We start from the raw sequence: 288,358 nt of genomic DNA, 5'->3' as shown, positions 1-288,358 counted from the left end.
TGGTTGGATCAGGTTAGAGGTGACGGAAATGTTGAAGTATGATATGTTGGATTCAGAGGAAGCACGGGGCAGGGTTCCATCTATGACAGAAGGGGAAAACGCACATTTACCAAAGAAAGACAACATCTCAGTTGTCCTAGAATGGAAATTCTCATCTTGGGAGCAGATGTGGCAGAGACGGAGGAATTGGGAGTAGGAAATAGCGCCGGCAAGTGGCAATGTAGACCAGATAACTGTGGGAGTCATTAGGTTTATAGGACTTCAGTCTATAGTCTGCCCCCTGTGATGGAGACAGATCAAGAAAGGGGAGACAGTTGTCAGAGATGGTCCAGGTGAATTTGAGGGCAGGGTAGAAGTTATTAGTGAAGTTAATGAAATCCATGAGTATAGTAAGCCACACCAGTGCAGTTGGTAACGTAGTGGAGAAAGTGTTGGGGGATAGGGCCTGTGTATGCCTGAGATAATGGCTGTTTGACATAACCAATGTTAGGCAGGAATAGCTGGGGACCATGCGAGTACCCATTAGCCATACGTTTAACCTGGAGGAAATTAGTGGAATCGAAAGAAAACTTGTTGAGGGTGAGGATAGGTTCTGCAAAGAAGAGAGTGTTAGTAGAGGGAAATTGATTGGGTCTATGTTGGAGGAAGAAACAAAGGGCCTTGAGATCTTCCTGGTAGGAGAAGGAGATGTAGAGGGACTGGACATCCATGGTGAAGATTAGGCAATGGGGGTCTAGAAATTAAAAGTTTTAAAGTGTTAAAGGACACGTGAGGTGTCTCAGCTGCAGGTGGAAAGGGACTAGACAAGTGGGAATAGCAAGGAATCAAGGTATGTGAAGATAAGTTCAGCAGGGCGGGAGCACGCTGAGATGATGGGTCTGCTGGAGCAGGGGAAAATAATTAATGTTAGCATCAGCTCTCTGCTACTTTCAAACTTATTATCCTTTTGGCTGCCCACTCTAATATTTACCACTTTGGGAGGAAGTGTCAGAAATATGTTTACATGTCAGATATATAACTTGATTCATTTGTTATCTGCTCAACCCTTACCTCAGGCATGCCAGAGCAGCCAACTGTGCTTCTGACCTGTGTGGTGATGCTGAGAAAAGAAGACAGTGCATATAGCAAGGATTGAAGTTTTGGTGCATGGGATACTTCCTAGAAAGGGGATTTAGTCAATTGACTTGAGTAGAAGATTATTGGTACGACCAAAATCTAGCACAATAACTGAAAACAAAGTTTGGCATCTTTACCTTAAAGTATGATTTGTTCTACTTGTTCTATGTGTTTGCACAATCCATTTTTGTAGTCAGATTGCAGTGATACTTATGAGAATCTATATTGTATAAAGACGCTTTTAGCTGGTATAGTTAATTAGAGATGTTGATATTTTGTTGTGGATGGTTGTAGATGGTTACTTTTGTTGTTGTTTTAGCTAATAGAAAATGAATGCTTATTTTCAGTAGAAAGCAGTGAAATGGATGCTTGTTGCAGAATAGTGTTATTAGTGGGAATGAATGTGTTTATTCGTTTAGGAGTGATAGGGAACAGACAGGCACTAAAGGGTATCTTTGTTCTTAAATGAGTGCCTTGTTTCCAGTATTACCTTGGATGTTGAAGCAGTTAGACGCAAGGTCATGCTGCTGCTGGATTGCACGTACAATAGTAGATAAGTTTTCTTCTTTCTCAATAATAACTCCTTATATGGGCATGTGTGAAAGTAGGAAAAGTTAGTTTTGAATCCACTCTAGGTGATGCATTTCCCTGAAAGCATGTGACCTGTTATTAATGGTTTTGTTTTCTCTGTAACCATGGGAATTGGATTAAGATTGTAATTAGCTGTTGATTCTGTATAAAAAGTAATAAATCGTGGAAAAGTTGTTCTTTACCTCTCCCTAGTTGAGATCTTTCCAAACACTGTATAGTATGTGGAGATCCTCACGGAAAGAACCCCACTTTGGAATAAAATCTGTTGTCCACATTCAGTATTCCTCATTCAATATGTGTATTAGCATATACAGCTAATGGAACCCCACTTTTCAAAAAGGGAGGGAGAGAGAAAATGGGGAATTACAGACCAGTTAGTCTAACATCGGTAGTGGGGAAAATGCTAGAGTCAGTTATTAAAGATGGGATAGCAGCACATTTGGAAAGTGGTGAAATCATTGGACAAAGTCAGCATGGATTTATGAAAGGTTAATCATGTCTGACGAATCTTATAGAATTTTTCGAGGATGTAACTAGTAGAGTGGATAAGGGAGAACCAGTGGATGTGTTATATCTGGACTTCCAGGAGGCTTTCGACAAGGTCCCACATAAGAGATTAGTATGCAAACTTAAAGCACACGGTATTGTGGGTTCAGTATTGATGTGGATAGAGAACTGGCTGGCAGACAGGAAGCAAAGAGTAGGAATAAACGGGTCCTTTTCAGAATGGCAGGCAGTGACTAGTGGGGTACCGCAAGGCTCAGTGCTGGGACCCCAGCTATTTACAATATATATTAATGATTTGGACGAGGGAATTGAATGCAACATCTCCAAGTTTGCGGATGACACGAAGCTGGGGGGCAGTGTTAGCTGTGAGGAGGATGCTAGGAGGCTGCAACGTGACTTGGATAGGTTAGGTGAGTGGGCAAAGGCATAGCAGATGCTGTACAATGTGGATAAATGTGAGGTTATCCACTTTGGTGGCAAGAACAGGAAAGCAGACTATTACCTGAATGGTGGCCGATTAGGAGAAGGGGAGATGCAACGAGACCTGGGTGTCGTGGTACACCAGTCATTGAAAGTAGGCATGCAGGTGCAGCAGGCAGTGAAGAAAGCGAATGGTATGTTGGCATTCATAGCGAGGGGATTTGAGTATAGGAGCAGGGAGGTTCTGCTGCAGTTGTACAGGGCATTGGTGAGACCACACCTGGAGTATTGCGTACAGTTTTGGTCTCCTAATCTGAGGAAAGACATTCTTGCCATAGAGGGAGTACAGAGAAGGTTCACCAGATTGATTCCTGGGATGGCAGGACTTTCATATGAAGAAAGACTGGATAGACTCGGCTTGTACTCGCTGGAATTTAGAAGATTGAGGGGGGATCTTATAGAAACTTACAAAATTCTTAAGGGGTTGGACAGGCTAGATGCAGGAAGATTGTTCCCGATGTTGGGGAAGTCCAGAACAAGCGGTCACAGTTCAAGTCTTTTAGGACCGAGATGAGAAAGTTTTTTTTCACACAGAGAGTGGTGAATCTGTGGAATTCTCTGCCACAGAAGGTAGTTGAGGCCAGTTCATTGGCTATATTTAAGAGGGAGTTAGATGTGGCCCTTGTGGCTAAAGGGATCAGGGGGTATGGAGAGAAGGCAGGTACGGGATATTGAGTTGGATGATCAGCCATGATCATATTGAATGGCGGTGCAGGCTCGAAGGGCCGAATGGCCTACTCCTGCACCTATTTTCTATGTTTCTATGTTTCTATTCAGATTATTTTTACTTCCAGACTTCCAGAACTCGGATTATCACTTATGTGATCTGAAAGACCAATCAGCAATATTAGAGTATAGACATTATTTGCTGGCAGAGCAAATTTTAAGGCTGCATATGAGATGATGATTCATAAAAGTAATAAAATTCATCCGGAAAGATTGTCCGTGAATGGAATGCTTTGGACCAATATCTTTGACATCATTGTTATTGAGTAGAAGCAGAATTATGTTTCTACCAGAGCAGTGCAGTTGACTTACTTTGTGGATTGCTCTAAGTACTTGGTTAGACTGAATGGTTTGTCTTTAATAAAAGCAATAAAACCATCCAATTTGTTGGGATGGTGGCATTCACTGTGACTCTATAGTCCAAAAGAAGCCTATGATAGACCCACATGAGAACCAACAGGTATAGTTTACCAGCCTTTTGGAGTGTGATCCATTCAGGATTTGCTCCTGATCCCAGCGTCAGTGGTCTCTTGTGTTTCAAGGAACCCTGGTCACTCTTCCAGTAGATAGGAGAAAAAATGTTTCAACTCCACAAGCATTTGTGTTCCTCTCAAGTTGCGCTTCCCATTGTGATAGGTATGCCCTCTTTGTGAACTCCAATAGAATTTCCAGTTTGAAGAAGGATCTTGACCCAAAATGTCACCTATCCATTCCCTCCACAGATGTTGCCAGACCTGCTGAGTTACTCCAGCATTTTGTGTTTTGCTCAATATTCCAGCATCTGCAGTTCTTAGAATTTCCAGTCTGCTTTCCATCTCAGCTGAGTACAACTGCTTAATGTTACCACAAAGTCTAAAGATAGCACTGTCAGTGATGAGGCAAATGCATAGTCTTAAAATCATTTTATTAACTACGAAAATTAACTAATTTTCTTTTTGAATAAAGCATCATATTTCAGTGCAAGTTGTGCTCCAGGAGCGAAAAACATTAATCCCAAACTGTGTTCCCTGTGCGGTGGTATGAAAAGCAAACTAAGTCTACAAGATAAATGTGCAGCCAACAGCAATGAAAAATACTTCAGTTACAGTGGAGCCTTCAGGTACAGTAATAAATCTTCATTTGTCTGAAATGCAGTTGTGTTATGATTAATAATGGTCAACAATTGTGTCCACCTAAAACTCCTCTTTAGTTGTCAAACACCCTCACAGTCTTCAGTGAAAACTTAGCAAAATTTCCCTCCTTTCTACAGAAATACTTGTATTTTGATTTAAATAACCTTTTCAGTAGCTGAATCCGAGAGAAAGGGTGAAATATACAGTACTACCCTTGGTATCAAAGTAATGTTTGACTGTATGGACATCAAGGAGCCCTTGTAATATTGATGTCAGTGGGCACAAAGAGAGAACAGATCCATGGCTGAAATCATACCTCACACATATGCAATTATTGGATATTGCTTATCAAAGTTCCATCAGTCATATTGGGTTTTCTCATGACAGTGTCCTAGGTTCAACCATTTTTCATCTATGTCATCAACTTTCCTGCCAAGATTATGTTGGAGTGGGAATGTTTGCTGATGTTTTGCTCAGTTCCATTTGCAACTCCTCAACGAATGAAGAAATTCATGCCTGCAAGCAGCATGATCTGCACGACAATTGGATGTGAATTAATAGGCAGCAAATAACATTCGCAACATAGAAAAGGCAGCTGATGATCATTTTGAACAAGAGATGGTATTAACTCTTAAAATTTGCAACCATTGCCAAGACCCACACTAATAATATCCTAAGAGTTTACCATTGATCACAATCTCATCTGGACCAGCCACATAAATCGGCTCACAAAATGGAAAAGGTATAGGAAAGATTTGATACGTTCTTTCCCCAGTTTTCTTTGCCTATTCCTGCTGGTTTTGGCTGGCAGTCTATAGACCAGTAAATGCCTTCAGGAGTGGGCATGGAAAATAATAAGGCAGTTTTTTTTGTAAATATATTGAAGCACAGTATATATATATATATCAAAAGAGGCAATAGTTTATTTGCTCTACTCTAGACAGGCTGCTTCACAGTGTGATATTGTTAAAAAGCAGCCACACCACATAACTCTCCGATCACACTAGGTCCACACACATGGATGCTCTCTGGTAACTAATTGTTTAAATCTCCTTCAGGTGCCTTGTGGATGTAGGCGACGTTGCTTTCGTTAAGCATACAACTGTGCCAGAGAATACTGACGGTATGTGTGACTTGCAAACAAACATGAGAAAACAGCAGCAAGAGTGAACCTCTTGGGCCCTCAAGCCTGGGCCTACTTTCAACATGATCATGGGCAATCTGCCCCAAATCTTCCTCTGTGCTGGCTCCTCATTTCAGACCTATGGAATTTAATTTCAGATAATAATTTGGAATTTGAAATAAGAACCATGATGACCACATAATTAGCAGACTGTTTCTATTGCGATCCTCTATTGTTGCCGTTACTTGATCTGACTCACACACTGCTGTGCCTGATTCTTGACCTAGCAATGGCATTTAGGAATGGACAAGAAATGTTGGCTTTGCCAGCAATGTCCAGATTCAAAATAATGCAGCCATCTTGTCATTTTTTTTCTTCCCTTTCCACTTAAACTAAACCTTATCTTGGTATCACAAAATGCTGGAGTAACTCAGCAGGTCAGGCAGCATCTTGGAGAGAAGGAATGGGTGACGTTTCGGGTCAAGACTGATGTGAAGAAGGGTCAGTCTGAAGAAGGGTCTCGACCCGAAACGTCACCCATTCCTTCTCTCCAAGATGCTGCCTGACCTGCTGTGTTACTCCAGCATTTTGTGATACCTTCGATTTGTACCAGCATCTGCAGTTATTTTCCTACCAATCCTTATCTTCATACATTTGTATTATATCATTAGCAAACTTAAATGTGTATGTTCATTGTGATTCTTTAACATATTTTCAACACTCCCAGAATCTACCTTGGAGTCTACTACTATCTGATTTATAAAATGTCATACCCTTAACTATTCCACAATGGGCACAGTAATTCTCCAAATAATCCTCTTTTGAAGGAGGAACAGAAGGATACAATTATACAGGCTGTGCGGCAGAATATGAGAAACTAACCACCAAAATAAGCTGACCTTATTCCACTGTACATCACTGCATTACTGTGGAAGGATACATTTTGATGCCTTGATTCGTAATAGTGTCCAGCAGACTGCTGCATTAGAGTACTCATGATTGGAAAATTTGGATGCTTAGCATTTGGCCATGAAATGTTGGCAAATGTCTGAATTGAAATTGTCTGAAAACTGTTGAGCCATAGACCTTTCATCGGTCTTAATTGCTTTAATCAAAAGAAAGGCACCTTGCTGCTTCATTCACAACATGCTCGAGAACTATTGCCTGGATGTTGGTTTCCATCCTTTATATTGAAATTGGTGCCACTTGGTGCCACCGTCCTTTTCAACCAGAAATTTATTTTGGTTATTTGTGAGAGAATGATAATTGATGGAATTATTTTCTCATTTAGGGAATGGAGTGCTAGATTGGAATCGGAATCTGAAGTCTATCAATTATCGTCTGCTGTGCCCAAATAACAAGGTAGTCAATGTCGACAGGTACAAGGAGTGCAACTTGGCCAAAGTCCCAGCACACGCTGTTGTGACTCGAGCAGAGAAGAGGACAGATGTTGTTAAAATGTTGAAAGAGCAACAGGTGAATACAAACGTTCTGTGCCTGACTATATGATGCAGAGCGACTTCATAGTTGAATTGTACCATGCTTTGAATCTTGATTTCTCCCAACAATGATTCATGGCTCAGCCAAAAAGTTTCCAGCAAAACCCTGACTTGGTATTTCTCTCCAAAACTCCACAGTTCAATTGTTACATTTAAACTTCATCTCACTATTTGATCAAAATACAATTCAGTTCAATTGTCCAGCACATGTTTTCAAATTTATGACCTCTGAATCTGACGCATGATGTGTAAAAATATCTCACCTTAATTAAATTACTGAGTCATGTCTTCTGCAATTTCTTTTGTACACTTTTGTTATATTTCAATGTGTATTTAATTTCTCTCTTTCAGATTAATTCAATATCACACTTACCTATTCATTAATTACCTTATAAAAATGGTAACCGGTCTCAGCTTAAGGTCAAGTCACTTGCTCACTCTTAGAAGCAGACCTGAAATGCACCATTTCTGCTAACGGGTTATTAAGTGTCATGGTGACCCTGAGATTCCAATGGTTGGCCTTCATCACATAAACCAGATACCCAGGACATTTTCCCATCTCTTCAGAGAGTCCTCAGACAGGATAATTGAGACCGATATTTAAAAACATTTCCTTTATTGGTAATATAGATTGTCTGAATGGATTTCTTCTGAGATCTGTCAACACACCTAAATTTGTCTGAACATGTTGAGCTCTCTCTCCGTCTCCCTGACTCTCTCGTGAGTGGGCATCCATAGAACTGTCCTCTGTGAAAAGGAGAGTATCAAAACTGAACCCTTGACTTTTTCCTTTCCTTGGCATATTGAGAGTAGGATTCAGGCAGTCTTGAACAACAACCATTTTTTAATACCTGGAAAACTAACTCTTCCTGAGATTGTTGAAATAACAGCCCATTAAACCATTAAAAGTCCAATGTTTAAACTACATTAGGATGTCTAGAGATATTGTTCATTACGTCAATCTGATGGCTATTTCTTTTGGTTATATATTCAGGTGTCAGGTACAAGGAGAGATCAATGTGTCTAACCAGTCCAACAATGTATTCATTTAGTGAATGTACGATAACTTTCGTGATCAAAATTCGTCTAGTTCCTTTTAAAACCCAGTAAAGTTCCTTCACCAATAATGCAGCAAAATAAATTTATATATATGCATGTACAACATTCATTCTAAAACATATATATTTCAGAAAGTAGTTGGTCCTGTTGCTATGTTCTGTGTGTATAATCTACATGTAAATCAATGGATAACACTTGTGACACCAGTAACCTTTGCTTCTTATTCCAGGTGAAACATGGTTTGAACGGGACCCAGACAGCCGCATTTGAGATGTTCAACTCCAAGAAATTAGGAAAGGACCTGCTTTTTAAGGATTCAACACAGTGCCTCATTGAATTCCCTAAATCAAGTCAAAGTTTCCTGGACACACACTATGTGGCAGCTTTGGAAGCACTGTATAAATGCAAACCTCCTGGTAAATATTGATGAAATAGGAATACATCTGCTATTGCATGTGTTTCAAGTAAGAGATATCAGGGTTCACATCAAATACTTTCAGATCATATTTACTGCAGAAGAACAATAATGATACTTGGGTAGATATTTGGACTTGGGTGAACGTTTCTTCTTCTTAAATAGGCAACAAGGACATGGTGTCCAAAGAGTGTATTTCTGTACTGTGCAACTCCATGATTCTGTGACTATGATATTCTCATTATTTGTGAAAGAGGAACTTTAAGATTAATGAGGTTCCCTTAGGATAGGGTTCAAAGGTTGACTTATAGTGACCCCATCAATTCTCAAAGGGTCACAGAGTTGCCGAGCAGAGAAATGGGTCCTTCGGCCCAGCACATTCATGCCCACACTTTTTGCTCAACCATTCCCATTGCATTGGCCACAATTAGACCCATTTCCCTGTGTATCTTGTCTATTCAAGTGCCCATCCAAATATCTCTGAAAGGTGGCATTGGGTTTGCAAGATTCCAAGCAACCAACTTTCACTCTAGGCACGTTTCAACTTTGCTTTCTTCATTTCCCCAATTGTTCAGTTACACATCCTCTCTCCACCTTGGCTCGTTTACTGCCACTTGTCTATTCATGTTGAACTTGCAAAGAAAGTTCCTCTTTACCTGTTGTGATGTCGGGGATGACACCGGGTTTGGCAGTGACCACACCAACACTCGCAGTGAGATGAACTCGCGTATTATATTTTGCTTTACAATGACAAGAAAGTCCAGGACCACATGGGGGCACTATCCTTTGCTGTCACCAGCGCATGTGTGGTGACACTCACAATCTCAGGCTTGTCCCGGCAGCTCAGTCCTGGAAGGAGGCATCCTCAAGAGAGGTACTGGCGGTCTCAGGTTTATCCTGGCGGCTCAGTTTTGGGCTTAAAGAGGCGGCATTGGCAGTCCCTGAGTATTCCTGGCAGCTCACTGTTTGCCTCAGTGTGTGGGCGTTGTCCCTCATTGTCAGTGAACAAGAAGAGGCACTGGCAATGCAGGCTTTTCACAACCACTCAGTCTCAGCCTCAGTAGAGGCACTGGTTGTCTGGGGCTGCTTCCTGGCAACTCAGTCTTGACCAGATGGTGGCGCTGGTGGGTCTCGGGTTTGTCCTAGTGGCTCAGTCTTCCTTGAATCTGTGACAGGCCAACGCAGGTGGGCACCTCACTTTCTCTCCTTTCCTCTCTCTTTATGTCTTTTTCTTCTCTCACCTTTTCCCCATCTGGCTAGAAAGCCTGGGCTAAAAGGAGTAGGCTGATGTGGTTCAGGTGTCCAATTTGATGTCAGCTAATTGGACGCAGCTGTTACCAATGATACTGGGGATTGGCCTCTCCTGGCCTGTCAGCCAGTGGTAGGGATCAGAGCCGCATCAAGAGGGTGGTGTCAGACTATGTATAACACAATGGCTGGAATATAACGGCATTATTGCAAAGGATGTCCAATGTGAGAACTATTAGAACATGATAATAATTGTATAACACAATGGCTTAGAACATGGCGATATGTTCTAAATACCTGTTTCTTTCTATTCCAGTGCTCCAGGATATATGCTCCTTTGAGAAATGCTGAACATGTATGACCTGACAAGACTTCGGGCACAATGTAATCCAGAATGCCAGTTTATATCCATCAGTCTGAATGCAATGACAACTGCATAACATTAACTCAAATCCTTTGAATGTATTTGTGTCAATCATTGATAGCATGAATAATGTATTCAATGGCAGAATCGAAGGAATTGGGGTTTAGTTGTGGCTCAGCAATAAAAATAAATAAACTCTTGCTTCTTCTGTGTTTTCTTTGTTTATTTCTGGCAGTAATTTTTATGAGGTTCGTGATTCAGCTATCACAAGGGAGGTTTAATCTTTTACATGCAGTTTTTAAGGTGAGTTGGGAAGAATGCCCCAGAAAGTGCCCTGTATGGATGGAACACTTATGAATTCAGGGCTATGTGAGTGGAGGGGTGGAGAGATTGTAGAGCTGGTACCTTGGAACTGTGTCAGTCTTCTGCGAAGACCCAGTCTTCCATATCTTATCATGAGACACAAGGTGGATAAAGCTTCTGTCCACCATTGAAGAATCTCCCCATCTCCCCCTCTTCCCCCCTTCTTACCCCCCCTCCCTCCCCTACTCCCTCCCTCCCCTACCCCCTCCCTCCCCTACCCCCTCCCTCCCTCCCCCCCTCTCTCCCCCCCTCTCTCCCCCCTCTCTCCCCCTCTCTCTCCCTCTCTCTCCCTCTCTCTCCCTCCCTCTCTCTTCCCCAGCCGGTTGAATATTTTTGGCATTTGCTGTTTTTCATTAGACCAGTTGTTAAACCGGGAGTGGGTATTTTAGAAATGGATTGCATTTGCAATCCAGAAGGTTATAATAACCCAGCTGATGGGAAGAAACGGATGACACAAAGCTAGGTGGCAGTGTGAGCTGCGAGGAGGATGCTATGAGGCTGCAGGGTGACTTGCACAGGTTGGTTGAGTGGGCAGATGCATGGTTGAGTGGGCAGATGCAGTATAAAGTGGATAAATGTGAGGTTATCTACTTTGGTGGCAAAAACAAGAAGGTAGCTTATTATCTGAATGGTGTCAGATTTGGAAAAGAGGAGGTGCAACGTGACCTGGGTGGGTGTCTTTGTACATCAGTCACTGAAAGTAAGCATGCAGGTACAGGCAGTGAAGAAAGCTAATGGCATGTTGGCCTTCGCAGCGTGAGGATTTGAGTGTAGGAGCAAGGAGGTTCTACTGCAGTTGTGCAGGGCCTTGGTGAGACTACACCTTGAGTATTGTGTGCAGTTTTGGTCTCCTAATTTGAGGAAGGATATTTTTGCTATTGAGCTAGTCCAGCGTAGGTTCACCAGGTTAATTCCCGGGATGGTGGGACTGACATATGATGAAAGAAAGGGTCGACTGGACTTATATTCACTGGAATTTAGAAGGATGAGAGGGGATCTTATAGAAACATAAAATTCTTAAGGGATTGGACAGGCTAGATGCAGGAAAAATGTCCCCCATGTTGGGGGAGTCCAAAACCAGGTTGTTACAGTTTAAGAATAAGGGGTAGGCCATTTAGGACTGAGATGTGGAAAAGCTTTTTCACCCAGAGAGTTGTGAATCTGTGGAATTCTCTGCTACAGAAGGCAGTGGAGGCCAATTCACTGGATACAAAAATTTAAGAGAGAATTAGATATCGCTCTTAAGGCTCACAGAATCAATGGGTATGGGGAGAAAGCAGGAACGGGGTACTGATTTTGGATGATCACCCATGATCATATTGAATGGCTGTGCTGGCAGAAGGGCCAAATAACCCACTCCTGCACCTCTTTTCCATGTCTCTAAATTCCCTCTTGTGTTTTCCTAAAATCTACGAATGCAGTAAAACAAAGAATCACATTTATAAGATAAATTTCACTCCATGCTGCTTGGCCAGTTATATGACCAAAAGGATATCTCATCTCATTTGATTATATTCACCTGAAATTGCTGAAATAAAAATTGAGCAGGAAATATAAACTACGAGGTCAGTTTGTAGTGATGTGGCCATTCTGGTGACACCAATGATTTCTACAGCTACAAGTTGACCTCTTTTCCAGTGTTTCTTCTAGGCCCCACAGTTCCACACCTTCAAATCGTGCCAGCATTCCCTCTTGCACACAATGACTTTGCTGGGATGATAGGTACAGTGATTTGCTGTGATTGTGGAGATCTTTCAGTTCTTCCTTTCAAAATACATGGAGTTTGCCCTGCACCAGGTGTGGTGATAAGGAGATCACTTTGGTTGTACAGACAATGGCTCTGCAACATTTTGCCATGAAAGATTTTTGCTGAGGGTTTGCTTCAGTGTAGTACATCCCTTTACATGCATTATTTGTCAGGTGGATCGGACTGTTCTCATTTATGTCCTCTTGTACATAGGCATGCGGACCAACCTTGTTTCATAAAATAACTTGTACCCACCTGACGAAATTAGCACAATTTAACATTGCTTTGGACAATTAAAAAAAATCAATCGCCACAATCACAGAATGATATTGCAGTGGTTTACTTGTGCCCCTGTACATCGGAGATGCTGTATTGTGGTCTAAAGTTATATAAGAAAATAACTGCAGATGCTGGTACAAATCGTTCAGGTCCAGACCGTTTCTGGACCTCACCATCTCCATCACAGGAGACAGATTAGTGATGGACATTTACTATAAACCCACTGACTCGCACAGCTATCTGGACTACACTTCTTCCCACCCGATCCCCTGCAAAAAGTCTATCCCCTACTCCCAATTCCTCCGTCTACGCCGCATCTGCGCACGGGATGAGGTGTTTCACACTAGGGCTTCAGAGATGTCCTCGTTCTTCAGGAAACGGGGTTTCCCCTCCTCCATTATAGATGAGGCTCTCACTAGGGTCTCTTCTACATCCCGCAGCTCCGCTCTTGCTCCCCCTCCCCCCACTCGCAACAAGGACAGAATCCCCCTCGTTCTCACCTTCCACCCCACCAGCCAACGGATCCAACAAATCATCCGCCAACATTTCTGTCACCTACAACGGGACCCCACCACTTCCGCAGAGACCGTTCCCTCCGTAACTCCCTGGTCCACTCGTCCCTTCCTACCCAAACCACCCCATCCCCGGGCACTTTCCCCTGCAACCGCACGAGATGCAACACCTGTCCCTTTACCTCCCCCCACAACTCCATCCAAGGACCCAAACAGTCTTTCCAGGTGAGACAAAGGTTCACCTGCACCTCCTCCAACCTCATCTATTGCATCCGCTGCTCTAGATGTCAACTTATTTACATCGGCGAAACCATGCGCAGGCTCGGCGATCGCTTCGCTCAACACCTGTGCTCGGTCCGCATTGACCAAACTGATCTCCCGGTGGCCGAGCACTTCAACTCCCCCTCCCATTCCGAGTCTGACATTTCTGTCATGGGCCTCCTCCAGTGCCATAGTAAGGCCCACCGGAAATTGGAGGAACAGCAGCTCATATTTCGCCTGGACAGCTTGCAGCCCAGTGGTATGAACATCGACTTCTCCAACTATAGATAGTTCCTCTGTCCTTCTCTTCCCCTCCTCCTTCCCAGATCTCCCTCTGTCTTCCTGTCTCCACCTATATCCTTCCTTTGTCCCGCCTCCCTGACATCAGTCTGAAGAAGGGTCTCGACCCGAAACATCACCCATTCCTTCTCTCCCGAGATGCTGCCTGACCTGCTGAGTTACTCCAGCATTTTGTGAATAAATACCTTTGTGGTCTAAAGTTAGATGCAAATGGACTGAAACCCATTGAAGGCGAGGTTGATGCTGTCATATTGATGTGTGGGTGCCTTGGTTGTTAAACCAGAATAAAGCACAATCCTGGTTTTAAAGCTCCTGGTGTCCTGCTAATATTATGAGAGTTGGAGCCAAGATAGTCCCTCAAAAAAACACTGGACTAGCAGGAACCCAATAGGTTCATGCAAATCCTCTCTTGACGCCAGACAAGAAGGTGATCGTGGGAATCACAATTCCAGAAGCTTTAATTCCACCTTGCTATCTTTCATTGCTTCTCATTAATTTCTTACTAATCCATTACACAGGGTGGAACACATCTGACTGAATGGGACTTTGTGCCTTCCACAGTTGTAGGATCCTTTAATCGTGATTTCGAGCACAGATTCCAGACGGAAGGAGTCATCACAAATCTCAAGCACGCTCTTTCATTCACGGCAGATGTATGGTGCGTGTTTTGGCTGATAATAAAGGAAATACAAAACCAGAAATTATCTTTTTTCAAGGCAGCCCTGACAGCTCAAGGCTGCTAAAGCCCAGCTGAACTGTCCCTTGAGGTTCATTTCCTGATTTAAACTGAAGGTGTGTAGCTGGTGTCTTGTTACAGCTTCATGTTGACCAATGCTGCTATGTTAACACACACTGGGCAACCCATTTAGTGACAACGAAATCCTTCTGCTCATTGACCTGGATTTTCACCCAATTTGGCTCCCACTTTTTGACCCAATTGTCAAAGGCAGAGAATTTAGACGAAGGCTAGTTTAGCCTTCCAGAGAGATGAATAAGATCACAAGGTCATAAGGAATGGGAGTAGAATTAGGCCGTTCGGCCCATGAAGTCTAATCCGCCATTCAATCATGGCTGATCTAGCTCTCCCTCCTAACCTCATTCTGCTGCCTTCTCCCTATAACCTCTGACACCTGAATGAAAGTGAAAAATGTGGATGTTGGAAATAGTGCAATGTTGTGGCTACAGCACAAAACACTGGCCACAAAAGGCAGTAGATGAGTGCCAAGGAATAACACATGGCTGTGGTAGCAGGTCTGGGTGAGACCATGGTTGAAGAAATGGAGAACAGTGGAATTCACAGAGGACATAACTTGAATACTTCGCAATGGAGCAGTGAACCCTAGGCAGAAGAAACTGAAGATATTGGAATCTGTAGCAAAAAAAAAGGAGGGCAGGTGGAGTAACTCAATGGTCGGGCAGTATTGTGTGCAGGGAAATGGACAGTCAACGTTTCAGGTAAGGATCCTTCAAGCACATTGGACAGACCACATTTCGGCTCGAGAATCTTAATTTAGATTACGATAGTCAATGATTCAGATCTACGTGAAGGGTCTCGACCAGGAACGTTGACAGTCCATTCCCCTCCACAGATGCTGCCTGACTTGCTGAGTTTCCCCAGCTACTCTCCTTTTTTTGCAAGAGATTCTAGCGTCTCTAGTGGCTCATAAATTTTGACCCAATGTGAGTGAACACCAATTATTCAAGTGGTGACTGACTCCCATGACCTTGATGACCTCGTGGGTCCAGGCTTATTCACATCCATCATGGCAGCTTCAACCAGCTTGCCTTGATGCAACCTGGCTTTCTGCTCAGATTTGGCAAAGGAAAGTGAGTCAGGAAGGGTGCATGCTTGGCAAGGGTGGGGGCCCCAAGCAGTGGGTCAAACCATTCGCTTTTGCTTTGCTGAAACACAGATTGGTGAATGATATGGGAGGACAATGCAGGCAGAGACCAGGGTTTGGTCGGTCTGCTACAACATACAAGTCCATGGTATGTTAATGACAGACAGGTATTCATGTGTAGCACGGTGGCGCAGCAGTAGAGATGTTGCTTTACGGAGCTTGAGAACTAGGTTTGATCCAGACTATGGGTGCTGTAAGGAGCTTGTACGTTCTCCTTGTGACCATGTGGATTTTCTCTGGGTGCTCCAGTTTCCCCCCACATGCCAAAGACAGAATATTCCTGTCCACTGGAATATTTCATCCGAGCAGTCCCTCATGGAAGTTTATACATGGAGCACCTCTTGCTTCTAGTCACTGAGATAAAGCTTTGCATTGAACGTCCTCAAGACACTGCAGAATAAAGAGCTGGTGAATCTTGTCGGGTGGCATAGAATAAGTGAATGGGATGGGACTGCTCTATATCAAATCCAACTTCTCCCATTGTGTATCCCTTCAGAAAACATTTGTTCTACTTCAGAGGCTGCAGATGTTTAAAATATAATTTTCACATTCGCTATCATCGTGTTCTACAAGCTCAGTTCTACCGCACAGTTCTAGCCACCTGAGTTCACACCTATGGTGCTGTATGTATGGAGTTTGCATGTTCTCGCTGTGACTGCTTGAACTTCCCCTGGGAGCTCTGGTTTCCTTCCGTATGCTAAAGTCACGTGGTTTAGTAGATTAATAGGCCGCTGTGAAATGTCGGTGATCATGGAAGGAGCAGGAGACATTTTTAACAGCAACTTGAATGTTGCTCTGAATTACATGCTTGACTGCAACAGATGGTGGATAGAGTCATGGAGTCTACATCACGGAAACAGCTCCATTTGACCTAACTCCTTCATGGCAATCAAAATGCCCCGTCTAATCTCATCCCATTTGCCCCCAATTACCCCATATACTTCTAAACTGTTATGCGTTTGGCCCATATCACTCTAAACCTTTTCAGAGATTTTTACACTCTTAGTCTTCAGGATGTAACTCACATGCTGAACAATGAACAGTTCAGTGCAACCCAGTCTTTATTAATACTACAGGCATTCAATCATGCGTTATCACTTCCAATGATTCTGCATTTAACGCATCGTGCTAGCTTGTTAGTCATTACATTACATTATAAGGTACAAGGCTTAGATTCATTGGAACTCACCAAAATGGGAACACTAGTGGGGTGCCAGACCCCCCAAATCTGCCCCATCATTTCATATGATAATTGATTACCTATACTGGCCTGAAATCTTCGTCTGTGCCAGTTCCCCAAAACCTTCAATTCTTCAATCTGTCAAATATTTATCTACTTCTACCTGAAATATATGTAAGGATCCAGCCTCCACCACCCCCATAAGCAGGGAATTCCAGAGATCCATAGAACATAGAACTGTATAGCCCTTCAGTCCATAATGTTTGTGCCGAACATGATGCCAAGATAAAAAATCGCATCCACCTGCACCTGATCCATATTCCTCCATTCACTATCCTCAGAGAAGTTTCTGCAAACCTCAGATGTAGATAACTATGAGAATCTATGCTATTAGCTGACATAGTCAATTAAAGATATTGTATTTTGTTGTAGTAGAGATGGTTTCTTTTGTTGTTTTAGCTAATATAAAATGAATGCTTATTTTCAGTGGAAAGCAGTAAGATGGATGCTTGTGGCAGAAATGTTATCCTTGGGAACAGAATGTGTTTGTCCCTTTACGAATGATAAGGAGTGTACAGAAGAGATGGGGCTATTGTCCTCTCCCACTACTCTGTCTGACTGTGAATGCTGTGTATTGAAACAGTAAAGCAAGGTCATGCAGCTGCGAGATTGCTCGTCTATAGAGATGAAGAAAGTTTCTTTCTTAATAACAACTCCTTATATGGGTGCGTGTGAAAGTAGGAAAAGTTTTGGATCCACTCTAGGTAAATTGATGCGTTTCCCCAAAAGCATGTGACTTATATTAATGGTTTGGTTTCTGAGCATGTGACCTGTATCAATGATTTTGTCTTCTCTGTAACCATGGGAATTGTATTAGATTTGTAATTGGTCCTTGATTTCTTTTTGTCACACCTCTCTTTTTCTGTATAAAAAAGTAAACAATCGTAGAGAAGTTGTTCTTCCCCTCCCCTGAGTTGAGATCTTTTCAGACACTAATATTGTGTGTGTAGATCCTCACGGGAAGAACCCCATGGTGGAATAAATCTGATGTGCTCATCCAGTATCACGTGTGATTATGCAGACTGAAGGTAAAGAACTTGATTTAACAACTAGACCCTTACATAAAAGTTATATCCTCTTGATCATGACTCTCCCAGTAACTAAAACATCTCACTATCTACCCTGTTAAGCCCCCTTTGAATCTGACACTTGTCAAAAAGGTCACCCCTCATTATTTTAAACTCCAAGGAATACAAAATCCAAACAGTCTAGCCTCTCTTGATTAGACATCCCATTCATCCCAGAATTTGGTCTAGTGAATAGCCTTTGGACTAAATCCAATGCTACTTTATACTTTTATTTAGGTAAGAGGACCAAAACTGAGTACAGTATTCCTAAGGCCTCACCAACACCCTGTCATAGTCGTAGAGTCATAGAGTGATCCAGTGTGGTAACACCGGCCAACCTGTCCCAGCAGCACTAGTCCCACCTGCCCGCATTTGGTCCATATCCCTCCAAACTTGTTCTATCCATGCACTTGTCTAACTGTTTCTTAAATGTTGGGATAGTCCCCGTACAATGTCCGTATTCTTAACTTGCATCCTCTTCACAATTAAGGCCTACATGTGCTGTTTTACTGCTTACCTTCTTGTTGGATCTGCCTGCTAACATGTTGTGATTCATGCAGGACAACTAGATCCTTCTGAACTTCATTAACTTTCAGTTCTGCTCCATTTAGATCACAATCTGTCTTTTGATTCATCTTGCTGAAGTGCATGATCTCACACTTCCCCAAATTAAACTCAATTTGCCAGGTTTTCACCCAATCCCTCATTCCACTGCTACTCTTTTGCAGAGACACAATGTCCTCATCAGAACATGTCTTTCCTCAGGTAGTCTGAATACATCTACTCCATTGTTTTCTCACCCATTTGTCAGGGAATCGAGAGATTGAAGATTCACATGGGATCCAGGTCTATTTCGCATGCTAATGGATTATTATATGTAATTTTATGTTTGTTTATTTCTAAGCTGATACAGAGAAGCCAACTTTTCTGCAGAACAAAGCAAAACATCTATTATTTACCTTTTTCCAGTTCATCCTCAGCTAGCTACAGCCAAATAATATTAACAACTGATTACCAACGTTACCAGCATTTGCAGCCAGTTGTCTAATAATAAATAAAGAGATGCTGAACCGTTTCATGGACAGAATATAGACAATAGACAATAGACAATAGGTGCAGGAGTAGGCCATTCAGCCCTTCGAGCCAGCACCGCTTTGAATGAACCTATGTTCATGGTCTGTGAGCCAGAGCAATGGTAAGAGTATTCCATGACCTTGTGTATTGAGCCCAAACTGTCTTAATGCTGATAAGGGAGGCCTCGCTGATCAATTCTGTCTGAAACCACAGAAATATCAAATCTCACGACACCTAATTAGTTCTTCATTTTGTAACTTGACGTGACCATTCCCCATTTCATAACATATCTTTATGTGCATTTCTAATTCTAACTGTTGCTATGCTGTTTTCACCTTGGCCATCACCAACACATCCATAATGTATTCACCTTTGATTGATTGATTGATTGATTGAGGAGGGGGAGGGGGAGGGGGAGGGGGAGGGGGAGGGGGAGGGGGAGGGGGAGGGGGAGGGGGAGGGGGAGGGGGAGGGGGAGGGGGAGGGGGAGGGGGAGGGGGAGGGGGAGGGGGAGGGGGAGGGGGAGGGGGAGGGGGAGGGGGAGGGGGAGGGGGAGGGGGAGGGTTCTGCACCAATGCAGTAGAGGTTTGGGCCCAACGGGTCCACGGTCTAGTTGTTTCTTAAACGCCCGAGAGGACCTGTCTCAACCACCTCCTCCGGTAGCTCATTCCATACACCCACCACTCTTTGTGTAAATAAGTTACACCTCAGTTTGCTATTAAATCTTTCCCTACTTTGGGCAAAAGACTGTGCATTTACCTGATCTATTTCTCTCATACCTCTGTAAGAACACCCCTCATCTTCCTGCACTCCAAGGAATAAAGTCCTATCCTGCTCAAACTCTCCTATAGCTCAGGCCCTCAAGTCCTGGCAACATCCTCGTAAATTTACTCTGCACCTTTTCCAGCTTGACAGCATCTTTCCTATAACATGGTAACCAAAGGTACGCACAATGCTCCAAATATGGTATCATAAAATGCTGGAGTAACTCAGCAGGTCAGGCAGCATCTCTGGAGAGAAGGAATGGGTGACGTTTTGGGTCGAGACCCTTCTTCAGACTGACGTCAGGGGAGGGCGGGACAAAGGAAGGATATAGATGGAGACAGGAAGACAGTGGGAGAACTGGGAAGGGGGAGGGGAAGAGAGGGACAGAGGAGCTATCTAAAGTTAGAGAAGTCAATGTTCATAACGCTGGGCTGTAAGCTGCCCAAGCGAAATATGAGGTGCTGTTCCTCCAATTCGCGGTGGGCCTCGCAATGACATTGGAGGATGCCCATGACAGAAAGCTCAGACTGGGAGTGTGAGGGGGAGTTGAAGTGCTCAGCCATCGGGAGATCAGGTTGGTTAGGCGGTTAGGAGATCAGGCGGACTGAGTGAAGGTGTTGAGCGAAACGATCGCCGAGCCTGCGTTTGCTCTCGCTGATGTAGAGAAGTTGACATCTGGAACAGCGGATACAATAGATGAGGTTGGAGGAGGTGCAGATGAACCTCTGCCTCACCTGGAAAGACAGTTTGGGTCCTTGGATGGAGTCGAGGGGGGAGGTAAAGGGACAGGTGTTGCGTCTCCTGCGGTTGCGGGGGAAAGTGCCTGGGGAGGGGGTGGTTTGGGTAGGAAGGGCCGAGTGGACCAGGGAGTTATGGAGGGAACAGTCTCTGTGGAAAGCCGAAAGGGGAGGAGATGGGAAGATGTGGCCAGTAGTGGGATCCCATTGGAGGCGACGGAAATGTTGGAGGATAATTTGTTATATACGCTGGCTGATGGGGTGGAAGGTGAGGACAAGGGGGACGAATGGGGGGAGGGGGAGCAAGAGCGGAGCTGCGGGATATAGGAGGCCCGAGTGAGAGCCTCGTCTATAATGGAAGAATGAGGACATCTCTGATGCCCTAGTGTGAAACACCTCATCCTGGGAGCAGATGCGGAGTAGACGGAGGAATTGGGAGTAGGGAATAGACTTTTAAAGTCTATCTTAAACTTAGTAAGAAGTCTTTCATCACTTGCGCCCATACTTCCCGGTAGACTTTTACACTTTGAACCAATACATGGAGAAAGGATCATTGGAGAATTGTACAAATGAGAAGGAGCAAGCAATCAGCAATTAACCAGAGAATTAACCTCCATTAATTAACTCCAGAGGACTTTGCTGCAATTCTGCACATATTGAGTTGTGCAACCTTAAGAGGGGGGAATCAGTTGCAGAATGTTTTTATAGGGTCATCGACTTGCTGCCTGTTAATGTATTCTTATTAATATGACATTATGATGCTTCTGGCATCAAATCAGCATTGGATATTATGATCGATTGGCTTTATGTACTTGGCATGGAGATTTACTTCATGCTTGCTATCACTATTGTCCAAATTTGCCAAACATGCCTAGATGTCATTTTGGAGCTATAATTCATAGCACTCAGAAATTGATGTTACGGAGTCCAAGATGTTATCTCAGAGTTACTATTATAAAGAGTGCTACTCTCTTTCCCTGCTATTAGTAAGCAAGCATAAAGTAGGAAAAAGAAACAAAGGTCAAAAAGAAGGCAGAGGGGGAAGAATTGGGAAATTATCACAATGACAATCAAATCGCAAAATAAATTACTAAAGGAAGGAAAGTAAATAAAAAATAGAAAAATAAGAAAATCAATTAATAGCCTCAAATCTGAAAGGGTTAAGTACCTAACAATAAAAAGATAAAAAGGATAAAAGAACACTGTTGACTGATTACAGAATTGCAAAAAGAAAGCAGAAAGATTTCTATGTTTCTATGTTTCTAATGCCTCCCTAACTATGTAAAAAATATGTGACATCTTTAAAATTTCTCATCCCAATACAGAAGGCCAGATATGGCATCACTTTTGTGATTCAAGATAATATTTTTCAAGTTGAAAGGGAGGACGGAACATTCTGGATAATGTGTGTAATGAGTTTGCAATCTAGTGTCACACACAAACATCCCTACACAGGGCAAGTGAACTTCGAACTTAAATAGTCAAAGCCAGAAAAAAACCAGAGAAAGAATAGTTGAATAAATCAGACAAATAAAATGTTTGATGCAATGAGGGTAACCTAAAAACAAGGATGAAAAACAGGAAATATGTGATCTAAATGCCCAAACAATAATCTTTGCACTTATTAAATTAACTATTGTCTAGAATTAGTGGTAAATCCCCTTCAAGTTCCCTTGGAGATTATACTCTGTTCCTCCTCTGCATTCCTTGTGGCTTAAACAAAGGTGCATTTGTAGGTAGCACAGGTGGGTTGAGTTTCGGTAAATGTACCAATGAAATATAACCCAAGCAGACCAATGTCAGTGTATCTCATTCTGCCAACTTTGTAACCCTTAGATATATAAGGCAGAGAGTAACCCAACATTTCACCAACAATCTCCTGCACAGCAGATTTGTGACAGAGCCACAGAACCTCTCTATTCTGGTTTGACAAGATGATTTATCTGCGCACTGTTGTGCTCGCTGCAAGTATTTGTGAGTATTATGTTTGCTTTGCTGGAATCTTAATTGAATGCTATTTTTCCACATGGGTCATTCATTGCCAGATATAAATATACGTCCTAATTTGTTAGTTCCTTAGCTAAATATGAATCTCCTTTGTTACATCGATCCAGAATAAACAATTGAAGCAAGGTTCACTCAGCTGGATGTAGGATCCATATGAAGCTTAGCAGAAGAGCTTTTTCTGGTGTCCTATTTAAAGATATTTCCTTATCCAACATCACAAAGACGGACGAAATGTTCATATTTCATTTCTGTTTATGGGTACTGGTGAAGCATATTTGGGTGACGTATTTACTATTTACTACACTAAAGCACCATTTCAAAACCATTTTATGGTTCACATTGTACTTTGGAGTATCACTAGTTTGTGGAATACGAAGAGAAACACAGCAAGCAATTTGCACACTGTGAGGTGTTGTTAATTCTGCAATCAAATCACATGCATTATTATGCAGAGATATGTGTTAGGCTGAACATCAAGGGAGTAATTTCCCTTCATGTGATGCATGCCCAATGGAGGACACAGGAAGATATCCTCTGAAAGTTGCCACATCTTCAATTCTGCTTTGGAGTAATACCATAGACTTTAGAACGTCTTTAGAACTTTTATCTGTGATTGCAAGTGTGTCAAACAGCTAGAACAAATAATTTGCAGAAAATACTGAAATTACGAAAAAGTTACAAAAATAAATGGGATGGGGGAACGGAATGTGCAACTTGTACAGGAGAGAGAAGGCATAACTACACAGAATGGAGAGGGATAATATGGGGGGGGGAATGACAATTAAAGATGTTTGAAAAAACAATAACAATAATGTGAGAGAAAACAGACAGAAAATGAGAGAAAGAGGGAGAGTGCTATGTGAGAAAAAGAGCAATTATACAGAAATAACTGTTATATATGAAATGAAGTAGAAGTCTGTGTGAAAATTAGTTGAAATTGCACATGATAGCGAGAAAGAGCAGAAATAATGAGGTAAGAGAACAGAATAGAAGATAAAAGATGCATTTTATATCATGAACAGAAACAGCTAAGGCATATGTGTGTTTGTGTGTGTGTGTGTGTGTGTGTGTGTGTGTGTGTGCGCGTGTGCGCGTGTGCGTGTGTGTGTGTGTGCGCGTGTGCGTGTGTGTGTGTGTGTGTGTGTGTGTGTGTGTGCGCGTGTGCGCGTGTGCGTGTGTGTGTGTGTGCGCGTGTGCGTGTGCGTGTGCGTGTGCGCGCGCGCGTGCGTGTGTGTGTGTGTGAATTATAGAATCAAGAGGACAGTGGTTAAATAAGGGATAAGTAGAGGAAAGAAAGTTATTATGTAATGGAGAATACCATTGTGTACAGCGCTCAGTTGTAAGAAGAGAAATGTAATCGTACTAGACCAAGTGGAACCGTTGGGCTCAAACCTCTCCTGCATTGGTGCAGAACCCTCTCCTCCCACCCCTCCTCCTTCCCCCTCTCCCATCCCTTCCTCCTCCCCCTCCCCCTGCCCCTGCCCCTCCCCCTCCCTCCCTCTTCCCCCTTCCCCTTCCTCTCCTCCCCCACTCTCCTCCCCCCCTCCCCTCCCCCTTTCCCTCCGGCCCCCTCCGCCTCCTCCCTCCTCCTATTCCCCTCCCCCTTTCCATCACCTTCAACTACCCTTATACTCCCTCCATCCCCTCCCTCCTTCCCTCCCTCCTCCCTCCCTCCCTAGGAGATAGATTTAAATTTTAAAATGTGAATAAATTAAAAAATATAACAGATTTCAATGAAACTTCTTCCATTAGCACCAAAGGGATGGTGGTGAGTAAGGTGGACCTAAAATTGTCACGCTATTGTGTACTGTTTTTGCCGCTGTTCAGGAACAAACAAACAAACAAATGAGAGTTTTATTATCATATCATATCATATCATATCAGCCGGAAACAGGCCTTTTCGGCCCACCAAGTCCGTGCCGCCCAGCGATCCCCGCACATTAACACTATCCTACACCCACTAGGGACAATTTTTACATTTACCCAGCCAATTAACCTACATACCTGTACGTCTTTGGAGTGTGGGAGGAAACCGAAGATCTCGGAGAAAACCCACGCAGGTCACGGGGAGAACGTACAAACTCCTTACAGTGCAGCACCCGTAGTCAGGATCGAACCTGAGTCTCCGGCGCTGCATTCGCTGTAAAGCAGCAACTCTACCGCTGCGCTACCGTGCCGTAACAGTATTCACTGGACAATAAAAGACAGCAACAGATCAAAGTGATTAATGAACTTAGGTTTAGGGATACCCTGTGAATAATTCTGTAACCAAACCTGTTGCTACTTCTGGTGACATTATGGAGTTATAGAGTAATGCAGCACTGAAACAGGCCCTTCAGCCCAACTCGTTATGCCGATCAAGATGCCAATAGACAATAGACAATAGACAATAGGTGCAGGAGTAGGCCATTCAGCCCCTTCAAGCCAGCACCACCATTCAATGTGATCATGGCTGATCATTCTCAATCAGTACCCCGTTCCTGCCCTCTCCCCATACCCCCTGACTCCACTATCCTTAAGGGCTCTATCTAGCTCTCCCTTGAATGCATTCAGAGAATTGGCCTCCACTGCCTTCTGAGGCAGAGAATTCCACAGATTTACAACTCTCTGAGTGAAAAAGTTTTTCCTCATCTCCGTTCTAAATGACCTACCCCTTATTCTTAAACTGTGGCCCCTTGTTCTGGACTCCCCCAACATTGGGAACATGTTTCCTGCCTCTAACGTGTCCAACCTCTTAATAATCTTATATGTTTCGATAAGATCCCCTCTCATCCTTCTAAATTCCAGTGTATACAAGTCTAGTCGCTCCAGTCTTTTAACATACGACAGTCCCGCCATTCCGGGAATGAACCTAGTAAATCTACACTGCACACCCTCAATAGCAAGAATATCCTTCCTCAAATTTGGAGACCAAAACTGCACACAGTACTCCAGGTGCGGTTTCACTAGGGCCCTGTGCAACTGCAGAAGGACCTCTTTGCTCCTATACTCAACTCCTCTTTTTATGAAGGCCAACATTCCATTGGCTTTCTTCACTGCCTGCTGTACCTGCATGCTTCCTTTCAGTGACTGATGCACTAGGACACTCAGATCTCATTGTACGTCCCCTTTTCCTAACTTGACACCATTCAGATAATAATCTGCCTTCCTATTCTTACCACCAAAGTGGATAACCTCACACTTATCCACATTAAAATGCATCTGCCATGCATCCGCCCACTCACACAACCTGTCCAAGTCACCCTGCAACCTCATAGCATCTTCCTCACAGTTCACACTACCACCCCACTAGTCGCTGCCTGCCAGTCTGAAAGGGATCCATTTATCCCCACTCTTTGCTTTCTGTCTGTCAACCAATTTTTTATCCATGTCAGTACCCTACCTCCAATACCATGTGCTCTAATTTTGCCCACTAATCTCCTATGTGGGACTTTGTCGAAGGCTTTCTGAAAGTCGAGGTACACCACATCCACCGGCTTTCCCCTGTCAATTTTCCTAGTTACATCCTCAAAAAATTCCAGAAAATTTGTCAAGCATGATTTCCCCTTCGTAAATCCATGCTGACTCAGAACGATCCTGTTACTGCTATCCAAATGCTCCGCAATTTCGTCTTTTTCTGCCCCATCTAAGTTAGTTCCATTTGCTCGCATTTGGTCCATATCCCTCTAAACCTTTCTTATCCATGTGCCTATCCAAGTGTCTTTTAATTTTTTTTAAAAAGCACACAGTGTTGGAGCAACTCAGCGGGTCAGGCACTGACCCACTGGGTTACTCCAACAGTTTGTGTCTTTTAAATGTTGTTATTGAACATGCCTCAACTATCTCCTCTGGCAGCTCATTTCATATATGCATCAGTCTCTGTGTGAAAAAGTTACCCTTCAGGTTCCTACTAAATCTTTCCCTTTTCACCTTAAAACCTATGTCCTGAACCCAGTACATTGATGCAATCGTAAAGAAAGCCCCAAAATGCTTTTACTTCCTTAGAAGATTAAGGAGATTTGGGATATCAACAAATACTCTCTGAGTATCTATAGGTGTATGATAGAGAGCATATTGACTGGTTGCATCCTGGCCTGGTTCGGCAACTCTAACACCCAGGAATGAAGGAGATTACCAAGAGTGGTAGACATTGCATGATCAATTACAAGTACTGTCCTCCACACCATCAATGGGATCTATAGAAGGCGCTGCCTCAAAAAGGCAACCAGTATCATTAAAATTGCACACCACCCTGGCAATGCTTTCATTTCACTCCTATGATTGGAAAAAAAAGGTATAGGGATCTGAGAACCCTAATGACCACCAGGTTCAAGAATAGCTTCTTCCCAACAACCCTCATGCTCTCAAACAGAACATAAAAATACTAACTTCAACTATGAACTATGCACTTGCCTTGGCTGCACAAAGGACTTCAAGTTTTTTGCACCAGTTTTAATGAGGTTTTAATTTATTAAATGTTGCTTAGTATATATTATTTATGCATATTGTGTTTACAGGCCTGTTATACTACTGCAAGTAAGAATTATTGGTACATATGACAATTAACAGTCTTGACTTGAACCTTGTATAATTTCTGCACTACCTCTCTCTGAGCTAATTGCTATCTGAAGCTCTTTATCTTTTTGCAGCCCTCTTATTTGCGGATGACCAGTTGATCACCTGGTGTACAATCTCCACAGTGGAATTATCAAAATGCAATGATTTGAAAGATGTGATGAAAAGTAACTTTGAATGTATAATGAAAGACTCGGTTGAAGCTTGCTTATCTGCTATTAAGGTAAAAGTGTATTTGGACTTGTCCTAAGTTAGCATTCCAAATATTTAATCACATGGGTTGCTTTACCATCAGAACAGTAGATGGCACTGTTTTTTATAATTCCATCTAAACTGTGACTGTCCATATCAGTGAATGGGAGTCCCCTCTGTTGTTGGTCCCTCCCTCTAACAAAGTGAACTGTTGGTAGAAGAAACGTTTGTCAGAGCACATTCTTGCCTCTGGAGTGTAAATTCCAGTAGCTATCTGCACTTAGAGTATTGGCATGCTGAGGTGATGTTTGGGAAAAGGATTCATTATTGAGGGTGTTGAATAGCCCTGAATCCAAATTTTATTTGTCTCCTTAATAATACGTGAGCATGTTCGCTTTATGTTAAACACTGGTCAGAATTGCACATACTACTCAAGGTGGCCATAACTCCAAGTATGGGATCAGCAGATGAGCCTGTAATGATGCTGTGATCACCTGCAGCTATATCCTAATCTGCCTAATCCATGATAATATGCTTGGGATAGTTACATATCAAGATGAGGTTCCCACTTCAACCCCACCTTTGCCCAGGATAAGCTATGCTATTGTGCAGTTAATGGTGTTCCTCCATCATGTGTGGGAAAGAACATGGAGACTAATCTTCTTCATAAGTCACAGAAGAAAGCCATTCAGCACATCAAATATATGCTGTCTTTTAAATCATTCCACTCAGTCACATTTATTTACTTATTTCCCACAAACTACTTTCTCTCACATGTTCATCAACTCCTTCCTGATTCTTCTGCTGCCCACCTACTCTGTTTCTGTTAATCACAAGTTTCTGTTAATCCCATTCTTTCACAATATATAAGTGCAAACAAGTCGTATGTAAATACAACAGGAGGTGCAAAGAAAAAGATACCAGAGTGCAGATTAGAGTGTTGTAGCATGATAGTGTTACAGTTATAGAGAAAAAGACAAAGGTGCACAATTAGGTAGCTTGGAAGATTGGGATTCCATTCTACCTTTTCGGAGGACTATTGAGCAATCTGGTAACAGTGGGGAATAAGCCGTTCCTGATTCTGGTGGTGGGTGCTTTCCGGCTTTTGTATCTTGTCCGATGGGAGGGTGGAGAAGAGGGAATGACCAGGATGAGAAAGGTCCTTGATGGTGTTGGCTGCTTTCCTGAGGCAGCATGAATTGGATTGCATGATGGTGTTGATAGTGGGGTGGCTGGTCAGCATGATGGATTGGGTTAATTCACAATTCTCTGCAATTTCTTTTGTCTTGGACAGAGCTGTGATGATAGAATGCTTTCCACGCTGCATCTGTCGAAGTTGGTAAGAGACATTGGAGACATCCTACATCTCCTGAGGAAGTAAAGGCTTTGATGTGTTTTCTTGACCCTAGCTAAAAGTGGTTGGTTCAGGACAAAGTGTCAGTGATATTTACACTTAGGAACTTGCAGCTCTCGACCATCTCCACCATGGCACCGATCATGCTTATTAGGGTGCTTACTTCACTTTGCTTCCTCAGATCAATAACCAGCTCCTTCATCTTACTGACAGTGAGGGACCCAGGATTAGGAAGTCTCGACAAAACAATAGTGAAATGGATTTTATGAACACAAAAACGAAAGAAAATTAGGAATAACAAAGTACAAATCCAAAACTTACTGGAAGGAGATACAGAATTAATGAGAGGAATCCCTTTATCCTAGGTATAGGCTGATTATAAAGACGTGATATGCCAGTCTATTCAACCACCTTCACATTTCTAATCCTCAGAATGGAAATGCAGATGCCATAACCGTTGATGGGGGAGATATATATAAGGGCGGTCTTTTGCCTCATCCACGTCTTAAGCCGATCATAGCTGAAGTTACTGCAGGTAAAGACTGATTAAATGCTGCCAATAAAACCATGCCTGAAAATAAGAGGGAAAGTCACTGTATTATTTTAAATGACTTCCCAGAAGACAATCTGCTATCTGCTTGTGATTCCAGACCACAGGAATGTGTTTGTCACTGAAGTGGTCCATCAAGTAATTCAGTTGTATGAACACCACTATTGTGGTATGAATGAAACAGGGAGTGAAAATGACAAATCACAAGCTGAGCATTGACCCATTTTCCAATCCATATGTCAGACTTGTTGGCACCTACTTCAGAGTAAAATGGACCAGGCTACCCAAATTACTGGGTGCACATACAGCAAAGGCACTCTCATCCCAATTACAGATGTAAGGACCTCGTTATGAACATCTGAGTTGAGGGGGTGTCCCACAGCAAGCAACAACTTGTCATAGTGATTCTCAAAGAATCATACCATAGCATCAATACCCTGGACTCTAACCAAATTCTCAGTCTTTCCTGTCCCCTTCAAGCCAGACAATAATAATAATAATACATTTAATTTATATAGCGCTTTTCAGGATACTCAAAGACGCTTTACAGAGCAAACAAGACATTAAAACAAACAAACAAACAAAAGATTTGTCCAGACGGAGAATGATATGCTCAGAGAAAAGTATGCTTTCAGGAAAATAACATGACAGGCTCCTCTCCAGCCATCCGATAACCAGTGACAGGACCCTCTTCAGCCATCCCTATAACCAGTGACAGATTCCTCTCCAGTTATTTTATAACCAGTGAGTGACTCCTCTACAATCATCTCTCTAACCTGAGATGGCGGCCTTATCAAAGTTCTCTTCAATCTGCAATAGATCCCTCTCCAGACTGATATCTATAATGTGCAAGACCCCTCTTTGGAATTCCCCATAATCCATGGAAGACCCTATCCAGTCATCATCACACCCAGTGATGAACTCCTTTCCAGACACATCTTCACAACCTGATGGACACTTTCTAAATTATGTGGTAGACTTTTCCTTAGTGATTTCTATAACCTGGAGAGGGGTCTTACAATATTTGATATTCCTCTCCAAAACAACCCCTGCAACAGTCTTAATCCCGCTGAATAATTATTGAATTCACTTGCACTGAACCCACCTATTTTGTTCTCAGTTTTACGCTTACAGTCTTAGTTTTGTTTAGTTGAGTTTAGAGATACAGCATGGAAACAAGTCCTTTGGCCCACCGAGTCCGCGCCGACCAGCGATCCCCGCATATTAACACTATCCTACACACATTCGGGACAATTTTTACATTTACATTTACATTTACCAAGAGAATTACCAAGAGAATTAATCTACAATCCTGTACGTCTTTGGAGTGTGGGAGGAAACTGAAGATCTCGGAGAAAACTCACGCAGGTCACGGGGAGAATGTACAAACTCTGTACAGACAGCAACCATAGTCTGGATCGAACCCGGATCTCCGCCGCTGCAAGCACTGTAAGGCAGCAACTCTACTGTTGCACCACTGTCCTTTCTACAGTGCTCTTGAAAGTAACTCTCTATTGCCACACTTTGAGATATATTGACCTTCAAATTTGCATCTGAGGTCTTCATCAGAGGCGCTATATTTTATGTGCAGAATAACTGGAGTATCAGAATGATATTTATGAATGGTTCCAACATGACTGATGGTACATTGTATATTGCTACAGGGGGATTCTGTTACTATGCCGTCGCAGTGGTCAAGAATGAAAGCAATTTTGGGTTTCATGAGCTATTGGGCCAAAAATCTTGCCACACAGGCCTGGGCAAATCATCTGGCTGGATTGTCCCAGTAGGAAGTATTTTGAAATACAACCTAACATCCTGGAATGGAGTTAACCCCATTGAACAAGGTAACATGTGGTACTTTATATTCTCAAAAACTATCTCAATATTTATAATTGGCAAGATAGAAGATCTTCATACTGTGATATCATTGAATTCAATAGCAGGCACAATGCATTGGGCCAAGATATACTGCAATTATATAGTGAATGGCATAGGATTAACAGAAGGATATGTAGAAAGAGACAGATACCAGTCACAGAACGACCAAGCAATGATGACCCAAGAAAATCTTGGTGAATGCAATGAGAGTGGTACTGTATAGAGCTAATCTTGCAGAGTTGCATGAATGGGTGACGTTTTGGGTCAAGACCCTTCTTTAGATGCGTCTTCTTCTGAAGAAGGGTCTCAACCTGAAACGTCACCCATTTGTTCTCTCCGGAGATGCTGCCTGTCCCGCTGAGTTGCTCAGCATTTTGTGTCTACCTGAAATTATAATATGCACTCTCCCACTTCAGCTTACCATTACGTGCAATGAATCCAAAATTCTGATCCATGTTTCAGGATCTGAAAGGAGATTTTTTTTAAAGTTCCTTTTCAAAACACAGGCTGGCTTACAGATCACACATTTTTCTCTCGGAATAAATAAATTAAGGATTATCATATCATATCATATATATACAGCCGGAAACAGGCCTTTTCGGCCCTCCAAGTCCGTGCCGCCCAGTGATCCCCATACATTAACACTATCCTACACCCACTAGGGACAATTTTTACATTTACCCAGCCAATTAACCTACATACCTGATGGGCCAGATTTTGTGGTGGTGAGGTATCCAATAATATCTTATTCTTGCATTCTTTACTGTAATTATTTTTCATTTCCCTTCTCTCTTGTTGGTCTTTTAAACGTGTTGGTCCTTCATTTGATTCTAACAATGCCCTTCTCTTTATTTCCTTTCTGTCATACTCCACATTCAGACTTCCAGATTCTTTCCTCTCTTCGATTTTTTTTCTCTCTCTATTTTGTTATCTTCTTTGAGGGGCCACCAGGTCCATTACCTTTGTCGATTCACTCCCTCTTGTTTCGGTCTCTCACCCCACTTTTGCCTCCCAGTTTCATGTCTCTTTTTTCTTTTCCCTGAATTGCACCATTGCGTTTCGGTGCTTATTAGTGGAGGAAGCAGGGATGGAAAACCTGGCTCCAAAGCCAGGTTTAATGGGAGCATCTGAATCTACTGGTGACGGACAACAAACAATAGGCTGAAACATTATTGGTGCAGGCTAGGATTCCCACAGCTAAGCTGGCGTGAAGGAATTAGCTCAGCGTTGGGTTGTCTCAGACATGGTGTGGAAGGATAATGACTGTCTTGACCACTATGGAATCATTAGCTGGATATTAGACTACCCCAGCTAGTTTTAGTTTTAATTTAGTTTTAGAGATACATTGTGGAAACAAGTCCTTTGGCGTACCGAGTCCATAACGACCACGTTACGTTAGTAGAATCACCTACACTAATTCTATCCTAGACAATATTTTTAGAAGCCAATTAACCTACAAACCAGCATATCTTTGGAATGTAGGTGGAAACCGGAGGCGGCACCCTGAGAAAAACCACATGGTAACAGGGAGAACGTACAAACTCAGTGCAGCCAGCACCCGTAGTCAGATCAAACCCGGGTCTCTGGGCCTGTAAGGCATTAACTCTACCGCTGCACTACTGTGTGGCCTAGGGTGGGGTTGAGGTGGGATTTACTGAGTGTAGGACTGTTGCAGCTAAAGTGAGAATGCGGAGATTCACACACCAAAAACCTGGTGCGATATTGCAAGGTCTTTTTGTTTGCTTTGCTGATGTTACTTAATTCTTCCACTTTTGATGGGTATTTTAAGGCTGCTTCCCCATGCATGAAATCTAATCCTCACTTACTGCATTTTTGTTTCCAGTTGTGGCAAATTTCTTCTCTGCCAGCTGTGTTCCAGGTGCCAACGCAACTTTCCCGACACTCTGTGAGCTGTGTATAGGAGAAGATGAGAACAAATGCAAGCGATCACATGAGGAACCTTACTATGATTATTCTGGAGCCTTTCAGTAGGTGTTTTTAAATCATTAATGTTTCTGCAGAACAGCAAGTTCCATTTCTCTACCGTTAGGGTTAGGATTATTATTGCCTTGTGTACCGAGGTACAGTGAAACGTTTTGTTTTGTATGTTATCCAAGGAGTCAGAAAATACAATCAAGCCGAACTCAAATACAACAGGTAGAGATACAGAAGGTGGAATGTAGTTCTTAGTATTTTAGTGCACCAGTTCCAGAGAGAAAGTCCAATGTCGACAATTGGTTGTTTGTGAATCGGACAATACCCTAGCTAATGGAAGCACCGTTCAGAAGCATGATAACAGAGGGAAAGAAACTGTTTCTGAGTGTGGTGGTGTGTGCTTTTAAGGTAGACACAAAATGCTGCTCTAACAGCAGGACAGGCAATATCTCTGGAGTGATGTTTCGGGCCGAGACCCTTCAAGCTTCTGTATCTTTTGCCTGAAGGGATTGGGGAGACAAAGGAATGACTGGGGTGGGACAAGTCTTTGATTATGTAGATATCTCTCCCGAGGCATTGAGAAATGTAGATGGAGTCACTGGTAGAGAGTCAGGTCTGTGTAATGGACTGCAACCACAACAACCTGACTGCGGGCGAGGACAGCGGGAGAAGGGAAAGACATTGTGGCCTTCCATCACAGTGAGGAGAGAGAGGACTGGAGGAGACTCACTGTGATGGATGTTTCTTTGATGGATGTTTCTTTTTTTTTTTGTGTGTTTTTGGGGTTGGATGGTTTGAGTGCCTGTTTGATGCTTTTATTGTTGGACTGTGTTTTTGGGGGTTTTGGGGTGTGTGATTTGAATGCCTATTTAATGCTTTTATTGTTGGACTGTGTTTTGGGGGGGTTTTTGGGGTTGGGTAATTTTGGGTGCCTGTTTAGTGCTTTTATTGTTGGACTGTGGGTGATTGAATTAACATTTTGTTCAAGATGGCCGCGCCGTTGTGTTTGGCTGCCTGCCACTGTATGTTTCTTTTTTTTTCCTGGTCAGATGTGCAGCACTTTGGTCAACGTGGGTTGTTTTTAAATGTGCTATACAAATAAATTGACTTGACTTGACTTGACTTGACATCCACAACCCTCTGCAATTTCTTGTGATCTTGGGCAGAGCTGTTCTCAAACTAAACTATGAAGCAACCCGACAATATGGTTTCTATGATACATCTGTAGAAATTTGTTGGAATCATTAGTGACATGCTGAATTTTCAGTTTCCTGAGGAGGTCGAGCATTGAAGTGGATTCTTGGCTATTGCTTAAATGAGGTTGGTCCATAACAGATGGTAATATTTACTCCAAGGAACTTGAAGCTCTCAACCATTTTCACTTCAGGACCATTGATGCTGATTGGGGCATGTACACCACACTTCCTGAAGTCAATAAACAACTCCTTCATTTTGCTGACTTTGCAAATTGTGTGCGTTTTAGCCCAAACACATTCTAAACCTCTGTTTATTCCTCCAGTGTATATTAAGCACCCATTGAACAATTTATCTCCAAGGTTAAATTATGGAAAATCTCGACAGTCAGTGATTTTGTTTTGACATTTAAAGAATGTTGGAACCCATTTTGTGTGTAATGGAACAGCTGCGTGGAAAGCACAGATAAGTTAACGTTTCCGATGAACACCCTTAAGCAGAACTGGAGGACATTTTGAGTATAACATAACTGAAATTAAATATAGTAAGGAGCAAAGGCATTAAGTGTGTGCATGTGTGTGGGAGAGATTGGGGTTCTATAATGTACTAGTGGAAAAGAAGATGGTTAAATGGTGGATTATTCATCACAGAAACTAGGGACATTTTTTAAACATTTGGGGCACATCTTGTGGTCTACGGGTACTTTGAGGATCAAAGGCAACATTGGCCAAATCCAAAGCTAATGCTTTCAGATAGTTGTGGAAGCCAAAATTGCAGCAGGAATTGGCCGGGTCAAGCTACTTGACCCAACTATCAGCAGTTTGATTCAACGCCTCTGTCATTCAATGTTCCAGGGGCAATAATCAGCCAGAACGTCCACAAAATACTTTACTTCCATTCTGCTGCTGTTGGAGCAGGTTGGGTGTTGGCAATGAGTCACTCTCTTTAAGATCTTCAAAGAACCTCTCCAGTATCGACAAGCTTTGTGAGTAGAGTGATGACATATCTCAATAGTTATTGGAAAAATACAGCTTCAACGATAAATGGATAGCTCAGTTCAATCCTGGGCAAAACAATCTGCTTGACTATAATAATAATAATAATAATATATTTATTTTATATAGCGCCTTAACACATGCACAAAGCGCTTTACAAATACAATTAACATAGAAACAAACAGACAAACTATCCTGACGGAAAAGCGGCGAATAATCAACGCCAGCGTCCTCTCACGTCAGGGTCCGGCAGTAGACATTAAAGAACACAAGACACACAGATACAATTTTTTACACAAAACAGCCATCACAGTGATTGCTCTAGGCATACCCTCACTGTGATGGAAGGCAAAGTCTTATCTCCTCCTCGTTCTTCTCCCGTGGCGCCACGAGGCGATCGAGGCTCCCAACCCCTTGAAGCCCCCGCCGGGCGATGGAAAGTCCCAGGGTCGAGCCGAGCCGAGCAGGCCGATGAAAGTCCTGAGCCCCCACCGGGCGATGTAAAGTGCTGCGGCCGAGCCACGCAGGGTGATGAAGGGCCTGCGGGCGGGTTGATCGTGCCTCGTGCTTCGGGGCGGTCGAAGCTGCTGCGGCTGGAGCTCCCGAAAGCCGGTCGCCAGCCAGGGACCTGCGAGCTCCCGATGTTGCGGTCTGCAGGGCCCACGGCCGAAGCCTCCGAGATGGTAAGTCCAGGCCCTGCGACCGGAGTCTTCGAGGTCGATCCCAGCTGGAGGCCGCCGACTCCACGATGTTAGGCCGTAGCGCGAACGGAGATACGACACGGTAAAGGTCGCATCTCCGTTGAGGAGGAGATTTAAAAAAAGGTTTCCCCCAACCCCCCCACCACCCCCCTACATACACAGAATTAAAAATAAAACAAAACGTACATTTAACATCAACATTGACTAAAAAACACAACAAAAAAAACGGAGAGACTGCCGGTGAGCCGCAGCTGCAGAACACAGCCACGCCCCATCACCTATCACCTTGTTTACCTGCTGACGTTCATTGGCTCCCCTTTAGCACCTTCTGGTTGCAGTGTGTCCTCACCCAGGCTGCATTGTTGTAGCTCATCACGTTGTCTTCAATAGTGGCTCCCAAACCTCCACTGCTTAGATATTCAGGGACATTAGGCACATGAGATCCCCATCACTTCCAAGTCACATTCTGCTCTGATTTGAACAGACCTTGCTTTTCATGAATCACCTTGGGTTAAAATCCCAGAACTATCTGTGAGTGCAAAACGCTTCACAAATGGACTTTGGCCATTCAACGATTAGGCTAAGCAGCACTATCTCAAACATAACTAACGGTTCAATGGAACTTTATTATCACATTTACCAGTGTGAAATTATTTTTTACATGCAGTTCAGTAAAAGTTTTACGATATACAAGCACACCTTAGATTCAGTACAAGTGTATAGGAATAGTACACTGAGACAATATATCAGAGTATGGCACCATTTTTAAGTCCAAGTTGTTATAGTTGTAGAATTCTTAACCTGGCCTTAAAGGCCTGTTGTCCTGGCAGCATTGCAGGGTTGGCCTGGCCAAGAAAAGCTGTTGGTGTGCCCCACTGCTGCTCCACCACTCTGAGCAGCTACAGGTTGCGTCTGGTCCGCGCGCTCCGCCTTATTGAGCGGTGCCCGATCCAGCTGAACCTCAGGCTGCTGCGGGGCCTCCAGTGGCCCACTCCACCGTCAAGGTGCACTACACTGCCTCCCGCAGGCGATCTGCTTGCTGTCGCCGCCATCTTGAATCTCAACACCCTCCTATCCAGGCCTGGGGTAAGAGCATGGTTGTGCTCGGTGGCTTACCTCTTGGCGATGGGTTTCATAGAAACATAGAAACATAGAAAATAGGTGCAGGAGTAGGCCATTCGGCCCTTCGAGCCTGCACCGCCATTCAATATGATCATGGCTGATCATCCAGCTCAGTAACCTGTACCTGCCTTCTCTCCATACCCCCTGATCCCTTTAGCAAAAAGGGCCATATCTAACTCCCTCTTAAATATAGCCAATGAACTGGCCTCAACTACCTTCTGTGGCAGAGAATTCCACAGACTCACCACTCTCTGTGTGAAGAAATGTTTTCTCATCTCGGTCCTAAAAGACTTCCCCCTTATCCTTAAGCGGTGACCCCTGGTTCTGGACTCCCCCAACATCGGGAACAATCTTCCCGCATCTAGCCTCTCCAACCCCTTAAGAATTTTATATGTTTCTATAAGATCCCCCCTCAGTCTTCTAAATTCCAGCGAGTACAAGCCTAGTCTATCCAGTCTTTCTTCATATGAAAGTCCCGCCATCCCAGGGATCAATCTAGTGAACCTTCTCTGTACTCCCTCTAAGGCAAGAATGTCTTTCCTCAGATTAGGAGACCAAAACTGCACACAATACTCCAGGTGCGGTCTCACCAAGGCCCTGTACAACTGCAGTAGAACCTCCCTGCTCCTAAACTCAAATCCTCTTGCTATGAATGCCAACATACCATTCGCTTTCTTCACTGCCTGCTGCACCTGCACGCTTGCTTTCAATCACTGGTGCACCATGACACCCAGGTCACGTTGGATGTCCACTATCACCACTTTTATTTGCCCTTATTATAGAACCACTTGCTGAGAGTATTAGATCAAATTCAGATATTCATGGCTACAACACTAAACATACAACCAATAAAATTTCTTTATATGCGGATGATGTATTAATATATATTACAAAGCCAGAAATTAGCATTCCGAATTTATTAAATCTCATAACTCAATTTGGTTCATTTTCAGGTTATAGAATTAACTGGTATAAAAGTGAAATTATGCCAATAATGGAGCATAATCTGGCCATACTTCAACAATTTCCTTTTAAAATTGCCTATGAAAAGTTTAAATATCTTGGAATTTACGTGACTAGGAAATATACTTCTTTATTTAAATCAAATTTTCCTCCTTTACTTGCTAAATTACACAGAAATATCCAATTTTGGAAAACACTTCCTATATCATTAGTTGGTCGTAGTAATGCTATAAAGATGATCTTTCTTCCACAGCTACTATATTTATTTCAAGCAATTCCGATCTATCTTCCAAAAAAGTTTTTTAAAAAAATTGATTCAATTGTCACTAATTTTATTTGGGACTACAAGACTCATAGAATAAATAAAAGACACTTATGTAAGTCTAAAATTAATGGAGGAATTGCTTTACCTAACTTTTTATTTTATTATTGGGCGGTTAATATTAAAAATATAACCTGCTGGTTGGATGATTCTGATCAACAACCGGATTGGTTAAAGATGGAGAAAGAGGATTGTTTACCATTCGATATTGGTGCGATCCTCTTAGCTCCAATAAATTTAAATAAAAAAACATATGGAGGTAATCCCATTATACATAGTGTTATCCGTACCTGGAAACAATTAAAGCTTACGTTAAAATTGAGTAAATTATCTGTTTTCCTTCCTATTACGAATAATCCTTCTTTTAAACCGTCTGTCTTAGATAGAGGCTTTGCTCAATGGAAAAGTTATGGAATCAAAAGGGTGGGAGATCTTTATCATAAGGGAACTTTTCTTTCGTTTCAGGAGTTACAGCAGAAGTACGGATTACATGTTAATAATTATTTTAGATATTTACAACTTAGAGATTATGTAAAATCACACATGCAAGAATATAAGTTTAGAGGTCCAGAAACACTTGATGTATGCCTGAATCGATATTATAATTCAAATAAATTAATATCCTTTATTTACAATACTCTCCTTGACACTGACATTCCGTCATCAGAATCTTATAGCCGAGCATGGGAGGACGAATTGAATCAATTTATAATGCAAGATATATGGGATGAAAGCTTACAACATATACATCAATGTTCATTGAATACTAGACATTCCTTAATACAATTTAAAATAATACATAGATTACATTATTCGAAGACGAAATTAAATAGGATTTTTCCTAGTATCTCTCCTATTTGTGATAAATGTCAATTTCAAGAAGCTAATTTAACTCATATTTTCGTAACTTGTATAAAAATGCAAAACTTCTGGTTGGAGATTTTTAAAATAGTTTCTAAAGTTATTAATAAAAAATTGGATATGGACCCAAAATTAATTATATTAGGATTATCAGAACATACTACAAATTTTACAGTAAGTCAGGTACATTTTCTTGATTACAGTCTAATAACTGCGAAAAAATTAATACTTAAATTTTGGAAAAAACCAATAACCCCCACAATTAAAATGTGGACTACGGAAATGACAGAGACCCTGCATTTGGAAAAAATAAGGTTTGCCTTAATCGACAAACCTGAGTTATTTTTAAAAATATGGTCTCCATTTATTGAATTTTTAGAAAAGTAAATGGGTTTGGCACAGGACTAAAATAAAAAAATTTAAATTAAAAGTTGAAACTTGAGTTAGGGGTTGGATGTACAACTGTGGTTATTGTCTCCCGGATCTACTCCCTTTAATTTTTATTGTTAGATCCTTTTTTTATTTTTTTTATTAACCCTCTTATTCTCTCTCCCCAAGTTTATAGTTTTTTATTTTTATTTTTACTTTCTCTCTTCAAAAATTTAAAAATTGAAGCTATGTAAGAACTTTGTAACAAATGTGTTTTTTCTTATTTCTATTTGTACATATGCTTTTCAAAAATAAAAAAATAAAAAAATAAAAAATAAAAAATATAGCCAATGAACTGGCCTCAACTACCTTCTGTGGCAGAGAATTCCACAGACTCACCACTCTCTGTGTGAAGAAATGTTTTCTCATCTCGGTCCTAAAAGACTTCCCCCTTATCCTTAAGCGGTGACCCCTGGTTCTGGACTCCCCCAACATCGGGAACAATCTTCCCGCATCTAGCCTCTCCAACCCCTTAAGAATTTTATATGTTTCTATAAGATCCCCCCTCAGTCTTCTAAATTCCAGCGAGTACAAGCCTAGTCTATCCAGTCTATCTTCATATGAAAGTCCCGCCATCCCAGGGATCAATCTAGTGAACCTTCTCTGTACTCCCTCTAAGGCAAGAACGTCTTTCCTCAGATTAGGAGACCAAAACTGCACACAATACTCCAGGTGCGGTCTCACCAAGGCCCTGTACAACTGCAGTAGAACCTCCCTGCTCCTAAACTCAAATCCTCTTGCTATGAATGCCAACATACCATTTGCTTTCTTCACTGCCTGCTGCACCTGCACGCTTGCTTTCAATCACTGGTGCACCATGACACCCAGGTCACGTTGCATCTCCCCTTCTCCTAATCATTCACCATTCAGGTAATACTCTGCTTTCCTGTTCTTGCCGCCAAAGTGGATAACCTCACATTTATCCACATTATATTGCATCTGCCATGCATTTGCCCACTCGCCTAATCTATCCAAGTCACTCTGCAGCCTCCTAGCATCCTCCTCGCAGCTAACACTGCCACCCAGCTTCGTGTCATCCGCAAACTTAGAGATGTTGCATTCAATTCCCTCGTCCAAATCATTAATATACACTGTACATAACTGGGGTCCCAGCACTGAGCCTTGCGGTACCCCACTAGTCACTGCCTGCCATTCCGAAAAGGACCCGTTTATTCCTACTCTTTGCTTCCTGTCCGCCAACCAATTTTCTATCCACCTCAACACTGAACCCTCAATACCGTGTGCTTTAAGTTTGTACACCAATCTCCTATGTGGGACCTTGTCGAAGGCCTTCTGAAAGTCCAGATATAACACATCGACTGGTTCTCCCTTATCCACTCTATTAGTTACATCCTCGAAAAATTCTATAAGATTCGTCAGACATGATTTGCCTTTTGTAAATCCATGCTGACTTTGTCCGATGATTTCACCACTTTCCAAATGTGATGCTATCACATCTTTAATAACTGATTCTAGCATTTTCCCCACTACCGATGTTAGGCTAACTGGTCTATAATTCCCCGTTTTCTCTCTCCCTCCCTTTTTAAAAAGTGGGGTTACATTAGCTACTCTCCAGTCCTCAGGAACTACTCCAGAATCTAAGGAGTTTTGAAAAATTATCACTAATGCATCCACTATTTCTGAGGCTACTTCCTTAAGCACTCTGGGATGCAGCCTATCTGGCCCTGGGGATTTATCTGCCTTTAATCCATTTAATTTACCTAACACCACTTCCCGACTAACCTGGATTTCCCTCAGTTCCTCCATCTCATTAGACCCCCGGTCCCCCGCTATTTCCGGCAGACGGTTTATGTCTTCCTTAGTGAAGACAGAACCAAAGTATTTGTTCAATTGGTCTGCCATCTCCTTGTTCCCTATGATCAATTCACCTGTTTCTGACTGCAAGGGACCTACATTTGTCTTAACTAATTTTTTTCTCTTCACATATCTATAAAAGCTTTTGCAGTCAGTTTTTATGTTCCTTGCCAGTTTTCCCTCATAATCTATTTTCCCTTTCCTAATTAAGCCCTTTGTCCTCCTCTGCTGGACTCTGAATTTCTCCCAGTCCTCTGGTATGCTACTTTTTCTGGCTAATCTGTATGCTTCATCTTTTGTTTTAATACTATCCTTGATTTCCCTTGTTAGCCACGGATGCACTACCTTTCCTGGTTTGTTCTTTTGCCAAACTGGGATGAACACTTGTTGTAGTTCATCCATGCGACCTTTAAATGCCTTCCATTGCATATCCACCGTCAACCCTTTCAGGATCAATTGCCAGTCTATCTTGGACAATTCATGCCTCACACCCTCAAAGTTAACTTTCTTTAAGTTCAGAACACTTGTTTCTGTATTGACTTTGTCACTCTCCATCCTAATGAAGAACTCCACCATATTATGATCACTCTTGCCCAAGGGGCCTCGCACAACAAGACTGCTAACTAACCCTTCCTCATTACTCAATACCCAGTCTAGAATGGCCTGCTCTCTCGTTGGTTCCTCGACATGTTGGTTTAGAAAACCATCTCGCAAACATTTCAAGAAATCCTCTTCCTCAGCACCCCTGCCAGTTTGGTTCACCCAATCTATATGTAGATTGAAGTCACCCATTATAACTGCTGCACCTTTGGTGCATGCATTTCTAATTTCCTGCTTGATGCCATCCCCAACCTCACTACTGCTGTTAGGTGGCCTGTACACAACTCCCACTAGCGTTTTCTGCCCCTTAGTGTTTCGCAGCTCTACCCATATCGATTCCACATCCTCCGAGCTAATGTCCTTCCTTTCCATTGCGTTAATCTCCTGTCTAACCAGCAACGCTACCCCACCTCCTTTTCCTTTCTGTCTATCCCGCCTGAATATAGAATATCCCTGGATGTTGAGCTCCCAGCCTTGGTCACCCTGGAGCCATGTCTCCGTAATCCCAACTATATCATAATCATTAATAACTATCTCCACATTTAATTCATCCACCTTATTCCGAATACTCCTTGCATTGAGACACAACGCCTTCAGGCTTGTTTTTATAACACTCTTGCCCCTTATATAATTATGTTGCAAAGTGGTCCTTTTTGATTTTTGCCCTGGATTTGTCTGCCTGCCACTTTTACTTTTCACCTTGCTACCTATTGTTTCTACCCTCACTTTATACCCCTCTGTCTCTCTGCTCTTGTTCCCATCCCCCTGCCATATTAGTTTAAATCCACCCCGACAGCACTAGCAAACATTCCCCCAAGGACATTGGTTCCATTCCAGCCCAGGTACAGACCGTCCTGTTTGTACTGGTCCCACCTCCCCCAGAACTGGTTCCATTGTCCTAGAAATTTGAATCCCTCCCCCTTGCACCATTTTTCAAGCCACGTATTCATCTGTAATATCCTCCTATTTCTACTCTGACTAGCACGTGGCACTGGTAGTAATCCAGAGATTATTACCTTTGAGGTCCTACTTTTAAGTTTATCTCCTAGCTCCCTAAATTCACCTTGTAGGACCTCATCCCGTTTTGTACCTATATCATTGGTGCCAATGTGCACCACGACAACTGGCTATTCACCCTCCCCCTCCAGAATGTCCTGCAGCCGCTCTGAGACATCCCTGACCCTTGCACCAGGGAGGCAACATACCATCCTGGAGTCTCGTTTGCGACCGCAGAAACGCCTATCTATTCCCCTTACAATTGAATCCCCTATCACTATAGCCCTTCCACTCTTTTTCCTCCCCTCCTTTGCCGCAGAGCCACCCACGGTGCCATGAACTTGGCTGCTGCTGCCTTCCCCTGATGAGGCATCTCCCCCAACAGTATCCAAAATGGTATATCTGTTTAGGAGGGAGATGACCGCAGGGGACTCCTGCACTACCTTCTTTATGCTACGCTGGCTAGTGGCCACCCTTTCCCTTTTTGTCTGCTTGTTTCCTGGCTCCATGGAGGGAGAGCCAGGCTTGCAGCCGAGGGAGAGGCATAGCACCATGCTCTGCCGCATGGCAACCCGGGCAGCTTGGGTGATACGTGCTGAGCCTGTTAACAGTTGTTCTTGTATTGGCATATTGTTAGTTGCCAACAGATTGAAGAGGAAGACATCTTCTGCACTTAACCTGGATGTCAATTTCCTCCTTTGGTTCTCTGTCCTTCCAATACATCCTTCCCTTTATCTCCTTTCTTGGTCGGGCAATGTGAAAGACGGTGGTGAGAATGTGTTGTTTATGAATACTACAGGGTGAAGTTCTTATAAAAGCTTGCCTGCATTGCAGGAGGTTTGTTTGGTCTGTGGAAATGTTGATGATTTTATAGGTTTCTCAATATTTTGCAAATTGTTCATAAATAAATACAAAAAACTTACAATTGGCATGAAACCATCTCTTGATTGCATTTTCCTTACAGTTTAATCAATGTTGTGCAGGTTATTTCCAAGTCACAGAGCCCCTTTGGGACTCTGGTCATAGATATGACTGGCTCTTTATGGAAATTGATTTACCTGGTTATTTCTTTCCAGATGTTTGAAGGATGGTGCAGGAGATGTGGCCTTTGTGAAACACAGCACAGTGCCAGGTGGGTGAATCTGGGCCAATTATCTATGTCTCTCGCTCTTCTCAAACAAAATATGTCCCACATCTAAGGTAGACACAAAATGCTGGAGTAACTCAGTGGACAGGCATCATCTCTGGAGACGTTTTGGGTCGAGACCCTGCTTCAGTATGTCTCACATCTTCAAAGGTCTCAAACATGTTTTATTGTCACGTGTACCAATTAAGGTACAGTGATGTGCAAATTACCATACAGCCATTACAAAAGAAAAAGCAACAAGACACACAACTACATAAGAGTTAACATAAACACAGCAGAATCCCCATATTCCTCACTGTGATGGAAGGCAAAAAAGTCCAAACTACTTCCTCTTTATTCTCATGCGGTCGGGGCAGTGGAACCATCCGTCAGTGCGATCGAAGCTCCCACGGCTTGGACGATCGAAGCTCCCACGACAGGACGAGCGAAGCCCCTGCGTCGGGGCGGTCGAAGCTCCCGCATCGGGGCGATCGAAGCTCCCGCAGCTTGGAGTTCCCGAAAGTCGGTCTCTGACCAAAGACCTCGAGCTCCATGATTGCAAGTCCACAGGCACACATGGCTGGAGCTCCGAGGTCGATCCCTGGCAAAGGGATCGCGGGCTTCACGATGGTAAGTCCTGCAAGCACCTCAAAATTGGTCTCCTGCAAAGGCCGCCAACTCCTCGATGTTAGGCCGCAGCGCGGACGGAGATACGATACAGAAAAAAATTGCATCTCTGTCGAGGTAAGAGATTAGAAAAAGTTACCCCCCCACCCACACATAAAACAAACTAAAGAACACTAAAAACATACATTTAACACATACTATTTAACAACAAGAAGGAAAGGACAGACAGAATGCTGGCGAGGCATTGTGGTCAAAGATGAGACTGAGTGCTAAGATGCAAGTCGGGCTGCACAGAAGAAAGTGCTGAAGGAAAGAACATTCCTTTGTTTTCCATTATCTTTTTAATTTTAGAGATAAGGCATGAAAACAGACCCGTCCACACTCAGGATCTAAAGATTCAGAACAAAGAAATATCTCTATATCTCCATCTAAAATAGGCAACCCCTTATTCTGAAACGATGCCTCCTAATTTTGGATGTGCATACAAGCATCGCCTCAGTATCCACCATGTCTGTACAGCTCAGAATCATATGTATTTCAATGAGATTACCTCCATTCTTCTACAATCTCCAATGCAGGTGGGTGCAGTGGAAGCCTTTGAATATGGGAGCGAGGGTTTGGCCATGAAAGGGACCTACAGCAATATCATTCCATTGATAATTACATTTATACTTTTATATTTATTGAATCTTGATATTTGATAATTAATGCCTGAACTGAGACAATGAGTAAGGAGGTGTGCTCAATCTCATCTGGAGGATTATTCCCATCCCTTGTTTCTGTTTCCAGCTGCTGAGGAGCACGACTATGAGCTCCTGTGTCTAAATGGCAAAAGGATGCCCGTTATGAATTACACGAATTGTCACTGGGCTAAAGTGCCAGCTCACGCAGTGGTGGTGAGAAGTGGTGATACCGAGAAAGCAAAGAATGAGGCCATCTGGAACTTCCTATCGAAAGCTCAGGTATGAAGGGGCGGTGAAGGGTTGGAGTGTTTCACTTTCCCTTCCGTGTCAGTTCCAGTTTTAGTTCAGAGTTGGCGCCAAAACTTCTGAAAGAAAGCACAGCTTGTACTCACTATTAGCAGCACTATGAAAACAGCATTCCATATGCTGGATGGAATTTGGTCTTTTCAGCCCAATTGTGTGAGCTGATTCAAGGCAATGTGAATTATATTTGCTTTACTCTTATCCTATATCTTAGAATACTTTTCCGAAATTGATCTAATTCTTTCACACATGCAATTAATTTAACTTCTGAGCCCCTTTGGAAAGATGATTGGCTATGGCTTGTCAATATCAGAGCCACATTCCTACAGACCTGGAGCTCCAGTCTCTGATCTGAAGGAAGAGATCACAAACACTGTCTACATTACACATATGTGATTGAAGAGAATTGTAAGTAAGTGCAATGCGCACTTAGAATGTGACCTTCTTTCCTTGGCCACCAAACAATTGAAATGATCTGAAGGAAGGATTATTAAGGGCACAAGGACATTAGGTAATAGGAGCAGGAGTAGCCCACTCGGCCCATCAAGTCTTATCCAGCATTCAATATAATCATTGGTAATTTACCCAGCCTCTGTATTAGTCCCAACATGTGTTTAGTTCCCTCATCTTTCAAAAATAAATCTACATCCTCTTTAAATATGTGCAATGATCTACCACTGACCTATTCACACTTCCTGCAAAGTTTATGCTCTACCTTATCAGATAGTTATTCAGTTTCCTTGCACTGGCGCTAAAGCTTTCTTCAGCAGTTCCTTGCTGGTGATTCACTAATCAGCAGGATTTTCCTTGCTTCCAACTTGTTTTTGAGGAAACCTAACATTTCTTTGAAGAGCTTACAAAGAAAATATTCCAAAGTGAGAGACTGGTGAGAGTGGTGGTGCCTGGATTGTCCTCCTCGAGCCAGAGAAGGTTAAGGAGAAATTTAATACAACCTTTCAAAAGGAGACGAGGAGGAATCTCTTTAGTGAGAGGGTGGAGAATCTGCGTAATTCTTTGCCACCGAAGGCTGTGGAGGTCAAGTCAATGGATATATTTAAGGCAGAGATAGATAGATTCTTGATTAGTGCAGGTCATAAGGTCATAAGTGATATGAGCAGAATTAGGCCATTCTGGCCATCAAGTCTACTCTGCCATCTAATCATGGCAGATCTATCTCTCCTAACCCCATTCTCCTGCCTTCTCCCCATAACCCCTGAGACCCTTACGAATAAAGGGTATCAACCCTCACTTAGGGTTCACAAGCATGAAATCTTTACAAATCCACTGATGGAGATAAATTGAGGTCAGGGAGAAAGTCTGAGGGCAGGGTGAAGAAGAAAGGTTTTGTGAAGTTGGTTAAAGGAGGTTAGGGGAAGGAAGATAGGTGGACTCAGAAAGATCATTCAAAAATAGAATGTTTTCATTTGTTTTAGTTTCTTGTTTCTTTTTTTTAATTTTGTAATTAGAAAGCCTTCGACAGGGTCCCACATAGGAGATTAGTGGGCAAAATTAGAGCACATGGTATTGGGGGGTAGGGTACTGACATGGATAGAAAATTGGTTGACAGACAGAAAGCAAAGAGTGGGGATAAATGGGTCCCTTTCGGAATGGCAGGCAGTGACCAGTGGGGTACCGCAAGGTTCAGTGCTGGGACTCCAGCTATTTACGATATACATTAATGACTTAGATGAAGGGATTAAAAGTACTATTAGCAAATTTGCAGATGATACTAAGCTGGGGGGTAGTGTGAATTGTGAGGAAGATGCAATAAGGCTGCAGGGTGACTTGGACAGGTTGTGTGAGTGGGCGGATACATGGCAGATGCAGTTTAATGTAGATAAGTGTGAGGTTATTCACTTTGGAAGTAAGAATAGAAAGGCAGATTATTATCTGAATGGTGTCAAGTTAGGAAGAGGGGATGTTCAACGAGATCTGGGTGTCCTAGTGCATCAGTCACTGAAAGGAAGCATGCAGGTACAGCAGGCAGTGAAGAAAGCCAATGGAATGTTGGCCTTCATAACAAGAGGAGTTGAGTATAGGAGCAAAGAGGTCCTTCTACAGTTGTACCGGGCCCTGGTGAGACCGCACCTGGAGTACTGTGTGCAGTTTTGGTCTCCAAATTTGAGGAAGGATATTCTTGCTATTGAGGGCGTGCAGCGTAGGTTCACTAGGTTAATTCCCGGAATGGCGGGACTGTCGTATGTTGAAAGGCTGGAGCAATTAGGCTTGTATACACTGGAATTTAGAAGGATGAGGGGGGATCTTATTGAAACATATAAGATAATTAGGGGATTGGACACATTAGAGGCAGGAAACATGTTCCCAATGTTGGGGGAGTCCAGAACAAGGGGTCACAGTTTAAGAATAAGGGGTAGGCCATTTAGAACGGAGATGAGGAAGAACTTTTTCAGTCAGAGAGTGGTGAAGGTGTGGAATTCTCTGCCTCAGAAAGCAGTGGAGGCCAGTTCGTTGGATGCTTTCAAGAGAGAGCTGGATAGAGCTCTTAAGGATAGCGGAGTGAGGGGGTATGGGGAGAAGGCAGGAACGGGGTACTGATTGAGAGTGATCAGCCATGATCACATTGAATGGCGGTGCTGGCTCGAGGGGCTGAATGGCCTACTCCTGCACCTATTGTCTATAATACCGATATTTTCACGTTTCATATGAGTTGGAAATCTTTGCTGTCAGCTAGAGATTCTTAATGCTGGGACCAGTTTGCAGAAAAGTTGCAATGAAACATAAAGTATTACTTGATGATGATGATGATAATGATGATGATGGTGATGATGTGAAGCTACAGTATTAAATCTCAGAAGGGTAAAACATTCCTGCTATAGTTCAAAGGTTATTTCCTGCCTCCGCTTTAAAAGATTTTACATAATAGCTACTCTCTTGTGTTTCTTAGGAATTGTTTGGGCGAAGGATGAATTCAACATTCAACCTCTTCAATTCCTCAAAATATGGGCAGAAGAACTTGATGTTCAAAGACTCAACACAGGAATTGGTTCACCTTCCCAGTGGAATGGATTTCTTTCTTTATCTTGGCAGTGATTATGTACATGCTATACAGATCCTTGAAAACTGTAAGAGTTTGTTTTAGATAATATTAACAGAAGACATTCTTGGGGTTGAGATCGTGGGGGGCAATTGCACTGTGTATATCCTGGGTCATGGCCACAGGCAGCATTCAGAGGGAGGTTTCACAGCGTGGCAGAAGCTGCCCACTCTGGCATCCCAGTGGAGCACAGTGTGCCTGCACAGTCCTTAAGTACTGAGTGTGACTACCCTTCCCACTGCCTACATGCACAGTGCTGACATCACCACCCGCAAGGGCAACGATGTACTGGCACCGCACTAATTATCGCCACACTTCTTTCCACAGGTTTGTAAGTTAATTGGCTTGGTAAAATTGTAAATTGTCCCTAGTGTGTGTAGGATAGTGTTAGTGTACGGGGATCGCTGGTCGGCTTGGACGCGGTGGGCCGAAGGGCCTGTTTTCACCCTGTATCTCTAAAACTAAAACTAAAACACCAAAGAATTGCTTCCTATAAGTAAGACAACGAATTTTCAGTTATCACAATGGGAAACATATAATAAATGATCTAGAATGATTCTAATGGTCAGTCTATCAATGTGTAAATATTGCAAAATGAATTACTTTAGGTTGCTGACCTCACTGGCTTCCATGACTTTTAGGATTTAACCTCAGTGAAGAGCAGAGAGGGTAGGGGATAAGCCAGTGTTGGTTCTAATGTGGGCCACTGACGGAGACTGGTTTAGCTACACCAGCTGCCTTCTTGCCTATCTTACCCAGGAGAAGGTGCTTGGGAAGCTGAAAGGGCTGAAGGTGGATAAGTCCCATGGACTGCACCCTAGGGTTCTGAAAGAGGTGACTTTAAAGAATGTGGAGGCAATGACAGTGATATTTCAAGAATCAATAGAGACAGGAATGGTCCCAGATGATTGGAAAATTTCCAATATTGCTCCCCGCCGAACAAGAAGGGAGCAAAGCAAAATAGTGGGAACTATAGGCCGGTTAGACTGTCTGCGGTGGTTGGCAAGAGTCCATTATAAAGGATGATGTTATGGAGTACTTATAAGTTCACAATAAAATAGGCCAAAGTCAGCTTGGCTTTGTGAAGGGGAGGTCTTGCTTGACAAATCTGCTGGAATTCTTTGAAGATGTAAATAGCATGACAAAGGAGTCAGTAGATGCTATTTACTTAGATTTTCAGAAAGCTTTGAAAAGGTGCCACACGCGAGGTTGCAAAGGAAGATGAGAGCCCACGGTATCAAGGGGAAGATACTAGCATGGATAGCAGGTTGGCTGGATGGCAGAAGACAAAGAGTGGCAATAAAGGGGGCTTTTTCTGGTTGCTGCCAGTGACTGACGGAGTTCCACAGAGGTCGGTGCTGGGGCCGCTGCTCTTCACGTTGTGTATTAATGATTTGGACGAGGGGATTGAAGGTTTTGTGGCCAAGTTTGCGGATGAAATTATAATAGGTGGAAGGGCAGGTAGTGTAGAGAAAGCAGGGACTCTGCAGAAAGACTTGGATAGGTTGGGAGAGTGGGCAGAGATGTGGCAGATGGAATATAGTGTAGCAAAGTGTGGAGTCATGCATTTTGGTAGAAAGAATAAAGGCGTAGACTATTTTCTAAATGGGGAGAGAATCCAGAAATCGGAGGTGCAAAGGGACTTGGGAATACAAATGCAGGATTCCCAAAATGTTAATCTGCAAGTTGGATCGGTAGTAAAGAAAGCAAACTCAATACTAGCATTTATTTCATGAGGGCTTGTATACAAAAACAGGGATGTAATGCTGAGGCTCTGTCAGGAATATTGTGAGCAATTTTGGGCACCATATCTGAGGAAGGATGTGCTGGCTCTGGAGAGGGTCCAGAGGAGGTTTACAAGAATGATCCCAGGAATGAGTGGGTTAACCTATGATGACATTTGTCAGCACTGAGCCTGTACTCGCTGGAGTTTAGAAATATGAGGATGGACCTCATTGAAACATACAGAATAATGAAAGGCTTGGATAGAGTGGATGTGGAGAGGATGTTTCCACTTGTGGGAGAGTCTAGGACTAGAGGTCATAGCCTCAGAATCAAAGGACGTTCTTTTAGGAAGGAGATGAAGAGAAATTTCTTTAGTCAGAGGGTGGTCAATCTGTGGAATTCTTTGCCACAGAAGGCTGCTGAGGCCAAGTCAGTGGATATTTTTAAGGCAGAGACAGATGTACAGGTGTCAGAGATTATGGGGAGAAGGCAGGAGAATGGGGTTAGGAGAGAGAGATAAATCAGCCATGATTGAATGGCGGAGTAGACTTGATGGGTTGAATGGCCTAATTCTACCCCTATCACTTATGACCTTATGACCTTATGAGTGCTGAGGCCAACATTATACCTCAACTAAGGGGAGTGGTAGTATTGCTGCCTTACAGCTCCAGAGACCTGGGTTCAATCCTGTCTGTGGGCGCTGCCTTCCCGTGACTGTGTGGGTTTTCTCCGGGAGCTCTCATTTCAAAGACGTCCAGGGTTGTAGGTTAATTGGCTTCAGTAAGAATTGTAAATTGTTCCTAGTGTGTAGGATAGTGCTAGTGAATGGGGATAGCTGGTCGGCGCAGACTCAGTTGGCCGAAGGGCTGATTTTGCATTGTATCTTTAAAGTAAATCTCTCCATTAAGGTATGCTATCCATCAGAAAATTACTGTTTATGCTATATTAGTCATTTAAGGCATGAAAAATAGTGAGTGTAAGATATTTGGATGGAGAAAAGTTATTTAACCAGTGGGTCCCAGAAGGTCTTGTCCTCTAGGATTTACACCCAGGTCTGGCTTAATTGCAGGATGAGACAGTCTCCAGGTAACAAGGGTTTACAGTCCTGAAATCTGTCCGTAAACTGGTTTTCCCTTGACAGAAACAAACAATTTCCCCAAAAACCAAGATAAAAACCCATTGCCTGAAATGTTAAACCTTTTCTTCCTGATGTACTACTTTGTTTTCTCTCTTACTGCATCGCGCTGTTGTCTGATTTTCTATACTTACCCACATGGTATCACTCAGCATGCATCTCCTGTAGTTTAGTTGACAGATATGGCCCGGAAACAGGTCCTTTGTTCCATTGAGTCCACGCCGACACACTTATACTATCCTACACACCCTAGGGACAATTCACAATTATAAGCCGATTCATCTACAAACCCTTACGTCTTTGAAGTGTGGGAGGAGCCAGTTGTTTATGTCTCAAAACATTTTAATATCATTTATAAGGCGGACAAAACATTGATGGGAGAATTTGTGTCAGCTGGATTTCCACATGTCTTCTGAAGCCAGGGAAGCCCCTATATTTGATTCAAATTTAGATGCTGTGATGAGCATCAAGTAGAATGATAGAAGACAAATTATAGATGAGATTGTCCATTTTTGCTTGGGCATTTCCGTTTTCCTAACCCTGTACAGTGAAACATGGGATCCTCCACTCTGTATACCTTGTTCCAATGAGGCCAATGGTGGGCAATGCTGAGACTTCACTGTGCAATGTAATGCTGGTGCTTTGAAATGTTAAGGTATTCCATATCACCAGGTTATTGATCCAGGGGCTCACAAAATGAATACTGCACCAATATAATCCATTGGAGAAGAATAATGAATCATTCATCATGGTTGTGTTACAGCGGAGAGCAGTATTTTGAATACTGGAAAGATCCGATGGTGTGCTATTGGTGATTTTGAAATGCAGAAGTGTGAGAGCTGGGGAACAGTACGTTGCGTGAGAGGCGAAAATGCTGAAGACTGCATAAGACAGATCAAGGTAATGACAGCAATGTTTAATCGAGCATTTCCAGCGGTTGACTGAATAGAATATACTCAGTAGGTCAGGCAGCATCTGTAGAGAGAGAAAAACTGTCAATGTTTCAGATAAATGAACTTTCATCAGAACCATGTCTAAGCAATAATCAAGATGGGCACGAAATGCTGGAGTAACTCAACGGAACAAGCAACATCTCTGGATAGAAGGAATGGGTGACGTTTTGGGTCAAGACCCTTCTTCAGACAAAAAAAACAAGAATGTTTTAATTTGTGTAGAGGGGAAGTGTCGGGATTTTACAAAAAGAATAAGTGTGAAAGGGCAGAAACTAAGCACTCTCCTGATACCACCAATCCATCATCCCAGGAACCAGTGCAATGAACCTTCACTGCCCTTCCTCTGTAGCAGATATATTCTTGGTTAGGTAAAGAGACCAAAAATTGTAATTGTAATTGTAATTAATTTATTAGCCAAGTATGTAAAAATATACAAGGAATTTGATTTGCCATACAGTCATACCAAAAAAGCAACAAGACACACGACTACATAAAAATTAATATAAACATCCACCACAGCGCACTGCACAGTCGAACCATCCGCAGTCGGGGCGATCGCTCCCGCAGCCGGCGATCGAAGCTCCCGCGATCGGGGCTGTCGAACTCCTGCGGTTGGGCTCCCAAAGTAGATGCCTAACCAAGGGACTACGAGCTCCACGATGTTAAGTCCGCAGGCTCCCGCGGTTGGAGCCCCCGAAGTCAATCCCCAGCAAAGGGACCGCCAGCTCCAAGATGTTAGGCCGCAGTGCGCCTAAATGTACACAATCCCTCTGGAACAATCTCACTGAATATATTGTGATAAAGTATCTCTACTCCTGCACTCAAATACTCTTCAAATATTTGCCAATCAAAGGGCTTCAAAAACAACAAGTATTGTTAAGAAAAGGCATAAAACCTCTTGCAAATCAAAAATTGATTCAATGGTCAATGGTCGATCGTCAACGGTTTATTTATTGTCATGTGTACCAGGTGCAGTGAAATACATTTTTTGCATTAGGATCTGCAAGACTATCCCCGTACATAAACACAATCGCCCCAGTCAGTGCAGTATGCATAGAGCAGCTCCCTGAGTCCATATGCAAGAGACGCCATTTTGGCACCATTTTACAGTCCGAGTTGCAGCTGTCCACAAAGGCCCATTGCAGCCATCTGCTCCTCCATTTCGGTTGTCCTGCGAACCGTCGTCCCTCCCCACATCGGGTCTTCGTTCCCCAGAAGGGGCCCTTCCCACAGCAGACCTCGAAAGCGTGGAAGGTAAGACTCCCTGGTTCCTCTCACCCTTTCCCAGGCTCTTTGTCCAGCATCTGCCACCATTTTTCGGCGATCCATGATTGTATTTGGAGCAGGAGAAACAGAAGTTCCTACTGATTACAATAGGCAATAGGTAATAGACAATAGGTGCAGGGGTAGGCCATTTGGCCCTTCGAGCCAGCACCGCCATTCACCGTGATCATGGCTGATCATGCACAATCTGTACCCCGTTCCTGCCTTCTCCCCATATCCCGTGACTCCGCTATCATTAAGAGTAAGACTATGATGACAAGTACGGAGAGAACTATGGGTTTAGCCTGCAGATGAACGAGAAAGGCAGACTAGTGGAGAGAGTAAATACTGTATTTTATGTTGTTTTAGTATGGAGATGCTGATGCAGCAACTTTTGATGGAGGAGAGGTGTACATTGGAGGAAAGTGCGGCCTTGTTCCAGTCATGGCAGAGTATTATGACAAAAGTACGTTTCCTCTACAATGCTTTAAATTGTTATCTTCGTTTAATTCCTTTGAGGTTTAATCAACCTCATGTGAAGGATTAAGTACAAGAAGAATAGAAAAAGAGTCAGTCTGGCACTTTTTCCTTGTTTCATTTGTACATTTGCACATTAGATTTAATGTATAAATGCTGAACTGCAGTTTGAATTTCTTGCAATGACACAATATTATGGTCTTCTGATTTCATGATAAATTTGGTCTGGCATTAACCCTCCATCAGTACAACAGGCACCTCTGCCTCTTGGTTGCTCTGGTGTATCTTTGCATGAGGCGGTGTGATTTGTATAGTTTGCATTTTATCCGAGTGTTCATAAATATTCTGGCAAACTGGAAAATCACAGCAGTTTCACAGAATTGTTCTGTTGCATACTTCTATGAAATAGTTTAGTTACCCTGTTCCAATTGAGTTCAGGAACCATCATGATTGCAATGCTACAATTTGTAATAAATTGAGAAAAAAAAAATCTCAAATTTACTGTCGTTTCTGTCTGTGTGCAGGGAATCTTCCAGGGGAGGTTTTCTTCAATCATCATCAGGCTTACAAAAATGATTCCAAGAATGAGTGGCTTAGCATATGATGAGCATTTGACAGCACTGGGCCTTTACTCGCTGGAGTTTAGAAGGTTGAGGGGGGGACCACATTGAAACTTACAGAATAACGAAAGGCAAAGATAGATTGGATGTGGGAAGGATATTTCCACTGGTGGGAAAGTCAAGGACCAGAGGTCATAGCCTCAGAATTAAAGGGCGCTCTTTTAGAAAGGAGGTGAGGATGAACTTCTTTAGTCAGAGAGCAGTTAATCTGTGGAACTCATTGCCACAGAGGGCTGTGGAGGTCAAGTCAGCGGATATTTTTGAAGCAGAGATACACAAATTCTTGATTAAAACAGGTTTCAGAGTTTTGGGGAGAAGGCAGGAGAATGGGATTAGGAGGCAGAGATCAGTCATGATTGAATGGCGGAGTAGACTCGACGGGTCGAATGGCCTAATTCTACTCCTATAACTTGTGAACTTGCGAACTTGTGCTAGACATCTCTTTACACCTTTCATTGGACATAGAATAATCAGCCTATTTTCTCTGCAGCTAATCCTGATTCATGCAAACCCACAGCAGTAAATACTAAAATACGTAAGTATTAAAATATTTTAATGACTACTCAATTCTCTGTGACTCTGTAATCACTATTGATAAGCCCTTTTCTCTGCACTTTTCTCACACAGTTAAGTAATTATTTGTCAATGAGCCTCACATGCATTGCTGCATTAAAATAATGCCATGTTGCAGATGATGCTCTCCAATATGTCACAGCCTTGGAGCAATGCCGGAAATGCAATTGCAGGAAAAGTTAGGTAACTCTCCCAAGGGTGAGTCTACATCAAGAATATTGGATCCAAGATAAAATTAGATAAATCCCAAGCCTCCTTTGGGATATGGGAGCAAAAGATGATTAAAAAATGGAGCTTAATTTCAAAAGATAATATCCATTATCACAGTGTTCCTCCCATGAAGGTAGATGGAAAATAATGGGAAACCAGGAGAGAGCTCTGCTTGGTTGTGACATAAAAATCATTGACTGTTGAACTGCTTGATGACACCGACTTACCAGATTCAAAGATAGACAATAGACAATAGACAATAGGTGCAGGAGTAGGCCATTCGGCCCTTCGAGCCAGCACCACCATTCAATGTGATCATGGCTGATCATTCTCAATCAGTACCCCGTTCCTGCCTTCTCCCCATACCCCCAGATATAGAGAAACCATTCAGTGCTCTCACACCCTGGTCATTCTTTCTTCTCCTCTCTGCTGCCAGGCAGATGATACACCAGCTGAAAAGCATGCATGTCCTGATTCAAGATCAGCTTCTTCCCTGCTGCTATCAAATTGTAGAACAGACCTCCCACATGCTAGTGATGAATTCCTGATCCTCCAATACTGCCACCCCACACTTGTTTTATCTGCACTTTCTCTGTAGCTGTAACACTATATTCTACATTTTGTTTATTTTCTCTTTTGTACTGTCTATTCTACTTTTGTACAGCATGATTTGCCAGGATAGCATACAAACAAACGTTTTACTGTATCCCAGTACACGTTGTAATAATAAACCAATTACCAATTATGTTTGCTAACCAAAATGTATTGTAACATTGTACCTAATTCTCTCCTAATGCTACAGCATTGGTTGTAAGATGCACTGCAGCATATTAGTTATTGACCTAGTCTATACAAATTGATCTGGTACATGAGTTCAAATGCCTCCAATGCATCTTGGGGAATTTAAATTCAGTGTGGAGTACAGGAATGTTCAGTTCAGTAAAGTCTGTAGTAAAATGCAATGATATGTAACAGTGACCAAAAAACTACTGGATGTATAAACACTCCTGTTTTACTGGCAGTAACAATCTGCTCGAGGAATCCAATGAGTTGAACAGCAACTATAAGGGGAGGGGGAAGGATTTATCAATGTTTCGTGCTGAAAATCTGAAGTTTCGTGTGCCTGAATCTGGCTCTGCTTTAAATACTTCTCTCTTTTCACAAAGAAGTTACCACTTTGTTTGTGTTCATTACGCAGCCTCTTACTTTGCGGTGGCCGTCGTGAAGGATCCAAGCCTGACCTGGAACAAACTGAAGGGGAAGAAGTCGTGTCACACAGCGGTCGAGCGCACTGCAGGCTGGAATGTGCCCATGGGAACCCTGGTTGGAGAGGGATTGATCCAGGCTTGTGACATTTATAATTGTAAGTGGGATTGGTGATTTCTGATGTCTTCTGGTGATTTTCTTGGAATAGTTTGAAATACTCTCTATCTGGTGACTTGCCTTAACAGGGTAGTAAGATTAAGTGGTCTGGCACTGAACCAGGAACTGAAAGTGGTAAGAATCCTCAGGGATGCTGCCTGACCTTTTCAGTATCCACAGCGTTTTCTGCATTCACTTCAGATGACAATAATGATGCCACTCCTGACAGTCACACCCTGGTCATTCTTTCTTCTCCTCTCTGCTGTCAGACAGATGATACACCAGCTGAAAAGATCATTCAAGATCAGCTTCTTCCCTGCAGGAAACCTTCCTGTGGGCAGAGCTTCCCCCTTGGTCAAACCTAATGCACCTCTATTCAGTGTCTTTTTTCCACAGGCACTGAAAGTGAAGTGATTTAAAAAAAATACATCAATTCAAAGAAAGTTAATTAAAACTTTGGAGCACAAATCAATAAAAAAATTAAAATCTTACCTAAAATATGGGCAGCAGCAGCAGCAACAGCAACATTGAGGATGGACAGGTGAATGGCAAGGATGTGCGGCAGGGTGGTGCAGTGTTGAACTGCTGCCTCACTGCGCCAGAGACCTGGGTTCGATACTAACTATGAGTGCTGTCTGTACGGAAGTTGTACGTTCTCCCTGGGAGAACATTTTCTCTGGGAACTCTGGTTTCCTCCCACACTCCAAAGACGTACAGGTTTATAGGTAAATTGGTTTTGGTAAAAATTGTTAATTGTCCTCAGTGTGTAGGATAGTGCTAGTGTGCGGGGATCTCGCTGGTCGGCACGGACTTGGCGGGCTGAACTAATCCGAGAACCAAAAGTGTGAGGAAGGCAGGAGCAGGGAAGAGAGCTATCAACGTGTTGGTTTCTTTGTATTCAGAAATCCAAATGCATTCCAAATGTTGGAGTGGATGATAGACGGCATGAGGTTCTGGAGGCTTCACATGGCTCTGATGTTATGACCAGCTGCTCTGCTGACTTCCTAATTGGCTGTTTTGCGTTAATATTTACCACCTGGAGGGGATGGGAGAGTCTCATCACACATCAGACCTCGAGCTTGATTCAGCACATCCTGCAGAGGCAGCCCGTCAGAGACCAGCATTGGAAGAGGCATTCAGTGGGCGGTGGGATCCAGGGTTGTGGGACTGGGACATTCCCTGGGAAGTTGCCAGGCAAAGCTGGGTTGGTCCTGCAGGTTCTGTGCTCCGGATAAGACGATAAGTGAACTGGATTAAACCATGGACCAACAGAAAGCAAGATAATGCTGAAAATGGATTGCAGTCTTCTTCCTGGCTCGTTGTGTTGTGTCAGTGAATAACACAAGTGAATTGTTATTAGGTTCAGATGATCTATAGTAACAACGTGGCATCTCGGGAGAGAAGGAATGGGTGACGTTTCGGGTCGAGACCCTTCTTCAGACTGAAGAAGGGTCTCGACCCGAAACATCACCCATTCCTTCTCTCCCGAGATGCTGCCTGACCTGCTGAGTTACTCCAGCATTTTGTGAATAAATCGATTTGCACCAGCATCTGCAGTTATTTTCTTATAGTAACAACGTGATGTTATTATCCAATAATGAAGATATAAACACACTGGCTCTGAAGAAGTATTAATGTTAATTTTCTTTTGGAATAAAGCCACCTATTTCAATGAGAGCTGTGCCCCGGGTGCAAATGCTGCCTTGTATCCCAGACTCTGCTCCTTGTGCATCGGCAATGAGGCGTCGATGGACAAGTGTGCAGCCAACAGCAATGAGAGGTACTTCAGCTACAGTGGAGCCTTCAGGTAAATAAATGGCTTTCACGGAACACCTTTCGCAACCTCTGTACATGCTTCACAGCCGAGAAAATAACCTTAGTGTTTCGCTTGAAACGTTAGCAATTCAGTAGGCAGGTTCTTCACAGCAAAATGTCAAGAAAGCAGTGTTCTGATAATGGGGGGCAGCATAACTCCACACCTAGTCGACCTGCTGCCTCACAGATGGGTTCCTTATTAAACATTACCTTTGAAGAAATGCGCCTTCAATAAGTGCATCCATCTCTGGCAGCAACTGGACAAATTAACTCACCATCTACAACACACCACCACTGCCTGGAGATTATTGGAACTTGAAGTAAACATAGAAACCATCAAACAGTTGCAGAAACTTAGTAATAGCCAGAAGAAATTAATGAGCCATCAACGTGTACATAGCTGATTATCCCTTTAAATGTTGCTGTTTGGTCAGCGAGGGTGTTTTTTGTTGCTCTCTATACGTAAGGCTATGTGAGGTTTCCTGAGCCAGTTAGCTGTAGCATTGATGTCTAAAATGCCATATGACAATTGAGATCATAATCTGCCTTCTCTGCACAGTCCAGCACATGTTAACTTCCTCAGCAATACACCATCTGACAAGGCATGTCCATTTCATTACCATCACAAGGCCATTCAGCCCATTAAGTATATGCTAGCTCACAGAGTAATCATAGTCCCTCACTAATTTTCATCGTAATCGGTTCTCCCACATTTCCATTAACTTCCACTCAGATTTTAATTGTTTACGCACTCATGCAAATACACCATATTGAAGCTCCAATAAATGGGTGGCAACAATCCTAATTTCTCAATCGCATTTAGGCTAATATTTATTTGAAGTTCCTATATTACACACAGCACTTAAACACAAGTCAACAGCATCATAGGATAGGCAAGGAAAATATCACTACATTTGATGCAGCTATTTTTGTAATTATGATTCCTCAAAGAATTTGCTTAAATCTCTAACAGGTGCCTGGTGGAATCGGGTGACGTTGCTTTCGTTAAGCACACGACTGTGTCAGAGAACACTGACACTGATGGTATGTAGAACTCTTGGGACATGTTTTACATGCATGTCAGAAGTTATGCCTTCAGTTCCTGGTTTGTGCTGAGTTGGATTTGTCAGTGCCTGAGGCAAAAATGACAATCAGAAGTGAAGATAGTTTGTAGATGAAGAAAGATAGCTTGAAAGTGCTAGAGTGAATACAGGCAAAACATATCAGATGGGTGACGTTTCGGGTTGAGACCCTTCAGACTCAGTCATTTTGTGTCTGTCCTCAATATAAACCAGCATCTGCAGTTCTAGACAGACAGACAGATAGATAGAAAGGGGTTGTTAGTAGGTTCGATACTTAAAATAGGAAAATTCAGTGTTCATATCGTTAGGTTTTTCACGACCCAAGTGGAAAATGAGGTGCTGTTCCTCCAGTTAATGTGTGGTCTCACTCTGTTAATGGAGGAGGCCCAGAATAGCAAGGTTTATATGGGAAATGGAAGCAGAGTTAAAATGGTTGACAACAGGGAGTTTCAGCAGGCCTTGGCGGACTGACAGCAAGTGATTGGTGAAACAGTCGCTGAGTCTACCTTTGGTCTCACCAATGTAAAGGAGGCCATATCGCAAATACCTAATGCAGTAGATGAGGTTAGAGGAGATGCACTTGAACCTCTGTCTCACTTGGAAGGACTGCTGGGGTCCTTCGTTGGAGGTGAGGGACCAGGTATAAGGACAAGAGTTCGGGGGATGGTGTCAGTGTACGTTTACAAGAAGGACTGTTTGATGCAACCAACAAAAAGGCAGGCAAAGCTGGGGCCCATGTGAGTGCCCATGGCTACACCTTTAACTTAAAGGACTTGAACAATTTGAGAAGCTATCTGCTGCAATAAAGACTGCAGAATGTGTCTTTTCACAAAGACTTCAGAATGTGAGAGGATTGCTATTTGAATCACTTTCACTCACAGGGAATGGAGAGATGGACTGGAACAAGAATTTGTCCTCTAAAAACTACTACTTGCTATGCAAAAATGGGTCGATAGCCTCCGTTAATCAGTTCCTGGACTGTCACTTGGCTGATGTCCCAGCACATGCAGTTATGACACGACCTGATAAGAAGGTTGCAGTGCTAAAGCTGCTGAAAAGTCAACAGGTGAGAACGTGAACCATTTTATTATCCAGCTTTATGCACTTGAAAATTGATTGGAATTGGGGCAGGATAGAAATCGCTTGAGGTTGACAACAACAGAGAGTGATCAATTCAGACTGACATCCAACATTGTATGACCAACTGGTGGGTGACTGTAAGGTTCAGTCAAACTGTTTCTTAAAAATCAAAATTAAATCTATTCAATTATTTACAATAATAATATCCACAAAACAAATAATAACACACCCACCGCCATATTACAAAAACCACTAAATATTCTTATTACTAAATATCAAATGACGATGGTACAGTCCTGATTCAGGATACCGTTAATCCCCCGCGGTGCCCAGCAGTCCCGGAAATCCCCCCACTGTGCTCATGGACATCTAATGTTCTTTCTCAAGGGACACAAGGGCACTGGCATAACCCCGGAAAAGGGGCAACTGTTTCACTCTTGTAGCTGCATCATTAAATTGGACACTTAATCAAAAAGGCATTGTACTGAAATAGAAAATCAGCTCGGGTTGGTTGGTCATTTGCTCTTTCCACTTAAACCCCTGGGAACAAAAGGGTTAACATGGATAGCTGTGGTACAGGATGTAAACCTGTTGATTGTCCAACTCCAGAAAATGAAAAGTCCATTGGGGAATCAGAGCAAAATGGAAATTACCAGAGGTTGGTGCCACCAATCAATGATTTACAGATTAATCAGGCCCACGAAAAGCAAATGGAATTCAGCTTTCACAATCTCTGCAGTGGACAGCTAGCTAATATTGACTTGAACATTCTAGACTCATGCTTCATTATTTCTGGCCAAAATTGCTGACCAGTGTCCTTTTTTCATCAAATACGATACAATAGGTTAGAACTTTATTTATCCCAGGATTCCACATTTTCCCCTTCACTCCCCTTTCCACTTTCTGAAGGGACTGTTCATTCAGAGACTTCTGTTCATTCTTCCTTCTCTACCAGTCACTTCCCAACTCATAAGTTCATAAGTTATAGGAGCAGAATTGGGCCATTCGGCCCATCAAGTCTACTCCACCGGTTCCCTCTCAACCCCATTCTGCTGCCTTCTTCCCATAACCCCTGACAACCTTACTAATCAAGAATCTATCAATCTCCACCTTAAACATATCCACTGACTTGGCCTCCACAGCAGTTTGTGGCAATGAATTCCACATATTCACCACCACTTGACTAAAGGAACTCCTCTTGATCTCCTTTCTAAAGGTACATCCTTTTATTCTGGGGCTATGGCCTCTGGTCCTGTACTCTCCCACCAGTGGAAACATCACATTCACTCTATCCAAGCTTTTCACTATTCGGTAAGTTTCAATGAAGCCCCCGCTCATCCTTCTAAACTCCAGCGGGTACAGGCCCAGTGCCGTCAAATGCCCATCTCATGACATCTCCCATTGCAATGAGATCTAACACCTGCCCTTTTGCTGTAGCTCTTTCCTCACCATTGAATGGCCCAATACTCCTTCTACGTGCAACAGTAATTCACTTTCACTTTTTACAGTTTGTTCAGTGCTCATCGTCTCCTCTAGCTTGCAGAAAGCAAATGAAGGTTGAGTCATCGCTTTGCAGAACACCTCCATTCAGTCCACAGTGGTACCCCAGACCTTCCACTCACCTGTCACCTTCATTCTCAATCTCATTCACACTTTGACCTTTCTTCCTCTGTCCTCTTACATTGTTTCAATGATATTCAATGTAAAGTTGAGTAACAAAACATCATCTTCCATTTGGCCACAACACAGCCTTTGTACTCAGTACTGAATTTATCAGTTTCAGGTAAATAACTACCTTTGTTCCTTCACTGTTGAAGAGGCAAAACCTTATCATTTCTCTCTTCTGTCTCCAACTTCAGTACTGAAAGTAATTTTTACTTTGACAACCTCATCTGCACTTTATCACAGACATTCCCATTGTCCACTCCGTCCTTCCCCTTCTTTAAAAACAACAATCTTCTTTTCACCATCTTCCATCTCTGGAAGAATCCTTAACCTAAAAACATTAACTATGCTTCTCCTTCCCTAAATGCTGCCTGACCAGCTGAGTATTTCCATTTATGCACTTGTTTTGGATTTTCAGCAGATTTTTTTCCAATTAACCCCTAGGAAGATTTTTTTTTGGATTGCTTAAGTAAAGGTGGGCTCTAAGGATCCTTTTCATGGTATTGGACTGAACCACCCCACCAGCGGCAGGAACAGCTACTTTACCACATTCATCAGGTTCTTGAACTAACCTGCACAATCCTAATCCTACCTCATCAACAGAACTTCCATGGACTTGTTTCCTGCTGTGTTTTATGCTGATGTCTTGCTTTATTTTTTTTTCTTTTCACCGTCTCGTATAATTGTATGTTTTCGGTATTGCCTGAGTCTGTGTGCTCGAGATGGCGTAGCAAGATTTTCATTGCACCTGTAACTCCCTGCACTTGTGCATGTGACATTAAACTCGACTTTGACTTGACGTGACGTGCTTGCTATCAACACCGGCAACAATTTTCTTTTTATTCCAGCTGCTGTATGGTCGCAATGGAACTATGGCAGGCACCTTTCAGATGTTTAGCTCATCAACATTTTCAGGAAAAAACCTACTTTTTAAGGATTCCACTCAATGTCTCATTGAAATCCCCCAAACTAATTACGAAGACTTTCTGGGTGATCGCTACATCAATATATTGGAAGGACTCCATTCTTGTAAATCTCCTGGTAAGTAATAGAAAAATATACCTTTAAGCTATTTCCCCCCATAGATGGTATGTTTTTCTAGGATATCTAAACTCATGGATATATAGATTCATTCCAAGTTCTCCTGGCTCCTGAAATTGGGGAGGGGTAGCAATCGGGGAAAAGAAATAATGGTACATGTCTATTGAATGCAGATATTCTACTGCTAGTGTTTGAGTTTGGGTGTTGGAGAAAGACATCATGCACAGAGACAGCACATCTCAGCTGGTGTAGACATGTTGAAATATCACATTTCTGTTCATGGTATCCTTGTACATCTGGAGCAAGTGTGCTATTGAAATAGTGTCAAAGGAGGAACAGTGTTCCTTTATCTAACTGTGTTTGGTTGATGGCATAATGTAGAGGGGATAGAGTGAGTGGGGTGAACTTTATTCTCTAACTAACATATAAATTAGTTAGAGATGACTTGGAAATGTTGACAATTAAAATGCCAGTGCTCAACTCTTCACCACTAATTTTACCCACCTGGCAAAAAAACAAATAATCAGGAAAGGGACTATATTAAATTATTGCCACTAGAGCCATTTACAGGGAGAACATTGCTACCATGTTCTAGGTACTGGTTGCTCTCTATTCCAGATCTCCTTGAAGCTTGTGCCTTTAAAAACTGCTGATGACTTGACCTGCAGTTTCATCTCATGACCTGGAATTCTTCTGCTCTCCACTGGATGCCTGCCCGAGTACAACATCCATTGCAAATTTATCTAATCAATCTCTAGCATTTCATAGATGACCTGCAAAATGGTGAGCTATATATGACACTGCTTTGTTTAAAAAAAAAAAATTCTTTCTGCAAAATAAAATAAACTATAATGAGTACACTCAGATCTGCTGGGCTATTTTAATAACTGCAATGGTGCACTTCACTTTTCAAAAATAATTCTTTCCAGTATGTTACTCACTGCTTCTGCACCGCGATGCAGCTCCACAGGTAACAGATAGTAGATGTTTCCTTGCTGAAGTGACAGCATGCAGTTCCAATCAATGAAAGTGGCCATAGAAAAAAAAAAACCAAAAAAGAAGCATTTCAAGTCCTTCCCCTGTCCTTGTATCCAGCATGCCAAATTATTGAATTTCAATAGGAAATAGTGAAGAATTTTCACCATCATGAATCTCTATAAATGTAGTTTATCTATTCCCCTTTACGACTTACATTGCAAAGTTGCTTGAAACTATTCTTAGAAGAAATGTTTCCAGAATTCCCAAGCAAGCCTTTCTGATGTGTTTTATCATCTGTTTTCTTAACTTTCTCATATGTAGTCCAGCTTCCAGTCACTAATCAATTGTATTTTATTTGGTTTCTGGCGGATTGATTTACATCGACCCTGTCTACACAACTGCTGTATGGCAAGAGAAGGAATTTAAACTGGTCGGGCTTACTAATTTTTGTCAATAACAGAACAGTTTATTCCCAAGATGTAATAACTTCAAATATTTCTTAATTTTGCCTAAAAGGTAGCATTTTTCTGTAATTTGAATGTAAGTACCTAGTTATTATTTACCATTTCTTTGTCTTCTATTTTTAACACTAGTTTGTGGCTCAAGTTCATATTCTAAGGGTGGTGGGTTCATGGAACAAACTGCCAGAGGAGGTAGTTGAGGCAGGGATTATCCCAACATTTAAGAAACAGTTAGACAGTTACTTGGATAGGACAGGTTTGGAAGGATATGGATCAAATGCAAGCAGGTGGGACTAGTGTAGCTGGGACATGTTGGCTGGTGTGGGCAAGTTGGGCCGAAGTGCCTGTTTTCACATTGTATCACACTATGACTATGATTCCACCAATTAAAAATGCTTATTGTGTAGTGGCCTGGCGGAGGCCAGAGAAAAGGCAAGATGCCAGGCAGTGTTTTGTTAGATTCTTTTATTAGGCTGTGAGCTCCTGCCCACAGCGTAGTTCTCCTAGGGATTAGATACGCCTTCCCTTGGCCTGGCTTTTAACCCCTTTCGCCTGTCCGTCACGTAACGAGGGGGCTGACCCAAGGAGTGGCCTGATCCGCCACAGGACCCCCCCCAAGAACCGGAGGTACAAAACGGACAGGAGGGCGCACGAGGCGACCAGCCCGGGTGCGCACCATGACCGGCGCAGGGACCGGCGACTGACCGACAGGTGGAGGGGTCGTAGCAGACACTGGAGGGGGTAGCTTGGACGGGGGGCGACCGCGCGGGCGGGGCTGTGCAACCGGCACCGGCCGATCAATGTCCACGTGTGCCGGCTTCAGCCGTGCGACCGAAACAGTCTCTCTGCGACCCCCCATGTCCAGAACGAATGTGGCCGAGCCGTGTTGCAGGACCCGGAAGGGGCCCTCGTACGGCCGCTGGAGAAGTGATCGGTGTGCGTCCCTGCGCAGGAACACAAACTGGCAGTCCTCCAGAGCGGCAGGGACGTGTGGCTGGAATGTCCCATGACGTGACGTGGGCACAGGTGCCAGCCTGCCCACCGTCTGCCGAAGACGTTGCAGGGCGTCAGAAGGCTGCTCCACTCGACCCTGCGCTGGTGGGATGAACTCCCCGGGAACCGTCAAGGGGGCCCCGTACACCAACTCGGCTGAGGAGGAGGCCAAGTCCTCCTTGGGTGCGGTGCGGATCCCCAGCAAAACCCACGGCAGGGCGTCCACCCAGTCTGGGCCCGTGAGCCGAGCCTTCAGGGCAGCTTTCAGCTGGCGGTGAAAACGTTCCACCAACCCGTTCGACTGTGGATGGTACGCCGTAGTGTGGTGTAGGCTGACACCCAAGAGTCTTGCCATGGCCGACCACAGTTCCGAAGTGAACTGTGGCCCCCGGTCGGATGTAATGTCCAGTGGCACCTTCGGCGGCCGGCCAGATCCATCGTGTGTTCGCCCGGGATCGCCGCACCGGTGGTCGGTTCCTCGTCGACACTGGAGCAGAGGTGAGCGTCCTACCTCCTTCCACCGCCGATATCCATACGGGCAAACGCGGCCCCCTCCTCACTGCGGCGAACGGTAGCCCCATCAACACTTACGGGGTCTGCCAGCTCGCCCTTAACTTCGGCGACAGCTGGTTCACGTGGCGGTTCATCATTGCCGATGTTTCCCAGCCGCTGCTGGGCGCCGACTTCCTGCGGGCGCATTCCATGCTCGTGGATGTCAGGCGGCAGCGCCTGGTGCACTCCAGCACGCTGAGGCCGGTCTCCCCCAACGTCGAACACCTGTCGTCCGTGGATGCGACATACGCGCGCATCCTGGCGGACTTCCCGGACATTGTGGAAACCCACTTCTCCTCCTCCGCTCTCAAGCACGGGGTGCAACATCACATCCCCACCACCGGCCCACCCGTGCACGCCCGAGCGCGGCGTCTCGCTCCAGATAAGCTCCGTCTAGCTCGAGAGGAGTTTCGTCAGATGGAGTCAATGGGCATCGTACGCCCTTCCGATAGCCCGTGGGCGTCACCACTCCACTTGGTCCCCAAGGCGGACGGGGGTTGGCGACCGTGCGGGGACTATCGGCGCTTAAATGACGCGACCGTTCCCGACAGGTACCCGGTTCCGCACATCCAGGACTTTAATGCCCACCTGGCCGGAGCATCCGTGTTCTCCAAGGTGGACCTTGTGCGTGGATATAATCATGGAACAAACTGCCAGAGGAGGTAGTTGAGGCAGGGATTATCCCAACATTTAAGAAACAGTTAGACAGTTACTTGGATAGGACAGGTTTGGACCACAATTGCTACATTAACTCTTTATTTCTATCCTTACTCGCTCAATTATTCTACCAGAGTGTTACGTTCAGAAGTTACATTTACAATTTAAAGTAAATCCCAAATCCACCACAAAGGTTTATCACCAGAAAATTAACTAAAAAGGTAACTTTCTAACAGTGCTGTTAACATAGTGTTTCATGTGCCCAAATTTTAAGCTTTCACAAAACATTGTGGGAAAAGGCTAATATTTCATAAGTAAAACAAAAAGACAAAGTGCCGGAGTAACTCAGCAGGTCAGACAGCATCTCTTAAGAACATGGATAGGTGACATTTCGGCTAGGACCCTTTGTTAGAAGGGCACCAACCCAAAACGTCATCTATCCATGTTCTCCATAGATGCTGCCTAATCCACTGTACTCCTGCATATTGTCTCTTTTGTATAAACCAGCATCTGCAGTTCCTTTTATCTCAAATTTTCCTCAGCAATATTTTACTGGTAGAGCAGACATCCAAATAACCCAAACAGCAATATTAAGGGAATTCAACTTATGACGTCAGAATGGTGACTCAGTTAAGTGTGGATGAGAACATAATGGAATAGATTACCTTTGTTCTCTGACCATTTGATAAACGATCTCAGAGTCATGAGGTCTCAGCCTGGTATGGAGGAATTGTGTAACCAGATATATATCATGGACAAAGAGGGTTTGGAAGGATATGGGCCAAGTGCAGGCAATTGGAACTAGCTCCGTTAGGCAACTCGGTTGGCATAGACGAGTCAGTGCAGTATGGCTTTATTTCATTTCATACATACAGCGCGGAAACATGCCTTTTCGGCCCACCAAGTCCGCGCCGCCCAGCGATCCCCGCACATTAACACTATCCTACACACACTAGGGACAATTTTCACATTTACCCAGTCAATTAACCTACACACCTGTACGTCTTTGGAGTGTGGGAGGAAACCGAAGATCTCGGAGAAAACCCACGCAGGTCACGGGGAGAACGTACAAACTCCTTACAGTACAGCACCCGGTAGTCAGGATCGAACCTGAGTCTCCGGCGCTGTATTCGCTGTAAGGCAGCAACTCTACCGTTGCGCCACCGTGCCGCCCTTATGTAGATGAAGACCCTAAGGGGTGCCTTCAGCATGAAACAAAGGGAAGCAATCAGGGTGAGAATATGACACTGAGCCTTCCAGTGCTGAGGGGCATGCGAGAAGCCAATGCGGGAAGCTGGCAGGACCTCACCATCTCCATCACAGGAGACAGACTAGTGACTGACATCTACAATAAACCCACTGATTCGCACAGCTATCTGGACTACACTTCTTCCCACCCCGTCTCCTGCAAAAAGTCTATCCCCTACTCCCAATTCCTCCGTCTACGCCGCATCTGCGCCTGGGATGAGGTGTTTCACACTAGGGCGTCAGAGATGTCCTCATTCTTCAGGAAACGGGGCTTCCCCTCTTCCATTATAGATGAGGCTCTCACTAGGGTCTCTTCTACATCCCGCAGCTCCGCTCTTGCTCCCCCTCCCCCCATTCGTAACAAGGACAGAATCCCCCTTGTTCTCACCTTCCACCCCTCCAGCCAGCGATTCCAACAAATCATCCGCCAACATTTCCGTCACCTACAACGGGACCCCACCACTGGCCACATCTTCCCATCCCCTCCCCTTTCTGCATTCCGCAGAGACTGCTCCCTCCGTAACTCCCTGGTCCACTCATCCCTTCCTACCCAAACCACCTCATCCCCGGGCACTTTCCCCTGCAACCGTAGGAGATGCAACACCTGTCCCTTTACCTTCCCCCTCAACTCCATCCAAGGACCGAAACAGTCTTTCCCGGTGAGACAGAGGTTCACCTGCACCTCCTCCAACCTCATCTATTGCATCCGCTGCTCTAGATGTCAACTTCTTTACATCGGCGAAACCAAACGCAGGCTCGGCGATCGTTTCGCTCAACACCTTCGCTCAGTCCGCCTTAACCAACCTGATCTCCCGGTAGCTGAGCACTTCAACTCCCCCTCCCATTCCCAGTCTGACCTTTCTGTCATGGGCCTCCTCCAGTGCCATAGTGAGGCTCACTGGAAATTGGAGGAACAGCAGCTCATATTTCGCTTGGGCAGCTTGCAGCCCAACGGTATGAACATTGACTTCTCCAACTTTAGATAGTTCCTCTATCCCTCTCTTCCCCTCCCCCTTCTCCCTCTATCTTCCTGTCTCCACCTATATCCTTCCTTTATCCCGCCCCCCTGACATCAGTCTGAAGAAGTGTCTCGACTCGAAACGTCACCCATTCCTGCTCTCCTGAGATGCTGCCTGACCTGCTGAGTTACTCCAGCATTTTGTGAATCCATATGGGGAAGTAACTGTGTTCACCTTTTTGATTGAGAAATAAGGGTTCTCAGCATTCAGGAAGAGCAGGAGTAAATCTATGAAAGTAGGAGCATCAAGCACATGGAGAACAACAACCCAAGAATAACTTGTACAAGGAGGTGTCCACATTTGGAACCCAGAGAAGACTGCAAACTACTGAGATGAATTTAGCCAGTTTACCTCATACAGTAGTATCCGAGTCCATACCTGCAGAATTGTGAATTTATGCAACAAGTAGCAAGCTAGAACAGTGTGTCACATAATAAGAGTTGTAAGGAATGATAGAATGCCTGTACTTTAAATGGTTTGAGTATTAATAAAGACTAACTTTTACTCAACTTTAGTTGGTGTATTTCTTTCCCATCATCATTTGGCATCCTCCAGGGGTAAAAGATTCAACAACAGCAAGAACACCTGCTGATAGAGAGGATTATATACAATGGTTAAAAGTAGTGTTTGGAAAGATGGCAGGATTTCAACAAAAAACAGATCCTCTGTTGTTGCAAGTCAGCTATGAGTTAATGAAATGGAAATATTTCCAATTAATGAAGGCACCAAAGTGTTCCAGAAGCTCCTTTAGATCCTTGTGAATGGAATGAATGAATCACTGGGCAGTCAGCAGGAAATGCAAACACAAGCATCCCCTCACTCAGAAAGGCCTGACCAACATGAAAGTTGACGTACAAACCAGACCATGCAAGCAAGGTTGTCCATGTGCTTTATTCTTGGGTGTCCTGCAGTCAGCTGTATCTATTGCAAATTCTTCATAGAGATGTACCAACTAATGAAAATGAGTAAAATGAATAACAAGTTGATGAAGCTAGCATTAATACTTTCAGAACTTCACAGTGGTAAGGAGAGACTCGACGCATGCTTGAAATACTTTCACTGAGTTATTCAAGGCAGCAATTGTAAGGTTTGGATTTGTAAATGGAGAAGACTGTCAACTCTACAGCCCTGTTTAATCCCATCCACTTCTAACACAATTTCATGCCTGGAGTCTGTCGTGTACTGACTTGTATCTGGAGTTAAATTGACAAATTACTATTAAACTCAGTTTTAGTGGGCATTAAAGAACTTCTAAGTTGGAAACCGACTCTCCTGAATTTTTTGGGACTTCTATCACATGAGATATGGTATTTGGAATAGATAGTGTAAATGCACAATCTTCCCCAGAGTGGGGGAATCAAGAACTAGAGGACATAGGTTTAAAGGGAGAAGGGAAGATTTAATAGGAACCTGAGGACAACTATTTCCTCACACAGAGGGTGGGAGGTAAATACCACAAGTTGCCAGAGGGGGTAGTTGAGGCAGGTACTATCACAACATTTAAAAGACATTTGGACTGGTACATGGATAGGAAAGGTTTAGAAGGATATGGCCAAGCACAGGCAGGTGGGCTATTTTGGTCACCAAAGGGCCTGTTTCTATGCTCTATGACATGTGAGTTAAGCTATGAAATAGCTGTGGTTTCTGTGGTTTCCCATCTTCAGAGGTCAAGCTTAATTGCAAAGAAGCAAACAAACTACATATTTGCAGACCGTTCGTGAATGGCTGTGACGTTTGCCAACAAGAGAGAGGTGGTAAAACAGATTGTGAGGATACAAGCTATTATGCAAAGGAAGATTAGTTGATTCATTAAGTGGAGAAAAAATATTGGTATACAGTGTTTTATGTTGGGAAATGTGAAGGCAACCTACTTTGGCTGTTCTTTGACAGGTCATTGGTCAGACTAACTCAAGGCTATTTGCTTGCTTGCCCAATTTCACAAACAAATATTTCAGCAGATAACCTGGCTCACATTGTGTACTGTAATGTCTGACAGCAGTCTATGCCACCCTTAGTGCCAGCAGAGGGATCAGCAGGTACCGTGACGTTAAACTGATCTCATCTGCCTGTACATGATCCAAATCCCTCTATTCCCTGCACTTCCACGTGCTTAAAAAACCTCAAACACCACTTCCATATCTGCCTCCACACCCCCACCGGCAATGCGTTCCAGGCTCCCATCACTGTCTGTGTGAAGAACATGCCCTGCACATTTCCACCGAAACTTTCTGTCTCTCACAACATAGTTGGGCCCTCTAGTGTTGGACATTTTCATCCAGGGAAAAAGGTTCTGATGGGCTACCTTATCTATGCCTCTCATAATCTTATATACCTCTATAAAGTCTTCCCTTAGCCTCTGATGTTCCAGAGAAAACAAGTGTATCCAACCTGTAGCTGAAACCCTCTAATCAAGGGAGCATTCTGGTAAATCTCCTCTGCACCATCTCCAAAGCCTCCACGTCTTTCTTGTAACGGGGCGACCAGAAAAGCAGATAATACTCCAAATGCAGCATTACCAAAGTCCGGCAGAGCTGACTTCCTGACTCTCATATTCAATGTCCCTAGTAATAAAGGCAACCATACCATACCACCCTATCTACTTGTGCTGCTTCCTTCAGTGAGCTATGAGCGGACTCCAAGATCCTTCTGTACATCAATGCTGTTAAAGGACTTGCCTTTAACTGTATACTCTCTCCTTGCATTCAACCTCATCAAAGTTCAACACCTCACACTTGCTCGGGTTAAACTCCATCTGCAATTTCTGCAGCTGGTCTATATCCCACTGACAGCATTCCTCATTGCTGTAACTCCTCCAATTTTTGGTGTCCTCAACAAACTTACTCACCAACCCATTTACATTTATGTCCAGGTCAAGTAATACAAACAGCAGAGGTTTCCAGCACAGGAGCTTGCGGAACTCCACTGGCAACAGATCTCCAGCCAGAATATATACCTTCCACCACAACCCTCTGTCTTAGAAACATAGAAACATAGAAAATAGGTGCAGGAGGAGGCCATTCAGCCCTTCGAGCCAGCACCGCCATTCATTGCAATCATGGTGATCATCCACAATCAGTAACCCGTGCCTGCCTTCTTCCCATATCCCTTGATTCCACTAGGCCCTAGAGCTCTGTCTAACTCTCTCTTAAATTCATCCAGTGATTTGGCCTCCACTGCCCTCGGTGGCAGAGAATTCCACAAATTTCCAACTCTCTGGGTGAAAAAGTTCCTTCTCACCTCAGTTTTAAATGGCCTCCCCTTTATTCTAAGACTGTGGTCCCTGGTTCTGGACTCCCCCAACATTGGGAACATTTTTCCTGCATCTAGCTTGTCCAGTCCTTTTATAATTTTATATAAGATCCCCTTTCATCCTTCTAAATTCCAGTGAATACAAGCCTAGTCTTTTCAATCTTTCCTCATATGACAGTCCCGCAATCTTTTATGAATAAAAGAGTTCTGAATCCATGCAACCAAGTCATCGTAAATCCCGTACATCTTAATCTCCTGGCTCAGAATGAATATGAATATAAAGTGAAAAAACGTGAGGTTGCCCACAAAATAGGAAAACAGTTTTATTTAATGTTGAGAGATTGGAAAATGTTAATGTTGTAAGGGATGTCGGAATCCTTGTACACCAGTCACTAAAAGTTAATATTCTGATGCAGGCAATTAGAAGACTAATGGTATGTTGGGATTTATTCCAAAAGGATTTGTACACAAGTAAAGATATCTTTCTGCGATTTTATAGGACCTTGGAAAGACAACACCTGCGGTTTTGTGAGCAGTTTTGTTCTATTGACTATGAAAGGGTATAAAGGTGGAGTGCAACGATGGTTAATTGCAGCTGACTTGCCTGAAGATTCATGCGACTGGACACAGGGATGGCAGGTTCACCATATGAAAATAAGTTGAGTAGACTTGCACTGTATTCTCCAGAGTTCAGAAGAAGGATGCATGATATTGTTGAAACATAAACAATTTGTCAGGGCTTAACAGACTGGATGCCAGGAGGATATTGGCCTGGCTCAAGTAAGTACCAAACGTATCATAGTAGAGGAGGGATAGACATCTTAGAGGCAACGCATCAAAGGCAATTCATTGAATTTTGGGTTAAAGTATCTCTATCTGTAGCACTTCCAAAGACAGATACAGGTAGGGCACACGTAGCTGATGTGTAGAAAGGAACTGCAGATGGTGAGATATACAGAAGATAGACATATAAAGCTGGAGTAACTCAGTGAGGCAGGCAGCATCTCTGGAGAGAAGGAATGGGTGACGTTTTGGGTCGAGACCCTTCTTCAGACTAGTTTGGGATAAGGGAAACAAGAGATATACACCGATCAGCCAAAACATTATTACCACTGACAGGCGAAGTGAATAACATTGATTATCTTGTTACAATGGCACCTGTCAAGGGGTGGGATATATTTGGAAACAAGTGAACAGTCAGTTCTTGAAGTTAATGTGTTGGATGCAGGAGAAATGGGCAGGAGTAAAGACCTGAGCGACTTTGACAAGGGCCAAATTGTTATGGCCAGCCAACTGGGTCAGAGTATCTCTGAAACGGCACAGCTTATGGGGTGCTCCCGGTCAGCAGTGGTGAGTACCTACCGACAGTGGTCCGAGAAGGGACAAACCACAGACTGGCAACAGGGTGTTGGGCGCACAAGACTCATCGATGCACGAGGGCAACGAAGGCTATCCCATCTAGTCAGAACCGACAGAAGGTTTACTATGGCACAAGTCACAGAAAACTTTAATGGTGGTCACGGGAGGAATGTGTCTCAATACACAGTGCATCGCACCCTGCTGCGTATGGGGCTGCACATGGAGGACCAACAGCATATTAGGCAGTTGGTCATAATGTTTTGGCTCACCAGGTCATAATGTTTTGACTGATTGGTGTAGTCGATGATGTAGAGAGGTAAAGATTTCAGCACCAGAGACCTGGGTTCGATCCCGACTATGGGTGCTGTCTGTACGGAGTTTGCACTTTCTCTGTATGTCTATGCATGTAGCTGATAGTTGGCTAACCCACATATATTTCAGAAACTGCTTTATGAGTGTCTGAAAGGAATCAATCTTCGAGGATTTAACAACTAATTTCAAAGGAATTTAGTTAAATTTAGTTTAGTTTAGTTTAGAGATACAACATGGAAACAGGCCCTTCAGCCCACTGTGTCCATGCTGACCAGCGATCCCCACTCACTAATACTATACAACACACACTAGGGACAATTTACAATTTCACCGAGCCAATTAGCCTCCAAACATGAACGTCTTTGCAGTGTAGGGGGAAACCGGAGCACCCAGAGAAAACCCACATAGCAAGCTCCTAACAGTCACGATCGAGCACCCATTCTTATACTCTGGCTACGTGGAGAAGCAAGCATCAAGAGGGGGAACTTTGGTTCATTAATTTTTTTGTCCAACACTGTGGATTGAGTGGGTCTGTTAAGTAGGCAAACTGAACACTGAGCACTGACCACAAGGGACAATCTTTGGAAATCAAAACATAGCTGTATCCTTCATTAGACCAGTACAGATCATTCTGGTGTCCCTCGTGTCAGAAGGTCCGGGATCGGTGTTATCTTGGGACCGATTAAGCGGAATGGCAACGGTAGGGTTTCATCATTTGAGGGAAGAGTGGGAAATGCAAAAGGTTTGAAATCGGTTTCTGAGAACAGATGTTACATAATCTTTCTAAATTTACCACTATTAAAATGATGACACCTTTGCAAACAATGAAACTTGCAAAGTTAAAGCAAAACACTTCTGAATTTGCAAACTCAAAAGTTTACTTGAATTGCAACATTTGGTTAATTTTCTGAGAAGTCCTTGTGAAATCCTCAGTAAACAGAGTCTCTGCCAGTTGCTCGACCATAAAAGGAGAGCTGGAGCAGACATCTCGTCAGAGCTGCTCAGTGCCCAATCCTTCCACTCTTCCGACAGTCTTTGAACATGTCCGTCAGCATGAGGTTGCTCTTCATAGTGCTGCTTTCAGCAATTATTTGTAAGTCATGAGATTTAATTTATTTTTGCTTGCAGTCTGGATTTTCTCAATCTGTACAGCTCTTGTTATAATGTAGGGTCTGACATGTGTGCAATCTTTGCCCAAATGTGAAAAGTACATTCACGTGGAGGTTGTTTTAATGTTTAAACTAACAAAGAAGCTTCTTGACTCATTGTGGTCATTCACCCTCGCTGTAAAGAAAACTATTAATGATTGACAGGACTATGTCACTTTTCGGGTTTAAACTGCAGACTGTTTGTGTACCTTATATCTAATCTTACTAAAACTCTGACTTGTATGTATATTTGTAACAGTGATTCCGGCTGATTTCTGCAAAACGGTGAGGCGTAGCGCCACAATCTTTGCACCGCCTTAATCACACCGCTGGACGCTTGCCGAAAATGATATTTTTATTTAATTCGGTCGTATAGTTTTTAAGTTACAGAGGTTTAAAAGTCATAAAAAAACCTCTCATTTTTTCGGCTGATTTTCGGCAAAAACGGTGAACCGTAGCGCCACGATTTTTTGCACCACCTTAATCACGACGCTGAACGCTGGTGGAAAATGATGTTTTTATTTGATTCGGTCATATATTTTTTAAGTTACAGAGGTTTTAGTAAAAAAAAAATTCCAGCCGTTTTTTTCATGGCCTTCAGCGTGTGACGTCACAATGCCCATGCACCCCCCTCCTTCTGATTTATTGAAGGCTTTCAGCGTGGCGCTGCTGTGCGTCTGTGCCCCTCTCTCCCCTTGCTTCTCTCCTCTCTCCCACACCCGGGAGATCCTCTCCCCGCTATCCCCCCCCCGGACCTTTCACTGATGCGCTCCCCCCCCCCCCCCCCCCCCCGGACCTTTCACTAATGCGCTCCCCCATCCCCCCCCGACCTTTCACTGATGCGCCCCCCCCCCCCCCCCCCCCCCCCCCGGACCTGTTGGTGCTGGGGGCAAGAGAGAGTAGGGGAAAGGGGGGGGTGGGGGAGAGTAAGAGTGTGTCTGGGGGAGAGAGAATGGTGGCGGGGTCTGAGAATGGGGACTGGGGAGGGGGACAACAGGGGTCGTCCGGAGGGGGCTTGGTGGTGGGGGAGATAGGGGTACTGGGAAAAGGGGAGGTCGTGGGGAAAGGGGGGGTGTGGGGAGAGTAAGATTGGGGTTGGGGGAGGAGAGAATGGGGGGTGTGGGAATGGGCCCAACGGGCCCTCTTCGCTAGTATACAATAAATATAAGCGGCAGGGAGTAAATGAGGTTCTTGAGGAATATAAAGAATGTAAAAGGAATCTTAAGAAGGAAATTAGAAAAGCGAAAAAAAGATATGAGGCTGCTTTGGCAAGTAATGTAAAAGTAAACCCCAAGGGGTTCTACAGATACGTCAATAGCAAAAGGATAGCGAGGGATAAAATTGGTCCATTAGAGAGTCAGAGTGGACAGCTATGTGCTGAGCCGGAAGAAATGGGGGAGATATTAAACAATTTCTTTTCTTCGGTATTCACCGAGGAGAAGGATATTGAATTATGTGAGGTAAGCGAAACAAGTAGAGTAGTGATGGAAATTATGAGGATTAAAGAAGAGGAGGTATGGACACTTTTGAAAAATATAAAAGTGGATAAGTCTCCAGGTCCTGATAGGATATTCCCTAGGACATTGAGGGAAGTTAGTGCAGAAATAGCAGGGGCTATGACGGAAATATTTCAAACGTCATTAGAAACGGGGATGGTGCCGGAAGATTGGCGCATTGCGCATGTTGTGCCTTTGTTTAAAAAAGGTTCTAAAAGTAAACCTAGCAATTATAGACCTGTTAGTTTGACGTCTGTGGTGGGAAAATTAATGGAAAAGATACTTAGGGACAATATATATAATTATTTGGATAAACAAGGCCTGATTAGAAACAGTCAACATGGATTTGTGCCTGGAAGGTCATGTTTGACTAATCTTCTTGAATTTTTTGAAGAGGTTACCAGGGAAATTGATAAGGGTAAGGCTGTGGATGTTGTCTATATGGACTTCAGTAAGGCATTTGACAAGGTTCCACATGGAAGGTTGATTAAGAAGGTTAAATCGTTGGGTATTAATAGTGAGGTTGCAAGATGGATTCAACAATGGCTGAATGGGAGATACCAGAGGGTAATGGTTGACAATTGTATGTTAGGTTGGAGGCCAGTGTCTAGTGGAGTACCCCAAGGATCTGTGTTGAGTCCACTGTTGTTTGTCATTTACATTAATGATCTGGATGATGGCGTGGCAAATTGGATTAGTAAATATGCAGATGATACTAAGATAGGTGGTGTAGTTAATAATGAAGTAGAGTTTCAAAGTCTACAGAGAGACTTGGGCCTTTTGGAAGGGTGGGCTGAAAGATGGCAGATGGAGTTTAATGCTGATAAGTGTGAGGTGCTGCATTTTGGTAGGACAAATCAAAATAGGACGTACAGGGTAAATGGTAGGGAATTGAGGAATGCAGTGGAACAGAGGGATCTGGGAATAACTGTGCATTGTTCCCTGAAGGTGGAATCTCATGTGGATAGGGTGGTGAAGAAGGCGTTTGGTATGCTTGCCTTTATAAATCAGAGCATCGAGTATAGAAGTTGGGATGTAATGTTAAAATTGTACAGGGCATTGGTGAGGCCGAATCTGGAGTATGGTGTGCAGTTCTGGTCGCCAAATTATAGGAAGGATGTCGACAAAATGGAGAGGGTACAGAGGAGATTTACTAGAATGTTGCCTGGGTTTCAGCACTTAAGCTACAGAGAGAGGTTGAGCAGGTTGGGTCTTTATTCTTTGGAGCGTAGAAGGTTGAGGGGGGACTTGATAGAGGTTTTTAAAATTCTGAGAGGGACGGACAGAGTTGACGTGGGTAGGCTTTTCCCTTTGAGAGTGGGGAAGATTCCAACAAGGGGACATAGCTTCAGAATTGAGGGACAAAAGTTTAGGGGTAACATGAGGGGTAACTTCTTTACTCAGAGGGTGGTGGCTGTATGGAATGGGCTTCCGATGGAAGTGGTGGAGGCAGGCTCGATTTTATTATTTAAGAGTAAATTGGATAGGTATATGGATAAGAGGGGATTAGAGGGTTATGGTCTGAGTGCAGGTAGATGAGACTGGGTCAGGGAGAGTGGTCGTCATGGACTGGTAGGGCCGAACGGGCCTGTTTCCGTGCTGTAGTTGTTATATGGTTATATGGTTATATGGTTAGCATCCCAGCACAGAAATATTTTTGTAGATCTTTGCATCCCAATATAGATATACTTTTTATATCCTTGTACCCAGTGTTGCAGTGCTAATTGTTTAGGTGCCGGAGCTGTCACTGGTGCCGAAGCGGCCGCTGTTAAATTCCCCACTAGTTAAAATTCCCCGCTGTTCATTTTGTTTGTTTTTTACAGAGGTGCCGGAGCGGTGTTCTGGTGAGCTTTGGCAGCACTGCACCCCTGCTTGTACCAGAATTTGAACATGTACTTATATCATTTTTGTATTTCTCCGCCTCAGATAGGTACATTTAGCGCATGTCTGTAGCTCAGTGCGTGTATATTACTGTTTACCCGGTACATGTACACCACACACGACTTCCACTCAATTCCTAAATTCAATTCTACTCTATTTTTCTTTACCTATTAAATGTAAGGGAACTATTCTTATTGTTAATTGCCTTTTAATTAATTTTGAATTGGATATTGACATTTTTAATTCCTCAGTAGGTATTACGTGCTGCTTCCTGCATTTGGGTGAGATATAAACTCATTGGTGTCACTAGGGATCCCATGGCACTATTCAAACAAAGAACCAAATGATTAGTGTCCTGGCCTACATTTGATACTCAAGCTAAAATTAACTCGCATGCAGTTGTCTTTTCTTTCGTTGTTCCCTGAACCACCAAGCCATGAGGAAAAGGAGTACAATTCAAAAAATACCCGAATGGCAAGGGATTATTAACAAGATATACGAGAGGAGTGTTTAAAGATGGGACGGGCTTTGAAATGTTAAGTGGGAAAGAGGTGTATTCATTGGATGATGGGCCATGTGTGTGGTTCATGTCTCATTGATGAAGAACAAAAGCAGGTTTACACAGGAACACGAGGAGAAACCGAATAAGTGTCTACGATCCCTCATCCCTGCTCCACTATTCACGGCTGAGCAGTTACCTCTGCACATCTGTCCTGCCCTCCCATACCCTTCATTCCATCAATAGTCAACAAATGGTTTTATGTGACACATTTTTGATGTGATACATTGATTCAAATAAACATGCTCTCTACAGCTCTACAGAGGGGAGATAGCCAGGGTAAAATGGAACCATGTTTGACATAAAAAACATAATTGGACATTGGGAAACTTTTAATGGAGTACTAGCCGGGCGTGGACCCGTTGGGCCCAAATTCCTCCTGCGGGCACGGCAACCCTCCGTCCAAACCTCTCCTGCGGGCTCGGCAACCCTCCCCCAAATGATCCAAAACTCTCCTGCGGGCCTGGCAACCCTCCGTCCAAACCTCTCCTGTGGGCGCGGCAACCGCCGTTTGGTGCAAGCCTCTCCTGCGGGCCCGGCAACCCTCCCCCGAATGACGATCCGTGTACCCATTGGTGGCCGGGGAGTATCCCCCGGGGCCCTGGTCGGGCGAGGGGGGACAGGAAAGGGGAGAGGGAGCCACTCACCTCAGCCCCAGGCGGCCATCGCGTCGGCTAGAGTGAGCCGTGGACCCATTGGGTGGAAACCTCTCCTGCAACGGCAGCTCGGCGGGCACGGCCATCTTGTTTGACCCCCTGCTGCCGTGCTGCACCTCGGGAGGAAGGTCAGGCGTGGGGCATGCCGGGATGGGTGCAGGTCTTCCCAGCCGGGGGGGGGGGGGGGGGCGGTGCATTTATTAAAGTTTCAGCTCGACGGCTCAGCAGCAGCAGCAGCTCGATGGCTCAGCAGCCCCACCCCCCTCATTGGCCGCCACTCCCATCACTCGAGCAGGTCCCACCCCCGGTGCCCATCTTGGGCACTACCCCCCCCCCCCCCTCATTGGCCACCACTCCCATCACTCTGGCAGGTCTCGCCCACGGTGGCCATCATGGGCTCCCTCCCCTCATTGGCTGCCACTCCCGTCACACGGGCGGGTCCCATTGTGACGTCAAATGCGGCTGATGGCCAGGGTAAAATGGAAAAGTTAATTTGTGAACTTTAAAATGTCAATAACTTAAAAAATATAACACCAATTTGATCGAAACTTCCTACAGCCCACCCCAGGACAATGGTGAGTAAGATAGGCCTAAATTTGTCGCACTCTCCTGTACAGGTTTGGCTGTATTTCTGGATCAACGGACACAAATCAACGGCCAAACAAATGTCCAAACAAACAAGATGAGAGTTTTAGTAATATATAGATATGTTTCAAAGTAGAGGCAATATGTTTCAGGATACTTCAGATAAGGATGGCAGGTCATTTGCAAGGCTGGCATCTACCAATGTGGAAAATTACCCGAGAATGTCCCATTCGCAAAAAGCGGAACAAATCTAACCTGGTTAATTAACCCACAGTCGGTCTACTCTTTTTCAGTAGCAAAGTGATGGAAGCTGCTGCTTTCGTCATTGCCATCAAACAGCAATTGCACATCAATGACCTTCTCAACAATACCCGGTTTGGGTGTCACCAGCTACAGACATCGTCAGAGCCTTGTTCCAAATGTGGAGCAAAGAGTTGAATTAAATGGAAAACCAAAAAGCTGCAGACGTTGGAAAACTAAAACAAAAACAGGAAATGCTGGAAATAATCAGCAGGTCAGGCAGTATTCAGGGGAGGAATAACAGATAATGATTTAGGTTGAAGGCCCTTTGTCTTTGGCTGCACTAAGGACATTGGGCTTTTTGCATTAGTATTGCGGTTATTAATTTATTTCATTTCTTGTTTATATGTTATCTATGAGTATTGTGTTTACACACCTGTTATGTTGCTGCAAGTAAGAATTTCTTTGTTGTCGGCACAGAAAATAATTAAGCACTTTTGATTCTCTTAACGCAACGCTTCATAAGAGCTGGAAAGGAGATGAAAGAATGTTTTTAAACTGCAGAGACAGTGGGGAGGGAGGGGGTGACTCTGATTGATGGCTTAAGACCACGATGACCATGGGAATAGGCTGCAAACAAGGTTATCTGGTCAATTAGTGAGTAGAATTGAGAATAGAGCAAAATAATATAGAATACAGAGCTTAGGCTGGAATGTCCTCTGTTTCCAGAGAAATGAAAGAGTGGGAAAAAAAGGGAGAAAAACAATGAACACAGGAATGCAGCTGAATTACAGTCATGAGCTGAGACCAACTACTCTTGACATCAAGACAGGATTTGGCTGAATGTAGCAATAAGAAGCCCTGGTAAAACTAAATCAGGGCAGGGCTAGAAAGCACAATGATTATGTTTATGTTTGCTCATGAAAACAATGCTGACAAACTATCAATAAATGCAGAAATGGTGGAGACAATAAATGGCTGGATAATTAATAGGCAGGATATAGGGAAGGATGGTTGTGCCTAGTGGATGATCCTGGTCCAAACTGGTTGATTCCAGGACACGAGCCGAAGAAGGGACAGTGGTAATAGAAGGGCTTGCCATGATCTTCCAGTCCTCCTCGATACTGGGGAAGATGCCAGAGGATTGTCCAATAACAGGCATAAAGCCGTTGCTGGTAACTGCAGATAGGTTTGACATCATTGCTCGGTAAGATCTTAAGAAACAATAAATAGGAGGAAAAATTGACAGACCCTTCAGGAGTTTAGGTTGAGACAGCATGGATTTTGAGAAAATGGACTATATTAGTGTAGACCAGTAATAAAAGGAGTCAAAGAGTAGTTGATGCACATGTGTGAGAAAAAACATGTTGCAAATTTTGCATAGAGGAATAAGAAGAGGGGGATGGGGGGGGGGGGGAGCTATGGGATTGACCCCAGGAAGCCAGCATGGATCCAATAGGCCTCCTTCTGTTTATGGTAAGATAAGATTGGCTCTTGAAACAAAGACCAGAAGACACAGATCAAGGAGATTTAGGGGAATGTGAGGAAGAACTTTGTTTTAGTAACTCTAGAGAGTGATTTGAAAGGGAAATTGAATTAGCGCATAGAATAGTAACTTAAGGGCCTGTCCCACTTAGGCGATTTTAAGGCGACTGCCGGCGACTAGGCTGTCGTGGGCTTGACCATGAGGAGTCTTCCAAGAATCGTAGTGGATCTCAGCGCTTCGCTGAGGAATGATCCGGAGTGAAATTTCTCAGCTGGCTTGTCGCCAGGTATCGTTGCTTATTGCATGGTGTCACTAGGTTTGCTAGGTTGTCTTAGATGTATTTAGAAGCACATAATATTAAAATAAGTAAAGTCATTTCAAGATACCATAAAATACTTGTGTTTAACCAATTTATTTACCGTCAGGACATTTGACAGGTAGATTGGAGGCGACAGTTTGACGGTCAGGTAGGCGTGGGAATTTTCGCGATGTTTATAGCCATCAGCCATTACATTTAAAGTAGGCTTCCAACCAAGATATGCAACCCAGAAAACAGATATGCATCTCCCGTACATTTTCAAAGAATGCCCACACATTTTTCACAAAAATCCATTTAACCACTTTTAAAATTAAATTTCTTAATACTGCTATTAGTAAACTGGAAGTCAATCCAGTTTATGCCTTGTTACCGTGAAGCTTGGCTTTCAAGTAACCCGGGCAAGATGTTATATTTCAAAACTCTCAGGTACTTACCGACTTGTCAGTGATTTCAGCGAAAATTAGGACGCCGGAGAAGCATTGACAGCGTGGGAATTTTCACAATGTTTCCGAAGACGGTGTAATCTCGACCTGACTCGGCATTGTCGTGATCATTGTCGTCGGGTAAAAGAAAATTTTGGCGATCTGCTATGACTTTGACAGTCGCCGGCAGTCGCCTAAAAAATCGCCTAAGTGTGACAGGCCCTTATTACAGTTCAAAGCAGATAGATCAGAAGAATGGGTCTGAATGGAACTGCATGGCATATGGCTTTCATCTGTGCCATAATGATCTTTTGACTCAACGACTTCATGACATAGTTCAGACTCAATTTTGAGACATGAGGCTGTAGGCTCAAGCATGGAAACGCAAAATCCAGGTGGGTTTGGAACAGGTGTGAAACAGGCATGCACGATATGAGGCATTTCCCCAACATCACTCCTCCAACTGCTTTGCCTGGACGGGGAATTCATAAATTCATAGTCGAATGGTGAACACGAGAAAAAAATCAGAAAAAAACAATGGGTATTAGTTTAATTTATTGTCCCATTGTTCCCAATGTTGGGGGAGTCCAGAACCAGGGACCACTGTCTAAGAATAAAAGGGAGGCCATTTAAAACTGAGGTGAGAAGAAACTTTTTCACCGAGACAGTTGTGAATTTGTGGAATTCTCTGCCACAGAAGGCAGTGGAAGCCAATTCATTGGATGAATTTAAAAGAGAGTTAGATAGAGCTCTAGGGGCTAGTGGAATCAAAGATATGGGGAGAAGGCAGGCACAGGTTACTGATTGTAGATGATCAGCCATGATCACAATGAATGGCGGTGCTGGCTCGAATGTTTCTATGTTTCTATGTTTCTATGTTTCTATGTTTCTATGTAACGAGGACAGTGAAAAGTCTTTGTTGTTTGCTAACCAGTCAGCGGAAAAACAATATATAATTATAACTGAGACTACCACAGTGTAAAGATACTTGATGAAGGGAATAACGTGAATAACGTTTAGTGCAAGATAGAGGCAGTAAAGTCCGATCAAGGATAGTCCAAGGGTTTCCAATGAAATGCATTGTAGTTCAGGTCTGATCACTAGTTGTTGGTAGGATGGTTCAGTTGCCTTATAACAGCTGGGAAGAAACTGTCCCTGAATCTGGAAGTGTGCATTTTCACACTTCTATACCTTTTACCCAATGGGAGAGAGGAGAAGAGGTAGTGGCCAGGGTGCAACCTGTCCTTGATTATGCTGGTGGCCTTGCTGAGGCAGCGTGAGGTATAAATGTAGTCAATGGAAGGGAGGTTGGTTTGTGTGATTGTCTGGGCTGTGTCCACAATTCGCTGCAATTCTTGTGGTCTTGGATGAAGCTGTTCCCAAACCATGCTGTGATGCATCTGGATAAAATGCTTTCTACGGCGCATTGAAGTTGGTGAGAGTTGTTGGGGAAATGCCGAAATTCTGCAGCCTTCTGAGAAAATGGAGGCATTGGTGTGCTTTCTTGGCCATTGCTTTAATATGGGTGGTCCATGCGAAATTGTTGGTGATATTTACTTCTAGGGATTTGAAGCTTTCAATTATCTCTATTTCGGCGCCGTCAATTCAATGTTGAGGATTATCGTAGAGGATGATTTGTCCCCTATCCTCACTGAATGGGGTCTGTTGGTCAGGAAGTCGAGGGTCCAGTTACAGCAGGGGTTCCCAACCTTTTTCGTCCCGTTTACCCCTTTGCAACTTTTCGAAAGTAAATTTACCCCCACCCTATTTTGTTCAGTAATTTGAGTTTACACTTCTAACATAATAAAGCAACCGACAAAGAGAACATTTTAAAATACTGTTTTTAACATTATTATTTTAAGTTCAAATAACGATAATAATAGCACATAACAATGTTATTTCACTTATTTATGAAGAACTAATGATGAACAGGTACCGGTATACCAGAACCAAACACAGTCAGTCAATATGTACAAATCCAGAATCAACAAATTTACCCCCTGGGTAGGCGACATTTACCCCAGCTTGGGAACCCTTGAGTTACAGAGATGAGTGCTGACTCCAAGTCCCTCGAGTTTGATGATGAGCTTGGATGGGATAATGGTGTTAAAGGCAGAGCAGTAGTCTATGAATTGGGTATGTGTAAAGACCTTTTGTTCTGGCACACCATGGAGTTTGTAAGACTGAAATGGACAGGTAACTGTTAGGTAAGACTCTAGAGGTACACAGAACAGAAGCAACTAAAGGGACCTGATTGTAGATGGAAACATGCCACAGGCTGTGCCAGTTCAATGCTCTTCTGATAGAAACAAGGAACTGGTTTTTACATCTGTATGTTGGTCTGCAAAAAAAGACACAAAGTGCTGGAGTAACTCAGCATGTTATGCAGCATCTCTGGAGAACATGGATAGGTGACATTTCCGATCAGGACCCGAAAACATCACCTATCCATGTTTTCCAGAGATGCTGCCTGACCTGTTGAGTTATTCGTATTTAGTATCCTTTCAATGGTCTTCTCCTGTTTCTGATGCTTCTATTTTAAAGAGTGTAGTGCATTTTATGTTTGAGATGGCATATTCTGACTTCTGAGTATTACATGTAACTTTCTTATTCCATCCAATATTTTCTGAGATTCGTTCCTGATTCAGAGGCAATGTCCCCATTTGAATGCATTGCCTGCCAATTTTCAAGTTCAAAATGTTGTATGCAAGCTCTCCCGTCAGAGAGAATAGAACCACAACTTCTCTGCGTTGTGAAGGAGAGGCAAAGCGTGTGGCAGAAGCTTTGCCACAACTTTAATTGCAAACCTCTCAAGGCAGTTTTGAAGTGCCAGGCTGAATATCACACTTATAAACAACAGGGAGTGAAGTGATAACATTTTTTTTAAAATTTGTTCCGGTTTCCTAGGTGAGGCCACTGCTTCTGCAGTTAATAAAGTGCGTTGGTGCACAACCAGTGATGTTCAACAAAGCAAGTGCAACAACTGGACATCTGTCGAGTGTGTCCAAGCTGCCTCCATTGACGACTGTGTTCGGAAGATTAAGGTACACATCAGGTGCACGTTGTGTAATAAAACACAAAATGGGGACTTGTCATGGTGCCAAGCCAGTCCTTGATTTTCCTAGATCCCTCTAGATTGCTAAAGGGAGGCAGGTGGAAGTGATGGAGGTTGGGGGTGCGGGAGTGGTCTTGTTGTAGGAGGGAGGCAAATATGTCCAACTGAGTTTCAAATATTTGCAAAAAAACATGCAAACCCAAAAGGTCATGCATTGCCCCAAAAGGGCTGCACTGAAACCAACGGGAACGCTCGTCTCCTTACACAGAAGATGCTCCGTTATATGCAGTCAATGTGGTTGTTCACTCAGTATTAATGAATGAGACTATGCTATTGGAATGGATGGGAAGGTGTGTGGATATATTGGAATAAGGAGGCATATTTGAAAGCCATTGGGCATGCATACGATAAGCAGTGTGTTTTTTATAAGTGATGGGAGGGATTTTGGAATTCAAATGGCATATTTGGAATGTAATCAGTATATTTAGGGTTGATGGGACATATTGTGGGGTTAATTTTGAAATCCGTAAGAATGTGTGTACTCTGGCGAGTCTGAAGGCTTGTAACTTTGTCAAAGAAGTTTATTGCGGTAGCAATATTCAGTTACAAAGATAACAACCGAGATCGCAGACGACCATTAAACTCAAACTATTCGCATCAAAGTCCTCTTCCAACTCGCTGGTTTTGGGCGCCAAAACCACCACGTGACCTTGCTGGCCAATCCGAGGGTTCGACTCTCTGGACCAATCCCTATTGTCGCTACAGTACAAAGTGAGCAGGATATTTGAAATTAAGTATAGGAATTTAATGCATGTTGGAAAAATGGTGGTGGTATATTTAGATTGTGAAGACATGCATTTTAAGTTCATAGAACAAAGTTAGAGTGTGAAAGGGTAATGTGATGGATCATTACCACTGAAGTATAGGGGCAGCAGATGCATTGAAACACCAAGTCACACCCCATCCTGACTTGATAATATATCACCAACCCTTCTTTGTCCATGGGTCAAGATCTGGGCACTCCCGTCTGAACAGCACGATTAAAGTGCTAACTCCAGAAGTACAGAATAGTTCAAGAGAGTGGCTCCTCATCACCTACAAAATGCCGATTTGCAACAGGCAATAAAAACTGGCTTTTCCAGTGACAAATGGTTCCTGAAGAAGGAGGAGAAAAATTGAGGGTAGAGTCAAATATATAAACATATAACATATAAACATTAAACATATAAATATATAAATGGATCCACACAGGGGACAATGGCCTGGAACATTACTATTCTCAGTGCTATGTAACAAATGGGCCGAGGTTTAGGTAACTTAGGTAACTTTCAGGAGGCTGATTTGCCGACAGAGTGTCTTGCTTTGCAGTTGGAAGAAGCTGATGCTGTTGTTGTTCTTCACAGTTCAGTACTGATCGCTGCAGGAAAGTGTGGCCTGGTGCCAGTTATGACTGAATATTATGACAAAGGTAGGTGCCTGTTATTTCTTAAACACCCTGCTTCTGTGCCACCTTCTCCAAATCTCATCCTGATTTTTGAACAGGTCACCATGGACTCCCAACAGAAGTCCCATCTCTATCTTCAGCTCGGAAGAGTTGTGGAGGTTATCCAGATTTTCCTCATGAACTCCCATCATTTGTGAAAGGGATCCTGCCTCTATCACACCAAGGTGCAGTGGTATCATGAGGTTTTGCTCAAAGAGAGTGTCATTGTACAGCTACATGAGAGAGAACCCCTTCTCAAACTCATTCATTCTTACCGCCATGTCTGATTCAGTTTCCATGCCCATTTCAAACTGAAGAGGATTTCCGACCCAAAAAGCTGTCTGTCCATTTCCCTCCACAGATGCTGCCTGACCCTTCGGGTTCTTCCAGCAGTTGATTCCAGCATCTGCAATCTCTTTTAGCATCTCCAGGTCACCATTTTGTGATGTCTGTTACCGTACATCTGCTGCACAAATAAGCCAACTGGATGATTGGTTGTTCCCCAGAACCAGCACTGGGCTGATTGCTATCAAAGGGCTGATGGGTTATCTGCTAAAACCTACAGGCTGATTAGTTTCTCTCTATAGCTACAGTCAGAGCGAGTCTCCTCAGAGTTGTATGATCATCTACAGTCACAGAACCCGTCTCTATTCTGTCAATTCTATTGTCTGGAGGCCCATCTATCTTGGGCTGTTACCAGTGAGAGATATCAGGTAGGATATGCGGTGACAATAAGGTTTGAGTTCATATTGGAAAAACACTCTGGCTCCACATACCTCCAAGCATATTCATCACCCAATTAACTTTCTGAGGATTTTCCCACCAAAATGTTTCAGGCCAATTTGCAAGCTTTCACTTCTGCCACTTGTCATTTGTCAAAGAAAACTAGATGTTTGCAGTCATGGTTCATTTGGGCAATTTAACCCTCTGTATGTTTTTATATTTGTACCCACAGAAAATCTTGCACCTTGCCATGATCCAGCACAGCTGACAGAACCATGTGAGTTTGACATTCTTAAGGCTTAAATATTCAGAAGACTTTTAAAGAACTACATAGATTTTATGTAAACCATTCAACTGAAGGGCCAGGGCTGAGTTGCATCTGCCATGGGACTAGGATGTGTTTCTACAGTGCGACTGGGATGTGTTTCCACACTGGGACTACTCTGTTTCCATGCCAGGTCGGGACAAATAGCTCCGGATAACCAACATTCCCCAGCCAAATCCCAAAGAATAAACGTGAATCAAGCTATTAGTCAGAGAATTATAGTCATAGAGTGATATGACTGTGTGGAAACAGGCCCTTCAGCCCAGCTCGCCCACACTGGCCAACAATGTCCCAGCTATCCTAGTTCTACTTGCCTGCGCTTGGTCCATATCCCTCCAAACCTGTCCTATCCATGTACCTGTCCAACTGTTTCTTAAATGATGGGATAGTCCCAGCCTCAACTACCTCCTCTGGCAGCTTGTTCCATAGACCCACCACCCTTTTTGTGAAAACGTTACCCCTTGGATTCCAATTAAATCTTTTCCCCTTCACCTTGAACCCATGTCCTCTAGTCCTCGATTCCCCTACTCTGGGCAAAAGACTCTGTACATCTACCCGATCTATTCCTCTCATGATTTTGTATACCTCTATAAGATCTCCCCTCATGCTCTTGAACTCCATGGAATAGAGACTCAGCCAACTCAACCTCTCGCTATAGCTCACACCCTCTAGTCCTGGCAACTTCCTCGTGAATCTTTACTGAACCCTTTTAAGCTTGACATTATCTTTCCTACAACATGGTGCCCAGAACTGAACACAATATTCTAAATGCGGTCTCACCAACATCCTATACAACTGCAACATGACCTTCCAACTTCTAAATTCAATAATCTAACTGATGAAGGCCAAAATGCCAAAAGCCTTTTTGACCACTTTATCTACCTGCGACTCGACCTTCAAGGAACCATGCACCTGTACTCCTAGATCCCTCTGTTCTACAACACTACCCAGAGGCCTATCATTTACTTTGTCACATGGAATTATTTTGTCACATGGAATAAGCCATGCGCCGTGCTCTGTTTGTACACAAAAATGTGTCGGTATGCACAAATAATAAACACACATCTCAAATGTCTGGAAAATGAAATAATAATGATCAACTTTTTTGAGGACCGCCGGAACGCCTTGTTGACATGTAATGTCACAAAAAAAGCATAGATAATGCAAACACTGACATCTATATCATGAAGTTTCCACAACCATGTTATACATTGCCCTGTAGGTAACTTCAGCACCTCTCTCCCCAGTTATGCTTTGCAATCAGATTTTAATGCATTTGTATTATATCTCCCTCCACTCCCCTTCTGTTTCACTTAACAACAATCTATCAGGCTCGATTCTGAGATGTTCAATTGCCCTCAACCTCGGGAGCTTACTGGAGAGTGTTTAGATTCCTACTACCCCTGGTAAATGTTTCCTGATGCTGCCCCTAAAGTGCTTACTTTGACCTTAACATTCCCCCCCCTTATTTTGGCATTGCCCCCCCCCCCCCCCCACAGGATAGGATTTCTCTCTGTCTACCTTATCAAACCATCTTAACTATTGCCAGCACCGTCACTGAATTGTCTGTTAATCTTCCATTCTAAAACGAACCCAAGCTTGCTTTCCATAACCCCATCCTCATAATTGAACCCTTAATTTCCATTGTATGTTGTGACTTATATGGAGGTTCATCAAGTATTGTATGTGGTTGTATTCTGCTCCAGATGTGTATATAGTAGCTGTTGTGAAGAACCAGTCTTTGACCTGGGATGGCCTGAAAGGCCAAAAATCGTGCCACACAGCTATGCACCGAACTGGTTGGAATATCCCAATGGGGCTGCTGATTGCACAAGGGAAAATCAAAAACTGCAGCCTTTATAACTGTAAGTGATATTTTTCTGATTGGTGGTGTGAGCAACTGGACAACGTTTGACTTTTAAAAAAAAGATTGAAATACATTTGGATTTAGCAGGAGTCAATATTTTTCAAAATTAATATTTTGTGTAGCTCCGACCATTGTGGCTGTTGACCAGCAGATGGCAATGTAAACCATGGTATCACAAAACGCTGGAGTAACTCAGCGGGTCAGGCAGCAACTCTGGAGAGAAGGAATGGGTGACGTTTTGGGTCGAGACCCTTCTTCACTCTTCTTCCGTCTGAGGCAGGGACTGAAATGCCACCCATTCCTTCTCTCCAGAGATGCTGCCTGACCCGCAGAGTTACTCCAGCATTTTGTGATGCCTCGATTTGTACCAGCATCTGCAGTTATTTTCCTACGCAATGTAAACCATGTTAGAGTCTTACACGAAACACAGATCCTCAGTAAAACACAAAGTGCTGGAGGAATTCATCAGGTCAGGCAGTGGAGAGAATGAACAGACACACTCTTTTAGACTGCAGAAGAGTCCCAATCTGAAACGTCATCTAACCACAGATGCTGCCTGACCCACTGAGTTCCTCTAGCACTTTATCTTTAGAGTCATACATTGCGGAAGCAGGCCCATCGGCCCATCAAATGCACATTTGTCCATCGAACATTCAATTACACCAGACCTATGCTCTCCACATTACCCCAGATTCCATCACTCATCTCATACTGTTCTTTTCCTTCCTAATACTGCAACAATAGACAATAGGTGCAGGAGGAGGCCATTCGGCCCTTCGAGCCAGCAACGCCATTCAATGTGATCATGGCTTATTAGATTTGAGCAATCCAAATCTAATTTTCCCATTTCCTTTCCCCATTGCCTTTTCCCCCCTTCTCATTGTCTACTCGCTGGAATTTAGAAGACTGAGGGGGGATCTTATAGAAACATATAAAATTCTTAAGGGGTTGGAGAGGCTAGATGCGGGAAGATTGTTCCCGATGTTGGGGAAGTCCAGAACCAGGGGTCACAGCTTAAGGATAAGGGGGAAGTCTTTTAGGACCAAGATGAGAAAACATTTCTTCACACAGAAAGTGGTGAGTCTGTGGAATTCTCTGCCACAGAAGGTAGTTGAGGCCAGTTCATTGGCTATATTTAAGAGGGAGCTAGATGTGGCCCTTGTGGCTAAAGGGATCAGGGGGTATGGAGAGAAGGCAGGTACAGAGGTACAGGTTACTGAGCTGGATGATCAGCCATGATCATATTGAATGGCGGTGCAGGCTCGAAGGGCCGAATGGCCTACTCCTGCACCTATTTTCTATGTTTCTATGTTTCTATGTTTCTACTCTTCTCCTATTGCTTCTCTCACTCCATATTAAACTCCACTTTCTATATCCCTTCTCCTTTCCCCCATCCTTTCTCTCCTTCACTCTCTCTACATTCATGGCTGTTCAATGCATTAGCACTTAATATGGATATGTTCCTGAAGTCCAGTTAGTAAACACTCGCAGCCTGTTTAGTACACACACTTGTTCCATTTAGTCTATGCAGCCAGTGTTTCATGTGTTCTATTCCACTTGGAGCACACAGCATTCCCTTTATAATGAGTGTGTGCATGTGTTCCGTTCTGTTCAGTGCTCCCGAGTGATCCTACCTCGGCTCTCCCCCAAGCATCTCACGACTTGATCTTTAGTCTATTCCTATTTCACTCAGTACATTTGCCTGTTCAGAGCCATGTGACAAGCATCAATTGTGCTAAACCTTTGCTGCTGTTCCTCAAACTGAAAACAATTTCTATTTTCTTTTTGAATGAAGCGACGTATTTCAGTGAAAGCTGTGTCCCAGGGGGTGATCCTAACTCCAAACTGTGCTCACTGTGCGCCGCTCAAGACAGTTCACCTCAACCTGGAAGAGACAAGTGTGCCTTCGGTGAAAAAGAGAAATACTTTGGTTACAGTGGTGCATTCAGGTAGACAGTTTGTTTCAGCTGGTTGACAATGAAAGTTATTTTCATCCAATGGACTAGAATAGTACCGAGGGGACTTGACTTTTTATTTAACATATGCTCTGTAAGAGTCGGCTAATTCTGTATGTGATCAATCCAACTCTACTGACACAGCTGTTCACAACACAAAGTTCTGCTTAAATCGGAGAGATACTTATCTTGTACAAATAGCATAATGGTGTGATGGAACATTCCTGAAGGCCAAGGCTCTGGGATTAGTGCAGCATAGAGTCATCTTTACTCTATGTTTCATCTTTGTGGTGCCATCACTAGGATGTTTTGTGGGAGAGTGTTGAGGGCATTTTACTCCCTATCTAATAGATGTGTTAGAAGATGTGTTAGAAGAGTTGTGAGAGTTGTTAGTAGAATCGAAATAAGGAGTCATCCAAGGGGATTTGGGGGAAGGGAGCTCCATCTAAAATGGAAATGGGACAAATGTTCCAAGAGAAAGAATCATGTGCTGGGAAAGGATTTAAACTAGAAATGTAACAATAATAAAAGCAAAAGAACTGGGGAGAACATGGGCAGACTAAACCAAGGAATAAAAGAGAGTTAGATAGAGCTCTAGGGGCTGATGGAATCAGGGGATGTGGAGAGAAGGCAAGCACAGGTTACTGATTGTAGATGATCAGCCATGATCGCAATGAATGGCGGTGCTGGCTCAAAGGGCCAAATGGCCTCCTCCTGCATCTATTTTCTATGTAATCTATGAATATATAAATGGTCATGGAATTAACAGTGTGACAGAAACCAGTTTCGAGAACAATGAAGATAAATTCAGGAAATAAAATTGCCAACAATATTGGCAAACAATAAGTAGAACAATGATGAAAAAGAGCACAGGAAAAATACATTCCAATGAAAAAACAAAGCGTGTATGAATAAAGGCAGCAGGAACATTTTCAGGCAAGAGTAAATACCAAGTGAGTGGAATGCAGTGAAGATCATAAAGCATGGGACAAGAAGCAGATCAGCTGAAAAGTAAATTAGACAATTAGGATAGTAAAGAGGAACGATGGAATGAAATGACTCATGAAACAAAGTCGTTGACCGCTGACACATCAATAAAAACGAAGAGCTAGATTGGAAATAAGAGTACAAAAGAAAGGCCAGGATAATGCAGGTAAATGAGATGATCATAGGTATAGATTACGTAAGCCATATGGATCTGTGTCTGTGCTGCACCTTACTGTGATTTTATGATTGTGTACGCCATGAGAATGATCATGAAATGGCAGAATCAGTACTTACCAGGGAGACAAGTTAGTGAATGTGGAATGGAAAGCTTTATCTTGAATAAATGAATGGCTATGTCTAGGAATCTAGATGAATGAAATCCCTGGATTTATTTTTAAAAGCAATGAGTTGACAGGTATTGTATTTATTTGATGTTATAGTAAAGATGCAGGGCTAGAAATTAGCTAACACTAAACATGCATGGAGTTAGATAAAGGCAGCTATAGGCCAATTAGATTAACGCCTGCGATAGAAAATACAATGAAATCCCACCAAGAAGGAAAGAAAACCAAACTAAAAATCCATTATAAAATAATTAGTCAGCGTGGATTTCAAAAGTGAAAGTATTGCTTGGTCTGGATTATGCAGTTGGTGAACAATAGTTCTGTAGGGAACGTTCTGTAGTCAAACGTATCTCAGAAAATAAATATTTAGAATCTAATTGTTGTGGAGGCAATCAATATTGGAATACAATACATTGGTCACTATTATTAAACTTGCATTACTAGATATTCCTGAGTTCGATTGAGACTTTGCCTTCCTAAAACAGTTCAGAGAGACCGATATGGGACTGTAATTAGGTTTGGCCAAACGGAATAAGACCATGGATTTCTTTCTGTATTAGACATGAGTGAATGAACCAATCTGACAGTTTCATGACAGATCACTCCTGTTAACAACTCCAATGCATCTTAAACGCCCAATGTGCAATTTAACCTTCTTTCTCTTGCAAGCCCAGTAAGATAAGCCAACCACCAAACAAGAACTCAGTCTTATTCAATTATTGCTTGAATTTCTTTCAGATGCCTTACTGAAACTGGTGATGTGACTTTCATCAAACATGGAACCGTCTTTGAGAACACTGATGGTATGTCTGAGTTTCTATTCTCTCGCACTGCCCAAACTGTTAGGATTCTCAGTGATAGCCTAACTCAGGATGGGCACTGGTGAGGAGGCTAAATATACCTGGTGATTTAACGAACAAACCTTCAGCTGCATTTGCTTAACTTTGATGGTGCAGATTATTGAAACATGAAGAGCAGAAGCAGTCCTTCATCCCCCTCACATTGGATCAACCATCTAACTTGCATTTATTCCATGTCCTTTAAAACTCCATGACTTAGAAACTCCGTCACCTCCATCACAAACATTGTCTTTTATCTTAAATGCTCCATGAAAGGATTTTTTTACAAAGGGCAACCACAAAGTAACATGGTGTGATTTTGCAAATTACAGCGAGTTTGTCCATGTGCATATCATGCACAATGCAAAGGGAATGACCTTCCACACTGCACTATATCACAGAGCCTTTGTCACGTGGTTTATGGACGGTTCTTTGACTGTACACACAAATATTAACCAGAGGGTTCATGCACGCTAATGTAAATGGAAAGCCTTTTTCTACCTTTCTCTACCTGAGTCATTATTGGCAGTGAAAAACCTTCCAAGATGTATCATTCTTCTTTGCATTGTTCCTGATTCCATTTCAAACCCTTAGTAATTGGAGCTGCCTCATCCCTGAAGCTCCACAGACCCCCCTTCTCCACCAGTCCTCCTTATGCGTCCCATTGGTCAAGCAACTCTCTACCTCTTCCGCACAAACTCTCCCTGACCCTCTGACCTGCGCATAGACTGGAGAGTAGGTAATGTTGTTCCAGAAGTAGAAAGAATCTGTGGATTAAAGGCATGTGAGCCTCACGTCAGTGATAGGGAAGTTATTGGATAGGATTCTTCAAAATAGGATTTACACCTACAGTACTTGGAAGAGTGAGTTAATTAGGATCAGTCAACATGGGTTTATACATAATAGGTTGTGTCTTACTAACATGATTGAGTTTTTTGAGGAGGTGACGAAGGTGAATGATAAGGATAGGTAGTGGATAGGTTGTCACCTGGTGAAAAGACAATATTCAGGTTAAAGGAATATGACCAGTGGGGTGCCACAGGGATTGGGGTTGGGACGTCTGCTGTTTGTGGCACATATGAATGACTTGTATCGGAATGCATCACAGCATGGTTTGGGAACAGTTCCATCCAAGACTACAAGAAATTGCAGAGAATTGTGGATACAGCCCAGACCATCATGCAAACCTTCTATTGAAGGAAGAGTCTCAACCCAGCCACTCACTCCTCTCCCCTCTCCCATCAGGCAAGAGGTACAGAAGTGTGAAAACGTACACCTCCAGATTCAGGGACAGTTTCTTCCCAACTGTAATCAGGCAATTGAACCATCCTATCACCAACTAGAGAGTGTCCTGACCTACCATCCACTTCATTGGGGACCCTTGGACTATCTTTAATCAGACTTTACTGGACATTATCTTGCACTGAATGTTATTCCCCTTACCCTGTATATGTACACTGTAATCATGTATAGTTTCTCCACTAACTGGACTGCACACAACAAAAAAGCTTTTCACTGTACCAGAGTACATGTTTATGTCACATGTACAGCAGTACATGTGATATGTTTAACTAAATTAGACTTGGACATAAAGGTAGATGGGTTGTTTAGTAAGTTTGCAGATAACACGAAAATTGATAGGGCCGCGGTATGCGAGGAAGGTATTCAAAGTATACAGCGGGACATAGATCAGCTGGAGAATTGGGGGAGAAAAGGCAGGTGGAGTTTAAACTGAGCAAGTGTAAGGACATGCACTTTGGGAGGTTGAATATAAGGGGAAAATATATAATTAATGTCGTGACCCGTAACAGCATTGATGTACAGAGGGATTTATTGAAAGTACCAACACAAGTAGATAGAGTGGTAAAGAAGGCATATGGTGTGCTTGCTTTCATTAGTCGAAGCATTGAGTATACGAGTCAGGAGGTCTTAGTGCAGCTTTTTGTAGGACTTTGGAATATCACGCAGTTCTGGTCACTCTGGTACAGGAAGGATGTGGAGGCTTTGGAAACACGTGCAGAGGAGGTTTACCAGAATGTTGCCCGGATTAGAGGACTTTAGGTACAGGGAAAGGTTGGACAGACAGATTGTTTTCTTTGTAACACCGGAAGTTGAAGGGAGACTTGATAAAGGTATATAAAATTATAAGAGGCATAGATAGGGTAGATAGTCTAAACCTATTTTCCAGGATGAAAACATAAAGTACGAGAGGACATGGTTTTATGGTGAGAGGGCGGTTTAAAGAAGATTTGCGGGGCAAGTCTTTTACATAGAGGGTAGTGAGTTCCTGGAACATGTTGCCGAGGTTGAGGCTGAAATGATAGTGGTATTTAAGAGAACTTTGGATCGGTAAATGCAGGGAATGGAGGGATATGGTTTATGTGCAGGCAGATAAGATTTGGCCTTGGCATCATGTTCCGCACAAACATGTGGACTGAAGGGCCTGTTCCTGAGCTGCACTGTTCTATGTTCTATATTGTAATGGTTCAATGTTTCACTTTCAAGGTAACTTGCAGGAGGATTGGGCTACTAATCTCAAATCCACCAATTACAGGCTTCTGTGCCTAAATGGCACTCAGGCTGCTGTAACGGATTATAAGACATGTCACTTGGCACAAGTACCCGCTCGAACTGTTGTATCCCGACCAGATATGAGAGATCAAATCCTGAACTTTTTAAAAGAGGAACAAGTGAGTATTTAATATTTGTTCTCCATGTTAGTATCTTAAGCTTGTCTTTGTACATTGCAAGCATTTTGTGTTTGTTCGAAAACAAACAAGCATTTGGAGTTGACACTTTCTCATGTATGGTGGACCTTTGGGATAAACCCATGGTCAGTGGAAATCATAGACCCAAAGGCATGCAGCAGGGAGACTGGGCCTTCAGCCCACTGGACCTGCACCAACCAGCAAGCGTGTATTTACAATAACCCTACATTAATCTCACTTTTTATTCACATCGCATTCCTATCAACTTGTTTCAGATTCTACCACTCGCCTACACACTAGAGGCAATTTACAGTGGCCCATTAACAACCAAACTGCTCATATTTAGGATATGGGAAGAAACCAGATCACTCAGAGATCAGGATTTGATCTCTCATATCTGGAAACCCACACAATCACAGGGAGAATGTGCAAACTCCAGACAGACCTGAGGTCAGGATCAAACCCGAGCAAACCAGAATCAGCAGAGCAGCGAGGCAGCAGCTCAATCAACTGCGCCACAAATCTTTGAAGTGTTTTGATTAGACAATGCAAAGGGAGGTCGGCTTTGTATCTAAATGGCACCATGCTTGACATGGAACAATCCTCAACCAGTAGAGCATACCCTGACGAAGCTTTGATTAAAAAAGCTGCCCCTACTCTCCAAACATAAATATACTTCAGAAAAGCAACACATTGGTTGGTAAACAGAAAGTTACTGGGGAAAGATGAAATGCTGGCCAAGAATCTGTGAATGGGATACAATGTTGGCCCTCTACACATTCTGGTGGGCAATTTGTGTGCAGCAGCTTTTCTTCTGCAGGAATTAACCAAATCATTGCTCAATGCAGAAGAAATATGGTCGCGGTGGAACAGAAGAAGCGAGGTTCTCATTGTACTACAGTACAGTCAAGAGCCACTCCTGGGGTCTCCTGTTTGCATCCAGTACCCAGTGCCTGGTTGAAGTGCCCACCACGAATTACAGAGAATACTTGGGTGAAGGATATGTCAGAGGAATGGAAGGCCTCTACAGCTGTGTCCCTCCAGGTAGGTTAACTGCTTCAAAGAGTAAAGTAAATCCCACGTATTGAAAGCCCGAAATAGTTGAGTCCTGAAGGGACATGTTATTCTTTTCGCTTTGCTTATGGGAGTACATAATCATGAATGAAAATGAATGAGAAAGATATCAAAGTGATGGATAAATGAAGATTGTAGTTATGCCTCACCAGTCGGGTAGAAACCCCTCACATCACAGATGTTGCCAAGCCAGAGAAGAAGGCAGATTAATGATGAGATGGAGGATTTTAACATAGAAGAACGGCGCAGAAAGGTAGATAGCGTAGAAAGTGATGTCCAGAGCAAGGGCTGTTGGCCTCTGAAGTGCAAAATAACTTTCCAAAGAGTGAAACCTAGACATTGCCAACAGTCCACGGGATTTTGATAAATAATGATCTTTCACCGAAAATGGGCAATCAAAAAAGAATCCTGCTCTTTATATCTGAGGATTAGAATGTAAGAAGGAAAAGGTGATACCACGTAATGCACTGAACAGGGTAGAGTTAACTAGGATCGTCTGAATGATTCTAGACACCACGCCTTGAGGAGGATGCATTAGGAGTGCTCTGTAGACTTATTAGAAAACCACATGGATTTTTAAATCGATTATAAATTGAGATTACCCAACCTCATAGATGTTGCTTGGTGTTTATAAAGTTAAGGAATCATTTAATTGGAGTTACCAAGGCAATAAAGGGAATCAAAGTATCAATTTCGATAGATTGGTGAGGCCAGGGGTCAAGAGATTGGTTGAAGGTGATGTGAAAGATTGAAGGGCAGTGTTGGTGATGATACTGTCAGTGGGACAGAGACTAAGCATTAAGACCATGTCTTCCAGGAGGTTGGGAAATGTTTCCGCCCATAATGAGTAGAAGTTTAGAGGTTTATCCTCAACATGATTTGATGCTACGTCAATGTAGGATCGATAGGATTTTGGCAGGCAGGATTTGAAGGAGTATGGGGCATGGAGAGACAAAGTGAAATTGGCTCAGAGATCAGCCAGGACCTTGGAAATTGGTGGAACTGGCGAAGGAACTAAATGAGGTACTCTCTTCCTTTGTTCCCCTGAAGAAGCAGGTGGAATCAAAGCTTGACAAGCTCAGAAGCTGACGCAACAACAATAATTGCTGACTCTTTGATATCTCTGTCATTGCAGATGGTGACAGAGCCTTTTGCTTTCACCTGCCTCAAGCCACACAGTGAAGCATCTTCAGGTTCCATATTAGACACTTGATGATTCCTGAGAATGCATGGGCTAATATTCTCCATCCTCAGCTGACCAGTATCTGCCCAATATTGCCTGAATTTTTTGTATCATCTTAAAATCTATTGATATGTTATAGCTTGGATCTCATTCTGCCTCTCTGCAACAATAAAGAAACTTCATCAGTAATCTTAATCTTTTCATTGTATGGGTGTGAAGTTAATTAACGCTAGTGACGTGCACAGGAGACGATCGTCCGTAGAAGGAACCTGTTGATACACCATCTTCTGTATAAAAAACTTGCCCTGCACATTTCCTACAAACTTTGCCCCCCTCATCTTAAGCTTATGCCCTATACTATTTAACATTTCCATTCTGGGTAAAAGTTCCTGTTTACCCTATTATGCCTTGCACAATGTTATAAACTTCTAACATCTCCCCTCAACCTCCAGTGAGCCAGAGAATACTCTGTTCTCAGCCTGTCCAACTGCTCTCTGTAGCTAATACTTCCATATCCAGGCAGCATTCTGGTAAACTTCTTCTGAACCCTTTTCAAAACTTTCATATCCTTCCTGTAATGGGGCAACCAGAACTGCACACAATACTCCAAATGCTACCTAACAAAAGTCCTATGAAGCTAAATCATGACCTCCAGACTCTTATACTCAATGCCCGAATCATTGAAGGCAGGCTTTCTTTATCTACATGTGTTGCCACCATCAGGAAGTTATGGACCTTGACCCTCGGTACATCAATGATGTTAAGGACCACACCATTAATGCATGCAAACAGGTTACTGTTAATCACATGCCTCGTATTTTCTGGATCGGCCTACCATGGTGGACTTTATCAAATGCCTTAATAAAATCCATGTAGACAACATCCTCTGCCCTACCCCCATTGACCACCTTCATCACCTCTTCAAAAAAACGTGATCAAATTAATCAGAGACAACCTGTCATGTACCATGCTATGCTGACTGTTCTTAACTCATTCTCTTCCAAATGGGAGTAAATCCTATCCCGAAGAATCCTTCCAGTAGCTTCCCCGCCAATGACTTGAGGCTCACCGGCCTATAATTCACTGGATTCTTTCCACTTCCCTTCTTAAACAACGGAACAACATTAGCTACCTTCCAGTCCACCAAGACATTGCCTGTGACTAAGAAAGATGCCAAGATCTTCAACAAGGCTCTTGCAATCTTCTCTATTGCCTCTCCCAGTAGCATGGGATAGACCCCATCAGGTCCTGGGAATTTATCCTCATTAATGCTTTTTAAGAGTCCCACCACCTTTATCTCAAACTACCCTTGTATGTTAGTATTCCCCACACTGATCTCACTTCCCTGCATGCCCCTCCCCTTGGCGAAAACAGATGCAACTCCTTTAGTACCTCACCTACATCCCCTGACTCCAAGCACAAACTCCCTCCTTTATGCTTGAAAAGTCCGACCTTTTCCTGGTTACCTTTTTGTTTTTAATGTAGGTATAAAGCGCCTTGAGATTTTTGTTTAATCTGACTCCTCAAAAACATTCCACGGTCCCTTTTAGCCCTTCTAATCATCCGCTTGAGTTCTGTCTTCCTTTCTTTATATTCATTGAGCCCAGCCTTATTCTATCTTAAACCTGCTTGCATTTCCTTTATCTTTTTGACCAAATTTATAACCTCTCTAGTCATCCAAAATTCCCTTACTTTGCCATCCATATCCCTCTTCCTGAATGTACCATGCAGATTCTGAGCTTAAATCAACTGGCCATTAGATGTCTCCCTCATGTCAGATGTGGACTTACACATTATCTACTGCTCCCAGTGTATCCTCCCAAGCTCCTGTCTAATAACATAATTTACCTTACTCCAATTTAGTACCTTCCCCTATTCAAAACAATCTTAAAGCTTATGGAGTTATGATCAACATTTGGTTCCATTCTACCCCAGCTATCTCCTCTCTCCATTAATGCAAAACACATGCCTATTTGGATCAGTGATAAGAGCCAAAAATGTATCATGTTGAACTGAACCTTGGCTATTGAGGAAATTGAGCATATAAGGGTGCAGGACAGAAGCTCAGAGATAACAGATCAGCCATGATCTTACTGAAAGGTAGAACGGACACGAGGGATCAGAGTGATTTATCTCGTTTCTACTCATGTTGTGGTGTAAACTCGCTTTTTTTTCTCCTTGAGTAAGACTTGTCCCACCCATGTGGCCCACCAATCAATGAATACAGCTCTTTCCTATTTAACACTTTAAAAAACTGTCTCATTTTTAAACAAACCTCTCATATTTCGTGTTAACCCCCTTATCATTGAGGTATTTTTTGAATTGCATTAATTTTCCTCCTGACTTGGTGGTTCAAGGAACAATGAAAGGGCTGACAAGTTCATGAGAGCTCGGTTTTAGCTGAAGATCAAATATAGTCTTGGACACTGGACACTTGTTTCCTTGTTTTGAATAGTGTCATGGAATCTCTTGTAACATCGATGGGTTTACATCTCATCTAAATGCAGACAAGGGAATGACACACAATACCTACTGAGGAACTAAAGACATCAATATCCAATTCAACTGTGATTAAAATGTAATTAGCAATGAGAGTACTTTGATTATATATGATAGGTAAACAACTAAATTATAATTATTTGGGGGAATTGGGTTGAGAGGTTAACTGTTTGGGTTATGTGAATATAATTCTATGAGCTACAGAGATACACTAAATAAATATCTGTACTGGGCTACAGTGATACAAAAAATATACACATTCATGCTCAAATTCTGGTGCAAAGATTAATAACGTATACGACTATACAACAAACTTACTAAAGAATGGAGTCAAATGGGGCTGAAGCATTATCATGATACATTTGTCATTATCTCTCACCACTCCACCTTCAACAAGCTTCCTCTGGAAGTGAGTTCATCTTCAGAACTAATGGTTTAACCTTCAGTGGCTACACTGCAGACTGAAGGTCACCCAGACCTCAGTAGCTAAGCTGCAGTATGAGATAACTATGGTATTTGCCAGCATCAGAAGATAGGCCTTAGATTCAGCGCCCCATGCCAATGGTGCTCCTACAATGGTGTTCCATTGCACCACCCCGCCAGCCTCCCGGGCCATTCTTATTCTGACATGTTCTATCCCTTTTCCCTCACAATTCAGTGAAGTATAACGTTTTTTTTTCTTTTACACCCTCACAATGTCAATACAATGTGCTGGTGCTAATTAAACAAAATGAAGCCCAGAGTAAGCTGTGTTACTGTGTAAGCTGCTAAGCACAAACACCCCCACGGCACTTTACAGAATCAGAATAAAGAGGGGATAAATGGACAGAGGATAAGAAGGAAATATTTAGAGGCTGTCAAAAGATCTGTCACATTTGGTGGCTTTAAAGATTTATTAAAGGAGGGGAGAATAAGCCAAAAATGTTTGATGAGGAAAGTTGAGAGTATAGACTTGACAGGTGAAAACGAACGCACCAATGTGGGGGAGGGAGAACAGGTGTTGCAATGGGAAACCTGAAGGTTAAAAAGGCAAAACAGTGAAGAAGCTGAAGTGGGAAATAAGCATGAGGATGACTGTTTTAAATTAGTGGGACTGGGAATCCAGGGGCCAATAATCGAGCAAACTCTGTGCAGGATTAGGTATCACCAGAGTTTTGTATGTGTTCATGGTGTTGCAGGATTGTAGGCCAAATATCAGCTCCGTGTACACTGCCTTTCACTACATCTATCCTTAGAAGTGACATAGATATGGTTATTTGTAGGGGTCCAATATGATACGATACGATACGATACGATACAATACAACACCACTTAAAAATGATTTACTTGCACAAAACTGGGAATTAATATATAAAGAAAATGATATTGATAAAGCTTATGATGAATTTTTAAGAATATTTAAAATACTATATGATAAAAATTGATTGTCCAATGAAACAATATTGTAGAGAAATAAAGTATAAAGATAATCATTGGATGTCAAAAAGATTGCTAAATGCCTGCAAAAAGAAAAACACACTATACAGAGAATTCATTAAACATAGAACTATAGAAGCAGAAAATAAATATAAGAAATATAAAAACAAGTTAACTAATATCATGAGAAATTGTAAGAAAGAATATTATAATAAACTATTAGAAAACAATAAACACAACATTAAGGGTATATGGAATATATTAAACAGCATAATTAGAAATAACTCTAGACAGATTAATTACCCGCAGTATTTTATAGAAAATGATAAGACAATAAATAACATGGATGACGTGGTTAATAAATTTAATCGTTTTTTTGTAAGTGTTGGACCTAATTTAGCAGAAAAAATCCCAGATCCGGTGACATCTAATGATAATCTTATAGAAACGAATCCAAGCACAATGTTTCTTAAACCGGTAGAAGAAATGGAGATTGTAGATATTGTTAATAAATGCAAGAATAAAACATCCACTGACTATAATGAGACAGATATGAAAATAGTAAAAAAGGTAATTGATGGGATTTCTAAACCACTAACACACATTTTTAACTTATCATTACAAACCGGTCAATTTCCCAATAATATGAAAATAGCTAAGGTTATTCCGCTGTATAAAACTGGAGATAAACACCACTTCACAAATTACAGACCTCTTTCTCTTCTCCCACAGTTCTCTAAAATTCTGGAAAAACTTTTCGTCAACAGATTAGACAATTTCATAGATAAGCACAATTTACTCTCTAATAGTCAATATGGATTCAGAAGTAACCGGTCAACATCACTAGCTTTAACTGAACTCATTGAACAAATCACAAATTCTATAGATAAAAAGAAATATGCTGTTGGGGTATTCATTGATCTAAAAAAAGCATTCGATACAATAAATCATGAAATATTAATCAATAAATTGGAACTATATGGGATTAGGGGGTTGGCTTTAGAGTGGGTTAGAAGTTATTTAAAGAACATGAAACAATTCGTGAAGATGGGAGAATATCAGTCTGGATGTTTGGACATTGTGTGTGGAGTCCCCCAGGGGTCAGTGTTGGGTCCTAAACTCTTCATCATCTACCTCAATGATATATGTAAATTATCAAAAATATTGAAATTCATCCTATTTGCTGATGACACTAACATTCTTGGTTCTGGTGAAAATTTACAGCAACTTTTGGACAGTATCACCTCAGAATTTTGCAAAATTAAAAAATGGTTTGACATTAACAAATTATCACTAAACTTGAGCAAAACAAAAATTATGATATTTGGGAACAGTAAAATAAACAATCAAGCACAGGTACAGATAGAGGGTGTTAACATAGAAAGAGTAAATGAAACTAAATTCCTTGGGGTGATAATAGATGAAAAAAATTGCTGGAAATCTCACATTAAACATATCCACAGTAAAGTATCTAGAAGCATTTCAGTTCTGGCCAAAACAAAACATTTCCTAGATAACAAATCACTTCGCATTCTGTTCTGTTCACTAGTCTCACCTTATTTAAGTTACTGTATAGAGGTGTGGGGAAGTACATATATAAGTTCACTACAACCACTATTCATACTGCAAAAAAGAGCCATTAGAATAATTCATAATGTCGGTTTTTGTGAACACACCAACTCATTATTTATAAAGTCTAAAATAATCAAATTTTATGACATTGTGGAATATCAAACAGCTCAATTCATGTACAAAGTGAGAAACAATTTGCTACCAAGTAACTTACAGGAAATATTTTATGAAAGAGAGGGGGGTATAATTTAAGGGGAACATTAAATGTCAAGATTCGCAATACTCGAACAACAATGAAAAGATTTTCTATATCAATCAGTGGAGTAAAGCTATGGAACAGAATGAATACGGAATTAAAACAATGTTCAAGCATCATCCAGTTTAAAAACAAATATAAACACATGATTTTTTTCTAGGTACAGTGAGGAGGGGATTAACAGTCACCAGGGGTCTACATATAATAACACATCATTATTTAAATAAGTATATCTATATGAACATATAAGGGTGTATGAGTATTTTTGTATTAATATCTGATACTTGATAAATATTGATTAGGGAATGGGGGTAGGATTAAATGTTCACACTTCTTCCTACTCCTTTTCGCACATGTTAAATAATGGATGAAATTCCTTGTATTTCTTCTGTTTTTTTGTTTATTTTGTTTTTTAATTGATGTCTTTTAACATGTTCGAAATAAAATAAAATGAAATGAAATGAAATGAAAACTTTATTTATCCTAGAGGGAAATTAGTCTGCCACCAGTCAAAAGATACAGTTACAGGCATTGAAAGTGTCATGTGCATTATAATAATAATGCGATTTAAGTGACCAGTTATTGCACAGCACATATGTAATATTGCACAAACATGAAGTTAAATTATCGAGTGGAAAAGTCCAGGCTGAGGGATGTGCAAAGATGGGGGGAGGAGACAGTTTATTCCATGACGGAAGTGGGAGGAGTTGTACACTTTGATAGCCACAGTGAGAAAGGATCTCCTGTGGCATTCTGTGCTGCACCTTGGTGGGACCAGTCTATCACTGAAGGTGCTCCTCAGGTTGACCAGTGTGCCATGAGGAGGTGAGATGTATTGCCCAAGATACTACGCAGTTTGAGGAGGATCCTCCCTTCCGAGATCGCCACCAATGAATCCAACTCCACTCCCAGGATGGAGCCACCATTCCTGATGAGCTTGTTGATTCTGTTAGCATCTGCGGCCTTCGCCCTGCTACCCCAGCACATGACAGCGTAGAAGATGGCACTGGCCACCACTGATTGATAAAACATTTGCAGGATCTTACTGCAGACGTTGAAAGAGCATAAGGGTAAGGTGTAACTTATATAATGGGTAGAATATGGATTTAGAAGTTCAATAGCGAATGTGAATTAAAGTAAGTGGGGTTTGTGGTGCCAGTTGGAGTTTGTAGCAGGAGCTGTAAACTGACCACTTCATGTGGTATCACTTTGATGATTGAACTCTTTACCAGAATTCACAATGAGCTCATTCATACGCTTGACACAGTATGTGCTTTAGTTAATGGGCTTTACGATTTGGTCCACTTCAGACTGAGTAATGTTGATCTGCAACGTTGGGCAACTCAGTTGTGTTCATGTTTACTGAAGCTGAAATTGTGGCCTGGAGCTGAAGAGCCTACTTGTTTTGGTTTTAATGTGCATCATAATTCAACTTTTCTGATGACACTATATGAATTATTTACCCTAAATATCTTTATAGGTATACAGGGGCCTTAGGCTTTTGCTCAACCCTGCATCAGCACAGAGTGAGCGAAGGAAAGGGGGCTGGGCAGTTGGGACAGCAAGAGAGATGGAGGTCTCGTGGCTAGTGGCCTGGAGGGGAAGATGAGCCAATGTCCTGCAATCAGTGGTCAAAGTGGAGGGAGGTTTTAATTCGTGATCACAACCTTTGATTTGACTAATCAGGGCCAGAGAGTCAGTTGAGAATCATCAATACCTTGAGTGGCGGAGGCCAGGTACCAATTGGGGTCCAGTTAAAGAAATAAATGAAAAGAGAATCTGCTTCAAAAAACCCCAGCAGTGCAGCACAGCAAGTCGGCCAGTTAAATGTAGTGAATCTGAGGTTGCCCAACTGCAGATGGGGTTTGGAAAAAGCCTAATGGGAAGCATGTGAACGATATACTGCATATACTATTGCAGCAGTACTCATGATTTTTCCATTGAGCTTCCAGCCACAATTAGATTTAGAAACCAGTGTAACCAGTGTTCTCCTCCAAGAAAAATCGATTCTCGTCTCCATGGCACTGAGAAACACAGTCAGGTTCTTAGGACAATCTGCTTTCTGATGTTGGTTGAAGGTCATACGTTTGGCATGGTGTCAGGAAAACAATGTGAAGGAATATTTAATATTTAATATGAGGAAGAAAAGTGCCCTAGTCTGAAAAACATTGTTCAGCGTTCCAGTGCAGTGTCTCCTCAGTACTGAACAACCAATGAAGAAAATCTGCCAGGGCACCCGAATGGAACTAATCTCATGATATTTTTGACTCAGAGGTCAGAACTACTAAATGAACCATAACTAGCACCAAATATTTCTGTTAGCTGATCCTCTGATCGGCACCTGTCAGTGTGTGTAGTATTTATTTCCTTAAAGATCTTCAGAATGTACACTTTCTAGATCAGTCAGTTACATTTTTTTTTCACCATAGAGACAATGTTCAAAAAGATGCAAAATGCTGGAGTAACTCGACAGGTCAGGCAGCATCTCTGGAAAACAGGGAATAGGTGACGTTACGGGTATAGATCCTTCTTCAGACCGGTTCTTTGGGTCTCGACCCGAAACATCACCTATCCGTATTCTCCTGAAATCCTATCTGACCTGCTGAGTTACTCCAGCACTTTCGTGTCCTTTCGTATATTAACCAGTATCTGCAGCTCTTTGTTTCGATATACTGAGAGATAATGTTCTTGGTTCGTGTACAAAAGATATTTACTTATCATCAAATCATTGCTTGAAATATTTTAGGCTTAAATCTAAAATTCCCCAAATTCAAATTGTTCTTTCCTATTTACATACATTCACTAAATCTAACATTTGTAGTGTTTGATTGATTTGATTGATCGATTGATGTGATTGATTGATTGATATAACATGAAAACAACCCTTTTGGCTCACCAACCCTTTGATCATCCATCACATTTGCATCCTCTCCCTACACACTAGGGGCCAATTAATCTACAGATTTGGGTTACAATTGGTACTCACGAATGAAACCCCATTGTAACCTGGAGAGAACTTTTGCTATTCATGTCAATTCTTCCTTGTGAAAGTAACCTCCACATTTGCAGCACTTTCCCAATTGGATTTCTCAGTGATTATTGAAGATTGATAGCCTTTGGTTAATGGGAATGTGGGAAAATCCTCTATTTACTTTATTAAAACATTTCTTGTTTTAAATATTTCAATTAATTCACTCTCAGTCTTCTAATGTCCAGAAAAAAACGGATCCAACCTGTTCTCTCTCCCTGAATTTCCTGGCACACAAACCTAATTCCCACTTTGGAATTATGCTTAATCCCCCCATCTATGTGCACCATTCAACAATTCCCCTAGTGTCTTGGTGGCTTTCATTAACTCCTCCAATTTACTTGTGCTTTCCCTGATTATTGGTTCCTTCCCTTATCTCCCATATTTACTTGTCTTTTGCCTGAGTTGCCCATCCTATGTTTCCACTCTCACTGTCCCAGTTATTGGAATGAACCCACAATTGCTGCATTCATCCATATCCTCTTGCCCCGATTTACTGATGGCCTGTTGGCATCATCCTGTTATATGGTGCCTGCTCATAATTCCTGTTGCTAGTTCCTTTGCAAAATTCCCCATATCACTCTTGCCCTTCTCTAATTTCCCCAACTTTCTGGAGCTTGTCCCTGAGGAGAGTCCCCCCATTTATTCGTGTCACTTTAAATTCTCAGTTTACTGCTGCTCTGCTCTGGTACCTGTAATGTGTTCTCCTCTCCCTAGTACTGCAGTTTCCTGCTGTATGCAGTCTGACTATCGTTTTCTCTTCTTAACAACTGCCAATAGAGTGAAGATGGTTATCAAAATTACAGCAGGTTCTTGATCAGCTGGGCAAGTGTGCTGTGGAATGGCTAAGGGAGTTGAATGCAGGTAAGTGTGAGGTGTTGCGTTTTGGAAGGTCAAGCCAGGACAGGACCTTCACAGTGAATGGTAGGCCCCCGAGGAGCATTGTAGCACAGAGTGATCTAGGAGTTCAGATACATAGTTCCTTGCAAGTGGCATCACCGGTAGATAGAATGGTCATGAAGACTTTCTGCACATTTGCCTTCATCGGTCAGGGTATATAGAAAAGGGATGTCATGTTACAGTTGTACAGGACATTGGTGAGGCCATATTTGGAGTATTGTGTTCAGTTTGTGTCATCCTGCCCTCGGACAGATGTTGTTAAACTGGAAAGAGTGCAGAGAAGATTTACAAGAATGGTGCCAGAATTAGAGGGCCTGAGCTATAGAGAGAGTTGGACAGACCAGGACTTTATTCCTTGGAGCACAGGAGGATGAGAAGTGATCTTTTGGAGCTGTATAAGATCATGAGGGGAATAGATAGGGTAGATGCACAATATTTTATCCAAGGTAGAGGAATTAAGAACCGGAGGTCATAGATTTACGGTGAGAGGGGAAAGATTTAATAGGAACCCGAGGGGCAACGTTTTCACACAGATGGTGGTGGGTATATGGAATGAGCTGCCAGAGGAGGTCATTGAGGCATGTACTATAACAACATTTTAAAAACATTTAGACGGGCACATGGATAGGAAGGGTTTAGTGGGATCTGGGCCAGATGTGAGGGACTAGTGTAGATTGTCAGCAAGTGGGGCCGAAGGACCTGTTTCCATGCAGTATGACTCTATCAGTATATTAAAGTATAGTGATCCACAGTTAGATTGGTTTGACCAGTGACCATGGGTTCATAGTGTATCAATAAGAATCAAGCGCTCTGTATAAACGATACACTTTGTGTGCATCTGCACATATTTCCCACACCATCACTGTTCCTACAAGATAATCTAACACCATCACTGTTCTCATCACAAAGTCCCAACCAGTTATGGATAATTTCACACCATCATGGACATGTGATTATCAGCAGTTTTCTGTATTGTTTAACTGGAAGCTACAGACAGGCTTGGTGAATTTGAGTAAAACTGTCATAGTTTTGGTGACAGCTTTGGGCTTCAATTCAATTCTTCAGATTGAGTGAGGATTTTCTGCAAGCTTTGGTCAGGCCACCAGAGGGAGACAAACACCACCCGATGAAATCCCTTTGGACAACATGGGTTTACCTTCCAATGGACCAGCAATTGTTGAGTTACTGAAGGTGAAGTCATTCAGCAGTAGTGGATTGATCAAGAATTTTATAGACTTACTGTGGCAATAAATTAACAGGATTCAGTGATAATCATGGTAGAACGGATCTATGGTATCATGACCATTCAGAAAAAGTCTGAAGAAGGGTCTCGACCCGAAATGTCACCCATTCCTTATTTCCCGAGATGCTGCCTGACCTGCTGAGTTACTCCAGCATTTTGTGAATAAATGACCATTAAGTTTTTCACCAGAGAAGATGGTTAGAAAGTTGGGGTCTGCCACAAATTTTCACAAGAATAATTAAGTTTTGTATTTGACATCCAGTTTAGCAAGGGGCATAATTTCTCAATTATTTCAGCTCTTTCATGCCCTGGCTTATCCTTGCTTGCATCTCCTGCTGACACAGTGGGATTTGTGTGTGTGAGGTGCTGTCAATATGCAGGACCTCTCCATTGAGGATCTTGCCAATTTGATCGAGCACCAACGTGGCACATGAATGAGCTGAGTTCAACTTTGGCCTGGGCACAGTCAGCTCGCTAGGGACTTACAAATCTAGACCATCGTCTGCTGCATCTCTGTATGGCTCATCTCCCATTCTACCTTTATTACTGTCCTTTTTGTTTACTCATTTATGGGATGGAGCATCAAAGAATCATGGAATTATATAACTTGGAAACAGCCCATTTGGCCCAATATGTCTATGGTGACCAAAATATCTCCCTGAGTAAGTCCCATTTATCTGCATGTAGCCTATATCCCTCAACATTTCCTATCCATGTACCTACGTAACCAGAGAAAGGACAGTAATAATGGCAGAAGAAAGGGAGAAGGAAAGAAGGGCCATATGAAGCCGGAGCAAGACGACAGTCTGAAGAACGGTCCCATCATGACCTGTCACCTATCCCTTTTCTCCAGAGATGCTGCCTGACCCACTGAGTTACTCCACTTTGTGTCTATCTATGCATGCTCCCGTCCAAATATATTTTAAATGTTGTAATTGTACCTGCCTCTGCAGCTTTGTAACATATACCCATCCTATTTGTGTGAAATAGTTGCCTCTCCGATCCACCTTAAATCTTTCCCCTCTCACTTTACTCCTCGGCCATCTAGATTGAGACTCCCCCATCAAGGGAAAACATTGTGACCATCAACCGTATTCTCCCCCTCATGATTTTGTAAATCTCATAAGATCACCCCTCAGCCTCCCTTACATCTGATAAAACAGTCACAGCCGATCCAGCCTTTCCATATGACTCAAGCTTTTCAGTCCTGGCAATGTCCTAGTTCTGTGCCCTGACTTGCTTTATCACATCTTTCTTATAGCGAGCAACCTGAACTGCTCACCATGCTGCCAGGGTTTACTGGGAGAAGGGAGGAGAATAGGGTTGAGAGGGAAAGGTAGAACAGCCATGATTGCATGGCGGGGTAGACGATGGGCTGAATGACCCAATACTGCTCCTATCACTTATGAACTAATATTCCAAGGGTGATCTAGTGCACAGTTGTAATATGATGACCTAAATCTTGCACTAAATGCCACTGCCCACGAAGGCTGGCGCACATCGCTGGCAAGGCCTGCAGTTCATGCCCCTCCCTGATTTCTTCTTGAAAAGATAGCAGTGAACAGCCTTTGTGAAGCACAATGCCATGTGAGATGGAGGTAGCAGTGACATCCCCATTCATGATTTTGAGCCACGGGCAATGAAGGGGCAGCAGAAATATTTCTACGCCATGCTGGTGTGTGAGCTGGAGTGTGTGGTGTTTTTTCTTTGCCCTGCTGCTCTTATAATTCTCAGCAATAAAGAGCTTGTGACTGGATGTAAAATTAATCTGAGCAAGGAGCCGCAGCTAATTTTGTAGATGGTGCACACTGCAGCCATTGTGCACTGGGGGTGGAAGGAATGAATCTTTAGCATATTGGGTAGGGTGCCCACTGGCAGGCAGCTTTGTGCTTGATCGCATTGAGCTGCACAAGAGTTGTTGGCATTTTACACATTGTACACATTGATTGTATTCTGCCATGTGGAGAAGCTTTGGACTGTCAGGTGAGTCATTCATGTTGAGTAGCTACATATTTATGTTCCTATTTCCGTATTCTGTGGTATAGGATGTGGTATTGGATGATGCTGTTACCATTGTAAGGCCAGTTGTAAGTATTGTCCCTCACTGGAAATTCTCAGTGCCTGACATTTGAATGGCCAAGTATTCCTTGCCCTGGACCAGCTGATGCCAACTCTTGTTCAAGCCTTGCTGAATGTGGGCAAGTGCTGTTTCATTGTATGAGGAGCTGTCATAATGTCATAAGGTCATAAGTGATAGGAGTAGAATTAGGCCATTCAGCCCATCGTCTACTCCGCCACTCAATCATGGCTGACCTATATCTCCCTCCTAACCCTGTTCTGCTGCCTTCTCCCCATAACCTCTGACACCTGTACTAATCAAAAATCTATATCTCTGCCTTAAAAATATATCCACTGATGGCCTCCTCAGCCTTTTGTGACAAAAAAAATTCCACGGATTCACCACCCTCATCTCCTTCCTAAAGGAACGTCCTTTAATTCTGAGGCTATGACCTCTAGTCCTAGACTCTCCCACTGGTGGAAACATCCTCTCCACATCCACTCTATCCAGGCCTTTCACTATTCTGTATTTTTCAATGAGGCCCCCCCCCTCATTCTTCTAAGCTCCACGAGTACAGGCCAAGTGCAACAAACGCTCATCAGAGGTTAACCTACTAATTTCTGGGATCACTCTTGTAAATCTCCTCTGGACCCTCTCCAGAGCCAACACATCCTTCCTCAGATATGGTGCCCAAAATTGCTCACAATATTCCAAATGCGGCCTTACCAGCGCCTTACAGAGCCTAAGCATTACATCCCTGTTTTTGTATACAAGCCCTTTTGAAATAAACTCTAGCATTGAGTTAGCTTTCTGTCAATTGAATTAAGAACACCAGAATTATCAGTTCCAGTAAACACTGCTGCTTTTTATAATAGAGATGGGTAATGGTTAAAGCAGCTGAAGCTGGTTGCAGTTCAGACACTGTCCTGAGGATGTCCTAGGACCGTGATCTTCCTTTAAGCTGAGCCCAAATAGTTGCCTCACCCTCCACTGACTTAAGTTGTGCTTGCACTCCTCAGTGAGTCAAATATGAACTGTCGTGGCATGGTGATGATAAAGATTGAAATCAACCATATGGAATGTTTAGTGCTTTGATGCTGTCCATGTGGAGTTTGGATGTTCTACCTGTCAATGCATGTGTTTCATCTGCGTACTCCAGCTTCACCCATATCCCAAAGATGTGCACGTTAGTATGTTAATGGATCACTTTAAATTACCTGTAGATAGGTGGTAGGAGAATTATTAGGGTGGGCGGGGCGGGGGGGGGGGGGGGGGAGGGTGAATGGAGGACTGGTATAATATGATAGACAAATAGCCGCCTTCCATGTCCTGGAAAAAAAAATGTGTGTGGGATGTGTGTATGCTTGTGTGTGTATATACATACAACATGTGGGGGTGTACATATATACATACAATGCATGTGTATTTGTGTGTTTTGTGTGTGGGTATACAACGCATGTGTGAGTGTATATATATGTATATATATATATATATATATGTGTGTATGTGTATATATATGTATATATACATATACACACATACACACCTATATATATATATATATATATATATATATATATATATATATATGTGTGTGTGTATATACATATACACACATGTGTGTGTATAAATTCTTGTGCACTGGGCGACTGATTCTGCTTTCAGTACAGAGTAGAATTTCATCTTGTGATACAGGAGCAGTGATCTCATGAAGCTAAACCTGAGCGTGAAGAAAGGCCCATAGTTTGTTATGGTGTTGTCACAGGGAAAGAGTTGCCAAAGTAAATGACCAGTGTTGGTTGCTGCGATGACTTCAACATGCCCCAAGTGAGCTGTCTGAGCCCCAGTGAAGTTTTGTTTTACAAAAGCATGTTTATTACATGGTTAAAAGTCAACTAATATATTGCTTCAGAAATCTCCAACCCAAAAATATAGACGCAACCAAATTTCAAATTAAGAGATGGTTACCTTCATCTGAGAGACAGTCAACACCCTGCGGTGTCCAAAGGTCCCGGAAGCCATTCAAAGTGTCTACTACCACCGTGGGTTCCCTCTCCAGCGACATCCTGGCATGGGCAAAACCCCCGATTGCTCACCACTAGAATTCAAGTGGGGCCCGGTGACGCAGAGGTAGAGTTGCTGCCTTACAGCGCTTGCAGCGCCAGAGACCCAGGTTCAATCCTGACTATGGGTGCTGTCTGTACAGAGTTTGTACGTTCTCCCCATGACCACGTAGGTTTTCCCTGAGATCTGCGGTTACATCCCACATTCCAAAGACATACAGGTTTGGAGGTTAATTGGCATGGTATAAATGTAAATTGTCCTTAGTGTGTGTAGGATTGTGTTAATGTGCGGGGATTGCTGGTCAGTGCGGACTCGGTGGGCCGAAGGGCCTGTTTCCGCGCTGTATCTCTAAAAAAAAATTTTTTTAAAACAGTGAACAATGACAACAAGAGCAGCAAAAGGAGTTAGTCATCCAGTACAGAAACAGGCCCTTCGGCCCAACTCATTCATGCCAACCAAAATGCCCCATCTAAACCAGTCCTCTTTGCCTAGGTTTGGCCCATATCCCTCTGAACCTTTCCTATCCATGTACCTGCATAAATGACTTTTAAATAATGTCATAGTATCTGCCTTAACTACTTGTTCCACATACTCACCACCTTCGGTATGAAAACATTGCCCCTCGGGTTTCTATTAAAACTTTCACCTCTCACCTTAAAACTATGCCCTCTTGTTCTAGGTTGCTTTACACCAGAAAACAGGTTCTGTGCATTCACCCAATCTATTCTCATGATTTTATACATCTCTGTAAAATCTTCTGCGAAGCCTCTTTCACACCAAGGATTAAAGTCTCCCCCTATAGCTCAGGTCCCCAAGGCCTGGCAACATCCTCGTAAATCTTTTCTGCACTTTTTCTATCTTAAGGCTTCATTCTTGGAGCAGGGTGACTAAAATTTAACGCAATTTGACAAGTTGCAAACAAGAAGCAAAGGCAGCTCAACAGTCCAACTAGTTTGTTACCACGATGTACCTTTAAATCAGAGACTGCTGACAATTATCCTCAGGAAAAACAAACTAATGACTGCTGACTGCATCACTACAAATGAAGGGAATTCCCACATCCTGGATTCAAAACATAATCCCACTGATGAAAAGGTGTATGTCACAATCTTTCAGTGTTCCTGTGCTAGATTTTAGTTTTAACTAGGCGGGCATGGACCTGTTGGGTCCAAACCTCTCCTGCGGGCCCGGCAACCCTCCCCCACTGACGACCCGTGGACCCGTTGCCGGATGCGGAGTCTCCCCCCGGGGCCAGGGGCAGGTGAGGGTGGAGTGAAAAGGGGAGAGGAAGCAACTCACCCAGGCCCCGGGCGGCCATCGCGACGGCCAGCAGCAGGAGAGCATCCGCAAGGCACTGCGGCATGTTCGTCCTGCCAGCGGCCACCTTTTTTTACTCTGCCACCATGCTGCACCATGGGAGGAAGGTCAGGCGCGGGGCATGCTAGGATGGGCGCCGGTGGGGGCCGGGGGGGGGGGGGGGGGGTGGGGGAGTGCATTTATTAAAGTTAATTGCTTTTAAAATGTAACAAAACTTGATCAATCGAGACCGCAGGTGAGTAGGGTGGGCCTAAAATTGTTGCACTATCGTGTACCGTTTTGGCTGTATTTTGGGTACGCACAAATAAACAAACAGACAAGATGAGAGTTTTCGTAACATATATATTAGACGGGCGTGGACCCGTTGGGTTCAAATCTCCGTGCAAACCTCTCCTGCAGCCAGCAGCAGGAGAGCGCTCCTCAGCCCCCCCCTCATTGGCCGCCACTCCCGTCACATGTGTGGGTCCCACCCCTCTCCGCGTGGCAACCCTCCCCAACTGCGCACGCACGGATGCGGCGGCCATCTTACGTAAGTATTAAAGTTTAAAAAGTGATCGGCGGGCTTCTTACGTAAGTATTAAAGTTTAAAAGTGATTTTTAAATTTCTCCTGCGGGCCCGGCATCCCTCCGTGCAAACCTCTCCTGCGGGCGCGGCAACCCCCGTTGAGTGCAAGCCTCTCCTGCAGGCCCGGCAACCCTCCCCCAACTAACGATCCGTGGACCCCCTCTGCCGCCGTGTTGCACCACAGGAGGAAGGTCAGGCGTGGGGCACGCCAGGACGGGCGCCGGTCCACCTGGTGGGGGGGGGGGGGGGGGGTTGGGCACGCATTTATTAAAGTTTGAGCTCGACGGCTCAGTGGCAGCGGCAGCTCGTCGCCTCAGCACCCCCCATCATTAGCTGCCACTCTGGCAGGTCCCGCCCCTGGCGGCCATCGTGGCTTCCCCCCACCTCATTGGCTGCCTCTCCCATCACTCGGGCAGGTCCCATTGTGACGTTGAAAGCGGCTGGTGGCCAGGAAAAATGGAAAAGTACTTTTTTTAAACTAAAAAGATGATTTTTAAAGTTAAAAAAGTGAAAAACTTCTAAAATATAACAACCATTTGAACCACAGGACAATGGTGATTAAGGTGGTGTTAAAATATTGTGTGTATATATATATATATATATATATATATATATATATATATATATATACATATATATATATAGTTTTGGTAATATATAGATAGATTTAGAGGTACAGTGCAGAAACAGGCCCTTCTGCCCACCGAGTCCGCGCCGACCAGCAATTCCCATACGCCAACACTATTCTACGCACTCAGGACAATTTACAATCTTTAGCAAAGCCAATTAGCCTACAAACCTGCACATAATGTCTTTGGAGTGTGGGAGGAAACCAGAACACTCCAGGGACACATGGGGTGAATGTACAAACTTCGTACAGACAGCACCCTAAGTCAGGATCCATAGGCAGTGTTGGGGAGAAGGGCAGAATAGTTAGCTCTGGTTTCCTTATTAATCAAAACCTGCCAGTTGGTTATTTGGATATCTATCTCATTGCTTTCATAGGAACTTATAATTCATAAACTGACACTAATGTTGCCACACTACACATTGCCTGCAATTCAACATGCCTCCAGTGTTTTAAGAAAGTCTTGTGGTTCAGAAAAGTACAGTGTAAATGCAAATGCAAATCCTTCTTCTTCAGAAGGTGGGTACATGCACAGATTGGTTCAAGTCCTGTCCTGTCAATTACCTGTCGATTTGAATTTCCCAGAAGTTCAACTGCTTGAATTTTTTCTGGAAAACCCTTGCCTCACTCCTTGTTCTGACATCTCGCCCAACCCTCTTTGCAACTTAAAACTAGTTTCATTTCTCTTGTTCCCGGCCCTTTCAAAGCGTCATTGAGCTGCAGCATTATCCCTGTTTCCATTTCCACAGTCAATACCTGTCCCTGAGCGTTTCTGGCATTAGACAATAGACAATAGACAATATGTGCAGGAGTAGGCTATTCGGATCTTCGAGCCAGCACCACCATTCAATGTGATCATGGCTGATCATTCTTAATCAGTATCCCGTTCCTGCCTTCTCCCCATACCCCCTGACTCCGCTATCCTTAAGAGCTCTATCTAGCTCATGAATGCATTCAGAGAATTGGCCTCCACTGCCTTCTGAGGCAGAGAATTCCACAATTTAGAACTCTGACTGAAAAAGTTTTTCCTCATCTCCGTTCTAAATGGCCTACCCCTTACTCTTAAATTAGTTCTGGACTCCCCCAACATTGGGAACATGTTTCCTGCCTCTAACATGTCCAACCCATTAATAATCTTATATGTTTCGATAAGATCTCCACACCTTCACCACTCTCTGACTGAAAAAGTTCTTCCTCATCTCCGTTCTAAATGGCCTACCCCTTATTCTTAAACTGTGGCCCCTTGTTCTGGACTCCCCCAACATTGGGAACATGTTTACTGCCTCTAATGTGTCCAATCCCCTAATTATCTTATATGTTTCAATAAGATCCCCCCTCATCCTTCTAAATTCCGGTGTATACAAGTCTAATTGCTCCAGTCTTTCAACATAGGACAGTCCCGCCATTCCGGGAATTAACCTAGTAAACCTACGCTGCACGCCCTCAATAGCAAGAATATCCTTCCTCAAATTTGGAGACCAAAACTGCACACAGTACTCCAGGTGCGGTCTCACTAGGGCCCTGTACAACTGCAGAAGGACCTCTTTGCTCCTATACTCAACTCCTCTTGTTATGAAGGCCAACATGCCATTGGCTTTCTTCACTGCCTGCTGTACCTGCATGCTTCCTTTCATTGACTGATGCACTAGGACACCAAGATCTCGTTGTACGTCCTCTTTTCCTAACTTGACACCATTCAGATAATAATCTGCCTTGCTATTCTTACCACCAAAGTGGATAACCTCACACTTATCCACATTAAACTGCATCTGCCATGCATCCGTCCTCTCACACAACCTGTCCAAGTTACCCTGCAACCTCATAGCATCTTCCTCACAGTTCACACTACCACCCAGCTTTGTATCATCTGCAAATTTGCTAAAGGTACTTTTAATCCCTTCATCCAAGTCATTAATGTATATTGTAAATAGCTGCGGTCCCAGCACCGAGCCTTGCGGTACCCCACTAATCACTGCCTGCCATTCTGAAAGGGACCCATTTATCCCCACTCTTTGCTTTCTGTCTGCCAACCAATTTTCTATCCATGTCAGTACCCTACCCCCAATACCATGTGCTCTAATTTTGCCCACTAATCTCCTATGTGGGACCTTGTCGAAGGCTTTCTGAAAGTCAAGGTACACCACATCCCCCTGTCAATTTTCCTAGTTACATCCTCAAAAAATTCCAGAAGATTAGTCAAGCTTGATTTCCCCTTCGTAAATCCATGCTGACTCGGAACGATCCTGTTATTGCTATCCAAATGCTCCGCAATTTCGTCTTTTATAATTGACTCCAGCATCTTCCCCACCACTATGTAAGACTAACTGGTCTATAATTTCCCGTTTTCATCTCTCCCTCCTTTCTTAAAAAGTGGGATAACATTAGCTACCCTCCAATCCACAGGAACTGACCCGGAATCTATAGAACATTGGAAAATGATCACCAATGCGTCCACAATTTCTAGAGCCACCTCCTTAAGTACCCTGGGATGCAGACCATCAGGCCCTGAGGATTTATCAGCCTTCAGTCCCATCAGTCTACCCAACACCATTTCCTGCCTAATGTGAATCTCCTTCAATTCCTCTGTCAAACTAGGATCTCTGGCCACTAGAACATCTGAGAGATTGTTTGTATCTTCCTTAGTGAAGACAGATCCAAAGTACCGGTTCAACTCGTCTGCCATTTCCATGTTCCCCATAATAAATTCCCCTGCTTCTGTAGCATTACATCTGCGACATGCCAATTTTAGCTCTTGATTCAACTGGCACCCTATGTCGAGGCTATTGTTTGGGGGCCTGTAGATAACTCCCATTAGGGTCTTTTTACCCTTAGAATTCCTCATTTCTATCCATACTGATTCTACATCTAATTCTATGTCACCCCTTGCAAGGGAGTGAATATCATTCCTCACCAACAGAGCGACCCCACCCCCTCTGCCCACCTGTCTGTCTTTTCTATACGTTGTGTACCCCTGAATATTCAGTTCCCAGCCCTGGTCCTCTTGTAGCCATGTCTCAGTGATTCCCACAACATCACACTTGCCAATGTCTAACTGAGCCTCAAGCTTATCCACTTTATTTTTTATACTTCGCGCATTTAAATACAACACTTTAACTTCGGTATTTACCTCCCCTCTCACAATTGGCCCTGACCTTACTCTCTTATCCCATCTAGAACTTCCCTTCCCATTTATTCAACAGTCCTTTGCAATTTCTCCTGTACTTGCTTCCCCTTTAACTCCATCTTCATATTCCCAATTTGTCAACCCCTCCCCCCCCCACTACTTAGTTTAAAGCCACACGTGTAGCACTAGCAAACCTACCTGCCAGAATGTTGGTCCCCCTGCTGTTAAGGTGCAACCCGTACCTTTTGTACAGGTCACCCCCAACCCCAGTAGAGATCCCAGTGGTCTAGAAAGCTAAATCCCTGCTCCCTGCACCAGCCCCTCAGCCATACATTCATATCCCCGATCTCTCTGTTCCTGCCCTCACCAGCACGAGGTACAGGTAACAGACCAGAGACAACCACCCTCGACGTTTCCTGACCACTTTTTTTTTAGTTTCTCGTTCTTGTAACTTTTCCTTCTATCCAATGAGAGTGTGACCCACTCCTCCCTTTTAGTGTGTGTGATACTGGCTGATGAGTCAGTTGACAAGCACCGTAGCTGCAACACAACAATATTTGTGGTCCAAGCAAGTCTTGGCTTATTTAGTAACATCCCATATTTCACTGGGTGAGGTCAGGCACTGAGATCACCTCTTACAGATACAGTATCAACATTATTTGGTGATGTTTAGACCCGTGTTGCTCTTCACTTGATCAATATAAACATCCAAACAGATACAGTTCCATTCTGTTCTTGGTGATGGATGAGGGCAGGGCAGAGGTGACTGATGAGGGTGGAGTGGTGATGTGGTCTACATAGGTGATTGATATGGGTAGGGTGATGGATGTTATCTACATAGATTTTAGTAAGGCATTTAATAAAGTCCCCTATGGTAGGCCAATCCAGAAGATTAAGATGAATGGGATTTACAGCGACTTGGTCACATGGATTCAGAACTGGCTTACTTATAGAAGACAGGGGGTTATGGTGGAACGGCATTACCTACTGGCTATAGGTCTGTGACTAGTGGAGTTCCACAGAGATCTGTGCTGGGACCTGTCGTTTGTGATATATATACATGTCTTGGATATAAATGTAAGGTAGACACAAAATGCTGGAGTAACTCAGCGGGTCAGACAGCATCTCAGGAGAGAAGGAATGGGTGACGTTTCGGGTTGAGACCCTTCTTCAGACTGATGACAGGGGAGGGGGCGGGACAAAGATAGGATGCAGTAGGAGACAGGAAGACAGTGGGACTTCAGATAGTTCCTCTGTCCCTCTCTTTCCCCTCCCCCTTCCCAGTTCCCCCACTGTCTTCCTGTCTCCTACTACATCCTATATTTGTCCCACCTCCTCCATGGCAGATGGTTTAATCTGAGCAAATGTGAGGTGTTGAACTTTGGGAGGTCAATGAAAGAAGATGATACACAATTGATCGAAAGACCTTTAATAGTATTGATGTGCAGAGGAATCTTGGGTCAAAAACCCCTCTCACCTGTATCCACTTGCCAATCTTTGCCTTGCCATACCTGTCTTCCAGCTTTCATCCCCAGCCCCCCAACCCCCACCCCACCCTCAACCCAATCAGTTTGAAGAAGGGTGCCAAACCGAAACTTCATCTATCCATGTTCTCTGCCTGACCCGCAGTTACTCCAGCACTTTACGTCTTTTTTTATAAGCCAGCATCTGCAGTTCCTTGTTTCCATTGGCACTTGGACTAATTGGGATGAACAACTTTTGTTCATTTGAGGGGCACCTGGATAATGAGGCAGCAATGAATAGAAGGATTTATTGTTGAACTAAGATGGCTGTAAGAGGCTTATATGGAACATAAATACTAGCATGGACCAGATGGGCCGTATGGCCTGTTATACTGTTGCTAGGGTCTATGTGCTTCTATGCAACATGGGACTGGAAATTGGTCTGTGTAACATTGTGCCTTTTAAGGTTATGTTTTTCAGTTTTAATTTTATCCTAAGTAAACCATAGTTGTGATCATTTTTGGGTGGAAACACCAACTACAAAACTGGAGCAGGTATCACCAGTCAGGACTATGTTAACTAGTCTGACCTTTTCTTGGCATCAGGCATCGCCCTAATGAAGTGAGTATTTACACAACGCCCATTTCCGCCTGTGCCAATCTAGGTTGGAGTTCCGAGCTCTACTCTGTGGCTGTCGTTGTACAGTCTCACTCAAGCTAGAGCACAATGTGCTAGTCTATTGCATCTCCCGCCATTTAAAGGGACATCCACCAGCCGGGAGAACCATCTGGGCAGTTTCGCAACTGACCACAGGTTGCTCAAACACCTTGCACAGAGTGAGTTACAGCTTGCTGGGCGTGCTTTGCTTGGCTTGGAGTCATACAGCATGAAAACAGGCCCTTCAGCCCAACGTCCATGTCAGCTAAGGTGCCCCATCTACTCATGCCTCACCTACCTGCATTTGGGGCATATCCCTCTAAACCATTCTTATCCATATACCTGCCCAAATGTCTTTTAAATGTTGTTGTAGCTGCCTCAACCAGCTCCTATAGCAGCTTGTTCCATACACCCACCAGCCATGTGAAACTGCTTTTCACCACATGTGTGAAAGTTGCTCCTCATGTCCCCATTAAATCTTTACCTTCTCATCTTATTCTTATGTCTTCTTGATTCCCTTACTCTGGATAAAAGACTCTGAGCGTTCACCCTATCTATTTCCCTCATGATTTTATACACCTCCATAAGATCATCCCTCAGCCTCCTGAGCTCCAAGGAATAAAGTCCTAGCCCGCCCAACCTCTCCCTATAGCTCATGCCTTCGAGTCCTGGCAACATCCTTGTAAATTTTCTGTGCACTCTTTCCATGTTAACAATATCCTTCAAAAAACAAGGTGACCAAAATTGAACACAATACTCCAAGTGCGGCCTCACAAATGTCATGTGCAACTGTAACATATCATCCCAATTTACCTTGATAATGGAGGTCAATAAACCAAAAACCTTCTGGAACACCCTATCTATCTGTGATGTACTTTCACGGAACTAAGTACCTGCACTCCTAGATCCTTCTGCTCGACACCACTCCTCAGGGCCCTGTCATTCATTGTGAAGGTCATGACCTGGTTTGAATTCCCATAATGCAACACTTATCTGCATTGATTTCTATTAGCTGTTTTTGGGGGCGTGGCTGTGTTCTGCAGCTGCGGCTCACCGGCAGTCTCTCCGGTTTTTTTGGTTTTTTGTCATTGTCGTTGTTAAATGTACGTTTTGTTTTATTTTTAATTCTGTGTATGTAGGGGGGTGGTGGGGGGGTTGGGGGAAACCTTTTTTTCAAATCTCCTCCTCAACGGAGATTTACCGTGTCGTATCTCCGTTCGCGCTACGGCCTAACATCGTGGAGTCGGCGGCCTCCAGCTGGGATCGACCCCAAAGACTCCGGTCGCAGGGCCTGGACTTACCATCTCGGAGGCTTCGGCCGTGGGCCCTGCAGACCGCAACATCGGGAGCTCGCAGGTCCCTGGCTGGCGACCGGCTTTTGGGAGCTCCAGCCGTAGCAGCTTCGACCGCCCCGAAGCGCGAGGTTCGATCAACCCGCCCGCAGGCCCTTCATCGCCCTGCGTGGCTCGGCCGCAGCACTTTACATCGCCCGGTGGGGGCTCAGGACTTTCATCGGCCTGCTCGGCTCGGCCCTGGGACTTTCCATCGCCCAGTGGGGGCTCAGGACTTTCATCGCCCTGCGTGGCTCGGCCGCAGCACTTTCCATCGCCCGGTGGGGGCTCAGGACTTTCATCGGCCTGCTCGGCTCGGCTCGGCCCTGGGACTTTCCATCGCCCGGTGGGGGCTTCAAAAAGTTGGGAGCCTCGATCACCTCGTGGCACCACGGGAGAAGAATGAGGAGGAGATAAGACTTTGCCTTCCATCACAGTGAGGGTGTGCCTAGAGCAATCACTGTGATGGCTGTTTTGTGTAAAAAATTATATCTGTGTGTCTTGTGCTTTTTAATGTCTACTGCCGGACCCTGACATGAGAGGACGCTGGCGTTGAGTATTCGCCGCTTTTCCGTCAGGATAGTTTGTCTGTTTGTTTCTATGTTAATTGTTTTTGTAAAGCGCTTTGAGCATGTGATAAGGCGCTATATAAAATAAATGGATTATTATTATTATTATTATTGATTTCTATTAGCTGTTCCTCAGACCACTTACCCAGCTGATCAAGATCCTGCTGTAATTTTCTATAACCATCTTCACAGTAATTGAACTGGTAGAGCTCCTGTCTCACAGCACTGGAAACCTGGGTTTGATCCTGATCTCAGGTGCTGTCAGTGATGAGTTTGCATGTTCTCTCTGTGTCCACATGGGTTTCCACTAAGTTATAGAGTCATAGAGTCACACAGCGTGGAAACAGACACTTCGGCCCAACTTGCCCACACCGGCCAATATGTCCCAGCTACACGAGTCCCACCTGCCTGCATTTGGCCCATATCCCTCCAGACCTGTCCTATCCATGCACCTGTCTAACTGTTTTTTAAATGTTGGGATAGTCCCTGTCTCAACTACCTCCTCTGGCAGCTTGTTCCACACACCCATCACCCTTTGTGTGAAAAGGTTACCCTTCAGATTACTATTAAATCTTTTCCCCTTCACCTGAAACCTATGTCCTCTGGTGTTCGATTCATCTACTGTGGGCAAGAGACTCTGTGCATCTACCCGATTTATTCCTCATGATTTTATACACCTCTATAAGATCACCCCTTATCCTCGCGCTCTGAGGAATAGATTCCCAGCTTACCCAACCTCTCCCTTTAGCTCAGACCCTCGATCATGGCAACATCCTCATAAATATCTGTAACATTTCCAGCTGGACCTCTTTCCAAAAACATGGTGCCCAGAAGTGAACACAATTCATTAAATACGGCCACACCAACGTCTTATATAACTGCAATTTGATCTCCCAACTTCCGTACGCAATACTCTGACTGATGAAGGCCAATATGCCATAAAACCCTATCCATCTGTGACTCCACCTTCAAGGATCCATGCACCTGCACTCCTAGATCCCTCTGCTTTACAACACTCTCCATAGCCCTACCATTCACTGTGTAAGTCCTGCCCATGTTGGACTTCCCAAAATGCAACACCTCACATTTCTCTATATTAAATTCCTTCCACATCCCATTTGGCCAACCGATCAAGATCCTGCTGCAATTTTTAACAACCATCTTCACTATGTGCAAGACCACCCACTTTTGTATCATCTGCAAACTTGCTAATCTTCCCTTGTACCTTCTCATCCAAAACATTGATATAGGTTAAAAACAGTATCCGGTTCAGCATCGATCCCTGAGGCACACCAGTAATCACAAGCCTCTAGTCTGAGAAGCAACTTTGCACCATCACCATTCCATGAAGCTAATTCTCTATCCAGTTAACTAGCAATCTAACCTTCCAGAACAACCTACCATGCGAAACCTTAGTGAATGCTTTGCTGAAGTTTATTTGGACAACGTTGACAGCTTTGTCCTTGACAGCCTTTTGGATAAAAACGCAATCAGATTTCGTAAGACAAAATCTCCCACATACCAAACCATGCTACTATCCCTAATCAGTCCCTGTCTATCCAAATGTACAGGAAAGAACTGCAGATGGTGGTTTAAATCGAAGGTAGACGCAAAATGCTGGATTAACTCAGCGGGACAGGCAGCATCTCTGGAGAGAAGGAGTGGGTGATGTTTCGGGTTGAGACCCTTCTTCAGACTGATGTCAGGGTGGTGGACGGGACAGAGATAGAATGTACACTGGGAATGGGAGAGGGATTGAAAGTGCTTTCCAATTTGCACTGGGCCTCACTCTAACAATGGATTTTATATTTGCATTTTAACTCCCCCTCTCATTCCTAATCTGACTTTTCTGTCCTGGGCCTCTTCCATTGTCAGAGTGAGGCCCAGCGCAAATTGGAGGAACAGCACCTCATATTTCGCTTGGGTAGCTTACACCCCAGTGGAATGAACATTGACTTCTCTAACTTCAAACAAACCTTCCTTTCCCTCTCTCTCCATCCCCTCCCCTTCCCAGTTCTCCCGCCAGTTTTACTCTCTCCGACTACATTCTATATCCATCCCGTGCACTCCACTATCCAAATGTATATCTATCCTATCCTTCAGAATACTCTCCAGTAATTTGCTGACCAGAGATGTTAGGCTCACTAGTCTATAGTTCCCAGGGATATCCTTACAGGCCTTCTTAAATAAAGGTACAACATTAGCAGTACCTCACCCATGTCTAATGATGATTCATATCTCTCAGGCAGACACCTGCATTTTCTTCTCTCGCTTCCCTCAGTGTCCTCAGAAATAATCTGATCAGACCTGGGAGATGTATCTACTTTCATACACCTTAAGATATCCAGCACATCAACCATAATATCAACTGTCCTCAAGACATCTCCATTAACTGTCCCAAGTTCTCCAGTTTCTACGTTAAAAAAAGAGGACAAATACTCATTGAGCTCATTGCCCGGCTTCTGAAGCTCCACCCAGAGATGACAGCTTTGGCCCTATTCTCCCTCTAGTTACCCTCTTTCCCATAATGTATTTATGAAATCTCTGGATTCTCCTTAATATTATTTGCCAGAGCTATCTCCTTCCCCCTGTTGCCCTTTTGATCCCTTCTTAAGTATGCTCCTTCGTTCCCAAAACTCCTCTTAAGGTACACAATCCTGGCTGCCGATATCTGTCCCATGCCTCATTATTTTTCCTGACCAGAGCCTCAATTTCTCTTGTCATCTAGGCTTCCTTATTCCCAGCTTGCCCTTCAATCTACAAGGAACATGCATGCCTTGAACCCTTGTCATCACACTTTTAAAACATCCTATTTTCCTTCTGTTGCTTTGCCTGCAAGCAACCTACTCCAATCAACTTCGGCAAGTTCCTGTCTATATCATCAAAGTTGGCTTTGCCCCGATTCAGAATTTTAACTTGTGGGCCCGTCATGTCTTTATCCATAACTCATTTAAATCTAATAGAACTGTGGTCACTGGTTTCAAAAGGCTTTCCCACTGACACTTTAGTCACTTCCATTTCTCAATTAACTAAGAGTGGATTAAGCTTTGCCTTCTCCCTTATAGGACCCTCTAAGTAGTACGACCCTGTATATTGCTTGAGAAAACTTTCCTGAACACTTTTGGCAATTCCTCTCCTTCTAAGCCAGTGACTACCCAGTGATGGTCTCATGGCAGTCTGCTCACAAGGATGGATTGTGGGGGTCGACAACAACTCACACCAGTGCCATCACCAAATACAGCAACCAAATCCAGATGCAGTAAGTGAAAACACTAGTGAGAAGCCCACAGTTGAACTGATGATAGGATTTTTCTGTCTGCTGCCCTACGGTGCACCCCAAAATGTTAACTGCTTTAACACTGCACGCACTGCCAATGGAAGACTAGGGCCAGTGTCGGAGGAAGAGAAGAAAGGAGCCCCGGCAATCCATGAGGAAAAGACTGGAGGGCAGGCGGTAATAGAAAGCAGGTATCCTCCAAACAGTGTTGAGCTTCTACAGCCTCTCTCACAGCTGAATGGAGAAGCCAGTATTCACCACCATTTGCACTGATTGTAGCACTTCCATGAGCAATTTCCTCATCCTATTACATCAAAGGACAGTTCAAAAACTCTGTATTTCTCAGTCAGTGGCATTTGCCTAACCAATGATGACCTCCCCACATATTACATCTTTTTCGGATCTGCTCCACTTTGTAGTCATAAACATTGCTCGAGGATTTGTACCCTTTGAACAGTTAGATAACACTGGCAATGACTATTGAGCTTTGCAGTAATGGCACCTATGAGCTTTGCATTGACAACATATTGATCAGATTATCATGAGTGAACAGTGAAATGCAGTAACAGGTTAATACCAGAAGCCAATAAAAGCTGCAATCACTTACCAATTCAAAATATTTAATGAGAGAATATTTAATTGAGAGAAGGCAGGAGAATGGGGTTAGGAGGGAGAAATTGATCAGCCATGATTGAATGGCGGAGTAGACTTGATAGGCCGAATGGCCTAATTCTTCTCCTATTCCTTATGACCTTATGAGACGTAAACTGAAGTTCCAGGTCCACAATAAGGCACAGCTGATGAAGTCTTGGTGGTAAAGCATTGCTGATCAGTGTAGTTTCAGGCTCTCCTGGACAAGCCATCACTTTTATCTCATACTCTTGCACCACATTATGCGACTCCATGTAACGGCAAGTTGGGGTGTGGTTAGATGGCTTGGGGACTCCGAGAGAAGGGACAAGATAGTGATCAAATTCACACCAGCGGTCACACGCAATCATTGCCAGAGTAACGTGATGACTCTGATGTGAGTCTAATTATTTCACTATCATCAGCTCCGCTACAGAGAGGCGACGTTTTTTAAGAGGAAAGCTTCACTCCACATACTTCAACATTCAAGGTTTAATGATGGTGTGTAGGCACGATATATACGAGTTCAGCAAACCTTTTAAGTGAGGCTTGGCAGAACCAGCAGCACTGCCGAAAGCTGCCACCGTAGTACAATCTCACCCTGCATGATAATGTATGCTAATTACACTGAATGAAAATGCATTTGGACAATATTAGTGCCTTGAGGCTCATCGACAACAAAATCATACTTAATGATACAATAACAGAAAATCAGAACACTCTTTTTGTAGTCCCAACTTTGCTCTTTGCACTAAGTCATGTGCCCTTGTGTGATTGGAGGCTGGCTGTCAGAAGGCTGGGTCATTTGACTCCATGGAGATATCCCCGAAAACTTACAGGAAGCTCTTGTCTGACAAGAGCTGACTTCAGATTGCTGATCAGGGCCTAGAGAAGGAGCAGTTGAGAGATGGTTTACTGAGGACCATGGGCATGTGTGCTGCCTTTGAAGACTGTGGTGTGGTTAAAGAGGAATGGTTAAAGAGCCATGATCACATTGAATGGCGGTGCTGGCTCGAAGGGCCGAATGGCCTCCTCCTGCACCTATTGTCTATTGTCTATTGAAGGACATCAGTGGGCTGAACCTGCACTGATGAACTGGGTCACAATCCTCAGGCTATTCCACTCTTACATCAACCTCCAGACCCAGTTATAAGCCACTGGGAGACCCCCAAGCCATAGGAGTCTGGTCGCTGCTGTCTTAACTCTTAGAGTCATAGATTCACAGAGTGATACACTGTGGAAACAGGCCCTGTGGCCCAACCTGCCCACACTGGCCAGCACGACCCAGCTACACTAGTCCAACCTGCCTGCGCTTGGTCCATATCCCTCCAAACCTGTCCTATCTATGTATCTGTCCAACTGTTTGGGATAGTCCCAGCCTCAACTACCTCATCTGGCAGCTTGTTCCATACACCCACTACCCTTTGTGTGAAAAAATTACCCCTCATATTCCTATTAAATCTTTCCCCCTTCACCTTGAACCTATGTTCTCTGGTCCTCAATTCCCCTACTCTGGGTAAGAGATTCTGTGCATCTACTCGATCTATTCCTCTCTTGAGCTCTTCTCACCAGTCAGCTAACTGGAGTCTGTTTGATGCTCCCATAGGAGTGCGATCTAGTCACTCGTGGCATCTCTCTGGCTGCCTCATGCAGAACACCAACTAGGAGCACGAAGATCTGTCCGCAGGCTCATCCACCTGTCCACCCAGAGCAGTGATCCACTCACGAGTGCCGTCATCAAACTAGTGGTGGACGGCCGTTCCCTCACAGCTTCAAGCTGCTTCGGTGTGGTAGAGAACAGACCTCTCGCTGAATCAGGATATGGCAGCTGCTTCCTGTAGCTTACACCTAAACCTCGGTGCTTCGTGACGGGGTTGTTGCTGAGCTCTGGGTGACAGGGAGAAGATTGTGATCCTTGGACCTCGGACGTGACAACTCGCAAGAGCTAGAGGTGGGCACGGAGTTCTCCACACTCCTGCCATCCCCTGCAATTCCCCCAAGGAAGCTCCAATAATCTGTTGACCAGGTCAATGTGCGTCTGTATCTGCCTGGTCATGAAAGCCTCTCAGTTGTTATCTTCATCGAATCCTCTGAGGCAACACAAATGCCTCTGGCAAGTCCCAACACCAGATTCCCTGTCCCTGGAATCAGACTGGCTCATCAGTGCCTGGTGTCTCTCCTTGTCACAGTTTGACCTTCAAATCTAAGCTGCTCATTGCCCAGCACAGCCTCTCTCACTGAAGGATGCTGCAGGGTGCCAGCACAACCTTAGTGTACAAGACAATGTTGTTCACTGTGTCTTGGTACATTCTGCATGACTCTAAGACTCTATGTGACAACAATAAACCAATACCAGTACATCTGTGCATTGTTCTTCATCATCATCCTGTCCCCTCCTGCACCTCCCTGCCCATCTTTCCCTCCTGACAATTCCATGCAAAGGTTAATGAGGGGCCTTCTTCTGATGATGCAAAGACCAAACAGAATGAAGGCTGAATCTAAAGCAGCATTCCAGTGGAGCAGCAACTCAGAGGGCAACGTGGGTGTTGGCTTTTGATTGCAAGGGATGAGTCACCATGATGAACCACCACGCATGAACAGACCTGCAGATCCCACACAACCTCTGTTCGAAAGCTGGATCTTGATGATATGATCCATCTGTCCTTGAGGAGGAGGATGGATTCCTCAAACCCACTGAGGAACTATGTACATGAGAACACCATCCCACGGGATGGGCTTCCTCTTATCCATCACCGATCTTGCCTAAGGCCTCACATCACCAGAGAATTAAATTTGATGTGGAGTTTCCACACCTTTCTATGAATCCTGATCTCTCTGTAAATTTTTAGATGCTATGGTTTCCTCCCACATCCCAAAAAGTTCATAAGTGATAGGAGCAGCATTAGGCCATTCGGCCCATCCAGTCTACGCCATTCAATCATGGCTGATCTATCTTTCCCTCTTAACCCCATTTTCCTGCCTTCTCCCCATAACCCCTGACACCCACACTAATCTATGTTTCTATGTAATCAAGAATCTATCTACAGTATATCTGCCTTAACAATATCCATCGACTTGGCCTCCATAGCCTCCACAGAATTCATTGTGCTCTTGGCAGGTTAAAAGATGATTGCAGATTACACATAATGCAATGGTGGGTAACCGCAGAACCAGGGGGAGTTGATGTGACTGTGAGAGGGAAAAATGTGTTGGAGTAGATGGGTTTTGGTAGCTGCATTCAGTGCAGCTTGGTCCTATTGAGAGCGAAGCAAGTCTGGTTCTAGGGCACATTTCTGGATGCAAATCCTAATGGTGCTTCAAATAATTTTTTGACCCATTTCCCAATCTTTTCAGGGAATCCTGATTTGGCAGGACCTCAGGAGTAAACACTGTAATAGCAGCTCCCTATTGAGTATTTGGGAAGAAGTTTTTGACTGATCTAAAGTGGATTCTTAAAGGATCTTTGCATTTTGCAACGTGATACTAAGATTTTTTTCCTGGCCGGAAGTTAATAACCTTCGCTTGATTTATAGTTCCGACAGAGCTACAAGCCTGTTGTGTTTTGCATTGAGAATTCAGCCCCTCTTCTACCTTCTCTCCTGGTTGTCCTAGCAGCACTGCCTTTCTTGGTGTCCCAGCGCTGGTGAGGATTAGTAGCTAAGCGTGTCTCTGGGTCTTCAGAATGTGCACAGGAGGTTTTCAGCTTTGAGTCATGCCCAAATGCCCACATTTCACTGGCTAGCTCTGTTGTTTCACTGCTCTGAGACATTGGGCTTGTTCCTGATCTCAGGAGATGTATGTTCACAAAATGCTGGAGTAACTCAGCAGGTCAGGCAGCATCTCAGGAGAGAAGGAATGGGCGACGTTTCGGGCCGAGACCCTTCTTCAGACTGATCTGTCTGTGATCAGGAGATGTCTGTGTAATTTACACATTCTCCCCATGACTGTGTGTTTCCCCTGGTTGTCTGTTTCTTCCAAATTCCTAAAGAGACGTCAGTTGGTAGGTTAATTGGTTGAAATATGCCGTGAAGAGTAGATGGCTGACAGGAGAATCAGAGTCGAGTCAATGGACATGTTATAGAGTCATTGAGTCATAAAGTCATTCATTATTGAAGCAGGTTCTACAACACCCCTCCAGGCTCTATGATTCATTGTGAGAAAGAATAAGTTGCGGGGAAATAAGTGCGGGAATAGGATTGATGGGATTGTTATGAGAGCCAGGAGAGACTCAATAGGCTGAATGATCTCCTTCTATGTTGGAAGAAATATGAACATGTTCAATAGTTTAAGGGTTCAATCTCCTTCATTAGGCTCAGAAAGATCTGCCTGCACGCAGTTTCTCGAACAAAATAATTAGTGCTGCTGGATTTTTGCTAACTCCAGTCAAAAGATTTATGTTTTGGTGATCAAATACAGAAGGAATAATACACCATTCCACTGGCAGCCTCACAGATCAAATGCTATATATTTTATGTGGTATGTACTAACCACCATCAGTGCTCAAAGGGATCTACAGATTTTTGTATGTGAAAGCTGACAGAGGGAAATTAATCAGAAGACAAAAGTCCTTGATGGAGGTTGAAGGAAATCTTGCTACAAATGTACAGGGCATTTATGAAACCACACTGTGACTATGTATGAAACACAAAGTGCTGGAGTAACTCAGCGGGTCAGGTGGGAGATGTGGATGGGCAATTTTTCAGATTGGGACCCTTCTTCAGACTGCACTGTTAAGAATCTGACAATAGACAATAGACAATAGGTGCAGGAGTAGGCCATTCGGCCTTTCGAGCCAGCACCGCCATTCAATGTGATCATGGCTGATCATTCTCAATCAGTACTCCGTTCCTGCCTTCTCCCCGTACCCCCTGACTCTGCTATCCTTAAGAGCTCTATCTAGCTCTCTCTTGAATGCATTCAGAGAATTGGCCTCCACTGCCTTCTGAGGCAGAGAATTCCACAGATTCACAACTCTGTGACTGAAAAAGATTTTCCTCATCTCTGTTCTAAATGGCCTACCCCTTATTCTTAAACTGTGCCCCCTGGTTCTGGACTCTGCCAACATTGGGAACATGTTTCCTGCCTCTAGCACGTCCAATCCCTTAATAATCTTATATGTTTCAATACGATCCCCTCTCATCCTTCTAAATTCCAGTGTATACAAGCCTAGTTGCTCCAGTCTTTTAGACAATAGACAATAGACAATAGGTGCAGGAGTAGGCCATTCAGCCCTTCGAGCCAGCACCGCCATTCAATGCGATCATGGCTGATCACTCTCAATCAGTACCCCATTCCTGCCTTCTCCTCATACCCCCTCACTCCGCTATCCTTAAGAGCTCTATCCAGCTCTCTCTTGAAAGCATCCAACGAACTGGCCTCCACTGCCTTCTGAGGCAGAGAATTCCACACCTTCACCACTCTCTGACTGAAATAGTTCTTCCTCATCTCCGTTCTAAATGGCCTACCCCTTATTCTTAAACTGTGGCCCCTTGTTCTGGACTCCCCCAACATTGGGAACATGTTTACTGCCTCTAATGTGTCCAATCCCCTAATTATCTTATATGTTTCAATAAGATCCCCCCTCATCCTTCTAAATTCCGGTGTATACAAGCCTAATTGCTCCAGCCTTTCAACATACGACAGTCCCGCCATTCCGGGAATTAACCTAGTGAACCTACGCTGCACGCCCTCAATAGCAAGAATATCCTTCCTCAAATTTGGAGACCAAAACTGCACACAGTACTCCAGGTGCGGTCTCACCAGGGCCCGGTACAACTGTAGAAGGACCTCTTTGCTCCTATACTCAACTCCTCTTGTTATGAAGGCCAACATTCCATTGGCTTTCTTCACTGCCTGCTGTACCTACAAGCCTAGTCGCTCCAGTCTTTTATACAAGCCTAGTCGCTCCAGTCTTTATACAAGCCTAGTCGCTCCAGTCTTCAGTCTCCATCTGCAGTTCCTGTATCTCCTTGTCTACTTCCCTATTATGGAAACTCCGTGGAAATATATAAAAGCACTTTGGTCTGCAAAGGAATCAAGTGCTACCAGAATCAAGCAAAAAGGAGAAGCTGAGGTTGAAGAGCAGTCATGATTTAATGAAATGGCAAAATTAAGTGGCAAAAATAGGCCTACTTTTACTCCTTAGATTCTGAACAGAGGAGCATCAGATGGGACTCATTCATCCCTTCAATTTAGCATGTACTGTACATGAGCAAAAATGGACGTCCATTAACTTAAAGACTCCAAAACTATGGGCAACAGTAACTATTGGCTTAACTTACTGGTGGGGACCACTCTCTTATTCCAACCACACATAATGCTTAAGCCATCAAGCTCAATGGAAATGGTCTTTCCTCTATGAATTCCACTGCCCACCTTGGCAGAAGATGGAGTGAGGACTGCCATGTGAATGGGAGGCTGAGAGGGAGGATCACCAGGAAAAGGTGAAGAGAACTTGGAGAAAGGACCATGCAGGGTGGATACGGAGAGGCTTCTAGATGGGTTTGATGGTTAATGTCGGATAAATGATGGGAAGAGCTGAGGACACCGGCAGCGAGGGAGGAGATGTGGCTGATCATGTTTCTATATTTCTTTACGATCAAGAAGGCCATTTGGCCCATCAAGGTTATGTTGGCTCATGGAACAGCCTTGATCCCCATTTATTTTCCCTGTAATCTGTTCTTCCATATTCCCATCAACTCCTGCCAGACTCCAGCTCTCAACTACACTCTAGGGGATATTTACCATGGCCAATTAACCTATTGGCCTACACACCTTTAGATGAACTGATGAACCTGTAGGAAAACAATGTTGTCACGAAGGGAGTGAACAAATGGTACACAAATGCATGGAGGTCCCTATTCATAAGTTCATAAGTGATAGGAGCAGAATTAGCCCATTTGGCCCATCAAGTCTACTCCACCATTCAATCATGGCTGATCTATCTTTCCATCTTAACCACATTCTCCTGCCTTCTCCCCTTAACCCCCAGACACCCATACTAATCAAGTATCTATCTATCTCTGCCTTAACAATATCCATATTTAACCCTGGTCACTGAAACTGTGAAGTAGCTGCCCTGACTGACCATTATGCCACAAGTAACGACTGTAAGTTAAAAGTGGTCACTTATCCGGAGGCTAGCTCCAGGTGGCTCGCCTTCCCAGCACTGTGGTCAGGTGAAGCCCCACGACTAATGCTGACGACCTTCAGTGGAGCCTTGTGTTATCACAGACCTCCCTTACGAGGTAGAATTGTATGCAGGAGACATCAAATAAGCACTGCACACTGCTTGACATCAACATTAACAACCCTGCGTGCCCTCACTCTATCTCCCAGGCTTCTATGTGTCAGTTATGCAGATATAGGAGCGACAACTCTGGACTGCGTTCTGTCCCAATCCAGCGACCCAGCCGTCTGTGCAGCCAACATTAAACTGTGCAGATGGGAGTGAATCGATGTTTTTATCTAATGTGTACGATTCAAGATTCATAACCGAGGGGCACGCCAGCTCCACAGCAGCAGACACCACTGAATCACTCCTTTTAACCCAGTTGCAATGTACACATAAACAAGGCACAGTTCAATCACACGGTGCTGAGTGGGAATAAAGTGTAACCCAGTGGGTGCTTTCTGGAGCCGAGAAATGCCGAGGAACGGTGTTGATGAGGACTGTGGCTGTGACAGAGTTAAGTTCTGCAGGCTGGAGTAGGTGTGGAATGAGAAGCAGCCTGTTGTTGTCTGGCAAGGCTGAGGCGGGACCCTGAGCATCAGCCTGACAGAAGATCAGATATTTACACAAGAGGCAGAGAGAGAAACCTTTACACATTCAGCCGAAGGAGATGGAAGGCAGAATATACAAAGACAGCACATGCAGCTAGGTTAAGGGGAGGAGCAGGCAGCAGCTGGAAATCGGCAAGCGATTCAGCATCACCTCTCAGCGAAGATTAATTCTCAAAGTAATGCTCCCTCCAGATTTCATGGATAGAAATGTTGATAAAATTGCTTGTTTGCCTGGACTGAGTTTGCTATCGGAGTGCCTCCCCAACGTTCTTCTTTAAGGCAGCGAAGGATCAGGTCTCTTCAACGTTTTATCCAAAGATACAGCCAGACCTGGCCCACAAATAGCAAGTGAGGAACAATCAACCCACGCATGTAGGAAGTCGAATAACACCAAGGGACATCATCTACCTTGTGAGACGGCTTCATCCTTTTTGCTGCCTCTGCAACATTGGAGGCTGTGGCTCAGAAGCAACAGCATGTAGAGGGAAGCCCTTGACTTTGCGGTTCAACTGAAAGGAAGTTTTTGCTCCTCTCTAGAGGGAACTGCAACCCTTGGTGAAAGCAGGATCTACAATCTCCTGTTCGGAGGAGGTGACGAGAACCCAAACCATACTCCAAGGCAAAGAAAGAAACTTACACACGCAATATTTTATGCTTCCTTATATCTCTCCTGCTTTTGGCAGTAGAACACACGAAGACAGATGGCAGCGTCATTCCATGTGCTCCTGACCATTACTCTGTGTGTCGACTTTGTACTGTTTAAGTTGGTGCATGCCGATCGGAGTCCTGTGAGAACCATGGGGCGGAGACCTCTGCCAACCAAGAAAAGCCTGGACCAAATAATAAACGTACCAGACAGTCAGCAGGTAGGTGACCCCGCAGGTGAGTGAGTGTGACACCGAGCGAGAGTGTGAATAAGTGACCGTGTATGCACGCGAGGAGATGCATGGCTCGGGTGAGTGTGCAACAGAGCAAAACCCACAGGTAAATTAGTGTGCAAGTGAGTGAATGTACATAGTGGTAGAGTATCCGAGTGACTGAGCCACAGGCAGGCGATTTTGAAAAGCTGCGTGTTGCTGGGTTAGATCCTACACTGGGAGTTATTGGGTTACATCTGACGCTGGGTTTATTGGGTTAGGTTCCACTCTTCTAGACCTTGGACCTTTTAGGCATCTCAAAACCGTGAAAGGATTGTGTTTCTAAGGAACTAAGGAAAGAGTTATAAGCAATGGTGCAATTGAAACATTGGGATTCCTTACAGATAAATTAATGGAGTACAGTATGAAAGTAAGCAAGCATTCTATGGTTTCTACGTAGAACAATGGATAGGTGGGAGTAAGGCAGGGGTCAGCTCCTGATTCTTAAACTTTCGATTTTGTTCTCTTTTATTTGCACCAGTTCTTTTCATTGATCTACATGTTCTTTCTAAAAATCCATATTACTCTCTTTCTTCTCTCGTTCAGGTCTTCAGTATCCCATTTTGTCCTTGCATTTCCTCCTTCAACCTCATATTCTCCCACTGGCCATCCTAGTCGAGTTTGTATCATTCACTACTTTTTTTGACCTTGCCAATGTCAGAGTACGGGCAGCCATAATATTTGGGTGGAACTATAGTACTGTATTGTCTGGAAGCCACGGTTCCAGGAGGGTTGGGGTAGGGGAGGGTGTGTGCGGGCAAGTGGTGAGGATGAGATTCAGGGACAGTTTCTTCCTAGCTGTTATCAGGCAACTGAATCATTCTTCCACAACCAGAGAGCAGTCCTGAACTACTATCTACCTCTTGGACTATCCTTGTTCAGACTTTGCTGGCTTTACCTTGTACTAAACTTTATTCCCTCATCATGTATCTATGCACTGTAAATCGCTCGATTGTAATCGTGTATTGTCTTTCCACTGACTGGATAGTACCCAGCAAAGGCTTTTTACTGTACCTCGATACACATGATATCATAACAATAAACCAAACTGAACTGCGAGGAATGAGGTGAAGGCTGGGAGAAGAGGGATATCCAAAGACAAAGGGGGGGGGGGGATAGAAAGAAGCTGATGGTAAGATATAGGAACCACTCAGAAGCTGTCTTCATAAGGATTGGTGAGAAGTAGCAGAAAACAGAACAGTCCAGCATACGGACAGGGCCGTTGGCCTACAATGTCCATTCCGTAAATGAGGCCAAAACCAACTCCTATCTGCCTGCACCTAATACATATCTCTCCATTCCCTGCGTATTCATTTGTTTATCCAAACGTCTCTTAAATGCCACTATCATATCTGCCTCCACTGCCAGCAGCGCATTCTAGACATACACCACTGTGTGTAAAACGATTGCCCTGCGACTCTCCTTAAAACTTTGACCCACCCACCTTAAAACTATGTCCTATGGTATTAAACATTTCCATTTAGAGGAAGAGGTTCTGACTGTCTACCCTATCTTTTCCTCTCATAATCTATATACTAAAACTCTTGTTTGTTTGTTTGTTCCCGAACTACAGCCAAATCCTTACACTATAGCATGACAATTTCAGGCCCACCTTACTCACTGTCGTTCATTTGGTGCTGATGGAAGAGGTTTCATTGAAATCGGTGTTATATTTTTAGTTATTCAAATTTTAAAGTTTAAATCTATCTCCTAGGGAGGGATGGGGGAGGGGGGAGGGAAGGAGGAGGGAGGAGGGAGGAGGGAGGATAAGGGGGGTTGAGGCGGATGGAGTGGGGGGGAGGGGAAGGGTGGGATGGAAGGAGGGAGGGGAGGGTTGGTGGAGGGCGGGGGAGGGGAGCGGGAGGGGAGAGGGGAGGGCGGGGGAGTGGGTAGGGGGGAGGGGAGAGGGGAGGGGAGGGGGGAGGGGAGGGGGGAGGGGAGGTGGGTGAGGGACGGAGGGGGAGGAGGGATGGAGGGGAGAGAGGGAGGTGGGAGGGGGAGGGAGGGGGAGGAGGGAGTGGAAAGGGGGAGGGGGAGGGAGGAGGATGGAGGGAGGGGGAGGAGAGGGAGGAGAGGGTGCTCTGCCAATGCAGGAGAGGTTTGGGCCCAACGGGTCCACGGTCTAGTTTTATATAATTCTCAGGTATCCCTTAAATCTCCAGCATTCCAGCCAAAACAATCCAAGTCAGTCCAACCTCTCCCTGTAGCTAATACCACCCCCATCCAGGTATAATTCTGCACTCTTTGCACCCTCTGCACACTTTCCAAAAGCCTCCACATCCTTCATGTATTGGGGCGACTAGAAAAAATGGGAAAAAATTAACAGCTCACAGCAGAGAAGGGGAAGTCTGACCACTAATAGTTAGACTGAGGGACCTGTGGATCAGGCCATGAGAAGTCCCATTCATTTGATATGGACCAAAGATTGTGAGGGCTTTGGCCTCCAGCTCATGGAGTTTATGCATTCAATTATGGACACCCAGCAGCCTTATCAAAGGTTTGGGTGCAGGTCAGGCAGGGACAGTTAGTTGGAGGATATGGGATCCAATCAGTAAAAAACAAAAAGAAGACCATGAAAATGTGGGGGGTACTGAAGGCAAAATTCATTGATGTTTGTAAATAGCGTTGTTTTGTCTAGCAAGCTCACGAAAACCAGAGCGAATCTTACCCTCTGCCTATGGAGATGGTGTTGTCCAGCCCTGCAAGTTTGTGATATCTTTGTGTGCCAAGAAAGCTCTGTGATGATGAACATGATACCGCGCTTCAGTCTGATATCACTCGATTGCCACAGCACGCGATGCATTCCAAAGCATGTAAACGGCACCACTGCCTTTAAAGGCACATGCAAGAATCACAGCACGCAATGTATTGGAAAGATCTAAATACTGGCTTTCCCCAGTGCTTCTCCTTTTTGCGATAAGTGTCAATTCCACGAAGCCACTTTAATCCATAGTTTCGTACTATGTACAGAAATAGAACGTTTTTGGACGGAAATATTCCTTCTTCTCCAATATACTGAAAATCCCATTAGAGCCAGACTCAAAACTGATAATACTGGGAATATCAGAAGCATGTAGTACATTGACTGTTTTTCAGCGACGCTTTGTCGGCTATGGACTAATATTAGCAAAAATCCTCATACTTAAATTCTGGAAAAATGGTGAAGTTCCTCCAGTGAAGATGTGGATTACAAAAATGACAGACACATTACAATTATAGAGAATAAGATTTATCTCGAATGACAAACTGAAGCAATTTTTAAAAATATGGTCACCTATTATTGATTTTCTCGAACAATACAATACTTGAACACAATTCAAAATCACTCGTAGGGCTGGGTGAGCAGGCACATTTCTTTCTCTTTTTAATTAAATGCCCCTTTAGAAAAGTGTTAAAATTGAAGCTGTTCATACAGCTACAAAATTGTCATGTTCTTTTTACACAAATGCTTCCAATAAAACATAAATAATAAATACTGGCTGCTTCAGAGCAGAACAGATGAGAGGAGTTAAGCAATGAACAAGGAAAATAAGGGATTCAATGTTGATGCATTGGAGGCTGCAACTGAATGTGCCAGCCAAAATAATTTCAGAGGAGATGAGAGGAAATAGGATTGATTGGCTTTATTAGCTAAAAATGCCAGTGCAAACACTGAAGGTAAAATTCTCAGTGATGTGAATGATTGAGTTCACAAATAAAAATGGACCAGGTTTCCATTTCTAAATACATTAAAGGTAGAAAGAAAATGTGGGCTTGCTTTGGAGGAAAGAGTTATGTTTGGTTATTCGCTGTTGTGAGTGACTTAAATTCCCCAGAGGTTAACTGGGACATAATATAGGAAGATAATTTAGATACATGCCTCATGCCATTTTTTAACGTTAGAATGTATACGTCGCAGGCAGGGACAGCATCTACTGACCAATTCTGTTTGTCATTGAGTAGGTTGCCGTGAGCTATCGTCTTGAATCTTTGCAAACTGTGCACTAAAATTCTCCAACATTGTTGCTGGGGTGGGAGATATATATTTAGCGAAGGAAAGATATTGTTCCAAGTCAGGCTTGTACACAATTTGTTCCCTTCATTCACACAACAAATCTTCATCAAGGTGACATGGTACGCTATGGGTTAATGATGGAATAAAGATGAAATAAGTGAATGAATGATGTGCAGTTGTGGGATGTATGGGGTAGATATGGGTAAATACATGCAAAATATATACTAAGAGAACATAGGCCAATATGGTTTAAAAATGACATATTTGATAAATATAAAGGTGATAATACAGAAAAGTAAAGAATTATAAAATATTTGAAGAAAAGAATTGAGAGTCATACAGCATGGAAACAGGCCCTTCGACCCAACTTGCCCATGCCGATGAGATTACAAATATTAATTTATTTGAATCAGGAAACTTCCAAACACCCACTAACTAAGAAGATATTTTTAAAGAAACTGTTGTATTTTTACTAAGTAAAATATTTTGGACAAGAAGAATGGGGAGGTGTTATGAATTTTTGCAAGTCATGTTATATAAGCTTTTTAAGAGATATTATGAGCAAACAATACCCATAACGCAAGATAACTAGGCCTATAGATAGAGAGCTGGGAGTTGTCTTCCCATTATCTTCCCTTGGTCGTCAAAACGCACAAGGCTCGTCAGTCTTTCGGTAAACCTATGGACTCGTATGTCGGGTGGGGTGCACTATGCTGAAGCTTGTAGAGCTAGTGCCTCACATCTCCGACATCTGGATTCAATCCTGACCTCTTGTGTTGTTTGAGCATTATCCCTGTGACACATGGTGCTCCAGTCTCCTCTCACATCTCAAAAACAGGTGGGTTTGTACGTTGAATTGTACTTAGTACTTGGGTGAATGGTAGAATGTTGGGGTATTTGGGGGTAATGTTGGGGAGAATAAGTTACAGGGAAAATTAGTGAGTTAACAGGTATGTTCTGAAGAGATGGCGTTAAGTCATTGGGACAAATGACTTCCTTCTAAAGAGATATAATTACCACTTGTCTGCAGTAGGAAAAAAGGGGGGGGAGAGTGTGTGGGGGGAGGGGGGGGCGGGAGTGTGCGGGGGCGGTACAATTACAATAAAACTCAAAACAACATCATCAAAGGGAAGATAGACAAGCTGGAGCAGCTCAGCGGGTCAGGCAGCATCTCTGGAGAAAAGGAACAGGTGATGTTTCCATCGGAACCCTTCTTCAGACTGGCAGAGTTGCTAACTGACCCGCTGAGTTGCTGCAGCATTTTGTGTTTATCTTTGGTATAAACCATCACCCGCAGTTCCTTCCTACATCATCAATGGGAAAGTAGCTTGTATGATCAGTGTCTTTTCTAGTAAATCAAGTATTCACCCATCCAGAGCCATCCCCTCCACCACAGGCAGACAATGGCAGACAATTAGTGATTTATCAGCTACACTGTGGTTCATGTTTTCTTCATCATTGTCTTCATACCATGGGATTTCAGGAACTAAGAAATGGTAAGAGGAGCAACTGGAATTGGTCCATCATCACCTTGACACTTTCCTTATCACTTGCACACAATCTTGCTGGGCAGGTATTGCTGTTCCTGCATCAATGGTGAACAACATCCTGAATTCTCCATCGAGAGCATCATCGCCACAGCACTTGAAGGTGAAAGTCTCCCAAACAGCACATCACAAGACTCCCACAGTTGAGAAACTAACGCTGCCTTGCTCGTGACCGAAGCTGTGGTATCACTCTCACGCTCAGGCTATGTTTTCTTCATACTAAAAGATAGCTTTGAATTTTCTCATGTGCAGTGAATCTGATAAGATGGAACATCAGAGGATAAAAGACAAAGAAAGATCAAACTGGCATAGTCGGTTTAAGTTCCTTACCTTTATGTTCCTTTAACCCACCACAGCTTCTGAGCTGTGCAACTGTAGGATGAGCTCTACCAAGTTCTGCTCCTTTGACTCATTGTCTACAGAGACATAAATGCATTTTCAACTAGAAATGAAGGTAGGCCTATGCTACTCACATATGCTTAACAATGGAGTGGTGGCTTATACTTGAGGTAAAGCAACTGGGAGGTTATAACTTGGATTTTGGAGGATTTTTGCCATTATTTTTTTATTTAATTCCCGTTAATGAGACAGATTGATGAGGAAAATGATGGCTCCTTTGCTCATGGCAGATAATGAAGTGGACACATCTGAAACAGGAGATGGAAGATGATAGTAAATCAAAATGATAGGGTCTTACAAGCATGTAAGAGTGGAATCCATGGAGACAGCTTTCTACAGACCTAATTCATACTGTTCGCTAATGGGTTCAACTCAATATATTTAACACAATGAGCAATGGTCGTGTAAACCTTCCCTTCACAGAAGTTGAGTGATCTTTTCTCAGGTATAGAGTTAGTGGCATATAGAGTTAGTCTCATATAGCGAGTTAGTGGCAGAGTCAAGTCTCCTCTGAACTATCTCATCATATACACCCTGACCAGGTACAGTATGGGTTCATGATGGAGTAAAGCTTCCAACACTCTGTTCCATCAAATACTGAGATTGTTCATACTCCATGTTAGTTAATAGTAAAATTCATTCTGTATTCATCTAACATATTTTAATTTCACAGTTAAGGCATAGATTAAATACAGAGCACAGTGCTAAAGCTCCCTCTGCACTATACCATTAAATGTACAATGTGGAATTGTTACCAAGTCAGGCTTCCTATATTTTGTCCGAGCAAATACTTCGAGAAGAGGTACAGTGTGGGTGAGATGCAGAACATTCCTCAGCTGAACCAATATATATTCTGAGGCCAGGTGCAGTTTGGATCAGATACAGAGTGAAACTCTCTTTGCAAGGTCCTTTCAGGTACACTGAAGTCAGGTACAGCATGGAGTAGGTACAGAATAAATCTCCCTCTAAACCACCATAATAAATTATCTGAGGCAAGGTTAGAGTATGAAGTAGTTAGAGAATAACTTTCCTTTTATATGGTCGTAGTAAACACTCCCAAAGCAGCTATGTTATGGGTTAGTTACACAGAGTAATGCAACCTTGGCTCGGTTTCAAGAACATCCCTGTGGTAGGTATAGTTTGTGTCACTTATATCATGAAACTCCTTCTACACTTCCCCACAAATAATTGCTAACCAGCTATAGTGCAGGTTTGTTGTGGAGTTGAGTTTCCTTTCCACACTATCAAATGTCCTAAGGCCAGATATAGTATGGCGCTGATACACAGTAAAACTCCTTGTATACTGTCTAAAATAAAGTGCTCTCAAGATGTCCAATCAACTGCTCCCAGAGTACGTATATGTAGAGTGCAACTTCTATAATGTCCCATCACACTGGGCCAGGTAGAGTAAGGGTCAGTTACAATTTAACTTTCAGCAGTGCAGTGTTTTCCAGCTCGGTATAATTCAGCTTCCACCAAAAGTCAAGGCATGCTCTGGAGCTGGGAAAGAAAAAATGTACCGTATATTCTCTCAGGGATTTGAAATTTTTGGTCTTAAAGAAACAAAAGTGAATTTGTTGAGCACAGTGTCAACTAGAATCGCATTTGAAACATTTTCCTATTATTTAAAACTTGTGTCCATGAATTCTTAAATCATTGTTGTCTTTCATTTGTTCTCGAGTAAGACGATGTAATCTAGACCGTATCTTAGTTTGCTTTTCCGTTTGAGATGCAGCACAGAAACAGGCCCTTCAGCCCACCGAGTCCGCGCCGACCATCAATCCTCGCACATTAACATTATCCGAAACACACTAGGGACAATTTACACATACGCCAAGCCAATTAACCTACAAACCTGTACGTCTTTGGAGAGTGGGAGGAAACCGAAGATCTTGGCGTAAACCCACGCGGTCATAGGGAGAACGTACAATCTCCGTATAGACAACAGCAGTAGTTAGGATCGAACCCGGCGCTGAAAGCGCTGTAAGGCAGCAACTCTACCGCTGCGCCACCGTGCTGCCCTATCTAGTCTTAAATCAGGAAGGTGTTGAAGGTCGTCATGTCCATGCAGCTGCAGAACAAATGTCATTCTGCAAGCTTCCATCAGAGGGCGCATGTCTGCCCGTCATCGATTGTGAGGCAGAAAGTGAATCTTTATCTTCATGAAATTCCCAGAGAGGAATTGTGTGTGCTGACTGGGAAGAATTACCAACTAATTTCCTTTCGGACTCCCAATATGATTCATCTAACCATCCTCTCTGTCCATTATTGGTCATGTCTTTACTCTCCCATCCCCAGGGCGACTGAAGATTTATCAACCTGCCCTATGTTGATACCATTCATTCCTCTTGTACCAGTTTCTGTTCCCCAAGATTTTATCTTACTCTTGGTATATGGCAGCCACAGGCAAGGTTGGAATTAATTACCCACTCGGAATTTACCTGCAGATGACAGTGGCAAGCCTTCTTTTTGAACCATCACTGTGAAGGCACTCCCACAAAGACATTGTATATGGATTCATAGGGACTGCCCAGTGATGAATGACCAAGTCAGGGTGAATAAGATGGCAACATAGAGATGAAATTACTCCCACACACAAAATATCCTCATTGTTAATAATCAATGTCAATGGTTGTGAGCACAGGAAGGGTGGGTACTGAAATTATTAAGTCACTATGTATAAAGTCCAACAGGCTTTGTAGAGAAAGGCATTACTGTGTGTTGCCTGTCGTCAGTGAGTGAGGTGCAGAGTCACAGAGTTTTATCAGGCTCTGAAACAGGATCCTCTGGACAGAGGCAACAAACCAAGTACAATAACAAAGCAGAAAACTCTACATAGGTTGAGATGAAGAAGTGCTGGTGCACACTAGGTTTCATGTCTTTTGCTCAGAATATCAGTAGATAATATAGCGATTTTGTTTTCTTGGCTGGATTGAAAATTGCAGCTTTGGAACTGAAGAACCATTTGGATATCAAAAGATTGTCTCTTTGATTACATAATTCTTCCCACTTTCTCCTGAAACTCCATCCTGAAGCACATCCAGTTCTTTCTCCGGAGATCTAGACAGCTTGTTTCAATGGGCCGTTTATTTTGTCTCTAATATTCTATCTGCATCGCAGTTTTATTTACTAATTTTCCCTTACCATTTAATCCTTCTGGCAGTGTGAACAAATGCCAAAAATAACTTCACCATCTCCATCAAAATTTTTGAAAACTTTCTTGTGATCCTCTTAAAGTGACCAAGTCAAACCTTGCCCTCACTGAATGCCAGTCTTTACAGTTTTGCATCATTTCAGTTGCTTTAAGTCATCTTTCAAGGACATGAGTTTTCATTTCTAGCTCATTTCTTTACATTGTTTATAGATCTAACCCAGTGCTAAATAAATTATGCATTTTCCCATCATGTTAAATTGCAGCTCACAGCAAATAGGCAGTTTTCCTGAGGGATATTGCATCTACATAGCATCCGTTTATTTTTGCAATGTGGAATATGTGCCTGACTTCCACTCGCAGCTCTATTCCATCTGAATACTGGGGCAGCTAGCCACAGGCTGCCAGAAATAAGTAAGCTGTCATTGCAATCAGCCTAAAATTGTAAAAGAAATATTTTTATTGAATAATACAAAAAACTGGCACAAAAATAATCATATAAATCCATAAAAGGCCCACACTTGGCCTTGTGTCTGGAATATTTGTTGTCTTCAAAACATGCTTCTCACACATTGACAAATTATGGTATTTTGGGATGACCATGGTTTACTAGCGTGATGTTTGTGATAATCAATTCAAAATGAATTAAGAATCTATTGAACTTAAAATGCATCATCCATATCCTTTTTGGTAGATGACAGGGCAGAGTTATGAGGGGCATTAAAGTTGGTTACATTATAATGAGGGGAGGAGGAAATCTATATATTTTCCCAGTTGAAATCTCCACAAATTGACCTCCTAATGGAAAAGCAGACTAGACACAAAGTCTAGGCTCAACGGCATTTGAACTCCAGTCAAAAATGCAGCACTGAATCGAGGCACACTGGCATTTAGCTAACAGTTAACAAGAAGAATGTTTCCCTGCATGAGTTAAAATTGTCATGTGGAAGCTGAAAATATAGGTCAAAAACAAAGAAATATTTTGAAGATGCAATTGGTAGATTCATGTAGTGATTGGTGTGTTGGACCTGACCCATAGTGAGTGATGCTCCCCAGCAGTATCTGATGCAGACCCCTGATTATCCTCTAGTATCTGATTCTTGCAATAACTGGTCTCTGCTACCCAATTCTGTCCACATTCCTGCGCTGACTGATGTGCTGTAATTGCTGCACTGACTGATCTACTGAATTGAGGTAATTATCAAATTGTATCGAATTGCTGTAATGATTGATCATCCTGGCAGACTTAAACCAATTCAAAATTCTGCCAAGGCTGAGACCCAGTCACCAGCCACAATTCTGCCTCATTGCATTAGCGTAAACACTCATCTCCTGTGCCTGAACAGTGGGACGACTGATCTCCTGTGTCAGATGTATACAGTTTATTTCAGTCATGAGATACCTTTGGAGAATTTTCTGTGGCCTTATCTAATGTTAACCCTCTTCTGTAGGAAATATCTAACTGACGAATGCACCGTAAACTGCAACCCCATTTAATTTCACACGGAAAAAGCCGAACACATGCCACAAATTTTCCTCTGTGGAATCTAGAGAGAGAGAGATACCCGGGCAGCAAAACGCCACCAGTCTAGATGTGTGTGCTCATGGTAGGCAGGATGTGTGTGCTCATGGTAGGCAGGATGTGTGTGCTCATGGTAGGCAGGATGTGTGTGCTCATGGTAGGCAGGATGTGTGTGCTCATGGTAGGCAGGATGTGTGTGTTCATGGTAGGCAGGATGTGTGTGCTCATGGTAGGCAGGATGTGTGTGCTCATGGTAGGCAGGATGTGTGTGCTCATGGTAGGCAGGATGTGTGTGCTCATGGTAGGCAGGATGTGTGTGCTCATGGTAGGCAGGATGTGTGTGCTCATGGTAGGCAGGATGTGTGTGCTCATGGTAGGCAGGATGTGTGTGCTCATGGTAGGCAGGATGTGTGTGCTCATGGTAGGCAGGGTGACTTCTCACCCAGAGAGTTGTGAATCTGTGGAATTCTCTGCCACAGAAGGCAGTGGAGGAAAATTCACTGGATGTTTTCAAGAGAGAGTCAGATTTAGCTCTTTGGGTTAAAGAATCAAAGGATATGGGGAAAAAGTAGGTACGGGGTACTGATTTTAGATGATTAGCCATGATCATATTGAATGGCAATGCTGGCTTGAAGGGCCGAATGGCCTACTCCTGCAACTATTTTTCTATGTTTCTAAGCAAAGACCTAGAAAACTTAACCTTGTGTGCTGAGTAATAACAGTAACATGGGTGTCAGGATTTACGTTTTAAATGAACGGAATGGACTTGGGAATGAAAAAACCCACAATCTGAGACGAGAACGTACACGAAGATGGGATTGAATTGGGATCAGTATTCTGAATCTTTCAATAGTGAGAGGCATAAAAGGTTATTCAAGTAAAACTACTAAAGTAAAGGTTATGAAGGCAAAATTAATTGTGGTGATGTAGATCTGTGGAGTAAATCATGCCAGTTCTGAAGATAAACTGTTCCAAGTGTGATATGGGAGAATGTCCTGGCTAATGGGAAAAGCTAACCTGGCCAAATATCATTTCATCAGCCTCCTCCTCATTAGCAACTGATGAAAATCTGGAACCTTTTCCAACCTCCTCACAGCCAAGATCCAGATACAGACGCAAAAGCAAAAGGCAATCGAAGGGGGAGGCTGGATGCACTCAAGATTATTGGACTTGACAACCTATCAAGATGCAAAATCATAACTATAAATGAAGACCAAAAAAACTGCAAGTGCTGTAGGTCAGAAATGGAAACGAAGAATTCTGAAAGCACTCAGCGAGTTAGGCAGCATCTGTGGAAAGAGAAGCAGACTTAACATTTCACATCTGGGATTCTTCATTTGAACTGGGAGCTTTCCCTGTATTTTTTTCTGAAATTGAAGATGGTGGGTAACAACTTTCTAATGACACCACGTAAGTGCAATCATCATTGACCCCGGCTCCGGACATCTATGCGGACGTATCCTTAGCCCAGAGTAAATGGCTGCTTCAGATACTTCATAAATTAGTAGCAGACTCGATGGGCCATGTGGCCTAATTCTGCTCCTATGTCTTATGGTCTATGTCTTATGGTCAATGTGCTTTCATTATGAGCTGGGAGGTGTGACTGATGATATTGCAGTGTTCAGCACAACTTTTTCCAAAAAATCAATAGCAGTGACGATTATTTAATTGCACTGTTGACTGAACCTTGCATTTACTGGAGTATATGTTACTAACTAGGAGGCAAGTCTCCTGTCATACAAGGCCCAGCCTCTGCCATGCCCAATAAACCTGATGTTGCCACTGGTGCAGTGACCACCTCCCAAGAGATAATGCTGAACTTTGTGATGGCAGTGAAGTTAAGTTTGAGTAGAGGGCATAGTCTTTCACTTTGATTATGAACTGACACTTTGACGATGGAACTGTTGTCACCAGTCACTGGGCAGCCAAAACCCGGTGGACATTTTTGCCTTTGTTTTGTGAAGAATTGTGCTGCACACTGTGATGTCATCAATCAGACCCAACGTTTTATATGGTTCATCATATCTTCTCTACTGTTGTATTCCATATCTCTGTTTATCCACCTTCTGAACCCATATGCTTTCTCAGTTTGCCTCTTTGAGAAATTGGTTTACATATACAGCAGATCCCTCTTCATTCCTGACACTCCCATCAGCATTATTGATCCTTGACTTTCCGGTCGGCAGACCTCAATCAGTGTGGATCGGTAACAATATCTCATCCTCACTGATCATCAACACAGGTGCTCGCTCCTCAGGGCCTCCTGAACAACAAAATCAAGGTACTTATCACTGATTTCAGTAACGGGAGGATGGGAGACTACGCTCCAGTTTTCATTGGTGGGTCGGTGGTGGAGAGAGGAGGCAGCTTCAAATTCTTGGGCATTAACATCTCGGATGATCTGTTCTGGGTCCAGCACTTAGATGTGATCACGAAGAAGAACTAGAAGTTTAAAGAGATTCAGCGTGTCTCTGAATACTCCAACAAATGCCAACAGATACACTGTACAAAGTATCTAGGCTGGCTGCTTTTCCACCTAGCCTGGCAATTCCAATGCATGGGTACAGAAGAAGCTGCATAGAGTGGTGGACTCCGCCCAGTCCATCACAGGCACAATCCTCATTCCATCTAAAGGATTTACACAAGGCGCTGCCTCAAGATGGTGGCATCACCATTAAGAACCTCACCATCCAGACTATGTCCCCTTTTTGGCTGCTACCGTCAGGCAGGTAGTACAGAAGCCTGATGTCTCACACCACCAGGTTCAGCTGCAGCTACTTTTCTAAAACCATCAGATTCTTAAAACAATCAGCACAATACTAACCCTACCTCAGCAACGAATACTTTCGACCACTTTTTGCACTATCATGGATTAGTTTTTTATTGTGTTTTTGCACCAATCTTGCTTTGCAGTCTTTCTCTATTCACTGCCGTGTATAATTTATGTATGTTTTTATGTTGTGCATGTTGTCTGAGTTTACATGTCAGTGATGCTTCTGCAAGCAAACTTTTCATTGTACGTGTACCTCACATACTTGAGCATAGAACAATAAACTTGAATTGACATGACTTGTAGCCTTTATGTGAAAAGGCTTTTCCTTGTTTGTCCAATTAAAACATCCAGCTCTCATACTTTCCTCTGTTGAAATTACCTCAAGATGTGTCTGCCCCTTGGCTTCTCCCTCTAGGTCAACCACCTTCCTTCAGAATTCTGACGAGATATCACTGACCCGAAAAGCTGACTCTGTTTCTCTCTCTACAGATGCTGCCTGTCCTGATGAGTGCGTTTTTGTATTTGAAATTAGCTTCTCCAAGTCCAAGTAAATAATGCGTATCAGCCAATAACTGTAAACCCTCTCAGTCTCTTTGCATTATTTTATAATGATCATCTTTTAATTGCAATTAATAAGAGCATTTAATTGCAATTAATAAGAGCAATTAAAGTTAAAGTAAATTAATTGATTAATATTTTAATGCAATGCTCTGTGCGTGTTAACGTAAAGAATACATGCTAAAAAATATTCAAGGTAGTTCCACTTTGAGAGAGCAGCAGCTTTGCACTGAGTCCTGTGCTCCCCAGCACCCATGGCTTTAGTGAAGCAATTACTCTAACTAGTGCTTCCATGTGATCCTAAATTCCACCCTACTTAACACCCCAAATGTCTCAACCAAAAATTCATTTAAGATTCTACTGTCACTTAAACATTTGTCTTACCTTGCATGGTGTGAGCATGTCATCACAGACGTGTTAATTATGCTCATTTATGTTAAAAATAGGACAAGAAGTTACAATTAAAAATGCTAATAGTCTCCCACTGATGGGTTGTTGGGAAGGAACGGAGAAACCAAGGGTTTTCAGAATAGCTGGATTATCTGTAGTGTGAGGAATAAGTGGTATCAGTTTCACATGGGTTCTTTCAGTTTTAGTTTGAAATATAGAAATTTAAATTTTCTAATAACTTAGAAAATTGGAGCAGGAATTGGCAATTCCGCCATTCAAAACAATGCCGACATTCCAACTTCTCTTTCATGTTCCGGGTATCTCCCCGTGCTCCTTAATACCTTGTGTCTTAAAATCTATCTATCTCCTCCCTAAATTTCAATAAATTGGCCTCCATTACTTTTTGTGGTAAACTTCATAATTCACTACACTCTAAGTGTTCATTGTCTCTACCAAAATGTCTTAGCCTGTATTCAATTATTCAGTTCAATGATTTAATGATACTTTATTGTCACATGTACCTAGGTACAGTGAAATGCTTTGTTCTCCATACACACAGTAAAATCATACAGCAGACCTCACCTAGGCAGTACACAAGAGTCGCCACATTTCTGGTGCCAACAAAATTACAAACGTTCACCTTAAGACTGTGATACTGTGACAGCTCCTATCCAGGGAAAAAACATCCTACCCACATTGTTGTCCTGTCGGAATTTGGTACATGTTGGAAGAAGCTTGGTTTCCCCATCCCTACCCTGCCCCCTTCAAAGAGAAGGAAATCCATTGCCGTTAATACCGAGACAGCAGACTTTTCAAATGAAATAAACTCTGGGGCTTAATGGCTCGGATGCTCTGACCTCCCCTCCAATTCTTTCTTAGTTGCAGCCACAACATGCAGTGCTTGATACATCAGCAATCCTGCCAAACTCCAATTAGCCCAGTGGCCAATTCTGAACTGCTTTAATCACATCTCAGTGGGGAAGGTCAAGTGACCAGCCTTGCAAATGCTGACAATGCTGATATTAACAACACAGCCTCCCAAACATGAGAGGTAGGTAAAATGGATCAATGTAAGACCAGGTAGGGCAATCTCTGTTTCCCTCACAACAGTAATTTCTGAGAGAACTTCCAAGTCTCCCATATGACGTGCATTCAATATGTATTGCATTAGTAAACAAGGCTCTTAGTCCAAATGGATTTCAGAAACAAATTGCCCTGAGTCCTTTACCCAGGGTTCAAGAACCAGAGAACTTGGGTTTAAGGTGAGAGGGGAAGATTTAATAGGAACCTAAGGGACAACCCTTTCATTCAAAGGGTGGTGGGTAGGAGCTGCCAGAGAAGGTAGTCGAGGCAGGTATCACAGCAACATTTAAAAGATACTTAGACACAGGTACAAGGATAGGAAAAGTTTAGAGAGCAAATGGGACTAGTTGAGATGGGGCATCTTGGAGAGCATGGATGAGTTTGGTCAAAGGGGCCTGTTTCCATGCTGTATGACTCTATGACATTATGACACCTCTATGTGTGGTGCTGCAAGTAGTGCTATTACCTCACACATCCAGGAACCCCAGGTTCGACCCTACCTCCATGGGCTTTTCAAGGGTGTTCCTGATTGTTCCCACATTCCCAAGGCATGATAGTTGTTAGGTTAAATAGGCGCTGTAAATTATTCTTGGTGTGGGTGGGAAAATCAGGGGAGGGGGGAAGGCTTTTAACGGGCATGGGAGAGAATGGGTAGCAAGGAAATAAGTGGGGAGATGGGGCACAGATTCAATGGGTCATGTGGCTTACTTCAATTTCATGTAGGTATGCAGATATTTAATTTGTGAACATGTCTAGTAAATCAGTTATTATAAATTTTATTTATTATGTATTTATGTTTAAGTTATTCATTTATAACGTTACTTTCTTTTTCCAGTAGCCTTAAATTAATCCCTAACTCAGGAAGCAAAAATAGGGAGTGATATTTCACAATAAATCACCTCTTGGCTGGCCTCAGATGTCTATTTAATAAATTTTCAACACCTAACACTCCCACAAACAGCTGCTTCTCTGGTTACAATTTCTTGGCCAAAACTTACATGGAATGCTATGGGATTTGAAGGCATCTCTCACCCTCTCTGCATTGAATTCAAATACAGAACACATTTTCTTAGGGATTCATACTTAAGGTCATTAAGTACAACATCTTGGGTATAAATCACTATTTCTTTGTTATCAGTGCTGTGCCAAAATCCTGAAACTCCTCATCTTGCACCATTGTGTAAAAACATCACTACAAGGCCTACAGCAGTTCAAAATAACAGGGCCACCCATCATCTTCTCAGGTTAGTTGGCAATGCCAATGATTGGAATCTTACAAACATTAACATCACACAGAGAGCAAAAACAAAAATATTAGCAAGCCATTGCTTAAGCAGCATTGATTACATGCTAAGTGGGCTCTATTAAAATAACCAAGAGTGGAATTTCACTGGAAAGTGTAAATTTCACGACGGTCTTTTGATTATTGCCCAAATTCTTCAGCTGTCAGACTGTACATCACAAAACAGCCAGACTGTCTGGTCAATTCTGGGTTCTAGGATAGTCACAGCTGACTGATTATTGTGACAATGCCAAAGCTACTGTGTCCTGTGATGTATATAATGGTTTTTGAATTGAGTTGATTGTGATGTTGAGCTGAAATCTGAGATCTTTGTGGAATACTCTTTGGAATCAGACCTCCCGAGTCTCAGGACCGACATCTGCATAATTTAATGAGAACTGTACAAATAATAAAGCAAAGGTTGGGTTTCAATGGTTGCTGCCATGGCACTTGCTATTTACAATAATATAAATGTTATTGTACTGATAAGTTACAGTATCAGTTCACCTGAATTCCATCATTTGGACCAGCAATAATTCCAGTAAGTGTTCTTCTTGAATTAGTGGTTTAGAGATTCCTGAATCCTGGCATTCTCTTCCACCCAGCTTTACCCAATGCCAAACCAACTGTAAATCTTACCAGTCATTTGAAGTAACAACTTTAGTTTAAAGAAGAATCTCAGGAGTGAAACTCTGATAGAAACTATAAAATGCACTGGCTCTCACTCAAAGTTATCAATGCACGTTCAGCATAGTAAAATTCAATAGTACAGTTGACTAAACATGTAATAAAAAGTAGAAAAAAAATAATTGCTGGAAATTTGAAATAGAAACAGAAAAAAGCTGGAAACACCCAGTGATTCAGACAGCCTCTATGGAGAGAGGAACAGAGTTAACATTGGATTTATGGCACTGAAATAGTGTGGAAAAATAAAATCAAAGAAATAAACCTGCAGATGATGACATCCTGTAACACAAATAAATAAATTATGGAAAACTCAGCGGGTCAGGCAGGAAATTGTTCATTTTTCAGATCCTTGTTGCCCTGCTAAGTTTTTCCAGCATTTTCTATTTTTGTTACATAATTAGTCTCAGCCGATGTTTGTATTTATATTCCACTCAAGCTTGCTTTCAGTTTCACTCATCTCAGTCTATCAGTGTAACTCAATATTCTCCCTCATTTGCATGTCCAACCTCTTCTTAAATGCATCTATACTATTCACTTCAAATGCTCCCCGTGGAAGCAAGGTTGATGACCTTTCAACAGATATGCATTATTTCATATATCTATTGGTGCTGGGGATGATTCACATTATTACAATGGAACATATTTGTTCTCGACAGATATGTGGATCCTGGTTTGTACTGTATTTATTGCCTACACCTAATTTCCTCTCAAAAAGTAGTGAAGAATCACCTTCTTGAACTCTTGTACTGAACATATCCCCAAAGTGCTCCCGGTGGTAGGCAGAAGAAGAATTAGTGAGAATGAGTCAGGATGTTGTTTGATACGCAATGGGCAGTGATAATGTCAATGATAATCTTGTCCTTCAGCTGGAAGTGGGCTTGGATTTGGGCGGTACAATTTAAAAGTTCTTGCTGAGTGCACTGTGTATGTCATAAACACTGTAGCCAACAGGAGTTGGTTGTGGAAGGAGTGAATGTTCAAAATAGTGAACAGAGTAGTATCAATCATGTTAACTGTTTTCTTATGCTTCTTGTGCATTGCTTGAGCAAGTGGACAGTATTGCATCACACTCTTGTGTTGCGATATTTAGATGATGAAAGGCTTTGGGTATTTAGGACGTGAATCACACTGCAGGGCACATAGTTTCTGACTTACTCTTGTTGCCACTACAGTTATGTGGCTGATCTTATTATTTTTTTGATCAATTATAACTCGTGGGATATTGATGGTGGAAGGATTTAGCGATACAGACGGCACTGAATGTCAATCTTCGACTCTGCCATATTGGTGAAGGCCACTTCCTGCCATTAGTGGTACCAGTGTCACTCTACATTTGCCAGCCAATGAGTGATTGTTATTTGAGCCGCATCTAAATGAGAAGGTCATTGTGTTATGGAACTGAATGCCGTGTTCATTCCCAAATCCATCCACATAATGGAGGAAAATTCATTTTTCAAGCTCATAGGGAACTTTCTGAGAAACTCCTAGAGCTATGACTTGAAATGTTTGCCCCAAAAAGCATTGGTCATCTTTTTGATTGAATTGATTCTAGTCTATCGTGACCCCAATGTCTTTAAGTTTATGCAAGCTGCATTTGGAGTATTTGATGTTATTGTGTAGGGAATGTCATGCTCTGTATCACACCCATATTGTGCATCATTGGGAATATTTAATAGGACACTGCAGAGGGAGCTTTTCGTTTGCATCTAAATCATGTTGTAGCTGACCTGTGAGAATTTGATTCTGTATTACTCATCCTGTTCATTATCAGTAAGCTTTTCCTTTGAACTGAAGAAGTGTTTTGATTATGTCCAATATTTACCTAGATTTGGTGACTGTTGGCATGATGACACCCCTTTATTCTTCCTTAACTCCATGCCCTATACCCAGTATCACGAAAACATGCTGTGGCAGATAGAGATCAAAGGGGTTTTTATCTGAAGCAAAGCCAATGTGAGGACTCACTATCATATACAAGATTAGATCTCTCAATGTGTAAGGAAATCTTTGTTCTTATTCTGAAAGTTTGCGTATAATAAGATTTCATGGAGCTAGCTAGGTTCCAGACCCATTCATTGATTCATCTTAACCCGTTCATTGAATAATTTGTGTGTGACAGAACTCATCCCTCTCTCCTGACTAATTTTAGGTGGGATGGTGAAGAAAACCTAAGGTCTGAGACATACCAAAAAGGAGGAACACTGTTTGGCTTGGGAATGTACACAGGCATTGGAATTGGATAGCAAGTGGGCCATGGGCAAAATAGATTTTATTGCAATGTATAATGGAGTAACAGAGGAGGCCAGCAATGAATAGGCCATCTAGCCCTTCGAGTCAGTACCATCATTAAATTAAAATCACGGCATAGAGAGGGTAAACAGTCAGAACCTTTTTCCCATGATGGAAATGTCCAACACCAGAGGGCATAACTATAAGGTGAGAGGGGGAAAGTTTAATGGCGATGTGCGGGACAAATTTTTTACACAGAGAGTGATGGGTGCCTGGAATGCATTGCCATTAATTTTTTTAGATTTAGATTTAGAAATACAGCACAGAAACAGGCCCTTCGGCCCACCGGGTCCGCGCCGCCCAGCGATCCCCGCACATTAACACTATCCTGCACCCACTAGGGACAATTTATTTATTTATTTAATTTTAAAAATATATATATTTAACCTACAAACCTATACGTCTTTGGAGTGTGGGAGGAAACCGAAGATCTCGGAGAAAACCCACGCAGGTCACGGGGAGAACGTACAAACTCCGTACAGTACAGCACCCATAGTCAGGATCGAACCTGAGTCTCCGGCGCTGCATTCGCTGTAAGGCAGCAACTCTACCGCTGCGCCACCGTGCCGCCCTGGTGGTGGTGGAGGCAGATACAATAGTGGTATTTAATAGGGTTTTAGATCGGCACATGGAAGTGCAAGGATTAGAAGGATATGGGTCATGTACAGGCAGATGAGATCAGGCAGATGCATCATGTACATCACAAATACTGTGGGCTGAAGGGCTGCTCCTGTGCTGTACTTTGCTATGCTTTATGGTGGAACAGTATGCTCTACTAGATAAATCAATCTTAGTTTTGGATTAGTTGAAGTGGTGTCAACAGATTTTCATTTTCTGTTATATGAGAAATCACACCGAACAATCCAATTTTAACACTATGCTCCCTTTTTCAAGACATCCCCGAGAATCTTTTTCCCTCTGTCACATCAGATCCTTTAATCACCTGAACCACCTCAATTAGATAATTTCTTAATAGTTTGTTTTAAAGAGGATAAAGGCCAAATTAATCTTGAAATCATTCCACTAAGCCTATGCTACACCTCCTCCAAGACCTATGTAACCTTCCTGATGTACGTTGCCCTGAGATGACCAATGCTGTAAATCTGTGGCTTGACTCCCATGTATTTGATCAACCCTATGATTGTTTTTGTGTACTTGTTTACCAGTTCAACTGGTTTCAGTAAGTGGACCCCTAACATTCTCCATGGTGCTAAGACAGTTTCTTATCATCTTTGGGTTATTCCTCTATCTTTGATGTTGTAGATGACCTCATAACTTCCAGCAATGAACTGTATAATTTAGCTAATTCATTTAACCCATTTACTGTAATCTACATCATGTACAGTTTTGTATAATTAAGTGATACTAGCATGTTTAGATGTTTTGCTGTACAAAGGTCGGTTAGAAACATAAATTATTTTCCCCATTTATTTGTTCATTGAACATCAGCATTGATTGCAAGGCTATCATTTATTTTCCATTCTCACGTTCAGAAGGCGTTTAGGAATTAACCACAGAGTTGTCATGTGTCGGCCAGACCAGGGAAGGACAGTAGGTTTCCTTCTCTGGATGGAAAACAGATGGATTTGTATAACTGGTTTTATACCTTCACTGGTGCTAATTTTTTTAATTGTAGTTTAAAAAAAAATTTACTACTTGACTTTCAATTTCCCAGAGATCAATGTAGCATTCAAACTCACAACCCTCTATCAATAGACCAAAACCTCTGGGAACTAGTTCAGTAACTGAACTACTAAGCTATTGCAATCAATGTACCTCACAAAGTCTGCTGCTCCTTTGGCAGTAGGTGCCCACTGTAAAAGCAACAACAGAATATTTGAACGGTTCAATTGATTATTTTGGGGTCAAATTCTGGTGATCTTAGGCAGGATAATGATGGGAGGAATACCTCCAACACACGCGGTTATGAAATAGGGAATTGTTCACGCCAGACAGGTATGAGCCCTGTTTATGGGCAGCAGTTGACACTGAAATACACACAAGCCACTGGATGTCAATGAATCATCCCCTTTCACCCAGTGTGCATTGCATAATGACAGGAGTGGAGAGTTACACACAAACCGTGTTGTATTATACAGGTGTGACTCATTCCCTTTTACTCAGTGTATACTATCTGTGCACGGAATCTGACACTGAGACACACACAAACTGTAGAGTACTATATGAGTGAATCATTCCCTTTTGCCCATGTATACATTTCAAATACAGAAGCTGACACCAAGACACATACAAACTACACAGTATGAAACAGGAGTAAATTGATTCTTTTAATTCAGTGCCCTCTCCTTCTGCCAATCATACAGAACTTGACATTTGTCAGTTTGCTTCAAACACAAAGTCACTCTCATGAATTGAAAATGTGTTGTTTTGAATATACCTTTGGAGCTATATTCATTACATTATGGCATGTGTCATTTACTTGAACACGTACATCTGTCTTTCTAAGTCTTTTAGACTTTGGAAAATTGTGTCCCAGGTATGTCATACCTCTTTAAGCTATGCCTATAATAATTTTGCCAGTGCCCTAATTTAGTACATTTATAAAATGAAATGGAATATTTTACTTTCGACATTTCCATTGGCGGATTACATTGCTGTTATTGTATTCAATGAATTGGTGCCCCTCGGCCCTGGCGCCAGTATGTTTACCTAACCGCATAGCTCGGATAGCACTGCAGGGGAAAATAAGATTACACTTGTCTGAAGCAAAATAAATTATTCACACATCAGAAAATCAGTCATTTCCATTAACCCCCTGTGAAGTTGGCAAACCTGGGTGCCAACAATATGTACCCAGAATAGCATTGACACGTATTGACAATGCAGGCCAGAGGTATGGTCCATGCCGTGAGTGCACCCATTTAAGAGATGGAAGATGAGAAAGATGCATCATTCAGATATGACATCTGAGCAAGGGGTGAAAATGATGAACCCGTCCTTTTCCTTCAATTCTATCCTTAGATGTGCCTTCGAATTCAAGTTCGGGAAGCAGAGTTTGTCTGCATGGCATAAAGCACAAAGTGCTGGAGTCAAGCATCTTTTGAGCACATGGATAGACAACGTTTCGAATCGGGACCCTTCTTCAGACACTGTGGCTTCTGCGTTTGTGTGGCCTTCACCATTAATTACATTATGGCTTCTCGTAAAATATCTCACAAAGAAACGTATTATTCTAGTTTAGAAAGTTGAGAGCAAAATAACATATGGGTTGACCATCTAAGTAATCAAAGGGACTGGTGTCATGGTCTGCAAAAATATTTCAGTCATTACAAATTTTTCAAGACCATTTGAAACAGAGAGCTTTTTGTTTGGAATTTGCAGAAACATGGAAAGCATTGAAAAAGGCAACTGCCATTCCATCTTTTAAGGGAAAAGAAGGTCTTTCAAGAAGTTGCTATAGGACAATGTGAAGAAAACAGGCCAGTGGAAATGGCTTTTAATTATTCTAACAAAGCATTAGTTACCAACAGAAAAGAAATGTCTTCGACATGTATGTTGTGTATGCAATAAATGTCAACAGTTCTGGATTTTGAGTTTTTTAATCCTAAGATTAATTCATTGATCAATTCATTTGGTTCTACGGTATGTGGTTCAATGTTTCTTTACATCCAACGTTGTTCCATGTCCAGAACTATGTTTCTGTGGTTTGAAGTTACGTTTCTATGTTCTGCATATCTAGGATCTATCTTTGAATATTTTAGGATCCGCGTTCTAGATCTCAAGGTTCTAGGTTTCTAGGCTCCAGACTCTGGTCTGGCATGAATAGGAGGCTAGATCAAATTATACGTTGGCAGCCAGGAAATATAAATACAACTAATTAAATACACTAAATTAAAAGGAATGTGGTTGACGTTAACTGTATCTGAAATGGCTTAATAAACCATTCCGCTGACACAATGCTGCAATTAAGCAAAATCAGAGTAAACATATCTGCCAGTGCCCATGATACCTTATTTGGACACAGCAAAGTTATTCATCCGAAACATGCTCACAAAATTATCATGAACATCTGGGGACTGATGTCTTAAGAGAAAGAATCGTTCCACAGACAAGTCAACCCAAGTCGTGAGAGTATCTGCATCCACCACATCCCCAGACACCAACCAAAATTTCCTCGTAGATCAGCTCTGAACTTGCTACCTCTCACCATAAACCCATGCCCTCTTGTCATTTTGATTGTGGAAGTTGGGACGTAATGTTTTAGATTTGAGAGATACAGCATGGAAACAGGTCCTTTGGTCCACCGAGTCTGCACCAACCAGTGAACACCCTGTACACCAGCACTATCCTACACACTAGGGACAATTTACAATTTATAGAGGCCAATTAACCTACAAACCTGTATGCCTTTGGAGTGTGGGAGGAAACCGGATTACCTGGTGAAAACTCACGCAGTCACAGGGAGAACGTACAAACTCTAGACAGCACATGTAGTCAGGATCGAACCCGGGTCTCTGGTGCTGTAAGGCAGCAACTCTACCGCTGCACCACTGTGCTGCCCAATAAGTTGTATATGGGAAATAATATTATTATCTATCAACATATTTCTGTCAGGTTGCACCTCAGCCTTTGATACTGTACATCCAGTGCTGTCAGCCACTTATCTATAACAGATGGAGTGAATCTAATAAAGTTATTGCAATCTTCCATGCTTCAATTTTCTACATTGAGAGAAGTAGCTGGCGCTCATTATTTCAATTTTTATGAAATTTGTTTTTATGTTCATAGTTACTGTCTTCTTACATTCATTTTACAACTTTCAACAATGTTGTCTTCTCTGCTGCTCTGATCTAGATTGTTAGGTTGAATGTTTCTCTGTTCTATGTTTCCAATTTCATTACGTCTGGTGCTTTTGTTGCTAGGTTATATTTTTATATATTTACATTGCAAAGATTGAGGAAAACACAGTATCAACAAAACTAGTAGGACTGTGCAGTAACAAATATAGCAACATAGAAATGACAAACATGGAGCATTACTTGGACGTAGTTTTTGAGATTCTTTGTGGCTAAGTTCTGTTTTGCTAGGTCCTGTGCTATTGGACCTCTTACTAAGTTGTGCATTTCTAGACTTATGTGTTACATTTTTCCAGAGACCACTCAACATTGCCATTCTGTGTTTAGTGCCACAAAATTCTATGTTGCCAGATTGTACATCAGAAGATTAGTTACTTCAAAGTTTTATATTGTTAGCTTCAATGTTACTTGGTACTGTGTATAAAGTTTCTATGTGGGTTTTTAGGCTCGACAGTATGTTATAGAGTTATAATGTTGTTAAGCACCATGCTGTTTGGTCCTGTTTCTCTTGGTTTAATGCTGAGGCATTTTATGTTCTAGTTTCTATGGCCATGAGCTTCATACTGAGGAGTGAAAGCTGCCTGTATGTGACTTACTACTATGGGATGGCCATTGTACACCATAGATTTATAGCCTCACACCCCACATTTTGATAGATGTGCCGTGAGATTTGTAATAATTAATACTTACTAGATAAATTACAGGGGATCATCCTACTGTCAGGGTAGTTCAAAGACAGTGATCTCGAATTGACCTTTTCTCAGTGGATGTAAGAAAATAACTGCAGATGCTGGTACAAATCGAAGGTATTTATTTCACAAAATGCTGGAGTAACTCAGCAGGTCAGGCAACATCTCAGGAGAGAAGGAATGTGTGACGTTTCGGGTCTGAAGAAGGGTCTCGACCCGAAACGTCACCCATTCCTTCTCTCCTGAGATGCTGCCTGACCTGCTGAGTTACTCCAGCATTTTGTGAAATTTTCTCAGTAGATGAATCAGTTGCCCTCTGGATCACAGTGTGGATTCAGACCATTCAGCGATACAGTGTCATATTCAAGATTCAAGATTCAAGATTCAAGATATCTTTATTTGTCATCCAAAAAACAAGTTTTTTGGACGAAATTTCGTCACCCACAGTCCAACAATAAGAGCAATAAAATAAGCAAATTACACAACCCCAACCAACACAAAACCCCCCAAAAAGAAACATCCATCACAGTGAGTCTCCTCCAGTCCCTCCTCACTGTGATGGAAGACCAGAATGTCTTTTTCTCTTCCCCTGCCGTCTTCTCCTGCGGTCAGGCTGTTGTCGTTGCCATGTTCCAGGCTGCGCCGGACGGTGAAATGTCCGCAACGGGCCGACCCAAGCCCCGCTGCAAGTCGGGGCGGTCGGGGCTCCCGACATTGAAGCCCCCGCCGAGCAGAGAAAATTCCGTGGCCTATTTCAGGCCGCGCCGGACGGTGAAATATCCGCGGCGGGCCGACCCAAGCCCCGCAATCCGGGGCGGGCGAACACGCTGCCGATGCCGGAGCTCCCGATGTCGGCATCCACGCGGCCCGAGCCTAAGGCGAGTCGCAGCCGCTCCCGCAGCCTCCGAGAACGGCCGGCTCCGCTGATGGTGAGTCTGGTCCGCGGGCTCTGCGAACCAGAGCCCTGGAGGCCGCCAGCTCCAGGAGTTGGGCCGATGGTAGGCCGCAGCAGGAACAGAGACACGGCCCAGAAAACAAAGGTCGGGTCTCCGTTCGGAAGGGATACATATTTACAATGTTACAGTTCCCCCCCTCCCCCCCCACACCCACACATAGTACACAACACCAAAACACCACATCACAACTACAATTAAGACAACAAAAACAACAAAAACACAAAGACAAATGGACTGCAGGTAAGCCGCAGCTGCTAGGGCAGCGCCGCCATATGATCCTTATGTGACAACTCCAAAAGAAATGCAGCAACAACCACCACACAAAAGACTTTGGATGCATCCTTTGAGAGGGACTAAGCAAATTTGGCCTTCGGAGATTCAACCCATTTCTATACTGCTACATGATTTCAACTGCCCGCAACTGAGCAAACTTCAGTGCAAACTCATGTTAAGCAAAGCTGAGTCATCCCCCTAGCACTCAGAGTCATAGAGTCGCACAGCATGAGAACAGGTCTTTTGGCCCAGCTTGTCCTATCTAAAGTCGTCCCATTTACCTGCATTTGGCCAATATACCCTCTAAACCTTTCCAATCTATGTACCTGTCTTAAAAATCTTGTTATTACCTGTATTTTCACTGGTACCTAGATACAGTTCAATGCCTTGTTTGCGTATAATCCACGAAAATCATACTATACATAAACACTATCGTACATAAGTAAAAGAGTGCAACGATTGAATAGATTTCTTCTGCGGCAGTACACAAATAATGGCCACGTTTCTGGAGCCATCTTGTAGCTTTCAAGTATCAAGGTCTTAAAAGCATCATGTCATATCTTGGCCTTAAAGGCCTGTTGCCCTGGCGGCGGCACTAGATCAATGATGTACAGCCTCTGGCAGCCTGTTCCATATATCCACCACCTGCTGAGTGAAAGAATTGCTCTTCAGGTCCCTATTAAATCTTTCCCCTCATACTTTAAGCCTATGCCCTCCAGTTCTTGATCTCCCTATTTGGGTAAAATACTCTGTGCATTTGCCCTATCTATTCCCCTCATGGTTTTATATACCTCTATAAGACCACTCCTCACTCAACCTTCTGCTTTCTAAGGAATAAAGTGCACATTTTTTCCCTAAAGCTCAGGTCTGTGAGTCCTGGCAACATCATAAATCTTCTCTGCACCTTTTCCAGTTTAACAGCATCTTTCGTATGGTGACTAAAACTGAATATAATACTCCAAGTGTGGATTCATCAGCGTCTTGTACAACTATAATATGACGTCTGAACTCAATTCCCTGTCTGATGAAGGTCAATCTGCCAAAAGGCTTCTTCACCGCGCTATCCACCTCTTAATCCATTTTCAGGAAATTATGTACTTGTACTCCTATATCCCTCTTTTCTACAACATTCTCCAAGGCCCTAATGTTCAATGTGAAGGTCCTAACCTGCTTCGACTTCCTCAAGTTCAACACCTCATATTTATCTAAATTAAACTCCAAGTTCTCTCAATCTTTCTAGCTCCATTGCCATACCTCAACCCTTATAGGCTTCCTATAGGACAAAGGGGAAATCGTTCAATCCATGTTGTTTCCACTCCAAACCAACTCCAATTTCAGTTATTGACTTCCAGTGTGCAATTTGTGTACACACATTTTCAAGGGCCGGACTTCAAGTCATCATTGACACCCTCACTGAAACACACAGGAGAATGGGCCTTATGCTCAACATGTGTAAAACAGATGTTTTCTACAAGCCTGCTTCAATACTCGCATCTGATAATAAAGGGCCATGACAAGACCCAAGAAAACATGGACCATTTTACAGGACCAACAAGACAGCCAGATATCAAAGATGAAAATAACCATCGTCTTCAGTGCATGAGCATAGCCTTTGACTGATGAAAAACTTCCATTCCCAGGACAAAGTTATCCAAATCCACTGGCAGGATAAGGGAACATTCTCATCATTGAACCTACACTACATTCGATCAGTTCCAATGTGCAGACCACATGCATCACATCTCCAGACATAGATCCTGAATCCTCTCTGAGCTCTGTCACAGCAGGAGATTTACTGGTGGAGAAACGATACAATTCAACAATTTTATTAAATTCAGCGTGGGAAAATATAACGTCCCTGACTCCTGTGAATCTCTAGCCTGTCACCACTTAAAATGGTGAAGAAACATTTATCATGGGCTGGAGTTTGTCCTGCACAGAAACCCAGCATAAATGTGCTTCACCTCCCAAAATAATCACCCTGTCAAGCCTCCTGTCTCACCTTTCTTAGAGTTTACCTGATCCACTATTCAAAAAGCCAATGAACTGTAGTAGATGCAAGTCATCCTCGATCCCAGGGGATTGCCTAGGAAGATGCCTAGATCAATGATGCAATGGTTTTTTTTCTAGGTTTTACGTTGCTAGGCTCAATGTTGATAGTTATAATGTTTCAATTCTTTTATTTTTATGGCTTGCATATTTTGTGGTTCTAGGATTTTCAGATTTACTTTTCCAAGTTTCCGTATTTTTAAGTTTTATATTGTGAGGTTCTATGTTGGTGCATTTCTGGGATCTATGTTGCTGGGATACATGTCGATGTTTAGCTTTATATATTTTCTAAGTTTTATTTTTTTAAGTTCTATAATTTTACTTTCACTGTCAAAATAATCAGTGTGGTTCTGTCTGGCTATGTTCTATTTTCTGGGCTCCACATTGCTTGGCTATATATTGTTAGGTTCTGTGTGCCTTGGAATTATTTTGCTAGGTTAGATTTTTAGCTCCTATTTTATTGCTCGTGATTTTTTTTGTTTCTAGGTTTCTAAATTAAATCAAGAGTCAAGAATGTTTAATTGTCATTTTTGAAAGTTTTGTCGTGTTTAATTGTCATGGAAGCAAGTTCTGTGTTACTATGTTTTATGTTGCTAGGCTTTATGTTGCTTGATCCTATGTTCCGACACTCCACATGTTTAAACATAGAAACATAGAAAATTGGTGCAGGAGCAGGCCATTTGGTCCTTCGAGCCAGCACTGCCATTCAATATGATCATGGCTGATCATTTAAAATCAGTACCCCGTTCCTGCTTTTTCCCCATATCCCATTGATTCCGTTAGCCCTAAAGCTAAATCTAACTCTCTCTTGAAAACATCCAATGAATTGGCCTCCACTGTCTTCAGTGGCAGAGAATTTAACACAGATTCACAACTCTCTGGGTGAATACGTTTTTCCTCATCTCAGTCCTAAATGGCCTACCCTTTATTCCTAAAATGTGGCCCCTGGTTCTGAACTCCCCCAACATCGGGACCATTTTTCCTGCATCTAGTCTGTCCAATCCTTTAAGAATTTCATATGTTTCCATACGCGGATCAACGTGGGGAAAACCAGGGAGATGGTGGTAGATTTCCGCAGGCGCAGCCAGGTCCCCCCGACACCGGTGAACATTCAGGGAATGGACATCGAGAGGGTGGATTCTTATAAGTACCTGGGTGTCTACCTCAATAATAAATTGGACTGGACCGAAAACACCGATGCGCTATACAGAAAGGTCCAGAGCAGACTTTACCTGCTAAGGAGACTCAGGTCCTTTGGAGTGCAGGGGGCACTCCTAAGGACCTTCTACAACACAGTGGTTGCATCAGCCATTTTCTATGGAGTGGTCTGCTGGAGCAGCAGCATCTCAGCGGCGGAAGGGAAGAGACTTGACAAGCTGGTCAGGAAGGCCAGCTCTGTCCTGGGTTGCCCCCTCGACTCAGTGCAGGTGGTGGGAGAGAGGAGGATGATGGCAAAGTTAACATCGCTGCTGGACAACGATTCCCAACCCATGCAGGACACTGTCACTGCACTGAGTAGCTCCTTCAGTGACAGACTCCTTCACCCCAAGTGCGTGAAGGAGAGGTAAAGGAGGTCTTTCCTTCCCCCTGCTGTGAGACTGCACAACCAGCACTGCTCCCAACAGACGAGTCAACAATAACAGCTGAGACACACAGAGAACTGATGACAATTTATTTATAACGAATGATCTCTTGCTCTCCTGCTGTCCACTTTGCTGCTGTAACACTGTAAATTTCCCCGGTGTGGGACAAATAAAGGAATATATTATCATTAAGATCCCCTCTCATCCTTCTAAATTCCAGTGAATACAAGCCCAGTCAACCCATTCTTTCATCATATGTCAGTCCTGCCATCCCGGGAATTAACCTGGTGAACCTATGCTGCACTCCCTCAATAGAAATAATGTCCTTCCTCAAATTAGGAGACCAAAATTGCACACAATACTCCAGGTGTGGTCTCAGCAGGGCCATGTACAACTGCAGTAGAACCTCCTTGCTATTAAACTCAAATCCTCTCGCAATGAAGGCCAACATGCCATTAGCTTTCTGTTGTACCTGCATGCTTACTTTCAGTGATAGATGTACAAGCACACCCATGTCTCGTTGCACCTCCTCTTTTCCTAATCTGACACCTTTCAGATAATAATCTGCCTTCCTGTTCTTGCTACCAAAGTGGATAACCTCACATTTATCCACATTTAAGACCGTTCCCTCCGCAACTCCCTGGTCCACTCGTCCCTTCCTACCCAAACCACCCTAACCCCGGGCACTTTCCCTTGCAACCGCACGAGATGCAACACCTGTCCCTTTACCTCCCCCCTCAACTCCATCAAAGGACCCAAACATTCTTTCCAGGTGAGACAGAGGTTCACCTGCACCTCCTCCAACCTCATCTATTGCATCCGCTGCTCTAGATGTCAACTTATCTATATCGGCGAAACCAAGCGCAGGCTCGGCGATCGCTTCGCTGAACACCTGCGCTCGGTCCGCATTAACGCAACTGATCTCCCGGTGGCCCAGCACTTTAACTCCCCCTCCCATTCCCAGTCTGACCTCTCTGTCATGGGCCTCCTCCAGTGCCATGGTGAGGCCCGCCGGAAGTTGGAGGAGCAGCACCTCATATTTCGCCTGGGCAGTTTGCGGCCCGGTGGTATGAACGTCGACTTCTCCAACTTCAGATAGCTCCTCTGTCCCTCCCTTCCCCTCCTCCTTCCCAGATCTCCCTCTATCTTCCTGTCTCCACCCATATCCTTCCTTTGTCCCACCCCCGACATCAGTCTGAAGAAGGGTCTCGACCCGAAACGTCACCCATTCCTTCTCTCCCGAGATGCTGCCTGACCTGCTGAGTTACTCCAGCATTTTGTGAATAAATCGATTTGTACCAGCATCTGCAGTTATTTTCTTATATATCTCTTATTATACTGCATCTGCCCACTCACTCAACCTATCCATGTCACCCTGCAGCCTCAGAGCATCCTCATCGCAGCTTACACTGCCACTCAGCTTTGTGTCATCCGGAGATGTCACAGTTAATTCCCTTGTCTAAATCGTTAATACTGTATATATAGTAAATAATGGGTCCCAGCACTGAGCCTTGCAGGATCCCACTAGTCACTGCCTGCCAGTCTGAAAAGGACCCATTAATTCCTACTCTTTGCTTCCTGCCTGCCAACCAGTTCTCTACCCATGTCAATACATTACCCCCAATACCATGTGTTCTAATTTTGTACACTAATCTCTTGTGTGGGACCTTGTCAAAGGTGTTTTGAAAGTCCAGATATACCACATCCACTGGCCCTCCCTTATCCATTCTACTTGTTACATCCTCAAAAAATTCCAGATTAGTCAAGCATGATTTCCCCTTCATAAATCCATGCTGACTTGGACCGATCCTGTCATTGGTTTCCAAATGCACTGCTATAACATCTTTAATAATCAACTCAAGCATCTTCCCCACTACCGAAGTAAGGCTAACTGGTCTATAATTCCCTGTTTTCTCTCTCCTTTCTTAAAAAGTGGAATTACATTGGCTACCGTCCAGCCCACAGGAACTGATCCAGAGTTGAAAGAACATTGGAAAATGATCACCAATGCATCCACGATTTCTAGGGCCTTGAGTACTCTGGGATGCAGACCATCAGGCCATGGGGATTTACCTGCCTTCAGTCCCAACATTTTAACTAACACCATTCCTGACTAATGTGGATTCCCTTCAGTTCCTCCCTCCCACTAAGTCCTCAGTACCCTAATATTTCTGGGAGATTGTTTGTGTCTTCCTTAGTGAAGACAGAACTGTTCTGCCATTTCCTTTTTTCCCCATTATAAATTCACCTGTCTCTGATTGTAAGGGGCTTACATTTGTCTTCACTAATCTTTTCCTTTTTACATATCTAAAGAAGCTTTTACAGTTAGTTTTTATATTTCCTGCAAGCTTTCTTTCATGCTCTTTTCCCCCCCCCCTCTTAATTAACCCCTTTGTCCTCCTGTGTTGAGTTCTAAATTTCTCCAAGTTTGCTGCTCCTTCTGGCCACTTTATATGCCTCCTCCTTGGATTTAACACTTTCCTTGATTTCCCTCATTAGCTGCGGTTGAGCCGCCTTCTCTGGTTTATTTTCTCGCCAGACAGGGATGAACAATTTTTGGAGTTCATCCAAGCAGTCTTTAAATCTTTGCCATTGCATCTCCACCGTCAACCCTTTAAGTATAATTTGTCAGTCAATCCTAGCCAATTCCCGTCCCACTCCTTCAAAGTCTCCTTTCTTTAAATTCAGGAACCCTAGTCTCTGAATTAACCGTGTCACTCTCTATCCTAATGCAGAATTACACCATATTATGGTCACTGTTGCCCAAGGGGCTTTGCACAACATGATCACTACCTAATCCTTCCTCAGCACACAATACCCAGACTAGAATGGCCTGCCCTCTCGTCAGTTCTTCTACATATTGGTTTAAAAAACCATCCCGTATACATTCTAGGAAATCCTCCTCCTCAGCGCTGCTACCAATTTGGTTGGCCCAATCAATATGTAGATTAAAGTCACCCATGATAACTGCTGTACCTTTGCTACACGCATCCCTAATTTCCTGCTTGATGCTATCCCCAACCTCCCTACTTGCTGTTTAGGTTCCATCGCCTAGAAATATAGGTACAGTGAAATATCAATGCCAATCGGAATAATACAAAATAAAGCCTCTAAGAACTGCAAAAGACTCCAGTCATCTGGAATAGCATTATTGCATTTTACACCCAAACAGGTACATTAAAACAAGACTGACATAGTTTTCCATGGGTCCATATTCAATTTATAATCCATGCCCTTCCTCCCCTCGCCCTGTAGTAGCCAGGCAGCAGTAATCACATGACAAGGAACACATAAGTCAATGAGGTAGATGTCAGAAGGGACATCCTGTGCGCTGTAGTAGCAGGAAACCTGACAAAATCATAAGAACTCCTGGATCCTATTGTTTATAAGGCTGATGGAGACCATAAGGATGAATGAAGGGGGAGCAGTTCAAGGATTTTCTGCAGAATGTTACTACCTGTGATGATTGCATTAGAAAAATTGAACCAGTGAATATATCAGAGAGGTCCCAGAGGATGTGGGCTGAGGACTATGAGAGTGGGCTCATTGCAGTTGGCATGTATTTTCCTCCTGCCCAAGGCTCCAATTTATCCTGAGCATAGCCAGCCAAGTCCATCATGACAACTCGAGTAATTTAATGTTATTAGCAGCATCACAACTGAGACATTCCTAGAATTAGTAGTTCAGCAGCTTGCGGTCAGTCTTGACATGCAGTCTCCCTGATGTCAGTTTGTGTTCCTTTCAATGCTGAGTGAAGCAACAAACTAGCACAGTTCAAGAGAGACGATTCCATCGTGGTTGTAATATGGAGCGATGAGTTCCACTTCATGTCAAAACAGGTGGAAATAGGTGCTATGTGAATAGTGACATCTAGTGTATGGCTGACCTGGTAGCAATCCTCTGTGCCTAAAGTGCCCAATCCAATTTTATTGTTGGAACAACCTCAGTGGGAAAACAAAGGATTAGTCTGATTTACACATGTGCCAGAAACACATGTAGATCTGAGAGGAACTGGGGTTAAGACGAGGTCTTTATTCCTCTCGTGAAATGGTCATTCCATCGCTCTGTTTTTAGTTTTTAGTTCAAGATTCTAGCATATGCTGTATGTTGTTTTGAAATGATACTCTTTTTTTGTTTTAGCCAAATCTGGTGAGAATTCAGGAGGCATCGTTATGTTCATTCCTGCATCTTCCTGTCCTACCTTGGCACCCACCAATGGTCACTCAAAGAGTCCATCTTCATTTTCTTTCAATCACTGGAGAACTAAATTCTTCATGAGCTGATTTAATAATGTATTTATTTTAGTTAGACAGCAATTACCTCTTCCACCCAACCCCTTCCACTCCCCCAACATTGGGAACATTTTTCCTGCTTCCAGTCCTTTTATAATTTTATACGTCTCTATAAGATTCCCTCTCATCCTTTTAAACTCCAGTGAAACTCCAGGCACGGTAGCGCAGCGGTAGAGTTGCTGCTTTACAGCGAATGCAGCGCCGGCGACTCAGGTTCGATCCTGACTACGGGTGCTGCACTGTAAGGAGTTTGTACGTTCTCCCCGTGACCTGCGTGGGTTTTCTCCGAGATCTTCGGTTTCCTCCCACACTCCAAAGACGTACAGGTATGTAGGTTAATTGGCTGGGTAAATGTAAAAATTGTCCCTAGTGGGTGTAGGATAGTGTTAATGTACGGGGATCGCTGGGCGGCACGGACTTGGAGGGCCGAAAAGGCCTGTTTCCGGCTGTATATATATGATATGATATGATAATACAAGCCCAGTCTTTCCAATCTTTCCTCATACGACAGTCCCGCCATCCCGGGGATTAACCTTGTGAACTTATGCTGCACTGCCTCAATAGCAAGGATGTCCTTCCTCAAATTAGGAGACCAAAACTGCACATTATACTCCAGATGTAGTCTCACCAAGGCCCTCTACAACTGGAGAAGGATCTCTTTACTCCTATACTCAAATGCTCTCATTATGAAGGCCAATATGCCATTAGCTTTCTTCACTGCCTGCTGTACCTGCACGCTTAGATGAAATGAGGCACATAAATGTGGCAAAATATAAGGAGAAAATAGTTTCAATTGTGCAGGTCATATAGCATATATTGTATCTAAGAAGAAAATTCAAAAGTATAACTGACTTCAATCGTAGATTTTGTAAATGGATGGTTGATAATTCATATAAAAGATAAACATTATGGACAGGACATCTAATGTTGAGAATGCAACAGTTTTCCAGTGGTACTAAACTCATGAAATAACCATGTTATTTTAAACCCATTAGAAGGACTAGTGGCATTATGTCCTATAAAGTGGCTTAACTGCACAATCTCCTTTATTGCCAATCAAGCACGTGTTCACAATTATTATATGACTATTATTCACTTAATGTAGTTGAAAAGAACTTGGACTTTGATGCTGAAATCTTGGTAACATTGAAATAAAAACACCTTCCTCATATGTACAGGATTCTCAGCCAGAATAATTTTTTTACTTGTAGAAACAAAGAACTGAAGATGCTAGTTCGACTCCAGCTACCCCACCCCATCCCCCTACTTTCAGTCTGAAGAAGGGTTCCGAAACATTACCTATCCTTTTTCTCCAGAGATGCTGCGTGTCCGTTGAGTTACTCCATAAACCTTTACTTATACTGTATCCTCAAGATATCTGAAGCTACCTGTAGGCACAGATCTGAAGGGTAGAGGCGGATGGTATTTTTAGCTCAAGATGTCTCGGGCTGGGAGTGGTGAGGGGGCAGGGAGAGAGAGAAATTCCATTGTAGGCATTTGCTTCAAAAATGCATGCAGGGGAGAGAAAAATAAAGTATTCAGCCAGAGCACAGATGATTTCATTTCATACATAACAGAGATTCTCAAGTTCAGGACTGAAAAAGAGTATTGTGTGAAAGCAGTGCTGAAAGTGATACGTGAAAGAGCTAGTGTAATGCATCCAAAGTGTTCCAATCTCAAGTGCCAATTTACCAACCCGCTGTTGATGCCTCATGCCCATATTTACAATGTTGAGTTCTTGGCCTCGCACAAACAGACATATTCCAACTGCTTCTGAGTGAGCGGCAAAGTCTCACAAATTCCAATTTGCCATGAAGTGCCAACAATTCCTCTTAATAAATCTCCCTATGCTTTCCCCCTGCTCTTTCTGAAATGATTCATAACGTTTTAAATGACCGAAATGTAAGCAGGAAAAAAAAGCAACAAAGAAAACAATAAAGCTTATTCATTCACACCAAGCAATGGGCTGGGCTAAGTGGGTTTTCATTGTCACATCCAACCCTTCTTCCCTCTGGAAACTTCCCACCTGTGCTCAACAATATTCATGAGTAATAAAGAAATTAGAACCAAAATTTAAATGTATGTTTGGTAATCAGTTAAAAAATCCACAGTCAACACACAAACATCCTTAATCTTCAACATTTGCATTCAGTACTTTAGCATGCGGAAAAGGCTCCACACTCTGGGACTGGGTGATACAAAGGGTCGCACACTGTCTTTTCCTTCTCTGGGACTGGGTGATATTGTGATCCAGATACTGACAAAGCTTTATAATGAAAGTCCAGCTTGTCTAACATTTGGAATATGCTTCAAAGATTTCCAGACCTGTTACATTGCATGAAACCTTTAGTTTTTAAATACACCAGAATGTTTATTGATGTCCAATATTTGTTAACCAGAGAGAACTTTACTCTGAATCTAATACATTCCTCATTAGACCGGGGAATACTTAATGTTTTTCACGCATCCCTTATTCCTTTGTACATCTTTCTCGAGTGTGCCTGTTGGTCCAGAATTGAGAGAGCCTCTCTCTCTTTATTTAACCCCCCTGTACCTCGTCTAAGAATGTGAGTAGTAAATATTGCTCATATTAAAATAGTAACAAAATATGTTTCAAGTTCCGCAGGGCACATTGCCAAATGTTGCCTGAATTAGCTCATTCTCTGCTCTCTAAAAGCTTTTGCAATCCCTGCCAATTGATGACTATATTCCACGAGTCGTATTTTTTTCTCGGGATCTGAATTCCAGCCTCATTTTTCACCTTCTCTTCAGCAGCTACTGGATTTGCCGGTGGACCCACGCGATAGCTGGCTTCTGTTTGTAGAGCACTCAGAGAAGGGTGTCAATGAAAGGAAGAAGAATAAAGGGAAAGCACGAAAAACACAGGTAATCGTTGCAAGGGCATTGGGTGAGACAAAGAGGTGGTAATGTGCCAGAAACACTTGCATATCTAAGAGGAATTGGGGTGAACTCATTTGAAATCTGAATGTCCACTGTTTATAATGTGAACACAACTTAATATACAGAGAACCACTCAGAGTCACCCTGAAAATGCATAGGGTGATGGTGTGTGAGAGTAAAAGGTCTAAGTGTTAATCAGTGAAGTTTGGTTGCTTGAGAAGGTAATATCACTGTAGAATTTATGAGTGGGTGTAATAGATTGGGCTTATAGTCACAAACCAACACCTGGTTAGATCCAACTGCCAGCCTAGACCAAACTAACAAGAACAATTTGGGTGCTATAATTTGTGCACCCAGAGCCACCTTCTGAATTCCACTGCTGCCTAAAGTTTATGCATTTGCACACCTGATATCTCTATCCCAACATCTGCAGTTTCATCAGTTGACTTGTGTATCCGATTGCCTTGAGGGTTAGGTGCCCTTAACTTGGATTAAAAACCCCAAGTTGCTTCATTTATCAAAAGTGAACACCAAGCCACAGAAGTTGAAATGAGCAGTGGGTTTCAAGACTGTGAACAAGAAGGTGAAAATTGAGGTTTTTAAAGGTGCAGTGTAAAATGGAGGGAAAGTTCATAGAGGGAGTTACCATGAAGCCAACACAGGCAAAGACACATCCCCAATGGTGAAACAATAGATGCTGGAATCTCAAGAGTCAAGAGTGTTTAATTTCCATATATACAGACAGTGGAACAATTTTACTTGCAGCAAAACAAAAATTAAAAACAGGATGCCGGAAGAGCTCAGCGGGTCAAATAGCGTCTGTGGAGGCAAAAGGTGTAAGTTGAGATTTCAGGTTGAGACACAGGACTGAGGAGGATGAACAAACAGTTATAATATATAGGAATGCAAAAGATGATTGGGGGTAGGGTGAGATAAATGCTGGAAGGTGATAAGAAAAATCAGATGGTGATGGGTTGATGGACTGATGAGGGTTGAGGGGATGGGAAAGGTAAAGTCAGAGAGAAGGGAGAAGAAAACTCGGTGGGCTGGAGAATGTGTGGGGAGGTGCGATCTAGAACTGGGTTGTCTGAAATTGAAAAAGTAATTGTTCATACTATTAGGTTTTAAGCTACCCAAGCAGAATATAAGATGTTGCACTTCCATTTTGCACTCTGTAGCAATAGGAAAGGACAAGGGCAAACAGGTAGGTGTGGGATGGGAAGGTGAGTTGCAATTAATGCAATGGAAAGGCCAAGATTACGTTGTGCAGTGAGCATGGGGGCTCTGCAAATAGTCACTTAATGTACACTGAGGTTCACCAATGTGGAGGAAGCCACAGAATGAGCACCAAATGCAGTAGACTTGGTTGGTAAAATGTGCAGGTGATTTGGAAGGGCTGCTTAGGTCCCTGAAAGGAGATGTAGGGATAGGTGTGTTCCACCTCCTACAGTCGCTGGGGCAAGGTTGGGGGACATAGAGGGATAAGTGGACCAGGTAGTCACAAAGGAAGTAGTCCCTGCAGAAAGGGGGTGGGGTGGGATAGAGTAAAAAGGAATAGCATCTTTGCACGAGGGAGAGCAGGAGGATGTACATTTGTGGTAGCTGTGGGAGTCAGTGGATTTATAGAAGATGGCAGTGGCATGTCCATCCTGAGATGGAGAGAGGGATCTAGAAAAGGAAGAGCAGTCAGAGATAGTTCATGAGTGACGACACGGGAAATGCAAAAATAATTAATTATTGAGAGTGATGAGTTACTCAGATACATCCTTTACTAGGAACCACCCCTGTGTCTAGGAGGGACCTTTGTGTGGACTATCTGAAATGATGATTTGATTATGTGAGAGCTACTGCCTCAGCACCAGAGCGAGGGCCAGGCGGCAATGCTGTCTGAGTGGGGTTAGCACATTCTCCGTGATCTTGTGCATTTACTCTCGTTTCCTCCCATGTCCCAAAAACATGCAGGTTGGCAGGTTAACTGAGCATTGTAAATTGCCTCTAGTCCATAGATTAATGATAGAATATGAGAATTGATTAGAAGTGAGGACATTTTTTTTGTAAATGAGTTTGCACAGAATTAATGGGTGCTTGATAGCAGGTGTGGACTCGGTGGGCCAAACAACCTCTTTCTGTTCTGTTTAGTTTAGTTTAGAGACACAGCGCCAAAACAGGCCCTTCGGCCCACCGAGCCTATGTCGAGCAGCAATCCCCATGCAGCAGCACTATCCTACACACTAGGACAATTTACAGAAGCCAATTAACCGACAAACCTGCACGTCTTTGGAGTGTGGGAGGAAACCGGAGCGCCAGGGGAAAACCCACTCAGTCACGGGGAGAACGTACAAACTCCGTACAGACAGTACCCGTAGTCAGGATCGAACCTGGGACTCTGGCGGTGTATGGAAGCAGGTCTACCGCTGCACCACTGTGTTGTATGTTCTGCATGACTCCGTGAGTCATAGCACATATGCTGCTCACATCAAGTTATCCTCAGCTTTCAAGGAGTCATTTTCAGTGGGATAAACCTAATTGACATCCAGCAATGAATGAGATGTTGAGAATTTAGAAATGATAGACGTGTAGATTGATGAGGGTCTACATCCTGTACTTACATCATCCCGCAGTTACTAACCCAATTTAATCAATCTCAACTGTCACAATGGCAACATTCAAAAGCATCATGAGTACCAAGCTGAAGTACTGAAATGTATAGATCAATGTTGGTAGCAAGTTAAGTTGCACAAAAAAGTGGGGATTCATCTGAGATTTCTTTAAATCTCAGAAAAATTGCTGAGTGTTCTTGTATTAAAAATAGAGAATGCTGTCCAACTTCAGAAGAGACACTCTGTTCTCTTTCACTTATTTTGGTTCTCAGTCTGACATTGCTGCAGTTTTGACATTCTCTCTCTTGTTTTCCAATCCCTCCATGGTTTGAATCATCTATATATTTGCAACCTCAGCTTGGTTTGGGAACAGATCCATCCAAGACCGCAAGAAATTGCAGCAAATTGTGGACGCAGCCCAGACCATCACACAAACAAACCTCCCTTCCATTTGTTCCATTTATACCTCACGCTGCCTCAGCAAGGCCAGCAGCATAATCAAGGCCGAGTCGCACCCTGGCCACTCCCACTTCTCCCTTCTCCCATCGGACAAAAGGTATGGAAGTGTGAAAATGCACTCCTCCAGATTCAGGGACAGCTTCTTCCCAGCTGTTATCAGGCAGTTTCTTCCCAGCTTACCACAACCAGGGAGCAGTTCTGAACTACTATCTACCTCATTGGTGACCATCAGACTATCTTTGATCAGACTTTACTGGCTTTACCTTGCACTAAACGTTATTCCTTTATCATGCATCTGTACACTGTAAATGGCTCGATTGTAATCATGTATTGTCTTTCTGCTGACTGGTTAGCACACAACAAAAGATTTTCACTGTGCCTTACAATAAGCTAAACTAAACCTCCCCTGCTCTTCAGAGTCTGTAGGCACATGGCATGGCTACTAGTTTAGTAATCCAAAGGTCTATTCCAGTAATTATATGAATTCTAATCTAAATATGGGAATTTGAACTCAGTTTGTGAAGTTACCTGGAATCGTATTTTTTTTAAATGGCAATAATTGGAATGACAACAACACCGCTGTTTTAATAACCTATCGGGCTCATGAATATCCAACAGAGAAGGAAGCTTAATGCCATTGCCTGATCTCGGATGAACATAACTCCCATTCCTATGGTTAACTTTGAAATGGGTCTACGTGATGGTCCCTCCTGGAGTACAGAATAGTTTCATAAGAACTAGAGGTGGTAGAATAAAACCAAATGAACCACAGTATCAATCGACACACGGTGGCGCAGTGGTAGACTTGCTGCCTTACAGCACCAGAGACCCTGGTTCAATCTGACTACGGATGCTGTCTGTACGGAATTTGTATGTTCTCCGTGTGACCGCGTGGGTTTCTCTGGATGCTTCGGTTTCCACCAACACTCCAAAGATGTACAGGTTTGTAGGTCAATTGGCTTCAGTAAAAATTGTAAACTGTCTCTAGTGTGTAGGATAGTGCTAATATACGGAGATCGCTGGTCACGCGCGGACTTGGTGGGCCTGTTTCCGTGCTGTATCTCTCAACTTAACTAAACTAAGCTAAACTAAACTTTGGATTCAGACACATTAAAGTCAGTCCAGCACCGGAGGCACAGCCTCGGAATAAGGTGCTGACCATGTTGGGTTGAGATGGCAAATTCCTTCACACAGAGGGCTTTAAACCTTAAGATTTGTCACCCTAACAGGTCTTTATATTTGCTCTTTCCAGCATGGTCTTCCAGGTCCACCAGGTCCTCCAGGACCTCAGGGACCTCCAGGGGCTGTTGTCACACAGGAAGTGCTCCTGAAAGAATTCAAAGAGATGCTGAAAGGTAATGGCAAATTTGATAATTTTATCATTCAACACTGATGACAGTTCATTAACACTGATGATGGTTGTAAGTACAATAAGGACTGATGATGATCAAAATGACCAAAAATGAGGCTGTTTTCTAACACAATATCATCTCCAAATGGAAAATAGCTACCATCATCGATCACATCACCACTCCTCTCTCACTGACATGCATATCCAGGCCTTTATTTTCTCTGGAACGTAACAAACAAAAAGACAGTTGTTGAATTGGTGAAGAGTGAATAAGTTGCCTTGGATGTAGGTCAGAAGTGACTGTGTAACAGGGGCAAGATAGAATCGAGATATTTGTAGATGAGTTTGATGGGACAGGAATAAGCTGAAACAATGGCAGAAACACCACTTCAACAACTTTTAATCCTACTGTCTCATCTTTTCCAGGGACGTCCAGTTTATTTACCCCCCCCTTTCCCACCCGGAAAGCCTCTGTGCCCTCTGCTTCCTCATACAACAGAGACACACTCGGTTCCCATCAACTAATACTCCCCCTCACTTGGTGGAATGTCTCCTCAACGTCTTTTTTCACTCCTCTCACTTTCTTCGTTAAATGGGTAGCCAGAAGCTGTTGCATGGGACCCAGCTATCCCTGCCTTTTGGTTGATTACATTGAACACTCCTTGTTCCAACCTTAAACTTTACCACCAACTTTCACGCTGCCCTCCAATCCACGCCCATTTGCTGGATGGGAGCAGGGAGAAGAAAGAATGACAGGAGTAGGACGTTTTTGATTATGTTGGCTGTTTTTCCGAGGCAGTGTGAAGTGCAGATGGACTCAATGGTGGGGCGTCTGGTCTGTGTGTTGGACTGAGATAAATCTACAATTCTCTGCAATTTCTTGTGTTCTTGGGCAGAGGTGTGCCCAAGCCAAGCTTAGATGCAACCCGACTATGCTTAACTGGTCAAGATGAGGCCTGCAGTAGATTAGCCATGATCGTATTGGATGGTGGGAGAGGCTTGACGGGCTAAGTGGCCTACTCCTGTTTTCTTGTGTTCCAATGTTCTAGGCTGCACACAGAGTCCTTATACTCCTCATTTCCTTCATGCACCTCTGAGTATGTGCTCATCACTTTACTTATAGACGGCTATGTTATACTTTTCACCTGGGTTTGCAGAACTGCCAATGTGACCTCACCCTCCAGGAAACCTCTACGTTTCTAACTTTTTCCCTGGTCTGTCGTATGTTCACCAATGCCTAGCAATGCCAGCTCTAAAGTCTGCAATAGGGGTCAGGGTTGGTGATTGCAAATGTCAAATGGCAATGACATGTTGTTTATTCATTCTTTAAACACTGCAATGCCACTACTAGAGTCTATCCAGGTGCACAAATTTGTTGGTTACGTACTTACTCAACATTAATGGGAAAAGACTGTCCTTCATGCATCCATTTGGTGATGTGTACAAATGAAAATCTCACAATTGCAGAGATACCTGGACAGGGAAGGTTTAGAGGGATATGGCCCAAACGCAGGCAGGTAGGACTGGTGTAGAAGGGGCAGCTTGGTAGGCAAGTTGGGCCAAAGGGCCTGCTTCCATGCTCTATTACTCCACATCTGTAGAGCATTAGGGACAGACTGCAACATCTTTTTATGTCAGTCTTATTGAACTAATGCATTTGTTAACCATTGAAGACACAAAGTGCTGGAGTAACTCAACGGGTCAGGCAGCATTTCTGGAGAACATGGATACGTGACATTTTGGGTTGGGGCACTTCTTCAGACCTGAAACGTCACCTATCCATGTTCTCCAGGGATGCTGCTTGACCCGCTGAGTTACTCCAGCACTTTGTGTTTTCTTTTGTAAACCTATATCTGCAGTTCCTTGTTTCTAATTTTTAACCACTGATCTAGAGTGACAGAATCATACTTTATAGAAGCAGGTCCTATAGCCCATCATACCCATGCTAACCATTAAATGCCCATTCTATATAATCTCCTTTACCAGCACCTACTGTGTAGCCTGTACCTTAGGAATTCAAGTGTTCATCCAGATACTTTTTAAGTGTTGTAAAAGCCTCTGCTTCACCACTCCACCAGGACGTATTTTCCTGATTGTAATCATTCCCTGGGAAAGTTTAATTTCCTTCAGATCCTCAGTAATTCTCCGACTCCTCATTTTCAAATGTGCTCTATGATTTCCAATGTCTCTGCAATAAGGAAATATTTCCCACTCTCCATTCGACATGCGCTCCTCTATCAGGTCACCCCCCCCCCCCTCAATGTCCTCTGCTCCAAGGAAAACAAACCCTGCCCATCCAGTCTCTCCATCTCATGCAACATCCTGACGAATCTCCTTTGCATCCTTCTTCTTTCCATTCACATCCTTCCTATAGACTGGCAGCCAGAAGTCCACCATATTGCAGCTATGACCTAATCAATTTTTTTTCAAAGTTGTCCCATGACCTCCAAGCTCTTATATTCTGTTCCCTGGCTAATGAAGGCTACGTCCTGTGTACATTCTTCATCAATCTGTCTCCTGGTCCTGCCACCTTCAGGGAACTATGAATTTATACACCGAGGTCCCACCTTAATACCCCCTAAGAGCCAATCTCCTAATTAAACCCCCAAAACAATTCATCCCCTTACACTTAATCTGAGATGATGAGAATGGAAATAAACTATATCATTTTCAATGAAATGAAGAAATAGAAATACCTAAAGAATAGATAATTAGAATAAGGGATGTAATTGCAAAGGCCAAAACGTGCAAAAGTACTAATCTAGGAATTCAATTGCAAAGATGTGGGATCGCAGATTTATGTTTTGATCAAAAGAGTTTCTGAAAGCAAAAATAGGATTTGGTTTAATATGGATAAATGGTATACAACGTAATTAAGGAGACAATAATAAATCTTTAACGGACAGTGGTTAATCTTCAATTAGGTTACAGATTGATTAATTTCAGTGTGCCCTTTACCTTCCTTGCACTGTTTAACTATTACACGCTGAAACCTTTACTGTTATATATCTAACTGGCTCACATACTGTGTTTAATATATGCCACAATCCTCACTCTAATGCACCTTATATAGCACACAATCTGTTACCTCTCAGTCTGTAGGACATCAACATATTTATTATGCTGTTAAATTTATATTACTGGTTCATTTAATGCTCCTGATAACTTCTAATACAATCCATTAATTTTCATTTCAGTATCAACTATATTCACCTTTACTTTATGACATCCATTGCTATTTATAGAATTATTCATGTATTTGGCACAGAAGTAAGCAAACCAATCTTCTGTGTCAATTCAACCAAGAACTATTTTATATAATCCCCAGTTCTTGATTTGCACCCATGTATGTTATATCACATCAGTTCCTGATCCCATTCTTAAATATGAAGGGGTTTTGGAGTGCTCAGAATGAGCTTCAGACCCCCCACGCCCCACCCAACCTTGGCGTGATATCATGTTTCCACACACATATCTATTAAAGAGGTGAGATGTTGGCTGGCATTGCTCTCTGCATTAAAGCTGTCTGGACTGGAATGTGTATCAACATCATTTTAGTTCCTTGTTTCACCTTGTTTAGTATTTAATGGCATCTACTAATTCTATGCACCTATTTATTTTATATAGTTTCTGGCTTGGCATTTCCCAGATGAGCATTGCTAATACATTTAAATATATCCTTCCATGCATAATGGCACCTGACAGACGTGAGTGTCAATGAAAATCATCACAGACCTACCACAGAGCTTCTCTGCTGGGAACAGTACATGGGAAGAAAGATTATAGAAGGGTCAGGGAATGGAAAAACAAAGCAAAAAACTAGCAGCAGAAAAATTCTACAGTATTTAGAATTAGTATGAATAAAGAAGTAATATCCTTCTTCAACCAGTTTAATTTTATTTCTGCAGAAGCTGTTGAAGAAAGAAATAGAATTGCTTTGCAGGAAAAGTGCCAAGAATGTCCAGTGATTCAGGACAGTCTTACCTATCATCCCCTGTTACCAGGAGAGATGGGCCAATATCACAGACTGGAAGCAGCCTTTCACTGCAAGCTAAAGGATGACCTTGTGATGAGCAGAAAAAGTCTGAGAGAGCTGCAGAACTTCCATATCGTGAGTGCATTTTCAATGTAAAGGGCTATCATAACTCTTTACTCCAACGTTAGTGAACAATATAAATAAGAACGTATATTTTCACTATTAAATTCCTGAATAATTGATGGGGTATAAATGGGTGATTCAGAATCCATAATTGTTGGAGTGAGATGGGTATTGCCCCCTCTGGCCTGATTCTAGTATGACACAGACCCATTATTTCAGGTCAGTAGTTATTTAGCAGGAAAGCTTGGTACCCAACACACAAAGGTCATTAGGGAAGTCGTTGTGGGGATGGGCACGACAAATGAAAAGTGTGGTATACATCACACTGGCAGACTCACGTCTCTGATTGTCATGCTGCACAATTTAACCTGGGATCTGAACAGCAATTCAACCCAGGCAGATAGAAAGAAGATCTCCAGCTAATCCACTGTGCACATTCCAGGTGAATTCTGGTTGTGTTTGGTGTAGGATTTCTCTTTGTAACATCAGTGAACTTTTAAGGTGTTGATATGATGCTCTGCAGATTAACTATATTAATTTGTAGTGTTTTCATATCTTCATTCAAGTAATTAAGATATTGTTACAAGATTTTGCAGAGTATGCATTCTGGAGTCTTCATCTTTAAAAGTTGCTTAGTATGAATTATTACTGGAGAAATGTTGAAGCTGAGTCTGGCTATGTTATTTAATACATTTGTTTACTCTTAGCCTGAGAAGAACGGTGTGTTCCTACGAGGAATTGGCCTGAATCTGACCAGCGGCCAATACGTGGCCCCAGTGGCAGGTTTTTACCAGTTCTCCGCCAACCTCCATATCGGTAAGGACACATAATGTTATCGGGGATTAACTAATCTGTAAGGGTGGATGAGTTTACTGTAGAGTGCAGAACTACTGGAGTAGATTTCAATTTCGAGAAGAGTTGTATAAAATGGGTAAAGCAAGTTTGCATCTCCCCCAATTTTATCTCCAAAAAGAGATATAAAAGGGAGTTGCCATTTTGAATGGCGGTGCTGGCTCGAAGGGCCGATTGGCCTACTCCTGCACCTATTTTCTATGTTTCTATGTTTCTAAGACAAACATTTACTGTTTATCCCTAATTGCCGTGAAAAACTGGTGAGCCTTTGCACAAGGGAGTAGGAAGAGAAGGAGGTTTGGTAAAGAGGCAATGCCATTAAATTGCGATAGGGGTTAACAATCTTGATGGAAAAACATGAATGTAATATAGGAAGTTTAACAATCAAGGCAAATATGAACCACTTAAAATGGCATAATTTATCAATATCAGAAGTGAAGAATTATATTTCAAGACTTTCATCAAAAGTGAAATAGTAATATGATTGCGAGAAGAATGACTGTACTGAGTCCCAATTACAGTTTATTGCGCAATATTTATCATCACTGCCAATGATCAACTAATATTTTGCCCCAAAATTCAAATAATTGCTTTACTTTCAGACTGTGAAGTCAATCTCATATCGACAACTGTTACAGTTACACTCACAGGCCTATAGTGCATGGTAGCTATTCAACCTTGACATTTGCATCACTCTAACCTATAATTTGCGGTCAAATTTTTATGATTCTGTGTACAAAAGATGTAGAATATGGATTGGGCAATAACGAGTCTAATAGGGACAAGTGCGCTTGTATGTTTGAAGCTCAATGGAAGACAGCACATGCTGGCCATTCTGGGAATAGGGCATCAATGGTGCTGAAGCGATCAATGATCAGGCCATCTGTTTACCTTGTTCCTTTTTTTCTTCTGAATCACCAGCCAAGATGCAGAAGGGATAAGCATGCACTGCACAATGTCTCCAGCCTTCTGACCACAAGGGAAACATCACCCTTTTGTCAGTTCAGGTACAAAATAACTAGAAAATTCTCATTTGATGGAGGAAGGAGAATGTAAGGATGGTGGGACATCATCACTGCAGAACACTAACCATATCCCAACCTCAACAACTATGATCTACTGTGGATTTTGTTTTGGTTGCACTACAGACTTTAGTTTCATACTATTATGATCTGCTAACCTTGTATTACTGATTATGAATTTATTGTATTATTGATTACTGTATATTTATTTTTGCGTTACTACATTAATACACCTGTAAAGCTGCAGTGAATAAGAATTTGGTACTTGCCGGTATGACAATTAAACACCTTAACTCTTGACTCTCTTGATGTAGCCACCTGCTCAATGACTATCCCTTGACTTTGATTTATAGTAAAACGTAGATGGGATCTCCACATTTCCCCTGAGCACCCTCTTGATAGATTGTGGATGCAGGTAATGAAGAAGTCACGTGATTACCTATACATTTTGTGATGAGCTAAAACGAGGAGGCTTCAGGAATTTAGCAACTTTTACTTCTGCCTATCAGATTCCTGCCATAGAGATAAGACAGAATTGCTTCCGGACAGAACCTTATACTGCCAACTGCTGGAAGAAAGGTAGACCAGAAAATCAACACATTCTTCATTGGCAGATGAGCAGAACTTCTCCATGGCATCTTCAGGAAAATGGGAAACAGGCTATTTGGGATGAATTTGCAGAACCCAAGTGGTAAATTTGGAGTTTTGCATGGGCTAAACAAGTATTTTTCATATCAGATATGGACATCACTGATAATCTCCATCTCTAATCACCCCTTAGCTAAAATGGAAATTAAGGTGAGTCCTGACTGGCAAATAGGCTAGACTGGGTAATATTGCAGATTTTCTCTCCTGAGCTCTCAGCTGGGATTCCAGGAATTATCCCTTCATATCCTACAGCAGGGCAATTGGTAGGAGCTTCAGCAGGTCACTTCAGTCCTGTATGGCAGTTACGACTTTGCCATGGAAGGCATGATATGAGTAGCCAGCGTTTCAAGAGAGAGTGAGATTTAGCTCTTAGGGCTAATGGGATCAAGGGATATAGGGAAAAGCAGGAAAGGGGTACTAATTTTGGATGATCAGCCATAATCATATTGAATGGCGGTGCTGACTCAAAGGGCCGAATGGACTACTGCCCCTGTTTTCTGTTTCTATGTTTCTAGCCCCACATCTGATCCAAGGAACTTCATGTTTCCCCTGGTACCAGTGTGTTTCCTTTCTTTTTTCAGAACACAGGGAGCCTCAGAGAAGAAGGCACAATAGGCCTCAAGATAATATCCGAATACTCATCTGCATTGAATCTCTATGTCAGCACAATATGTAAGTGTGATAATCCACTGTTGCCATGGGACCATCAAACACAATCTAGTAATAGAACAACAAGCAATTCCAAGCATAACTAGATTGATGTGAACAGATATGGAATAGGAACCCGTCACTAGAAGTATACAGGCAAGCCAGTAAATTGAAAAAAAAGGAATGGTCCACATGCTTTCTCAAACCTTAGCTGTTCGGTAAGGATCAAGGCTGACCTTCAATCTCAACTCAATTTTCCCGCACCATCACCACAAATCTTAATATCTCAAAATCTGTTGCTCTCAGTCTTGGACACTCAACAACCAAACCCTTTAGGGTAGAGAATTCTACAATATTGAGTACTTTCCAATTGAAGAGGTTTCCCTTTACCTCAGTCGCTGACCATTTATCCTGAGACATTCCAGCCAAGAAGAGTAACCTCTCCCAGACTATTCTATCAAAGCCTCCCTTGATTACATTTAACAAATTAAAGAACCTGTGGTCAAGAGGGAAGTAAAGGGATTGAAGGTTGTGCTAAGTTGCATCAATTCCTCAAAAATAGGAAAGGTTGAGAGGGATCTGAGTCTAATGTGGCCAAATGGGACTTCTGTTGGTTGGCATCTTGGTCGGCATGGACCAGGTGGATCAATGGGAGTGTTTCAGCGTTCTGTGGCTCTATGACGATCAATGCAATTGATTTTTACGACAAATATTCACAAGGTCAAGTAGCTTCTGTGAAGAGAGAAACAGGTTAAAAGTGTCAGATTGATAAACTTTCATTAGATACACTGACATGTTCTAGATATCCTACATTACATACTGCTGTCTCCTGGGTAAGCTACATTACATTTCATAATTTAATAAATTCTGGAAATGTCTGCAGAACTAGCAGCACACCATCCAGATAGCATAAACCATCCATCCAGTTTGACAATCAGCCAACAGCAAGTAAATACTGGTAGTTGACAATAACATTCTCAGCTGCTCCAACCAATATCTCAAGATAGCTTCAAGGAGGTCTCCTCCAATTTACAGACATATTTTGGCTAATTGTTCAAAATGAAAAGGCATGGATCTGAAAGTTAACTTACTCATTCCATGTGTGCTGCCTAACCTGCTGAGTATTTCCAACATTTTCACCAGATCTCCACTTTTTTTTTTTTTAGCTTTTTTTAGTTTTACTTTTAGTTTTTACCTTTTCTGATTAGTTTTTTTTTTTTTACTGTTACTGTATGTTGAGCTCCTTTCTGACATCAATGGTCACATATCAAGATAATTGGAACTAAGAGGAGTATGAACCTGATCTTGAAAGGCAACTGCAGGTACAATCATGACTCGCCAGTCAGTTAAACAGCCCCACACAATTTTCTGTTCTATAATTTGAATGGAGGCACATTGGATGATGATAAAATGGACATTCATTAGTAACCTGTTTTATGTGATCCTTGGAGATTAATTTCACCCTAAGGTGCCATTCAGTGGAACATGTCGGTGCAGACATGCTGTTGCCTCCTGGAAATACTGCTTTGCATTTTATAGATTAATAAATCAACGATGTTGCACACCTTCTACTTCATTACTGCAATATAACGCTACTCCATTACCACCGTACACTAGCATTCTGCTGCTATTATGTACGTCTATAAAACAACTGGAAAATACTCTCTATATGTGTGCATAAAAAGAAGAGGAGTTTGCTATCCAGTCCCTCAATTATCTGCCATTCAATGAAATAATTACAAATTTTACTCCAATGCAAGCCCATCTTTGGCCTGTCCCTCAAACGACTGACCGACTGAAAACCTGAGTTGTGGCGATAAGTTCCGAGATTGTGAAAATTCTCTCCGTGGACAAATGTTCAGGTTGTGATCTTCCCTGAGAAATCGTTTTTTTTTAGAGCTGCAGCGGGGAAACAGGCCCTTCGGCCCACCGAGTCTGTGCTGACCAGCGATCACCTTGTACACTAGCACTATCCTACACAACAGGGAAAAGTCACAATTTTTACCGAAGCCATTTAACCTACAAACCTGTATGCCTTTCGAATGTGAGAAGAAACCGGAGCACCCGGAGAAAACGCACATGGTCACAAGGAGAATGTCTAAACTCCGTACAAACAGCATCTGTAGTTAGGATTGAACCTGGGACTCTGACGCTGTAAGGCAGCAACTCTACCACTGACACTTCTAAAGTACTAATTATTTGTTCTTTTGCTCTTGACTCAACTGCTGGATGAAAAGTCTTATTCGATTTACCTAATTAGATCACGCCTATACCCAAGAAAATAGAAGCATAGTTAATAAAAGTTGTTTGTTAAATTCATCCCCTTTAGCCTCAACATTATTGACATAAACCTCTTCTGCATCCAATTTGGTATACATTTCCGTTGGCGTGATGCAAACTGCTGAACTTGATACACTGATTAGCATCTGCATGACTATATATAATTACCATTCTGTTCCGTTCTTGTCCACGTGAGATAAAGGTCAACATCACTTTGCCTTACATTGTATCTGTTCACTGTTCCTTTTAACGATTTTGCACTAGACCTTGGAACCTTTTCCTCTCCACAATTCCTAGCTTTTCATTACTAAGAAAATGTTCTGATTTTACCTTTAAGACAAAAGCAAATTATCTCATACTTGCCTAAACTATCATCCATCTGCAACAAACTTGCCTGCTCAATCTACCAAATTCTATTTACAGTTATCTACACCTATCAACATTGATTGTTTTGCTATGTATCTTGGTGTTATCAGGAAATTTAGATACGTGGTTCTCCATTGCTACACCTATCTAATCTATCAAATTTGATTGCTGTGCTTTGTATATTAGTGTTATCAGAAAATGTAAATACATGATTCTCCATTTCTTCAACAATATCATTGATAAATAGAGTGAAAAGTGGAAGTGTGCAATCCCTGTGGACACTGTAAGTCACATTTTGACCAATGGAGTATGCATCCCCCCTCTACTTCTATCCACTAATCAATCCTTGATCCACATGAAAATGTTACCTCCATTTCCCAATATTTTTCTTTTTATATTAACAATGTTTTTGTGCGGAGCCTTATTGAAATCCTTATGAAAGTTCATGTAAATAACATCAGGTATTTCGCAATTGAAATGGAGTGAGATTTAACTCCCATGTCTGATTTCCCCTTATCTGACTGGGCTTAGTATTTTCAAAAATAACTAGAAAGGGGTTCTTTTTTGTCCTCGGATGGATTCCCAGAACCTGGGGGTGGAAGAACAGCTCACAGTCCCCATGTTTGTGTTTGAATGATCTGAATGAGATCTATTTACAGGATCTGCAGTTACTGTGGACAGATGATAATCTTTGCATCTTCCTCTCATCCCTTTTGCTGTCTGCATCAAAAATTCAAACAAAGCTCAGTCCTGTCTGAGAGCTAAAACGGAGCCTCTTTCACCAGCAATGATTGGCCCTGCAGTCTTTTGGTGCTCTTATCCCTGATGTAGTTCTGCATTTTCCTGTCTGGACAAGCAACAACTGGAGGAAAAGAATGAGTGTGAAACAAACTCCTGCGATTGCTAAGCTAAACATATCTCTTTATATATAAAGCTAGCTATTAATTCCCATTTGGGAATTCATTCCAATATGTTATAGTATTGTTGAACAGCATCACAATTTGCCTTGCTGGGATTCGAACACCCTTGGAGAGTACGCCCATATATAGTACACTGCAAGGAGCAATAATAACAACAGTTTCATTTGTATTTTGCATTTAACCAGGTTTTGCATTCTACAGTGCTTTCTACATTCAAAATAGATCTGACTCAAAGCCACGTTAGAAGACATTAGGTGAATTATTTAAGGATGTGACTTAGAAAGTAGGTTTTAAGGACCTTCTCAAAGGAGGAAATGTAGACGCAGAGAAGTTTGAGGAGAATCATATTTTTACAATATTGCTATATTACAGTCATGTGTGTTTATTTTTTTCAAACACTCAATATTAGTAGAAAAGGAACATGCTTAACTACAAACATTTTGCATTACAACCATATAATGTTGGTATGGTAATATTTAAAGTTCTACAATATTAATGTCAGCAATGTACAAGCATTATAACCAGAAAATAGTTATGATGCACGTATAGTCTCACCATAAACATTGTTTTAAAACTATACATTGCTATATTATACCAAAAATTACACTGTATTGTAATGCAATGGGATTACAAACAATATAAAATGCTAAATATTACCAAATGACAATAATAAATTACTATATCATAGGGAAACATTCTGTGACCGTCCGCCTTATCAACAGCCCTCATGGTTTTATGTCCCTCTATAAGATCAATCCTCAGGGAAAAACCACCCAACTTCCCCAGTCTCTCCTTATGTGTCTAGCTTTACAGTCTCAAAAACATCACTATGATTTTTTTCTGCATGCTTTCCTGCTTAATGACATCCTTCCCATTGCTGGGTGATCAGAACTATACATAATATTCCAAATGTGGGCTCACCAATGATTTGTGCAGTTGCAACATGATGTTTCAACTCCTCTACTTGGTGCTCTGACTGATGAAGGCCAACATGTCAAACACTTTCTTTACCATCCTGGAGTAAGTCAGCAGGACAGGCAGCATCTCTGGAGAGAAGGAATGGGTGACACTTCGGGTCGAGACCCTTCTTCAGTCTGAAGAAGGGTCCATACCCGAAATGTCACCCATTCCTTCTTTCCAGAGATGATGCCTGTCCCGCTGAGTTACTCCAGCATTTTGTGTCTACCTTCGATTTAAATCAGCATCTGCAGTTCTTTCCTACACATCTTTACCATCCTGTCTTATCTGGGTCTTCACTTTCAGGGAACCAGACCCCATAGGTCTCTCTGATCTACAACCGTCTCCAGGAACCTACCATTTCTGGGTAGCTTAATCCGAGTTTAATAGATTCAATTAAAAATACTCTTCCAAAATTTTTGTAAATAATATGAAACAATCTCTTTGTCTTTCTTACAGATCTTTGGAAACTGTCAATGGCCTGGGTAGCAACAGTCATATATTTACCATGTTTGTCAGTGGTGCCCTCTACCTGCAGGTAAGAGACTGAAACTGGAACACTCCTTCAGTTGTGAAATCTGTTTCTCATGACCTGTGTCAATCAGAGCAATAATCAGGGATTTGTAAATTTAAAAAATCTGCACAACCTATCAGATTATAACTCCAGTAATACATTCTTATTGGGTATGTATAGCTCGCGTGTACTTCAGTATTGGCTCATGTGCCTGTGCACAAAGGGAAACATGGAACAATTGATTATTTTCTTAAATGGTAATTCTGCATCTCACTTTCTGATCCTTTGTGTGTATATACAATACATATAAGATAAATTGAAAAATAGATCAGCTCAAAGCAAACACTAAAATGTCCATTGTATTGGCCAAGATGAATTACTTAATTCCACTCTGATATAAGGATTTCCTGCAGAGGCTCGAAGCACCCATTTTAACATATCTAGGATTTAGTGCCACTCTGAGGCATCTTCCCAGACTGGTTGATACTGGAGCCAGTCACCCATTTACGGAGCAGCAAAACCTGTCATCATTAAAGTGTTCACAAAAGACTTCTAAATGAATGATAAGAAAATGAAGAATTTGTCTTTCTTGAATATGGAGTCAGAAACATCCCCAATCTTCAACAGTCCTAATCTCATTTCCTTCCAAATCATATCTCCTCTCAACTCCCACTCAATTATTCCTCCTCTATCCTTTATCTCAGCTTCTTGACCTTCATATCTCCACCAAACCCTGTTTTTTTTCTATCCCTCTAATTTTCTTCTTTGTGGTCACCATCAAATCACAATCTTTTCCACCTCAATCCCCTCCCTCTCACAGTAATCTCCCCTTTTCCCACATTTAAGCACTATTACCTGCTCTGGTCCTCACTGCTCCTCAATTTCACCACTTTCCCAATCTCCAATAAATTTGTGGCCTTCTAACCAAACCTTTACCTGTTCCAATTTTAATCTTTCCCCCTTTCTCTATATATTCTCCACACCACCCAATCTCCTCCTCTCCCTTTTCCATATGACAAGTGATGGGGCACACAAACTTGGTCTTGTTTTTCTCGTATTCCAGACAAACCTACTCTATAGATAGACACAAAATGCTAGAGAAACTTAGCGAGACAGACACCATCTCTAGATAGAAGGAATGGGTGACATTTCGAGTCTCGACCCGAAAAGTCACCTATTCCTGTTATCCAGAGATGCTGCCTGACCCACTGAGTTACTCCAGCATTTTGTGTCTATCTTTGGTTTAAACCAGCATCTGCAGTTCCTTCCTACCACAAACTTACTTTATATTTCATTTCAAATAATTTACAATGCGTTTGGTCATAATGAAAGAGAAAAACGGAGGCACTGTCTGATGAACATTACTTGTCTGGTTTATTCTGGTTTAATTTATTCTCGTGATAATTAAATTACAGATTCATTTCAGGAATTTCACCTCCAGCTGAATAGCCAGGACAGTGAATACCTTCCTATCTCAAAACAATTACTTATACCATGGTCTTACATGTCGGTGTAAATTGATTTAATATTAATACAGTTGGAAAAAAAATGTTTTAAATGTTCCAAGGATTCATGATTCATATGTAAGAACAGGAATAGATCATTCAATTCCTGAGCCTGCTCAACAATGCAAGTAGTTTATGACTGATCTTAATCTTTGCTTTATCAGCCAAGCAATTATTTTCTCGCCTCATTCTCCAATGTTAGACAACTTTCCCTATTATGATAAGTGTAAGTTATTCCCAGAAGGTATGACTGATAAATGCACACTTCTGACCAAAACCATGTAACTGCTGCTGCCCACAGGTGTTCTGTTAAAATAGTTGTCTAAAAATTGTCTTGATCCACTTGGCGAATCAACCAAAGGCTCCAGAAGAGGGCAGGATTAAATAAGCTCTACTGACCCATGTGGCCAAATAGATTGCTTATGGTGCCTGAGCTTTCCCAAGAAGAGTATCAATCTGGGCAGGCAAAAGAAGACTACTTTTCTAGATCAATTCCTTGTTAGCTTTGGAAATATAGGGCACAAATAAAACAAAAGGGATAGTTTATTTTGAGTCTTAAGGAGTGAGGGTAACGGTTGAAAGTAACAATGCAATCATCTATTCTGTATTCCTTAACATACCTATAAATGTGTGAGATTAACACTTGGTAAAAGTTGATGGTCCTTGGGAATAGAGAATTGGCTCCTTATTTCACTTTGCAACATTACTAAAATACAAGTGTGATATTGACAATTTTTATTGAATTACTACGTTCAAGACAAGCGAGCCTCTGTGCCTTGAAACCTATTTGAGATTAGGACATGTCAACTTTAAGAAAGAGGAAGTGTTGAGTGTGTTGAAGAACATTAAGATGCATACGCCCTCAGGGTGTATTGGGATGATCCCAGGACACTGAGGGAAGATAGGGAGGAGATTACTGGGGCTTTGACTGAGGTAATCCTCTTTAGTAATGGATGAGGTGCCAGAAGACTGGAGAATAGCCAATGTTGTTCCTTTGCTTAAGGATGGCAACAGTAACAAATGAGGAAATAAAAGATTGGTGAGCCTTACGTCTGCGGTAGGGAAATTATTGAAGAAGATTTCCATGCATTTGGAAAAACATAGACGTATTACGAATAGTCAGCATAGCTTTGTTTGTGAGGTGTGGTCCTGCCTCCATTCTCACAAATTTGATGGAATATTTTGAGGAAGCGAGAAAAATGATTGATGAGGGAAGGGCAGTGGATGTTGTTCCACATAGATTTTGGTAAAGCATTTGACAAGATCTGTCATCGTACACTGATCCATAAGATTAAGTCACAAGGGATTCATGATGAGTTAGTAAATTTGATCCAAAAATGGCTTGGTCATAGAAAACAGAGGGTGATGGTAGAGGAGTGTTTTTTTGATTGGAGAACTGTGACCAGTGTTGTTCCACATGAATCAAAGTGCTGGGACTGGTATCAGTATGCTGGTACAGCAGGCAGTGAAGAAAGCCAATGGAATGTTGGCCTTCATAACAAGAGGAGTTGAGTACAGGAGCAAAAAGGTCCTTCTGCAGTTGTACAGGGCCCTAGTGAGACCGCACCTGGAGTACTGTGTGCAGTTTTGCTCTCCAAATTTGAGGAAGGATATTCTTGCTATTGAGGGCGTGCAGCGGAGGTTCATTAGGTTAATTCCCGGAATGACGGCACTGTCGTATGTTAAAAGACTGCAGCGCCTAGGCTTGTATACACTGGAATTTAGGATGAGAGGGGATCTTATTGAAACATATAAGATTATTAAGGGATTGGACACGTTAGAGGCAGGAAACATGTTCCCAATGTTGGGGGAGTCCAGAACCAGGGGCCACAGTTTAAGAATAAGGGGTAGGCCATTTAGAACGGAGATGAGAAAAAACTTTTTCAGTCAGAGAGTTGTAAATCTGTGGAATCCTCTGCCTCAGAAGGCAGTGGAGGCCAATTCTCTGGATGCTTTCAAGAGAGAGCTAGATAGAGCTCTTAAAGATAGCGGAGTCAGGGGGTATGGGGAGAAGGCAGGAACGGGGTACTGATTGAGAATAATCAGCCATGATCACATTGAATGGTGGTGCTGGCTCGAAGGGCTAAATGGCCTACTCCTGCACCTATTGTCTATTGTCTATTGTCTATTATATTATCTTAACACATTAACAGTTTACGTAGGAAATACTCAGCAGTCAGGCACAGTTAGTGACTTGCTTGGATCATGAAAAGCTTAACTGGTTGTAAGCAAATATGGAGGCTGGGAAAGAGGGTAGATAGGGAAAGGGATAGAAGAGTTACAAAAGAATGGCTCTAATAGGGTGTAAGGCTGGAGAACATAAATGAAATGCAAAAAAACATTTCCAGCTTCTTTTGTCCGAAAGTCGGTAGACTCTCCCATGTTACATGGGGTCCTTTATTGAGAAGAGTGTAAGATAATCCCTGATGTTGGTGATAAATGTATACTATTGGCAAAATTCAGGAATGAGCCATCCATACTTTTTCTTTTTAATGAAATAGTTATTTTATTTTTAAGCTAAAGAATTTTAATGTCCAGTTATGAATTTCTCATTTAGAAATTCAATCCCAAAGTGCTCTCCAACATCCAAACCAAAACACAGAGGAAGACTTGGAGTCATAGAGTTTGTAACCAGACGAGAGCAATCTGGCTCATTGCTCCTCCACTAATTTTTGTTTTTCTTTTGGCGCTATTAATCGTAATCCTATTTCTCCATCTTTTATATCCTTTTGTATTCTTTCTTTTTGAATATCAATCCGACATTCCTTTGAAATTATGTTGTCATTTATATCTCATTAGGCACTGCCACAATCAATGACTGCTAGACCAAAGAGCCTACAGTACACATTTAACGCAGAGAAGATTCTCTCACACCCCCACCAACCCAACTGAGTCAGAAGACTTAACCAAAGAAAGTTGTCTTTGTGCCTTCACTGTCAATGAGATATATAGGCTTGTTGCTTTTATTACCCAAATTGTGTTGTTGTCAATCATCTCAGCACGAAGAGAGGCACAAACTGCTGGTGTAATTTAACGGGTCGGGCAGCATCTCTGGTGAAAAAGGATGGGTGATATTTTGGGTCCGAACCCTTCTTCCACAACCCTCTGACCCGAAACGTCATCCATCCTTTTTCTCCAGAGATGCTGCCTGACCCGCTGAGTTACTCCAGCACTTTATGTCAAACTTCAGTATAAACCAACATCTGAAGTTCCTTCTGATACGCCAATCATATCAGCATCTTTGTTTCACTTTGCAGTACTAAATGGGTTTACAGCCCCATTAAATTGGTGTTGGCAACTTGAATCATTCTTTTAAACTCTTTTTCATGCTTTTTACCTGATGTGCAGTCTTTTTGCAAGAACTCTGGTGCTTCCATTTTTTCATTTACTTATGAATTTTCTTGCATTGCAATACCATGGAGCTGACTGCAAAGGCTCCAACTCAGCGGACTACTAATCCTCCTCAAGTGAACCCCAAATTTCAGGCCCAGTAGATGTTGGGAATTCATTCATTTTAAGTAGAAGATGACTCCATACAATTAGGGGAAGTCAATGCCCCACAGATACTAATGATGATGCATCAACAGATTAAAATTAGACAGATTCAATTGGGAAACAGAAAGATTCAATAATTCAATTCAATGATGCCTTATTGCCATATGTACCTAGGTAAAGTGAAATTCTTTGTTTTTGCATACAACCTGGTAACTTCAAACAGCACACTTCATCTAGGCAGTACACAAAGAGTTGTCACGTTTCTGGCACCAACAAAATTTTAAAGGTCTTAGTACAATCTTATCTTCTCGCGGCGAATCAGGCCCACTATCGCATGTGGCCGTTGGGTCCCTCTTAGTTCTCGGTGACCCCCCACTGGGTCCCTCCTTGAAATAACAACAAGCTAATCTTTGTTTTTAGTAATGGAGGGTGAATATGAGCCATGATACTTGGAGCAACAACTTTGTCCTTTGTAGAAATATTTTGCGAGTTTCACACTTTGAAAGATAGCATTACTGACAATTGAACACTCACTTGATACTGCCCTGGGATACTAGCCCGGATTTTGTGCTCAGATCTTTGGATCTGATCTCATAATCATTCGACTATGGCAGCACGGTGGCACAGCGGTGGAGTTGCTGCCTTACAGCGTTTGCAGTGCCAGAGACACGGGTTCGATCAAGTCTACAGGTGTTGTCTGTATGGAGTTTGTACGTTCTCCCTGTGACCGCGTGAGTTTTCTCCCACTCTCCAAAGATATACTGGTTTGTAGATTTATTGACGGTATAAATGTCAAACTGTCCCTAGTGTGTGTAGGGTAGCATTAATAGGTGGGGGTCGCTGGTTGGTGCAGACTCGGTGGGCTGAAAGGCCTGGTTCTGCGCTCTATCTCTAAACTGAACTAAACTAATCTAAGAAACAGAGATGAGTTTGCCCACTGAGTCACAACCGATGCCAAACGAATATTTTTCATTCAAGATTTGAGTATTTACATAGCAGAGGATACAGTCATTGACCTGGGATACTGATTTGAACAGCAATGTGTTTAAAAGGAGGTCTCAGACTGGCTCCTCAAAACATGGTCTTTCAGTGTAAATGATTAAGCCACAGTTACCAGGATGGGTTTTAGTCTCTGTTCTGACCCTGCATGTAGCTTGTAAGCTTTAATGATGTGTGACAGAAAGAGTAGAATGTATTTAAGTAAGATTTCAATCAGCACAGTATTTTGGGCTGTGATTTGATCAGACTGCAATATAGTGCTTCTCCACATTCCATCACTATTAGATAGATCTACTTAGATACCACAAGATAACCTGTCTTATGACTGAGCAGCATTGTATAAAACGTGAAAACATGAAGGGAATGTAACCTTTGCCACGTGGAACTTTCTCCACAAGTTTAGGGATGCTTCTGTATTTCTCCTCTGGCTAAACATCTAGCACAATATTGGGTCTCTGCCATTTTTGGGAGAGTGATATCAAATGGCCAAGGTTAATGCACGAGACTAGTTAAATATCTGCAATATCAGTAACACCAAACTGTTAGTGGAACATTTTTGCTGCAAAGCTGTCTGATGAGAAAAGGTTGCATATCTTATTTTTCACGGTGTCAGATTTTCGCCTCCATTTTTTCAGCTGAATGTCATCTTTCCCACAGCAAGATGATCAAAACTGAACACAATATTCCAAATGCAACCTCACCCACATCTTGTATAACTGTAACATAATGTTCCACCTTGTATACTCAATTCCCTGACTGATGAAGGAAAACTTACCAAAAGCCTTCTTCACCAAAGATTGAAATTATATGCAGCAAAGAAGAGTCTTCTATGAAAAACATCACCCACTCGTATTGTTAGGATTTGTCAGCCATCTGCCTTTTCTAATTTACTCATTAATACATGTAAGTCTTTTGGGTACTGTACCTGTGCAGCAGTGGGCATGGAAGCACATCTGACCATTCTATGACAGAGAGAATGACCGGTTTCCATGCGTCTGTGTACTGTATTCGCACAGGAGGTGGCACAGCGATGCAGCCGAACTGCACAGTTAATAAAGAGTTGACTCTATGTACACATCAGTGAACATCGTTACATGGCAATCTATACAATACTGGATAAAACTGTATTTTGCCTTTTTGTCTGGTGAATATTCTATATGTAGAGAAGCTGGTACTGAGACCTTAATTCCCACTCTAGCTGTGGAGTAACAGAATGGCGTCATTTCCCTTCACCGTATTATAAGCTGATGCTGAAGCTTGCATAAGGTGTGCAAAAAAACTGAGATATGAATGGTTCTCTTTTACTTTACACGAGACCAAGTAGACCCGTAGGGCTCAAACCTCTCCTGCATTGGTGCAGCACTCTCTCCTACCCCTCTCCTCTCTCCACCCCCCTTCCTCCTCCCCCCCACACCCCCTCCCCCCCTTCCCCCTCCCTCCTTCCCCTCCCCCCCACTCCATCCCCTTCAACCCCCCTTATCCTCCCTCCTCCCCCTCCCTCCCTCCCTCCCCCTTCCTCCCTAGATAGATTTAAACTTTAAAATGTGAATAACTTTAAATATATAACACCGATTTCAATGAAACTTCTTCCATTAACACCAAAGGAATGACGCTGAGTAAGGTGGGCCTAAAATTGTCACGTTATCATGAACCATTTTGGCTGTAGTTCTGGAACAAACAAACAAACAAACGAGAGTTTTAGTATAGAGATGTCGCTGAAGTGCATATATTTTAGATACTTTCAACAATACAACAGATTAGCTGGTAATTAATGTCTTATTACTGACAAAGTTGCACTCCCACAGAAAAAGGCCATTCAGCCATCATGCCTTGCCAGCTCTGTGAGAGGAACAAACATTTTTTTCTCTCACATTTATTTTCTTTTACAAATATATTGTCTAATCCCCTGTGGTCACTGTTGTATCTGCTTCCTCAGCCCATTCACAAGTGCATAATGGATCACAACATTAAAAATCTTGATTTATCTCCATCCATGTGCTTTTAATGATTATCATATATCTACTGGAGATGGTGACTGGAGAAAAAAATCTTTCTTTCTCAATAATTTTGAACATTTCTATTAAATTTCCCCTTAACCTTCTCCACTCTAAGAATAATCTCACCTTTTCTATCTTTGCACATAACTTGTATTTGACATTCTGATAAATCTATTCTGCATTCTTTGCATTATGTTTCCAAGGATCCCAATTATATTTTGCAGGTCACGTTTGTCCACCTAACCTGCCACTAATGAAGAATTATGCACACAAAACCCAGGTCTGCGTCCTTCTGCCCTTTAATTCATGTTACCCCTCAACCTAACTTTCCAAAACGAGACATTTCACACTCAATTAAATATTCGTTCCAACTCTTTAATATCAGTGGATGGCCCTACAAAATTCCATAAACAATCATAATTTTCTATTTAGTTCACCTTGAGGTGTTATTTGTCCTTGTTCTAGTTCAGCCTGACTGTGAATTGAGGGTTTGGACCATGTGGTATCTGCAACACATGGTCCCACTGCTGTAGGATGGAGTCCCAAATGCTCACGACTCTCTTCTCTCCACAGGCCATGCAGTACATCTCCATCTTTGCTGACAACAGATCGGGTTCCACCATCACCATTCAAAGTGGCTCGGATTTCACAGGGATCTTGCTCGGCACGTAGAGCCTGCTGTTGCATCGGGTGCTCGGCTGCTCCTCGCCCCTCTCTCTCTGCTTCCTCCATCTCCCGGTCTCAGGCCTCTCCAACTACTCCGACCCCTCCACGTCACCACAGCCAAGAATTTACTCCAGCGGTGCCGAGGGCCAAGAATGATGAGCAGGCATGGAGCAGCAAGTCCTCAGCTGGCATTTTCTGCCCAGGATATCTGGGGTGTCCTGGAAAATCTTTCTTTACATGTATTTTAATTGACATTATCTTCCCTCAGTAACCAACCTGTCAGCAACATAGCTCCAATTGTTTTCAAAGCTCTTTTCAGGATGTTGTTTACTTATTAAAATAGGCTAGCAAATTGTTTGTGACCAGGATCTGTCTTTAAAATATGGGCTCCATCTTTGCAAAACTAGGCACGCCATTAATCTTTGTCATATGCGTGTGGAATACAACAAGGTGGTGCATTCACCCATGGTGACTGAAAGCTGTACTGTCCCACATCCATCCTTTCCTAGTGATTTCCCCCTTTGACCATGTGGGTTTCCTTCAGATGCACCAGCTTCTTCCCACAATCAAAAGACGGACTTGTTGGTTGCTGTAAACTACCCCTGGTGTAGGTTTCTGGGTAGAAACTGGGGAGAGGGTGAAATATTTATGCGCATCAATGATGAAATAGATTACAGAAAAATAAGTGGGGGAACGAGGTTGACAGGAGAGATGACAAAATGGGGTAAATGACCTGCTATGTTGTAAGGAAGTTAGTGACATTATTTACTTGATGGGACAAAAATGGATGATTGTTCCTCTCCTTGCCTCTGGACAACTGTGGCCTGAGATCAGTAGTGGTGGAAAGAGAGTGGAATGGAGGCAAAGAATAGGAAAGGTTGAAATTATATGTGGGTGACTACATTCCCTCAGTGCCTGTATGCTCAAGGTGGAAGAGCGCATGGAGGAGACTGATCACAGAGCTATGCACTGCCCATTGTATGTCTTATTCACAACCCATGAACAACATTAATACTCCTGAGTCAGGCATGGAGGGAAATGTTCGTAGCCCAGTTTTATTCTTTAAAGTACAGGTAAACTTGCTGGGCTTTGCATTGTTTCAACTGAAGGCCCCGGGCGTTTACTTCAACGGGATTTGGCTTAACCAATCTGGATAGAGGGAAAGTTGAGAGGATGTTTAAACTTGTGGGAGAGTCTAGGACCAGAGGCCATAGGCTCAGAATAATAGGACACACCTGTAGAAAGATGAGAAGTAATTTCTTTAGTCAGAGGGTGGTGAATCCATGGAATTCATTGCCACCGATGGCTGTGGAGGCCGTCAATGCATATTATTAAGGCAGAGATTGACAGACTCTTGATTAGTACGGATGTCAGGGATTATGGGGCGAAGGCAAGAGAATGGGGTTGTGGGAAAGATAGATCAGCCATGATTGAATGGCGGAGTAGCCGATGGGCCTTATTCTGTTTCTAGAGCTTATGAATTTATGAACAAATAGGAACAGGGTCATGATTAGGTTTTAGTGAAGATGGGGGAAGTAAGAGGGGACGATTGCAGATCAGTCAAGAGCTCCTGAACCAAACAAACTTCCAACAAGATTCTCAACCATCCAATTTATCAGAGTAAGGCTGGTCTGGTTGCCATGGTGATATGCAGATTTGATCGCCCGCTAATGAGTTTGGTAGATTTCATTACAGGTTGCTGAGGAGTACCAGTGATTCTGCAAACTGTTTGGCTGACATTCACATCCTGGTTTAAACTGCTTTTTTTCTGTAGAGTTTATAAAGTGTTAATAAATATCATTCTGAAAAGTAAGGTATATGTGACATGCATGACAAAAGTAAGAATCCTGTTAAATGATATTTCAAACCGCTAACTAAATGTTATTGCTTACCCATGGGATTAAAAGATAAAACCATAAAACCATAATACACAGGAGCAGAATTGGGTCATTTAGCCCATCGAATCTGCTCCACCATTCAATCGTGGCTGATCTATTTATCTCTCTCAACCATATTCTCCTGCCTTCTCCCCATAACCTTTGATACAATAGCAATAACACCAATACCTCGCCATTCTCCTATAATTCATTCCCAGATATCCAATGATTTGAATACAAACATAAAAACGTCTTCATGAGATTGCAGCCTTGAACTCACTTTCAGATTTTTAATATTTTACTGGACCAAGTGGACCCATTGGGCCCAATCCTCTCCTGCATTGGTGCAGCAACCTCTCCTCCCCCCTCCCCATCCCCGCCCCTCGCCCCCCTCCCCTCTCCCCCCTCCCTGCCCCTCTCCCCCCTCCTCCCCCTCCCCGCCCCTCTCCCCCCTCCCTGCCCCTCTCCCCCCTCCCCTCTCCCCTCCCTCCCCTCTCCCCCTCTTCCGCAGCACCCTGTCCTTCCTCCCTCCCCTCTCTCCTCAACCCCCCCTCCCCTCTCCCTTCTCCCCCCTTCCCCCCTCCCTCCCTCCTCCCCTCCTTTTAAACTTTAAAATGTGAATAACATAAAAAATATAACACCGATTTCAATAAAACTACTTACATTATCATTAAAGTGACAACGGTGAGTAAGATGGGCCTAAAATTGTTGTGCTATCGTGTACCGTTTTGGCTGAAGTTCAGTCACAAACAAGATAACAAACGAGAGTTTTAGTATATAGATAATGAAAACATCCAAAAAACATTTCTCATTCCAGAGCAGTTCAATAGTGTTGCGATTTCATTTCTGTACTAACACTCACAGACCAGGTTTGCTGAGACACCGGTTTAAATTTGCCATGGCAGCAGGGGGCATTTAAAATGAAGGAAACTGGAATAATTGGTTATATCAGTAGAGGTGACGAAGGAACTACTGTGAAAAAAATCTGGTTCACCTCAGAGAAGGATATTAGCCAGTGTGACCAATGTGAGGGTCACACTATGTGAACTGTACCCTGAAATGGCCAAGCAAGCCACGCAGATGAAACATAACATTAAAATCATGGGCGGCACAGTGGCGCAGCGGTAGAGTTGCTGCTTGACGGAGCCAGAGACCCGGGTTCAATCCTGACCACGAATGCTGTCTATACGGAGTTTGTACATTTTCCCTATGACCACGTGGGGTTTTTTTCCGGGTGCTCCGGTGCTCTCCCATATTCCCAAAAAGGTGCAGGTTTGTAGGTTAATTAGATTCTGTAAATTATCAGTGTATAGGATAGAACTAGTGCGCGGGTGATCACTGGTCAGCACAGACTCGGTGGGTCGAAGGGCCTGTTTCCCTGCTGTATCTGTAAAGGGTAAACAAAAACAAAATAAAAATGAACCCCTTCAACCACACAGGTCTGATGGACACTGGATTAAGACATTGGAAAGCTGCAGAGACCAATTGTCCCCACAAATATCTGGGACATGCCTCAAGTGAAAGAGACATAACGGAGACTTGTCATCAGATGCTGCAGTAGAATTCACAGAATCTGGCCATTTCCCAGATACCTCCTTCACCATCCTTCGAGTGTTGTCCTGCTCACCCTGCAGGCCAGGCCTACCAGTGTGCCAGCAAAGGAGGATAGTGTGGTGGGCAATCCTCAACACTGATTCCAGGTCTCATGACCAAGGACAGCTGTTCAACCAGTGAATCAATACTCCTGCAGGTTGAACAACGCTTGACAAGGCATTAAGAATAGCAAAGGCACAATAAGTATTGAGGGCCGCCACCACCAAAAGTAACATGGTAGTGTGTCACCAGCAACTGAGCTGCAGACAGAAGAAACTGCAGATGCATGTCAGGGGAGGTAATAGACAGTTGACGCTTCAGGTCGGTCTCTTCTTCAAACTAATAATAGGAGGGGAGGAAAGCTGGAAAAGAGGGGTGGGTTGGGCGAGATCCTGGCAAGTGATAGGTGGATACAGGTGAGGGGAATTTGATTGGCAGATAAGTAGAGTAGGTGACAAAGGTCAGAGGTGAAAACGAGATAAAAGGGTGTCAGATAAGGAGAGGAAGTGTGAATTGTAAAGCTGAAGGGACAAATGTAGATGACAGGGGACAGGGGGCAGGGGACAGGGGACAGCGGAAAGAATGGGTAGAAAAATGGAAATAGGGGACTTGGGGTTGGGTGAATGAGTCCACAAAGGAGGGGAAAGGACTTTGAGGAGGAGGGGATTTTTGGGAGGCAGTGGAGAAATGGAGTGCACCAGAGTGTGGATGGGAGCACGGGACTGAAAGAGGGGATAAGGGTGCTGTTAGTTAAAGTAGGAGAATTCAACATTAATACCATTGGGGTGTGTGCTTCCCAAGTGGAAGATGAGGTGCTGTTCTTCCAGTTTGCATGTGACTTCACAGTGCCAATGGAGGAGGCCACAGACAGTGAGGTCAGTGTGGTGAATGAGCTTGCTGATTCCAGAAGAATAAAGCTGACAGACTGGATCTGCAGGTGATGAATGAAACACCACAAGGGATAACTCTACTTGAACTTATCAAAGAGCAGGAGTAGGCCATTCAAGCCTGCCCTGTCATTTCCCTATAATCATGCCTGATCTGCCTGAGACCACAATTCCTCTTCTGTGCCAGTTCCGCATTGCCCTCAGTCCCTGAATCTTCAAAAATATATGTGTCACTTCGTATGTTATAGGAGCAGAATTAGGTTTTTCGGCCCATCAAGACTGCTCCGCCATTCAATCATGGTTGATCTGTCATTCCCTCTCAACCCTATTCTCCTGCCTTCTCCCCATAACCCCTGGCACCCATACTAATCAAACACTTCTTTAAATACCTCCAGTAGTCCAACCTCCAGTAATCTAACCTCTGAGGCATAGAATTTCACAGAGTCACCACTGTCTACATATTTCGGCTTAAAGGACCACCCATCTCACCAATATGTTTGCTGCTGGTGTCTCTGTTGATAAGGAGGGACCATTACATAGTATTTGTGGAGACCTCTCTTATCTTAATGCTAAGTGCACTCTCTGTCATATTGTGCGGCATTATTCTCATGTTAAATATGAATAGAACCAGAACATATCCGGCAGATCAAAGCTAGGCTTCCATGAAGTATAGTGGGCCATCTGCAGCAGCAGAATAATTATATCCCTACCACTATTTGTAACTTCATGGCTTGGCATTTCCCCTACTCTACCATCACTGTCAAGCTAAGGAATCAGTCCCCATTCGGTACACTGTGCAGAAAGGTGAGTTCAGATCACCACCAGGAGAACCAAAAAATGTGTTGCCAACCTGATGAAACCGCAGCACAGGACCACGTGGATAATGAACACCAAAATCAACTTGTGGTAGGCAGTGCAGAATAATTCTACAACCAACAGAGCAAATGACAACAACCTGTTCACATGCAGCAATGAATAGTGCTGGGCAATTAAGCAGCTACCAGAAGGAGACCTCAAACCATTCCCATCTTCATTGATGGCAGACCAAGTGAATGCCAGAGACAAGGCTTCCTCCTGAGGCCTGCAACTTTGCAAAGGCAGCTTCAAATTATTCTATTCACCCAATATGATATTAAAAAGATTAAAAGGCAGCTGAAAGCAATGGATACACCAAAGGCCACACATTCCAATTGCAGTGTTAAAGACTTGAGTTAGAGAATTATTGCTGTTCCAATACAGTTACAACACTGGTATATAGCTAACAGTGAGGAAAAGTGTCCAGGTGTGTCCTGCCTACAAAAAGCACAAGCCAACCACATTACCACCCAATCAGTAAATGCTTCAACATCAACAACACGATGGAGCACATTGTTGACAGTTTTAAGCAGTGCTTTCTCATCATTAATATGCTCAAAACCATCCAATTTTGGTTTTGCCAGGTTCCCTTACTTAAAATCTTATCTTAGCTTTTGTCCAAATAGTCTTAATTGCAGGGTTAAAGTGACAGTAGCTCTCAACATCAAGATAGCTTTGGATTGAAGGTAGACACAAAATGCTGGAGTATCTCAGCGGGACAAGCAGCACCTCTGGAGAGTAGGAATGGGTGACGTTTTGGGTCGAGACCCTTCTTCAGACAGATGTCAGGGGAGTGGGTGGAACAGAGATAGAATGTAGTTGGAGACAGTAAGACTGGTGGGAGAACTGGGAAGGGGAGGGGTTGGAGAGAGAGGGAAAGCAAGGGCTACTTGAAGTTAGAGAAGTCAATGTTCATACCGCTGGGGTGTAAGCTACCCAAGCAAAATATGAGGTGTTGTTCCTCCATTTGTGCTGGGCCTCACTCTGACAATGGAGGAGACCCAGGACAGAAAGGTGAGATTGGGAGGGGGAGTTAAAGTGCTGTGCAACCGGGAGATCAGGTAGGCTTAGGCGGACTGAGCGGAGGTGTTCAGCGAAATGATCGCCGAGCCTGCGCTTGGTCTCGCCGATATACAGGAGTTGACACCTGGAACAGTGGATACAGTAGATGAGGATGGAGGAGGTGCAAGTGAACCTCTGCCTCACCTAAAAAGACTGCTGGGTCCTTGGACGGAGTCAAGGGGGGAGGTAAAGGCACAGGTGTTGCATCTCCTGCAGTTGCAGGGGAAAGTCAGATTGAATGAGGCATCAAAAGACAATAGACAATAGACAATAGGTGCAGGAGTAGGCCATTCGGCCCTTCGAGCCAGCACCACCATTCAATTTGATCACGGTTGATCATTCTCAATCAGTACCCCAGTCCTGCCTTCTCCCCATACCTCCTGACTCCACTATCCTTAAGAGCTCTATCTAGCTCTTTTTATGAAAGCATTCAGAGAACTGGCCTCCACTGCCTTCTGAGGCAGAGAATTCCACAGATTTACAACTCTCTGACTGAAAAGTTTTTCTTCATCTCTGTTCTAAATGGCCTACCCCTTATTCTTAAATTGTGCCCCCTGGTTCTGGACTCCCCCAACATTGGGAGCATGTTTCCTGCCTCTAGCATGTCCAACCCCTTAATAATCTTATATGTTTCAATAAGATCCCCTCTCATCCTTCTAAATTCCAGTGTATATAAGCCTAGTCTCTCCAGTCTTTCAACATATGACAGTCCCACCATTCCGGGAATTAACCTAGTAAACCTACGCTGCACGCCCTCAATAGCAAGAATATCCTTCCTCAAATTTGGAGACCAAAACTGCACACATTACTCCAGGTGTGGTCTCAATAGGGCCCTGTACAACTGTAGAAGGACCTCTTTGCTCCTATACTCAACTCTTCTTGTTTTGAAGGCCAACATTCCATTGGAGTTGACTTGACTTTCCATTGACTTGGAGAAGCTGAAGTGAATGGACCATGGGAAACTCTGTAGGTCTGTAGAATCATTTTCTCTGTAGGTGATTTCATCCCTAGGACATCACTAAAGGGCTTCCTCAGAGAAATGCCTTGGGATCAGCTATCCTCAGCTATTTGTTCAATGATCTTCCTCCCATCAAAATGTCAGAAGTGTGCCTGTTTGATGACCATAGCACTGATCAATTTCCATTCACAACTCTTCAGCAAATGAAATGGCCATGCCTGCATGGAGCAAGACTTGGACAGCACTCAGGCATAGGCTGATAAGTGGCAAATTACATACTGGCAACACCATTGTCATTCAATGAGCATTTCCAGCATCCAATCTACGACTCTTGACATTGAATGATATTACTACTGTTAATTTCCAGTGGCTAGAAACATGTATGGACCATCCACAAATATAGTCAGCGCAAGAATTACTTAAAGTCACACACTTGTCACATGTAAGAACTAATTTTCTTAACTGGTTTCCAAATCCTAGGTCACTCCACATCAGCATATTATCTCTCTCTCTCAATAAATTTCTATCATATATTTTATAAGACAGTGACCAAATGCCCATGTGGGTTGAGCCCATTTGCCAGTGATCTTAATGAGTGACTGATGCAAGCACAAGCATTTGATGATTGGTTTGCAATCCCCGCGGTGTCGATGCCATGAGTGTGGCACTGAATTTCTGGCTCTCACTAGCTCCTCTAATATGGACTGAACTGTCCTGTGGACCCATTCTCCTTCCACCTGCCCAAACTGAGAGGTTCCATGGTAACCTTAGTGTGCTCCTAGACCATATTCTAGATGAGGTGCTGGTTCTGATCACGGCTACTACCCAATGAAAAAGCTCAGTTCTGAACTTGACTGCCACCTGCAGCAACCCTCCAGCATGTTCTGGGAGTGGGGTGGGAGCGATATGTTTCTGAAGAGGGCATAATTGTCAGGAGCAAGGTGGAGATCCCAATGAAGTCAGTGGTGGACCCTGCTTGGTCAGACGTCACAGAAAGATTTATTTTAAAACCAATAAACACAGCTCCAGAAGAATTCATATATTTATGGAGAGAATCCTTCAATAAGCATTAAGCAGCCAAACACCTATGGATTAACAAAGTGTTCTAGGTGGCCATCTGGGACACATAAGAAATTGGTTGGACAATTGTCCAATACGTGTGCTGATTGCGAGCAAGTTGCCAAGTTATTACTGTAGCAAGTCAGGCAGCATCTCGGGAGAGAAGGAATGGGTGACGTTTCGGGTCGAGACCCTTCTTCAGACTCAACCCAAAACGTCACCCATTCCTTCTCTCCCGAGATGCTGCCTGACCTGCTGAGTTACTCCAGCATTTTGTGAATAAATACCTTCGATTTGTACCAGCATCTGCAGTTATTTTCTTATATTACTGTAGCAAGTTGCACACCCACAATGTCTGAAAATGTAATACAAGGAACTGTAGATGCTGGTTACAAGAAAAGACACAAATTGCTGGAATAACTCAACAGATCAGGCAGCATTTCTGAAGAATATGGATAGATGACATTTTGGGTCGCATTTTCCCTTAAACTGATGCTGCCTGACCCGTTGAGTTACTCTAGCAATTTGTGTCTTTTTCACAATGTCTGTAAGATGGGTGAGAGTACCCAATGATTCTTCACTCACACAAGACAAATTCATGACAGGGTGAAGAAAAGAGAAATTGTCCTTTATTCTGTGTTATCCCTGTTGTGTTTACCTGTGCTATTCCCTAGGTTTTTCCTGGAGTGTGAATGAGTGGACCATGTATCTTGCCATGTGTTGAGCACCTGAACGGTACAATATTTACTTTATATTGTAGCTGTATACTGTCGATGACTCGATTGTAATCAAGTCTTGTCTTTCTGCTGACTGGTTAGCATGCCACAAAAGCCTTTCACTGTACCTCGATACATGTGACAATGAACTAAACTCAAACGGTAAGTGAAAAACTTCAGCTGGGGGGTCTTGCTCTTGGATAAGCAGGTACTCTATGGTAGAGAAAGTAACTGAGGAGTAAAAGTGGGAGGGAAATAAGGGTCAATGTGTCAACTAATCAGTGACACATTTGTTTAGATTGTGTTTTCACCCTGAACAACTGGTGTGAATGAGAAACAGAGGACAGAATGGAGAGTAATGTTGCAGTGATGAGTGAAATGTTAAACAACTCTCCAAAGTACCTGTGTATACATGTTAATGTTGGTATTCTGAAGTGACAAGCCATGTAACACACACTCCATTAATGCTCCAACCCCACTTACCGGGCTCTATGTAAAATTTAATAAATCTTGGAAACGTCTGTAGGTATGCATTCATTCAAACTGGATTGTCTGAGAGATGTGAGCGGAAACTAGGCAACCCATGCCGTTATAGAGAGAACATGCAAACTCCACACAGATAGCAGCAGAGGTCAAGATTGTTTCCCAGCTTCCTACTTTACAATTTTCCTCTCTTTCTCAGACCTATCACTCAGTCCTATGGTAATGACCAAACTGTGCACTAAAACAAAATAGCTTCTGATGCACATAATTGCCTTGGATACCTGAAATCCCAAGGGATGCATCGCAGCCTTAGATGAATCTGCACAGGGATTCTGTTACTAGCCCCAGTCAAAGGCTAATTCCTAATCGCCATAATCTCAGTAGATCTGAAGGCTGAGAGAGTCAGGCACAAATGTCAAGAAGAGTCGTCCATTCCCCAAATTCTCCTCTCCCACAAATAGAACCAAGTGAGGTGGTTCATAGCAGAATCGGAGATCTGGGTACAACGCTGACTTGAGGTGTTGTCCTACAGTCATAGAGTCAGATAGCACAAACAAAAGACCCTTTGACGCAACTTGTCCAAGCTGACCAATTTACCCCTTCTACGCTGGTCCCACCTGTTCACATTTGGTCCGTATCACTTTAAACCATTCCTTTCCATGTACCTGTCTTTTAATGTTGTTATAGTACCTGCCTCAACTACTTCCTTTAGACTTTACTTTAGACTTCAGAGTTGCTTTTTTTAACTTTAGACTTTAGAGATACATCGCGGAAACAGGTCCTTCTGTCCACCGAGTTCGCATTGACCAGCGATCACCCCGTACACTAACATTATCCTACACACTTGGGACAATTTACACATTTTACCAAAGCCAATTAACCTACAAACCTGTCCATCTGTGGGGTGAAACCAGAGCACCAGAGAAAACCCACGTGGTCATAGGTAGAACATTCAAACTCCGTGCAGACAGCACCCATGGTCAGGATCGAACCCAGGTCCCTGGCACTGTGGAAAATTATCAAATGCCTTTCTCAAATCCATGTAGACAACATCCACCGCTCTTTTCTCTTCAACACCTTCATCATACTTCAAAAATCTCAATACAATTCATATAGACAATAGACAATAGGTGCAGGAGGAGGCCATTCGGCCCTTTGAGCCAACACCGCCATTCATTGTGATCATGACTGATCATTTTCAATCATTACCCCTTTCCTGCCTTTTCCCCATACCCCCTGACTCCGCTATCCTTAAGAGCTCTATCCAGCTCTCTCTTGAATACATTCAGAGAATTGGCCTCCACTGCCTTCTGAGGCAGAGAATTCCACAGTTTCACTACTCTCTGACTGAAAACGTTTTTCCTCATCTCAGTTCTAAATGGCCTACCCCTTATTCTTAAACTGTGGCCCCTTGTTCTGGACTCCCCCAACATTGGGAACATGTCTCATGATCTACTGCAGACAAAGCCATGCCAACTGTCCCTAATTATCCCAATATGTTCAACTGTGGGAAGGGCCTCTTCCTGTGCTGTACTTTCCAAATCTGAGTAAAATCTATCCTGAAATATCCCTTCCACTGCATCAGTCATACCAGCCTATGATTTTCCAGATTATCTCCATTGCCCTACTTAAACAAAGAAACAAAATTGGCTACTCTCCAATCCCCTGGGACCTCACCTGTGGCGAGATAGGAACTTCATCAAGACCCCTTCAATCTCCTCTCTTGCCTCTCTCAATAATCCTGGGATAGGTCCCAGCAAGACCCGGGGAATGTATTCATTTTTATGTTTTTAAGTGACCCAATACCACTTCCTTCTTGATCTCAGACTGTCCTTGCATATTTGTATACCCCACACTGATTTCACTCTCCTCTATCTCCTTGGTGGATACTGAAGCAAAATACTCCTATATGACTTTGCCCACATCTCCCCCTGGTTATCCATTTGTTTTTAATGTATGTATAAAAAGCCTTGAGATTCTCTTTAATCTAACTTGCCAATGACATTTCATGGCCCCTTTTTGCCTTTCTAATTAGCTTGTTGAGTTCTTTCCTGCTTGTTTTATATTCCTCAAAGGCCCTATCTGATTTCATCTTCCTGCATCGTACATATGATTTATTTTTATTTGTGACTAAATTTACAACCTCTTCGGACACCCAGGGTTCCCTTAGCTTGTCATCTTTATCCATACAGGAACATGTTGGTTCTGAACTCGGATCAGCCTGTCTTTAAGCGACACCACGTGTCTGATGTGGACATACCCAACAACAGCTGTTCCAAATTTACTCTCCCTAGATCCTGCCTAATAATAGTGTTCTCTTCTTACCTCAATTTAGTACTTCCCCCAAGGTCTGGACTTATCCTTTTTTTGTATCTATCTTAAAACTTATGGAAGATAGACACAAAGTGCTGGAGTATCTCAGCGGGTCAGGCAGCATCTCTGGAGAAAAATATAGCGTGATGTTTTGGGTCGGGACCCCTCTTCAGAATTTTGATCACTGATCCCAAAACATTCTTCCACTGAAAAATAGTGGGAGAATGGGATTCATTGTGAGCCACTTGATATGACGAATGACCTTGCTTTATGGTGTAATAAGATTTGGGAATATACTTTTTCAGATCGTGATTGTCACTTGAATTCATAGCTGGCTCCCACTTCCATTGGTATTTCAGAGGCTCCCTGAGAATAGGATTCCTGATGTAACAAATCCCCACCCCTCTTCCAGCTCTCCCATTACAATGTCAGCCTTGATTAGCACAGGAGCACTCCACCATCTGGATAGTAACTTAGAAGTTAACAAGCACATTAGAATGGCAAAAATGCTGACCTGGATTCAGCACAACTAGTCGACTCACTAGATCTCAGTTCTTCTGATGAACTCCACCAAAACTATATGAAACACTAATGGATTTTAGGGTTTTTATTTCCACCTCATTTAAAGCATTCTTCATGAATAAGTCACTGCCAGCATTCTCTATCACTCTCTAAATCTATACTCAATCGGTAAGACACTAACATTCTCCCCAATAATTTATTCGGATGGCTTTTCTGTACATGCTACATGTACTCTGTTCCGTCACGATACTCATTAATTAACCCAAGCTTCCCCCTTGTACTAATAATGTCTCTACTGGGTAATCCCAGCTTCTTCACGTGGTTACACACGAATTTATATCTTCAATACCGTACTTTACTGACAACCCATTTATGTCCATCCTTTTCCTTCATCCCGTGATTCAGTATTCTCGGCACTCTATGGTGCTACGTTAGACAGATGGAGGGACATGTATAGACTCTACTAGTGCAAGTTCATCTAACTCCATCTGTCTAACTTCTTGACTAGCATCAGTGGCGTAGCAGTAGAGATGCTGCCTTACAGCGCCAGAGACCCGGGTTTGATTCTGACTACGGGTGCTGTCTGTATGGAGTTTGTACGTTCTCCCTGTGACCATGTGGGTTTCTCCGGCTGCTCCGTTTTTTTATCCCACACTCCAAAGACGTATAGATTTATAGTATAATTGACCGGAAAAAAATGTGCATAGTTTGTAGGGTAGTGTAGTGTACAGGGTGATCGCTGGTCAATGCGGACTCGGTGGGCCGAAGGGCCTGTTTCCGTACTGTGTCTCTAACTAAACAAAACTAAACTAAACTAAGCATCCAGTGATACTAACTGTAACTACTAATTTTAAAACATTATTAAGTAATTTAGCATCCTGATGCCCAATGCCCAGCTACATCCTGAGATAAATACTGATGTTCATTCATATTTTTGCACTATAGCTTTAGTGCTGGCAGATGTTTGTAAGCTACCTGCCTTGTGTGTGCTGCTGTTCAGCCCCCATCAAGATATAACCCCTTTTATTTCCTTCTACCCTTTTAAACTTCGGCAATGGTGAAATGACTGCGAAGTCTGAAAGCGAACTGTTCATACTAACAAGCTGGAGTCTTGAACGGCGGCCACCAGTAATGCGCTAGCTGGCGAGGTCAGTATTTGTAAAGAATGTGGAGTGACTGGGGGAGGGGTCTGCCATCCTGGTGATGGGATGGGAGATTCCTCTCAGCAGCTTACTGATAGCACTGATGAGATCAGCACAGGAGATATCCTCAGAGTGGCGCCTGAAACTCTTGCTAGACAGAACATACTGTATCACTGTGGTCCTGGCAAACACACCTCTTCCTGTGATACTGAAGGACAGATTGAATATAAAACTGGCTCAAAACTCTTTAACCCTCTCCCATTCAAATTCCCCCATTTATGCAAGCACCCAGTCACATCCTCACTTTGGTCCCACCGCGGTAAGTTAAGGAGTTGAAGAAGGGTCTCGACTCAAAACATCACCCATCCTTTCTATCCAGAAGGAATGCCTGCCCCGCTGAGTTACTCCAGCTTTTCGTGTTTATCTTTGGTTTAAACCAGCATCTGCAGTTTCTTCCTACACAAGTTAAGGAGCAGTAACTGCTTCACCATCGAATACTTATAATTTTTGGATTCTGATGCTTAATTTCCCTCTCTGCTGCATTCCAGTCTCACCTCAAGGTGCTATTGGACACCAACAGGCAGGACATATGATAAGCCACTTGGACAGAAGTGTTCCATCTTTCGGGGAACCATCAGCCCAGTTGTTCCATTCTTTCATCATAGGACAGTCCCGCCATCCCGGGAATTAACCTCATGAACTTACGCTGCACTCCCTCAATAGTAAGAATGTCCTTCCTAAGATTAGGAGACCAAAACTGCACACAATACTCCAGGTGTGGTCTCACCAGGGCCCTGCACAATTGCACCTCTTTGCTCCTACACTCAAATCCTCTCATTCTGAAGGCCAACATGCCATTAGCTTTCTTTACTGCCTGCTATACCTGAATGCTTACTTTCAGTGACTGATGTACAAAGACACCCAGGTCTTGTTGCACTTCCCCTTTTCCTAATCTGACACCATTCAGATAATAAACTGCCTTCTTGTTCTTGCCACCAAAGTGGATAACCTCACATTTACCCACATTATACTGCATCTGCCATGCATCTGCCCACTCACCCAACCTATCCAAGTCACCCTGCATCCTCATTGCATCCTCTTCACAGTTCACACTGCCACCCAGCTTTGTGCCATCTGCAAATTTGCTCAAGTTACTTTTAATTCCTTCATCTAAATCATTAATATATATTGAAAATAGCTGCGGTCCCAGCACCGAGCCCTGTGGCACCCCACCAGTCACTACCTGCCTTTCTGAAAGGGACCCGTTAATTTCTACTCTTTTTTTCCGGTTTTCCGGAATTTTCTATCCATGTCAATACCCTACTCCCAAAACCATGTGCTCTAATTTTGCCCAGTAATCTCCTGTGTGGGACCTTATCAAAGGCTTTCTGAAAGTCCAGATACACTACATCCACTGGCTCTCCCTTATCCTTTTTACTTGTTACATCCTCAAAAAACTCCAGGATCAGTCAAGCATGATTTCCCCTTCGTAAATCCATGCTGACTTGAACCAATCCTGTTACGGCTATCCAAATGCGCCGCTATTATATCTTTAATAATTGACTCCAGCATCTTCCCCACCACCGATGTCAGGCTAACTGGTCTATGATTCCCTGCTTTCTCTCTCCCCCCTTTCTTAAAAAGTGGGATAACATTAGCTACCGTCCAATCCACAGGAACTGATCCAGAATCTATAGAACATTGGAAAATGATCACCAATGCATCATCTGCCTCAATTACTTCCTCTGACAGTTCCTTCCATATATCCATTACCCATTATGTGACAATTTGCCCCTCAGATTCCTGCAGAAGTCATGGAGAAGCTACCATAAACAGCTGACCATCATGACTGGTTACTTTCGGGGATTAAAAAGAGGGGCAGTGTAAGAACTTGTTCATGCAGGTTTTGTACGTGGGAGGTCGTGTCTCACAAATTTGATTAATTTTTTTGAAGATGTGACCAAAAAGTTTGATGAGGGCAGAGCTGTAGATGTTGTATACATGGACTTCAGTAAGGTGTTCGACAAGGTTCCGCATGGTAGGCTGCTCTGCAAGGTTAGATCGCATGGGATCCAAGGAGAGATAGCTGAATGGATAGCAAATTGGCTCCATGGATGGAAGCAGAGGGGTAAAGGTGGAAGGTTGCTTCTCAGACTGGAGGCCTGTGACTAGTGGTGTGCCTCAAGGTTCGGTGCTGGGACCGTAACTGTTTGTCATCTACATCAATGATTTGGATGAGAACATACAGGTCAAGATTAGCAAGTTTGCTGATGATACAAAAGTTAGTGGTTTTGCAGATAGTGAAGATGGTTGTGAACGATTGCAGCAGGATCTGGATCGATGGGCCAGGTGGGCGGAGGAATGGTTGATGGAATTTAATACAGAGAAGTGTGAGGTGTTGCAGTTTGGGACGTCGAACAAGGGCAGGACCTACACAGTAAATGATTGGTCTCTGGGTAGTGTTGTAGAGCAGAGGGATCTAGAAGTACAGGTGCGTGGTTCCTTGAAGGTCGAGTCGCAGGTAGATAAGGTGGTCAAAAAGGCTTTTAGCACTTTGGCCTTCATCAGTCAGAGTATTGAGTATAGTAGTTGGGAGGTCATGTTGCAGTTGTATAAAATGTCGGTGAGACCGCATTTAGAATCTTGTGTTCAGTTCTGGGCACCATGTTATAGGAAAGATATTGTCAAGCTTGAAAGGGTTCAGAAAAGATTTACGAGGATGTTGCCAGGACTAGAGGGTGTGAGCTGTAGGGAGAGGTTGAGTAGGCTCAGACTCTATTCCATGCAGCGCAGGAGGATGAGGGGTGATGTTATAGAGGTATACAAAATCATGAGAGGAATAGATCGGGTAGATGCACAGTCTTTTGCCCAGAGTAGGGGAATCGAGGACCAGAGGACATAGATTCAAGGTGAAGGGGAAAAGATTTAATAGGAATCCGAGGTATAACTTTTTCACACAAAGGGTGGTGGGTGTATGGAATAACCTGCCAGAGGAGGTAGTTGAGAAACAGTTAGACAGGTACATGGATGGGACAGGTTTGGAGGGATATGGACCAAGCGCAGGCAAGTGGGACTAGTGTAGCTGGGACATTGTTGGCTGGTGTGGGCGAGTTGGGCCGATGGGCCTGTTTTCACACTGTATCACTCTAAGACTCTATGCCTCGAGGTAGGAGTGTTTGCTGGAGTCCAAATGCTATTCTTGTCATATGTCAGGTCTCAATGATTCATATACTCCATTCCAGAATATCAGCATTTGAGTGAACAGCACTCACAAAATACCTCACCTCTCCCAATGTTGAATGAATGCATTTCCCAAGTGCCAGCATGCCCTAAAGTCCTGTGGGACAAGGTGAAGCTATTTGTCATGGTCTACTTATCCAATCCCTTTGGAATCTATGAAAAAGCAGTGAAATCATCTGTCGATCATCTTACTCCCTTAGTCTAGAGCTGACATCCCATGTGTAATAAACTGTAAGAAACTGACACGCTCCAATTTCTATCCATTAACACATGTTGCATTTGCTAAATCAAAAGTAAGATGTCAAAATGAAACTAAATGGGTCTGTCTTTTGAAAATCATACTATCAACAGAAGGGCCCTGATGGTGACACACCAGCCAAACACCATTGAAACGTGGAGAAAAAGTACTGCCTTATCTTTTAAACAAAGAGAAATTGAGAGGTGTGAGCAGTGATACTGGATTGAAGGAAAGGTTTTCACATGAGGGTAAAGCCCAAACAAATATAGATTTTGAAATGAAAGAGTAGTCATCAAGAACTATTGGAATCAAATACACTTTCTACTGAAGAACTTCCAAAAGCAGAAAGGATCAATTCTAAATATTTGTAATATAGGATCATGGAGCAAATGAATTGCAGCTTGCTGGTAGGTAGGAGGGATTTGAATCAAATCAGTCGCTCAGAGCTCCTGCCAAAAGGGACTACTTGCAAGATAACTTTAATAGAACTCTGCTGTCAACATGAATTTATTTCGGGTTCTTGCTCGTAAATGGCCCAGCTGTTTATTACCTGTTTGCATGTCAGCAAATCCAAACCCATTAATCTGTTCAACCATCAACATCAGTTGTCAACAGGTACTTTGATTAAACCCCGGCATTAGCTATTTGGCTGACTTTCTGACACTTTAGTTTACAGAACCTGCGCAGTGATTGGGTCACAGGGTGTCGCCACAACCTGTGGATTCATTAAATCCAACAACTAGCTTTTTAAGATTGAGGGTTACATAAACGCGGCATGCTGTCACAGGAAATGAGATGATTGAGAAATGATTTCACTGCGTCTTGTTGTTTTTAGGATTCTACAGGGGTTGGATAATGTGGGCCATGACAAGTAGTTTCACCTTGTCCATACGACCAGAGGGCATGGCTGGCTACTTGGGAAGTGAATAAATTCAGAGCCAACATGTATCAAGAGAGATGGGAGTGATGAAAATGTTACTCATCCAAATGTCGTTATTTTGGAATGGACCACAGTAAACTTTGGAGCATCATTTTGCAAAGCTCTCCAGCATTGGGATTCTTTTCACCTTGTATCTGTCCAGCTCCTTTACAGATCAGCTAACAGATGCTGATTGTGTGACTAGTTAGAAACTCCACTAGCGTTATACCATGCTCCTACCCTGGTTGAAGTTGAACGAGCTGAACACTAAGTCTATCTTTGCCTTGCGACTTAATGATCTTAAGGTTATGTTTTTCAGAGTCAATGCTGTTGCCCAAGAGGTGAATGGGCAATAGATCTGAAGATTTAGCTGGGGTCTTTTAAATTCAGTAGTCAAATATTCTACAACAAATCAGTCCTTGTCCATTATACTTCCAGTGCACCCATTAAAAATAAATGTCTCTTGTAAATACAATTGGCAGTGAATATTCTTCTTCAATGTAGTAGTAGAGAAAAGGATAACAGAAATATAAAACCCATCTGGCATATGTTTATTGCATTGTGCTTCTGCCAGTGGAGTTGAATGTCCCAGATACAGCCGTATGCAGTGCGAACCAGAGACCAGAGCTATAGCCTCAAAATAAAAGGACGTGCTTTTAGAAAGGAAATGAAGAGAAATTTCTTTGTCTGAGGATAGTGAATCTGTGGAAGTCATCACTGCAGACGGCTGTGGAGACCGTCAATGGATATTTTTAAGGCAGAGATTGACAGATTCTCGACGCGTACGGGTGTCAGGGGTTATAGGGAGACGGCAGGAAAATGAGGTTGAGAGGGAAAGACAGATCAGCTACGATTGTATGGTGGAGTAGACTTGATGGGCCGAATGGCCTAATTCTACTCCTATAACTTATGAACATGAATTTATGAGAACCCGTTGATGCTCAAGGCCAATGGAAGGCTTGTACAAGAGTAGCCAGCACACCTGCTTTACTGAAGGATTTGTGAGGCTGTTTTAAATATGGTTCAAGAATTGAAAATACACAAATATGATCTTTAAAATCCTTTCTGGAGCTGTCTGTGTGACCCGCTGAATGTTTCCACAATTTTCCGTTCTATTTCAGCTATCCAGCATTTGCAGTTTATTTAATTTTCACTTGCTCCCTGTATTGTAATGTCGTATTCACTTTGCTTGCTGCTCTGTCATGGTAAACATGCTCAGCTCTTGCCAGCAATCACCCGAAATGTCAACACTGCAAATTGACGAGTTATAGAACAGTACAGATCAAGAACAGGCCCTGAGGCCCACAATGTCTGTGCAAACATGATGCAAAGAACATCTCTTATCTACCTGTGCATAATCCTCATCCCTCCATTCCCTGCAGACCCATATGCCTGTCCAAAAGCCTCTTAAATGCCACTATCATATCTACCTCCATCAACAACCCCGGCAACGAGTTGATTCTATCAATAAAGAATACACAGTAATATTCTTTGATAATCTCAATTGATGAATTATAGTTATTACCGAATCATACTGTCATCCGATATCTGAGAAGGGTACTGCCCTGCAATTGCACCACAGCTTCGTTCTAAATCCTTTTCAAGACTTCCTGCATTTTGCTGCCATGACTTGCATCCCTTGGCACTCAGGTCACCCACTACTTTCCTTTCAGACACCTCATATTGTCCACTTGTCGTAGCTACAAAGAGGATGACTGTACCACTGCTCACAATTCTGTCTACAACTCAGAATTGTGTCCTGAGCAAGATTATTTCATATTTTTCAACACCAGTTCATTGGAGGGCCGCAATGAAGCCTAACTCACTCATATAATGATCCGGAAATTACACATTGCCTGAACTTATTTGAAAGTTGAATCTCAAGTCCCTAGTTGCATGTAACTCGTGTAAACCTCTGGTGGCATTGGGATAAAATTTCCCTCCTGGTTTCATCAATCTCTACATAATAGAATTCATTGATAGTTTACTGCCAGCGACGACATTGCTTTTTCTCTTTCCCCATGTGGCCTTATTTTTTCGTCCCATCTCTTCTCTTGAGAACTTCACACCATATTTTTCTCTGAGGAACAGCTTCAATTGTTCCAATACAGAGCAAGGAATTGAAACTCCTTGTATTTCTCAAGCTTATTATCACATCCACTGTCATTGCTCCACCTAGGGTGGGTGAGTTCTCCTCTCCGTTTGATCACTGCCTTGCATCTTCCTCAAGCAGCAACATGTTAAATCTCAAAATCATCAACAATGTTGGCTCATTTATCTAATGTTAACCAAGATAGGCAACAAGGAGAGAGTTACCAATGAACCATTTGTCATAGAAGGAGGTCCACACCTAACTAACAGCAATGGTGAAACGGCAATGTATCAAATGCCATATCTCATGGTCCATACAGTTCTTAAAGGCACATTCAGAGTCTATGGGAGTGTGCTCATCACAAATGGACACGCCCTGCCATGAGGTCCCAAACTGAGTGGTCAGCCCTGAGTGGCCAGCACTCCAATAAAGGAATTCTGCCCATGGGTCACACCAAGGCAGCCATTGAATGTGGTGTTTAGTTGCCAGATGCTGGAAAGACAACTCCTTGTTGATGCACACTCTGTGGACATGAGAAAGTGTTGGAGGATCCTCCAGTCACCATTCAACGTGGCCAGTCAGGGTTCCCGATGTTAGCAGTGTCCTTCAATATAGCAAGAAAAGCAACGCACCAAAACGATGAGCTCTTAGTCCTGCTGAAACTGGTCCATGAATGAGAGCAGCAGGTGGCAGCTCTCTGAGCTGATTTAAATCAATATGTGGTAAAATGAGTGCTGCTGCCTCTGCCAACACTTTCTAATGTACACAGAGTATTTACAATCGGTGGGTTCTCTCTCCAATGTCTAGCAACAGAGCTTTTCATTCAATGGCTGCCTTAGTGGTGACACCACTAGAAGTACTTCATTACTGGAGATATATGGGGCAAGGCTAATGCCAGGAAGGTGTGAGACATGCTAAAATGAATCACACCCGAGATGTCTGGTCCTGCTGCATTCCTGCTGCGATTTCTCTAGCCCACAATCTCCAGATAATTCTATGCTGTGTAACGTCTTCATTGAACCACGTAGCATCTAAGAGCATCATCTATTTTCCCTGCTGTTGAGCTTAGGATGAGGAATTCTCCATTGCAAGATGTTTCTCAAGTGTGGTCAATTTAAAAGGCTATTTAATAATCGCACGAGAAAAATAATTATTAAAAGCATTTGCAAACTGTAAAATGGGATTAAACAAGGGAGGTAATGTGAAGTAATCCACCGGCAAAGATCTCATTGATCAAAAGGCGAGTTTCTTGGATCATTGGGATAAGAGCAGTAGTCAGCTGATTGACCTTTCATCTGCATTCATTTATGGCTGATCTGGATTCGTCCCATTTATCTGTAGTTCATTTGTTTCCTTTGAAATTATCACCTCAAATAAAACCAGCTTCAACTTTCAAAACCAGAATCATTCCAGCATCAACAATCTTTCAATTCTAGACGTCAACAACACTTTGCGCAGAGAATGTCTTTTCCGATGTTCCTCCTAAACAGACTCACCCTGATGTTAAGATTGGGCCACATGTTTTGGTTTTCCCAACAAGATGAAACAGTTTCTTTTTTATCTTTCCTATCATATTATTTCAATAATTGATCAAATCATATCATGGCCTTCTACATTCAAGGAACTAGAAGCTACAGCAATTTAACCTTCTGAATCCTGATGTCAGTCCAGTGGATCTGTGCTACACCTTTCTGGTTCGGAACATTTTCTCGTCAGTAAAGCATTTTGAAAGTGTTCTTAAGCCGCAAGGGGATTGTTCCTGTATGGATTCTAGACATTGGTCTGAACTCTTAATCCTGCCAATATCCCTTGTATCTGTTTGCCTCGGATGAGTGACTAGTTGGACTTTGTGCCGACTTTCTCTCCATTCCGCTAAGTTACAGCTGAATTATTGATCTAGCAACTTTTCCTTTCTATTATGACAAGTGGCCCATCTGCTGAGAACAGTTTCAAAAAAAATAATCCAAATACTGCAAAGAATGCCAATTCACGACTTTAATACTACTACTCCTTCAACTGCAAACACAACTTTTCAATCTAAAACTAAAATGTCGGAGGCGATTGTATTAAACACTGCAGCAGAACAGGTTAACTTCTACAGGCATTACTAACCCAATGCCATCCTTAGAATGGTCCCAGCAAAATATCCCTTATTGCTGAGGAGACAATTTTTGGAAACTGCATCCTGGATAATATATCTCTTTTTAACATTTTTTTTGTTGCAAATCAACAGAACAGACCCTGCCAGGACATGATGAATACTCCAAAAGAATCTGAAAAATGATAGATTAAGACAATTAAACAACTTGGCAGAGTCACTGCTGCAGCTTCAGCTTAGGCCAAAGCCTCTCAGATTACCTCAAAGATTGCTCCTCGTGACCCTGGTGGCCTCTCGGATGACAGCAGACCCACTCCGCTTCAGGCAGTATATTTTCTTTTGGCTTCTCATTGATTCTAATAGTCTTAATAGAGAAAATAGGCTCTGATGTTCAAGCCAATCAGTCTGCAATCAATCTTTGGGTCTCCCTAGCTGGAGCCAAGTGGCGAGGCTCAGTAAACAGTTAGGAGACGGTAAACAGACCATTGGAGCCTGGAAACTTTAACAGATCTGGTGCTATGTAAGTCTGGGAGAGAGATGATTATTTTCTGGACACAGCAAACGAGGTACAGTCCTGTTGATTCCCTGACTGGCAGTCACATAAAGCAGCACCTTATAATTACACCCACTTATCCCATCTTACGCCAATTTTCCAAGAAATCATTTAAATGCTATTGAGACTATTTTTTTTCAATCTTTTTTATTGGCAAGAAAAGTTGGATTTCCTTGTAGAAAGCAATAAAAATGTGCCCATATTTCAGTCAAGGACAGGTCTAGAGGGGCAATAGTCAGGGGAGTACAATGACTCTGAGCCAACTCTGAATTATGTGCAAAGTGCCAGCGTAACTCAGCAGATCAGGCAGCATCCCTGAAGAACATGGAGTGCTTCTGCATGAAGCACTGCCCACCATGGATCAAGGATCCCCCCCCCCCCCCACCACCACCCTCATGTGGGCCTTGGCCTCTTCCTGTTACTACCACCGGGTAGGTCATGCAGAAATCTGTGTTTGTACACCACCAGGTTCAGGAACAGCTACTTCCTACACTTGAACCAACCTGCACTACCGTGGATCACCGTTTGCACTACCATGGATTTGTGGTTTGTGTTTTGCACGAACTGTGTCTTGGTTTTATAGAGTCTTTTTTCTTTTGACTGCCTTCCGGAATTGTATGTGTAATTTGTAAGTGATTTATGTTTTGATGTGTTGTCTGAGTCTACAAAAATGTGATGCAGCTGAAAACAACATTTTATTGGACTTGTACCTAACCGTACCTATGTTTATGACAATAACCTTGACTTGATCAATCAGGTAACTTCTAATGAAACATTGTCAACCTGCAACATTAATCCTGCTTTTTCCTCCACAGATGCTACCTGACCTGCTGAATATTTACAGCATTCTCATGTTTTTTTTTGTATTTTCCTTGGACATAGGACAAGGTCATTAGGCCCATCGAGTCCATGCTGATTCTTGGAGCAATCCCAGTAAAATCTCATTCCGCCACTTCATTTCCTGTTTCCTATCTTCTCTCATATACTACTGAACTCCACCCTTCCCCACTCCCCACTGATTCTCCCACTTATACCAAGCGTAATGCACAGTAGCCATTTTCAAGTCAAGTCGAGTTCATTATCATATGCACAATAGGTACAGCTATAATGAAAATCTTCCTTGCAGCAGTGTCACAGGAAAACACACACAATAAATAATACATAAATAAATAGACGTAAATCACGCATACATTTTCTTAAAAGAAAGAGGTCTGTGCAGAAAAGCAAGACATTAGTGCAAAGCACAGGCAGAAAAAAACCACATCCATGGTGGTGCAGGAGATGATCCGTTGTTAGGCATCTACCAGCCCACGTGGGAGGAATCTGGGGCATCCATTCTCTCTGAACTTAACCTAACCTGGTGGCGCCACCAGCAGTGGCTGCCTCGCCAACAGTTTGTCTATCCTTTCTTCTTTTTGTTATTTTCAGTATGTGTTAAAAAGTATGTTTCAGTGTTCCTTTGTTTGTTTTATGTGTGGGATGGGGAGTTGGGGGTTGGGGGTTGGGGAAAACTTATTTTCAATCTCTTACCTCGACGGAGATGTAAAAAAAATTTCCATGTCGTATCTCCGTCCCCACTGCGGCCTAACATCGTGGAGTTGGTGGCCTTTCCTGGAGACCGACCCGGCGCTCCAAGCAGCAGGATTCTGCGGGATTTTTAACATCGTGGAACTTGCGATCCCTCTGCTGGGGATCGAAGCTCCAACCGCGGGGCCTGTGGACTTTAACATCGTGAAGCCAGCGGTCTCTGGTAAGAAGAGGCTGATTCGGGAGCTCCATGCCGCGGAGTTTCAACCGCCCCGACGCGGGAGCTTCGATCACCCCGATGGGGGCTTCAATCGTCGGCTGCGGGTGATTTGATGGCCCCGACTGTGGATGGTTTGACTGCCCCGACCGCGGGAGAACAAGAGGAAGATGAACTTTATTGCCTTCCATCACAGTGAGGAATGTGGAATCCACTGGGATGGATGTTTATGTTAACTTTTACGTGGTTGTGTGTCTTGTTGCTTTTCACTTAGTATGGCTGTATGGTAACTCAAATTTCACTGTACCTTAATTGGTACATGTACCAATAAACTGACCTTGAAACCTTGAACCCCATGTACTTTGTTTAGTTTAGTGTAGTTTATTGTCATGTGTACAGTGCAAAGCTTTTGTTGTATGTTAATCAGTCAGCGGAAAGACGATACATGATTACAATCGAGACATCCATGGTGTACAGATACATGATGTTCAGCACCTACAATATTATGTTCTCAGGTTGAAGATTCAAGTGATGTTACTGCACTAGTGGCAGTAGAGGCCATTCACTGGATGAATTTAAAAGAGAGTTAGATAGAGCTCTTGGGGTTGGTGAATGGGGAAAAGATATATGGGGAGAAGGCAGGCATGGGTTACTGATTGTGGATGATCAGCCATGATCAAAATGAATGGCGGCGCTGGTTCGAAGGGCCAAATGGCCTCCTCCTGCACCTATTTTCTCTGTTTTCCTTGTTTAAGTAAATTACGGGTGGCCAGTAGACAAACTAAGTGCACATCTAATAATAGAAAGAGTTAAAATTGACTAAATCCTATTCCGGACATAAAAAGGCATCAATCGCAGCGGTTAGGTGTTGCCTGACGTGAGAATGGAATGTTAATTGTTGGAAGAAAGCCAGCGTGTCTGGAAAACAGGAGGCGAGCGTGAAAGGTGAATAAATCTCTGTAAGACATATCTAAAGATAAGGAAGTGAAGGTTTTGAAGGACAACTATAGCCATTCATGTGGTGGAATGTCTGAGAACAATAAACAGATAGTGATACCAATGAGCAAGTGCAAAAGTGGTCTAAGTGACAACTCATATCCATTCTTATTTTAACAACCCTATATACTTCGTTTGGTTTAGTTTATTGACATGTACCGAGGTACAGTGCAAAGCTTTTGGTGCTTGCTAACCAGTCGGCGGAAAGATGTTACATGATTATAATCGAGCTATCTACAGTGTACATGATAAAGGGAATAGCGTTTAGTGCAAGACAAAGTCCAGTGAAATCCGATTAAAGATGTTCCGATGGACTTCAATGAGGTAGGTAGAAACTCAGGACCGCTCTCTGGTTGTAGATAGGATGATTCAGTTGCCTGATAACAGCTGGGAAGAAACTGTCCCTGAATCTGAGGTGTGCATTTTCACACTACTATACCTCTTGCCTGATGGGAGAGGAAAAGAGGGAGTGAATGGAGTAAGACTCATCCTTGATTATGCTGGTGGCCTTGGCCTGATTGGATGCACTCGGAACACATTTACATGCTTATCAGATGTACTTAACCATATTAAGGTATAGCAAACAAACATGTTTTAGAAATTCACACTTGCTAAGATAGCAATATAAGCAATCAGACACCTTGCAAATCTGAAATGAGTTGTTTCAGTGAGTATGTGATAACCTCATGTTGTAGATTTGGGCTGCATCTCTCTACCCTTTACACCATTATTTAGTTAAGATCTTGCCAAAGTAAAGGTGGCTACATCGTGAACACCAACTGCAGTTGATAAGGTAAGAAGATGTGCACTGGCACCTCTGTCTCACCTGAAACGACTGCTGGGGTTGCTGGATGGATGTGAGGGAAGAGGTATAGAGACAGGTGTTATATATTCTGCGATCACATAGGAAAAAATACTTTGGAAAGGAGTTGTTTGGGTGGAAAGGGATGTGAACCAAGAAATCGAGGAGGATGCGGTCTTTGCAGAAGGCGGAAGGGGATGGTGCTGGGAAGATTTAACTGGTAGTGGGATCACATTGAAGGTGTCAGAATGTCAGATAATAATGTGTTGGATGGCCAGGCTGGTGGGGTGAGAGGTACGTACTAGGGGAATATCCTTTTTCTGTCGAGGGGAGAGGGGGTGCAAGAGCAGAACTACGGGACACCGAGGAGACACGGGTGAGATATCCATCAATTACAGCATGGGGGAAGCCATGTTTACGAAAGAAAGGAGGCATCTTGGATGTCCTCGAATGGAAAGCTTGGGTGCAGATATGGTTGCCAGAATATATCGTTTCCAACCATGCTTTAGAAAACATAGAAAATAGGTGCAGGAGTACGCCATTTGGCCCTTCGAGCCAGCAATATGATCATGGTTGATCATCCAAAGTCAGAACCCCGTTCCTGCTTTTACCCCATATTGCTTGATTCCGTTAACCCTAAGAGCTAAACCTCTCTCTTGAAAACTTTAGATTTTAGTTTTAGTTTTAGAGATACAGCGTGGAAACAGGCCCTTCAGCCCACCGAGTCCGCATCGACCAGTGGTCCCCGCTCATTAACACTATCCTACACACATTGGGGACAATTTACATTTATACCAAGCCTATTAACCTGCAAACCTGCACGTCTTTGTTTTTGATGTTGTTGGATTTTCTCTTCCAAACTGCAGGTACACTTCTGGCCTGACACCCTGCTATAAGGAGTGGCTCCAGATAGGATAGAAAACTGCAAAAACCTTACCACTACTTTCTAGTAAAAGCAGGCATGGTATCCCAGAAATTGAATGTAAAGGCTGTATTGTGTAGAGAGTTGATTGTAATGGCAAGACTGCACCAGTTTCTGGATGTGGGACTTGACTTGGCCACACCTTCATGGACTGACCATACCCTAAGTCAAACTCAGGGTCACACTGAGTTTACCACACAGCAGTCAGTTCAAACCAAGTCTCAGCTTGTCGGTATTTCATAAACCATCTGTCTGAGCTCCATATTTAGATATCAAATGGAGTTTGTTGGGGAATCAGTTCAGATTATTTGGACTACTGTTGATTACCTGCAGATCTGAGGCAACATTTTTTTAATAAGATGAACTGATGGTATTTTGAAGTTGTGGTTGAAGGTTACTTGTCTCAAGTTTTTCCTAGAAAAGTTGGCAACATTACATTTTCTCCACAGAACATTAGGCCTGGTTGTTGCTGAAATCCCTTGTATCAAGGTTTTGAGGTGAGAGGTGCTAATCTGTTTTCATTTTGGAGACCTGACCACAGCATTTGGAAGGTTCCCAGGCTTTGAACAGATCTTTTGAGGGACCTGCACTTGAATTTACTGCATAGGCCTAAAGGGATTTAACTGTGATGTAATTCCCAGTTATGTTATGTAACTTGAAGGCTCCTGTCAGTTGTGTAGGCACTTGTGCAGGAATATTTTCAACACGGCCTGCACTGTGATCGGCCCATTCAGGGATCCAGGTCAGGTTTTGCTGTCTGGTGCCGTTTGGGTGGTGTTGCAGACTTTTCCTGTGACGTGTCAGTTTCCCCCAGGTGCTCTGGCTTCCTCCCAGATACCAAGCATATGCGTAATTAATTTGGTAAGTTAATTGAATGTTGTAAATTGACCCGATGTAGCTTGAGAGTTGGAGTTGTGGAGAAGTCATTGGAATGTAAGAAGATAAAGGGAATTAGTGTACATTGACTCTTGATGATCAGTCAGAACACATTGGGCCTATTTCTACGCTGTTTTCCTCGATCTGGGATCCAGGGAACGAGGCCAAATTGTCTACCTTCTAGATCCACCCTGAAGCATAGCTTCAGCTTCTTGTTGAAAGCTGATGTGAACAAAGTGAAAGGTTCACATTGGGCTTGAGCCTTTACGCTTACTTCAGTGAAATCATCCACTGAAATCACCAAAACAAATTGAAGCTATTTATCTTGCACATACAACCTCAGCAGAAGTAACAATGTCCAAACCTCTGGACTGTAGGGGTCTGCCATAAGGATAGATTCAATGACTTTTCAGTACACCTTGTGACAACTGAACACATTGTTGAATGGGATTATCAATGGTGTGTTTTGGAAATGCCCTCTACTCACAAGTTAAAACAATTTATCCAGTTATTTTTAAATGTATTCCAATGTAAGCAATGCTGGCAATACCTTGTTTACCTAAAGGAGCTGGCAGTATTGTGGATCTTTTATTTAGACTTCATAATCACTGCGCTGGCAGAGTCTCGATGGCGGTGTTAGGTGGGGAACTCCTGATATTAACCCTGTGATGAAAGGACAGGCAAATATGCCCAAATCAGCATATTATGAAAGATAGCTGGAATGTTACTCAGGTAATCCTTCTTCCTTTGATAGTAGTGCAGGACCCAAGGCTGGAGTGAGGGACCTATTGATGAAGATGTCATGGAGTTGACTTCAATGTAACCAGTGGAGCCAGTCAAAGCTAATTATTTTTATTTCAGAGTTTTTTTGGCTCGAAGTTATAGGCGCTGAAATGCCAGAAGCTTTTATATGGTACTTGATTGCATCACTGAGAAATGTCAAACAGCAGCTCACACACAATTAATTAAATAGTGTAGTTACTGTTGTCAGTGAGTAAAGTGTAAATCATAAAATTATTTCTGAGAGTGGGTAGAACTTGATTTAAATCCCCCAGGAAAGAAATCTCCTTCAATACCTCCATCTGCCTTCAGTCATCAAATCAACTGGTGCCCCAGTGATTTGTGTATGAGGTTTTTTCCCTGCACAACTTTTGGCTTAAATATCAACAAACCTATATTCTGCTGAACCTCAGTCTACCTCCTAGCCTTCACAACTGCAGACCTGAATCTGGGGCTGCTTGTGAGGTTATTTTTTGGCAGTGTCAGGTTTTAAGAAGCCAGGAGTCATTTCTCACCAATCTATTGACTCGAGCAATGTGGAAGCTAATCAAAACTGCTCACTTAAATGCCTGTTCAGTCATTGCATGATGAGTCCCAGCCTGATTCTTCTCAATCCCAGAGAAAAACTACAAAGGTTTGTACAAAGATTTGGAAGTGTCGTGGAAAAGGTTTACATCACACAACAGTACCCAGAATTTTCTGCTATTGTCAGCTGGCCTGCAGAGATCGCTGGGCTGTGCATTGACATCACTTTTGAAATCATCTGAGAATAATTCTGAAGAAAGAAAAGACTTTGGATGCTAAAATCTGAGGCAACAAACAACATGCTGGAAAAACTCAGCAGATCAGGCAGCAACTGTGTAGGGAAATGGACAGTCAACGTTTTGGGTCTGGACCTTCAGCTGGATTGAAAGAGGGGATACAGTCAGTGTAAAGAGGGAAGATAGGGCAAGATCTGGCATCGATGTGTGAATCTAGGTGAGGAGGGATTGTTTGGCAAATGGATAAGGAAGGGAAGGATGGGAATAGGTTGGGAGGTGACAGATGAAGACAACAAAGGGCTGCAGATGATGGTGTCTGATAGGAAATGAAGGTGTGAGGAAGTAACTAGAGGGTAACTATTTAATGAAAGGGTAACTTGGGAAAGGATAGGGCCTCTCAAAAACCAAAGCCAATATCTATGTGTGGAGCCGTGGGAGATAGCCAGTCTTCAAATAGTATTTTCTCTGTTTTTACCACTGACAAAAATATGAAGGCTAGGGAACCTGGTACAGGTCATGGAGATGTTTTAATGACATTCTATCTTTATGGTCAAGTAGGTACAGGAAGTCCTAGGGCATATGAATGTAGATACATTTCCCAGGCCTGATCAGATATGAGGACACTGTGGGAAGCTAGCGAAGAAATTGTGGGAGCCCTGGCTGAGATTTATGAATCATCGTGAGGCACGTCTTGAGGACGGCTAATGTTGTGCCTCTATTTATTAGGGGTTGCTAGAAAAAGCCTGGGATCTATAGATCAGTGAGCCTAACATCTGTGGTAGGTCTACAGAGAGACTTGGGCCTTTTGGAAGGGTGGGCTGAAAGATGGCAGATGGAGTTTAATGCTGATAAGTGTGAGGTGCTGCATTTTGGTAGGACAAATCAAAATAGGACGTACAGGGTAAATGGTAGGGAATTGAGGAATGCAGTGGAACAGAGGGATCTGGGAATAACTGTGCATTGTTCCCTGAAGGTGGAATCTCATGTGGATAGGGTGGTGAAGAAGGCGTTTGGTATGCTTGCCTTTATAAATCAGAGCATCGAGTATAGAAGTTGGGATGTAATGTTAAAATTGTACAGGGCATTGGTGAGGCCGAATCTGGAGTATGGTGTGCAGTTCTGGTCGCCAAATTATAGGAAGGATGTCGACAAAATGGAGAGGGTACAGAGGAGATTTACTAGAATGTTGCCTGGGTTTCAGCACTTAGGCTACAGAGAGAGGTTGAACAGGTTGGGTCTTTATTCTTTGGAGCGTAGAAGGTTGAGGGGGGATTTGATAGAGGTTTTTTAAATTTTGAGAGGGACGGACAGAGTTGATGTGGGTAGGCTTTTCCCTTTGAGAGAGGGGAAGATTCCAACAAGGGGACATAGCTTCAGAATTGAGGGACAAAGGTTTAGGGGTAACATGAGGGGGAACTTCTTTACTCAGAGGGTGGTGGCTGTATGGAATGGGCTTCCGGTGGAAGTGGTGGAGGCTGGCTCGATTTTATTATTTAAGAGTAAATTGGATAGGTATATGGATAGGAGGGGATTAGAGGGTTATGGTCTGAGTGCAGGTAGATGAGACTAGCGAGAATGGTCGGCGTGACTGGTAGGGCCGGCGTGGACTGGTAGGGCCGGACAGGCCTGTTTCCATGCTGTAGTTGTTATATATGTTATATGTTATAGGTAAGATACTGGAGAGGATTCTGAGGGATAGGATATATATGCATCTGGATAGACAATGATTGATTACAGATAGTCAGTATGGTTTTGTACATGGGAGATCATCTCTTACGAATCTGATTGAGGTTTTTGAGGAAGTAACCAAAAAGGTTAATGAGGGTAAAGCCAAAGATGTTGTCTATATGGACTTCAGCAAGGCATTTGATAAGGTTCCACATGGTAGGCTGCTCTGGAAGGTTAGATCACATGGGATCCAGGGAGAGTTAAGGGCCTGTCCCACTTCAGCGATTTTTTAGGCGACTGCCGGCGACTGTCAAAGTCGTAGCAGATCGCCGAAAAAAATAACCGTACGACAATGTCCACGGCTATGCCCACAACAATGACCACGACAATGCCCGCGACAAGCTAAGACAACCTACCACATAGGCGATGGCAAGCTGACGAAAACCGGCGACTCGGTCTTCGCTACCTAGGACGTCCACTACGAGAGGGACCAACAAAGACACCAACAAAAACCTGCACTTATGTGGAGGTGTCACAAGCACAACTCACACATGAACAAACCGACAGCAAGGTCCGTCCAGTGAAATTTCTAGGTATATTTTGCATTTATTTGAAGTGCCCGTTTATTTATTTTTTTAAACTGCATGCAGTTACCCATCTTTCATAGGAATATGTTGTTTTTGAATAAAGCTGATTTTGTTGATTTCTTAAAAAATATCTGTCGGAATTTATTGAATTTCTAAGTACTTTTTCATGACATGTCATTCACAGATTCTCGTCGCATTCATTTTGACCATTAAAATCAAACGCTGACACACGCGCTGTGCTATGAGAACTCTTTTCATTCATTCATTTAGATCAATGAGGCAAGCACATCCACAGGCATTTCACGACGTTTATTAAAAGCCAAAGCTCACACATAGACAGACACTACTAAAAAGATATACTGAATTTTACCGCGATGCTGTTTGTAGGGGAAATGCACGCGTGACCATGAGGACAGCAAGGTCCAGCCAGCCCTTTTCACATGTCAATGGCGCCTCCGAGCATGACATCTGTGGTCTAAACCCGTCCACTCAAAAGCAGCTGCAACAGCCAGGTGTGCATCGCGGACTCCGCCCACAATCCACACCTGGCTGTTGCAGCTGCTTTTGAGGGGACGGGTTTAGACCACGGATGTCATGCTCGGAGGTGGCATTGACGTGTGAAAAGGGCTGGCCGGACCTTGCTGTCGTCCTGGTCAGGTGTGCATTTCCCCTACAAACAACACAGCGGTAAAACTCAGTATATCTTTTTAGTAGTGTCTGTCTATGTCTGAGCTTTGGCCTTTAATAAACGTTGTGAAATGCCTCTGTATGTGCTTGCCTCATTGATCTAAACAAATAAAGAGTTCTCATAGCGCAGCGCGTGTGTCAGCATTCGATTTTAATGGTCAAAATGAATGCTAATAGGATCTGTGAATGACATGTCATGAAAAAGTACAGGCGACAACCTTGCATACCTGGGGACAGCATGCGACAATGCCCGCAACAAGCTACGGTACCGGGCGACAAGCCAGCAGTCGCCGAGAAATTTCAAACCGGATGAAATCTTCGTGACGCGCCGAGATCCAGTACGATTCTTTGAAGATTCCCCACGATCATGCCAGCGACACCCCAGCGAACTGTGGACGACAGCCTGGTCGCCATCAGTCGCCTTAAAATCGCCTAAGTGGGACAGGCCCTTGAGTCGCCGGTTTTCGTCAGCCTGCCGTCGCCTATGTGGCAGGTTGTCTTAGCTTGTCACGGGCATTGTCGTGGTCATTGTCGTACGGTTATTTTTTTTGGCGATCTGCTACGACTTTGACAGTCGCCGGCAGTCGCCTAAAATTCGCCAAAGTGGGACAGGCCCTGAATAGAAAATTGTCTTCATGGAAGGAAGCAGAGTGGTGGAGGGTGTTTTTTGGACAAGAGGCCTGTGACTAGTGGTGTGCCTCAGTGATCGGTGGTGGGTCCTTGCTGTTTATGGTTTCTACTAACGATTTGGATGAGAATGTACAAGCATGTATGTTTGCAGATGACACTAAAGTGACACTGCAACTTAAGTCACTAAACTTCAGTTTGAAGGTCTCGACCTGAAACGTCACTCATTCCTTCTCTCCTGAGATGCTGTCTGACCCGCTGAGTTACTCCAGCATTTTGTGATACCTTCGATTTGTAGCAGCATCTGCAGTTATTTTCCGACACTAATGTATTGTCGATAGTTAAGATGGTTATCAAAAATTACAGCAGGCTCTTAATTAGCTGGTTAACTAAGACATTTACATGGATAGGAAAAGTTTAGAGGAATATGGGCCATACATGCAGGCAGATGGGACTAGCATAGATAGAGTATCTTGGACGACATAGTTTGAGTCGAAGGGCCTGTTTCCCTGTTGTATGACTCTGTGACTCAATTGAGATTCACCAGATTGATCCCTGGGATGGCGGGACTTCCATATGAGGAAAGACTGGATAGACTGGGCTTGTACTCGCTGGAATTTAGAAGACTGAGGGGGGATCTTATAGAAACATATTAAATTCTTAAGGGGTTGGAGAGGCTAGATGCGGGAAGATTGTTCCCGATGTTGGGGGAGTCCAGAACCAGGGGTCACAGCTTAAGGATAAGGGGGAAGTCTTTTAGGACCGAGATGAGAAAATTTCTTCACACAGAGAGTGGTGAGTCTGTGGAATTCTCTGCCACAGAAGGTCAAGTCAAGTCAAGTCAAGTCAATTTTATTTGTATAGCACATTTTAAAACAACCCACGTTGACCAAAGTGCTGTACATCTGATTAGGTACTAAGGGAAAAAAAAGAAAAAAAAAGAAACATACAGTAGCACGCAAACATAACAGCACATACAAAACAGTTCACAGTGCCTCCTCAATGAGCCTCAAACGCTAGGGAGTAGAAATAGGTTTTGAGCCTGGACTTAAAGGAGTCGATGGAGGGGGCAGTTCTGATGGGGAGAGGGATGCTGTTCCACAGTCTAGGAGCTGCAACCGCAAAAGCGCGGTCACCCCTGAGCTTAAGCCTAGACCGCGGGATAGTGAGTAGCCCCAAGTCGGCCGACCTGAGGGACCTGGAGTTAGAGAGGTGGGTTAGAAGATTTTTGATGTAGGGGGGGGATGTCCATTTAGGGCTTTGTATGTGAATAGGAGGAGCTTGAAGTTGATTCTGTACCGTACAGGGAGCCAGTGGAGAGAGGCCAGAATCGGCGTGATGTGGTCCCTTTTACGGGTACCCGTCAGGAGTCTCGCTGCGGCGTTTTGGACCAGTTGCAGGCTGGACAGGGATGATTGGCTGATCCCAGTGTATAGGGAGTTGCAGTTGTCTAGGCGGGAGGAAATGAAAGCATGAATGATTTTTTCAGTGTCGTCGAATTGGAGGAAAGGTTTGATTTTAGCTATGGTACGAAGTTGGAAGAAACTGGCTTTTACCACAGCGTTGACTTGCTTGTCAAATTTTAATGCAGAATCAAATATCACGCCGAGGTTTTTGACATGTGGTTTGACTAGGCAGGATAGGCTTCCAAGACTGCCTGTTATCGATTTGATGGAGTCGGGGGGGGCGAATAGGATGACCTCAGACTTGCTCTCGTTTAATTGGAGGAAGTTCTGTGCCATCCAACATTTTATGTCCTCAAGGCAGTGTAAGAGGCTGTTTAAATTTGACTGGTTGTTGGGTTTCAGGGCGAGGTAAAGCTGAGTGTCATCGGCATAGCAGTGGAAAGAAATGCCGTGCCTTTGAATGATTTGGCCAAGGGGGAGCATGTATAGAGAGAAGAGAATGGGGCCTAGGATGGAGCCTTGTGGAACTCCGCAGGAGAGGCTAGCTGGAGCAGAGGAATAACTGCCTATGTTGATGGCGAAACTCCTATCTTTGAGGTAGGAAATGAACCAGCTCAGGGCAGTGCCATCAATGCCATCAATACCGGAGACGGTCAATAAGGATGGTGTGGTCCACTGTATCGAACGCTGCGCTGAGGTCGAGAAGGAGCAGGATTGCACAGTCGCCGGTGTCGATGGCGAGAAGCAGGTCGTTGTGTACCTTCAACAAGGCAGACTCTGTGCTGTGGTGGGCTCTGAAACCTGACTGGAAACTTTCCAGGATGGTGTTTTGGTGTAGGTAGGGCACTAATTGGTTTAGAATTGCCTTTTCAAGGACTTTTGACAGGAATGGCAGTTTGGAAATGGGTCTGTAGTTGATAGGCAAGGTGGGGTCTAGGTTAGGTTTTTTCAGTAGGGGCTGGACCACCGAGTGCTTAAAACAGGTTGGAACAGTGCCAGTGGCCAGAGAACTGTTGATAATAGAGAGGATGCTGGGACCGGCTATTGCAATGACATCCTTCAGAAGGGCAGTGGGGGCAGGATCAAGGGGGCAGGTTGCAGGTTTCATAGCGGAGACAAGCTTTGCAAGGGAGGATAGAGTGACGGGTTGGAAACAGTCCAATTTAGATGAACAGACTAGTGAGACAGCTAGGTCATGGGTGGGAGGGGAAATGTTCATTCTAATGTTCTCAACTTTGCTGGTGAAAAATTTAGCGAATTCTTCGCACTTAGCAGGGGACCCAACTAAGCTGGTACTGGGGGCGGGACATATGACAGAGGTAATTGTGCTAAATAGGACCTTGGAGTTATGAGAGTTTTTGGAGATAAGGTCGGAGAAGTATTGTGCTCTAGCAGACTGCTTCCTGAAATCGGCCGCGGGACGTTTCAATGCCCGGTGCGGCTTGGCCGCTGGACTTAACATCGCCCGGTGTGGCCGCGGGACGTTTCAGTGCCCGGTGCGGCTTGGCCGCTGGACTTAACATCGTCAGCGCTGTTCGGCCGCGGGACGTTTCAGTGCCCGGTGCGGCTCGGCCGTTGGACTTAACATCGCCCGGTGTGGCCGCGGGACGTTTCGGTGCCCGGGGCGGCTCGGCCGCGGGGCCTTCCATCCCTTTGCGGGGGCTGTGCGTGTCGGTTGCCTCGGTAGGGGTCGAGCTGCCTGTCCGTGGGTGCGGGGGGAGGGGAAGTTTTGTTGCCTCCATCACAGTGAGGGGGTGTTTGGAGTCACTGTGATGGATGTTTGTGTTGGGGTCGGGTGTCCTGTGTTCTTTTCTTTTTTGCTGTATTTTGTGTGACTGCTGAAATTTCGCTCGGTGTTGTGCCGAGTGACAATAAAGTGTTGTTATGTTATGTTATTAGAGAAGATTGTTTCTCAGAATTTCGAAGGAAATTTGAAGCTTGTCCCATTTCCACCTCCGTTCTGATTTTCTGCACTCCCTTCTTAGGGCTCTGGTGGTGTCATTGAGCCAAGGCTGACCTTTGGGCTTAGGCTTTTTCATTTTAAGGGGTGCGATAGAATCCAGGATGGAAGAGCAAGTGATATTAAATAAAGAGGTGAGATCCTCAGTGCTGAGATGGGGGGGAGAAGCCTCAATAGTGCAGATGTTGGGGGCAGCTGTGAGAGCCTCGGAGAATTTACTGGCAGTCAATGAATTTATGTCGCGGGAGTAACGAACAGGGAGATGAGATTTTGCGGGAGATAAAGGCAGAGATGCGTCAAAAATGATAGAGCTGTGGTCCGATAGACAGGCCTCAGTAGTTTCAATGTTGTAGATTGGGAATCCGGACGATAACACTAGGTCGAGAGTATGGCCTAACTTGTGAGTGGGTCCCGTGGTGTGAAGAGTCAGATTGAAGGACTCAACCAGGTGCATAAATTCACTCACAAGAGGCTTAGTGGGACAGCAAACATGAATGTTAAAGTCACCAAGAATCATGACCCGGTCAAATTTGGGCAAATTGCTAGAAATCAGATCAGCAAATTGGGTAGTTGAGGCCAGTTCATTGGCTATATTTAAGCGGGAGACAATACTTCTCCGACCTTATCTCCATACCCCCTGATCCCTTTTTGCTAAAGGGATCAGGGGGTATGGAGAGAAGGCAGGTACAGGCTACTGAGCTGGATGATCAGCCATGATCATATTGAATGGTGGTGCAGGCTCGAAGGGCCGAATGGCCTACTCCTGCACCTATTTTCTATGTTTCTATGTTTCTATGTTTCTATGAGGTGAACATGTTGGCTGGATAACTTGGTCCAAAGCATTTGGCCCTTGAGATGCAACTCAAACATTTCAGTCAATGGATTTTGGAATCTCATAGCATCCTAACCCAGCTATTTCAATCTTTCTGCACACAGAATGCTTGACTGTTTGGGGAAATAGCCTCTTTACTTGCAACCAAGCTGCAAACTGTCTTGCAGTGTTGGGCGATTCATCAGATTAACACAAAATAAATTTGAGGAATTCCCATTTTCCCACTATTTTAAAATTTGCCATTTCTAAGATATGGGGACAGGCTGTAAGTAATATTGTGAACCTCAATAGAATTGTCAGGAACTATTTTCTTGGTTTAGGGCCTTGTGTTACACATGTGATCACTTTACCTTCACAGCTTGAGCCAAGGAGCACTCCAGTATTGATTCAACTGAAACAAAGCAGCCAGCACAGATAAAAAAACCTTCTGAAATGTCAGACAGAAAAGCTATTATTTCCAAATTGAATTGTAGAGCATCACAACCAAAGGCCTTTTGTGTTACACATATCCCTGAGCCAATGATGCAAATTAATTTCCATTTTATTGAATGTGCAATTATTTAAATTTAATGATCACATGCCAGGGCGTGCAAGATTAATTTTCAACACCCTACACCCGTTTAAAGGACATAAAGAAACAGTTGGGCACCTTATTTAAGTCAACAGGCAATTGACTTGAGTAACCTTGTTTTTGCAGGTCCTGGGACCATTTAGCAATGACCAATAGGAGGCTCCAACTCCCAGTACCTGACTCCTCTTTCATCGTGTAATCCTAGAATAGTTTCTTATTCACTGTCACAATCTAAGTATAACAGTTCGAACATCAAAAGTGCATAAAAAGAACATTGGTTATTCGTTTGTGACTTTTTGTCTCCTCTGGAGTTAAATGCTGTTTAGATTAGTTGTTTAGAGATACAGCGTGCAAGCAGGCCCTTTGGCCCACCGAGTCCACGCCGACCAGCGATCCCCGTACACTAGCACTATCCTATACACTAGGGACAAGTTACAATTTTACAATTTTACTGAAGCCAATTAACCTACAAATCTGTACGTTTTCAGAACGCGTTAAGAAACTGGAGTACTTGGGGAAAACCCACACGGTCACGGGGAACACGTACAAACTCTGTACAGACAGCACCCGTAGTTAGGATCCAACCCAGATACCTGGCGCTGTGAGGCAGCAACTACCGCTGCGCCACTGTGCCGCTCAATATTGTCAAATATCTGTTAAATATCCCTTATAAAATAACATTTGAATAATGATTGATCTCAGGATCTGCCAGACGGGGAATTTGAATTTGAAGGAACACAAAGCTGTACATAACCGACATTTAAATATTCTTAAAGAAAATGCCCTTACAATCTAAAGCCAGTTTAGCAGCAGGACACTGTATTTGTGTTCAAGTCCCATGCAAGGCAGTTTATGGAGATTAGGCAGCATTTCTAAAGGCATGTAGAACCGAGGAGCTGCAGATGCTGGTTTACAAAAAAGTGCTGGAGTAACTCTGCCCATGCAGAACTCTTTGATTTCATTAAGTTGAGTCTGAAGGGTCTCGACCTGAAATGTCACCTATCCAGCCAATGCACTTCCAGAGATGCTGCCTGACCTGCTGAGTTACTCCAACGCTGTCTTTTTTTAAAGGCATGTTGTATATGTATATTAAGGACATTGGGGGTTGAAGAATCTGTGGGGCGAGGTTATGGCTTTCACCGTAATATGCTGACTGGCATTACAACAATGCTGAATTATCTTTCTAGCACAATAAAGCAGGATGCTACATAAACTATATATTCCACAGCATTAATATAATGTAAGCTGTCTGAAAACCAACCAACATTTTTGGGATAGAGTGGGAAATATTTTATAGTTAGAAGTACTCTGTATGTGTGGACGATACATAATGAAGTACCAACAATATGTATTTATATTCCTCTTCCAGATGACTTCTACCTGACTTATTAGTGCAGCGGATCAAATGTTTACAACGATGCCGTATATCATTGTAGTCAATTGCACATGCTCCATCCACGAGCCCAAAGGCTTTCAGAAATAAAGTGGCATGCAAGCGTTTGCACATACTTCATCTTGCCTTTCTCACTTTTACCGTAAAAGCAGGATATTGAATGTTAATTGTCTTGTTAAATGGGTGAAAATGAAAGAAAATGGAATTGCACAAATATTTTTAAGTGCGGAGACTTTACATCATATGCTTTGCATATGACAGCATTCAACATAGCCATCTCCCTCATTATGTGTAAGATTACTGATGATCACATACTTTAATCCAAACTGCACATTAAATATGAATGTCACTATAAGCAGTTTAGACATTTGAATCATTGTCCATGTATTTCTAAGTAGTGACACAGGAATTTGTAAAGACTAAGAGACTTTGATTTGGTTTCAAAGCGAGCTACAGGCTTTTGTTAAAGACTGGGTTTTATTTCAACATATCGTTAGACTTGGGTATATAATTCTGTTGTCCCTCCTCTTCAGTAGCATATTTTATGTGCGATATATTCATTACAACAAATTGCATACCTGAGGGATCATTCCAGTGTGACGGGACCATACTAAAAGAACAGTGTCCATACATGTTGGAAATGCAAGCTATTTTTGCATTCCTATTTTCAACAGATTTCTTAAACAAGGGCCAAAGTTCTGTTCTGAAAAATCTTGGCAACAATCTGTTTTATTGCAGTGCACCAAATGCTATGCAAAGGAGTTGCATGTAAATCAAAAGGAATGCAATAAAAGGCTCCAAGGGTCTGGACTTTAACTGCATAACCTACATCTCCAACGTTTGCATTGTGACTCTAGTGCCTCAACCAATACCTTGAATGGAAGAATCTTGCTGTAACAAGAAGATACCTTCACTATTGTCTTCCATGCTAAATAAAAATGCAGTTCTTGTGCCAAACTCTCAAGGTTCCTTAGTCAATTCTGAAATATGATCATTCCTTGAAATAAAAAGAGAACTAATGGTTTGGAGCGACTCCCAGATAAGTATCTATTTCATGGATATGCAGCTATTCTGAAATTATGACAAAAGGGCAACCATGTGAATCCAAACAGGAAAAAGTCTGTACTTTATTTTCCCAAAGTGATAATCAATTGTCTGCTGCTCTGCATGATGCCAATACGTGAACCTGTGGCATGCATATGCTGCTGGTATTATGGTTGACTAGATGATGACATGCAGATAACTGCTCTAATCCCATATTCGTACCCACAGATTGCAGTGTTAAAAGATAACTTCAGAAATGGTCTTGAAATATTGCTTCTCTTGACCTTGTACTAAATGTATTCACGCCCCCAGATGTTTCAAAATCAAGGAGTGAGTGGGGTTAATTGTCATCATTTTGGGCAATTTTAGGTTGCTTGCTTCTGTTGAGGTGGTGGATTATATAGACCCTTTGAAATAGGATATTTTCCTGTCCCCAATGAATGCACACTGCTCACTTCAGTTCAATGTAAATTGTGTCTGAGCAATTTCCTCACATCTGCTTCTATAAGAGATAGCAACCAGATAGGAAAACCGCTAGATGTTTGAGACATTTGCAAAATAAATGACTTTATCCTTAATCTAATCAAAATACACTTCTTAACACCAGCACAACACAAATACAAGGTGACAGTAACAAACAGCATGAAAATGAGAAAATTTAACTTTTGCATGTTGCAATCGAGGTCCTAGAACATTAAAGTCTCCTTTCCGTTGTATGCATCCGTAGTACATTTCTCTATCTCTGGCACTATCTGAGGCCAGCTGAATTCCACGAGATCAGCTTTTCCATGTCACTCTAGCTGTAGGGGATCCAGCATTAGTTTTATAGATTTGTGCATTTACTTCTTTGGGAAAATCTCGGAGTTGTCACAGCTTTGAGTCTTTAGACATGCAGCTAGTCAGGTGCATGAAGGTTTACATGTAGGACTGTTGGTCAGTGGCACGATGGAATTTTACAGAATGATGAGATGAGGTGGGTGGATAAAGATATGCATCCTATTTTCAAAGTTCTTAAGTGGCCTGAGTTGGTTGAGTATTCTCTTTCTGGGATTGCAGGATGATCAAAGTGAAAAGTGTTCCTCCACAGCTAGTGTCCGATAGCGACCAGAATGATGGTGACGTTGTCAGCAGAACCCCGGCGGACAGCCTCATTAGCCAGCCTGTTACAGGCAGCTTCAAACCGCACATCCTGTGACGTTTTCCCTGTCTTTGCCACGAGGGTCTCATCCTGTGGATCAGCATAAAATAAACGGCACTAAAGATAAAGCTTACAATACAGCTGAGCCAACTCAGACAGGCCCTCGACCAAAGAAAAAGTCTAGGAGACAGCTATGCAGTCTTCATGACTTCTACAAGAGGTAGTCACTGAATGGAAAGAACACTAGGTGGAAACGGAATGAGATAGAGATGGACAGCGTTTAAATCATTCCGGACATTTCAAGCTCACTGGAGAGAAGTTGAAGCAGAAGTCATCGTAAAACAAGGCTTCATGCAATTTAGCAACAGGGCAATGTAACAAATCTGACAGAATAAAAATAAATAAAAACAAGGGTGGACTAAGAGTTTGTTATTTTAACATTGGTTATGTTTTCTTTTTCATTTGGACTTTCTCCACAAAGACCAACTCCAAAAGTTCTTGAGTGCACATCATCTGGCAGTTGCCAGAACTGTCAGATGGTTGGTTCATAACGAAAATGGGTGCCGCAGTTCATTTCAAAATGAACAGCCTGTCACTTGCAAAAGGATGGTGCCTGGATTAGAGGATTTCAGCTACGAGGTTGGATAAGCTTGGATTGTTTTCTCTGGATCGAGGGGAGACTTGTAGAAATATATAAAATTATGAAAGGCAGTCAGAACCTTTTTACCAGGGTGAAAATGTCCATCTCTCGAGGGCATAGCTATAAGGTGAGAGGGGGGAAAGTTTAATAAAGATGTGTGGGGCAAGTTTTTTGCACAGAGTGGTGGGGCCCTGGAACGCATTGCCAGGAGTGGTGGTGGAGGCAGATACGAACGTGACATTTGAGGCTTTTAGACAGACACATAGAAGTACAAAGAACAGGGAAGGGTCTCCACCTGAAACGTCACCCTTTCCTTCTCTCCAGAGATGCTGCCTGTCCCGCTGAGTTACTCCAGTATTTCGTGTCTACCTTCAATTTAAACCAGCATCTGCAGTTCTTTCCTACACATAGGGATATGGATCATGTGCAGGCAGATGTGATCAGTTTAGCCTGGCGTTGTGTTTGGCACAAACATTGTGGGCCGGAAGGCCCATTCTTGTGCTGTACTGTTTAATGTTCTAATCAACTTTATCCAGCATCTATCCAAAATACCTGTCCCCAACACAAGCCCAAAATAAGGAAACAAAAATAAATAAATCAGAATATTCATCTCAACTAAGTTTTACAATCCTTGGATAAGGACTTGAGACAATATATGTCTACACTCGACAACAGCATCAAGAGGTCCAGATAAACTCAACTACTCTATTTCTGCATGACAATTGTAATGTTTTGCAAGAGATGGGTGGCAGCTCTTATTACTAAAATAACCCAATTAATGACTCTACCTGTAAAAACTGGTGCCATTTGCAAACATTATGGCAATTAAAATAGTTTTCTACTAAAATGAGAAATGGGAAGATGCAAATCACATGGCTGTTTCGTTTCTGTTCCATTGATGTCTGTGGAATACGGAATGCTCACTCACTATCATCCAGCTTCAACAAAGACCTAGTTTACTTCTTGCAACGCATATTTTCCAGTAACAGCCAATGGGTTTTACTGACCAAACCTACATTTTAATTGTGCATTTTAAGATTATTGTTCCCCCGTCTTTATCATGATAGTCACCAGCCCCCAGTCAAGAGCCAATGGGCAAAGTGGGAGAACAAGTATAAAGCATAATGGTACGGCTGACTGCACCTTCATGGTGTTCCAGTGCAGAGAGTCAAGGGAAATAGGAGAGGTTCAGGAAAACGGCACTGAGAAAATTGATCAATCATGACATTAAATGGGAGAGTAGGCATGAGGTTGAATGATCTCCTGCTAATTTTTTTTGTTTTCTTATGCAATGGGAGGAGAAAAAGGAATATTGATGAGACTGGGAGAAACTCGATACTAAGTTACAATGCATAAAATTGGTAGATCAGGAGTGGTGAAAACCTTGTTCCATGAACACTGCTAATGCTTTCATGCAAGAGCAGAGGATGTAATAGGTCAGCAGTTCATCCTGCAGATCAAAAGACCAGTGTTCTGCAGGAGAAATGGCCTTTCCAACTTTCAAGTCCAAAGAATTTACTCATAGGGAACAAACTGCTTTGCGACCAGAAAACGATACCTCGAGTATTGCTGTAATAAAAAGGATAGCTTCTTCTGGGGAGAAGACTTTGAATAATCCATCGCAGGCCAAGAGAATGAATCTAGAAAAAAGATAGAACACCACATAAATTGAAGTGCTGTAAGAACAGAGCTAGAAATTCTGTGAATCACAACCTGGATTCAATACAGTAAGGAACTTAGATGAACATACTTCCATAATACATTTTATCCCTTTGACGCCTCCTTCCTCTAATTAGTGGGTTTTCTCCGAGATCTTCGGTTTTCACCAATACTCCAAAGACGCACAGGTATGTAGATAAATGGGTTTGGTAAATGGAAAATAAATTGTCCCTAGCGTGTGTAGGATAGTGTTAATGTGCGGGGATCGCTGGTCAGCGCTGGTCAGCACAGACCCGGTGGCCCGAAGGGCCTGTGTCCACGCTGTATCACGAAAACAAAAAAAACTGAAAAATGAAAAATACAGATTTAGATATTACTATCAAAAAGTCTTTCAGAAGGTACCCTTCAAGCTAACAAATATGCTTTGCATGATAAAATGGAATTATATATATTTAAAATCAACCCTAAAACAATGCAGTTACATTCAGGAATCAAATGACAAAAAAGAAAAATCAATATTACACTCTGATGAGAGCACATGGTTAAATATAACCCTAATCCTATCAATTCCACTGCACCAGTTATTTTCCACCCCTTGCCCCTGTGTAATTTGAACTGGTATTTCCTTGATATAACATCTAATCAATCTCAAACAGCCATGGGTAAAACATCAACAGCCTGCTGTCACAGCTCGGTGAGATGTTATCTTGTAGCGCCTTGCCAGCAGGTGAGCAAGTCCCATATTTACTCTTTAGTGCTAAAATCAATTGAATGAGCAACACAATTAGCCATCTGTCATGCCTGTCACTACCTATCATACACTGTCACAGGGAAACACACAACAAATTGATGAACATAAACAGAGTGAGGAAATACGGGCCTCTGTTGATGTCTGGTCGAGACAGAAAGGATTAGGTCAGATTCATCCATTTCTGTTCTCCCATTTCTCATCCATTCCAATTTTAAAAAATGGTGAACTATTTGCTGTTATTGCAAGTGCTCACTGCACATGTTACTTAATTTTAACCATGGTTTACAAAGATAATTAGAACAGGAAGATGACTTAATAATAGGCTTCTTGGTGCCTTTTCTTGTCCCTCCTGAATTAATGTGCTCTTGGTGCACCTAGTTTAGTTCATGTGTGAACCTAGACAATGACTCCCTGTAGGATATTCTACTCTTAAAGGCATATGGTTAAGCTTTATCCAAATGAAAAATGTTGCAAGCAATTAATAGAATACAGAACTGGAGTGGCCATGACCATAAAGTTAAATCCAATCATGGTAAACTGTGAAAGAATTCACTCAATGTGATCATTTTGGGGAACCACCACAAGGAAAATCACCGCTGCAGAAATCCATCCGGTTCATCTTTACCCTTCACGGACACAAATGTGCTGCCCGTTTCTGACCAAATTGTAAGATATTACGGCTTCAGCATGTAAATAGAAACAAGCACAGGTTTTCAGCTGTTGTCAGTGTGGGTCTTCTTAATTTTACACTGTGCATACTCACACATATTCACGAGACTGATAAGATATAGAATATATCACATGACACAAATCATACCATTATAGTACTGTTCTTAAAGTTACAGTTACCATTATACACACACTGCTCCCCCTTAGAAAGTAAAATGACTTGTAAATTAGACAAACAAGAATAATTTTATAACTTTAATCTGACGACTGGTTTACACACTCTTTCTGATCTCCTGAGTGGTTTAGGGGGAGTGTCAGGTTGTGGTTCTAGAGGAGAGTCAAGTTCAGGATCATTTACCTTTGTCTCTACTTTCTTTGGAGATTCTGCTCCTACACGTGGAGCACACGTGGAAGAATACCAAAGTCGGACAGATCTGCTTCCTCATCTATGCTTTGCTCTGTACCGGTTCATCCTTTGCTGGGATCATATGGTTTATGTGCACACTTCTAACACGTCCTCCAATTTCTACCAAGATTAGGTTAAACCAAGCTCAGTAAAGTTCTGAGCCTTCTTTTCATGTGAAATTCAGCTGGCGTATACCCTGTGGTAGATTGTGGCATGGTACGATATTTCAGTAAGAAACTAGCTGGCCGCTGTGACATACTGTATTTTGAATTTCCTTCAAGAACTTGTTTCTTGAGAGCACCTTTGACTCTCCTGACTGACCTTTCATCTGCGCCGTTAGATGCCGGATGGTAAGTTGGCACGAAGGTGTGCTTGACACAATTTAGCTTCATGAAAGTTTGGAACAGCGCAGCATGAATTTGTGGGTCGTTGTCAGAGACAAGCTCTTCAGGTAACCCATGACACGCAGACAGACCGCAATGCATCTATTGTTCTTTCTGTTGTTGTGTTTGTACCCATATGTACCACCTCAATCCACATTGAGTGGCTGTCTACCAAAACAAGAAAATTATTATTCCTGTGTTCACAAAAATCCACATGAACCCTCTGAAAAGGTCTAGTAGGCCAAGACCATGTTTGCAATGGGGTTTGGGCAGGCCTATTTCTCCAACTCTGACAGGTGCTACATCAGCTTGCCAACGGTTCTATGTCATTGTCCAATCCTGGCCAAAACAGGATTACAGGGTGGCTCTGTCAGCGATGGCAGCCTCGCCAACGGTCTGTCTGTCTTTTTGTCCTTTTTGTTATTTTTAGTGCGTTTTAAAAAGTACGTGTTAATGTTCTCTGGTTTGTTTTATGTGGGGGGTGGGGAAGGAAGTCGGGGGAAACTTTTTCTCAATAGACAATAGACAATAGGTGCAGGATCTCTTACCTTTCCGGAGATGCGATTGTCTTCCGGATCGTATCTCCGGTCTGCGGCCTAACATCATGGAGCTGGAGGCCTTGCTCGAGACTGACTTTGAGCCCCACCGTGTGGCCGTGGACTTACCAGTGGATCCCTTGTCCGGGATCGACGCTCCAACCGCGTGCGGATTTCACCATCGAGGAGCTTGCAGTCTCGGGTAGAGACTGATGTTGGGAACCTCCAAAGTTGTAGGACGTTCGACTAGCCCCGACCTGGGGTCCGATCGCCCGGCGCGAGGTAGCTGAGGTCCCACCAATGCGGGAGCTTGATCGCCCCGACGCGGAGGGCTCGTCCGCCGGCGTCAGGAGCCAAGATCGTCCTGTCAACGGGCTCGACGCCCCCGACCGCGGGAAAACAAAGAAGGGAAGAGATTGAACTTTTTTTCGCCTTCCATCACAGTGAGGAATGTTGAGGAGTCACTATGGTGGATGTTTATGTTAAAATGTATTTTGTGTGTTTTGTTACTTTTTATTCATATGACTGTATGGGAAATTAAATTCCTTGTATGTTGCAAAACATACCTGGCTAATAAAGTATGATTATGATTACATGCAACATGATTACATGATTACATGTAGACTTCATCCCCACAGAACCTGTGCTTGTTTCTATCTACATGCTGAAGCCGTAATAGTTTACAATGGCGACGAGGATCGGATAGAGTTGGTGAACTCAACCTTTAAATACAGTGCAGGACTGTTTTGCAATATGCAGTATTGTTTAACATTTTAAACAGCAAATACAAAGTTGTGTCGCAGTTGTTTGCAAACTGGACACGATAGGCCACAGATCCTTCTATGCATAGTTTAAAACAGCAGCTGTACAAATCGTCTAGAGTTTGTCAGGCTATCTTTGTGTTGTGTCTATGGGGCAAGATGGCGTCCTTGGGATACATAGGCCGACTGGGGACCTTTGACAAGAACCGTGAAACCTTTACCTCGTACTGTGAGCGAATGGAAATGTTTTTTATTGCAAATTCCATTATTGAAGCTGAAGAAACAGAGGATGATGATCAAGTGCAGGTAAGAGCACAAAACAAGGCCATCCAGGAAGGAAAGAAAGCCATTCTATTAACTGAAATTGATCCTGAAGTTTATGAAACTTTCACCAACATCCTGGCTCCACAGAAAACAAGGAATGTTTCACCTGAGACTGTTCTTTCAAAACCCTAAGCCCATAGAGATTGCAGAAAGTTACAAATTTCACACAAGAAACCAGAAGTCTGGTGAGATTGTGGGTGAGTACATTATCTCATTGAAGAAGTTGTCTCTACACAGCAATTTTGCGACATTTCTGGATCGAGCTTTGCGTGATAGATTTGTATGTGGAATGCTGGATGAGCGAATCCAATCAAAATTACTGAACACACCAACCCTTACCTTTGATTTGGCATGCAAAACGGCTTTGGTCAGGGAGATGGCATGTCAAAGTGCACATGAGTTTTGACCAACACATACTGGCACAGTCAACAGCTAAAAGGCAGTTCCAAAACACAAGCATGACAAGACAAGAAAAAGATCTTCACAGCAAAGTTCTGGGAAAAGCGCAGATATGTGCTATCGATGCAATGGTCAACACAAAGCAAATAAGTGCCAGTTCAAGGACTCTACATGCTACAACTGTCAAAAGAAAGACCATATTGCATCAGCATGTAGAGCCCCATCACAGGACAAAGCAAAACAAAATGCTCGACAAAATCAAATATGTGGGATTCACAATCTCAAAGTACAGTCAGAGAGTAATGAACTTGGAATGTACGGCATCTATTCTACAGTGGGTCTGGAAAGGAAGACTTTCAGACAAAGGTCAAAGTGAACAATCAAAACATTACTATGTGTATTAATACCGCTGCTGATTGTACAATTGTAAGCAAAGCCACCTATGAATCCAAATATGCCTATCACAGAAACAAATGTTCAGGTGAAAATGTACTCTGGAGAAGTATTAGAGACATGTGGAGAGATAGTTTGTGATGTACAACACAAAGGCAAGACTTTGAAGTTGCCAATAGTTGTCGCAAGTTATGACAATAGGCCAATGTTGCTGGGCAAAAACTGGCCCCGCCTTCTGAAACTGGACTGGAAATCTGTATTCCAAGACGAAGCGCAAACACAACTGGATCAGTTGTTGCAGAAACATCATGCTATGTTCAATGACAGCTACGATGGCATGAAGGATGAGCAAGCACACATCAGGATTCGAGCCGATGTGGAATCTGTCTACTGTAGACCAGTGCCATATTTGATGAAAAGTAAAGTGGAAGCTGAAATCAAAACGTTGGAACAAAACGGTGTACTAGTTAAAACAGATCGCAGTGATTGGGCTACTGCAATAGTAGTGGTTCTGAAAGCGGAAAACATAGTCAGATTGTGTGGAGACTACAAAGTAACCATCACCCAGGCAGTAGATGATGAACAGTATTCACTACCAACTTCACAAGATTTATACGCTGAACCTGCTGGTTCCAAGGTATTCTCTAAGCTAGGTCTGTCACATGCATATGCTCAGCTAAATGTTGATCGTAAAGGCCAGCAGCACCTCACAATGAACACATACATGGGGCTGTATTCCTACACAAAACTACCCTATGGTGTGAAGTCAGCACCAAAAATCTTCTAAGCTACAATGGACAAGGTTCTGCAAGAAACATTACATCGTTTGAGCAATCAAGATGACTTACTGATTGCAACTTACTGAGGAGAATCTGGAGATACTCAGTGAAGTGTGGAAACGGCTTGATGATCACAGTATAAAGTTGAAAAGAAGCAAATGTGCATTCTTACAGATCGAAGTAGTGTATCTTGGTTTGAAAGTGGATCAACATGGACTACAACCAGTGAAGGAAAAGATTGAAGCTGTAGCAAATGCACCAACACCACAGAATGTGTCTCAACTCCGCTCCTTCCTGGGTATGGTACAGTATTACTCACGCTTCTTACCCGAGTTAGCAACAAAGCTAGCTCCTCTTCACAAGTCATTGAACAAGGATAAAAAATGGGAATGGTCCAAAGAGCCACAAAATGCTTATGATGCATGTAAGAAGAACTTGACCAGTGATGCATTACTTGTTTATTATGATACAAATCGTGAGTTAAAGTTAGCATGATGCATCTAGTTGTGGGGTAGGAGCTGTGATTTCACATGTAATGGAACATGGACAAGAGAAGCCTATAGCATTTGCATCACGCGCACTTACCAAGAGAGAGCGTAAATATGCACAGATCGAGAAAGAAGCCCTTGGTATCATCTTTAGTATCAAGAAATTCCATCAATATCTGTTGGGTAGGAAATTCACCCTGGTTACTGATCATAAGCCACTGAAGAAGGGTCTCGACCCAAAACGTCAATCATTCCTTCTCTCCCGAGATGCTGCCAGGCCCATTGAGTTAAACCAGCATTTTGTGTCTACCTTCAAAATAAGCTACTTCTCGCTATTGTTGGTCAGCAATATCTACAATGGCAGCTTCGGGGTTGCAGCGATGAGCAGTTCTGTCACAGTATGACTACAGCATTGAGTACCGCAGCTCAAAAGAAAATGCTATCGCTGATGCATTGTGGCGTTTGCCTCATGAAGAATCAGATGTGGGCACTGAAGGTGCTATCTATGTCACAGAAGCAGAGGACAATGACTTTCCAGTCACAGCAGCTGAAATTGCCACTGAAACTCAAAAGGACACAGTGCTAAAAACAAGTATACGAACAAACTTTGTGTGGATGGTCAGAAATAAAACCAAGTACTAATGAACTAAAATCTTATCCCGATAGACGGCATGAACTGTCATGTGAGCAAGGGTGTATTAAATGGGGTCACATAGTAGTAATACACAATTGTTTAAGACAAAGATTACTTAAAGAACTCCATAGTGAACACACAAGTATTGTGGGAATGAAATCTACAGCCAGAGCTTGCACGCATTGGCCAGGAATGGACAATGACATAGAAGCAATGGCAAGCAAATGTAGCACCTGTCAGAGTTGTAAACGTTTGCCTGCCTACATGGGAATGCAGACCAACAATCAAAGTAGAGCATGCATTCCAAAGTGGCTTATTAAGACATTTGTTTTAGTGTATTCATTTGCAATTATTTCACTTTGTTACAAGAATAAATATGCTACATGTGGCCTTGCCAGTTATCGATATCTTTTGAAGATTTCTTTTAAGACCTTTACATTCTCCAACAAAAGAAACTGCATGAACTCAGACAAATAATCTTGCTTTTCTGTGTGCCTTTTCTTGGCCCCTGAGCAATGAAGTTAATGGTATTATTTTTCTTGCTGTCAAATAATTCATGCTGGATCAGGGATTGAAACTCCTCCACATAACTCTAATGTGTGGAATCTAAAGTTTTAGAAAATGTAGATTTACTTTTAATATTGGCCAAAGCACTCCTCTACAAGTTATCCTTGTCTTTTGACTTCTCCACAGAATTCTGATTTCACATCTCACATGTCACATTGGTTCTGCCAATACAATGAACACCACAAATAGCTGCTCGTTCTTTTGTTGGAAAAGGACACGCAGGCTGAAATGGACAGTCTCATTATTGAAGGAATTGGAAACAGAGCTGACCACCATAGATTGATGTGCAAATGGCGCAATTCTTAACCAATCTCCTGTTAGTGAAAATATCACTGAAACAGCTGAGCAAGGATTGAGCACGGTGGCACAGTGGTAGAGTTGCTGCCTTACAGCGCCAGAGACAAGGGTTCAGTCCTGACTAGGGATGCTGTCTGTACGGAGTTTGTACATTCTCCCTGTGAACGCGTGGGTTTTCTCCGGGTGCCCCAGTTTCCTCCCACACTCCAAAGACGTACAGGGTTGTAGATGGTTTGTAGACCAGGCTTTGGTAAAAGAAAATTTCAAATTGTCCCGAATGTGTTAGATAGCTTTAATGTACGGGCTGATGGGTGATCAGCGCAAATATGGTGGGCCGAAGGGCCTGTTTCCATGCTATATCTTTAAAGTAAAGTAAAATCCTAAAGAGTGGCCAAGGGCACTTCATCAACCTGTAATTACACAGAGTGTACGAAGGCCATGATCTTTTCCTTGAGCCAGACAATAGAAAATAGGTGCGGGAGGAGGCTATTCGGCCCTTCGAGCCAGCACCGCCATTCAATGTGATCATGGCTGATCACAGGTATGATTCCAACCTCACTCAGTCAGATTGAATTTCAACTTTTCTAAGTCTTTTAGTGCCATCCTATGTTGCTGATGTCATGTAACATAGGATGTTACCACACATCCACCATTCAGCCGATGTCAATGTCTGAATCAAGGTTGCATTGACATTTAGTAATGAACGACCCTTTAAGAATCCAAACTGAATTTCAAAGCACCTTACTTTGTGTGATGACACGAACGATGAAAGTTCCACTAGTTTATTGATGATTGGCAGAGGGCTAGTTAATTGGCTAGTTGGACCAATTGTCATGGTGGATATCAGTAATTGGTCATGTTTGACGAACTGCAGTGGTGGATGTGTCTGGAGAACCTTTCATAGTTTTTAATGCATGCCATAATGGAGGAGCTTGGCTGTGGTGGAAAGTGGGAATTTGCTGCTGGTTCCGGCACACAAGTCTAGGAGTGGAGCCAGGATTTTGTCAGGACACTGAACAATAACTATTAATGAGCCCTTGTAGAATACCAAAGTGATTAAAATGGTTTCAGCTGTCCCAAAGTAGACCTCATCCCTGGCCTCCTCCCAACATCTCTAAAGATGCCAGTGCCCTGAGTGTTTGATCAGTTCTAGACTACTCAAGAAATAAGTGTCTGTAACCCATTCCTGACTATTCCCTCTGGATTATCTTTATTTACATCGATGAATCAGCAACAGCATGCTTCTTTGCAAGTATGAGACTCCCAACCAGACTCTGAAAGAAGCACCAGAGGGCAACGCAAATGTGGGTCTAAACGGTTGCCAGAATGCCCAAGAAGACAGTTGGCCATTACAGGCTAACAAAATGGAACACCACAATGGAGATGTTCAGACCATAAGGTTACAGTACTGTGCGAAACTCCTTTAATTATGGTTGTTTTATAGCGACCACTACGTAACTTAACATTAACTGCACTCATTCACTTGTCTGCATGTGGCTTTTAGAATCACATGGCACAAATTGCTGTGCTATGTCATTGTGCGTTTCAAGTGTAGTGGCTGAAATATTCATTTGAGTTTGAGTCTTGACAGGTGTTTACATAAAACCCTTTGTGGAACAGTTAGAGTTGTGACATTTGAAATGTGATAAAGGTACTTGCACTGTCACACATAAAACAATTCTGTTCGGCAGATCCAAATCAGATTAAGCAATTTATGTTGGATCATAGAGATCCTGGTATGTGCAAGGATGAAATGCCGGGCCCACAGCAGATATTTCATGAGGCTGATACACTCTGATAGGAAATGATTCTGTTTTGTAATCCGAATTGACCCACTCCTGCTGTACCTGAAGTCTGCTCTTCACAAACTTTACATTCATCCACAATAGACACAACTGCACATTCGTGGACACATTTAAACATTCATCACATTAATTCAAACCACGTAACATTTAGCATTGATTAATCTCCTGTAAAAACTCCCAGACCAGAAAAAATAAATGCTAAGAAATAAAAGGATTGAATGAAAGGGGATAATTACTCAGTATTTGGAATAGAGTGAGACAATGGATTTGATATTTGGATTGAAATGGATTACACAAATCCATGTGGATCAGACAAATTGGCACTGGGTATTTATGGGTTAGACACTCTCAGCCCCTCACCCAATGCTGCACAAGTGTTGCTTATATTCTGAACAGAATATGGGATTGAAAAGCAAAAACACGCTGATGCTGGAAATATGGAAGCAAAAAAAAAGACTGAAAATAGACAGCATCATTGGAGAAACACAGTTAATGTCTCATGTCAAAAACCTTTCATGCAACCTAGGAATAGTTGGAAAATTACCTATCCAATTCTGATGAAAGATCACACAATTTAAATACTAACCCGACTTTATTCACCTCAGATGCTGCCTGACCTGCCAATTACTTCCTGTATTTTCTGTAACACTTGCAATGCAGGTTTGGATTACAATTTCAGAGGCTAAAATTCCTTAGACAACAGTGACCAAAGAGGATGCAGAAATGTAGGCAACAAAAACTGCAAGGTTCCTACACATCCCCTAAATTTTGGGATTCAGCTAAGTTTTTTTCCCACTTCTTTCATATAAGGCTGAGAATTTTCCTCATTATATTTTCAAAAGCAAAGGTAACCAAATCCAACCTCCTTAGAAGGTTCTTGACCCGAATCTGAATCTGAAGAAGGGTCTCGACCTGAAACGTCACCCATTCCTTCTCTCCCGAGATGCTGCTTGACCTGCTGAGTTACTTCAGCATTTTGTGCCAACCTCCTTAACCCAAGACTGAAAGTTTGGTGCCAGTTTCATATTCCTAGCCCTTTCGTGAAGTTTCTGTTGCATCTGTACAAATGTAAGCTATTAACATGTACAAAAGTACTGGCTTTGTTAATTTATTTCACAGTAGACTCTCACTCTCTTAAAACACCACAGAGATTTTGATACATGTTATTATGTCTAGCCAGGTATCTAAGGGTGGAGTATCGAGGACAGTTCAAATACTGATTCTCCATGAGTTTTGTGCATATGGAATTCCGAATTTAAAATATTGTTGAATTTCTTTGATACTAATCAAATTTTGAAAAATGTTTCGTAGTTTGTCATGATTAAATTTAATAGTAAACCTAAAAACAGAGACAGAACAGTAGCCAGAGATCCTGTCAACAAACCCGAATATGTTCCCATAAGATTAAAGCTCTTGGAGTTTGTTTATATAATTCTGTAACTTTGAATCTGTCACAAAATGATAGTTAAGGTATAATTGTTCATTAGATCATTTCTATTCACTTGTCATTCTGTGGATAATAAATCTGCTCAACAGTATTCAGCTCAAAGGCACAACAATGAGATGCTTATTCCAAAAGCAAAGAGAACACAGCTGTGGGAAATTTGAAATAAAAACACAGAATGCTAGAAATACCGAGTGCGCTGGGCAGCATGAGTGAAGAGAGAAACAGAGTTAATATTTCAGGTTGCTAACCTTTCATCAGAAAAGTTGATTTTTATTGAGGCTACATCCTATGGCCTTTCTCAAATTGAGGAAATTGAAAGAAAGTAATTTGGAAACCAAAATGCAAAGGTAGGTGTGTCTGAAGCGCAATATAAATTAGTTATATACTGAATAAAGCATGTTTAGGAAAGAGCTGCAGATGGTGGTTGAAATCAAAGGTAGACACAAAATGGTGGAGTAACTCAGCGGGACAGGCAGCATCTCTGGAGAAGGAATGGGTGATGTTTTGGGTCGAGACCCTTCTTCAAACTGAAGAATAAAGCTTGTTGTTGGTTTCTGGAACAGATGATGTGTTCGATACTGAACTCCATAGGGAGTCTAATCGTTCATGCCAATCCTCATCCTTTATACCCAGAAGAAAATGGTTGACTTAAAAGGAACTCTGCAACACAACAGGAATAAATACAAAGGAGTTACAGTAGTAAAGGTTCCACCATACCTGTCGTTGGATGTTAAAGAACAGCATCTAACATCTGGTACTGAGATAACACCACAGCGCTTATACTGCCCATCTCCAATGGAGCGTGATACCTCCAGAACACCCATCACGCGACCATCCCTGAGAAGACACAACCAACATTAGCCGCTGCACAAAGGAACACAATGAATAACATAGTGTCAGGATAAGACCTTGCTTCATGTACAAACCATTGGTTTCTCTACCTCGCAGCACAATAATTCCAAGCTGGCATTTCTGGAGAAAAGTTACATCCACTTAGAATGTTGGTCATAAATGATTTTAAAGTGGCCGTGAAAATCATCGTCTTTGGAATATATATATATATATTCCCAAGCATCCTTGCTTATAAGCATGGGGATGATATCAAAACTCCTCTTTGCGATAACAGCATCTTCTGCAGAACATGGTAAAGTCACAGCAAAATGTCTAACAGGAGTTTAACCACCTCAAGGAAAGATACATTCTCCAGCCTTCTGAAGATCAATGCTGTGACGCCTTCAGCTGTAAGAAAGCCATGCCACTGAAATATTCCTTTCACTTAAGGTATGCAACATCCCTCTTCTGGATTCTCAGTCCACTAATCATCCCGGCTTCCATCCACCATTTTCCCTCTCCTCTTTGCATTGGTGACCTCTCCTCTCCATCATGACACAGGATTTCTGTCCAAAACATGGACAATTTATTTCCCTCTCTTGATGCTGCTTGAACCGCTGAGTTCCTTCAGCAGATTGTTCGCTGCTCCAGCAATCTTTGTTGGACTGGACTCATACCAACAAGAGAAACTATAGAGTAGTAAAAATGAGGGACTTTTGTGATCCAAACTCCTCTCTATCTTTGTCCCTTAAGTCATTACCTTTGCAGTCTCTATTGGATCACTTATCCCCCATTATCGGTTTTTGTAAATTCCCGACAAATTTGTTCTTCTTTATACTTTCCACTACTTCTCAGCCTGTAGAATACCCCCAGTTGTAAAATTATATTTCTATTATATTGTAATTCTTGACAGAAAGATTCTGGCCTTGATTGTTCCAGCTCTGCATAACCCTTCCTTTCCCTCCCCATCTTTCCTGTACATCTTTATTCCAGGAATATTTAGGACCCAGTACTTGTAATGTTTTCAGCCTGGTCTTTCACACTGACATTTAATTATTCTAGGTGGCAGAGAATTTTAAACAGAACACTCATGATTTGCAGACATTTTGGGTCACCAGCCTTGTTTAACGTGCTTGTGGTTATTGTCCTCTTTCTTAATGCAACGGTGGCCAGAAACTTTATTTTTCCTTGCTTTGGTGCTATTTCTCTCTCCTAACCAATTTTTGCATCTTTTGGGGTTTTTTTCCCCCAATGCTTTCTTTTGATCAATACGCTGAACTAATTTAAGCTTCTCCCATATCACTGTTGCTCAAACTCCAAAACCTAATGCACCAGCTCCTCCCCCTGATGACACTCACTACACCCATGATTGTTCAGGGTCCAAGGAGGACCATACAGTGCAAGGTCTACTTTTCATGTGGACAAGGTGCCTTATCACGCCTCTATTTATTAGATGAATTTAAAATGCATTTATTAGATGAATTTAAAATGCATTTATTATTAGTTTACTTACTGGCCTACTTATTCTGAAGGATATGTTTTTAATTCTTTGTTCTTTATTTAAACAAAATTCTTGTTTAAACTCACTTCTGGAGATACTATATATCTAATAACTAAAATCTGACCATTGGGACATTTTAGGACATTTTAAAGAGAGAAAGAAAACAAGAGAGAGTAAGAGAGACATGACCAGCAGAATGCCAGAGTTCATCAGATGCTCACCTTCAAAACCACTCTTGCAGCAGATCCCTAGTTTCTACCTACAGAGTTGCTTTGAGAGCCAATTATATTTACAACAAGGTACTGACACTGTAATAAAAATTCAAAACCATTAAATCTAAAAATTCTAATCACTATGAGAGCATATTTTGGTCTTAATGAAGGTCAATTTGGAGTCTTTATTGAGTACAACATCCCAATGTGCTGCACAGAATTGTTTGATAAAAGTTATCAATATGTAACATGAGCTAGGATTTGGAGAGATGACCAAAGCCTGGACAAAAAGAAGCAGGTTTTAAAGGGCATCTTCTGAGATTCACTTAAGAAATTCCAGATCTCAAAGCCCAGATATTCAAGGAATGAATGCCAACAGTAGGTAAATTAAAACTAAAAGGGGAAACAAAAATGAAATAGCTCAAAAGCCTTATGGGATTCCAGAGTAAAGGAAGGCTAGGGCCATGTGATTATTTGAAAATAAGGAGTCGAATTTTTAACTAATATGTCAGTGGAATAGGCAGAGGTTAGTGAGCACAGGACCAAGCAGGTCCTGGTGCAAGTGACAGATGTTTGGGCTAAATACTGAAAACAGTGGAAACACAGGCCAGGCAGGGTCTTTGATCCAAACTACCAATTCTACTTCTCTTGCTATAGATTGCCCCTAACCTGCTGATCGTTTCAACATTTTCTGTGTATACTTTAGACATCCAGCATCTGTAATGATTTGATTTTCACTATTTGAATCTTGTTGAAAATGGGAGATCAGCAAGGCGGCATGGTTGCGCAGCTATAGAGTTACTGCCTTACAACGCCAGAGACCCGTGTACGATCTTGACTACAGGTGCTTGTCTGTACAGAGTTTGTATGTTCTCCCTGTGACCTTTGTGGGCTTTCTCGCGATCTCCGATATCCTCCCACACTCCGAAGACGTACGGGTTTGTAGACTGATTGACCTGGTAAAATTGTAAATTGCTCCTGGTGTGCAGGATAGAGGCATAAAGGCATAGCGATTTGGACTTCAATAGATGAACTGACCAGGGAGAAAAGGAATGTAATGATTTTGGTTTTAATGATGAGAAGGGCATTAAAGGTGAAGACAAGAGCATGACTGATTAATATTTAGAGCTGCATAAAACATCTGCATTCTCCAGAAAACAGGCCCAAAATTAACCAGGGAAAGTTGAAAGTGGAGATGCAGATGTCATTGGGGAAAGCTTTCCCTCGGACCAGATATAGAAAGAAGCAATGTCAGAGAAGGCTATGGAGTAGAGTGTGCAGAACTGGGCCTGGGCTGTGCTTGAGGGAATGAAGCATTAAAGTCGATAAAATGGCACTGATAGTATCTTGGGGAACTGTCAACTGGGTCCTGTCAGAGCTTAATAACTCCCAAAATGGTAAAGGTTTAGTAGGCAACCAAGGACATGTTACCTTTTTAAGATTTATTTTAATTTTATTTAAATGACTTTTAATTGTTAATAAATGGTTTCTAAGTTTTTTAACTTTCTTTATTGTTTAAATGTATTTTAGTTTGTTTTTGATTTTAAAAGTTTTTAAATACTCTGAGTATCCAATAAAAAAAACCCGAATTGAATGGCAACATTCACAGCTGGCAGAGCACGATGCCCAACTCACCTAGTGGTTTGAAGACCAAGCCTCCACTCAATTACCATCAGACAGACCTCATTGCTAGACTCTGGGATAGTTGTGGGCACAGTTGGAGCACTGGGCTAAGGGGACGTGGAGAAGATTCATCAATGTAGACACAAAAAGCTGGAGTAACAGCGGGACAGGCAGCATCTCTGGAAAGAAGGAATGGGTGATGATTTGGTTCGAGACCCTTCTTCAGACTGTGTCTATCCTCGGTTTAAACGAGCATTTGCAGTTCTTTCCTACAGATTCAGCAGTATGACAGAATTCAGAGACCTATGTAAATCTTTGCTACTTCATGATTTGAAATGGAATGCAGACTTGTGGAGTAAGATGATCAAAGGTGGAGTTAAACAGAAAATCTTTACACTTTTAACATAGCACAAAATACTTAAAGGACAGACTAAACATTGTGGGGTATTTGTCATTGTTCCAGACACCATTCCCTCACCCCTCCACGAGTAGAAATATCTTTAGGATGACCCTCCTGAAAGTTGAGCCCCAGCTGGTTCCATCATTTATCATGGAAATTTATAACAGCTCAAATGATAAATCATTTTAAACCAATATATATTTACCCTCCATTACCACGTTACTGATAAATACAAATGCTAATTCAAATTCATGAATAAGACCTGATCTTAAAATAAAAGTTAGTGAATGAATATTAATTCACATTAATCTTGGAATCAGAACAAGATTTCACTCCAACTCTCAAACCCATCCCCATTTCCATCTACCACTCCATTCTTACAGTGATGTTGAAGGTAGCTCAGAACACTACACACGCATTTAGCACTATTCGATGTCTACCATCTCCAAAACTAAACATTTCAAAAGATTTTTTTTTTGTACTGGGTAAGAGCATTCAAGACAATGTACCTCACGGAGGCAGGAACATGTACTTTACATTAATCTAGCAAAACAGGCTTGATGAGGCAGATCCCAAGAACCATCTTCCATTCTTTGTACAACAAATATTGACAGGATCTTAATTTAATCTGACAATTGCCCATCTTTTATTCAGAAACGTCTTTAGAATTTATGTCTCACCTTACTGTCCCTCCTGCTTTCTGGATTCTCATTCTTTCTTCGTATTGGATTGGATTATGTTCCTTCACTAAGGGCACAGATGTCAGTTTCCCACTCGTCTCATTGAATCGACACAGAATAGCCTGAAAATGGGCAAGGGTTAATTCTACCTCCAATAAATGGTTATTTACTGTTCACCTCATCACACTCCGACTGGACATTCATTGACACCCCAAGATTGTACACTGCTGAGCTTAACACCAAAGGAAGCACGTCCTTCATGCTAAGATTTGTATGCACTAAACCAGTGAACTCATAATTCCCGAACACAAAATTGTACATAGATTAATCCACATTGAGCAAGCCAAGATGCACGCTGATGTATAAAAAGCATTGCTTTGTTTTCACCAATACAAACATGGAAATTACTCATTCCTTCATACTTGATCATTAATATTCAATATTTTAGATCATCATCCCACAGGTTAGGTATAATAGAATCACACCTTCCTTCTTTACGTGACAGTGGATGCCTACAGCCATGAACAAACTTCACAATTTACGTGTACTTTTCTGTGGAGATTACTGATAATAGCATTTATTCACAAAATGCTGGAGTAACTCAGCAGGTCAGGTAGCATCTCAGGAGAGAAGGGATGGGCGACGTTTCGGGCCGAGACCCTTCATGCTCTGGCCCCAATGGGATGGTCAAGATTGTTACATTAACAGCATGAAAGTAGGAAAGTTGAGACACAAAAGACTGCAAATGCTGTAATGTGGAGCAAAAAGCAAACTGCTGGAGGAGCGCAACGGATTAGGCAGCATCTGCGGAGACAAAATGATGGTGATGTTTCAGGTGGAGACCCTGCAACAGGACCGAGTGCAATGGGGAGATAGATAGTATAAAGAGGTGAGGTGAAGGGATGAGACAGGAGCTGGCAAGTTAAAGGTAGATCCAGGTAAGAAAGGGTTGATGGGGAGATGAAGCTGTGTGAGGGAGGGAGGGGTGAAATAATGGCAGAGGTGGTAGGTGATTGAGGGAGACAACGAGCAGCAGGTTAAGGAATCTGATAATAAAGGAAGGTGATGAGTGGAATTAGATAAGGAAGGTTGTGACAGTGGTTGGCATGGAGTGAGCCAAAAATGATTGTACTAAAGAAAAATTGAACTTTTCACAAAGTAGCAAGCATTATCTTACAACCTCTGAAAGCATGTGGCATTATTTCAATAGGCATGATGGGAAACATCTCTGCATGTTTAAAGCGCTAAAATGAAGATGATTTGGTCCGATCTGGTCTGATCTGGGGCAATTGGAAGAACTCAAAGCACAAACCACGAAGTTTGAATTGCAAATATTATGGTGATGTTCTCATCTTTCAAGCTTAGTTTAGTTTAGTTGGAATTGAATTGAATACTTTATTGTCACATGACAAGTTCCAGTGAAATTCTTTGCTTGCATTTTCAAGGTATGCAAATAGTTGCCCATAAAGGGTGCTTTCAAAGTCCCCCCACGCAGGGTCCTCCTTTGTTCCTTCCCTCAGCAGTGGCGTCCCCATTTCCACATGGTCCGTCCTCGTCCGTTGGTCCGTGCTCCCATCGACCGCCACGCCGACCTCTCCACTAGCGCTGCTGGGTCCTCTCTAGATGCCTGGCGCCGACCCAGGCCCCAGCCGTATTGCTCTGTCGGCCCAAGGTGCGCGGGCTCCGACCCGCGAGGGCTCCGGCCTCGGCTACTCCGTGGCTCGCTGGGAGTTTAGATACAGTGATCCCCGCAAATTAACACTATCCTATACACACACACACAAGGGACAACTTACATTTATAGAAATCCAATTAACCTACAAACCTGTACGTCTTCGGAGTGTGGGAGGAAACCGAAGATCTCGGAGAAAACCCACGGGTCATGGGGAGCATGTACAAAGTCCATACAGACAGTGCCCGTAGTTGGGATCGAACCCGTCTCTGGCGCTGAAAGCACTGTAAGGCAGCAACTCTACCGCTGCACCACCGTGCTGCCCGTGGCACAGTTGCAACTGAGTTAATTCACTGGGCAAAACTGGAAGCTTTATTCTATCTGCTTTGGGATTCTTTAGGAGAACAAAGCAGAAAGGTTCTCTTAAGGCACTTTGATTATCTTATGCTTCCACTGAGCGAAACATGCTGCTGGGAGCATATTCTGAGCAATTACCCTTGGTATCTACCCTACACTGCACTTATTCTGAACTGTTTGATTTTTTGTTTTGCATTATGCAGGGAGCAATACTCTCAATCTAACACTCATTTTACCTGATCTACATGTATGAGAGGCATAAAACAGGCATCTGTCTACGCTTTAACCTGCTGGTAGTGTCTGAATGTACAATGTACATCAACTATTGGTTGACACTTTCAAGAAAAAGGAGCTGAAATCAAAACCCAGCTGATTTCAAAGTTCCAATTTCCATTGGTTCAGATTTTGTCAAGCGAGAATTGCCGCCTAGATTCCCCTGAATATAATCTTGTCAGATTTGGAAAGCTAATCGACTGGCTTAGTTCCTGATTACAAGCACAAGGCCCCGACTGGTGGCAGGGCATCAGCTAACGTAATGGAAGCATGGAGTGGACAGCAAACTGTTCCTGACAACCACTCGTGTCCATCAATGCACGCTTCTCAGTTTTGCCAGCTATCAAACATGCCAATGTTTTGCAATATATTTGACATTCAGAAACATTAAATAAAATGACCAAAAAAAAATCAACTAAAACTCCATTACTTGCAAATATTAACACCTCCTCCACTGCATCAACAAATAATCCCAAAAAAATTAAGCAATTTATCTTTTACTCCCATATGAATAGACAGAAACCCTGGAGCGCATATACCAGTTGTAAAATTGCAGCAATGTTCGGCTAGGAAGTGGCTGGCACAGCTTAGCCAATTAAATATGGGGCTTCTATGTTTGCAAGGAGGTCATGAAATTTACTCAGGAAATCATGAAATTTACATAGGAAGCCGCCAAGCCAGCCCCTGCTCATCCCTCGAAGACCGGAGTGAAGGGAGCCAGTGACGACAGACGTGAGGAACAAGGCTGGTAGGAAAATGAACTGGAGGTCAGCTGTGGGAGGCACCTTGAGGCACAAAGGTGGACGGGTGAGGAGAGGAATGCTCGTTCGCTGGACAATCCAGACATCCAAGGAAGGTGACGGATGGAGGCCCTGCAGCAGGATCGGGCGCTACTCATAAGACCTAGAGCGCGGGCTGGACTTTGAAAATTGAGCCAAAACATGGTGCCTCTTGCATGTGGTCTAAGTGAACTATTTCTGTACACTTTGCTAATAGGGGATTGTGTTTAGGTATGGAAATACTTTACTGAACTGTATGCACGAAAATAATTTCACAGTGAACAATTGGAAACCAACCAGTAGCATAAAGATCACAAGAGTGGCCTGCAGATTAAAACATGTAAATATATATATTTAAACTCACTGCAATTCAGACAACGAACAAAAAAGCTACTGTCATACTGCAAGCTACTAGAGATAACATTGGTAGCCATAGATAACATTGGGTCAGGCAGGCATTGAATCATTGAAACTATTCCAGCCAGTTTATCTCTGAGCATTTGCTATAAGTTGTGTTGCTTACTGGATAATAGATAGATCATAAAACTTTCAACTATGTATTTAAATTAGGGATTCTAAAAACCCTTAAGATGGCAAACTCCATGGCCTTAATAAAAATCAGAAAATGCTGGATGTACTTAGCAGATCAGGCAACATCTGTGGAGAAAGGAACAAAACCAATTTCCTTTCAACAGAAAAAGCTAACATTAAAACAAGTTTAAAGATGCAGAGAAAAGAAGGAACTGGAGTAAAGATGTAAGATGGGTCTAAAGGTGAAACAGATGAAAATGCTAACAAATAAAGAATAATTATTTGAATATTTTGTGTCCAGAAAGGATGAACACTTACTAGAAATACTGGAACGGAAGGCGGATTTGTCAGAACAGTTGCTATGTTGTGAGAAGGTAAGCAAGATAGCTATGATCCATGGATACCAATTACAGCCTTACTCTCAGAAGAGGAATGGAAAAGCCAAAAGGGAAGGGGAAAAAAAGTCAGAAATTAACTTTGCGGAAGCAAAGAAAGGATGGAAATTAGCAGCAATATTGATTGGATTTTGTGCACAGTCAAAAAGGATGACCGAGGCTACTATAATAGAACTAGAACAAAAGATGCACTTAATCATGAAACGATAAGCGTGTGAAGAATCTTTATAGGTTCTCACAAAAACTCCTTTTATTTGGAAGGGTGTGGAAAGATGGTCAAAATGAGGGCAAGTTCAGCCAGGTTATGGAGGCTGGTGGTGGATCACCATCGTCTCATCAGAGCTTAAAAGTAACAGAATGCTTTGTAGAGGATAGACTTACAAGAGGATTGGAAACTATGGATAACATGGAAAACACTGAATCATAAACTGTTTCTTCTAACTATAATAGGATTGGCAAGAATGATCAGATGATCCTCGTAAAGACAAAATTCTGCCCTCACATCAGGACATTTCACAATATTTGTTCTAAATGGGGTATATTCAGAACAAATTGCAAAACACAGCATTTCCGAGGAAATGACAAGCCATTACTACTTCACTGGCTCCAAACCAAAATCAATAAAGAGGAGAAGGCGCTGCAACAGACATACCTAAAAATGAAATAACAGCCTAACAAAGCTACATGACAGGGTTGCAAGAGGGCTAATAAGCAAATACATGTACAAGACAGAGCTGCATAATGGCAAAACTCTACATTGAGATCATTGCTCTGCAGCCCTGTCACATCCAGGCACAAATGGGGAGGGCAAATAAAATAATAATAGCAGGAGGTGCCTAAGAGAATCTTCAACATCAACCATCAGAGGTACCAAAGATAAATTGAAGCACATATAATCTTCTGCCAAAATTGCTGAGTGAACAATTAACGTTAGGTTCATCTTGTAGTTCATTCCATTACAAAGTCAGTCTTCAGCAAATTTTTAATTCACGCCACATAAAATGACAAAATAACTGAAGTAGCTAGAAACAGCAAACGCCAGTCATGGGACCAGAAAGCAGTGTTGAAGATCCGAGCTCCAGCACTGTTTTTGTCTCCAGCTACTCTGCAGCAATGTAGAAAACTGACCAGATTTTTCATCTGTACAAAAAAAGTGGAATAAGGGCTTTCACGTACCATATCTCTAGTTTCTCTCTCCCCTGACTCTCAGTCTGAAGAAGGGTCTCGACCCGAAACATAACCCATTCCTTCTCTCTTGAGAGATGCTGCCTGTACCGTTGAGTTACAACAGCATTGTGTGTTTATCTTTGGTGTAAACCAGCATCTGCAGTTCCTTCCTACACAACCTGTTTGTGGATGGTTCAATATCCGGAAGGTTGGACCATCTGGAAACGTCATTCAGCCTGTGGTTCTTGGGCTGCAGCACAGCGTTTGTCACTATCATTCCCTCCAAATTCATCACCAAACTCCAAGATTCGGGCCTCTGCACCTCCATTTGCAACTGAATCTATGAATTCCATCTCACTGACCATCAACACGTGCACCTCAAGGCTGCATGCTTAGCCCCTTGCACTCTTCTCTTTATGTTCTTGGGAATTTTGTTTCTTTATACTGTCTTGTAGAATTCATGAATGATTTATGTTTACTTTTTGTATATTATCTGATTCTATGTGCTTCCGACACTGCTGCAAACAAGATTTTCAATGTATCTGTACCTCACTGCACTTGTGCATCTGGCAACAAACCCGACTTGATTATTGTTGTATTATCATTTTTAAAAAAAAGAATAATTACAATTTAATATAGCATCAATAAATCATTCGAATCCATACCAAGAGACAGAATAAACCTTCACTTAGAAGGGCAAAAATCAGGGACAATCACCAAGGATTTGTTAAAGGAAGAAATGCTATGCGAGTAACATGATTGAATTTTTTGAGGAGGCAACAAGGAGGGTGAATTAGGGCAATGCATGTGATATAGACTTTATGTATGGTCACATATGGCAGACTGATCAAAAAAGTAAAATCCTGAGGAACCCAAGAAGAGGGGCAAATTGAATCTTACCATGGGTGTTCCAAGATAGCAGTTCCTTGGTTTTTGAGAGACATTAATGATTTGAACCCACACGTATGGGACTCAATAAGGAAGCCTGCAGTTAATACAAAAATTGGTAAGATGAGTGACGCTGAGAAGGAAACTTTACACTGCAGGAAGACATATTTGGTTTGATGTAATATAAAAATTGAAAATGGTGGAAACACTCTGGTCAGGCAGCATTGGGTGAAATAGTTAAAATTTCAGGTCCCAGACCCTTCGTCAAAACTGGAAAATAGAGAAAAGAAACTAGTTCCACGCGCAGATAAAGTAGGGGAGGGCTTGGTAGAGTAATATTGCCAAAAGGATGACACCAACTATGGCTGTTAGAGGAATATTATGTTTCTTGGTCACGCTCTGGCACCATCTAGTATTGTAGGAGTACCGTCAGCAAGGCAACTGCGGTCGAAGAAGGTGGTTACTTCTCAAGGGCAATATGGAGGGAAAATTGCTAGTGGAAGTATTTCAAGCAGTATATCTTCAACACGATGCATTCTAACTTGGCTTAATGATCTTTGGTATGGCACCTCAAAGATCTTTCTGGTCAACATACAGGCATAGTTACATAGATTCTGCTACTTGCAAACCTCAAAATTTCAAAGATATGTCAAATGCAATTTGCCTTTCATAAACCCATGCTGATTATTACTTTTTAAGTGCCTTGTGACCACTTTATTATTAATAAATTCCAGCATAATTTCTATTGAAAATCAAAACCTGCAGATGCTGTAAAATAAAGGAGAAAGTGCTGGAAATACTCAGTGGGTCAGTTAGTGAGTGTGAAAAGAAAAACTGAATTAACATACCAGTCACAGACCATTTGTCAGAACCTCTCCTATAAGCTCCTCTATTAAAATAATACACTCAGTAAAAGCTCCCCTCTGCCCCAGTTTTTGATCAACATGAACAGGTAAAACAGCTGTGTAAAATCTGTTTGTTTTCCATTAAAAGATTCAGAGTTGGGGTGTGGTGAAAGAGAACCATGTGAAATTGAATAAGGAAAGATGAGGAAAAAGAAAAAAAGCTGTAAAGGGACAAGCAAATACCAGGCATATTTCAATGATCATGCGTCAACATGTTGCAACAGGTCACTGGTATTAGACAGAGTTTCCTACCCTGCTATCACCAAGGTTCGCAACGTATACATCTTTGTCCACCAGTAGAATACAAATGGCGGTGGTTCCATCTTTCCATGCAGGTTTCCTGCAGAAAGAGAAGGCACAATATGGCCTGTTAGTTCATTGACCCGTGTATGCAGACACTTTATTATTGCAGAGTTTTTGCTTGCCCTGCCCCTACCTCTCCTACAGCTAATTAAGCATATGCTGTAAAAAAAGTCACAAAGTGTTGGAGTAACCCAAGGGTGGCACAAATATGCAGGTCGCAGATCTGCTGCCTCACAGCATCAGAGACCTGGGTTCAATCCTGACCTCGGCTGCTGTCCATGTAAAGTTGCACATATGACCATCTGGGTTTCCATCGGGTGCTTTGGTTTCTCCCCATATCTCAAAGATGCGTGGGTTTGTAGCTTAATTGCCTCTCGTGTAGGGAGTGGATAAGAAAGTGCGATAACATAAAACTATTGTGAACGGGTGATCGATGGTCAGTGTGGTCAGTGTGAAACGGACCAAAAGGTTTGTTTCATTTTTGCATCTCTAAACTAAAGTATCTCTAAACTGAGTGGATAAATAAAGTTCTATCATATCGTCAGGCAGCATCTCTGGACAACATGGATAGGTGGTCCATGTTACCTACATTTTACGTCAGGACTCTTCTTCAGACTGATTATGGTTGTGGGTGGGGAGAAGAGAAAGAAAGCAGAAAGAAGAGAGGCAGAACAAAGCCTGGTGAGTGATAGGTGGATATATGTGAGCGGGGGGGGGGGGGGGGGGGGTGATAGGTTGATAGTTGGACAAAGGCCTGGGATAAAAAGACAAAAGTATCTGACACATGAAAGCAATAGTCCATACGTAAACAGCACAAATAAACATTAGACGATTGTTGTCTTGTCTTCTTTTGCCTCCACCCAAGAGAGTCTAACTGTAATTAGTACCATTGCCAATCCCTTAAATTCAAATATTTGCTACAGCCCTCAAATGGATCCATTCCTAGTTTATTTTTATGAATGCAAGGGATAGGAAGAGGATGATACAGATGAAGCTTTTCTTGTAATCCAGAAAAGAAATGAAAGCTCCCCATTTAACTACAGGAATTTAGTCGCCTCCACTGAAAAATATTGAGAGAGTGGCTTATTCTCTGTGGGTAAATATAATTTTGAGCATATGAAACGTGAGGCCAGGAATATACATGCAAACAGCATTTTAAGATGGCTTGCAAAGCTAAGGAAGAGAGATGATACATCGAGCTTTAGGGTGGGTGGAGAAAGGAGTATCAGTCACACCTCTCTTTACTACTCACTGGCTTGATGCTTGTTTGAGAAAGCCTTCATCTGTCTGCTTGAAGGTCATCAGAAGGCACTTCTTTATGGATTTTTCTGTATTACTCACGTCTCCTGTAGAGAACAATGAAATTAAAACTGGTCAGCCTGCACAAAAGTGGCTCACTTGAACTTTGGGGGTTCCAGTCCAGTGCAAGGATTTCAAGAAATCAAGAACAGGACCAGAGAAAACGTGCAAGCCCTGGGGTTTTCAGGTCCAAATCAGTTCACTGGGATTTCCCTTTGAAAATATACAAGGAAGCAGGAAGCCGAGGTGGACACATAACCTAGAGACTTATAGCGGACTGATGCCAATGTTGAAGTCCAGGAAAGGCACACATGAAGCCTTTTTGAAACACAGCCCAAGATAAAGAAAAATACAATTTGTTTTAAATCTGATGAGAATCATCTTTAAAGTATCTCTGTTTCATCTTTGATTGAAGAACACAGCATTCCAATTTCCACAACTCATTCCGTTTTAAAAGTAAATTAAAAGTGATTTGTCACAGAGATTCAATGAACTGGCTCCTCAAAGTAATAACAACAGGTTATAATCATCTATTTTATACTTTTCCAAATTGAGTTGGGGGGGGGGAAGGTAGTCAGTTACCAAACATTCCTATCAAAAATAAATAACAAAACCCCTCTAGGAGCAGAGTATCTTCAGGAATAAATCCCATTCCCCATGATCGAAATCTCCAAAGGGGAACCACATAACCAGTTCTATAAGCGACTAGACATCAGTTCACTTACTGAACTTGGAAATTCTGTGGCTTTCAAATTAAGGACTGGACTTTCAGCTTCTTATGGCTGTATTGTTACCTTTGGGAAAGTTCCTGGTGAGATTGAGGTGAAGATTCTGCGCTGCATACTTGGAAGCTCGTACGCCACCATGGCCATCGAAGACAGCAAAGTATGACAATCGAGATCTAAACCAGAGACCAAGAAGGAAAAACTGCAGATAAACTCACGAGAAAGGGCAAATGTGTTATCCACATCACCGACAAGGGTGGTCATTAAAACTACGCATAGGTATTTCTTCTCACAGAATGCGATGGATCTCTGGAACTCTTATGCCCAGGTGGGTTGCAGAGGCTGGATCAATAAAGGTATTTGAAGCGGAGATAGATTTGTTTTTGAAATTGGGAAATTGAGGGTTGTGCAGCTGAAACAGAAGAGGGGTTGAGGCCTGGGACCAGATCTGTCATAATTATATCGAATTGCAAGGCAGACACAGAGTCAAGTGGCCTACTACTGCTCCTGTTTTCTTGTGTTCACTGTTATGTCACTGAACACTCTGCAGCCCAGCACATTGGGAATGTATGAGGGCTTTGGGGGGGGGGGGGGTCAGCTGAGGTCAAGTGTTTCCTCAAACAAAGGCAGAGGAGAAAGGAGATGCTGTTCTCATAACTCAAGCAGAGTGTGTGGCAGAGACTAGCAGCAGTTCTTCAGCTTCCCCTCCACACCTTCCTCCCAACCAGACAGAGCGAGTACAATGCACCGCAAAGGTTCTCCTAATTTACCCATTAACTAAATGTTAGCCATGTCATCAAATACGTCATTCTCATGTCATTTTAATACTTACACTTCTGATGGTAACTGTGCAAAACTCGCTGTGAAATTGTCAATTATAATATGCGCATCCTGCATTTCTTCTCGTTCGCCTTTTCTCTCCGCACAATAACCTTTTAAGGTCACAAAGCCTGAAAAAAATCAAAGACTCAGAAGAATACTACAAAGCTGTCATCTCCTTATCATAACTTCACAAGACATTAGTCAATAGGCAATTTATTTGTCACATACACATAAATGTGCAGTGAAATGAAAAATTACCCGCAGTTCAACAATAAGACCAATAAAAATAACCAATAAAAATATGCAATAACACATACATCATAAACCAAACAAAAGAAACATCCATCACAGTGAGTCTCCTCCAGTCACCTCCTCACTGTGATGGAAGGCCAGAATGTCTTTTTCTCTTCCCCTGCCGTCTTCTCCTGCGGTCAGGCTGTTGGTGTTGCCACGTCGGGGCGGTCGGGGCTCCCGACATTGAAGCCCCCGCCGGGCGGAGAAAATCCCGCGGCCTATTTCAGGACGCGCCGGACGGTGAAAGCTCCGCGGCGGGCCAACCCAAACCCCGCAATTCGGGGTGGGCGAAGTCGCTGCCGCTGCCGGAGCTCCCGATGTCGGCCCCCACCCAGGGGCCTGCGGGCTTCCGACGTCCAGGCGGCCCGCGCCGAAGCCTCCGGAGACGAGCCGCAGCCGCTCCCGCAGCATCCGAAGGCAGCCAGTCCGGGCCGCGGGCTCTGTGAACCAGAGCCCGGGTGGTCCTAGCCGGAGTCCGCCAGCTCCAGGTGCATGGCAGGTGGTAGGCCGCAGCGGGAATGGAGACACGACACAGAAAACAAAGGTCGTGTCTCCGTTCGGGAGACACTTTTACAGTTCCCACCCCCCCACCACATAACACACAACCGCAAACACTACATCATATTTAAACTACAATTCAGACAAAAACAACAAAAAACACAAAAGACAAACGGACTGCAGGCAAGTCGCAGCTGCGAGGGCAGCGCTGGCTCCTCTCATTCTCTGGTTTCATTCTCTCCAAATGAAACAAGCCCCTCTCCCCTCCCTTAGTTTCCTTTCTCATTCCTCCTCATCTGAAAGTGTTGAGGATTATGGGATAATATTCATTAGGTGTATGAAACAATGAGTTATTATGACAATTTGTCATATTTCAATCACGTGAACATATTTCTGATAGAGCTCCCATTCCCAAGCAACTCAGTAGAAGCCACTGAAGGTAGGCACAAAATGCTGGAGCAACAGCAGGTTAGGCAGTATCTCTGGAGAGAAGCAATGGGTGACGTTTCGGGTCGAGACCCTTCTTCAGATTGAAGGGTCTCGACCCAAAAATGTCACCTATTCCTTCTCTGCAGAGATGCTGCCTGACCCGCTGAGTTACTACAGCATTTTGTGTCTACCTTCGATTTTAACCAGCATCTGCATTTTTTTTCCTACGTAGAAGCCACTGAGCCTGCAATCAGAAAAATGTATTTTCAACTTGGGATTTAAGTTTGAATTCACTGCCTTCCTCTAAGAGAACACCACCTCCTGAGCCAAGATGGAAGATTGTACCTAGCGAGGCAAGTTGCTTTATTGGGTGACAGAAGGTTGTAGACATCTCACAATGAACGCATGTTTAGGTGATGGATGTGCTACTGACATAGGTAAAATCATCATCAGGGTTGGATCATTCTCACAACAAATTAATTAGCACTCAGGAAGAGAAAGGCACAGGTAGTAGCGAAGGTTGGAGGCTGGACCCTATCATCCAAGTAGTAACTAACTTGTAGTTGTAGGTTATCTTATGCTATAACTTCTTTTAGAGGTTATCTATCAAAGATAGTTTAAAAGGAGAAAATTCAGAGCTGCTTACAGGGAGCAGCTAGCTTCAGTACTCTGTTTTTTTTTAAAAGGGAGATAACCAGCCAGAGATTCCAGCCTCATTGCTATAAGATTACTTCTTATGAGAAAGTGTGGGAAAGTGACCTTGAGGAGGGGCAGGATCAAGTTTGGCAGTGGTACTTCTCACAGCCAAATATCAATAATCATGGACTGCGATCACAGGAAGAAATTATTTTCCAAGGTTATCTCTGACCATTTCTTCACACTTTCTTCTAGTACACAGTCATTATTAAAGACTGCGCATCACATCTTTATTTTAAGCTTCCAAATTTCCTTATTGCCATCATAACCTGAAGACATGCCCTAAAAGTATCTCACTTTACTGCTTAAAGAAGATGGCACTTTAAAAAAAAATGCTTCCCATTCATGTCCTTCTAACCTTCCTATTAATTTTTCTACAATCCCATGGACATTTTGCAAATGTATTATTTTCTTTCACTTTGTCCATTTGGTAACGTTACCTTTACATGGCTTCTTCTCCTCGTTGTCCTTAGACCCATTCTGGTTCAGCCACTTGCGTTTTTCTGCTTTCAGGTCATTCTGTGTTTCTGGAAGCTCTCCAAATAGGTCAGGAACAGAAGATGCTGACACGTGTAAGGGACAAGACAGCAATTAAAATGCAAGCATGGAATAATTCAGCTATTAGATCATGAACTACTTTTATTCATACCACATTTTTTCCTGTTGGTTTCCCTTTATTTTCTAACCTGTTCTCTTGGTTTATCTTGCTGGCTGGTGTGCTTATCAAAATGCCATTAAAATACATTTCCTTGGACACCAACACCCCATCATATGCTACAAATGCCAGGGAAATACAAACCATTCAAGACAGGTCTGCTGCTTGCCCCAGGGGGAGTGGCCCCTGCAACCCACTTCATCAGTTTCATTCAGCATTCAGTTTGTAAGTTTATAGGCCCCACCATGTCTACTCCACCTTTCAATCATGGCTGATCTATCTTTCCCTCTCAACCCCATCCTCCTGCCTTCTTCCCATAATCTGTCAATCTGCACCTTAAAAATACTCAATGATGGTTTCCACAACCGTCCGTGGCAATGAATTCCCAAGATTTACAGCCCTCTGACTAAAGAAATTCTTCCTCATCTCCTTTCAAAAGGCACATCCTTTTATTCTGAGGCTAGTTAATCTATTTTCTTCCTCCTGGAAAAACAAGCATCCATTGTTTTCCTGGGTTTATCTACAGTATTGTTAAGGGGCATCATGTCTTGGTCAACCTACCAATGCAAAACATTAAATATCACTTCTCACTCCAAGCTGCTCTCATTACAACCAGACCCAGAAGCAACAGCAGATCACATCATCAAAATTATATTGTGACTAATTCCCTCCTGGGAATTCCCTCACGAGTGCTGCTTGCATGTGAACGCAGCTCCCCAGCAACTCAGTCCCCTCTTATCAAAGCTGTTAAGTGGGATCAACCCATTTTGATTAACTGCATTTCCAAACCTTGCAATACCAGAAAGTACTGCCTTTTAAAATAAAATTGCCAAATTTGGACCAAGAAGGAGGAGATGAGGGTGCTGAGTAGCTACAAAGTGATGCCATTAAGGCAGCACAGTTAAAAAGCTCAACAAAAAACTCTGATTAAGCACAGATCCTTACATATACTAACATAAAACAGATCAAAACTAGCAACAAAACAATTGATAGTCCAGTTGTGTGTTTACCTACGTCAGGGTTCCTAGGAAGATCATCGAAAAGCGAAGGTTTTGATTTCTGAGCGACAACTCCTAATTGATTAAAAGAGAACAAACACATTCATAGCCGTCAGAGACTTTGCTGCCCCCTTCTGTTCTTTTCACCTACATCGCCTGCGAATTTCTGGCCTGGACAATGAGGAATACCCTGCTCCGAGCCTTCTAGCTGCTTTTGAGAAAGATGATCAAAAAGACGTTTGTATTTAACATATGATAATAACCACATTGTCAAGGCACAGGATCAAATTCGCCACTCAAGGGAGTTGGGGTCCTGGTACCCTGCGTACACCACTCATTGCAACTTACCAATCTGAAAGAAGCCGATTATGTCTACCCTCCGTTTCCTGTTCGGCAGCTATCTTCTAATCCCAATCCATGCTACATCCTATACAAGGCGCCTTCGTGTTTCATAGCGAGAGGATTTAAGTATAGGAGCAAGGAGGTCCTACTGCAGTTGTACAGGGCCCTGGAGAGACCACACCTGGAGTATTGTGTGCAGTTTTGGTCTCCAAATTTGCAGAAGGACATTCTTGCTATTGAGGGAGCACAGCGCAGGTTCACCAGGTTAATTCCCAGGATGGTGGGATTGACATATGAAAGAATGAATGGATCGACTGGGCTTGTATTCACTGGAATTTAGAAGGATGGGAGGGGATATTATAGAAACATAAAATTCTTAAGGGATTGGACAGACTGGATGCAGGAAAAATGTTCCCCATGTTGGGGGAGTCCAGAACCAGGGGTCACAGTTTAAGAATAAGGGGTATTTATTTAGGACTGAGGTGAGGAAAAACTTTTTCACCCAGAGAGTTGTGAATCGGTGCAATTCTCTGCCACAGAAGGCAGTGGAGGCCAATTTACTGGATGTATTCAAGAGAGAATTAGATATAGCTCTTAGGGCTAACAGAATCAAGGGATATGGGGAAAAAGCAGGAACAAGGTACTGATTCTGGATGATTAGCCATGATCATATTATAAGAAAATAACTGCAGATGCTGGTACAAATCGAAGGTATTTATTCACAAAATGCTGGAGTAACTCAGCAGGTCAGGCAGCATCTCAGGAGAGAAGGAATGGGCGATGTTTCGGGTCGAGACCCTTCTTCAGTCTGAAGAGGGGTCTCGACCCGAAACGTCACCCATTCCTTCTCTCCTGAGATGCTGCCTGACCTGCTGAGTTACTCAGCATTTTGTGAATAAGCCATGATCATATTGAATGGTGGTGCTGGCTTGCAAGGCCAAATGGCACCTACTTTCTATGTTTCTGTAATATCTTTAATATGGCTCATTATCCAATACATTCTGGAAATATGAGTACATCTACCACTCCCCTCTTTCCTCAGGACTTTTTAGTTCTCCAAGAAACTCCAATAATTTGATCAAACATGACATCTCCTTCATAACACCGTGTTAAGGAGTTACAGAACCAGACATCATGGAAACAGACTATGTCGACTAGGTGGCACTCATCTGTATTATTGGCATCTTCAAGCACGAGACCCATTGACTTCTATGCCTAGATGATTCAAATGCTCAGCACTCATTTTCTTAAGTGCCCCCAAGGCCTTCATGACAGCTTCTAGCACTTTCCCTTTGTTGATGTTGAGCATTCGTGTACTGTTTTCTGCCTCCCTCCTTTTTGAATAAAAACTTACACTTGCTAGTTCCCAATCTAATGGAACCTTCCACCCAACTGGGAAAATTTGAAACGTTAAAATCAATGCATTAACTATCACTCTGGCCACTTCAATTGGGTATCTCACATGAACTTCATCAGGACCTGGAGACTTGTCAGCCAACAGTTCCAACAATTTGTTCAGTACCATTGCGCTGGTGAGCACCATTGTGCGGAATTCCTTACTCCCTTCCAATTTCCGACTTCCAGCAATTTCTGGGTTGTCATTCCTTTTATCTTCAGTGAAGATTGATTGAAAAAATCCCCCATTTAATGCATCCGCCGTCTATTGATTCACAGACTCGCTCTCCACGGGACCTAGGTTCACCTTTTTTTTAATCAAATGTGTTGCTATGGTTTTGTCTCAGACTGGTTTTCTTTCCAGATTATGATTGTGTTAGTCAACGCTTTGTTGATGGATAGATCTGTGGACAGTGAGGACATGGCTGTTTGCACCCTGGCTGGGCATGGCTGGGCTTGGTTGGCTTGGGGTGAGGTGTTGTGTTGGGTTGGGGTGAGGTGTTGTGTTGGGTTGGGGTGAGGTGTTGTGTTGGGTTGGGGTGAGGTGTTGTGTTGGGTTGGGATGAGGAGGTGTTGGGTTGGGGTGAGGAGGTGTTGTGTTGGGTTGGGGTGAGGTGTTGGGGGTTGGGTTGGGGTGAGGTGTTGTGTTGGGTTGGGGTGAGGTGTTGTGTTGGGTTGGGGTGAGGTGTTGGGGGTTGGGTTGGGGTGAGGTGTTGGGGGTTGGGTTGGGGTGAGGTGTTGTGTTGGGTTGGGGTGAGGTGTTGTGTTGGGTTGGGGTGAGGTGTTGTGTTGGGTTGGGGTGAGGTGTTGGGGGTTGGGTTGGGGTGAGGTGTTGTGTTGGGTTGGGGTGAGGTGTTGTGTTGGGTTGGGGTGAGGTGTTGGGGGTTGGGTTGGGGTGAGGTGTTGTGTTGGGTTGGGGTGAGGTGTTGGGGGTTGGGTTGGGGTGAGGTGTTGTGTTGGGTTGGGGTGAGGTGTTGTGTTGGGTTGGGGTGAGGTGTTGGGGGTTGGGTTGGGGTGAGGTGTTGGGGGTTGGGTTGGGGTGAGGTGTTGTGTTGGGTTGGGGTGAGGTGTTGTGTTGGGTTGGGGTGAGGAGGTGTTGGGGGTTGGGTTGGGGTGAGGTGTTGTGATGGGTTGGGGTGAGGTGTTGTGTTGGGTTGGGGTGAGGAGGTGTTGGGGGTTGGGTTGGGGTGAGGTGTTGTGTTGGGTTGGGGTGAGGAGGTGTTGGGTTGGGGTGAGGAGGTGTTGGGGGTTGGGTTGGGGTGAGGTGTTGTGTTGGGTTGGGGTGAGGTGTTGTGTTGGGTTGGGGTGAGGTGTTGTGTTGGGTTGGGGTGAGGAGGTGTTCGGGGTTGGGTTGGGGTGAGGTGTTGTGTTGGGTTGGGGTGAGGAGGTGTTGTGTTGGGTTGGGGTGAGGAGGTGTTGTGTTGGGTTGGGGTGAGGTGTTGGGGGTTGGGTTGGGGTGAGGTGTTGTGTTGGGTTGGGGTGAGGTGTTGGGGGTTGGGTTGGGGTGAGGAGGTGTTGGGTTGGGGTGAGGTGTTGTGTTGGGTTGGGGTGAGGTGTTGTGTTGGGTTGGGGTGAGGAGGTGTTGTGTTGGGTTGGGGTGAGGAGGTGTTGGGTTGGGGTGAGGTGTTGTGTTGGGTTGGGGTGAGGTGTTGGGGGTTGGGTTGGGGTGAGGAGGTGTTGGGTTGGGGTGAGGTGTTGGGTTGGGGTGAGGAGGTGTTGTGTTGGGTTGGGGTGAGGAGGTGTTGGGTTGGGGTGAGGTGTTGGGGGTTGGGTTGGGGTGAGGAGGTGTTGGGGGTTGGGTTGGGGTGAGGAGGTGTTGGGTTGGGGTGAGGTGTTGGGTTGGGGTGAGGAGGTGTTGTGTTGGGTTGGGGTGAGGAGGTGTTGGGTTGGGGTGAGGTGTTGGGGGTTGGGTTGGGGTGAGGAGGTGTTGGGGGTTGGGTTGGGGTGAGGAGGTGTTGGGGGTTGGGTTGGGGTGAGGAGGTGTTGTGTTGGGTTGGGGTGAGGAGGTGTTGTGTTGGGTTGGGGTGAGGTGTTGGGGGTTGGGTTGGGGTGAGGTGTTGTGTTGGGTTGGGGTGAGGTGTTGTGTTGGGTTGGGGTGAGGTGTTGGGGGTTGGGTTGGGGTGAGGTGTTGGGGGTTGGGTTGGGGTGAGGTGTTGTGTTGGGTTGGGGTGAGGTGTTGTGTTGGGTTGGGGTGAGGTGTTGTGTTGGGTTGGGGTGAGGTGTTGTGTTGGGTTGGGGTGAGGTGTTGTGTTGGGTTGGGGTGAGGTGTTGGGGGTTGGGTTGGGGTGAGGTGTTGTGTTGGGTTGGGGTGAGGTGTTGTGTTGGGTTGGGGTGAGGTGTTGGGGGTTGGGTTGGGGTGAGGTGTTGTGTTGGGTTGGGGTGAGGTGTTGGGGGTTGGGTTGGGGTGAGGTGTTGTGTTGGGTTGGGGTGAGGTGTTGGGGGTTGGGTTGGGGTGAGGTGTTGGGGGTTGGGTTGGGGTGAGGTGTTGTGTTGGGTTGGGGTGAGGTGTTGTGTTGGGTTGGGGTGAGGAGGTGTTGGGGGTTGGGTTGGGGTGAGGTGTTGTGATGGGTTGGGGTGAGGTGTTGTGTTGGGTTGGGGTGAGGAGGTGTTGGGGGTTGGGTTGGGGTGAGGTGTTGTGTTGGGTTGGGGTGAGGAGGTGTTGGGTTGGGGTGAGGAGGTGTTGGGGGTTGGGTTGGGGTGAGGTGTTGTGTTGGGTTGGGGTGAGGTGTTGTGTTGGGTTGGGGTGAGGTGTTGTGTTGGGTTGGGGTGAGGAGGTGTTCGGGGTTGGGTTGGGGTGAGGTGTTGTGTTGGGTTGGGGTGAGGAGGTGTTGTGTTGGGTTGGGGTGAGGAGGTGTTGTGTTGGGTTGGGGTGAGGTGTTGGGGGTTGGGTTGGGGTGAGGTGTTGTGTTGGGTTGGGGTGAGGTGTTGGGGGTTGGGTTGGGGTGAGGAGGTGTTGGGTTGGGGTGAGGTGTTGTGTTGGGTTGGGGTGAGGTGTTGTGTTGGGTTGGGGTGAGGAGGTGTTGTGTTGGGTTGGGGTGAGGAGGTGTTGGGTTGGGGTGAGGTGTTGTGTTGGGTTGGGGTGAGGTGTTGGGGGTTGGGTTGGGGTGAGGAGGTGTTGGGTTGGGGTGAGGTGTTGGGTTGGGGTGAGGAGGTGTTGTGTTGGGTTGGGGTGAGGAGGTGTTGGGTTGGGGTGAGGTGTTGGGGGTTGGGTTGGGGTGAGGAGGTGTTGGGGGTTGGGTTGGGGTGAGGAGGTGTTGGGTTGGGGTGAGGTGTTGGGTTGGGGTGAGGAGGTGTTGTGTTGGGTTGGGGTGAGGAGGTGTTGGGTTGGGGTGAGGTGTTGGGGGTTGGGTTGGGGTGAGGAGGTGTTGGGGGTTGGGTTGGGGTGAGGAGGTGTTGGGGGTTGGGTTGGGGTGAGGAGGTGTTGTGTTGGGTTGGGGTGAGGAGGTGTTGGGTTGGGGTGAGGTGTTGGGGGTTGGGTTGGGGTGAGGAGGTGTTGGGGGTTGGGTTGGGGTGAGGAGGTGTTGGGTTGGGGTGAGGTGTTGGGGGTTGGGTTGGGGTGAGGAGGTGTTGTGTTGGGGTGAGGAGGTGTTGTGTTGGGTTGGGGTGAGGAGGTGTTGGGTTGGGGTGAGGTGTTGGGGGTTGGGTTGGGGTGAGGAGGTGTTGGGGGTTGGGGTGAGGAGGTGTTGGGGGTTGGGGTGAGGAGGTGTTGGGGGTTGGGGTGAGGAGGTGTTGGGGGTTGGGTTGGGGTGAGGAGGTGTTGGGGGTTGGGGTGAGGAGGTGTTGGGGGTTGGGGTGAGGAGGTGTTGGGGGTTGGGTTGGGGTGAGGAGGTGTTGGGGGTTGGGGTGAGGAGGTGTTGGGGGTTGGGTTGGGGTGAGGAGGTGTTGGGGGTTGGGTTGGGGTGAGGAGGTGTTGGGGGTTGGGTTGGGGTGAGGAGGTGTTGGGGGTTGGGTTGGGGTGAGGAGGTGTTGGGGGTTGGGGTGAGGAGGTGTTGGGGGTTGGGTTGGGGTGAGGAGGTGTTGGGGGTTGGGTTGGGGTGAGGTGTTGGGGGTTGGGGTGAGGAGGTGTTGGGGGTTGGGTTGGGGTGAGGTGTTGGGGGTTGGGTTGGGGTGAGGAGGTGTTGGGGGTTGGGGTGAGGAGGTGTTGGGGGTTGGGTTGGGGTGAGGAGGTGTTGGGGGTTGGGGTGAGGAGGTGTTGTGTTGGGTTGGGGTGAGGTGTTGGGGGTTGGGTTGGGGTGGGGAGGTGTTGTGTTGGGTTGGGGTGAGGTGTTGGGGGTTGGGTTGGGGTGAGGAGGTGTTGTGTTGGGTTGGGGTGAGGAGGTGTTGTGTTGGGTTGGGGTGAGGAGGTGTTGGGGGTTGGGTTGGGGTGAGGAGGTGTTGTGTTGGGTTGGGGTGAGGAGGTGTTGTGTTGGGTTGGGGTGAGGAGGTGTTGGGGGTTGGGTTGGGGTGAGGAGGTGTTGGGGGTTGGGTTGGGGTGAGGAGGTGTTGGGGGTTGGGTTGGGGTGAGGAGGTGTTGTGTTGGGTTGGGGTGAGGAGGTGTTGGGGGTTGGGTTGGGGTGAGGAGGTGTTGGGGGTTGGGTTGGGGTGAGGAGGTGTTGGGGGTTGGGTTGGGGTGAGGAGGTGTTGGGGGTTGGGTTGGGGTGAGGAGGTGTTGGGGGTTGGGTTGGGGTGAGGAGGTGTTGGGGGTTGGGTTGGGGTGAGGAGGTGTTGTGTTGGGTTGGGGTGAGGAGGTGTTGGGGGTTGGGTTGGGGTGAGGAGGTGTTGGGGGTTGGGTTGGGGTGAGGAGGTGTTGGGGGTTGGGTTGGGGTGAGGAGGTGTTGTGTTGGGTTGGGGTGAGGAGGTGTTGGGGGTTGGGTTGGGGTGAGGAGGTGTTGGGGGTTGGGTTGGGGTGAGGTGTTGGGGGTTGGGTTGGGGTGAGGAGGTGTTGGGGGTTGGGTTGGGGTGAGGAGGTGTTGTGTTGGGTTGGGGTGAGGAGGTGTTGGGGGTTGGGTTGGGGTGAGGAGGGGTTGGGTTTAGTTTTCCCTGCCGTGCGGGAAGATGGAAGATCAGTTTCTTTGCTCCCCAATCCTTGCTCTTTGATCCTGGGCTGGGAGCAGGGTTTGGGCGCCATGGCCATGCCCTTGGCCTTGCAGGGGTGGGATGTCATGAGGAGGGGGCGTTGCCCCGGGGCTGCCCCCCTTCCCTCCAGCCCCGGCCCCGGCCCCGGCGGCGCTGCCCGAGCTGAGAGAGGCCGAGGTCTGCAGCGGCTCCAACCCCGGGCGGAGCCGAGTCCAACCCGCCTCCGGCTCCACCCCGCCCACTCCCGCCGCTCCTCACCGGGCTCCGGCAGGTCTTCAAACAGATCCATCCCGTGTCTGCGATTACAAACACTTCCCTTCTGCCAACTCCCGGTCCCTGGGTTCAGCAGCGGCCTGAGGGCCTGAGGCACCGCCAGGATCCGCCACCGGGTCCTAGCGCCCAGCCGCCTCCACTGACAGGCTGCACCGCTCCACTGGGTCCTATCGCCCGACATCTCCTGTACACACGTGCGCGCGCACACGCGCACACACACACATACACCGATCAGCCAAAACATTATGACCACTGACAGGCGAAGTGAATAACATTGATTACCTCGAAGGTATTTATTCACAAAATACTGGAGTAACTCAGCAGACTTGTATAAAAGACTGGAGCGACTATGCTTGTATACACTGGAATTTAGAAGGATGAGAGGGGATCTTATCGAAACGTATAAGATTATTAAGGGGTTGGACACGTTAGAGGCAGGAAACATGTTCCCAATGTTGGGGGAGTCCAGAACAAGGGGCCACAGTTTAAGAATAAGGGGTAGGCCATTTAGAACTGAGATGAGGAAAAACTTTTTCAGTCAGAGAGTTGTGAATCTGTGGAATTCTCTGCCTCAGAGGGCAGTGGAGGCCAATTCTCTGAATGCATTCAAGAGCGAGCTAGATAGAGCTCTTAAGGATAGCGGAGTCAGGGGGTGTGGGGAGAAGGCAGGAACGGGGCACTGATTGAGAATGATCAGCCATGATCACATTGAATGGCGGTGCTGGCTCATAGGGCCGAATGGCCTCCTCATGTACCTATTGTCTATTGTCAGGCAGCATCTCAGGAGAGAAGGAATGGGCGACGTTTCAGGTCGAGACCCTTCTTCAGACTTCGATTTGTACCAGCATCTGCAGTTATTTTCTTACACCACTTATACAACATTGATTACCTTGTTACAATGGCACTTGTCAAGGGGTGGGATATATTAGGCAGCAAGTGAACAGTCAGTTCTTGAAGTTGATGTGTCAGATGCAGGAGAAATGGGCAGGAGTAATGACCTGAGCGACTTTGACAAGGGCCAAATTGTTATGGCCAGATGACTGGGTAAGAGCATCTCTGCAAAGGGCAAGGCTTGTGGGGTGCTTCCAGTCAGCAGTGGTGAGTACCTACTGACAGTGGTCCAAGGAGGGACAAACCACACGCCACAAATCGGCGACAGGGTTTTGGGCGCCCAAAGCTCATCGATGCACGAAGGCAACGAAGGCTATCCCATCTGGTCCAAACCAACAGAAGGTCTACTGTGTCACAGAAAATCTTAATGGTGATCACGGGAGGAATGTGTCACAATACACAGTGCATCGCACCGTGTAGAGCTGTACACGGAGGACCAACAGCATTTTAGGTAGGTGGTCATAATGTTTTGGCTCACCAGGTCATAATGTTTTGGCTGATCGGTGTATATCTTCTATCTATCTATCTATCTATCTATATAATACTAAAACTCAGAGCTGCGGTGCAGATTTAGATTTAGCCCACCGACTCGCACAGCTCAGAGCTGCGGTGCAGATTTAGATTTAGCCCACCGACTCGCACAGCTATCTGGACTACACTTCTTCCCACCCGGTAGCCCACCGACTCGCACAGCTATCTGGACTACACTTCTTCCCACCCGGTAGCCCACCGACTCGCACAGCTATCTGGACTACACTTCTTCCCACCCGGTCCCCTGCAAAAAGTCTATCCCCTACTCCCAATTCCTCCGTCTACGCCGCATCTGTGCCCGGGATGAGGTGTTTCAGACTAGGGCTTCCGAGATGTCCTCGTTTTTCAGAAAACGGGGCTTCCCCTCCTCCATTATAGATGAGGCTCTCACTAGGGTCTCTTCTACATCCCGCAGCTCCGCTCTTGCTCCCCATCCCCCCACTCGCAACAAGGACAGGATCCCCCTCGTTCTCACCTTCCACCCCACCAGCCAGCGGATCCAACATATCATCCACCAACATTTCCGTCACCTACAACAGGACCCCACCACTGGCCATATCTTCCCATCCCCTCCCCTCTCTGCATTCCGCAGAGACCGTTCCCTCCGCAACTCCCTGGTCCACTCGTCCCTTCCTACCCAAACCACCCTAACCCCGGGCACTTTCCCTTGCAACCGCACGAGATGCAACACCTGTCCCTTTACCTCCCCCCTCAACTCCATCAAAGGACCCAAACATTCTTTCCAGGTGAGACAGAGGTTCACCTGCACCTCCTCCAACCTCATCTATTGCATCCGCTGCTCTAGATGTCAACTCATCTATATCGGCGAAACCAAGCGCAGGCTCGGCGATCGCTTCGCTGAACACCTGCGCTCGGTCCGCATTAACGCCACTGATCTCCCGGTGGCCCAGCACTTCAACTCCCCCTCCCATTCCCAGTCTGACCTCTCTGTCATGGGCCTCCTCCAGTGCCATAGTGAGGCCCGCCGGAAATTGGAGGAGCAGCACCTCATATTTCGCCTGGGCAGTTTGCGGCCCGGTGGTATGAACGTCGACTTCTCCAACTTCAGATAGCTCCTCTGTCCCTCCCTTCCCCTCCTCCTTCCCAGATCTCCCTCTATCTTCCTGTCTCCACCTATATCCTTCCTTTGTCCCACCCCCGACATCAGTCTGAAGAAGGGTCTCGACCCGAAACGTCACCCATTCCTTCTCTCCCGAGATGCTGCCTGACCTGCTGAGTTACTCCAGCATTTTGTGAATAAAGTGCAGATTTAGTTTTCAGCTTGTGACGGCTACATTGTTTCGAAAAGTTTCCAGAAAAGCACTGATTGTTTTGTTATTGCAAGTCAAGTCAAGTCAATTATATTTGTATAACACATTTAAAAACAACCCATGTTGACCAAAGTGCTGCACATCTGATTAGGAAAAAAAAAAAAAAAGAAAGCTATAGTGGTCACTTGACATACACAGATCAGGAGGACGGGCCCAACGGGCACACTTGGAGAGTAAGAGTGGGGCTGGGGGAGGAGAGAATGGGGGGTGTGGGGACGGGCCCAACAGGCCCGCTTTGCTAGTATATATATAGAAATCTCTCTCTCCAGCTAATTCCAGCTCACAGAGCTTGAAGAACTGCATTGGGATTGAAGAGAGTAAACTGCAGGCAAATTTAAATTATGAAAAAATTAATGGAGTGAAGACTTGCTTAATGAATTTAAGGTAATATGCCAAATTAACCAAGATGTAGAAATGCAACAAAAATCACAAAGTGAATTGTTATAATTAAATTGTACTATCTGAATGGATGATAGATACAAGTTCAACAACCTCAACTAAGTACAATAATTTGAAGCATTAATATGTGATGTTAGGGGTTGCTGGGTGAAGGTAGGAGATGGGGTTGAGAGGGAAAGATAGATCAGCCGTGATTGAATGGCAGAGTACATTTGATGGGCTAAATTGCCTAATTCTGCTCCTAGAACATATGAACTGAGTATGTGTGATACACTTGTATGGGGTATGATTTGTGTAGACACATGGAACTGCTGATGCTGGAATCTTGATGAAAACACAGTGCTGGAGGAATCAGCGGATCAGGCAGCATCTGTGGAGGGAATGGATAGGTGATGTTTCAGTTTGGGAATCATTCTCAGACTTCGGGAAGGTCCTGACACGAACACCCCCTGTCCATTCCCGTCCCAGATGCTGGCTGACCCTCTGTATTCCTCTCGCGTTTTGTGTTTTGCCGATGATTTCTATGCGCATATTTTAACGCTGCGAAGCATGATCTGACTCATATTATACAGTTAACCCAGTGTGCCCCTTGTTTATATTATACAGTAATACATTAATTAAATCCCACCTGTTTTTGCACAGTAGCTTGCTTAACTTATATTTGTTCATTTTTTAAAACAATGATTGGCAAAGCCTATATTTATTGCCTATCCTTAATTGCTGTGTGGTATTGAACTCTTCCAGTCATTCTGATGAAGGTTTTCCCATAGTGCATCCTCATAAATCACCTCTGCATCCTCTCTGGTGCTATAGAGCCCTTGCACGGCAGGCGAAGGTCACAACCCCTGACCCGTACTGTTGCCACACAATGCCTTCTGAGGGTCAAGCGTTGTACTGCAGGCAATCACTTACTCTGGCTGCCTCTCGGAGCGGCGCCCAATCCAGCCAGGCCTCAGGCTGCTTCAGGGCCTCCAGTGGCCCATTCCACCATCAAAGCGCACTGCACTGCTTCCGCAGCCGGTTTGCATACCTATGGTTTGCGGCCCTTTGTTCCATGCATCTGCTGCCATCTTCGATATTTTAACCCACCTGTCTGGGCCTCAGGAGCGAGCAGGGAAGGGCTCTGCTGCTTGCCTCTTGGGGCAGATGGGTGAGCCAAGCCTGCTGCTGGAGGATACATGTGGAACCATGGTCCATGTGGTGATTCAGTTGGGTTTCTGGTGAATGGTGGCCCACAGGAAATTATCTATTTTAGATTCATATGTTCTTAGCTATACAGCAGGGAATAGGCCCTTCGACCAGCTCATCCATGCTGACCAAGGTGCCTTCCTGAGCCAATATTATTTGACTGTATTTGGTCAATATCCCCCTAAATCCTTCCTATCCATTTTAATCCATTTTAAATACAGTTTCTGCTTTCACCACGTTTTCAGACCATCACTTCTAGAATCCATTACCTATTGTATTGGAACTGTTTTCTTCAACTCTCCATATCTTTCTACCAATGAACAAATCTGTTCCATTGTTACCAATCTTTCTATCGTAGGAAATAAATTAATCCTGTTCCCCCTTTCATGGCTTCCCCTAATTTTATATACCTTAACCAAAAAGGAAACAATCCTATTCTGAAAGGTGTAAGAAAGAACTGCAGATGCTGGTTTAAATCGAAGGTAGACACAAAATGCTGGAGTAACTCAGTGGGACAGGCGGCATCTCTGGAGAGAAGGAATGGGTGACGTTTTGGATTGAGACCCTTCTTCAGACTGATCTGAAGATCTGATCAGTCTGAAGAAGGGTCTTGACCCAAACCTTCACCCATTCCTTCTCTCCAGAGATGCTGCCTGTCCCGCTGAATTACTCCAGCATTTTTGTGACTACCTCCCATTCTGAAAGTTTCCCCTTATAACTATAATTCTCCAAACCTGGCAAAGTCCTCATAAATGTCCTCAGCATCCTCTCTGGTGCTAAAAAATGTTTCCTGCAGAGTGGTGATCTGAACTGTGTATGTGTAAGTGTATGGTGGCATACTGGTCAAAGTTACAAGGTTAGCATCTGAAAACCTGGACCAATGATTCAATGACGAGTTTGAATTCTGCACACAAATGTCCTGTATAAGTGGTGGAAGGAGCACACTACCACACATACCACGCACCAAACCCAGATTGTTACCTTCTACTCTGTATGTGGAGCAGTCTATGGTTCCTACATTGGACTGATCAGCCACCTCAGAACCCACAAATCAAAGTGGACAGATATCATCATTGATTCCACGGAGTTGCCAAAGAAGAAGCGATGTTAGAGGTGTTTCAAAATATTGCAGGAAGGATGCATTCATGGAATGCTTTTCAGGTGGTTTACTGGCCAGTAGAAATCATGTAAAGGCAAGTTATTTTCCACCGAGTACAGTGAGTCAATTAATAACCTTGCAGCAAGGGATCTCAGGAAGAGTGAACATAGGATGTTTTATACTGAGTTTGAGAATGATTTTGTTAAACTTGAAACAAACATCAGTCTGAAGAAGGGTCTCAACCCAAAACGTCACCCATTCCTTCTCTCCCGAGATGCTGCCTGACCTGCTGAGTTACTCCAGCATTTTGTGAATAAATACCTTCGATTTGTACCAGCATCTGCAGTTATTTTCTTATATTATATATATATCTTAAACCGTTCACTATGTATGTACTGTATGTATGTATGAATGAGGGAGAATCAACTAAATTAAGTTTAGAAATTGAATCTACAGTAGATAAACACGAGCAGATACTTAAATAAACAATAATTTGTAATTACTATAATGAGAAAATAATTAGTGATGCAACCATGATAACGATAGAACTTAAAAAATAATAGACAAGGATGTCATACAAAAGCAACCCCAAGAATTGTGAGGATTTTCAGATTTAGAAAAGGCTGATCAGGTAATTAATAGAGAGTAAGAAATAATGAGTGTACACAAGCAAAAGTAAAGCTAAAATCTAGGAGTTTTAAAGGTAAAAGAAAAGATGAAGGTGACAGTGGTTCTTTTACGGGCAGTAGCAGGTGAAATTATAATGGAGAATATGAATGTAGTAATTAGTAGTTTGTATTTGTCTTTATAGAAGACATGAGAAATATTTCAGTTATAGTGATCATATATTCAATGAAAAAGTGGCATTTAATAGTAAATAAGAAATACTGGAGAAAATTAATGGGAATAAACCACAACAAATCCGTTGGGTAAAACATAAAGTGCTGGCCTAACTCAGCGGGTCAGGCAGCATCTGTAGAGGGGCTAGATAGGTGAAGATTTAGGTCTGGACTTCTTTAGACTGAGTGTAGTAGGGGGAAGAAAGCTGGAAAAGATGTGGGGCACAACAAAGCCTGGCAAGTGATAGGTGGATACAGGTGAGGGGGGTGGGACATGATTGGCAGATGGGTGGATAGGCTAGAGAAGGAAAGGAGACAGTAGAGTCAAGTAAGGAGAGAAGTGTAATGTAAAGCCAGAGGGAGGGATATAGGTGAAAGCGGATGGGTGCGGGGAAAGAGGGGCGGGATAGTGGAAAAAATGGGTTTGCACTGGGGTGGGAGGGCATAGGAAAGAAAGGAGGGGAGAGATGTGTACTTAAAATTGGAGAATTCAATGTTCATACCATTGGCATGCAAGTTATCCAAATGGAATATGAAGTGCTGTTCCTCCTGCTTATGTCTGGTCTCACTCTGGCAATGGAGATCAAGGACAGAAAGGTCAGAGGAAGAGGGATATAAACAACTCATTTGGGTTTTATGGCAGACATCTTAGATTTGAGAAGAAGAAACTACAAGTATAGAGGATGGGTTGGTTTTAACCTTCCAGGATTCCCTAAATTTGATAATGGTCTCAGAGAATTGGAACTTAGTACATGTTGCCCTGTTATTGACGACAAGAGAGAGAAACAATGAATACCAGGACAATTAACCGGAAGTGAGGAAATATTAGAATCGATTAGGAGGGGGTAATGGGACATCTACAACATTTTAATATGATTTGACAAATTCAATTTGAATTTATGAATCAATGGTAAACATGATGGGATTGTCCTATGTGCAGAGACTGAGTGGACTGGGGTAGATTCCTAGATCTTAGAAGATTGATAGAGGGTTTATATTTAATCTTGTCAGCTAGAATGATCCTGTCAATTCAGGGTTCAAAATCGGTTGTCTTATTGGGGAGAATCACAGTGGAATTGCTAAGTCACACGTTTAAATTATATGCAACAAACTTCATGACTAAAATATTTTAGAAAATAATCTTTTATAGAATGCACAATGGTTATGTTAAGTGGATATATGGTATTCATCACATCCATTCTAATGCATCAGTCACTGAAAGGAAGCATGCAGGTACAGCAGGCAGTGAAGAAAGCCAATGGAATGTTGGCCTTCATAACAAGAGGAGTTGAGTATAGGAGCAAAGAGGTCCTTTTGCAGTTATACAGGGCCCTAGTGAGACCGCACCTGGAGTACTGTGTGCAGTTTTGGTCTCCAAATTTGAGGAAGGATATTCTTGCTATTGAGGGCGTGCAGCGTAGGTTTACTAGGTTAATTCCCGGAATGGCGGGGCTGTCGTATGTTGAAAGACTGGAGCGACTATGCTTGTATACACTGGAATTTAGAAGGATGAGAGGGGATCTTATCGAAACATATAAGATTATTAAGTGGTTGGACATGTTAGAGGCAGGAAACATGTTCCCAATGTTGGGGGAGTTCAGAGCCAGGGGCCACAGTTTAAGAATAAGGGGTAGGCCATTTAGAACGGAGATGAGGAAAAACTTTTTCAGTCAGAGTTGTAAATCTGTGGAATTCTCTGCCTCAGAAGGCAGTGGAGGACAATTCTCTGAATGCATTCAAGAGAGAGCTAGATAGAGCTCTTAAGGATAGCGGAGTCAGGGCGTATGGGGAGAAGGCAGGAACGCGGTACTGATTGAGAATGATCAGCCATTCGAAGGGCCGAATGGCCTATTCCTGCACCTATTGTTTATTGACATTCCAATTTACAATAATTCTATGGGTGAAAATAAAATTCTCC

The 288,358-nt window shown here is 43.2% G+C and overlaps 4 protein-coding genes across 8 annotated transcripts in view; 3 read left to right on the top strand and 1 right to left on the bottom strand.

Annotated features, from left to right (window-relative positions):
- LOC144599072 (uncharacterized) overlaps window positions 1-64,420 on the top strand; it is a 91,712-nt gene extending 27,292 nt beyond the window's left edge. The window contains exons 13-31 of the mRNA XM_078409794.1: window positions 4,366-4,519; window positions 5,591-5,655; window positions 6,947-7,131; window positions 8,443-8,629; window positions 27,122-27,270; window positions 29,026-29,128; window positions 30,808-30,990; window positions 32,868-33,012; window positions 44,034-44,089; window positions 45,500-45,672; window positions 48,602-48,779; window positions 52,375-52,511; window positions 54,197-54,311; window positions 56,906-57,070; window positions 58,729-58,876; window positions 59,858-59,928; window positions 60,848-61,032; window positions 63,560-63,752; window positions 64,371-64,420. Of these exons, the coding sequence (XP_078265920.1) occupies window positions 4,366-4,519; window positions 5,591-5,655; window positions 6,947-7,131; window positions 8,443-8,629; window positions 27,122-27,270; window positions 29,026-29,128; window positions 30,808-30,990; window positions 32,868-33,012; window positions 44,034-44,089; window positions 45,500-45,672; window positions 48,602-48,779; window positions 52,375-52,511; window positions 54,197-54,311; window positions 56,906-57,070; window positions 58,729-58,876; window positions 59,858-59,928; window positions 60,848-61,032; window positions 63,560-63,752; window positions 64,371-64,405 (2,627 nt within the window). The 3' untranslated portion in view covers window positions 64,406-64,420. The remainder of the gene's footprint in view (window positions 1-4,365; window positions 4,520-5,590; window positions 5,656-6,946; window positions 7,132-8,442; window positions 8,630-27,121; window positions 27,271-29,025; window positions 29,129-30,807; window positions 30,991-32,867; window positions 33,013-44,033; window positions 44,090-45,499; window positions 45,673-48,601; window positions 48,780-52,374; window positions 52,512-54,196; window positions 54,312-56,905; window positions 57,071-58,728; window positions 58,877-59,857; window positions 59,929-60,847; window positions 61,033-63,559; window positions 63,753-64,370) is intronic.
- Window positions 64,421-75,256: 10,836 nt separating this feature from the next.
- Window positions 75,257-100,098, top strand: LOC144599609 (serotransferrin-A-like). Its single transcript, XM_078410709.1, has 10 exons — window positions 75,257-75,280; window positions 86,280-86,416; window positions 87,831-87,895; window positions 88,866-88,910; window positions 90,665-90,823; window positions 92,621-92,774; window positions 94,850-94,914; window positions 97,456-97,640; window positions 98,507-98,702; window positions 99,868-100,098. Exons 1-10 carry the CDS (start codon window positions 75,272-75,274, stop codon window positions 99,912-99,914), a joined length of 1,062 nt encoding a protein of 353 aa, XP_078266835.1. The 5' UTR covers window positions 75,257-75,271; the 3' UTR covers window positions 99,915-100,098.
- A 36,176-nt stretch (window positions 100,099-136,274) lies between these two features.
- Window positions 136,275-201,616, top strand: LOC144599608 (erythroferrone-like). 2 transcript variants are annotated; one of them, XM_078410708.1, is made up of 8 exons: window positions 136,275-137,161; window positions 174,322-174,432; window positions 178,759-178,861; window positions 182,766-182,968; window positions 183,664-183,772; window positions 186,060-186,150; window positions 191,109-191,187; window positions 199,733-201,616. In XM_078410708.1, exons 1-8 carry the CDS (start codon window positions 136,997-136,999, stop codon window positions 199,829-199,831), a joined length of 960 nt encoding a protein of 319 aa, XP_078266834.1. In that variant the 5' UTR covers window positions 136,275-136,996; the 3' UTR covers window positions 199,832-201,616. The 2 variants fall into 2 exon arrangements, with proteins under 2 accessions (XP_078266834.1, XP_078266833.1); XM_078410707.1 differs by having other exon boundaries at window positions 174,319-174,432.
- Window positions 201,617-225,546: 23,930 nt separating this feature from the next.
- On the bottom strand, window positions 225,547-280,265 carry ilkap (integrin-linked kinase-associated serine/threonine phosphatase). Of its 4 annotated transcripts, XR_013548016.1 has the most exons (12): window positions 280,148-280,265; window positions 273,110-273,172; window positions 271,885-272,007; window positions 269,538-269,655; window positions 268,775-268,881; window positions 267,934-268,027; window positions 266,631-266,718; window positions 259,412-259,533; window positions 254,882-255,001; window positions 243,617-243,846; window positions 243,425-243,506; window positions 241,279-241,316 (listed from the first exon to the last, which is right to left on the bottom strand). XR_013548016.1 is itself a non-coding variant. In XM_078410704.1 (11 exons), exons 1-11 carry the CDS (start codon window positions 280,176-280,178, stop codon window positions 241,176-241,178), a joined length of 1,089 nt encoding a protein of 362 aa, XP_078266830.1. In that variant the 5' UTR covers window positions 280,179-280,265; the 3' UTR covers window positions 239,499-241,175. The 4 variants fall into 4 exon arrangements, 3 of the variants coding, with proteins under 3 accessions (XP_078266832.1, XP_078266830.1, XP_078266831.1); XM_078410704.1 differs by lacking the exon at window positions 243,617-243,846 and having other exon boundaries at window positions 239,499-241,316; XM_078410706.1 differs by lacking the exons at window positions 241,279-241,316; window positions 243,425-243,506; window positions 243,617-243,846 and adding an exon at window positions 225,547-225,618.
- Window positions 280,266-288,358: the final 8,093 nt, after the last annotated feature.

Source organism: Rhinoraja longicauda, chromosome 13, assembly GCF_053455715.1.
Source record: "Rhinoraja longicauda isolate Sanriku21f chromosome 13, sRhiLon1.1, whole genome shotgun sequence".
NCBI classification, from domain to species: domain Eukaryota; kingdom Metazoa; phylum Chordata; class Chondrichthyes; order Rajiformes; family Arhynchobatidae; genus Rhinoraja; species Rhinoraja longicauda.
The sequence above is the reverse complement of the archived record's forward strand: the minus strand, read 5'-3'. Positions and strand labels throughout refer to the sequence as shown.

Coding starts and splice junctions, on each gene's coding strand:
- LOC144599608 (XM_078410707.1), top strand. CDS start 136,997: ATGGCAGCGTCATTCCATGTGCTCCTGACCATTACTCTGTGTGTCGAC. Junction 174,433..178,758: donor GGAAAGCACGAAAAACACAG/GTAATCGTTGCA, acceptor TGCTCTTTCCAG/CATGGTCTTCCAGGTCCACC. Junction 182,969..183,663: donor AGCTGCAGAACTTCCATATC/GTGAGTGCATTT, acceptor GTTTACTCTTAG/CCTGAGAAGAACGGTGTGTT.
- ilkap (XM_078410704.1), bottom strand. CDS start 280,178: ATGGATCTGTTTGAAGACCTGCCGGAGCCCG. Junction 272,008..273,109: donor TCCTAGGAACCCTGACGTAG/GTAAACACACAA, acceptor TACACGTGTCAG/CATCTTCTGTTCCTGACCTA. Junction 268,028..268,774: donor CACCAGGAACTTTCCCAAAG/GTAACAATACAG, acceptor TGTTCTCTACAG/GAGACGTGAGTAATACAGAA.
- LOC144599609 (XM_078410709.1), top strand. Junction 88,911..90,664: donor AGCACAGCTGACAGAACCAT/GTGAGTTTGACA, acceptor ATTCTGCTCCAG/ATGTGTATATAGTAGCTGTT. Junction 97,641..98,506: donor ACTTTTTAAAAGAGGAACAA/GTGAGTATTTAA, acceptor TGCTCAATGCAG/AAGAAATATGGTCGCGGTGG.